This window comes from Populus nigra, chromosome 8, assembly GCF_951802175.1.
Source record: "Populus nigra chromosome 8, ddPopNigr1.1, whole genome shotgun sequence".
NCBI lineage: Eukaryota > Viridiplantae > Streptophyta > Magnoliopsida > Malpighiales > Salicaceae > Populus > Populus nigra.
The window spans coordinates 19,636,591-19,918,125 of record NC_084859.1 but is presented as its reverse complement, the minus strand read 5'-3'; the positions used below and the strand labels follow the sequence as shown (position 1 = coordinate 19,918,125).

The 281,535-nt window shown below is 33.8% G+C and overlaps 38 protein-coding genes and 2 pseudogenes across 72 annotated transcripts in view; 28 read left to right on the top strand and 12 right to left on the bottom strand.

Moving 5' to 3' along the window:
- LOC133700822 (nudix hydrolase 16, mitochondrial-like) overlaps positions 1-3,602 on the top strand; it is a 5,234-nt gene extending 1,632 nt beyond the window's left edge. Inside the window, exons 2-4 of the mRNA XM_062124505.1 lie at positions 47-161; positions 847-930; positions 3,052-3,602. Coding sequence (XP_061980489.1) covers positions 47-161; positions 847-930; positions 3,052-3,333 — 481 coding nt within the window. The 3' untranslated portion in view covers positions 3,334-3,602. The remainder of the gene's footprint in view (positions 1-46; positions 162-846; positions 931-3,051) is intronic.
- Positions 3,603-8,139: 4,537 nt separating this feature from the next.
- On the top strand, positions 8,140-8,905 carry LOC133701300 (uncharacterized). The gene has a single exon (XM_062125168.1). It carries the CDS (start codon positions 8,353-8,355, stop codon positions 8,767-8,769), a length of 417 nt encoding a protein of 138 aa, XP_061981152.1. The 5' UTR covers positions 8,140-8,352; the 3' UTR covers positions 8,770-8,905.
- An 8,906-nt stretch (positions 8,906-17,811) lies between these two features.
- Positions 17,812-25,697, top strand: LOC133701453 (transcription factor TGA2-like). 11 transcript variants are annotated; one of them, XM_062125381.1, is made up of 13 exons: positions 17,812-18,040; positions 19,187-19,279; positions 19,502-19,618; positions 20,607-20,689; positions 21,466-21,542; positions 21,619-21,903; positions 22,185-22,259; positions 22,347-22,406; positions 22,639-22,716; positions 22,822-22,873; positions 23,140-23,411; positions 24,781-25,029; positions 25,237-25,697. In XM_062125381.1, the coding sequence occupies exons 3-13, from the start codon at positions 19,533-19,535 to the stop codon at positions 25,381-25,383; spliced, it is 1,464 nt and encodes a 487-aa protein (XP_061981365.1). In that variant the 5' UTR covers positions 17,812-18,040; positions 19,187-19,279; positions 19,502-19,532; the 3' UTR covers positions 25,384-25,697. The 11 variants fall into 11 exon arrangements, with proteins under 11 accessions (XP_061981365.1, XP_061981364.1, XP_061981360.1 ...); XM_062125380.1 differs by lacking the exon at positions 19,187-19,279 and adding an exon at positions 18,617-18,739; XM_062125376.1 differs by lacking the exon at positions 19,187-19,279 and adding an exon at positions 18,617-18,739 and having other exon boundaries at positions 19,471-19,618.
- Positions 25,698-26,986: 1,289 nt separating this feature from the next.
- Positions 26,987-29,959, bottom strand: LOC133701185 (peptidyl-prolyl cis-trans isomerase CYP22-like). Of its 2 annotated transcripts, XM_062125015.1 has the most exons (7): positions 29,710-29,941; positions 29,588-29,611; positions 29,383-29,470; positions 29,197-29,289; positions 28,268-28,300; positions 27,596-27,652; positions 26,987-27,448 (listed from the first exon to the last, which is right to left on the bottom strand). In XM_062125015.1, exons 1-7 carry the CDS (start codon positions 29,868-29,870, stop codon positions 27,338-27,340), a joined length of 567 nt encoding a protein of 188 aa, XP_061980999.1. In that variant the 5' UTR covers positions 29,871-29,941; the 3' UTR covers positions 26,987-27,337. The 2 variants fall into 2 exon arrangements, with proteins under 2 accessions (XP_061980999.1, XP_061981000.1); XM_062125016.1 differs by lacking the exon at positions 29,383-29,470 and having other exon boundaries at positions 29,181-29,289; positions 29,710-29,959.
- Positions 29,960-31,606: 1,647 nt separating this feature from the next.
- LOC133700542 (exosome complex component RRP4 homolog) lies at positions 31,607-34,534 on the top strand. Its single transcript, XM_062124103.1, has 7 exons — positions 31,607-32,184; positions 32,276-32,377; positions 32,459-32,504; positions 32,606-32,695; positions 33,043-33,108; positions 33,226-33,294; positions 33,894-34,534. The coding sequence occupies exons 1-7, from the start codon at positions 32,030-32,032 to the stop codon at positions 34,326-34,328; spliced, it is 963 nt and encodes a 320-aa protein (XP_061980087.1). The 5' UTR covers positions 31,607-32,029; the 3' UTR covers positions 34,329-34,534.
- Positions 34,535-36,988: 2,454 nt separating this feature from the next.
- LOC133702008 (protein VACUOLELESS GAMETOPHYTES-like) lies at positions 36,989-37,814 on the top strand. The gene is made up of 3 exons (XM_062126193.1): positions 36,989-37,476; positions 37,539-37,634; positions 37,739-37,814. Exons 1-3 carry the CDS (start codon positions 36,989-36,991, stop codon positions 37,812-37,814), a joined length of 660 nt encoding a protein of 219 aa, XP_061982177.1.
- A 2,900-nt stretch (positions 37,815-40,714) lies between these two features.
- On the top strand, positions 40,715-45,658 carry LOC133701623 (uncharacterized). 3 transcript variants are annotated; one of them, XM_062125608.1, is made up of 5 exons: positions 40,715-40,835; positions 40,959-41,041; positions 43,416-43,993; positions 44,520-44,695; positions 44,875-45,658. In XM_062125608.1, the coding sequence occupies exons 2-5, from the start codon at positions 41,020-41,022 to the stop codon at positions 45,323-45,325; spliced, it is 1,227 nt and encodes a 408-aa protein (XP_061981592.1). In that variant the 5' UTR covers positions 40,715-40,835; positions 40,959-41,019; the 3' UTR covers positions 45,326-45,658. The 3 variants fall into 3 exon arrangements, with proteins under 3 accessions (XP_061981592.1, XP_061981593.1, XP_061981594.1); XM_062125609.1 differs by lacking the exon at positions 40,715-40,835 and adding an exon at positions 42,613-42,842 and having other exon boundaries at positions 40,953-41,041; XM_062125610.1 differs by lacking the exon at positions 40,715-40,835 and adding an exon at positions 42,658-42,842 and having other exon boundaries at positions 40,966-41,041.
- Positions 45,659-46,124: 466 nt separating this feature from the next.
- On the top strand, positions 46,125-50,496 carry LOC133700342 (cation/H(+) antiporter 2-like). Of its 2 annotated transcripts, XM_062123841.1 has the most exons (6): positions 46,125-46,601; positions 46,690-47,676; positions 47,813-48,738; positions 48,879-49,599; positions 49,697-50,102; positions 50,235-50,496. In XM_062123841.1, the coding sequence occupies exons 1-4, from the start codon at positions 46,449-46,451 to the stop codon at positions 49,153-49,155; spliced, it is 2,343 nt and encodes a 780-aa protein (XP_061979825.1). In that variant the 5' UTR covers positions 46,125-46,448; the 3' UTR covers positions 49,156-49,599; positions 49,697-50,102; positions 50,235-50,496. The 2 variants fall into 2 exon arrangements, with proteins under 2 accessions (XP_061979825.1, XP_061979824.1); XM_062123840.1 differs by having other exon boundaries at positions 48,879-50,102.
- An 838-nt stretch (positions 50,497-51,334) lies between these two features.
- LOC133701476 (cation/H(+) antiporter 2-like) lies at positions 51,335-54,068 on the top strand. Its single transcript, XM_062125405.1, has 4 exons — positions 51,335-51,487; positions 51,597-52,577; positions 52,726-53,651; positions 53,792-54,068. Exons 1-4 carry the CDS (start codon positions 51,335-51,337, stop codon positions 54,066-54,068), a joined length of 2,337 nt encoding a protein of 778 aa, XP_061981389.1.
- Positions 54,069-55,479: 1,411 nt separating this feature from the next.
- On the top strand, positions 55,480-65,858 carry LOC133701156 (THO complex subunit 1-like). 5 transcript variants are annotated; one of them, XM_062124981.1, is made up of 21 exons: positions 55,480-55,670; positions 56,133-56,216; positions 56,303-56,377; positions 56,520-56,613; positions 57,752-57,897; positions 58,039-58,110; positions 58,687-58,759; positions 58,847-58,912; positions 59,020-59,066; positions 59,694-59,762; positions 59,911-60,036; positions 60,131-60,196; positions 60,328-60,369; positions 61,294-61,410; positions 61,524-61,606; positions 62,296-62,362; positions 62,937-63,008; positions 63,135-63,185; positions 64,354-64,413; positions 64,496-64,645; positions 65,358-65,858. In XM_062124981.1, exons 1-21 carry the CDS (start codon positions 55,668-55,670, stop codon positions 65,619-65,621), a joined length of 1,827 nt encoding a protein of 608 aa, XP_061980965.1. In that variant the 5' UTR covers positions 55,480-55,667; the 3' UTR covers positions 65,622-65,858. The 5 variants fall into 5 exon arrangements, with proteins under 5 accessions (XP_061980965.1, XP_061980968.1, XP_061980967.1 ...); XM_062124984.1 differs by having other exon boundaries at positions 55,486-55,670; positions 61,566-61,606; positions 62,299-62,362; XM_062124983.1 differs by having other exon boundaries at positions 55,486-55,670; positions 61,566-61,606.
- Positions 65,859-66,247: 389 nt separating this feature from the next.
- On the bottom strand, positions 66,248-69,596 carry LOC133701157 (uncharacterized). The gene is made up of 6 exons (XM_062124986.1): positions 69,458-69,596; positions 69,135-69,215; positions 68,984-69,015; positions 67,674-67,915; positions 66,668-66,907; positions 66,248-66,569 (listed from the first exon to the last, which is right to left on the bottom strand). The coding sequence occupies exons 2-6, from the start codon at positions 69,185-69,187 to the stop codon at positions 66,561-66,563; spliced, it is 576 nt and encodes a 191-aa protein (XP_061980970.1). The 5' UTR covers positions 69,188-69,215; positions 69,458-69,596; the 3' UTR covers positions 66,248-66,560.
- Positions 69,597-73,114: 3,518 nt separating this feature from the next.
- LOC133701684 (protein LNK3-like) lies at positions 73,115-77,147 on the top strand. 3 transcript variants are annotated; one of them, XM_062125704.1, is made up of 6 exons: positions 73,115-73,326; positions 73,913-74,279; positions 74,676-74,949; positions 75,828-75,941; positions 76,026-76,165; positions 76,367-77,147. In XM_062125704.1, the coding sequence occupies exons 2-6, from the start codon at positions 73,915-73,917 to the stop codon at positions 76,620-76,622; spliced, it is 1,149 nt and encodes a 382-aa protein (XP_061981688.1). In that variant the 5' UTR covers positions 73,115-73,326; positions 73,913-73,914; the 3' UTR covers positions 76,623-77,147. The 3 variants fall into 3 exon arrangements, with proteins under 3 accessions (XP_061981688.1, XP_061981689.1, XP_061981690.1); XM_062125705.1 differs by lacking the exon at positions 73,115-73,326 and adding an exon at positions 73,646-73,793; XM_062125706.1 differs by lacking the exon at positions 73,115-73,326 and having other exon boundaries at positions 73,891-74,279.
- A 3,910-nt stretch (positions 77,148-81,057) lies between these two features.
- LOC133700554 (protein MIZU-KUSSEI 1-like) lies at positions 81,058-82,504 on the top strand. Its single transcript, XM_062124118.1, has one exon. The coding sequence runs from the start codon at positions 81,074-81,076 to the stop codon at positions 81,857-81,859; it is 786 nt and encodes a 261-aa protein (XP_061980102.1). The 5' UTR covers positions 81,058-81,073; the 3' UTR covers positions 81,860-82,504.
- An 826-nt stretch (positions 82,505-83,330) lies between these two features.
- LOC133701013 (pentatricopeptide repeat-containing protein At1g80270, mitochondrial-like) lies at positions 83,331-86,438 on the top strand. The gene is made up of 3 exons (XM_062124764.1): positions 83,331-83,382; positions 83,801-84,287; positions 85,054-86,438. Exons 1-3 carry the CDS (start codon positions 83,345-83,347, stop codon positions 86,302-86,304), a joined length of 1,776 nt encoding a protein of 591 aa, XP_061980748.1. The 5' UTR covers positions 83,331-83,344; the 3' UTR covers positions 86,305-86,438.
- A 2,227-nt stretch (positions 86,439-88,665) lies between these two features.
- LOC133702336 (cytosolic sulfotransferase 15-like) lies at positions 88,666-90,059 on the bottom strand. Its single transcript, XM_062126660.1, has one exon. It carries the CDS (start codon positions 90,007-90,009, stop codon positions 88,972-88,974), a length of 1,038 nt encoding a protein of 345 aa, XP_061982644.1. The 5' UTR covers positions 90,010-90,059; the 3' UTR covers positions 88,666-88,971.
- A 12,361-nt stretch (positions 90,060-102,420) lies between these two features.
- LOC133700532 (cytosolic sulfotransferase 15-like) lies at positions 102,421-103,688 on the top strand. The gene has a single exon (XM_062124094.1). The coding sequence runs from the start codon at positions 102,487-102,489 to the stop codon at positions 103,486-103,488; it is 1,002 nt and encodes a 333-aa protein (XP_061980078.1). The 5' UTR covers positions 102,421-102,486; the 3' UTR covers positions 103,489-103,688.
- An 8,883-nt stretch (positions 103,689-112,571) lies between these two features.
- Positions 112,572-114,174, top strand: LOC133702007 (uncharacterized). The gene is made up of 2 exons (XM_062126191.1): positions 112,572-114,074; positions 114,160-114,174. Exons 1-2 carry the CDS (start codon positions 112,572-112,574, stop codon positions 114,172-114,174), a joined length of 1,518 nt encoding a protein of 505 aa, XP_061982175.1.
- Positions 114,175-114,269: 95 nt separating this feature from the next.
- LOC133702006 (uncharacterized) lies at positions 114,270-119,698 on the top strand. Its single transcript, XM_062126190.1, has 2 exons — positions 114,270-116,018; positions 116,162-119,698. Exons 1-2 carry the CDS (start codon positions 114,369-114,371, stop codon positions 119,684-119,686), a joined length of 5,175 nt encoding a protein of 1,724 aa, XP_061982174.1. The 5' UTR covers positions 114,270-114,368; the 3' UTR covers positions 119,687-119,698.
- An 8,095-nt stretch (positions 119,699-127,793) lies between these two features.
- Positions 127,794-128,991, top strand: LOC133701233 (cytosolic sulfotransferase 15-like). Its single transcript, XM_062125075.1, has one exon. It carries the CDS (start codon positions 127,848-127,850, stop codon positions 128,835-128,837), a length of 990 nt encoding a protein of 329 aa, XP_061981059.1. The 5' UTR covers positions 127,794-127,847; the 3' UTR covers positions 128,838-128,991.
- Positions 128,992-134,049: 5,058 nt separating this feature from the next.
- On the top strand, positions 134,050-135,353 carry LOC133700838 (cytosolic sulfotransferase 15-like). The gene has a single exon (XM_062124531.1). It carries the CDS (start codon positions 134,187-134,189, stop codon positions 135,174-135,176), a length of 990 nt encoding a protein of 329 aa, XP_061980515.1. The 5' UTR covers positions 134,050-134,186; the 3' UTR covers positions 135,177-135,353.
- A 2,574-nt stretch (positions 135,354-137,927) lies between these two features.
- On the top strand, positions 137,928-139,139 carry LOC133701200 (cytosolic sulfotransferase 15-like). The gene has a single exon (XM_062125033.1). It carries the CDS (start codon positions 137,983-137,985, stop codon positions 138,970-138,972), a length of 990 nt encoding a protein of 329 aa, XP_061981017.1. The 5' UTR covers positions 137,928-137,982; the 3' UTR covers positions 138,973-139,139.
- Positions 139,140-141,450: 2,311 nt separating this feature from the next.
- On the bottom strand, positions 141,451-149,451 carry LOC133700430 (uncharacterized). Of its 6 annotated transcripts, none has more exons than XM_062123953.1 (14): positions 149,276-149,445; positions 149,113-149,196; positions 148,891-149,034; positions 147,827-148,756; positions 147,536-147,584; positions 147,376-147,449; positions 146,215-147,286; positions 145,820-146,118; positions 144,946-145,052; positions 143,782-143,932; positions 142,917-143,069; positions 142,564-142,717; positions 142,219-142,445; positions 141,451-141,905 (listed from the first exon to the last, which is right to left on the bottom strand). In XM_062123953.1, the coding sequence occupies exons 1-12, from the start codon at positions 149,312-149,314 to the stop codon at positions 142,589-142,591; spliced, it is 3,231 nt and encodes a 1,076-aa protein (XP_061979937.1). In that variant the 5' UTR covers positions 149,315-149,445; the 3' UTR covers positions 141,451-141,905; positions 142,219-142,445; positions 142,564-142,588. The 6 variants fall into 6 exon arrangements, with proteins under 6 accessions (XP_061979937.1, XP_061979935.1, XP_061979938.1 ...); XM_062123951.1 differs by having other exon boundaries at positions 142,323-142,445; XM_062123954.1 differs by lacking the exon at positions 148,891-149,034 and having other exon boundaries at positions 142,323-142,445; positions 149,276-149,446.
- A 2,167-nt stretch (positions 149,452-151,618) lies between these two features.
- On the top strand, positions 151,619-157,214 carry LOC133702121 (probable choline kinase 2). 2 transcript variants are annotated; one of them, XM_062126343.1, is made up of 9 exons: positions 151,619-152,071; positions 152,763-153,177; positions 153,592-153,713; positions 153,845-154,037; positions 154,741-154,858; positions 154,953-155,000; positions 155,581-155,681; positions 155,907-156,033; positions 156,353-157,214. In XM_062126343.1, the coding sequence occupies exons 2-9, from the start codon at positions 152,824-152,826 to the stop codon at positions 156,355-156,357; spliced, it is 1,068 nt and encodes a 355-aa protein (XP_061982327.1). In that variant the 5' UTR covers positions 151,619-152,071; positions 152,763-152,823; the 3' UTR covers positions 156,358-157,214. The 2 variants fall into 2 exon arrangements, with proteins under 2 accessions (XP_061982327.1, XP_061982326.1); XM_062126342.1 differs by lacking the exon at positions 156,353-157,214 and having other exon boundaries at positions 155,907-156,192.
- Positions 157,215-160,024: 2,810 nt separating this feature from the next.
- Positions 160,025-162,093, top strand: LOC133701386 (WAT1-related protein At3g28050-like). Its single transcript, XM_062125286.1, has 7 exons — positions 160,025-160,314; positions 160,429-160,494; positions 160,588-160,701; positions 160,817-161,051; positions 161,164-161,322; positions 161,428-161,579; positions 161,698-162,093. Exons 1-7 carry the CDS (start codon positions 160,133-160,135, stop codon positions 161,855-161,857), a joined length of 1,068 nt encoding a protein of 355 aa, XP_061981270.1. The 5' UTR covers positions 160,025-160,132; the 3' UTR covers positions 161,858-162,093.
- A 447-nt stretch (positions 162,094-162,540) lies between these two features.
- LOC133702393 (protein MAINTENANCE OF PSII UNDER HIGH LIGHT 1) lies at positions 162,541-164,891 on the top strand. Its single transcript, XM_062126729.1, has 3 exons — positions 162,541-162,886; positions 163,179-163,313; positions 164,328-164,891. Exons 1-3 carry the CDS (start codon positions 162,716-162,718, stop codon positions 164,733-164,735), a joined length of 714 nt encoding a protein of 237 aa, XP_061982713.1. The 5' UTR covers positions 162,541-162,715; the 3' UTR covers positions 164,736-164,891.
- Positions 164,892-165,504: 613 nt separating this feature from the next.
- On the top strand, positions 165,505-166,951 carry LOC133702394 (putative RING-H2 finger protein ATL69). Its single transcript, XM_062126730.1, has 2 exons — positions 165,505-165,924; positions 166,342-166,951. The coding sequence occupies exon 2, from the start codon at positions 166,347-166,349 to the stop codon at positions 166,887-166,889; it is 543 nt and encodes a 180-aa protein (XP_061982714.1). The 5' UTR covers positions 165,505-165,924; positions 166,342-166,346; the 3' UTR covers positions 166,890-166,951.
- An 11,261-nt stretch (positions 166,952-178,212) lies between these two features.
- LOC133700467 (carboxylesterase 15-like) lies at positions 178,213-179,502 on the bottom strand. Its single transcript, XM_062124005.1, has one exon. It carries the CDS (start codon positions 179,477-179,479, stop codon positions 178,460-178,462), a length of 1,020 nt encoding a protein of 339 aa, XP_061979989.1. The 5' UTR covers positions 179,480-179,502; the 3' UTR covers positions 178,213-178,459.
- Positions 179,503-192,185: 12,683 nt separating this feature from the next.
- LOC133701098 (WAT1-related protein At5g07050-like) lies at positions 192,186-194,685 on the top strand. The gene is made up of 7 exons (XM_062124898.1): positions 192,186-192,502; positions 192,599-192,661; positions 192,786-192,902; positions 193,035-193,284; positions 193,411-193,572; positions 193,681-193,832; positions 194,296-194,685. The coding sequence occupies exons 1-7, from the start codon at positions 192,300-192,302 to the stop codon at positions 194,570-194,572; spliced, it is 1,224 nt and encodes a 407-aa protein (XP_061980882.1). The 5' UTR covers positions 192,186-192,299; the 3' UTR covers positions 194,573-194,685.
- Positions 194,686-201,205: 6,520 nt separating this feature from the next.
- On the bottom strand, positions 201,206-207,538 carry LOC133701096 (65-kDa microtubule-associated protein 5). The gene is made up of 11 exons (XM_062124895.1): positions 207,237-207,538; positions 206,778-206,984; positions 206,220-206,465; positions 205,923-206,138; positions 205,413-205,565; positions 205,154-205,313; positions 204,420-204,571; positions 203,074-203,161; positions 202,456-202,529; positions 202,296-202,370; positions 201,206-201,794 (listed from the first exon to the last, which is right to left on the bottom strand). Exons 1-11 carry the CDS (start codon positions 207,315-207,317, stop codon positions 201,534-201,536), a joined length of 1,713 nt encoding a protein of 570 aa, XP_061980879.1. The 5' UTR covers positions 207,318-207,538; the 3' UTR covers positions 201,206-201,533.
- Positions 207,539-219,256: 11,718 nt separating this feature from the next.
- Positions 219,257-224,421, top strand: LOC133701766 (cytochrome P450 714B2-like). Its single transcript, XM_062125846.1, has 7 exons — positions 219,257-219,593; positions 220,064-220,263; positions 220,849-221,493; positions 221,735-221,882; positions 222,596-222,772; positions 223,417-223,577; positions 223,858-224,421. Exons 1-7 carry the CDS (start codon positions 219,359-219,361, stop codon positions 223,936-223,938), a joined length of 1,647 nt encoding a protein of 548 aa, XP_061981830.1. The 5' UTR covers positions 219,257-219,358; the 3' UTR covers positions 223,939-224,421.
- Positions 224,422-227,537: 3,116 nt separating this feature from the next.
- LOC133700449 (cysteine proteinase inhibitor 6-like) lies at positions 227,538-230,181 on the top strand. The gene is made up of 4 exons (XM_062123985.1): positions 227,538-227,799; positions 227,883-228,102; positions 229,286-229,431; positions 229,833-230,181. Exons 1-4 carry the CDS (start codon positions 227,593-227,595, stop codon positions 229,965-229,967), a joined length of 708 nt encoding a protein of 235 aa, XP_061979969.1. The 5' UTR covers positions 227,538-227,592; the 3' UTR covers positions 229,968-230,181.
- A 1,450-nt stretch (positions 230,182-231,631) lies between these two features.
- On the bottom strand, positions 231,632-236,811 carry LOC133700448 (uncharacterized). Of its 4 annotated transcripts, none has more exons than XM_062123980.1 (7): positions 236,552-236,811; positions 234,962-235,057; positions 234,526-234,598; positions 234,344-234,437; positions 232,904-233,023; positions 232,738-232,795; positions 231,632-232,529 (listed from the first exon to the last, which is right to left on the bottom strand). In XM_062123980.1, the coding sequence occupies exons 2-7, from the start codon at positions 234,998-235,000 to the stop codon at positions 232,023-232,025; spliced, it is 891 nt and encodes a 296-aa protein (XP_061979964.1). In that variant the 5' UTR covers positions 235,001-235,057; positions 236,552-236,811; the 3' UTR covers positions 231,632-232,022. The 4 variants fall into 4 exon arrangements, with proteins under 4 accessions (XP_061979964.1, XP_061979966.1, XP_061979965.1 ...); XM_062123982.1 differs by lacking the exon at positions 234,962-235,057 and adding an exon at positions 235,944-236,016 and having other exon boundaries at positions 236,552-236,810; XM_062123981.1 differs by lacking the exon at positions 234,962-235,057 and having other exon boundaries at positions 236,552-236,810.
- Positions 236,812-236,959: 148 nt separating this feature from the next.
- On the top strand, positions 236,960-242,436 carry LOC133702005 (uncharacterized; annotated as a pseudogene).
- A 2,182-nt stretch (positions 242,437-244,618) lies between these two features.
- On the bottom strand, positions 244,619-245,038 carry LOC133702004 (egg cell-secreted protein 1.1-like). The gene has a single exon (XM_062126189.1). It carries the CDS (start codon positions 245,036-245,038, stop codon positions 244,619-244,621), a length of 420 nt encoding a protein of 139 aa, XP_061982173.1.
- A 1,412-nt stretch (positions 245,039-246,450) lies between these two features.
- LOC133702003 (putative B3 domain-containing protein At1g78640) lies at positions 246,451-247,260 on the top strand. The gene has a single exon (XM_062126188.1). It carries the CDS (start codon positions 246,451-246,453, stop codon positions 247,258-247,260), a length of 810 nt encoding a protein of 269 aa, XP_061982172.1.
- A 2,396-nt stretch (positions 247,261-249,656) lies between these two features.
- On the top strand, positions 249,657-253,133 carry LOC133702141 (uncharacterized). The gene is made up of 2 exons (XM_062126380.1): positions 249,657-249,825; positions 250,991-253,133. Exon 2 carries the CDS (start codon positions 251,019-251,021, stop codon positions 253,002-253,004), a length of 1,986 nt encoding a protein of 661 aa, XP_061982364.1. The 5' UTR covers positions 249,657-249,825; positions 250,991-251,018; the 3' UTR covers positions 253,005-253,133.
- A 1,694-nt stretch (positions 253,134-254,827) lies between these two features.
- Positions 254,828-256,662, bottom strand: LOC133700616 (probable fucosyltransferase 8; annotated as a pseudogene).
- Positions 256,663-261,945: 5,283 nt separating this feature from the next.
- LOC133700346 (probable fucosyltransferase 8) lies at positions 261,946-264,569 on the bottom strand. The gene is made up of 2 exons (XM_062123845.1): positions 264,119-264,569; positions 261,946-263,972 (listed from the first exon to the last, which is right to left on the bottom strand). Exons 1-2 carry the CDS (start codon positions 264,309-264,311, stop codon positions 262,081-262,083), a joined length of 2,085 nt encoding a protein of 694 aa, XP_061979829.1. The 5' UTR covers positions 264,312-264,569; the 3' UTR covers positions 261,946-262,080.
- A 1,601-nt stretch (positions 264,570-266,170) lies between these two features.
- On the bottom strand, positions 266,171-273,550 carry LOC133701842 (galactoside 2-alpha-L-fucosyltransferase-like). 3 transcript variants are annotated; one of them, XM_062125970.1, is made up of 4 exons: positions 273,375-273,550; positions 269,208-269,905; positions 266,677-268,430; positions 266,171-266,502 (listed from the first exon to the last, which is right to left on the bottom strand). In XM_062125970.1, exons 2-3 carry the CDS (start codon positions 269,413-269,415, stop codon positions 266,689-266,691), a joined length of 1,950 nt encoding a protein of 649 aa, XP_061981954.1. In that variant the 5' UTR covers positions 269,416-269,905; positions 273,375-273,550; the 3' UTR covers positions 266,171-266,502; positions 266,677-266,688. The 3 variants fall into 3 exon arrangements, with proteins under 3 accessions (XP_061981954.1, XP_061981955.1, XP_061981953.1); XM_062125971.1 differs by lacking the exon at positions 266,171-266,502 and adding an exon at positions 273,158-273,278 and having other exon boundaries at positions 266,519-268,430; XM_062125969.1 differs by lacking the exon at positions 266,171-266,502 and having other exon boundaries at positions 266,519-268,430.
- Positions 273,551-276,199: 2,649 nt separating this feature from the next.
- Positions 276,200-278,464, bottom strand: LOC133700849 (galactoside 2-alpha-L-fucosyltransferase-like). Of its 4 annotated transcripts, none has more exons than XM_062124548.1 (3): positions 278,290-278,464; positions 277,866-278,131; positions 276,200-277,746 (listed from the first exon to the last, which is right to left on the bottom strand). In XM_062124548.1, exons 2-3 carry the CDS (start codon positions 278,065-278,067, stop codon positions 276,278-276,280), a joined length of 1,671 nt encoding a protein of 556 aa, XP_061980532.1. In that variant the 5' UTR covers positions 278,068-278,131; positions 278,290-278,464; the 3' UTR covers positions 276,200-276,277. The 4 variants fall into 4 exon arrangements, with proteins under 4 accessions (XP_061980532.1, XP_061980533.1, XP_061980531.1 ...); XM_062124549.1 differs by having other exon boundaries at positions 277,866-278,108; XM_062124547.1 differs by having other exon boundaries at positions 277,866-278,464.
- Between the last annotated feature and the right edge of the window lie 3,071 nt (positions 278,465-281,535).

Genomic DNA, 281,535 nt, shown 5'->3' with positions numbered 1-281,535 from the left:
CTGTCATATTTGATGTTGAGTTGTTAACTCATTGTTTTATTGACAGGTGTATTCCATATAGATTTAGAGATTATTGTGAGGATGGAGATGCTGATTCAGCGAAGGTTGTGGAGGTTCTTATGATCAACTCGCCCAGCGGACCAGGTCTCTTGTTTCCAAAGGTATAAAGTTGTCAGATGCTCTTCTGGCATTTATGATGCACACTATTTGGAACCTGAATGACCATTTACACCTACATGTATCTCATCGGGGTGGAAGTGCGTTGTTATAGTCACGTTTAGCAAAAAGCTTGGTTCACAGTGAAAGGGGCAATGGCTTTACTTACTTAAGCGAGATTGCTTAGAGTTGGGCCCTACTAAACATCTGGCTTATGCACCAAGCGTATTTTTGAAACCAGTAATCTTGACCATATGGCCTTAGAGCTGTGGAGATGCTGGGACTTAGATGAGAAAATAGTGACGGTAATGGTTTTGGAAGTGATTTTGGAGATAATGATGTTGTTTGAAAATTTGCAATTACTCTGGCATATTTGTTGAGGTCGATGTGTATGAGCCTGCATGCTTGTATTTCCAGTGAAATGCAAAGTTCAGTTTCCTTTTCACTTTATTTGGGTTTTGGCTATATAATAAAGAATCTCAGACCTTTAGAATCCATATATTGTTTGAATCCCAAAACTTATGCCTTTAAAGAGCCAGTGAGAGATAGATACCATTTGGTTTAAATCCTGCCTCTTTGAAGTCTTCGTTTATGTGTGGGGCATATACAATTCCTATTACGTGTGATTTCAGTTACTTTCAGGAAGAGAAAATACAAGGAGTTAAATTTCTTTTCATTTGTTGTTCATAGGGAGGATGGGAGAATGATGAGACTGCCAAAGAGGCTGCTGTGAGGGAAGCCATTGAAGAAGCAGGAGTTCGAGGCGATCTAATGGTGAGTTTTACATGCATTATTTGAGATTGTTTTGAATACATTTATTCTTTTCTGCTTTACCTATTCCATTAGAACTACAATCTATTAGTTTCGCCCGTCTCCTATAGCGAATGCTTTTGAAGAAACGTTCTTTTTTTGTGCATTGATGTGATTTACACACCTTCTTTATCATGATAATCATTGCCTTTTGTTTTATCTAGTAACAAGATGACATGTTTGCGTGCTGCCGCGGGTTTATAAAACAAACGCACTTGATAGTGTTATAATTGTGAACCAGCGCTAGATAAGTAATAGAAACTAAAGGTATGATGAAGCAAATAATTCATGACGGAAAAAAAAGGTTGTGTTGGTGATCAAAAACTTAGAGACTGAGCAAAATGATTTGTAACAATCCACAGTGTTTTGTGAGGAAAGATATAGTGCTTTCGCCACATCATTTAGCTTTTTTGTTAATAAAAAGAAAAAAAAATTACAAAGCTAAATTCTCTACCAACTTAATATTAAAAAAAACCAACAAAGATTATTTTGGAAGGAAAAAAACCCATGAGAAAAAACGTTGTAGCAATTGACAATGTTTTGTGAGGAAAACTATATTGTTTTTCCTAATAAAATAAAATAAAAAAACCATTTAAAGAAATACGATAGCAATCCATAGTGTTTTGTGAGAAAAACCATAATGTTTTTTCCATATGATTTAGCTTTATTGTAATTATAATTTTTAACCAACTCAATATTAAAAAAAAAAATCGACAGATAATTTTAAAAAAAATCATAAAAAAATCATATGGGAAAACACTGTAACAATTGACAGTGTTTTTTTTAAAAAAATACAAAGCTAAATTTTTAATCAGCGAAATATTAAAAAAAAATTGACTGATAATTTTAGAAAAAAAACATAACAAAACAGAAAAAAACCATGTGGGAAAAAACACTGTAGCAATCCACAGTAATCTACGAGGAAAGTTACAGTGATTTCCTTACATATTATAACTTGAATTTTTAACCAGCTAAATATTAAAAAATAAAATAAAAAAAGATAATTTAGGAGAAAATCATAAAAAAAAACCATGCGGAGAAACATTGTAGCAATTAACAATGTTTTAAAGAAAAAATATTACTAAACTAAATTCTCAATCAGGTCAATATTAAAAAAAAAATTGATAAATATAATTTTGAAAAATAAAAAAATAAAATAGAAAAATTATATGGGAAAAAACCACAGGAATCCACAGTATTTCAAAGGAAAAAAATTACAAAGTGAAATTTTTAATTAGTTCAATATTTAAAGAGTAAAATCAACAAAAATAATTTTGAAAAAAAAAATAAATGAAAAAAAAAACAAAGGAAAGTTGAAAAAAAAAAGAAAATAGGAGAAAGTTGGGACAAATGCAAAAAAAAAAAAAAAGAATGCACTGTTGATTGTTGTTGTAATCCACAGTGCTTTGTGCGTGGGGAACAATGATTCCCCCAACACCATTTAGAGTATTGTATTTTATCTAGTTATTCTGGTGGCTGTTGAAATTATCTTTCATTCCTTTAGCTTAAAAAAATGAATAAATAAAAAAGGAAAAATTACACCAATCATCCTATAATTTAGATGTTTTTACATTTACCCGCTTTATTTTTGAAAATTAGAGTTTACATACTAAACTTTGTTGGGCATGTAACAGTTTACATCCTAAATCATCCTATAATTTAGTCTATTTTGCATTCACCAAGGATGATGCAAACTGTAATTTTCAAAAACAAGGAGGTTAAGTGTAAAGACGATTAGACTATAAGATGATCAGGTAATTTTCCTCCAGCTTCAGAACATCTGTGGTAGTGTTAGGCTAAATAGTAAATCCTGTTTCTGAGCTGTTGGCATCTATTATAAATTCCAGAGTAAAGAAGCTGTTCGGAAATGCGGTTGCATATATTTATCTGAAATCCCCATAATTTATTTTTGGATATCCTCTGGTGTCAACCTGTTAGCCTTTTATGCTCTTGGCGTAGTTTCCTGCCAGTGATCCCTTGGGGCTGAGACAGGCTCTCCAAATATTATCTTGCAGCTTGTTTACACGTCTTGTCATATAGACAATCTAAAAGGGAATCAACTCTAATTATATCTGTGGGTTTCAGGATTTCATAGGGGATTATCAGTTTAAGAGTAAAACACTCCAAGATGAATGTTGCCCAGATGGTTTGTGTAAAGCTGCAATGTATGCTTTATTTGTCAAGGAGGAGCTCGAGTCGTGGCCGGAGCAGAGCACACGAACAAGAAGTTGGTTAACTATACCTGAAGCAGTTGACAGTTGCCGGCATAAATGGATGGAAGAGGCTTTGAAGGACTTCTCTAGCTGGCTTGCAGGAAAGGATCCCCCAATCCGGATTACTTTCTGTGTGCACAAACAAAAGGTTTAATGTCTAGTCACAAGGCTCGGAAGGCAATTTTCTTTTGGCTCATCATGCATCACCCAAGTAACAATAGTAGTAATTTTCAAGATTGCGTAGCTACCTGTTTTTGTATGTCTTGGAAACTCCTCATTTTACTGACCTCTGATGTATTTTAATTCCGGCAAGTGTCCAAAATGTCAATTGTATATTATAGTTGTTTAGATGTTCATCGATGTTCTGACGAATTGATATAAGATTTTTCTTCTTGACAAAGAAACACTAGCATGTTGGAGCAATGGCAACCACACTAATCAAACTAGTAGTAGCATTTGGTTACCGACAAAGATAGTTAGAATAAAAGAGACATGTATTACTGCCTTTTTTATGCAGCCTTTGTTCAATGCCAGGTGAGTGCGGTGAAAATAAGAAGAGCCGGAAAACCAGAGCGCTAGAATTTAACTTTAAAGAAGTATCAGCAGAGTCAGATTATACGGGTTTAATTTGTACAAAAATACATACAGATGCCAATGTATATATACCTCAAAAAAGCTTATCAACTAGCAATGTCATCTGTGAGATACAAATGGCCTACAAATACTTTTCTTGCCAGCTCCATGAAACAGAACGCAACCCGTAGGTCCCCATTTTCCATCCGATGCACCACTCCGACGCTTGAATGGTTCACCTCTCCCCACTGGTGTGTTGGTGTTGAAACAGACGCCCTAACCTTCACCCATTCTCCAATGTGAAGTTCTTTATCCTCTACCAGCTCCACTTCTGATGGATCAAGCATCCATGGAGCCTACTGGAGTATATATTCTCAGCTTTCCATCAATTGCTGATATGGTCTCAGCACTTCCATGAGTGTGGCCTGACCATCCAAACCCTGGCTGCTGCACAGAAAGTTTAACCCTAACCTTCTGCCCAGTCACGAGTCTTTCAGCTCTTTCAAGATGGGAGGTAGGTCCCGCCCATCTTTCTTGCTCCCCGCTAAAACCAACATATAAGCTTCCCCAGTTATCTTATACCCTGTACGACACCAACACTGCCTGGTCCAACAGATTTCCAGTTACTAACATTTTCTCTCAGTTTCTCCCACTCGCCCACTTCAAATATCTGTTCAACCTCAAGATCTTCAGGAGGTGCCTTTTCAACAAGGTACCTCCTGTGATGAACCTGTGATGAGCAATCCACAGGTACCTTTTCCAACATGCTGCCCAACTTTGAAACAAGGTACCTTTTCAACATCTATGTGGTGCAATTCACAGGTACCTTTTCCAACAAGGTACCTTTTCAACATCCATGTGATGAGCAATCCACAGGTAGCTTTTCCAACATGCTGCCCAGCTTTGAAACAAGGTACCTGTTCAACATCTATGTGATGAGCAATCCACCTTCCTTTACGGAAACAACAAGTCAGTTCTAGATAACCCCGTCTCTTGTATGCTATGTGTCAAATAATTATCTCATCTTGTGAGGTCCTTTATATTACTCTCCGAATACCTTTTTACGTAATTTTTTTTAACTTGAAACTTTTACACTCACGCAATATCTTGTACTATTAATCATAAATATTACTTTGTGGTATTAATATTTTTTAAATGAAAGTTTTTTAAATTTAAAACATGTAATCATAACCTGGTCTGGTCCCCAGACCAGGTTTAAAGCGTACCCAATCACCAACTTCAAATCCCTAAAGCCTTTCTGCATCTCCAGGAGAAACTTTCCACAATCGAAGCCTGCCATTAACCCTCACCTGCATAGAAATCAAATCAATAGGATTAGCTTTCTATCCATTTGGTAGTTCAATGAACAACAACCATGTTATAAGTTGGCGAGCATTCAAGCTTCAAAATCGGTTTCAAATTCATATTCCTTTATCTACTCTTCTGGGACAGGGAAATGGACAACTTCCAAGGAAGTTTGCCATTGCCATTATAGAATTCAAAAGAACAGAGATATTTGTAGGTAGCAGATTTCATTGGTTGACTTGTAACCTTCACATTATCACTTTCAATTCGGAAACAGAGCTTTCTGGAGTTGTTAAATTGCCTGGTCTAGTGATGGGAGATGGAGGGTGGAGGGGAATATGCCTGGGAAGTTCTGAAGGGTATTTCCATTATGCATTCGTGAATGGTTCCGAGGTACAAGTATGGATGCTGAAAGATTATTGCGAACTCATGTGGGTGCTCAAGCATGTTAAGCAGCTTTTGATTACTGTCTTAGAACACAGAATAGAATAGATGAAACGATGTTTGACAGCAGTGTACAAGACTGAATGAATGTCTCTGTGTCCGGAAAAGAAAAACTGCAATAGAAGGGAAGAGCACACAGACAACTTCCAGCTAGAAGGAAGGAAATCTGTACAGACATGATTAGAACGCAACAATTCAATATCCTAACACGGATGTGTGAAGATTAATCAGTTAACAGTCTCTCACGAGATGCAGTAGCTTTGGCTACTTCTGGACTGAAAAGGGGGTTCTGAAGAATATCTGAAGAATATCAGGATTATTTCCTTAATAGAGGCAGTGAGTTCAAGTTTTTTATACCACATGAACACGGTCACAGATTTATACCACATGAACACGGTCACAGAATCTAAATTGATTGGGTTTCAGATAGAACCCAACATATTTTGTTTTGTTGAGGCCTAACCGAACTTCTAAACCTAAGGGCAAGCCCACACATTTAAAAATTAAGTCTGGTAAACAGAGCACCAAATGGTTCTCGGTACCATTGTTGTGTTGCCTAGCTCGGGGGTTTCAACTGGTCCGAGACCTGGATAGCAGATTAGTCTTAATTTATTTTTTTATTTTTTTTATCAAGTTGGTATTATTTTAATAAAAAAATTATATAGATCGAAATGAAATTGGGATTGTACTAGGTTTTGAGCTGTCAAGCTACTGGAATAACCCGTCAGCCACACCAGGTTTTATAATTATACTTTGTACTAAATATATTGATTTGACGATTTTTTAAAAAAAATGTTATAAAAATAACGTTCTAGTAGCATACCTAGTTTTTCAAATTTAATTTTTAATAATTTCCTTAAGACGATTTCTAGAGAGTGTGTGTGTAATCAAGAATTCATCAACCACAAATTCTGATTAGGCATGTTTTCTTATTAGAAGGTTCGAGGGAAGTTAAACAAATGGGTGGCCAAATACACTACACATTATAAATGTAATTATTAATATAATATATATCTTCGTTGATTGTCTTTGTAGTTCCAATGTTAAAAAAAAAAAACCCACCATGATCATAGTTGTAAAACTTAATTTGTGAGCAATCTTAAAAAAAAACATTAAAAGAATCTAAATTATATTATTTTGATAAATAAAAAATCAACAATTAAAAAGTAGAATTTGACTAGGTCAAGTTTGGGTTGAACATATCAGTAAATTAATTTGGATATTTCATAAGTTTAAACCTAGATAAACATATCAGTTAAATCCAAAGTAATATAAATCTAATAAATATGCTACACCTTAAAAAATTTAAATTCAATCATTATCATCTTCTAATGTTATATATATCTGATCCTAAATAATTATTTAAATTAAAAATATTATAAACATGAAAAATTTGTATGAAGTGATTCATATGATGTAATGATTTCGTCATTACAACAGCCTTTCACATAGCAAATGCTCCGAAGATACTCCCCTAGTTATCATATAAAACGGACACCAGTCACCATAATCTTGTTATACGCCGAGCTATCAAGGCTCGCAAAGCCAAACGGAAAGAATCAAGGATAATTGATAAATGATTCCCTCCATGCATTAATTGAAATTTGTCGCAATACAAATATATTGTATAGTCATATTTCTAATTTATTCTTGACCATTTTCAGTATTTTAGCTCAGCCAACCCAGATATATTTACATCAGCACAGAGGCTACAGGGAAGACTACGTTAAGGTATCTGCCATTTTCAATGACACAAGTTGACAAGCATGCAATCTAATTAAATCCTCTTGGAAAAAATGGATGTGCTATGAACAAAAGTTGAGAGGGATGGTGATAGGGACACCATTGGATCGATGAACAGGACATCCACCTCGACCATTTCCGAGCACCTCATGGCATTTTCAGCATAATTGAAGCTTTTATTATTTATATATAATTTAATTTCTTGACCATATATAAGTTTCTAATGAATATTATCGAAGATGAAAAGGTTTTATCGATCCGTAATTTGATTGAAGTAAATTCATAAATTCAACCGTACTGTTTATTTTTAATCTCAATAACCATATGAGCCGTGACCATCTTAATAACGAATTATCAACCCCATTAATGAATTCTTTCAGGTCTTAATACTGTGTTAATTGACCATAAATATCTTGGATTGACCCAACTTAGCTAGAGTACCTTGAATTAGTCTGCGTAAGCAGATAGAATTCTTAATTTCTACATGGGGTCCCTAGGGTTTTTGTAATCTCCAGCCAAGTCGCAGGTCATGATTTCAAAGGGTTAGCTTTTCCATAGTCTCATGAGGCTGCGCACGTGCTTCTATCCGTTTCCCCCTCTAGTTACATTGAACGGAAGCCTCACTATCTTATCCTACTCTAGGTGTCACAAACATCCCATAAAATTACGGGCCATCCAAGCAGCTTTACAGAATCTTCCATTGACCATAGGGTTATGAGCACCACCACCAACTAGTATTAGCTTAACTTATTGTCTTTTAATCTTTTTTCTAAGCTTATCACCTTCCAGGAAATCACAGCCCTCGTATCATATACTTGTTGTTAATTGTGGGCCATCGAACAAGGCAAAAATCTTGCATTTAATTAACCACACAGCTTCCTTTCACCTTTCCTTTGGGTCCAATATCGATCCCTGTCAATTTTTCTTTACCTCCCTTTTCCTTATTTTCCAAGACAAATTAACCACCTTCTGGGAAACTCCTAGTTGTGCCAGCAGTCCGTACCTTGTCTAAAAAACCTTATATAAGATGTTCAGTGCATGACGTGAAATCATCAGAACTTTTATCTACATACAAACACGTAGCTAGAATCTCTCTTTTAATTACGCCATGGATGTACTTGGGGCTAACATGAAGAGCGGCAAGAGATCACATACCAAGAGAGGTAAAAAGGCTGTCAAAGTTGTCTACATATCTAGCCCTATGAAGGTCAAGACTAGTGCCTCAAAGTTTAGAGCTCTTGTTCAGGAACTCACCGGCAAAGACTCCGATGCCGAACGGTTCATGGACATTAATGGTGCTCATGACTCTCTTGAAATCCCTCACCAAACGGCTGAATATGATCATCATCCATCGGCGTTTCCTTTGACGAACTCGTGTAATGATCAGTCACCATCAACAACAAGCTCCGAGTCTTTTCTTGGGTCACTTGACGGAGAGTTTTTCCCATCCATGGAAGGCAGCTTCATGGGCATGCTTCAGCCAAGCCTTTTTCATGAATCTTTTCAGTTAGATGTGCTTAATTAACTAGTTAATTTATGGCCAGCTGAGCTTACTTTGTATGAGTTCTTCTTTTTGGTGCTAGCTTTTGAGATCCTCGTATGTATGCTCAAATCTCTATGTAAATTCTTTATTAATTAGTACTTGAGATTTAGAAATTCTATATTGCAGTTTATGATCTGATCAGACATGCTGTTCTTCTCGTTAGAGCCCCGCATCAGTGGGATGCAAACTACCTTGCTAAGTTGCTATACAAGTAAGTACTGCGCGAGATTCAATTACGGGCAACAAGAAAAAGAAGAATTATATAAAAGATTATGATGAGTATCCCAGATCAATTATATACTTGGATTGGAGATTAAATGTTATTGTTGAATGCTTTGATCCTGTTTAACTTACTGGCTAGCTCCACTAACCATGCTTTTCAGAGATTGAGCCCTGTTTAATACATTAAGCTTTCTAATTAATTAACAAGGCCTATGATGAAATTATGTAGATTTTAAGGGGGCAATATCGTTTTTTCTCTTCTTTTTTTCTTCTTTTGAAGTGGACATGCCGACTATAATAACACCAACCGAATTAAGTTAGTTGGCATAGCCTTCCCAAGGACATCACCCACTTGTTCTTCATTTTTTTTCTTTTTTCTTTTTTACAAGTAGCTAGTGGGGCTATCCTTCTTACGATTCCCCACAGGTTTCGTACTTGATCGGGTAACAAGTTAAAAAACATATGAATCATAAGTTAACTGGTGTGTGTATCATTGAATTAATTTAGGTTAGGTTAGGTTAATTGTTTTTTTATTAAAATAGTAGCATTTCATGTATTTTTTAATGCTGATTTGATTTGATTAACTAGATCATTTCAAATGAATAATTAAATTTTATTCTGTCAATATTCAATTTAATTAAAAACTAACATGGACCATCCTCTAGATTTTAGGTTTTTCAAATCAGCCCACAGAATCAATTTACAAACCATTACAGAAAACCTCCTGTAATCTCTCGACGTCATTTCATTGTTTAGACATGTTTCATCGTTAAGTTTATTGAAAATTATATATATAATATATAATGCGAAAATGTTGTGCATGACATGTTGACTTAACCTTGTAAAGTCCCTTTAAATTATTTCATGGGGAAAATGATTATATATAACTTGCTCGTGTCTATAAAATGCAAAAGGAAATGATACTTTAGACACAACTAGATGATTAACCTCGTCCTGTTCTTCAATTAGACAGCTACTGTATTCTAAAAACCGCCTCTCCTTGTGTAAACAAATAAGAAATGAAAGTCACCGTGCATGATAAACTTTCTACTGTTTTTACTTGCATTGTAATTTCTTTTCACAAAAGGAAAAACAGAAAAACTAATAAGATAAAAATGAAAATTATTGTTGTTTGGGTTCAGAACAAAGTTAGAAACCTAGTCTGCCCATCATCTAGCTTAAGATCCGGATCATGGATTGAACTGGTCAACTTCGAGTCGCTTGGATCAATCCAAAATAGTTTTATTTTATGAAAAAAAATTAAAAAATTAAAATAATATCATTTAAAAAAAACACACCAGATTTCACTCGAGTTTTAATTGTTTCGCGAGTGACTTCTCAGATAAATTAAATCAGTTTTTAATGAAATTCAACATAAAACCCAACACAAATTAAATACTAAATTGATGAATCATCGAGTTAACAAATGAGCCGCCATTCCTAATCACAGGATGATAGCTTAAATGTACAAGATTATAACTTTTGAAAGACTTTACTTGTATTGTAATTTCTTTTCTTGGTGCGTACAAAAGGAAAACCGAAAGGCGGCAAGGACAAGAGGATGAACATGTCGTCGTCTGGGTTTTGGTTGCCCACACGTTGCCTGCCTCTAGAAGACAAACAGAGCAAGTGTGCCCTGCCAGGTCTCTCTCACTCTGGACTATATATTTTTGCAAAGAGGTCCTCCTTTTTTTTTTAATCGTTGATGCTGACGCCGCAGATTTTCAATTTCTCATCTATCTATGGAATATCCTGCTGACCAATGATGACATCATACTAATACGTATCCCACAATTGATAACACCATTATATTACAGACTTGTACATCCTAAGCGTGTATTTAATAATGCAGTTAAGAATTACTATTTAAATATTTTTTACTCAGAATTTATAGGATTATTTTTTTCCCTTTCTTTTTAATCCCTTTTTAATTTGATATTTTAATATCAAAATCATTAAAAAGTTCTCAGATAAATTATTTTTATATATTTTTAATTTAACTTTATTTAAAAAAACACTTTGAATAACACTGATTATTAAAAAAATATTTCAACTAAAAAATATTTTTTAAACTTGAAATTTATACGGGTATATTTATATCTCATACTTGATTTTATTAATTTAACTAGATGGAATTAGGCAGAGAAATTTGAACTCTAAATCACCTATTAAGGATGTTTTTGCGATGCAATCCATTTTTAAATTGTTTTTCGTATGAAAAAAAAACATTAAATTAATTTTATATGTATATTATTTTTTATGATTTTAGTAAAAAAATAATTATTTTAATACATTTTCAATTAAAAAATACTTTTACAAATACAATTTATAGCTCATTTGATACTGTGGTAGTAATTACTTTTAAGGTATTTCTCACTTAAAAATATATAAAAATAATATTTTTTTTATTTTTTTAAATTTATTTTTGACATCAGTACATCAAAACAATTTAAAAACACACACAAAAATTAAAATAAAAAAAATTAGTTTTTTCAAAAGCATTTTTACCCTGTATAAACAATAAACAATATCTTATACCACATTATTAAAAGAAACAATAAATAAAATCTCAATATATAATTTATAATATTCACTTACATTAAACTATACTATACCTTGTCATCTATAAACACACAATTATTTTTTTCCTTAGCCTCCAACTACCCCGCAAAGATGATTGAAAATCATAGCATACAACCTGCAAATGTCTCCTTCATTGTTAAATTCTGGTGAAAAAAATTACAAAAAAATAAAATTCAAAAGCTACTGGTGACGTTCATGTGGTTCTAGGTATTAATACGTGGCATCACTGGAGCCGAGTGGTCATTCAAAGATGCTGTGCGCTTTTGACCTTGTCATCTCTCTGACGTTGGAATCCAACGTCTGCTGTTATCATCCTCCAGCCGGATTGGACCAAAATTTTTCTTTTTTCTTTTTCTTTTTTAATTATTTTGGATTATATATCTGTTGGCTTATACTCTACAAAATTTTTGGTTATTTTTTTTAATGTCAATTTTGGTACTTTAATTTTTATTTATTTTTTTAAAACAACATAAAATTAAGTTTTGTAAAATTTAATATTAGGTTATTTAATTGTCAAACTTACTTTTTTTTTTTGTTGAGAAACGTGGTCAAAGTAAAAGACTTTGTTTATAACAGGGCTTCAATTTGAGGTAAGTGCGTGATAAATATTATAAATAAATCTTTGTATATATTATATGGATTATAATAAATATAAATGCTTTGCATGTATGTATATAATATAAATACATATGTTTTGGGTTGAATTTACATAAGTTTTAAGTTGAATTTGATAACATTTATATTTTACTAATTATTTATTGAATAAAAACTTGTTGGAGAATGTAATAGATATTGTTTTTTATATTTTTTAATTTATTTTTTTATTTTTTAAAATTTATTTTTTATATCAATATATCAAAATGATAAAAAAATTAATTTAAAAATAAAAAATTAAAATATTATCAACCATACTTTAAAATAATTATGAAACTTGTCATATCTATATTCACAGAGTTGAAATTAGATTATAATCCATGGTTTACGATATATATATATATATATATATATATAGCCCCACAGTTCTTATTCTTCGTGGAAAAATAGTCTAACAAAAAAATTGTCAGACTTTTTTCTGGCTGAGAAACGTGGTCAAACTTGAAGACTTTGTTTATAGCAGTGATTCAATTTTGTATTCAAAGGGTTAGCCAGGTATATCTCGACCAGTACAGTAGAGATTGTTTTTTTAATTAATTTTACTTAAAAATATATTAAAATATTATTTTTATTTTATTTTTAACATCAATAAATAAAAAATAAAAAATATTAATTTAAAACTAAAAAAAAAAACTTCAAAATCAGGATTAATTAACAACGACAAACTTTCCCAGGAACTCCCATCCAATAATCGTGTTGCTGAGATGGGAACCTAACGCCGAATGCGAGCACAAGTGAAGAAAATTTAAAGTATTTTTTTTGTTGTTGGAAGAATTAGTTCAATTTTTTCTATATCATGTCTGTTTTTTTGGTTATTAAAAATTTAATTTTTTTTAAATATAAGAATATTTCCCAATATATCTTTTTATTAATGTTTCTAATCCAAACTAATAGAAATATTTCTACCTGAAAATTTCAAGTTACAAATGGTTATTAAAAAAACAAACTTGAATTTTAGCTTCACATGATTTTTTTTTTGTTTCTTGAATATTCTTTTTTATTATAAATGAGATTGAATTTAAGTCTTCTAGACGCTGGTATTTTTTTCTGTTTACAATGAAATAGATTGAAAATTGATATGAAAATATATGGATAAATAAGCAATAATTATATTTAGATGAAAATGTAGAAAACTTAATATAAAATATAAAGATGAATAAATATAATTTTATTTTTTATTGTTATTGATCGATAACATATCACATTAAGTAATACTCTAAAACGTATGGGAAAAATACTATAGTTTTCCTTATTTTTTTTTCTTTTTTTTTTGGGGTTTACATGTTTTTTTCTTCTTATTTTCCAAGATTGTTTTTTTTTTTTGTCTTTTTATTCTTTTTTGTTTTTGTGTATTTTTTTAAATTATTTTTGTCGATTTTTTTTAATATTGAACTATTTGAGAATTTAGTTATGTAGTTTTTTTCTTTAAAACATTATGGGTTGCTACAATGTTTTTCTACATGGTTTTTTTCTTTATTTTTATGAATTTTTTTTCTTTTCTTTTCCAAAATGGTATTTGTTGATTTTATTTTTTTTATATTGAGCTGGTTGAGAATTTTGCTTTGTAGTTTTTTTTAAAAAATACTATGAATTGCTATAATGTTTCCCCATATGATTTTTGTTTTGCTACAGTATTTCCTCATATGTTTTTTTTTCAAAATTATATTTGTTGATTTTTTTTAATATTGAGCTGGTTAAGAATTTAACTTTAACTTTCTCCACATGTTTTATTTTCTATTTTTTTATTCCTTTTCCCAAAATTATTTTCTTCTCTTTTTCATTTTTTGTGTTTTTTTTCAAAATTATTTTTGTCGGTTTTTTTTTAATATTGAGCTTATTAAGAATTTAGTTTTGTAGTTTTTTTTAAACATTGTGAATTGCTACAGTGTTTCTCCACATGAGTTTTTTATTTTTAATGATTTTTTTTTTCTAGAATTATCTTTATTGGATTTTTTTTTATATTGAGCTGGTTGAGAATTTAACTTTGTAGTTTTTTTAAAAAAAACACTGTGAATTGCTACAGTATTCCCCAACATAATTTTTTTTGTTATGATTTTTTTAAAATTTATTTTTATGATTTTTAATATTTTTAATATTGAGTTGATTGAGAAATACAACTGTAGATTTTCTCATAAAACACTATAGATTGCTATAGTATTTCCCTGCATGGTTTTTTTTTTCCTTTCATTTTTTATGTTATGATTTTTTTTTAAAATTATCTTTCTCGATTTTAAGTTTTTTAATATTAAGTTGGTTGGGATTTTAACTTTATAGATTTTTTTTAAAAAAATATTGTGAATTGTAATAATTTTTTTTATTTTTTTATAATTTTCCATAAATTCACGACAACGTACAAAAATATCACAAACTTGCGACATCACATGAATATGACATCTAGTTTAACTCAATAAAACGTTGTCAATACTTGAATATAGTCCAGGAAGCTTGTTCCACGCTTTTTTTTTCACACCTTAATCCGTGGTCATGTATTTATTTACTTGTAAACTTAATAATAGTACATGTTATACCTATAATTATTAAACTTGATTTATAGTATATAGTATTTGATACTGTAATAATAGTTATTTTTTAAAAATATATTTAAATAATATTTTTTTTTAGTTTTTAATATTAACACATCAAAACAATTAAAATTACAAATAAAAAATTAATTTAAAATAAAAAATAATTTTTAAAAAATATATATAAATAAACTACAAAACAAACAACCTCTTCACCACCAGTTACAAAGCTCGAGTTATGAATTGCACGAGATGATCTAAATCGACAATTCCTTTTCTTTTAAATCAAGTAATATAAATCAGGAAACAAGACAGCCAGTCTCAAATCAATCAACCAAGCCACACCAACTTTAATAACAGTGGTTAGAACAACAATTTTTTGCACAATTCAGGGGACCATCACACCTCCCAGAAGGAAAAAAAACGAAAACAAAAAAGCATGCAGTCGATACTCCATGATGGCTATGGGGATGAGCCCAGCTGTTTTTTTTTTTTTTCCTCGAGCAAAAAGCTAAAGTTAAATGCTCTTTTCACAACCACTATTTGGCAATGCATCCCTAATAAATAAATAAATAAATAAATAAATCTCCATGATTTCGAGGCTCCTGGAATGATTGGGCTGATACTGAAACATTTAAGCAGCCATTGAGTGTTTAGCTGAAATTCATGAAGAAAGAAATTACGAGAAAAAAATTATTCCTCGACATTAAAATAGTTTGGCACTTTGAGAAGACGGTCATGGCAACTATTGTTAAGCATAGGTTGAGATAGGGGTGATTATTTTTTATTTGGTTTGATTTTTATTTATAAAAATAATTAAAATAAATTTTGTAAAATATAAAAATTGTAATTGAAATCGGTTTCGATATACCAGTTTCAGTTTGATTTGATTATTTTATATTGAAAATTGAAACTCAATCGACCGGTTTTGGTTCTGTTCGGTTCAATTATTTTATATTAAAAATAAAAAACTATATTGTTTTTTTGGGGTTTTGACAGGCTTGGTTTTGGTTCTTTTTTTTTTAAATTTTCTTGGTTTGGTTTGGTTTATTTTTAACTAAACTAGTTTGGTTCGGTTGAAGTTTTTTAGTTTTACACTTATAAAATCAAAATCAAACCGAACTAAATATTTTTTAAAATATTCTAATCTGTTTAATCAATTTTTTTAATTAGTCTTTAAATTTTTTACTCCCCAAGGGCACTTGTCAAATTAGCTTTGTGTTCCCAGAAAGCAAGACTTTTTTTCTTCTTCTTTTTTCTTTCTAGAAAAGGGAAGAGTTTGTCCCTCTTATAAAGATTAAATTTAGAAATGATCTGATTTGTATAAAGTTAAAAATAACATGATATATAACGGTAAAATTCAAATCGGTCAAGACAGTCAATTTGAGACCTAATCAGTTTAGATGAAGAAAAAAACACCTTGATTATTTTGATTAAAAATCTAATTTGTCTTAATAATTCGGTCAAATCTCAATTTATTTATTTTTTTAAAGAAAAAAATTTTAATTAAAATAATATCATTTTAATTTTTTTTAATTAGTCTTCCCAGCGTGTATGATTCGAGCTTCGCTTAAAATCAAATTTTACAACTATACATGTACATTATGCCAGGTAAGATCAAACAGGTAATTTTGAAATCAATGGTTAGCATCTCTATGTTATTGAATAGGATTATTGTCTTCTTAACCTAACAGTTCCTAGTTGCATGCAAGTCTTTGATAGTTGTTGGAATGATGTTGGATTGAGTCGGGATAGCAATTTTCGGACACTTGCATAAAATCGGGAATTCCTACGAATGATCATCCTTTTCGATTCCGCACTCAATTGGATAGAGAATTCTGTCATTCCCTCGAAAGCCCATCTCGACCCGGTCCATTGTTTGTTTAAATCATCTTCATAGACAACATAAAGTCTTATATTAAAAAAATTAAAACATAAAAATCAATAAATTTATATAAAAATTTGTAGTTAACGTCTCAAGATATATAATTTATATTATTTTTTAATATATTCTCTTAAATAAAAACTCTTTAAACTTGAAATTTGTACATGCTCATATTACACTGTTTTTACTTTTTATCAAATAAATAGGGATAATGAGATTTAAACTTGTGGCCGTTTGATCATTAAGACTCTGATACCATGTCAAAGAACCATCTCAGCCCAATATTTTAAGTTGTTAAGTAAGGTCACAGAATATGATTTATATTATTTTATAATATTCATTAAAAAACTATTGATTTTTCATTAAAACTATATTGTTATTTTCTTAAATTAGATCAACCGAGTTAATCTTTTTGGTCTGTAATCCAAGATTCACCATGAAGTAACTCGAGTCGGGTTTTTATATACCTTGTACAAAATGTATATGCATGAGAAAACGATATGATAACAAATGATTTAAAAAGTAAAATAAAGCACGAATTGAGTAAGAAACATGCTAGCCTCGTATCCACCTCTGCATGCAGCCTCGGTTCGATGTCAATAAAAACATGGTGCGGTTAGATCCAGTGATGGTGAAGACGAGAGATTGATTAAAGTGAAAGTATAATTCAGTATCTAGCTAAGCTTCTTTCTTCAGGTGTGAACAGCAAGTTTCTATCTCAACAAGTAACTAGCCAGTTATGGAAAGCCTCCGTGGACTTATCCAAAATCCCAGATCAAATATATTTATTTTAGATTTCCTTTGACACACTATATAGTCTTCATTAACCTATCTTATTTCAGAAACCGTGACTTTGATTTAGTTTAATAACTTATGTTTCTAGCGCCTATGTAATTTACAAAAGTAAAAAATTAATATTAAACTAAGAAATCACTAATTTTCATCATTACCAATCCGTGTCAGCCAAAATTCTTAATTGGCAAAGACAGAAACATTTCCAATTATTGCAAAAATCTCTGGATTTTACACGTGGCAGAATTAGAGTGATTAGCTGGCACTGACCTTGTCTTAACATTAACCAGATAGGGATCCAAGGCTTTGGTCACTAATCAGTGAGCAAGATTGGCTGTATTGTTACAGTGTACTGACACAGTAAACAGCAAAAAAATTTAATAAACACTAAAAAACAATTGATGTCAAAGCACTAAAGCATTATTAAAGTGATTAAAAAATCTTTAGTCCTTGGAAAGTGGAAGATTTCTCGCAGAAGAAGACGTCTAGAGATTCGAGTGATCCACTCATCACTCTTCTCTCACATCTAATAATCCAATACATACAGTTTCGCGAAGTTGAAAGCTTTATATCATCAGCGACAACAAAATTCCAGGTGGATTTGGTTTGGTTCAAATTTTCTTGTGGTTTGACTAGAAAAAAATCATGTTATGAAGTGAAAGTTTACTTCTTGTTAGCAAAGTAGGTGGAATTTTGACCTTCTTAAGCTTTGCTGTTCATACTTTGCTGTGATTTTGACTAGAGAATTATTATTTATGAAGTGACAGTTTGCTGCTTGATAGTAAAGTAGGTGAATTTGTGTTGTTTCTTTTTTAAGCTTGAATTGGAGGTTTTCTGAGGTTTTTGTTGGTTTTGGTTCTCTGGGTATTTTTAGTTTGGTGTGAAATTTATGCTTAATGTGTTTAAAGTCTCCTTGATATTTGAAGGTGATGAATTTAGGGGTTTTACAGTGTTTCAGCTTGATTTTGACTCGGGGATTGGTGAAAGTTTGGAACTTTACATCTTAGGGTACAATTTTGATCTCTACAAGTTGTTCATTATCAGGGGTTTTATGTCTCTTGTACATCAAGTTTTGGCTTCAGGGTGTTGTTGAATTGCTCCCTACTCTTTCTTAGAGCATTTTGTGGATGTTGAATTCTGGGTTTTGTAATGTTCTTCTCCACTGTTGCAGCATATTGAGTTGGTGCAAATTGTGTGCTGCTTGCTGAATAGATGAGTTTAATTTTAAGTAACTTCTGTATCCGGGGATCTTACTGTTCTATTGGGTTGATATTGGCATCTGGTATTGCTACAGGTAGATACTAAAGTTCAATTTTGGGTTGAAAGTTATGTTGTTAGGGTTTTGAAGTGATTCTCTTCGATTTCTCTTCTGTGTGTCGTGTGAGATGATGGACAGGGTTGGATAGTATGATTTGTGAATGGATGACCCATATATGTACATTTGATTTGTTATCTGATTAGATTTCTTTGACTTTGTTTTGCTTCTCCTCTCCCCTTTTCTTTTGCTTGTTCTTGTTGAATTCGATGTATGGAATTATTGCCTGGTCTCACAAACTTAGCTAGTGCGATAACCAACTTTGGTTGATGCGGGTAAGAGTATCTGTGAGCACGAGCACCACCTTTTCTTTTTTCTTCTCTTTGTTGTTAGCCCGATGCTGATTTGTTCTAAAATCTATTAACATTAGCCAAACAATCCTCAAGATTCTGCTAACTAAATATTTCATGGTAATGTGTAGCACAGCTCTGAATTAAATTGGAGCTTTAGAGGCATACTCTGTTATTTTGGATGACGGATAGTGTAGAGTTTGCTGAGTTTGGCAGAATGGATTTTCAAGTTAGTTTTGTGTTATTTATTGCTGTATATGCACTAATATTGTTAGATGTTGCATTCTGTTAAAAAGGAAAATTCAGCCTATTCTGTATATTTGTTTCTCAATATATTTTTAGTTTCTATTATCGTTTTTTTTGTCTCTTCGATTGTTTTTACTAAAAGAAGTTAGTGATACATCTTGCCTTTTGTTCTAGTTAGTGATTTGGGGTGCCAATTTGTTTGAAGGGGACTAAGGAGGTTAAAATGACGGCGATTTATGGGGAGTAGAACTGATGCAGAAGATGAGAAGAAGGCTGTCGGGATGCCGAGCTTTGATCCTCAGTTGCCAATCTCAAATGCAATGTACAGTTCTCCTTCTATCACTTTTTGTATACGGTTTCAATTTAACTTTTCATTCATTATTCATTATTCATCTTTCAACACTGGATTTTTTTGTGCCTAATCTGCTCTTCTTGTGTTTTTGTCTACTAATATGTATATAACCAATAGCAGGTTCAAGAACTTGAACATGTTTAGGGTGTCTTGTACTCACATCAGAAATCATTTCTAGTGGTTTGGTACTACATTGCGAACTTATTGTCAGAAATTGGTTGTCCAGGGTGCAATAACCAGGAGTTTCTTTGTTTGATTGGTAGCTTCAAAAAATTGGGATCGAATGATTTTGAAAATGTGCTTTCCAGATATTGAGTATGCAATGTAATTTGTTTATTTGAAAATGTGCTTTCCAGATATTGAGTATGCAATGTAATTTGTTTATTCTCATAAAAGCTTTTCTTGCATTAGTTACAAATGAATGATTTTCATGCTCCATCACTCTGCCAAGTTATGTAGCTTGCACACTATTCTAACTTCTAAGTTTAATTGCTTTAGTAATTTGCTAAATGTTCTTGCAAGTGTTAAAGAGGAACTTGATTGCGAGAGAGAAGGGCAGGTGGGGCTGGGAAGGGTTAAGTACCTTGACATATAAATCAAACAAACTACATTATTTCTGGAGGCTGTTTTGCATTTTTCCTTAGTTCTAGGGTTGAAGATAGAAATGCTCTCAAGTAGTTCAATTGATAAACCTGTTTGCGCCTATCCCTTTCCTTTACTTCTCTCTCCTCTATGGGTCCAGTAACTGTAGTATACTCTCTATTGTTAAATCTGGAAGGTCATTGTAAGATTTTTGGTCTAGATGTACGCGTTTACTGGTTTGAAGAGGAAAATGCAACAAAATATTTGCTTGTTTGAACTGATGGTATTACTTCATGCTTGATGTTGTTTGGCTGTAAAATTGTATTACTCAACAAATTCTTGGTACTTATTTGTTGACAATTATGGATTTCATCAGTGTAGAGAGAAGCACAGTTCATCCTTGCCGTGTTACTGATTTTGGGGTGTTCTTAGAAGACGATGCTATTGACCTGAGTGCAGGTAAGTGTTGAGTAATCCAACTTGTAATGGGCTAATCTAAAACTGGTTTGTCATGCTCTTTCATCAATTACATTATATAATTAAATTTTATCTGCCCATAACTTTTTGGTGATCTAAATTTTTCATTAATTTTTTTTTAATCACGCTGAAAGAAATTCATTGGAACATTGTTATTTTGAAGAAAAATATAATCAACTGTTTTTGTACGGGGGTAAATTTCATTAACCACCCATCACCATCCTTTGATCTTAATTTGAAGTGTCTAGTGTACTTCATATTGACTTATCGCAAAATGACCTGCTAACCTTAAAATTTTAGGGGTGGTCTAGGCAAGTTATTTTGTGTAAAAGCACTGCTAGGGTGCAATATATTTTAGAACCAAGGGCCATATTGATCTAATTGCAACAATTCCCAGGAGTGGTCAATTTAGTAATGCTTTGAAAGTCATCACAAGAAAAATCAGGTCCAGTAGTTTTTTATGGAAAGAGAGTGGGAGAAATAAATCCAGACAATACTGATTCCAGTGTATAGAAAACGATTATGGAGCTACTACTTTTTCTACCATGGTTGGTGGCATTTGACAAGTATTTCAAATGCCATGAGCGATCCCCATGGGAGCCACAATGAAAAAATAAGTCTATAATAAACAAAAAGAAAATTTGTAATCCATTGAAATGAATAACTCTGCATATGTTGTAAGAAGAAAAAGCAATTAGAATTTTTTGAAAAGTTCAACCAGCTAGAATTAAAAGTGATAACCTGATGTGTCACTACAGGTACTGTGTTCAATTCAGCAAAAGAAAGTACTCAAGCAATCCCTTCTGACCACCTCCATAGTGGCACTTTCGAGAAGGTGAATTTCTCAGATACATGATATTTTGCCTGTTTAGTTGCTTCCACTCATTTTTTCCTGTTCTCTGACTTTGCAGAAACAGTCTACTACTTCATTTAACATTAACTCATCTGCTTCTCAAGTGGAGTCTCATAGATTACCCTTAGAAAAAGTTCAACAGTCAAACCAGGTTTCTATACCAATTGTTGATACAGAAAACTGGGGGGAGAATCGGAGGTTGCCATTAGAAAAGGTTCAACAGTCCAACTGGGTTTCTATACCAAGTGTTAATACAGAGAACTGGGGGGAGGCCAATATGGCTGATGCTAGTCCAAGGACTGATATCTCAACGGATGCAGACACAGACGATAAAAACCAAAGGGTGCTGTTTTTTCTTGCCCTATACTCCTGTGAAATGATAGTGTGAAGTCAGTTCTGTGAAACTATAAATTTGCATAGGTGCCACCCTGTTTTCAATAGTTTTATTTTATTTTGTTTTTTTAACAAGTACCTGTAATCAAGAATCCTAGTTTACCATTCCTTTTGGATCCCAACATTCATTTCTTCTTTTGCTTGATGAAGGCAATGGCATTGTTCATTCTGCTCATTAGAAAACTTACCAAATCAATTCCATTCTAACACTTAAAAATCATATGTGTGCAGTATGATAGAGGTCAATCTACCGCTCTCGTGGCATCTGATTCCAGTGACAGAACAAGGGACAAAATGGACCAGAAGGTGAAAATATTATTTGTTAATTGCATTCACTGCATGCTACTCTATCTAGTTGTAGTTGATGATCGATTGTTTGATTACACTTCGCAGACTCTTCGCAGGCTTGCTCAAAATAGAGAAGCTGCAAGAAAAAGCCGTTTGAGGAAGAAAGTATGTTTTTCATCTTTTTCTTATACTTGTTTTCATTTCTGACGAACCTTTTCAGCGACAGCCTGTTACAGCATATAGGGGGGGAGTGCATCCTTTGAATGGACTTTTTATGATGCAACCATGCAAGATTTGTTTTCATGCAATCTTCTGATTTGTCTATTACACATTGCATAAGTGCCTAGTAACATTTCTTCTAATAATCTTACTTTCGTCTTTTGTTGTGTCTCCATAGGCATATGTTCAGCAGCTGGAGAGTAGCCGCTTGAAGCTCAGCCAACTGGAACAGGAGCTCCAACGGGCACGACAGCAGGTTAGGTTTGGCTAATCCTATTTTGTACATCGTGTAATGATCTCAGTTTGTTCATTAAGCATCCTTTTTTGAGGTGTCTCATTTCAATGAATTTCTCTCTAATAGGGAATCTTCATATCAAGCTCAGGAGACCAAACTCATTCAATGAGTGGAAATGGTAATGCCAAAGTTTCTTGCCTATGCAAGATTCAATGTTTGAAATGTGTGCATTTTTGGGAATCAACTAGATGTTTGATATCTTGGAATTGTTGGACGAGTTCCACATTGTCATGGCTGCTTGACTGAACCAATGATCATGCTGCGAGCTCTACATTTATACATTGAAATGACCTCAAATTTCATTGGTTATTTTCATTTCTAGGGTTTAAGCGCACACACATTTGCATGTTGGCAAATTAGATGGTTAATTGTATCTTTTTGCAGGGGCCATGGCATTTGATGTAGAATATGCACGATGGCTGGAGGAGCAAAATCGACAAATTAATGAGTTGAGATCAGCTGTCAATTCTCATGCTGGTGATGCAGAACTTCGTATTATCATTGATGGTATAATGGCTCACTATGATGAAGTTTTCAAGCTGAAGAGCAACGCAGCCAAGGCTGATGTTTTCCATTTGCTGTCTGGCATGTGGAAGACACCTGCAGAGAGGTGTTTTTTGTGGCTTGGTGGCTTCCGTTCATCTGAGCTCCTCAAGGTGAGTTTATTGTGCTTTCAATTTTTTCCACCTGCTAGGGTTAGTCCAGTTCTAGGAGAGGTGGCATTACAAGAGTATTAGAGTCAGTATCATAATCTTGCACAGAACAGAAGAATCGCAAGAACCATGTATTTTTTGTTCTTCTTCATTTAATTCATTAATAAAGAGTCGATATTATCAATGCACTAGCTAGCAGGGTGAAGGTGTAAAACTGCAAATTTGTATATAAAAAAAACAAATTAGTTGGGAATTTCGTGGGAGAGGGCTTGGGATTATTGTAGATGAGTCTCATACTGTACTGCTAAATCCATTTGCTGGTAGTTAAAAAGTTCTTTGGTTCACAGGATGCTGTACTTGACAGCATAACGTTTAATCTGTTAGAGAAATATAATGTAAAAGCATTCATGGAGCTTCACTTAGTTGAGGGGTTCTTTGACTTATCCCTAACAGTAGGTTCTGATATAGGATTCATCCCGTTTCTATTTCACTTGTTAAACTCTGATCTGAAGCCCAGATCAGTATGACTCGGTTTCTTCTTGGCATCAAATCTATTTAGAATTAAAAAAGTGCAGGAAACAAAAGAAAAGAAAGAAGATTTGGAAATTTGTATGAGGTTATGAACTACTTGATATTTGGAAAAAGAAATGATGAACCAACACTTTATATCATAGATGTTCTAAGGTGAACTGCAAGTTATTATAACTTATAGGCTCACATAGGCCTCCCTTGTTCTCAGCTCTGAGATTGAAGTTTTCTGTTCTCAGATATTGAAGGATGTTATCATCAAGTTTTGGTATCTTGTTGCCTATCTTCCGAGCATGCTGTTAAGGCTGGTTATTTCATTTGTACCATTTGTGTTTCCCTAGCAAGGCTGTTTGTAAATGTTTTGTTTGTATTGTAATTTCATTTGGTGGAAAAAAGTATATATCTGTTTAGCATGAAATTAATCTTAGAAGACAAGGTTGGGAATGAAGGCCGCTGGAGGGTGGCATCATTTAACCCTGGATGTATGGATGGCTTTCCTTTGTGCAGAGCGAAGGAGGGAATTTTCTTACTGTACCTGCTTCTTTTTCATGTGCATGTATGCCTGCTTTTGCAAGCAGGCATAATTGTTTGAGTTTAAACCATTTGTTTGCACTGGTTTGTGCATTTTAAAAGGGAAAGCGCACAGCCTTTCTCCTGGTTAAACCTGTTGACTGGCATATACCATGTGTATGTCAGATTTCATTCTCTTGTTAGTTTGATGGATTGATTTATTTTTTACAATTCGTTTCTTAGGGTGGTGCCCTCTGCTCCTTTCAGAGCACAATACCTCCTATATTCTTTTTTCGTTTGAGAACATGATAAAATTTTGTGATCATGGTTGCAGCTTCTTATGAATCAATTGGAGCCTTTAACAGAGCAGCAGTTGGTGGGCATTGGCAACTTACAGCAGTCCTCCCAACAGGCGGAAGATGCATTATCTCAAGGGATGGAGGCATTGCAGCAGTCCCTCTCTGAGACTTTGTCCAGCGGATCTCTTGGCTCCTCAGGGCCATCTGGAAATGTGGCAAATTACATGGGTCAGATGGCCATGGCCATGGGAAAGCTAGGTACCCTTGAGGGATTTATTCGCCAGGTATGCTTCTAATTGTTTTTATATTTGTCGTCTATAACATAGAGATTCCATAAAACCTTGAAATTTGTATAATGGTCCAAGAGTTCATAAATCAGCTACAGTTTCAAGTCTTTCTGGGTTTGCCATTTCTTTCTGTTCTTTTGCCCCTATATTCCTAGTATCATGTCTCAAAGGCACTTCTCTTTTAATGCGGTTTTATAAAACCAGGCTGACAATTTGAGGCAGCAAACCTTACAACAAATGCACCGAATATTAACCACCCGTCAGTCTGCTCGTGCTCTCCTCGCAATACACGATTACTTTTCCCGTTTACGTGCTCTTAGTTCCCTCTGGCTCGCGCGACCTAAAGAGTGAATACGCATTGCATCCGAATACAAGTTGCGCAGGAAAACCCTAAAAGCCACATTCCACATGCAGCAGGGCTTCATGTTTCTAGTGTTCAAAATACCTTTTCTTTTCTGCATCTCCTGTTGTAGTTTCAGATGTATCATGGTACTGTTCTTTCTGTCATACTAATCATCTTAGAGCATAGAATTTGAATCTTTCAAGTGCAGTATGCATCAATGTTAATTATTTAGTCTCCTCCTCCTCCTCCTGTTTTCGTTATCCCCAGTACTTGAGAATTTCAAAATGAATTTGAAAGTTGGGACACTTTCATTTTGAGTTAATTTATTTATCTTGGTTAACCTACTTTCTTTCGTTGAAGCCTGTATATTTTGCCTTAACAATATAATTTTTATTTTGTTATGCATGCAACTTCAGCAACAAATCTAGCCCGGCAAACTTCATCTTGACCCTTGCAATCCTTCACCTTTAGTTCTAAAAATTTGACAGCCTCCTCTTGAACCTGTCACGCGAAACAATCAGTGAAATTTATTAAGTTTTTCATGGGCCATTGTATATGCTTGTTCAATGTTTATATTTGTAATCTAAAAATATTTAGGGTTTGTGTGGCGAGTAAACAGAACTGAACATAACAAGATTATTCTTTAAAGATGGAGGGATAGAAATCGGGATATTAGACAATACTATTTTCATCATGTACCAAATGCTATCTTAAAGGACATTAAGCATGTATTTGACACTGATAGTTTTAATGATAAATTTAATAAAAAGTATAAATTATAATTTTTTTTTAATTAAGGTTCAAGAGAGTTTTCAATGGGATCTGGGCAAAACTATCCAATTGTTTTATTAACAAAAAAAAAAAAAAATGAATTTGTGGTTGAGGCAGAAGTAAATATATTAAATGATTTTTTTAAAAAAAATTTATATACATTTGATGATATCTCTTAACCATGGAATAAAAAAAAAATCAGTAATTCATAATTCAATATTGTAGATCAAGGAATTTTTCAGGCTGATCATCAAAGCCATTCCATGATCTCATTGCATTTAGCAGCCTAAGATCTGAAGATGTCAATATAGCAAGTATATCAAAGGACTCTGCCATGGCGCTCGAATCTGACCTTGGAGCTTAACAAGAAGTCCATCAGTGATCAGAAAAACCCTAACTAGCTTCCACCAAACACTTCCAGAGGAACAGGAACCGATCACATTCCGCCGCCCATGGCAATACCATGAACAAAGTTTGAGTCGAAGGGGAGTGGATTTTGTGTATAGTATTACAATCTCAAAATAGTTACGGTATTATATAAAACTTAGGCATGCAAAAATGTTGGAAATTCATATTCCACTTGAGATGTCCATTTAAAATATGAATAGGGAATAAAGTTATTTTAATTATTACTTTTGATTTAACTATATACATTTCTTTCAAAACTAAAAATATACGTGTTGCTATATCATTTAATAATTTTTTAAGAGTTTATTTTCTCATTGACATTTTAAGATTTTAGTAATAGTTAGAAAATGAGGTACGTACAAGAAAGAGAAGATGTTATAAAAATGGGAGTGGAAGTGGAAATATTGGGGAAATGTAGGGACTAAAATGCACTTTTCCAAATAAAAATGATCTGTGCTCGAGATTTATCCAATCACAAGTTTTTTTCAGAAACTACAATCAAAACCATACCCTAAAATACAAAAATCTAAAGCATTCCACATCTATCCCAAAAATTATCCATTCTAGCACTCACTTCAGAAACTGAGGCAAAAAACATGAAAACTACTCTTTTTTTATTTATTTATTTTACTTGTAGTTAATGCATTCAGAGAGTCAGTTCTTCCCTCCCCGCCACCATTTTGAGAAGGAATACAAAAACCCATCCATTAGGTAGGTCAAAGGTCAGTAGTCAATTAAGATGATGATATTGTCCTAAAGAAATGTTCCTCTTGAACTCAACCTCTACATTTCCCCGCATTCTGCAATAACACATGGCAGTTTTGGTCGGTTGTTGGGTCCTGTTGCCACATTCTCTATCTTTCGAATAACCAAAAGACCATCTCCAAGCACCCTCTATATAACGACAGAAAACGAAATCATAGTGAGGTGGATGACACACAGGAATCTCAGATGCTGGTAGAATATTAAAGTTTTCGACTGATCAATGACAAGGGCAAAGAGAGGCAAAAAAGAATGTTAAATGAAAATCTGAAGACGTACCCCAAATACAACATGCTTATTGTCAAGCCAGTCGCATTTTGCACAAGTGATGAAAAACTGCAAGGAAGGAAGGTTCAAAATCAATATAATCATGAGTGCTTGTGTGTTAACTTAGGGATAAAACAGCAGAATGTATAGGAAACTTCTTGAGAACTCTCATTCAGAGCAATGGTGCTAAATCCCAAGCCATGTTTACTTTGCCTGAAATTAGGAATAGAATGGGGGGCATTTCTGTTCCATGAGCTCTGTCAATTGGTTCGTCAACACAAAGATTAGGATTTCATAAGAAATGGGATATTTTATATGAGGATTCCCATTCCATTCCCAATTCTTGAGTAAATCAAACATGTCTGAAGTAGTTAGCGGAGCTAAAAGGGGGGAATTAAAACACAGAAACTGCATGCTTAGCTTTCCAAGTGTAATCATATCTGGGAGTAAATGTAGGCAGCTGAGGGGGAAACAACTAAGTGCAAATTTAATGATAGGACGCGCAAGCAGCTAGCTTAATGGAGCAATATGAAGTTAATATATTCACTGCCATGCTTACTAAAATTTCCAATCCACCAAATTGGAAAACTTGAAATGCCAGAAAAAGGTCCATTCAAGGCTTGACACATACACCAATTTATTTCATACTATCAGAACATCTAACAGCCGAGAGAAAGAGAGTACCTGACAACCATTGGTATTTGGCCCACTATTTGCCTGCAAATGGAACAATGAGGCCTTCATTGTTAGTGATAAAGCACAATCTTCAAATTCAAATGGTAATGATAGTTGATAATAAATCTACATACGCTTGCATAGATATTTTGGGAGCTTGTGTTTAGAGAATTTGAGGATTTTCATTTGAAGTCATTTAGAGACTGGACACTGATGAAGATGAAATCCTTGTCACAACAAAAAATCTGGTCATGATTCTTCAAGTTACCCCATCAAAGTTAGTATTTCTACCCATGGTGTTCTCCAAATAAACATACTATGAAAAGCATGCATAACGAAATTTGAGACATCTCAGAGGTATTCTTGGCTCTTGCACCTGCACTCATATTGACCTCATAGATTCTAAGCAATATACAACTCTAATAAGGACTTTAATCTTGTGAGTTTTTATGAAGCTGGCAACAAGTAGTCGAATAACATGGGTACTATCCCCTCTTAAGTTTTTCCCCTACGATTAGATTTAAATCAAGCCATTCCATCTATTCTTTTATCAGTAAAACAGAAATATGCTAAGCGAGATACCCATTAAGAAACTCCACCTCCTTATACACAAGAATTATCCAAAGGAAGTTGAAAAAAAACTACTACTAACTCAAAAAAGAACGAACCCCATATCTTATCTATCTTAACGACAAAATTTCAAGTCAATAAAACTAAGTTTCCAAAACAGACTTACTGGTTATACACCACAGGATCTCACAAGTTATTAAAGCGTCAAATTATTTGTGACGATTAGCAGAGAAAAATCTAAGTGGAGAATCGAAGAAATGATACAAGCCATATAAATGCATTATCTTCTAATAACAACAAGAAAAGCAAAAATCACCCAATAGTAAGAACAAGATGGGACACATTTATATACCAAGAAAAATGGATACCATTGAAAGTAGACCAGGGCCGGTATGTTTGGCAACAAAATTTTCATCCTCAAACTTAAGCCCATAAATAGAAACACAACCACTACCATCACCCTGCAAGTAAAAAATTCCATTAGTAAGTAACTAATCAAGTAAACAGAAAATATTAAATAATTATATAAAACTGAAAAAAAGAAAAAAACAAACCTTGAGAAAATCACCAGCTTGAATCATAAAATCCTTAATCACTCTATGAAATTGACATACTTTGTAACCAACAGGTAATCCAGCTTTTCTGCCAATTTTTTTTTCAAAATCAAATAAATTATTTACATGATATGTGATTAACTATTCCAATTACCCAAAAAATATTTAAAAACTTATATAAAAAAAGAGAGTGATTTTTTTTTACCTGTACTCGCCTGTGCAAAACTGCCTGCAAGATTTATAAAAAAAAATAATTCAAGAATTTGATAAAAATGAAAACGAGAATTAATTTTGATGCAAGGACGTGAGACAGGAGAGTGGAAAAACCTGAAATTTTCGGTGGTTTTAGGGGCAATATCAGCGAAGAGCTCCATTTTGATACGACCAGCAGGGATGGTACCGATTGTAACATCGAAGAAGACGATTGGGTTTTTAGGGTTTGGTGGTCTCAAGTGCCACTCTACACTCCCTCCTCCTCCTGACGCCATTGAAGCACTGAACTTCTCTCGCTCTCACTGTTTCGCTTTCTCTGCTTCTCTCTGACTGAGTGTGTTTTTTGATGAAGGGTTTTGTGGGTGTACGTGTTCCAAGCTGATTGGTCCGTTAGGAAACCAAATGGTTGTCAATTGTCGATTTAGACTATTTTAGTCGGGTAAAATCACTTTCGATTTCATATAGTATGGAAAGTTTGTCAAATCAAGTCCTCTACTTTACCTTTGGTCAAACAAATCCTTTAATCTTTAATTTTACCAATGATTGATTTTTTCAATCCTCTTGTACATGCGTACAAGTAGAGCATTCATCTAAAGGGAATAACAGCAAAGGCTGGATACAAGGACTCAATCAATTAGATTTTGAACTATGAGACTTAATTTGATAAAATACAATCTAAATTCAAAAGAGATTGATTACTAATTATCAACATTCGAGGGACCGTGCATGAATTTGTCCTATTTCGACCCAAAACCCACTACCTGAATTCTAATCCGAGTCCAGTTTTAAATTGAATAAAAAAAACATTTATCTAATAAAACTTAATTAACCTAGTTATGGTGATTCATGACGCAAATAATTTGACAAAACTCGTATCCAACTCAGTCATGGCAACTTCAAGAACAACACCATTTTAATAAAAATATTCATCTAAGTTGACTCATTAACCCATGAGTTGATCCAATAATACAATGAGTCGAGCTCCTTTTCAAGTCGGTCTCTAACAGATAAAAATTATCTTGTTTTTGCTAGTTTTTATTTATGATACTAGATATCACACCGTGATTCAAACTTTTATCTTGTAGAAGGCAGAATAAACATGTTTTTTTATTTTATTTTGCATGCAAAAGTCCATTTTAGTACCCTACACCAGTTTTAACTAACACATATCTTTTTTAAATCTATTTTTTTTAAATCTATTTTTCTTAAACTATAAAAACTACTACAATATCAAATACACATATTAATGAAATTGTCAAGATTTTCTCGGCAACTGTATTAATTCAAAACCCATTCTTGAAACTTGATGTTTTTATTGCCCACTTGACATTGCGGTAGCTTACATTTTTCAAATTAATTTTCACTTGGAAAGTCATCAAATTGATTTTTGAGGTATTTTTGAATGATTTTAATGTTTTTATATTAAAAATAAAAAAAAAATTCTAAAAAACATCATTTTAATATATTTTTTATTAAAAATAAATTTTAAAAACAACATGCAACCTTAATAAACACTCATCAAGATCACATCAACACGATTTTCCCTCAATGAACCTTTGAGTTCATACCAAAGTCTCCCAACCCTTTCATTTCTGCCCGTTCTCTTTCGTTTAAGCTTCTATCAAGTCTAGCTCCTTCCCTGGACGTTATTATAGGGACTCGATTAAAAATCCCTACTTCCTAGAGACCTAATTGAATTTTATTGTTTTCTTAAATGACAATTTATGAATACTTTAGGGACCGACTTTGAATTTTCTCTTTAAGAGTTTGTAAGAAAGGGAAGCACATTGCAAGCGCACACTGACACAAGTGAATTGTAACTCATCACTTGTGAGTAGGCTCCACGAAACGCTGCCAGCCCTCACTCTCTCGCGCTTACTCTCAAATTACGCGCACAGCACAAAGTCATGGCTAGCAACGACCAACAGAACTCAACAAAGCAGATAAAGCAGTAATCGAGCAAGAATCTGATTGAAACCCCTAATTTATTTGAGTCGAGGGATTAACATGTAATTGTCATAAATAAAGAGCCAATTCATAATTGTATACACAAGTAGGGACTACCACTCACTAAATTTACAAAAACTTGGTCTTTATAGCTCGCCGCCCCCTTTACTCTCACCTCTTCAAAGCTAGCTCTCAGACCCTCTCCCCTTCTCCCCGGCAGTCGGCGGCCAACCTGACAACGTCCGGCGGAGTGTTGCTTTCAATTCAGAGGAAATTAGCCAGCACCAGCACCAGCACCAGCACCAGCACCGTTGCTTTCACTTCCTGTTATATCGCGAAAGAACCAACCTTTCCTAAAGAAACAGTGAGAGAAGCACCCTACCCTTGGGCAACTCTCTCTTCATCCTATCAAAGCCTCTCTGTTTCCCGGAAACAGAAGCTGCGGCGGCCCCCAAATCCGATTGATTAGTGGGGTTGAGACAGAGAAATGAGAGGGATAGAGATATCATTGAATCAAACCCAAAAGATAAGGTTGCAGAGAGCTCTGAAACAGCTAGAATCTTTGTATTTGAGAGCCAACTTCAATGCTTCTGTAACTGTCGCCGATACCATCCCCGTTAGCAACGAAGACACCATCCTCAAGTATGCGCTTCTCTCTCTCTCTCTCTCTTTTCCTTGAACTTCTTATTTTATGTTTTGTTAAAGTATCTAACTTTCTTGTGTTTAAATGAAGGGGTCATGGCACCTCTGAGCGCGACGGAGAAGTGGTGGCGACGCTCTGTGGTGTGGTGGAGCGTGTTAACAAATTAGTGTATGTTCGCACGTTGCGTGCCAGGTATAATCACATCACTTCCATTCATCATTGTTTTATAATGGTAAAATAAAATAAAATTAATTACTTATTATTGACTGTCAGGTACAAGCCAGAGATTGGAGATATCATAGTGGGGCGTGTTGTTGAGGTATCATTGGAATTTGGAAGATTGAAAATGATTTTCATTCGTTCATGGGTCTTATGGGTTTTATTTTTTTTAATTATCATGAATATATCAATGTTTTCCAGGTAGCGCAAAAGCGGTGGAAATTGGAAATTAATTTCAGCCAAGATGCTGTTTTGATGCTTTCTTCTATGAATTTACCTGATGGGCTTCAGGTATCAACCCTCTCTTTATTATGCTTCTTTTAGATGCATATCTTTGGTGCTGATTTTGTATCTTGATTTACGAAGTCATTCGTTATTTAAAGACCATGTTGGAAACATAAGAGAAAGGTCCATAATAATAACATCTTTGGATGATTGAAATGGAGAGGAAAGGAGTTGTTGTGTAAAATTGGTTTGCTTTTCCTGAATATTTGGCAAACTGAAAGAAGAACCGCAGCTTCCTCTGCGTATCTTTTGTTCAATTGCGATAATGGTTTATCTGTTCATATTTAGAATCTGAAATGGGCTTTATTTCTTGCTTTGCTAATATGTGTGCATTCAATATCTTTGATTGCTAGAGGCGGCGAACTGCATTGGATGAACTCAACATGCGCAGTATTTTTGAGGAGAATGATGTTGTGTGTGTAAGTCTGTTGTCATGCATTGTTGATTTTCCTGCGTGATCGACCAATGTTTTATCAAAAAGTCAAGCAAATGCATAAGTAAATGTTATAAGCAACTATCTTTTTTCTCATTTTCAGGGTGAAGTGCGTAATTTTCAGAATGATGGTGGCATACAATTGCAAGCAAGAAGTCAGAAGTATGGAAAGGTTTGATTTACATCCAAAGTGCTTTTCTATTTTGCTTTTATGGGTTGGCAAACTTTTCCGTTTTTGTCTATTACTCTATTATAAAGAATCACAAATTGAAGGGTACTATAATTGTGTCCTTTAAAATGTCCACTTAAACTAGTCTTTCACATAGAAATTGACCACCAAGCTGGACATCTCCCCACAAGGTTGAGGCAGTAAAAAGATAGTGAAAATGATATCAATGTCGACCCTAAAGAGAAAATTCATATTAATAACATTTTTAATCCCCGTGAGGATATCTGGCATATCCATCTATAAGTAGGATGATATTAACAGGATATCAGGAAAATTAATGGAAATGAGAAAAAAAATAAAATTGGCACTTTTGGAAGTTTTTGGGTATTAATTTAACATGCTAATGTTATTGCCTGCTTTGTCTTTTTTTCTTCTTCTGAAAATGTAGTTACAAATGCTACTGATTAATTGATCTGCACATAGTTCTTATCTATTATCTCTGATTGGTACCTCAGTTGAAGTCAATATTCAGCGTAGTCTTTCGTTTTATTTTATGCCATTTTTATCATTCTTGTTCTTAGTGATATTTTTATGCATGACAGCTTGAGAAGGGTCAGTTGCTCACGATTCCTCCATATCTAGTGAAAAGACAAAAACATCATTTCCATCATTTGGAACAGTATGGAGTTGACCTGATACTAGGATGTAATGGGTTCATTTGGGTTGGTGAGCATGTCGAGGCCAGGGACTGTATTGTAGAGGATCAACTAAACAATACTGAACAACAATTCACCAAATCCAATACAACCAAAGAAATGCCACTAGAGACGAGGCGGAGCATATGTCAGTTAGCAAATGCTATCCGTGTCTTGTCAATTTTAGGCTTTAATGTAACTTTAGAAGTGATACTGGAGACTGTTGACTTGAGCAGCACACTGAATCTTGGAATAGATGAGATGCTTGGGCCAGAGTTCCATGTTTTGGTAGCAGAGAGAGAAGCTGAACGCCGCACATCGATGACAAAAAGGAAGGGGTGACACTGTCATTGGAAACCTAAGTATACATGGAGTTGTGTTTTTCCTTCTCTTCCAGGGGTTGGATGAGTGTGCTGTAGTGAAAGAGGATTTGTAAATTTGACAAAATTGTTGCTTAGCATCAGAGCAATTTTTCTTGACAAATTTTGATCGTTTTGCCTCATCTGCGCAGCTCAGATTGATCATAAATTATTATCATGTTTGTTTCATTGATCCATTATATTTGAAACGCCTCACTGCAATTACATTATCTTTTAGCATGCTAGTAGCTGTGATAAACTAATCTGCAAAAAGCAGGGGTGAGTATAAAATGCCTGTTGGAGTGTATTGATTTCCTCTCCAGTCGTGTAATTTTAACTTGAAAGATTTTGTTACGGGTCTCTTTGCAATGGGTCATAAGAGCTTTCTACTTTCTTGAGAAACTTGCATCACCCATGGATGTAAAAGATTCGGATGAACTATATAGCGATTTTCTAGTGTGAGGAGAAAGTAAACAGCGGATTGGGTCTGCTATTGTGAAGGTTGCTACTTTGTTGCTCATGTGAGTTGTGCCAGCTCTAAGGTACGAGTTCGTTGTACTGATTTGCTCTCTGAAAACCCCATTTATTCTCTTGTCAATGAGAAATGTGATATGAAGGAAAGTGAGAGGAGGGACGAGGCAACTGACATCAGAAAACACGGTTATAGTCCGTTCACCTATGGATCATCTGGACCTGATGATAGTAAAAGATTTTGAACGAGAGAGCCAGAAGAATAAAGAGGGAGAGTGAAGAAATAAACATGGTAGAGTTTCAGATTTTTCAACCATGACCACCTCTTCCTCTTTGATGTTGCGTTTCCTGTCTAGCTTGCCATGGACCTGTTGTGGGCATAACCTATGCTTGCACATCTTGCGACTCGTTCCTTCACAAGATCTGTGTTGAGTTTCCTGAAGAAATCCATAAAAACCCTCTCACCCTACTGTCAAAACAACATGATTCTATTTGTTTTGCATGTAAACTAGATAATTTTGCCTTCTCCTACCATTGCGGTACCTGCAAATTTGAGGTCCACTTGCGATGTGGTTCCATAAGCGGCCTTTACAAACATGAAGGTCCTGATGCAAAAAAGTACAAGCACGAGGGTCACGAACATTTTTCGGCCATTGAATATCGTGCATCTGTTAAACTAGAAGGTTATTCTGAGAGGTCACCATAGGTCAGGATAAATACTGAAGATATTCCCATTTGTAATGCTTGTTGCCATCCTTGTGAAGGCCTTACATTGGAATGTGACGAATGCGATTTTCACCTGCGTTTCATACTATTAAGCATGAATGCCACCATGATCCTCTCTAACCCTTGAATATTCATTAGAAGACGATTTGAAGTCTGATGAATGGCACTGTGATCTTTTTGAGACTAAAAGAGACCCAAATCAATGGGTCTATTATTGTGCTGAATGCTTAATTCCTGTGCATCTCAGTTGGGTGTATCCTTGTATAGGGAAGGTGACAGGTCTGGTTGTGCGGATTCCAATTAAGATGAAGCCGTCAGAAGCATATTCTGAAAGCATTAGAAGATGGATTTGAGAATTTTCTATACCATTTAGAAATGTTTGCTCAATACTAACAGGAAAATGATTGAAATTTCTTGTAGTTGAAACATCATAGAATGCTTGCATTTGTCTTTGTTTTTGAAAAATCAAAACGATTTGCTTATCAATGTGCTTCTAGATTTGTGTAATACTCAGTTTTGTTTGCTTAGGATGTGTTTTTGCCATCCGGGGTCTACAGCTATCCAATCGCACAAGGCTATGACATTAATGGAAATATCCTCCTCTTACACGTTAAATGCTCCATGATAATCAACTCCAGCAATCAATTTTTAAAATGAACATTTGCCCTTTTTACTGGTACAGAACATGGCAAGTCATGTTTGTCAAATCGAGAACACTTGATTCAACTCAATGGATTTATCAAACACAATCAGTGACATGATCCTAGTGCACTCCTGGTCTATCCATAGTTATCAACTCCACCTGGGAATTGACTAGGAAAAGAGTCTGAAGTCAATCAATCAAGTTTCGCAGGTTTCTCAGATCAATCTGTCAAGAACCACGAGCCTATCCAGCAACAAATTAATTAGGCGATCACCAAATACAGCATTTAATGTTCACTGCCACTCAGTCTATTGATTGTCGGTGCGATGCTTGTGGTGATACTTCAAAGGCCCTGCTCTGAAATGTGAGGAGCTTGGTATCTACCTTCATGTCAGGTTTTGATTATTGCCTCGTGAGGTTCAACATCATGGCCATGACCATCCCTTCTATCTAACATCTCCATTGGATATCAGGGATTCGGATGAATTGTACAGCGGTTTCCTGCTGTGCGAGGAGAAAGTGAACAAGGGGGATTGGGCCTGCTATTGTGAAGGTTGCTACTTTGTTGCTCAAATGAGTTGTTCCAACCCTGAGGTACGCCCTCTATATATACCGATCTCCTTTCTGAAAACCCCATCTATTCGATTGTCAGAGAAGAATCCAATCGAAATGAAAGTGAGATGGATATCGAGGCTAGTTCATCAAAGACTCAAGACATAGGAAGGGGAAATTTTGAGCAGATGCCAATTGATTTAGAAAGAGGGAGAGCCAGAAAAATAGAAAGGGGGAGTGAAAAATCGAACATGGCAGAGTTCAGATTATTCAACCACCAGCTCCCCTTTCTCCTCTTCGATGAAGAGATGGACATTAATGTTTTCTGCAGAGCTTGCCAAGTACCTGTTGGGGGATTAACCTATACTCGTACTTCTTGTGACATCTTCCTTCACAAAACATGCGTCGATTTCCCCCAAGAGATTCAAGATCCACTTAATAACTGTGAAGACCATCTAATACTCATGGCACAGGAACATTCTTATAAATGCATGGCATGTGATCTGAATTGTTTTGCCTTTTCATTCCATTGTAACTCCTGCAAATTTGAGGTACACTTTTCATGTGCTTCGATTCGTGGTCTCCACAAAAGTGAAGGTCCTGACCCCAAAAACTACAAGCATGACAGTCATGAACATTTTTTGGGTATTGTATACTGCACAGAGACTGTACAAGAAATCCCTTACCGTCGTAGTAAAAAGACTAGAGTAAGATTTGGTAATATCCTTGCAATGCTTGTGTTCATCCTCGCCAAGGCCTTGCTCTGGGATGTAATGAATGCGACTTCCACCTGCACTTCAGTTGTGCTAACTTGGAATCTACCATCAAGCATGAATGCCACTATGATCCTCTAATTCTGGCTTATGCACTAGAAGAAGATCTGGATTCTGTTGCTTGGTACTGTGATGCTTGTGAGACCACAAGAGAGCCAATGCAGTGGGTCTATTATTGTGCTGAATGCCAATTTCCAGTCCGTCTAAGCTGTGTGAATTCCTCTATAGGAAAGGTGCTGGTCTTCGTGAGAATCCAGCTCAAAGCTTACTAAGATCTGCTTGGAAAAATGCTTCTACTTACTGATGAATTTGAAGTGTAGGAGAACAATGGAGTTGATTACAGTGAAAAAACCAGGAGATCTTAATGAAGTTCAACACTGTATTTCAGATTTCCCCAGTACATCAGATTATTCTTCATTTGCTGATATATTTGATTAATTTTTATTACCTCAAATCATACTAATTAGACTCAACTTGGGATTCGAATTGACACAAGGCTCGAGTGATGGGTCGAGCACCAGATTAATCAATTGCATTCGAGGACATGCTTGCATAGGAAACTAAGTTCTGAGGACATGCTTGCATTCGAAACTAAGTTCAGAATTGCTGTGCATCATCGCCATCGAGGATGATCTCTAAACACCATGTGAAAAAGATGATTCTCAGTTCATTTCATGTAGACAGTGCCATTATTGGCAAACAACGATGGAAGTCAATTGGGGCATGGCTGTCGCAATCCCTGCAGACCTTCCAAGGTAGATGCAACCTGTCATGGACATTTAACATTATACAAGCACAATTCGTCCATCACTTGATGTCGACGTCCCCTCTAGTATTCAATTCTTTCACATTTCTATTTCGTATACACTTGTTGTTCTTGTCACATTTCTATTTCGTATACACTCGTTTTTCTTGCTTCTTCCTCTCTCTCCCCAGACACACACGCACGCACGCACGTATGTATATATTCACACACACATGTATATATGTGTGTGTGTATATATATATATGTATGTATGTATATATATAGGAATTTCTAATACAATATCTCCAATCATATCACAAATTTATTAGCAGCCATGATTATTAAATTTAATGAAGGCGGTGTTTGTGGGTATGAAAAAGATTATTTTTTAAAATATCTTTTTACTTGAAAATATATCAAAATAATATATATTTTATTTTTAAAAATTATTTTTAATATTAGTACATAAACAAAATTTAAAAAAATAAAAATATTTAATTTTTTTAAAATATTTTTGAAACATAAAAAAATTCAAATACATAATTTGAAATAAGTTTGCTAGTTATCACTCCCTAAATTAACTTGTGAGTCATGAGATTGACCCACAAATTTATTTATTTTTCATTTTTAAGGAAGAAATAAAACAATCAATTTCTCTTTTTAATTTCTTACCTAATAAGAATTCGACCATTTCAACGATCAAGTCAAGATGGTTTGATCAAATCTTGACTCTAAACAGTCCAGTAACTTGTGCAATTAAATCATAAACCTAGAAATTCAAACATTAGGTTATTACGTCAATCTATGATCAGATTTTATTTCTTACACAATATCTCCAACTGTCACAAATCTATTGGCAATCATAATGGTTAAATTCGTTGAAAAGATGATCCAGTTAAGTGTTATATTTATTGTTTACTAGATTAATATGGAGTCATCAGATTAATACAAAATTTTTATTTTTATTTTTATTTTCAAGCAAGAAATAAAACAATCAATTTTCCTTTTTCATTTTTTTTTTAGGAAGATTTTGATCACTTCAAATCAACATGGTTTAATCAAATTTTAGATCTAAACAGCCTAGCGACTTATGCAAATAAAAATAAGTTTAGTGACGAGAGGGGTGTGACTCAACTGATCAGATTCTAGATGTGTTTTTTAAAAATTACTAATTTAAGTTTTACAAACCTCAGGGCCACTGGAGACTTATATAGTCATTAACTTCAGGGTCTGTTACATTAGTTGAGGTGTGCGCAAACTAACTCGAACACTTATGTTAATAAAAAATAAAATGAGTTTAGTATTATAATGTAAAGTATTTTTTAAAATTGTTTTTTACTTGAAATTATTTCAGAATAATTATATATATATATATATATATATATTATTTTTAATATCAGCACATTAAAATTATTAAAAATATCACTTTAATATTTTTTTCAGACCAAATATAATTTTAAAATGCAATTTCAAACATAAAACAAACAATCTCTTGAATCACAAATGTAAAACCTAAAAACTAAATCACTAACAACCTTCTAAATTTATTATTATTAATTTCTATGTATGCAATTGTAAGGGCAACAATTAAATAATTAGAAAAAAATTCTCAAACACACTCTCCACTTAATTTCTCAAACAAGCCAAAAAGAAAAGAGTCGAGCAAGACAGAAAACAGGAATCAATTCATGCCAAGCAAATAAAATCTTCCATAGGCCCCATCAATACAACACAAAAATATCCAAGTGATCAATTCTTCATTAACTTAAAAACTTTTTTTTATATATTTTTATTTTGAAAATACAAAAATCTGTTAAAAAATTATAATAAAAATCAATTTTTTTATATTTCTATCTTTATTTTTTTAATAAAATATATTTTTATTTTTTTATAATGGCCTCACCAAATATAAACTTATAGAAATAAAAAAAAGCACAAAAAAATAAAGAAAAAAAGAAAGAACTCTCCAATTGTTGTTGCCATACAAAATTCTCTCACACAAACAAAACATCAAATATCTGAACTCCCTGACATCAACTGACGATGTTAAACCATTCCAATTCGGACACGTGTCCACACAATTTTTTCTTCCTTTCTCGGGCCCCACTCAAATTTATTTTCAAGAGATTAAAAAACACTAATAAAAAGTATCTAAATGAGGAAACAAATAATTGTATGCATATTATTATGTTTGCTTTCAAAACTTATTCCAAATAAGTGTTTCAAAAAATCTCATAGCCAATATTTTATTTGGAATTAGTAAGTACGATCATTTTTTTCTAATATTAATTTTCTATATCATATTTTAAAAAAATAATTTAAACTTGAATTGGAATAATTACAAGAACTTATATTTTTTTCTAAAATTTGTAATCTTTAAATGATAATATAAAGCAAACTCATTAATTATTTGGAAAATTGATTTGATAATTTTTTTGGATAAAAAATAGAATATCATTTATCTAATTATATATTACTGTAATATAATTAATATTAAATGAAAACTATGTTAAAAAAAAAAACCAGAGTCTCTTATAAGCATAACCTCCCTCGCTCTCTCACATTTCCAAATCACACCAGGTTTATTCTCCTTCTTTCTCTAGCATTTATTTCTTTGCTGATGTTAAAAGAGATATAACTGGTGTATTAAGAACCGTGTATTTATACGTATAAGTGATTAATTACTGTTAATGGTCGGTATAGGTGGGCTGAATAGAGGAAGATCTGATGTACTTGCTGGTGGATCTTAATTATACACAAGATCATGATGGCCCTTGAAAATAAAGGTATGCTTATGCTCTGTTTTGTTGTGTTTTCTCTTCTGGGTTTTGTTTGTTTTTCTGAATTTTGAAAACTTTTGATCTGTTTCGAGTGTTATTTCAATTATATGTGTGGTAGTGTAATCTGTTTTTTTTTTTTTTTGTGATAATGTTATTTGATCGATTTTCTATAATGGGTTTTGCTTACAATGGAGAATTGAATTGTAAAGTTGGAGACTTGAGGGATTTTTTGAGTGCTGGTTACTGGTTGATCACACTGCACTGCAGTTTAGTTTTGTGATATAACATGGTTGGTGAATGTTTTGTGGTGTTGTTGCGTGATTTGGTAGCTGGTGAGGTAATTGCTACTTGAATGTTTATAAATTCTTGTGGAGTGGAGGATGTGTGATTTTATGTTTTGCAGAGATTTGGATATTAGTGAGGAATTGTGTGATTTGGATATTTAGGTTTTTGGTAGATAGAAATTGCACGAAGTGTTCAAGTGGTGGCATTCTATGCATGTGTGTGATTTGAAATTTATTGCATGTTGAGTTGATGTGCAATGTAGCTTTCCACATCTAGAGCCTAGGTTCAGAAAAGGTTTTGGAGAAAGTTGAATAAAACAGTTTCAATGCTGGCCCTGGCATGGTCCTATACCATTTTAATCGTGATCCTATCATCTGCTGATTTAAGTGTGTACAATCGGTGCAGTTTACTTCTTCTAGTGTCATTGACGATTAGCTACTAAAGTACATTTTAGGTATCCAACTACAGAAGCATGTGTAGAATGTGAATACCTTGTCAATTTGATTGGCACTTAAGTGAAAATCTTGTGCAAGCTCATTAGCAAACTAATAAACCTTTGACAAAAGGATATTTTTTGGGAATTATTGTAATGAGCATAGATTAGTTCCCCTCACGCAATCTCATTCAAGGTAGAATCCAGTTAAAAACCTTAATTTGTTCATCCTCGACAATAATCCAAGAATCCTGGTAAAATCAGCCAAACAAGGGGCCTTACTCATTTTGTGAGAGATGAAAAACCACTTCAGACCTTCAAGCCTGTACATCTCCATCTGCAGCTGGAAACTTACTTCCCCATTTCCTTACCTTATATCTGAAAGAAGGTAAGAAATCCACATATTTTCAAACCAAATGGAGTGTCATTGAATTCATCAAAACAAGATAGTGACGTGAAACTGGTTGGGAAGGTCCAACAAATTTTAATGAATTAGGTCCATCCTAAACACAAGTCATTCCTTTTGTGACAATGTTCTCTCTAAGAAAATAAGAGTTAATGCTTTAACCATCTGCTACATTATCTACCTAAAAAACCCTTCTTTCTCCAGAATTTTGTCAAAATCAATGGCTTGTTTTTAAGAAACAACTTTGTGAAGCTACTTGTTGTGGCCTCTTGAAAATGTGCATGTTGTATGTTATTTATGTCTGGTAGAAGGGAAAGACCTTGGTGTTTTGAATTCATATGATAGTGCTTTAGCATCTAGATGCATTATTGTGGTTTGGATGATGATGCTAATTGATACCACGCCACTTAAAGGAGCAATTTCTGGATCTCTCTCTCTTTTTGTGTTGTCTAGGGATAAGGAGGCTTTGGTTACCTATTATTTGGACTTTTGCTTCAGGAAGATGTCATGGGATGTATCATATACTTGGAATGCTGAAGATTGTGAGGTGTTCACTTGAATGGCTATACAATTGTGTACAGATAAGAGGAAATATTCTTACTCTTTTATTTTCTGGCTAGTGTAGAAGGGATGTACAAGGAGGGCTGTTGAGGGGAAGAGTTGCTTCTGATTTATTTTAGATGGTTGGTTTTAACTCTGCACTTTTATCTAGTATATAGAAGTTTCATCATAGATTTGGTGGATTAATTTTTTGCAACCAGAATTCTTAGTTCTGTGATTGGAATCCATTCTGTTGTCCTCTGGTAAAGTTTTTGGTTATCCCAGAAGAAAGATAAAGGCAGCAGTAAATGCTCATGTCACTAGATATTATGGTCCAGATTATCCAGCCAATTGTTGCTATGCTTTACTTGTTTCTTATCTCACATCCTTTAGTATTATCTACAACGGCTCTGCTTTAGCATTTTCTGTGTATACGCAGTTGTCTGTCCATGTAGCAGCATTTTGTTTTTGTTTCTCTTTTCTTTTTTTCTTTTCTTGTTTTTTCCATCTTTGGCACTTTTTTTGCATGTGCTGTGTATTCTCAATACATTATTATTTTCCAAAAAATGTGTATTAGAGGCTTTCCCGGGATTCACACACTTGGTATTTCTTGTTTGTTTTACTGTTTATCAGAACTGTTAAATATGGTTGATGATAACAGATTATTAAAATAAAATTTTCTCAAGTGTTTGCTGTTTTTCATTTCTTCTTGACAGAAACTATGCAAAGGAGCTGTGAGGCCTCCTTAAAATGCCTCCAAATCAAGGGATTCCCTTATGGGAATACCTTTGAAAGCTTTCGGTTCAAAGAAGAAATTGGTGCTCACCCAGGCAGGGATGTTGTTGAACCAGTTCACTCACTAAGCAGCGAGTTTCTTGAACTTCCAAGTGAATTTCAGAACAAACCTGCCTACCATCATGATTTTGGCTCATGGTCTACCTTTTATCCAGACTCTCAAAAGATGCCGCCATGCCAAATGAATTGTTTTGAAAGCCAATTTTATCCCTTTCCTTTGGAGACTCGATTTCAGTATGCTCCTTTCAATATGTTATCTCAAGGTTATCCATGTGAGATCCAGTTACAAGATTTTCAGTATTTTGTGGTCATAGACTTTGAGGCTACTTGTGACAAGGAAAGAAATCCTCATCCACAAGAGATAATTGAGTTTCCATCTGTCATTGTGAGCAGTGTCACTGGTCAACTAGAAGCGTGTTTTCAGACATATGTGCGACCAACATGCAATCAGCACCTCAGTGATTTCTGCAGGGATCTGACTGGTATCCAGCAAATCCAGGTTAGTTTGGAATTCCTTTACTTTTTAGAAAAGAGTACTGTGTATGTGTTTCTTGGAATGTCTATCAACAGTGTTCAATTTACGTTGTACTAGGTTAGGTAGGTCGACTGTCCCTTTAAAAGACCAGATAGTGCTGGACTAGAAATATACATTACCCTGGGAGTGATTACCAACATTTACTTTATGAGGAGAGAGAGACAAGTGGAAGAGAGAGAAACATTGGCATGAGAGAGGTTTTTTCACTTTCTCCATCTGCTTTTTGTCTCTTCCTTGTAACTCTCTATCTCCTCATGGAGTATTGTTAGTTACTCCTGTAGGAATATAAAATTTCTCGTTAAACACTATCTCTTAGGTTTTGCGATGTGAATTATTTTATTACTTTGAATTGCAAGCTGGGCACACTTTTTAAAGTGTTGCTTACTTCAACTAGTTTCTTAGAATTTTCTTTACGTTAATCTCTCTTCTAAACTTTTTGATGAACATCATGTTGCCTCTATCTTATTCTTGTATTTCTGTGTGGCTCCAGGTGGACAGAGGTGTTACTCTTAGTGAAGCACTCCTCAGGCATGATAAATGGCTTGAGAATAAAGGGATAAAAAATACTAGCTTTGCTGTGGTGACATGGTCAAACTGGGATTGTCGGGTGATGTTGGAGTCTGAGTGCCGATTCAAGAAGATCAGGAAGCCTCCTTATTTTAATCGGTAAATGACCAGATAAAAACTTGTAGATTTGAACCATTCCATTATAAATATATTTGAATTTCTGGGCAAACTATTTTTCATTGTGAATGAATTGCAGCTCTGTTTCTTTTTTTTTTGTGTGGATATGTCATAAGTGCCTCTGACATGATATTCTTTTTTCTTTTCCTTACATTTGTCAGATGGATCAACTTAAAAGTTCCGTTCTGTGAAATATTTGGTGGTGCAAGATGTCTGAAGGAGGCTGTTGAGATGGCAGGCCTAGAATGGCAGGGCCGTGCTCACTGTGGACTGGATGATGCCAAAAATACTGCTCGGCTGCTTGCCCTACTCATGCATCGGGGTATCAGATTCTCCATCACCAACTCGCTGATGTGGAACACAACTGACAGTTCATTGCCATGCAAGCAGTCCCCCGAGAACCTGTCCTTTTCACCGCATCAACCCCAAAAGCTGAAGGAAATGCGTATTCCTGTTTTCCCGTATCACCCCTTTTGTTTCTGTGGGGTGAAAAGCAGCAAGGGAATGGTTCGAAAGCCTGGACCGAAGCAAGGTAGCCTGTTCTTTGGCTGTGGCAACTGGACTGCCACTAGAGGTGCCCGCTGTCATTACTTTGAATGGGCATCTCCTTGACTAAGATTATGGAAAACCTGTTTAGCTTTGGACTCCGCATCCTATATTATGTCAGGATGCACTGTGAAAAAAATGACAAAAAAAATGGAAGATGGAAAGTAATGTAGTGGGTTGTCTCCTAGTGAACAAAATATAAATAGTTGGCTCAATTGGTGGAGGGTTTGGGAAACATCAGAGTGGTAGGAGAGCTGCAACCTGTAAAGCTGACTTGTTGACTGGAGAACAAATTGGTAAATGTTTGATGGGTAGTTAGGATGATGCTTTTTACGTGCATGGACATGCTAAGTTATTGTTATGATAAATAACCCGTGAGATAGGGACAATTCGATTTCCTATGCATCTCTAATGGGAGTGGATAGAGTTGGTTGCCCAAATTTCTCATATCTGTTCTGTTTTTCCTTGTTTTCTTGAATTCCTTTGGGTCTTGTCTGGGGCTTTGATGGTCAAATTAGGTCTGTTGATTATGTACTGTTATTCTAGCGAGTACTTAAGCATGCAGCTCCAAAACATAATGAAATGGAATGAGAAAAGGTGCGCTCATTTTCAATGCATCAAGCAGGTTTCTAGTTAAACAAAACTTGAGATTGATCCAGACGAACCTAAAAAACAAAATGATATGATTTTAATAAAAATGATTTATTCGGTAACCCAAACTGTTTTTTGGTTAGACAACAATGCACTGTTAATAAAACGTTATAGGCAATTGACTGAGGCAGATAATGCTTGAAAAGCTTCCCTCCAAGCATATTCCTCTTGGTCAGTATTTCCAAGTGTCATGACCTCTATTACTTTGACGACATGTGTAAAGGAGGAAACTAAAACTCAGCCTCCAAGCTCCAGACATGGTCTACAAAGACATTTTCAAGCCAAGGCCATCAACGCCCTTCCATTCCCTCCCTATATTTAATGCCTTCAAGCCACCTTCCATAGTTTCCTGCCACAAAACCAATCACATTTTCAGTGAATCTTTTACATCAATGAAAACAAAATATGAAACTACACATCGTCCATGATGAGCACTGAACAAGCTGTTGCATCCCACAATCATTTTGTTTTTCAATAATTACTTCCAGCAGACAAAATCTTTCCTAGATTCTATCTTGTTCCTTGGAGATGTTAAACAATGGAAGCTGCAAGAAGAGCTCTGTGCGTAAGCGATCCGTTTAACCCACTCATTACAACCTTCGCGCAGTCTGCTGGCATTCTTGTCATCTCTCATTGCTTCCACCTTTTCTTGAAACAATTCGGACAGCCCGGACCTGTTGCACAAATCTTGGTAATCAATCTTTCTCTTTCCATATACATCCCTAAATATCAATTTATGTAACGTTTATGCCAGCTTATATACTCTTTTGTTTCATCAGGCTGGAATTGTTCTAGGTCCCTCATTGTTGTCCCGCATCCCCAAAGTTAATCGATTCTTTATTCAGTCGAGTACCGCGGATTATTATGAAGTAATTGAAGCCATTTTCCGCACAGTTTTCATGTTCTTGATAGGCCTAGAGATGGATATTCCTTACATGAGGCGAAGCTTGCGAAAAGCGAGCATTATTGCATCTGGTGGGGTGATTGTAGGTGTCTTGTTTGGTATTGCTGTATCCATTTCCCTCATCATTTTGTTAAAAATAAAATCCCAACTTTTTGATTTTGCCACTATCATCATAATAGCATTAACGAACTCGGCATCTCCTGTAGTTTTTCGACTGGCAGCTGAACTGAAGTTTCTGACTTCAGATACGGGAAGATTGGCAGTCTGCGCTTCTTTGATAACTGAAATGTTTTGCGTGTTATGGAGGTCTGTTAGCCTCGCAGTGGATCCATGGAAAAATTTAGGAACAGGGATTCTTTTCCTTCTTATGACCGTGACACTTATAGGTATAAACAAGTATTTGGCTTCGTGGTGTAACCAGAGGATTCGGAACCAAAAATATGTGACGAACACAGAGTTTTTAGTCTTCTTGTTCCTTTTAATAGCGGCCGCACTTTTTATTGAAGAATATGGTTACAACAGTGCAATCTCTTGCTTTTTGTTAGGCTTGATGTTCCCTAGGGAAGGCAAAACTACTCGGACATTGTTGCATAAACTCAGTTACGCTACATACAACTTCATACTTCCAGTGTACTTTGGCTACATAGGTTTTCAGCTTAATGTTTCTATTTTGGGTGGATTAAAACCTTTGATCACGGTTATTGTGATGATTGTAATGTCCATCGCAACTAAAATTATTGGCACGCTAGTTGCTTGCCATTACCTCAAGATCTCAACAGACGAGGGTATTGTACTTGGCTTTTTACTCGATTTGAAGGGAAATGCCGAACTTCAGATCTTGGGAAAGCTGCCAAAGGAAACTGTAAGTTTTTGGAAAAATTATCAGTACCCTTGTGCTTTTTTGAATTACTCTATGGCAGGATGCGTTGATATGAATACTGAAAAAAAAATCGTTCTCTTCTTTCCGTAAATGAAATTATTTTATGCTTTTCCTATAGATGAAACAGTGGGAGGAAGCAGATGTTCACGGTATGGTGCTAACTGTTGTGGTGATTAACACTGTGATAGCAGGAGTGGTAGTGGCTCATATATTAAGGAAAAAAGAAGAGTATTTTTCTCACAGCCATATCTCACTTGAATTAGGTGAACATGAGAGTGAACTTCGAATGCTGGCTTGTGTCTACGGATCTCGGAATATATCATCGAAAATTGGATTAATCTCTGCTTTTAGTGAATCTCTCAAAACACCAGTCACCACTTACCTGATGCACCTAGTTGAGCTACCAAAGAAACGTACCAAGAAGAATTTGATGTACCACCAGCTACAAGATGGTGATCAATACAGTGACGAAGAGGACTATGGCGGAAATGATGTTGTGGAGATCAATGATGCTGTGGATGCATATACCATGGAGACCAAAGTTTTGATCCACCAAAGGAAAGTTGTGTCTTACTTTGAGAGAATGTACGAGGATGTGTGTGATTCCATTGAGGACTTGCGTGTTTCGATCATATTTCTGACTTTTCACAAGCACCAGCGCCTTGATGGGAAAATGGAGAGCGGAAAGGATGGAATGAGAACCACTAACCATAAGGTTATGCGTCATGCCCCATGCTCGGTAGGGATCTTCGTGGATCGAGGGCAGACAGGATTTCAACAACCTAGTTCACAATCTGTGCAAAATATAGCAACATTATTTTTCGGAGGCCCTGATGATCGCGAGGCATTGGCGTGTAGCAAAATGATTTCAAACCATCCTCACATTCATTTGACACTCATACACTTCCAGAATTTACCATCAAGCAAACAGACAGAGTACACCAATGAAATACTCCACAGGAATGATGAGTTGCTGATGGAAATGTCAAATCACGAGATTGAGGCTGACATTGACAGGGCATATACGCAGGATTTCTATAACAGGTTTCCACAAGTAAACTATATATATTTGATATCTTTGTTTCTTTATTGCCTAAACATGTCTTTTCCTTCTGATAGAGTAATTGCATTGCCTCTGTTGGCTCTTGTTACATATAAGAACTGCATTTTTCTTTTTCTTTCAGATATGTGACGTCGGGTCAAGTTGGATATGTAGAGAAGTATGTTGAGAATGGGACTCAAACCGCAGAGGCTCTAAGAGACATACATGATACCTTTTCATTGCTCATTGTAGGAAAGGGTGGTAGAGGGAACTCACCTATGACAACTGGTATGAGTGACTGGGAGGAGTGTCCAGAGCTGGGGACAGTCGGGGACCTTCTGGCTTCTTCAGAACTTAACACCAACAGTTCGGTTTTGGTCATTCAACAATATCGACATTCGAGAAATGACCTTAATTAGGGATTATCAGACTTCTGATGTGCACATATATTAATGTACATATATATGTGAAATTGTTAGATAGTTATTGTCTATGGTTTTCATTCGAACAGGATTTCTTACAATGTAATTTGACTGAGTTTTAGACACATTGTTTAGCTTATTGCTTAAGGAGAGGTAATGATCTTCCTGGCGTTGGAACAGGTAAAGGACCTGTTCCAAGACAGGTAATGCTTGAAATTTCTGGTTGCTCTAGCTTACGGTCACTTCCCGAGGAGTTTGTAACCTAGTCCCTTTACATGAACTGGAAATTATCAATTGTCCTAGCTTCTTGGAAAAATGCAAAGGAATAAGGAACTTCAGAGCAAGAGGTTAGGATTTCTCCAATGATTATGGCATGTGATGGAAAACCTGTGGAACCGTCATCATCTACCGACAGAAGGTTTCAAAGTCGTGTTTATACAGGTGAGCTTCAACATTACACTCGTTCAATTTCTACAAGTCATAAGATCCTAAAACCTCACAATGTTGACTGACTGATTTTGATAATCTTTGCATCAAGTTCTGCTTTCACCATAACATTTTCCCATTCCCAAATGGCAAAAGTCAGTTCTATCGAAAAAATAAAATAAAAGGTAAAATCAAGCTCTTTAAACATCCAAGTTTGAAGGGGTGGTAGACGAGGGCTATGATCGGTGTTCTATGATGCTGTTGGAGCAACTTTATGGCAGTCAAAAGTTATCTGGATCCTTAGAAGATCTTAGACTTCGGAGTCTCATGCTCTCAGAAATGGGAGAAGGGGAGAAACATTGTCAACAGTGACACTGACAGTCAAGTTTTTCCAGCTCATCAAAAAGAAGCCCAATAGCAGTCAAAATTGTCGCCAGATTTCAGATTTCCCGGAGTTGTTAGAGGAGCTGTAAGTGGAAATGGCAGTGGAGAAGAGGAACCTCATTCGGTTTCCGCAGGTTCATATACCCCACCTTTCACCATCTGTCCTATTCAAACCCAACAAACATCTGCCTTACTCGCTTTTCCTCAATTTCCTGATTCAGGATCTCATAAATTTTTTTTGTCCCATTCCTTCCTTTTTGTTTCAGGTGCTAATAGCAGGGGAACTTATTGTTAGGAACATTAAAAAAACAAAGGACATCAGAAGTTAGTGTCTGATTGCTCGGAATGTCGCAGTAATCATCCAATCGCTTGAGATGGAAGTCTGTTACTCAAATACAGATCAAATGGACTAGGTTAACTTGCTTTAGTTTCTCTGAAACATCTTGTTATCAGCAAACTGGCAATCTGGAAAGAGGAGCATAGAGCTATGTCTTTCAGCTTTATATGATTATACTTTCCATTGTAACTGGTTCGATGGGTTCCAAACTACATATATTTTCATCTCAGGGACTTTTGCTTCTTTATTTTTTCTTTTTCTAAATATACTTTGGAAGTCAAAGTGAATAATTAATTCTGTCTCGACTTGAAAGGTTTCAGAATCTGAGATATATCTTGTGAATAATTAATTTTCAGATGATTTTCCTCCGAAAGAAAAATGGGAAATATTATATTCATTTCACAGGAAATAAATAGTGCAAAAAAGAGATGGAATGAAATAGTACAGAAACTCTTTTCATGTAAATTGCAATGGCTGTTATTGGGATAAATATGGTGTTTTTAGTAATGAACTGTATCAGTGTTCATAATTACATAACTTAAATCTATGCAATATCTTATGCTTGTTCTAAGAAGTTAATGATCTTGGCACTAAAAATAGGATCAAAGGCAAATCAGTAGTTAAATAAACAAGCCATCTCCCTCCTAATAGATTTTCCTCTTGGTCAGTATTTTCAAGTGTCATGATCTCTATTACTTTGACGACATGTGTAAACAGGGCAAATGAAACCCAGCCGCTCAGCTTCAGACACGGTCTCCAAAGAGATTTTCAAGCCAGGGCATCATCAGCCTTCCCTCCCTATTTTTAATGCCTTCAAGCCACCTTCCATCGTTTCCTGCCACAAAACTGTTCACATTTTCAGTGAATCTATTACACCAATGCAACAAAAAGAAAAAAAATGGAACGACACATGCCGTGATGAGCACTGAACAATTTGTTGCATCCCACAATCACTTTTTTTTTCAATTTATTACTTCCAGCAATCAAAATCTTACTAGAATCTATCTTGTTCCTTTGTGATATTAAAAAATGGAAGCTGCAGGAAGAGCTCTGTGCGCAAGGGATCCATTTAATCCGCTCATTACAACCTCCACGCAGGCTGCTGGTATTCTTGTCATCTCTCATTGCTTCCACCTCTTCTTGAAACAATTCGGTCAGCCTGGACCTGTTGCACAAATCTTGGTAATCCATCTTTCTCTTTTCAATATACGTTCATGAATCTTGATCTTTTTCTGGTATATAAGCCAACTCGAATAAATTTTAATGTGTTGATAGTTTCTTGTTCTATCAGGCTGGAATTGTGCTAGGTCCCTCGTTGTTGTCCCGCATCACCAAAGTCAATCAATTCTTTATTCAGTCGTCTACTGAAGACTATTATAAAGTTTTGCAATTCATTTTCCGCACAATTTTTATGTTCTTGTTAGGTCTAGAGATGGATATTCCATACATGAGGCGTAACTTGCGCAAAGCAAGCATTATTGCATCTGGTGGATTGATTATAGGTGTCTTGTTTGGTATTGTTGCATTTATTTCCCTCATCATTTTATTAAGAATAAAAGCTAGTTTTGATTATGCCAGTTCCATCATAATAGTCCTAGCGAACTCGGCATCTCCTGTAGTTTTTCGACTGGCAGCTGAACTGAAGTTTCTGACTTCGGATACAGGAAGAATGGCAGTCTGTGCTTCTTTAATCTCCGAAATGTCTTGCGTGCTATTGGGGTCTATAGTTCATTCAGCTAGCTGGGAATATTTTGGAAAAGGGATTCTTTTGCTTTTACTGACCATAGCACTAATAGTTGTAAACAAATATTTGGCCTTTTGGTGCAACCAGAGAACCCGGAACCAAAAATATGTGACACATGCAGAGTTCTTGGTCTTCTTGTCCCTTTTAGTAACGGCGGCACTTGTTATTGAAAAGTACGGCTACATCAGTACAGCATCTAGCTTTTTATTCGGCTTGATGTTCCCTAGGGAAGGCAAAACTACTAGGTCATTGTTGCATAAACTCAGTTACGCTACGTACAACTTCATACTTCCAGTTTACTTTGGCTGCATAGGTTTTCAGTTTGATGTCTCTTATATGGGAAGTTTCAATAGTTTCATCATGGTTATAATGATGATTTTCATGTCCATTGCAAGTAAAATTATCGGCACATTATTTGCTTGCCATTACCTCAAGATCCCAACAGACGAGGGCATTGTACTTGGCTTTTTACTCGATTTGAAGGGAAATGCCGAATTTCATATCATGCGAAATCTGCCAAAGGATACTGTAAGTTTTCTGAAAACTTTTCCAGGAATTATCAGTACCCTTGTGTTTTTCTTTGCGTAGCATTTGGTACTTGCATTGACATAGATACTTACCTCAATAAAAAATGTCTTCTTTCTTTTAGTAATGTTGTTTTATGCTTTTCCTGTAGTTGAATCCAATGGATCAAGAGAATGTTCAAAATCTGGTGGTATCTGTCGTGGTGATGAACACTGTGATAGCAGGAGTGGTAGTGGCTCATATATTAAGGAAAAAGGAAGAGTATTTTTCTCACAGCCATACCTCCCTTGAATTAGGTGAACATGAGAGTGAACTTCGAATGCTGGCTTGTGTCTACGGATCTCGGCATATATCATCGAAAATTGGGTTAATATCTGCTTTTAGTGAATCTCTCAAAACACCGGTCACAGCTTACCTGATGCACCTAGTTGAGCTACCAAAGAAACGTACCAAGAAGAATTTGATGTACCACCAGCTACAAGATGGTGATCAATACAGTGACGAGGAGGACTATGGCGGAAATGATGTTGTGGAGATCAATGATGCCGTGGATGCATATACCATAGAGACCAAAGTTTTGATCCACCAAAGGAAAGTTGTGTCTTCCTTTGAGAGAATGTACGAGGATGTGTGTGATTCCATTGAGGACTTGCGTGTTTCGATCATATTTCTGACTTTTCACAAGCACCAGCGCCTTGATGGGAAAATGGAGAGCGGAAAAGTCGGAATGAGAACCACCAACCATAAGATTCTGCGCCATGCGCCATGCTCGGTAGGGATCTTCGTGGATCGAGGGCAGACAGGATTTCAACAACCTAGTTCCCAATCTATGCAAAATATAGCAGCATTATTTTTTGGAGGCTCTGACGATCGCGAGGCATTGGCGTGTTGCAAAATGATTTCAAACCATCCTCACATTCATTTGACACTCATCCACTTCCAGCATTCACCGTCAAGCGAACAGACAGGGTACAATAAAGGCACACCCCACAGGGATGATGAGCTACTGATGGATATGTCAAGTCACGACATTGAGGCTGAGATCGACAGGGCTGTTGTGCAGGATTTCTATAACAGGTATCCACTGGCAAATTACATATATGCTTGACATCTTTGCTTCTTTCTACTCTAAACATGTTTTTTCCCTTCTGAAAGAGTAATTTCATTGCGTCTTGGCTCTTGTTACAATAAGAACTGCATTCTTCTTTTGCTTTCAGATATGTGACGCCAGGTCAAGTTGGATATGTAGAGAAGTATGTTGAGAATGGGACTCAAACAGCAGAGGCTCTAAGAGACATACATGATACCTATTCATTGCTCATTGTAGGAAAGGGTGGTAGAGGACACTCACCTATGACAACTGGTATGAGCGACTGGGAAGAGTGTCCAGAGCTGGGGACAGTCGGAGATCTTCTGGCTTCTTCAGAACTTAACACCACCAGTTCGGTTTTGGTCATTCAACAATATCGGCATTCAAGAAATGACCTTAACTAGGGATTATCAGAGATCTTATGCACACGTATGTTAATGTTTGTATATTGTATGTGGATCATCGGGTAATTATTGTCTATAGTTTCCATTCACACAGGATTTCATACAATGTCATGCGACTGAGTTTGTAAACCCTTCATTAGGTTTACAGCTTCAGGAGAGGTAAAGGGCCTCAAGGCCCTCAACTATACAATCAGGAAACTGACCAGTCTACTTAATGGAGTCGATTAGGGTAATATAACTTTTCACCAGGTGCTCAGTATTTAACTACTTTCAGGTGTCCAAATTAAGGGTGTATTTGGATAAACTTTCTCATATGACCTCACCAAATTAGGAAAGGAGAGCCATGTTCAAATCTCAGCTCTGATAACTCATTGATGATTATTGCCCTTCAAATTAAGCATCCATGGCAAGCACGCAAGACTTTCCATGTTCAGAACACATTCTGTTGCTACAGTGGATATATTCTGCCGTGCAGGTAATGTCGTCCGAGCTGCGTTTTGGTATGGATTGGCTGTCCATTTCAGGATTTATTCTATTATCTATGAACTTCCTATTGTTCTGGTTCTTGATCCAGACACCTTCCAATCTGGTCGAAGCTGCGTCAACTGAAGACTATATAAGAGTCTTTGTATTTCTTTACATGATTTACATGATGTAATGGTTATTTGTTTTCACAGTCTACCATGTTTTTTTTTAAAAAAATTAATTTTTATTTTGTTTTAAATTAAAAATTTTATATTTTTAGATTGTTTTTTATATGTTGATGTTAAAAGTAATTTTTTAAAATATTATTTTAATGTATTTTCAAACAAAAATTACTTTAAAAAACAATTATTACCCTAACATGAAACACAACACTGAATAAAATTTGAGAATATATCTCACATGTATCGGCCGCTAACAATATAAAATATCTCGTTAATATACATTTTGATTCTTTTTAAAATTTAATTTGATCCTTGTATTTTATTTTTCTTACGAGTAAGTTTTTAATTGAAGTTTTTTTAAAATAAATTTTAAAATAAAAGAAACAAAGAGCCAAAGCATACATAAAAGAAATATAATATATTATAAAAAACTAACATTACTTAACAACATTATTTTGGAATGATAAATAAACTCAAAATCAAATCAACTCAGATCTAAATCAGTTTCATTAAAAGGAAAAAAAAACGTGGCTACAAACTCGACTATCAATTCACCGATTTTTTTTATTAAAAAAATATTATTTTAAACTTTTTAAAAGAAATTGAAAAGTCAATATTCTCGTTTTATGACCCAGGCCTGGCCTTATCGATCTTGCAAACTATGCTTAACGGGTAAGTACAAAAACACGGGCCGGGCTTAGAGGACATTTACAAGCCCATGCTCGAAAACCTCTAGTTACGTGCATGCCTCTCTTTCTACGAACTTTTTTGTTAAAAAAAATCAGGAGAATTCCATCTTCTTTGCTCTCGGGCTGCAGCTCCCTTTACACAGCTTGCTTGCTTCCCTCTCTTTCCTTCAACTGCGCTAACCGCACCATAATCACTTAACAGTACTAACAAGTACAGTGCGGGTCGTGAGTTTTAGGCTTGCAGTGTAGTTAAATTCTTCAACATGGTAACGATTCCTTTTTTTTCCCCTGCAGCTTAATTTTCTACAGTTTTAATTTTTGCTGTTCCGGTGAAGTTTTCGAAATTTTTGTTAGGGTTTCAGCTTAATAATTTTTTGAATTTTAATCGTCCATTTATTGCAATTTAAATGGTCAAGTAGAGAATAATTGCTAACCTAATTGTGATTTTAGCTGTTAATTTTAGTCACAGGTTTTCATTTTCGGATTTTTGAGGTTTTATTTGCACATTTGGTTTTTTCTTTTTTAATTTAATCACCTATTTATCGCAATTTAAATGGTCAAATAGAGATTAATTGCTAACCTAATTTTTATTTTTGGTGTTATTTTTAATTACAGGTATTATTTTTTTTTGTTTGCATATCTGGTGATTCTTAATAAATTACATGCTTCCATTTCATTTTTACTTTTTATTTGAATAATAATTTATTTATGTTGGTTTTTTTTTTCAGGAAGAATTCAGGAGGGCTATATTGCAGTCTGGTCCAATTGAATCTTTTGCTCTCCAGACTGTTCAAGAATTTATTAAACCTCAGGTGATTAATTTTTTTTCTTCATTCAATTTTTTTTGCGCATGGAGTGCTTGCTGATTTGCTGCTGTATAATTGAATGATGATCACAGAAGCAAACTAAATTAGTGCAAGATGAGAATCAATTGTTGGAAAATATGCTCCGGACATTGCTTCAGGAGCTCGTGGTATGTTTTTTTGTTTTTTTTTTTTTTTTTGTGGTGCATATTGAAGTAGCATTTTATTTATAGTTAATATGGATAATTGTGGATTTTCTTTTCTTGTTCATTTTGTGTGAGCTGAGAGATTTTACATTTGTTTTTTATGCAGTCATCTTCTGCGCAGTCGAGGGAGGAAATAATGTTGTATGGGAAGTCCATTGATGATGGTGAAGACTCACAGGGTCAAATTCCTCGTCTGCTAGGTACATGCTTGTAATTGTTATTTAGTTCCTGTGCTCGTGCCCAGGATTCTGAATTAAGTTGTGTTAAATTGTGATGAAGTGTTCTACAAGATTAAATAAATAAAAAGTGATATAATTTGATTTCTTCTTTTGGTTTTAATTTTTTCATTAGTGACTAGTGAAAAATATTTTTGAGTTGGTTTGATTTAAGCATTCCCCTATAGATGCAGAATGTTACATAAAATAGGACCTGCAAATTGGTTCTGTGAGAGCTGGTTTATTTTGTTGGCTTCATCTGGTTTTTATGATTGAGAGAATCCATGCAAAATAGAATTGCTTAGTTTTGCAAGAGGCTATTTACTTTTATCAGTTCTTTTCCACATAGGCTTGCGATAAATTGTGAATTGGGTCTACGGCAAAAATTGATTAATGTCCAGATGGATTACAAATTTTGTGTTTCATCTTGGTTTATTTTTAAACAGCTAAACCAAACAAGAGTAGACTGTATTTTAACACTTATTGACACAATATACAAATGTGTGAAACTATAGAAGTGGTGGTTCACGGACATTTTTTTGCCTTTTCTTTACAGAAATTTAATGATTTTAAAATGTAATTTGTTCAGACAAAACTAGACCTAAAGTGCTCCAACGCACTAGGTTCTGGTGGATGGAGCTTGAAAGAGTTCCGCAAATCCTTGGAACTGTCATCTTTGTGATGCTCATTTCAACTTTGAGTTAAATTTGCTTGTGTCATGCAGTGCTCTAATTATTGCACGGATTGTTGAGGGGTTGATGGAAGAGCTATAGATTCCAGAAGTATAAATACTGTTGAAAACCCCTCTTTAGCAAACTGTTCTTTCTCTGGGACAAGACTCGACAAGACTCCTAGAAGTTGTTGGAATTTTCTAACTGATATTTTTGTAGCGAGTGACCAATTAGCATGCTTGGCGATGTCTTATTCTTCTTATTTATGATTTTATATTATAACATCAATCTCAAGGACTTCTTCTGGTGGATTTGAATAGGGCTTGAACCAATGATGTAGCTGTTTCATTACTTTTTGCTGGATCTTTTGGCAGCACCAAGTTTATTTTTTGCATATATCTTATTATTTTATCATTGCTTTTCAAATTTTTAACTTCTTTTTGGGCTACCAGATGTTGTTCTGTATCTCTGTGAGAGAGATTTTGTTGAGGGTGGTATGATATTCCAGTTGTTGGAAGATTTGACAGAAATGTCTACAATGAGAAATTGCAAGGATATTTTTGGTTACATAGAGAGTAAGCAAGATATACTTGGAAAGGTACATGCCTTCAGGTTGTTCCAAGTTTTTGTTTATATTTTTATCCATGTTCATGATTTTGATTAGCCTCTCCAACACCAGTCCTGCATATTCAATTGCAACTAACCACTGTGTTTATTTTGATGAATGCATTTCATACAGCAAGAACTTTTTGCTCGTGGAAAACTTGTGATGTTGAGAACATGTAATCAACTTCTCCGACGCCTTTCAAAGGTAGTTTAATGTATTGATATATGTGGTACATACATAAGCATAACTTCTTGTATTCTAACCTGTGTCAACAAAAGAATTTGTATTTGCTTTGTCTTGACTATTTCACATTAGCGAGTAAAAGTTCTTTATTATGATGGAATGTTATGAGTCTTGAATGAAGACCTATGACTTGTCTCCTCTTTCTCTTGTTAGGAAGAATCTGTCTAACAGTGATTTCTGGGTAATGCTGAATGTGGATATAGCTCTTGATTTAGTTAATTAGTTCTTTATCTTTGGCATTCAATGATCTTTGTAGATTGTGATTTTATAATGAATAAAATGTAAGAGTGCTCATCTGCGGCAATCAGAACAACAAAGTCAGATTTGCTTTTGTTTGAAGTACAATAATACAGTTATAACTCCTTTTAATTGCTTTCCCTTCTCCTCTTCTCTTTTCTTTTGTTTCCAAAATAAAGGAAAATTTGACAGGGGCTACTCCCTACTGTTTATTTTTTTCCTTAACCTTCGGTTCCAACATATGAGGGGCTACTACCTCCTGTTTCCTTAACCATTGGTTCTAATATTTTAACTTTATAGGCAAATGATGTCGTGTTTTGCGGACGAATTCTGATGTTTCTAGCACACTTTTTTCCACTATCTGAACGCTCAGGTATGTATTTATTTTCAGCTCTTGTATTTCGACAGCGAGTGCTGTCATTGGATTAATATGTCACTTTGTTTTGCTTAATGGCTGCAGCTGTAAACATTAAAGGAGTTTTCAACACATCAAATGAGACTAAATATGAGAAAGAGCAACCAGCTGGTTCGTCTTAGCTACAGAAAACTTCAGTAAACTTTGTATTGACTTGTCTAGTACCACTTAACTTTATTGCAGGGTTGTATGTGCTGATCTTTGTCGCTTCTTTTCAGCCATTTCTCTTGACTTCAACTTCTATAAAACCATGTGGAGTTTGCAGGTAAACCTTGCCTCTACAATCACTGTTAGTTTAGATAAGGATTCCATTCTCTTTACCCAAACATGTGCTTATCATACTCTGACAAAAATTCTCTCTTAACTAACCTGGGGTTAGTTACGTGAGAAACTACATATCCATGGTAATCGATTCAAAGAGGAAACACAATCATGCATTTAGTTCCATCTTCTTATGGTGAAAGAAATAAAAGATGCAAGGAAAAAAGATTACTTCAAATTATTTTAATTTGACTTTATATTCTGTATATCTTAGTTTTTCTTATAAACCTAATCTATTTAAGAATTTTCTTACAATACTATTAAAGACATGGTATATTGAGGAAACTAGGAAATTAATTAGGAGTTCTCTACTATGTCTGTTTTGCTTTTCTTATTTTGGCTTTCTTTTTCTTCTCTTGCTTAGCACTATTAGGATTTTGGTGCCCGTAAGAGGATCACTTATTCTATGTTATCTGTAGGACTTTGATAGTGGAATTGTTCAGTATTTTGGTTTAGTTTGAGAGTTGCTGCCTAGAGTATACTTTCTCTTAACTTTCTAAGGGATGTTTTCTTCTGTTTTGCAGCTACTTGCTGTAAATACTCTGACAAACTTGTTTGCTTGCTTTTTCAGGAGTACTTTTGTGACCCTTCCCTTACTCTTTCTCCAATCAAGTGGCAAAAATTCTCATTGAGTTTGATGGTGAACATTTATCTTTGTATTAAATGAGTTTTATATCTTTTTACTGGATATTGAATTAAAGTTTTCTTTGTATTTTATTCTACCAAGTATTTGCTGTACTTCTATGTTATCATTATAATGACATTTAAAAAAAAATTGAGATATATAGGTCATCTTGAATGCCTTTGAAGCTCAGCCTTTGAGTGAGGAAGAAGGAAGTGCTAACAATTTGGAGGAAGAGGCGGCATCATTTAACATAAAGTATCTCACAAGCAGTAAACTGATGGGTTTAGAGGTGACTGGTGTTTGAAACTGTTGTTGAACAATATAGGAAGAACATCTTGATCTAATGTTTAGCTTATAAATTTTTTTGTTTTTAAATTTTCCAGTTAAAAGATCCAAGTTTTCGACGCCATGTTCTTGTGCAGTGTCTGATACTGTTTGACTACCTTAAGGTAATGATTGCTGAATTTTCAAATTAAAGCCTTTTGTGTGCTTCTCATTTCTTTATTTATTTTGTTTGTCTTCTTGTTCTACACCTCTTTTGGTCTGTCATAATTGATTGACTCTATGGATTTTTTTGCAGGCTCCAGGAAAGAATGACAAAGATTTAACATCTGAAAGCATGGTTAGTGCTGTTCCATTATTGATTTTGTAAGTTATATTACAATCTGCAAATTATTTGCACACTTGCAGATGGATTGGACACTTGAGGCTCACACATGCAAAATTGATTCATGCTTGTGCACACCTACTATTTCTTTTCATCATTGGAGTTCTGATATATGCTCATGTTTCTGAATATATTGTTGCCAGAACATTCTGAAAGCAATGAATTTGATGCTGTATTTCATGAAATTCTCTTGAGATTTCTAGCATCAACATCTGAAAAAATTGAAATATTGAGACCTCACGCATGTGTTACTTTTCTCATGGCAAATGTTTGAACTGGTGGGCGAGGATGAAATTGCGGAAAGTATCTAGTTATTCTTTACCTTTACTTTTGTGAAGTTTGAAGATTTTACACATGGCACAATCTAGATGTGCGAAGGTATTGCAACATTTGTGTACTAGCCTACTATATTGATAAAACAGGCAGTTAGGGAGACTTAAGGTGAAATGTGAAGGTCTTTCTTTCAACCTTTTCTTAGAGAAGCAAAAGGATATTATCAGCGTTAAATTCCTGCTTGTGTGTTTCTTTACGTCCATTATGCACTTTGATAGATTGAAATCTGCATAAAAAACACACATCTCCTCCAAATGCATTGCTTGGACATTCAGGACCAAATAAAAAGAATGATTGGTGTGACCGTAACAATCTTATTGTGACAATCTCATTGGTCTGCAGCCTGACTGTAAGAGCATCCATTTCCCCTTTGGGAAAAAAGAAACTGCCTTCAAGAACACCATCCCTCCTGTACAATATTATTTCATTCGTATTCTTGTCTGCTTGACTTGGATTATATATTCTTGTTGACGTGTGAATTATGCATATATGTGATGGATATACTGACATGATTTGCTATGACAGTATACTTTCTCTTTACTATAGAAAGAAGAAATAAAATCTCGCGAGGAGCATGTAAAGAAGTTGCTTGAAATGACTCCACCTAAAGGAAAAGATTTTCTTCACAAGGTTGAGCATATTCTAGAACGTGAAAAGAATTGGGTAAGAATATGCTTGCCCTCTCTCTCTATTGATAGTAGATATGCATGTCTATAGCCTGTGTCATGAGATGACCTTATTATAGAATCATAAGTTCCCAGTTTTCATGCTTTTAGCTGTGGTGGAAACGTGATGGTTGCCCTCCATTTGAAAAGCAGCCAATAGAGAACAAGACAGTCCAAGACGGAGGTAAAAAACGGTATGCAAGTTGATTGCTTAATGTTTTCCTTTCATGCTTACATTCATGACACTATACCCTTTAGGAATATGTGCTTTGAGGGAGATAGTAGGATAGCATCACTTGATTTGATTTTGCTGCCAGAATATTCAGTGGTTATATATAATGGGTTCTTTTTTACTGGATACAGATAATAGTTCATAAAACCACGTTTGCATCAATAGTGAAATAAGTTGCTGAAGCTTATAGCTTTGAAAGCTAATATGATTTCACAAGCTCTGGTATGTGGTTCAATATGAAAGTTAGTGGTCTACATTGAAGTTTTGTGTAGATGATGAAGTTGAAAACACCTCTATCCCACTTTCTTATTTACACCCAGCTTTCTTTTGCAGACTACAGTGTCCTTTTTGAAAAAAAATATGGAAGATATGGTTTTTAAATGCCTAATAATCTCAGCCAAAAGTTTGTCTTTTGACCAAGAAAATTAATGGAAAACTATTCATGGTCAATTACATTGATCCTTGCAACTGAATCAATTACATCGATGGCCCTCCAACTCATTATCTGCAAATCATATTTAGGCATCTTTTTGTAATCTTTTTTTTATATATATTTTTTGCATACATTTTTACCTCTGATGTCTATTTCACATTTCTGTTTAAAGTTTTCATCTATTCTTCTGAAATATGTGTTCTCTTCTTAATCCCCAGTAGGCCAAGGTGGAGGCTAGGAAATAAAGAGCTCTCACAATTGTGGAAGTGGGCAGATCAGAATCCGGTTGGTCTAATTCACCAATTGAGTTGATGATTACAATATGCATACTAGTCATATTCTCCTTGTCTTTTCATTTTTCATTCAACAGCAAATCTTATTACTTTGTGTTCATGTTATTTTGCATTGCTGAATATTTTTATTCATGGCATCTTTGAGGCATGGTAACTTAAATTATAATGATATATGTAGTCAAAATGCCAAAAGAAGCTCATAATAGTGTGATAGCCCAAGCAATCTATGGTTTTTCTTTCCTGTTGTTCATTTGTGAAGTTGTTTCATGTCGTGTTAGTTTAATACTTCTAGCTCATCAAGTTAGTACGAATGATTTTATTTACTTTGTGTTCATGTTATTTTGCATTGCTGAATATTTTTATTCATGGCATCTTTGAGGCATGGTAACTTAAATTATAATGATATATGTAGTCAAAATGCCAAAAGAAGCTCATAATAGTGTGATAGCCCAAGCAATCTATGGTTTTTCTTTCCTGTTGTTCATTTGTGAAGTTGTTTCATGTCGTGTTAGTTTAATACTTCTAGCTCATCAAGTTAGTACGAATGATTTTATTTACATGTCCAGAATGCCTTGACTGATCCTCAACGTGTTCGAACTCCTGCCATCACAGATTACTGGAAACCATTGGCAGAAGATGTAAGCACCCACCCTAATATGCTCGTCCAAGTCAAATAAATTTCTTTATATTTGTTTTTTTTTTTTTGGTACTTATCTTGATGTGTTAGCTATCTGAATAAGTTCCTTTATTTACTGAATTTATAGATGGATCCATCAGCTAGCATAGAAGCTGATTATCACCACAAGAATAACCGGGTAAGTTTTAGTTCTTAAAATTGATATTCAAACATCACATTTCATTTTTGGTTAAAACATGACTTTATATTCCATGGTTATGGTGCTATTGAATCATTTACTTTTCTACCATTTCAGTTAACTACAAGTAATAATATTAGATATTACTATCTGATATCATTTCTAATGTGGTAATTGATTCTGGAATATATTGTTGTTGGGGCTAAAAGATTATATTTGTTGAAGATAAGGTAATCGATGTGTAAGTTTAGAATTTTGGAAACACTTCAAAAACACACTATTCTATAAATGTTTGGGAACATGAAAAACACGAACATAAATTGCATAATGGATATAAATAAGGGTATCAGGATGTTAGAGGGATGTTCTTCGAGGAATATTGACCACCGAAACTAGAAGAAAATAATGGGTAGCTAGAGAGGTGTATCATGGATTAAAAAACAGGGGGAAAAAGAGGTATGTCTTGTATTAAAGCATTGCAATGTATTGCTTGAACCTAATCTGATTATGGTTAGATAATTCAGATCTTGGAGGGACATTTTCCCATGGTACTAAGGACAATTTTGTAGATCTAATGGGTGATATTATGATCAGTGTCTGGTTTGTTGCACCTGACTATCAGGATATGCAAACACGCATGTTCTTGTGACTAACATGTCTTTTAGTTCCTCATTAAAGTTAATAAGTGAATACATGGACTCAAGTATAAATGTTCCAATAATCTAATGAAGTGAACTGTTTTATTTGTATCAATCATCGAGCTTTAATAATAGTTAGGACATTCACATGGTTTTGCATGGATTCTGCATGAACATTGGATCATCTACATCTGCTCTTAGTTTTATGGTGAGTAGAGCTGCATGTGGCTCCCCAGATATTAAAGGCAAACCACATTAATGAATCATATGATCTCTATTTCTTGAGATAGGGACTGGGATGATAGGATAAGTAATGAATGACCCCAAATTCTTATATTCGCGCAAAGTTGTGATGGGTTGAATGCTGTGTCAAAGTATGAACTTAATGTGATCTCCTAGTCAATAAGCACACAGGTGACTCCTCATTTTAGCTTTGTTTGAAGGTGAGCTTTGTTGCTGCAAGTTGTATTGTTATGATAAGTCATGTGGATTGCTGGCTGCAAAAGTTATAATTACCTCTGTTTTCCCAGGTTTATTGCTGGAAAGGTCTCCGTGTCTCTGCTAGGCAGGATTTGGATGGTTTCTCTCGAGTATGATTACAGCCAATATATTCATAATTTTTTTTTTCATGATATCTGTTGGCTAACAGAATCTATGGGGATTTTGTTGCAGTTTACTGACCATGGTATTGAAGGAGTTGTTCCTTTAGAACTATTGCCACCAGATGTCCGGTCCAAACACCAAGCTAAACCCAATGACAGGTCTAAACGTGCCAAAAAGGATGAGCCAAAGGGTGCTTCACATCAAGTGGAAGATAATCAGGTATCTGTCTTAACATAAGCTTTCTAGTTCCATGTGGTTATTTGAATTTCTAATGATTTATTTGAACCTGTTGCCCTTATTAGAAATAAAAGGGGATTTTTTGTTCCTGTTATTATTTGAAGAGAATTAATTTTAATTATTTGTTGGGGTTCTGAATAGATTTTTTAACTGCTTGAAGCTTGAGTGTTTGTCCATGTAAAAATTTGCAGACAGATTTCTAGTTAACGTCAATAGGCTGACTTTCTGGAAACTGGACCAGCTCGCTATTTTTCATCTGATTAAAAATACGATTCTTTCATAAATTACCATGGACATCGAACATGTGGAGATTGACAGAAATGGGTTGACTGTTGTAATTTTTAATATGCTTACTATTACAGTAGATGTTTCATCTCGCAAGGAAATCTAAATGAAGTTCTGCTACTTAGCCTATTCTTGGTGCAAACGAGATGAGGTTTTTGCAACAGCCAGGACAGTAGAAGGTCCAATTTATGCAGAAAGATACTGGCAGTCTCACTCATCAATTGTTTTTTGAATTTGCAGTTTAAGAGTTATTGATCAAACCCTGAGATGTTCATGATGTAAAAGATGACCAATCGATGTCAACTCTTGAGATTTGGTGTATTAGGATGCTAGGTGCTTTATAGATTGGTAATCTTTACAGATGCTCTAGGACATTGTTTTCTGGTCTCAAGTAAATGTGTTTTGCTAGATTGCAACACCTGCAAGCGAGATTGATGGTGAAGGAATCAGAACTGATCTTGAAGCCTCTGTTACACCAATGGACTCTGATGCCATGGCCACGACCAGCAATATTTCACAGAGCAGCACTCCTACACCAGATGAACATCAAAAGCAGAGCCCCGACACAGATGGTGGTCAAGAGGCAGGCCACATAGAAGCAGACGCTGAAGCAGAGGCAGGGATGATAGACGGAGAGACTGATGCGGAGGTAGATTTAGAAGCAGTTGGCTGATTTTGGAACCACTTTTCATACCCCTGATGCTGGGCGTCTAAGTTGCTTGTGCAAAAGAATGTATCACTAGACTTCGATTAAAATACAGTGGGCATTTTATTAATGTTAGATCATTACCCTCTATTGCCTACCCGTATGCCACAGCTCTCTTTTATTCCTCTTGAGCTTCCTTTTCTTTCTGGAAATGAGAAGGATGGGATTAGTTATATTATAAATTTTATATGAGACGTCGAAAAATGCCGAGTCCTCTCGTTTGATTTTTTTTCTTTTAATTTTATATTTTCCCAGTGAATTAATCAAATATTAATGTTTTTGAAGCCTGTGGAGGTAACTTCCATTTCGCCTTTCTTTTTTCACTTCACAAACTTTCTAAATGGAGGACATTATTGTTTATCAGCACAGCATTGATGGGTTTTAGTGAGTTGATCTGAAATCTAAATGATACCAGTTTTTTTTTGTTTTTTTTCAAAACCACATTGTTTGAGTTTTTTTTTCAAATAAAATAAATTGATCCAAGTTAACCACACTCAATCGGGCCTAACCCTTGCTTCGCTAGCTGAGTTTCATAACTTTGATTGCACCTCACTCGTAACATTCGTATTCTAGCGCTAAAGATGAGAAGCTGCTAAAGATAAACAAATGTTGACCTAAAGAGTGAAAATATCTTCTGTTCTAGCACACTACTTTAAGCCATTACAATCTCCAAATTGTACAGATAAAACAGAGAGCAGAAAATCAAAAGCTCGCCTAGCCAAGCCAAGCCAAGCCACTTAAATGTCACAGATCACCTGGCAAATATGTTCTAACGTTCTGGTAGCTTTCCACTAGTTTTATAACAAAGCAAAAAAAAAAAATTGATAAAACTGATTGGATGATGAAGAATGACAAAGGATCAAGAAATCCTCATTGAGCAGCAGTAATTCCAAAGCCACGACCTTCTCATGCTTTCTGCAATTAATATATCAAATGAAAAATGAGAAGCAAACACCAAGATAGAGAAGCCAGCTTGAAGCTAGCACTAGGGGTGCGGTGCATGGTATCCTTACCTGCTGTACTGGAAGGTAGAGTTTAAATTCTGGTGGAAGTTCCTCTTCTGAGTATAGGCGATCAGAGAAATATATCCTTCTCAGACGGCAGTTTGCATGAACCTGAACTCTTAGAGTCTCAACATAGTTGGTTCCATACGCCCTCCTAGTAAAATCAGCGAGATTCAATTGGATTTGATTCCAGCCTTCATCCAACTTCAGTGGCATGGTGCAGATGTATGGTTTCACCCTAGTGACAGTCTGCAAGATTCATAGAATCATATCAAATTTAATGTCTATAATTCATTACAAAAAAAAGGTACTGTGCATCAATAAGCTTGCGTGTCCGATCCAAAAATCAAACCACTTGAGGTACAAGGACTATCAAACTACATCAATTTACCCTAAAGCAAGCATACCTTTTCAAAATATTTCAACTCAAACAACAATCTTACATGAAAACTTAAAATGTACAATTTGAAATTTTAATAGTCGCTATCCAGTTTTCCATTAATCATCCAACCATCTTATGACAGCTGAATTGATTGTCAATTTCGACTTAACCCTGAGCTTGGCATCACTCTGATACCAACTTGTAAGACCAATAATTTCCTCTAGAAAACTAAAATCTGTAACAGAGAAAGACCCCCACCACACCCCATCTCTCTCTCGAAAAGTGAACCACTCATCCAGACACACAGCTACACAATTCCTTCACCAGTTCAATGATTTATTAGACTCTGAAACTGTAGCCACATGGTCAAGTGCAAGATCTAGCAGTCATATTTATAAACCCCACAATGCCAGCAGCTCATATAACAAGCAGTAGGTTTTTGAATTCGGATCAAATTTCCTTATTATTCCTTTGACTTGATGAAAAATTCAATATGTAGTTTCTTTTATCATAACAACGAACTAAATAGACCTGTAATACATAACCCACAACTTCTCTGGGAAAAGAAACAAGAAAATAAGAAAAGAGGTCAGGAAAATGACAAACATCACAACTAAGGGCAAACTTACACACTTGAAAGTTGGAAGCCCGGAAGCGCCGCCTGACATTCTTATCATCCAGCACCTGAATCTCAAATGTGAAATATTTCTTCACATTCTTCACAATCATAACCAAAAATGGAAGTTTTATACCAAGAGTCGCTCCAGGGTCTGCAGGACATGTGATATATGTGGACTGGATATTCGATCCAACAATTTCAAGCACATTGGATTGTATGTCTTCATCATGCAGTCGTTTTATATGGCCATTGGAAACTGTTAAAGACTCAAAAAAGAAGTTAGAGCCAGCACACTCAATTCTGGATAACTAAACTGTAATGCTGTCATCACATTAAATGAAGAAATCAATTTCACAATAACAACCACACCATTTAAATGAATACATAATGTTTGCATCTATCACATGGAATTTGAAGTGGTAACTAGAATTGCTTCATAGTGAGAGCAACTATGCTTGCAAAAACACCATCGGACATTTTCAGCAATTCTAAGATGCTCGCTAACAGATTGAACTGAGAATTCAAGAAAGTTTTCAATAATTATCTCCAATAGCCATGTTGAATACAGATTTCAACATCGTCTCTTTCAACATTTGCTTCTCAATATCATAAATGTTACTTAAAAATATCAACAGGATTTAAGAAGCCCACTCATTTAGCGACTTGTGGTTTCATAATCGCATCTCATTCTTCACAGTATTACGGTTTAAGTTATACATAAAAGACCGAAATGGGAAAAAAACAAGAGATATATCATGCATATATAACCCCTCATACTTGTAGTCGGAGCACAACCTAAACATGCCTCATATCCTTTTGACATCACCTGTATGCATTGTGGTGCCTCACAGAAAATAAAAGGTATATATGCCTCCTATACATATTGACATCAGTCATATGCATTTTCAACAAAAAAAAAAAAAAATCTATCAGTGGATTGAGAAATAAGATTGCCAGTGATTTGTAACATATCCCCAGCATAAGAAGAAAAATCTCAGAAGAGTTGCTATAAAGAAATGTCTCCCGCTACCATAATATATACCCCAGCTTGCCCCTGGAATATAAAGCAACAGAGAATATATATTTGTTCCAGGCTTTGGTACGATAATTTATATATACAATAAACAACCATAGTCTTTCAGGGTCCATATCAGAAGCAAAGATCACTTATAATTTCAAACAGTAGAACGAGCTATAAGTGATGACCTTCCAGAACAAAGAAAGCAAAATTGCTAAATGAGCTCTATCTTGTACTAAAACCAAATCAAAAGTAGCTAAATAAGAGAAATTCACGACACTATCACCAATAAATCCTGCAACTCACCTTCTTTATCCCATATCTGCAAAGGTTTGCTCCTACAAAAATCCAATCAACACAGAGAATCAATACATAACATCAATATCCATATCCACAAATCCAACAGCCAATCAGACATATAACAACAAAATGCTTAAAACCAAAATCTACAACATACCCAAGACTGTATAGGATCGACAAAAATCCAGACTGAAACGTGTTTTTAAACATCTTCAACAGATCACTAAACAAACTCAACCTGCAATGGAATATCAAAACCAACTAAAACCCATTAATAATAACTCATAAAGTTAGTATCTTGCTAACCATAATGACACAAAGCAAGAACGAGAAGTGGGTTTATTTTGTTTTCAAAAAACAAGAAACCCCACCACTTTTTAAGTTTTAAAGACCATTAATACAATAAAAGTAACTCAAACCCAGGAAAATATAGCTGCCCTAGAGTTAGATGATCATGAAATAAAAGACATAAGCAGGTACCAGCCAGTTTGTTTCTCGAAGAAAATTATTTTGCCGCGGGAAAAGAAATTCCAGGTCCTTTGCTTCTCTGGAAGACTCGACCTTTGAAGATTCTGGTGAAATTTTTTTTTCCCCTCACTTTGTCTCGATTAATGTATTGTCGTTGTTGTGGTGTGCTAACTTTGGGTTCAGTGTAGAGATCCATCTATGGGCCCGATATGGGTTTAGTGAAGCCTGAAGGCCTTAAGAAATGGACTGTTATTCGGCCCAATAGATTATGCAGGCCCTCGAAGACTTGTTCTTTTTAATTTATATTTAATTTTATAATCATAGACTTCATAGTGCTTAGTTATTGTTTCAAAACAAAACAAAAATTGAGGATAATGGATACAGAGAGAATATATCTCCTACTTTTTATTTTAAGAAAATAGAGATTCGTCTAAAAAATATCATGAAAGCAAATTTATTCTGTATTACTGTTTATTTTTTTCAAGCAAACAAGTTTATTTGTTAGAGTTTATTAGAGAATAATATAAATCAGAGACTTTAACTAACAGCTTAAACTAGTGGGTTGAGATGGTTCTTTTACATGGTATTGAAACCTTAATAATTAAATGATTACAAGTTTAAATTTCACAGTCTTCATTTATTTGATAAAAATTAAGCACGAATAATATGGGTTTGTACAAATTTCAAGTCAAAGAACTTTTACTTGAAGGGGTGTATTAAAGAATAATATAAATTATATTTTAGAATTTTACTTAGCAGCTTAAACTATTAGGTTAAAAGAATTTTTTGAAACTATTTTTTCATTATTTTTTAATCTTTTGTATTTTAAGGTACTAACTGAATGATATATATATATATATATATATATATATATATATATATATATATAAATTAATATTAGGTGATAAGATTCTTATAATACAGATGTAAAGTACTTATATGTGTTTTGGTGACAGGATTAAAAGTACTTTTGTCTTTCTCCCCTGAAAGTTTGAATATTATGTTTTTAAATTTACCGGAAAAAATAAACTTAAATTTAAAGTGGGTTCAAGAAATAAGAGCTTGATTGAGAGATTATCACGCAAGTCCAGCTCACAGTTTACGATGATTTGTCTGCCTCAAAATTGCCTCCGTTTTCGCATCAAGGACAAAAGAAGGCAAGTAAAATCAACACAACCATCCATGAATTTTTATATTTTTTCCTTGTTTGAAGTGGACTTTAAGCTCATGTCTGGTCAGAGTTTTAAAACCAACATGATAAATATATATAAAAAATATAATTATCTAGTAAATATTTAGTGGTAAAAACTTGAGACCAAATAGTTTATTTTTTTTGTTGTTTCAGGTTTAAGTTACGTCGTTGCTAATATAATGGTCATTAGAAACTTATATAGTCGTTAACTTTAAGACCTGTGAAAATAATCAAAATACACAAACTAGACCAGATAACTACATTAATTAAAAAAACAAAACAAAACACAGAAAATCTCTTTATAATAGTTTTAAAATAAGTTTTTTATACTTTTATAAAAAAAAAAAAGAGAGAGAGGAAGACCTACCCTTGTTTTTATTGTCGCCATCTTCATATTTTTTTTCTACCGTGTAACATTTATTGTGTATTTGTAATGTAGTGTTAGGTATTTTTTTGTCTGATAACACGTCAGGATAATTATTTGATTTTTTATATTAAAACTATAAAAAACAATTGATTTAATATTTTACTAATAAAATACATTTTTAAAACACGTTAAAAAAAGGGCTCCCCGTGCTGCCAAACATTGCCTGATAAGGAAGAAAAAAGTGTCCTGAGACGTTCCCTAAAAAAGGAAGCAAACACCCCTACCTCAGCAAGGAAGAGGACGTGATGCTCATCTCTGTGTTTTTCTCTCCATATCTGGGATATGGTTTTAATTTCTAGATAAAGACAAATCAATCACTGTCACTTTTTTAAAGCCTTTGAATTCTTCCACCGTAGGGATTGGAGATGATTCTGTCGATATTGTTTTTTTCTCTCTTGGCTGCAAAAGCTGGATGCTGATCTTGATTTTACAACTCGCAGCTGATTAAATTAGGCGGGGATCTTATACGCTAATGGTGATGATGGTTATTTGTTTTCTTAAATGATTTTATTGTTTGGAAATATACTTAGAAAATATTTTTTAAAATTTGTTTTTGATATTACTATATTAAAATAATAAAAAATACTAAAATATTAATTTAAAACAAAAATAAAAATTCAAAATTTGACAAAACTCCGGTTGAAACGCTCTCCAAAACCTCCCGGATCAAAAAGTTAAGCAGTAGGTGCCAGAGTTTTTGTTTTTTAACACGTTTTAAAATATATTTCACTTAAAAAATATAAAATTTATATTTTTATTGTTTTTTTAATGATTTTAATATGCCAATGTCAAAAACTAAAAAATTATTTTGATATATTTTAAAAAAAATACTCTGTACAATAATGCTAAAGTAATATAAAAAGAATTAAACTGCCACGCTTCCTCTTCTTTTATTTTTACAAGCACAGCAATATTTCTCGACGAATAAGATTCCCCCCCCCCCCCCCCCCCCCCCCCCCCCGTCCTTGCGAGATGGATGGAGTTAGAATTTATACCGAGTAAGTATGGAAAACCAGAATTAATATAAAAGAAAAATATCATGTATATCCTCAAATTATTGGGAGGGTGGTATCAATTTTAAATTCTAAATCAATTTTATTTTTAAATTGTTTAGATATTTCAATTATGCTTCTGTTAGAATTATTTAACGAAAACTATTAAATTTATATAAATAAAATCATTAACTATGAAATAAAAGTACAATTTGGCAATGTAAATGGAAAATAAATCTCCAACTCCCTTTTTAATCCCAATCCAGGAATGATCGATAACCTCTCAATTTGGTAATGTCAATTATATATATATTGTTTTTTGAAGTGTTGTGAAAATGCATTTCATTTAAAAATATATTACATTAATATTTTTTTCATAATTTTCAATAATTTAAATATAATAGTATTATTTTAAGTAAAAAATACTATTAAAACAAACAATATACCAAACACGCCGTAGACAAGCATGTCCAAAAATATATCTCAATTTTTCCACCGTAAACGGCAGAAACTACGTGGTTCTCATCTACCTGTGCTGAAACGGGTAGCAAAGGCAGCTTTAACTATACGGTATAACCCCAAGGAAACCAAAGGGCTACTTTTTTGGCTACTTCCCTTGCTTGCCCTTGATCTGGCAACCAACACTGTCCTAGATTCCCTGTCTGAAAGCCACGTGTTAGTCTAACAAACGTTACTTGCCGTCGTGTGTTATCTCGCCACCCCATATGCAGACAAGTAATACGTGGCCCCTTGAACAGCCCTCGTGTCCAGCAAAATGACCAAATTAGCCACGTGCGCCATTGTCGGTACATACTACTTGTTTAGGAAAAAAAGTCATGAGCTTGCTGGCTTGGCTTCCATGGGCACCATAAGCAAAATCAGGGCCATGAATTCTAATTTTGTGGGTCCAGATTCTAGCACCTGGACCAATGGGGATGCAGATTTTGATGGAGGTTGTCAACCACTAATCTCGATCTCAATTCTTAGCCACAAATCACTTTCTCTCACTGCACTAGTTGTTCCACTTTGACACCTGCCTCTCCCTTTCTCTCCACCCTATCAAGAATCGACTATATTACTATAAAGGAAACCAAGGCCGCCTCCAGTTTACAGCTATAGCATCGCACTTCTTACAGAGTAACAAAACCTTCATCAAAGCTCGCAACTTTTTTATCAGTTCTCTGCAATTCTTGTCATCTTGGTTGCTTCATTTCTCTGTATTAGCAACGGGGTCTTGTCCATTCTCTTAATCAATCCCACCCACCAGAAGGTCTTTTTTGTTCTTTATTCGTTGATGCTTATTGTGTGTATTTTGCTGGGTTTTAGGTAGTGTTAAAGTTTGAATCTTTGGCTTGTGAGATATGATATGTTATGATGAATATATGTGTGATTGCGGTTTGATTGTGTTTAGATGGTTCTTATTCCATGATTTGAAACTTGAATTCTTTTGTATAATAACTTTAAGCTAGCCTCTTCAATTTGTTGGTGGATATATGATTATTTTTCGAGGTCTTTGCGTTGTTCTGCTTGATTATTTTTTGGTTGGTGAGAAATAATCAAAACCATCAATTGCAGCTTTACTTGTTTATCCATACTTTTAAAGTGGATCCTGTAGCTCCATTTAACTGGTGATGAAGTTAAAAAGATTCAGGCTTGTGCTGTATGATATATCAAGCTTTTGGCAATTTTCATCTTGTTCAAGATCTTGGCTGCCTCAGCTACTTGTAATAGAATAAGGTGTTTCCTGTGAATTAAATATGGATTGTTTTTGCTTGGCTTTTCTGCATCTACTAGATGTTTCTTGATCTTTATGATATTGTTTCTTGCTAAATAGGGATTTTCTTTTGTCTCCGCAGACATGGAATGGTATTCTGAAGATTGTATTGATGATTTTGAGGTTCCCAAGGATCAAGAAGTATATGACAGGCTTCCATCACCAGAGAGTTGGTCGAAATGGTGTACGGATGCATCAGAAAGTCATGAGTTTTCTAACCAAAGTCTTCCTATGGATTCAAAATTGACTGAGGAAGAACTCAAATTCAATGGTGAAATTTTGAGCAATGAGGTTGAAAGTTTCTACAATGGTGAAGATCAGTCTAGTGGTTCAAGAACAAGTAGAGGATTTTCTGAGGACTCCTTTCCCCAGAATGCCCTGTCATGCGACCAGTCAGATTACCAGCTTGATGATCTTGCAGGAATCGAACAATTGGATGAAATTTTCTTGTACAAGCGTAACTTCTGGGCTAAATTTAATGGCAGTAGGAAATCATGTAGTGTCAGATGTGCTTTAGCTTGTCATATTGATTATCAGCATGCTCGGACACCCCATGGAAATAGAATGCTCCCTTATTCTTGCGTGTTAGACTATTATCCTTCATGACAAAATGGTTAGAATTCATAGCTACTACAAGTGGATTACTCCAGTTATTGTGGTGATGGCACCTGTCTTTGTGCCACCTTCATTACATGGCATCTCTTGAACCTGCAGCGCTACCTGTGACATAATAGAGCCATTCAATATCCATGGGGTGCCCAATATCTCCCTACATGTAGTTGTTTATAACGGTGAAGCTTCCTTGTTAATCAGTACTCATCTGTTCTCATTTCCATTCGTTGCAGTTCCTTACTCGAAGACCAACCTACGAACGAAAATCTTCACGGCTCGTTTTGCTTTTCTCCTGAAGCAGAATGTGCCATGATATCCGCTGATAATCGCTTGACTGACAAGATTTTAGATTTGCAAAGTATTTTGAATGATGCACGTGGCATGGGAAGCTCAAAGTATCTCAAAACACATGCGTTTTCTCCATCAGCTAGTTGGGAGAAAGATGAAGTTGCTGCTTCACACTTTAATCCATGCAACTCAGAGCAAAAGGATTGGGCACCGGCAGAGGTGAGATTTTCCATCTCTTTATTAACTTTTAATCAATGATTGACCTTGTCTTTTTCATAATTTTCCCATAATAATATTCATGGCTTATACTAAATCTTTGGAAAGTCTTCAACTATCAAAGACCCTAGCGCTTTTGCTTCAAGTTCTGTTGCCTATACTTGTGACTTGGATGAAGATTGGGGTTTATCGTAGGTATACATGCATATGCACACTTTAACCCTTCGCGTTGTATGACTTCCTTGATTTGGATTTAGAAATACATCTTTTCTTTTCTTTTTTTCCTTTTCTTTCCCGTATATCAATAATATCACTGACTAGGTTCTTTCATTTCTTGTTGATGAATACATCCACTTTAATCACTCATGGAGAATGACTTCTTTTACTCTGTTGTCTTTGGTAACCCAGAGAATTCAGCTCTGCTTGTTGCTGGAATAAATTTCTCTGGGGAAATTTTGTTTGTTGTATCATGAACATAGGGTGCGTCTAAATCCACAGTGGGGAGCCTTATTTCATGCACCCATCATCGACATATTTGGACGAAACATCCATCAAAACAACCACAGGTACGTGGGATTAGGTTCCAGCCCTGTGGTTTAGACCTGACCTGACCTACTACAAACACCCACATCATTTATAGTTTCTTCTTCATGCTTTGTCAGTAGAAATTAATGATCTTATATGTTGGTTGGTCGTTTTGCATTTTGTATACATCTATGATGCTCATACGGCCTGTGAGGAACACGGAGTGTGTAGAGAAATGTAGAGGCAAGTGAATATTCTAAGATTATGTTGCCTGCATTACTGGTATTGGTATTGGATGAGAATTTTTAGTCTATGAGACTTACAAGATCAACTGATCATGGTAATGTTTTTTCCAGGCACAGCTGGTCAATGTGTCGGTCCCTTCAGAGCATGATAGCATGGTTGGACCTGTGGATGACGAAACATCTCAACAATCTGCGCTACATGAGCTAGAAATGGTTCTGGCCAAGGTATAGCACAACATCCTAAGAGCTCTGTTTTTTAACAAGAAAAATCAAATCCTAATTATTTTCTTATGTTTGAATTTTTTTCAGTTAAATGATAAGACTAGAATTTGCTTTCGCGATGGCTTGTACCGTTTAGCCAGCTATTCAAGGCAACATATAGTAAAACGGAACCAAAATGGAGATCTTTACATGGAAACACCGTGTACCAGTGAAGATGAGGAAATCAGGTACTTGCACAATATCTACCCTGTGCTTATAATTTTTCAATGCCCATCTCACTTGATTTTTTTCATTATGCTTATCTCATTTTAGTGGGCATTTGGGCGATCAAGCATCTATTGGGTTCAATTTTCTTCAGGGCATCTGCCCTTTATATTTATGGCTTTGACAATTGAGCTGTCTTGATGAAAAGTGAACTTCATGTTCAGGTCTGGAGGAAAGAAAACAAACGAAATGGAGACCAACAGCATTGACAGAGCCATTGCAAACCTCATGTTCAGTAAGATGGACCTAAATATACAAGATTTTCATGTCTCGGCATCAGCGAGTTCCAAGCAAGGAATTTCCAGAGAAACTAAACCCCTAAATTGCAGCCTGGATCAGCCAGAAGGCCATGATCTCTCTTCCTACCCAATTTTCCGAGATGATGCTGAGGTTCCGATCCTAGGTCGGGGATATCCATAGATAAGAGCAAATCCTGGCAAGCATACCTGAAGAAACCCTGGAGAGAAGATTTTGTGTCTATATTGTAATGTTTTTCAAAAGTCGAACCAGGAAGAGGACTCAGGGGACAGTCCATTGAATAAGTAGTTGTGTCCATAGAAAAAGCTTGAAAAATTCTCTAGAGGTGTTCCACTCATATGTATATACTAGGATTGTATATCATTCGTGTGAATGGTTAGATGCTGGGTCGGACAACTCGCTGCATCAGCTCAGCTCAGTTTTGGTAGGTGCATATAGAGACCAGTTCAGAAACTTTTGACTTATCCGTTGAATATACTCCGTGGTGTAAATGTCCATGTTTTTCCCTACTCGAGCTCAGCAACACTGAGGAGGTTCTTGGTTTTATTGTTGTTTCAGGCTTCAGGGGTGCCATTTGATAGTGTTGCTTTTGAGACCTTTGTGTATGATGTAGTTTCTTTATTGGCCCTTCATTTCTCCGGTTGTTGCAATTTACTAATATATTTATCATTGGATTTATTGCTGCAATTTGAAGGAAGCCAAGGATTTTGCTGGAATATTGTAGTGCTAAGCCATTCAAACGTCAATTTCAGCATCTCCATTTTCATTTGATGAACTCTATATAAAGAAAACTCTTGGGAGCGTTTAGTTACTTTCATGACATGGAGAAAGAATGGAGATGATGCAGCGAATAATATCATTGATTAAAAAAATAAAGATGTAAAAATATTAAAGGTCATGGGTTCAAAATAATTTTATTTTGACAAATTTATTTTTAAAAAAATTTGAGAGGTTTTTCACCCGTGTTTTATCACGAGATGCTTGAAACGAACTTTAATTTTAATCGGATTAGGTAGAAGTCCTGACTTCATGTTTTAGGTTAGCTCATCAAATTAGTCATAATTTTATAACTAAAGTTATTATAATATTATTAATTTTAACGGTTAATATAAAAAAAATATTTATTTTTTTAAAATATATAAGTTTAACGATAACAGTAAAAAAAACCTTTTTTATATTTTTATATGTTTTTCCTATAATAACCAAATAAAATAAAAAAATAATTATTTTATTATTTACATCACTGTAAAATATAATTTTATCTATTTTTTCTATCTTATCTTATCTTATCTTATCTTTTCTATCTTCATCTTCTAAAATAGTAACGAAACACTAGTAAAGAATTGAGGTCGAACAGGTGGCATGGATCCTATGCTCATGGAGGAGTCGGACTCCTGGGAGACCAGTGGGTAAGGCTTGCTAGCTATAGATTCCAGGTGTCTTGTAACTACAATAAGTGAGCCCTACTCTGAATCACCCAACACTCTAGTTTATCCTCAAATAAATATCCTAACTATATATATATATATATATATATATATATATATATATATATATATATATATATAAATTATAAAACTTTATTTAACACCGAAGATTGACTCGATAAGTTGAAGATTTACAAGCTAGATTTAATCTCGAATCATTGTTTTTAATTTATTAAAACGACAAGTTTCATTAAAATAAAACTGTAAAACGACATGTGAAAGCCAGATCTTTGTCTTCTTTTTTTTCTTTTGTGCGTGCGTGCGTGCGTGTAAGAGAAATTTGTTGTTTACATGATGGACTGGATCAATCTATATTATGAAATTTACAAGAGCGTAAGATTCATTGCGCACTAGATGTTCACCTAATCTTCTGAAGTTGACTGCCAAGCATCATGATCAAAAAGTCTACTTGATAGACGGCCGGAATCCTCCTAATTTCTTTTCCTGCCTCGGGAAAAAAATTATAAAATCAACAGGCATTTCAAACGCTTTTTCCTTCTTTTTTTTTATATATATTTTCACAATTTATTTATTTATTTATTGTGATGGTGACTCTAATGAATTGTTAAGTAGAGCGTCAACACCTACACAAGTTATAAACTCTTTGGGTACACGATGCATTTCTCAATCTCGAGTATCTTGAGGATTCAACGTCGAAGACAATTCATATATAGTAAACAAATATTGTTTTTCCCGGTGAGGACATCTACACCAGCTAGAAATTAATATTCTACTCAACTTGCCAAATTATATAACTTAAAAAAGAGAGGAAAAATAGAAATGTTCTTAGAAAATAAATATTTTCAAGCACTCTGGTAATTAGTGACTTATCTGATCATGTGTGTTTTAACTCTATGATGGCTTTAATATGATGCGTCGATAATGGAAAAAATATAGTTATATCTCTGTAAATTAATATTATTAGGGCTATGAAAATTTATTATTAATCGATATATTATTTAATTTTTAAAAATATTATTTAATCAAGATTAGAGAGAGATCATATTGTAGATTTTGTTCAACCTTATTGATCATTATTCAAATCAAAATGATGACAAATTAAGAAAGAAAATTAAACCCAATAATTAGCACATGATTAAGTTATTCATTCCTTACTTTTCTTTCTTCTTATTTTTTGTATCTATTCAATTCTTTAACAGGTTTTAGATATAGTTCGCTCCCCATTAAAATATTTTATTGAATTTTTCCTATCAATATAACATCATATTTTATTCCCATATAATATTTTTTTTATTTAATAACAACCCTCCATCTATAAACATCGTTAAAACTCAATAGTTAACCAAATAAATCATAATATGTGAATGTTTGGATATTTTATTCTAATAATTTTTTCATTTATAAAAAAATCAATTAATAAACTATTAAATTCTAACGGTGTTAGCATATAAAAAAATCTTATTAAATAGAAGTTTGTTTAAAAAACCACGATAGAAATTATATTAATAAAATATTCTCTAGTACTGCCACAAAGACTTAAATCAAATGGCCATTCTTTAATGCAATTGTCTCTTCGAATATGAGCATTCAGCAAGCGGAGAATGGTGCCCCTTGAAGATAAGTGGTAGCTCTGCTCTCGAGATTAGAAAAAAAAAAAAACAATATCAGCCCTTGGATCAAGACATAAGAAAACAGAGCTGTCCAAAATTCATCGAGCTCTTTCAACGAGAAATACAAGTCGTTGGATCGAATGAAAAGAAATAATATAATCCATGAGAATTTGAAAGTAAATTTATTAATCTCGGCCTAACAAATAGATTCGAAATCTAGTTCTAACCAAGTTTTATAGCAATTTGAAAAAGGTAACTCGGTAAAAAATCTAATAATTTATTTTAAAATAATATGATGATTTTAATTTTTTTAAGAAATATTTTTAATTAATCCAAGTTGTTCTAATGATTTATAATCCAATTTTTATCTTCATTTCTTTGCTAAATCAAGTTTAACGACTATGGCCAATAACTCATCTTAAGAGCTGTCTAATTTGACGAGAGCACCGCAGCATTTGCCATGGCGACATTGTGGATAATGACCAGTTCATTCCTTTTCATGCCAATCACTCCTTTTCATGCTCTCCATGTCTGCGCCTGCACAAGATGAATAAAACAAATATACAAAACATCCTTAATTAATTAATAAACAAAAAATTAATCAAGGATATATGCTGAGTACATATGCATAAGCTGCAAAATCTTCAAGATACTGCTGCCCAGTTCACAAAACATTTTATATTGCACTTCTTGTTGACCATTGTTACAAGATGGATCAGTATATAGCTGCCAGTGGAAAGGGTCGAGGGATAGGTTCATGAAAAAAATAATAAATTAAAAAAAATAAAGATGTACATTTGATTTGAGTATATTTTTTATAGTGTTAGTTTATTGTCTTGAGATATAAAATACACATAAAGATAATAAAAATAGATAAAATATGTTTTCATGTATTTTTTATTTTTAAAAATATATAAATTCACCGAAAAACTGTTTTTGATACAAATTTATTTTTAACTAAATACTTTTTTCTTGTTTCTATAATTATTTTTTCTATATTAAAACACTAACCAAACACAACCTATAATTTAAAAAGCGAATTATAAGTAAAATTTGGGTAGAATTAAAGATAATATTTGGTGGAGCATATAATAATAAAATTTTACTTTACCAATTCACCATTCAATCAAATACATTATCATTTCAAATCACAAACTAATATATACATATATACGCTGATCCTTTTTTGGGTGGCAAAAGACGCTAGTTTTCAAGCTGTTTAGCTATCAGAAGTGTACTAAAAAATTGCCTATTTTAATGGCTACAAGAAAGCTCCGGACCATGCCAGTAGTCGATCGATCCAAGAATTACAATAACCAAGCTATCTTTAGGGTAATTATACAGAACTGGAAATTAATTCTTAACCATAAATCAGTTGTAATGCAGAAAAAACCTGGAGAAATATATATGTTTCAATTCTCCTTTAAAGAAATATAATGAGAAACAAGAACGAAGTTGAACGTGCATGCCTCAACTTCAATCTTGTTATATATGCACCACCAGCACTAATTAAGCCTACCAAATTAAGCCCGCCAAGGAGTAACAAATCTCCACCATGGCAACTCCACCATCAATCCCACCATCTCTCAAGCCGGTACAGACTCGGTCCCAGTCACCATCGACCTTTCCATCACCCCCAACCACTCCATCTGGAAAGGTGAACCCAATGTCCCCGGTCCGGCCTACTATCTCCCTCCATCAACCAAATAGCAAGAAAGGTTCATCAAAGCACAATAAGATCTTTCGTCGTGTCCGTGCTGTTTTCCGGTCATTCCCTATCATTGCTCCAGCATGCAAGATTCCTGTCTCACTCCACGGAAACCGCCTCCATGATGGGCACGTTCATGGTGGGACCCGCATGACCGGAACCCTATTTGGGCACCGGAAAGCTAGGATAAACCTTGCCATCCAAGAAAGCCCCGGATCCCTACCTGTTTTATTGCTTGAACTCACAATCCCCACGGGAAAACTCCTTCAAGATATGGGAGTGGGACTTGTTAGGATTGCCTTGGAATGTGAAAAGAAGCCACATGAAAAGACCAAGATTGAAGATGAACCGATATGGACAATGTTTTGTAATGGCAGAAAGTCAGGTTATGCGGTCAAGAGGGAGCCAACTGACGAGGATTTGAATGTGATGCAAATCTTGCACGTGGTTTCTATGGGGGCTGGTGTAATACCTACAGGAGATGGAGCCGATCAGCCTGCAGATGGAGAATTAACGTACATGCGGGCATTCTTTGAACGTGTGGCGGGGTCTAAAGACTCAGAGACCTATTATATGTTGAATCCTGATGGAAACAATGGACCAGAACTAAGCTTATTCTTTGTCAGGATTTGATAATTAAAAAAGGTAGTGCAATCATCAATGTTTGTGGAAATTCTAATCATTGAGATCAATATACGTTCTCCTGCTGGTGAAGGTTTGGATATAGAATTGATCTCTTGGTGCGCATTAATTAATTCTCTAGTGAGGGTTCTGGGAGAAGTTAATTTGAAAGCAGAATCAAGGGCAAAACAAAGTCTCCAGCTACTTGTTTGGAGGGTGACCTGGTTAATTTCTGCTGGAGAGGAAGGGGGACAATTTGTTTAATTTGGATGATTATTTTTAGGGACATTTTTCCTTTTCTGGTTACGTTACTTTTAGGGACATTAGGGTGCAGGGAATCCAAGTCCCAGCAGAGATCTCTTGTCTTTCATCAAGGTGTCCTTTGAGAAAGAAAGAAGATGCAGAGACAACCATGTAAAATCTGATTGTAAGACACCGTTATGCCATGAGAGTAAATGTAAATTATATAAGAAGGGATCGAGATAAGTACAGAGTAGTCCTGTCAACTGTGAGTGTTAAAATTTCCTAGCTTGTTCTTGCTGGGACTATGGGTTGATGGGGGCATGCATGTTTCAAAGTAACTTCGGGTAGACATGACCTTAATTTTCTGATTTGTATCAATTTATAAAGATGAGTTGGAGTTCAATTCTGCGTTTACTTCACGTTGCATGTAAATACTTCGTTTGTAGTTGTTAATATTTGTCAATTTTGGTGCAGGAATCGAGTTCATTAATTTCATGTTGATTATGTGGTAAATAACTATTAATTATACCATCAAATCAAAATTTGCACTCGATCAAATGCAGCACAACAAATTATACTGTTCGAGGAGATTCATAAAACATTTTTATACTTGTATATTCGTGTTCCAACTAAATATATATATATATATATATATATATATATATATATATATATTTATTTATTTATTTCGAGATATTAATAGATTTTAAAGCCACCTTAAAAACATTTTCAAGATTTTATTAAGATATGATTGGCTGGTATTAAAATTTCATAGAGTTATAAATGTTTCTCGATTGCTTTTCATATTCTCTCCTTTTATTCTGGTTTTGCTTCTTCTTTTTTCCGTTTGATTTTTTAAAAAATTATCAAATTCTTTTAAATACACTGAACTTAAAATCATTCATTTTTTTAATTTCAATTAATACATAAATTAATTCAATAATATTGGTTGTCGTCAAATAAAAAAGTAACCATCTAAAACAATGGCAGTAAAATTAGCTGTCTCGTACCTTTGCGTTAGGAGGTCTCGAGTTCTGACTCCTCCAACTGCCGAGCCTAGGCCTCCAGGCCCATCTCCTCCCCTAATAAAAAAAAAGTTGTTCATTAGCTTGGGCTCTGGCTAGGGTAGGGTGCATATTTCAATCTAGGCTTTATCTGGGCTGAATAGTCGGTGCATCTGGGCCCATTTTACTTTACTAACAGAGGAGGGTTTAAGACTCCATAGTCGCTGCTACTTCCTCGCTGGGGTTTATTATGTGGTCTCTCCGTCGAGCTTCTGCACACTCTCGCAGGTAACTTTCTCACCCTCTACATAGAAAGAGGTAATGGGTTTTTGTTTTCAAAGTGATTATGGTCACCATTTCTTGGTTATAATTCTTTTCACGTCGAAAGAACGGATTGCTTGTTAGTGTGATTCTTAGTGCCCATTTCTTGTTTCTGTATTTATCATCACAAGAATTGTCATTTCAAGTTTTTTATGAAACTAGGAAAGCATCCACTATAGATTTTGATGTGTTGGTTTGCCTTAAAAGTTCATAAGTAGATTGTTTGTTGGCAAAAGTTATGCCTTTTGTGTAAAATGCTTGTTTTTTTTTTAAATTAAAATTGAGAGAAAAGGTAAGCATCTTTAGTGTTGTTTATACTTTATGATGCATCCCCAATAAAATCTATTTTTTTTAAGTTATTGATTTATTTCTTGTTTAATGTCAGGATAAATAGGTCTTGGCCTGGATGTTTTAGAGCAAGGACTGCTAAATTGGACCGAATATGTCATTTTGCGAGTGATAGAGCTGGTACATGCACTCTTGAAAATGTGATTTTGGGGAGATATAATTTGTTGAATGAGCTTCACCGTAAGCCACCTATTAGTGAAAAACTATATGTGGGGAGTTGTGGCTACTGTTCTAAGGCTGCTATGGGAAATGACAATGAGAATGATGAAACTGGAGGTGGGTTTTTGGAGTTTGAGACGGGTGGTATGGATGGCATAATTGAAGAGAGCAATGCAGAGGAAGTGGATGAGGAGTCTGGTGATAAAAAGGAAGCTTTAGAGTTATTAAATACAATTACGGAAACTCCAAATATTGTTGATTTTCTTAGTAAGTTTACTGAGGAGGGCAACGAGCTGAGTCGAGGGGAGATTTATTTGATCATGGATCATCTTCGGAAAAAGCAGCTGTATTGGAGGGCATTACAGGTACCGTCTTGATCTTTTTCCTCTGTTAAGGTTTGCATTTTTTGAGCCTGCACGCATTTAGCTAAATGTTATAATCTTGCTTGCGCTTTATTGGTGGAGATGCTCCCAGTTTAATCAAGCTTATAGAATTTACTCTCCCATCGTTGTGGACTTAATCATTGCACAGAACCCTAGACACATTTCTCTCCCATTCTATGGGTAATACCCCTCAGATTTCCTGCTATTTTTTTGTGGCATGTTAAGGCACTTCTACCTTATCCAAACTAACAAGACTACCTTTGCTATCCTCGTTATAGTCACCAACTTCAGATTATTAAAAGCGTGTTTCGAAACGTTAGACTAAGACCTCATGTGAACAGCCAAAAGTGATTGTCAGGACCTCATTTCTGAATCAATTGATTTTTAAAGACTATATTCATTTCTTAATTGGTTAGTACAGCTTGTTTATAAGATTCAATAAAACAAGATGATCTGACAGACAACATAGAAACTAGCTATAAATTTACGTGAATATTCTGGACAAATCAGGTAGTGATATTTCCTGTTTGTTTGATAATAACTTAGTGAGGACATGTCTTTTTCTCAATGCATTTCTTTTTTTTATAGCCAGTGTAGAACTCATTTTGCCCATATCTCTTTCATTTTGCCAATTGGCATCAGAATGTTTGTCACCTTTTTCAAGACTTTCCAGTTCTTAGTTTGTATCTTCTCCTCATTGAATCAAACAATGCTATGTTCTGATTTAACTTCTTCTGTATCGTTGCAGTTTTCTGAGTGGCTGGAAAGAAGTAAGCAAACTGATTTCACTGAAAGGGACTATGCATGTCATCTTGATTGCATTGCGAAAGTACTGGGGCTTTGGAGGGCAGAGAAGTTTATTGAGAAGATCCCTGAGTCCTTTAGAGGTAAATTAGTTTATCAAACCCTCTTGGCGAGCTGCGTCAGTGTTTTGAATATCAAGAAAGCAGAGTCCGTTTTCCGGAAAATGAGGGACCTAGGTTTGCCAATCACTGTCGAAGCATGTGAACAGATGATAATTATCTACAAGAGGCTGGAGAAGAAAAAAATACCCAATATATTGTTGATGATGAAGGACCAAAATATCAAACCTTCTTTCCTTACATACAAGCTTCTTATTGATGCTAAATGTCAGTTTAATGACACAACGGGGATGGAGAAATTAGTTGAGGCTATGAGGAATGAAGGCATGGAACTTGACGTCTTTGCTCTAGCTGTCATAGCAAGGCACTACATAAGTGTGGGATTAAAAGATAAAGCTGACCTCATCTTGAAGGAAATTGAAAAAAGAAAACAGAAGGGTGGAGGTCTTGGAGCTCGTAGATCATTGCTTTCCCTCTATGCTTCTCTTGGAAATGCTGATGAGGTGGGTAGAATTTGGAAGGAATGCAAAGCAGATCCCAAGCAGAGTGAGTGCATAGCTGCCATACGAGCCTGGGGCAAGTTGGGCAAAGTGGAAGAAGCAGAAGCAGTCTCAGAGATAATGCTTCAGACATGGAAGAATCCCACATTTGGATATTACACCTCTCTTCTGAATGTTTACATAGACAACAACTTAACCAGTAAGGGCAAGGATCTGGTGGAACAGATGGGTGATATTGGGTCGTGGGCTGGCCCATTGACCTGGGATGCACTAGTGAGGCTTTATATCAAATCTGGTGATGTTGAGAAAGCGCATTCAATTTTGCTAAAGGTAGCTAGGATGAAGAGGAAGAGGCCTTTGTACACAACATGCATCGCTGTCATGGAGCATTATGCAAAACGAGGCGATATACATAACACAGAGAAGTTGTTCCAGAGTATGAGGGAGCTAGGGTATACAGCACGCTTTAAACCATTTGAGATTCTGGTCGATGCTTACATCAACGCGAAAACTCCAATCTATGGGTTGCGAGCGAGGATGAAGGCAGATAACCTATACCCTAAAAAAGAATTTGCTGGAAAAATGGCATTAGTTGATTGTTTCAGAAAGGCTGAATTATCAAATCTGCTTGATTAAGAGCTCCATTGTTCCAGATGTAGCTGTATCATTCCCAAGTTAATATGTACACAATTTGTAAGGTAAGGATGCTGGAATGGTTTAGGATCATGGCATTTTAGTGATCTGTAAATGTAAGAGGATTATTTTAAACCTCCCCATGTCTCTCTCCATAGGTCCCAAAGAATCCTCCCATCGTCCCATTGTTGAAGCAACTTGACTAGACTGGGAGAACTGGTCCTCGCTACTCTTTTAACTTCCTTTAACCGCTAGTAATATGTTTTCTAATAATATTTAATATGATAATCTTGAAATTGAGAATGTCATTAAAATAAACCAAGTCAAGCCAAATCCACCAGGTTTTTCTTGCATCTCTCTTTCTAGGTGTTGCCTCGTGGAAGAGCTGAGATAGGTGGCCCAGTCACCCACCTTACCTTTCCTGAGAAAGGAGGTGTTTGCATGATTTTGCAAGTAGTTGCCACTCTAGTTGACCATTAAATCCTTCAAATTATTTAAACTGCATAGAGTTTCTTTTTCTTGAATCACACCTTGTGTTTCTTCATCTATTGAAAAAGGGTACCCTATAAACTCGGCCACCCTCTTCAAGGGCGTGAGTGTGTCTTCCTTCAAGTTTTCCTACATAAAAAATTGACACTCTGGGGATTCTTCAAGCTATCTTTTCAAAACCCTTGTACATGCCCCAAAACGAAACTGTGGGGGTTGCAGATTATCTTGATAGGTTATCCAGATTTGATCGGTCAATATTCATCTGAATATCCATCTGATTCGGACAAAAATCCGCTTGGACTAGGCTTCAGGTAAGCAGACCGACCCCACCAGGCCAAGTTTAATACCATGCCCGCAACTTCTCTCTTGTAGAACGACTAAAAAATACTCCTCATCCAGCTTCTCTGGTTCACCTTCAACATTGGAAAAATGAAACCAGGATGCCACCACGTTAAAAGGGTTACGATAAATGTAACCTTCACGACAATTAGACTTCTTGATGGATTCGGGCAATGATGAATAGGGAATGTGAGCAGCGAAAAGCCTTGGAGATGTAGACGGAGTAGTGCTAGTACTGATATAGTGATATATAAAGATAAGGGGAAGTTCCTTCTTGGTCGAAGAGATCAAGCTCAATAAAGGGCCCGAACTTTGTGAGTGCTCGAAGCAAGTCAAGGTTTATCTGAGGAAGGATAGCGAGAACGATTGACAATGGAAAATATCAAGGTCATTAGCCAAGATCGGAGCCAGATTTTGGGAAGGAGGCAAGTATGAATATCCTAGTCATGAAATTGGAACCTACTAAATTATCTGATTAAGATTAATATAAACCAAATTAAAGCTAACACACTTAAAATAAATAAATTAAAGATAGTTATTTATAAAAAATTTAAGATTATTAACCATGAATAATATTATTTAATTATTATGTTTAAAATAAAAATAATTGAAGTTAATTAATTTTAAAATATTTGAAATAATTTTTATTTTTGAAATACAATAAGCAGTCTTCATGTAAATAAACAAAGCTAATGTACTTTCAACCTACTTTTATAAAAATTATTTTTATTTCTGAAAATTAAAATTAAGTAATTGATTCTTAAAATCATTATTAAATAACTACTTGATGATTTGCTATAAAATAATGGAGTAAAAGCTATAAAAGTAAAGCAATAAGCATGCTATGATTCGTACTATATATATATATATATATATATATATATATATATATATATATATATATATGCAGACGTCCCCAAAGCAATTTGAACCAATCAACTTGGCTCATCTTCTTTGTAATAAAATCCCAACCACTTTTAGCAATATTATTGATTATCAGCTGTCAGCTTCCAGGCAATCTTATCTTTCATTACAGGAGAAGGATAAACTAAGCCACTATCAAGATAAAAAACAATTAATAAAGGTTGAAACTTGAAACTAGATAAAAGTAAAGGTTCAGATCCATGTCAGCAAAACAGGAAAACTCAAGAACTTTCATAACAGCTAAAATCAACGAAACTACAAGAGAAATTGCAACCCAACAACAATATAAAAAAGGCCTCAAGAGAGAAAACATATCACAATATACAAGATTATGAACTTTACAACAAACTTACTGAAGTATCATCCCGAGAGTATATATTCACTTCAAGTCCATGCCATAAAGTCAGCCAATTAATATATATATAAACCCCAAGTTTTGCAAGCGAGTCAGCCATAGAATTAGCTTTTCTAAGATTGTGACTAAAAGAAATGTTGCCTAGCCTAGAAGAAAACCTGAAAACCTTAGCAAAATGATCCTGAAACTTTCAAGGTCTGGAATTGGGATTGTTCAACCCACTCACCGTAGAAGAAGAATCAAACTCAATTAAAAAGTTAATCCCAATAATATCGACTTTATTTATTGCAATCACACTTAGGTTAATAACATGAACATCTCTTGTAAATAAATTATAGTTCAATTGACATTTGTATTCTTATTCCCTCAATATCTCTGTAGCTCTAATTTCTTCTTTATAACAAAAGAAGAAGAAGAAGCAGCAGCAGCTTGGACACCTCCTTTTCATCATAAACACCTTCCCCTTCATCATATTTTTTTTTATCGCATGCAATTTTTTTTTTGATAAAATTAAAAAGTAAGAGCACATATGCCAAATTTGAAGTAACATAACTTGCCCCTAGCTAAGGAAACACTTTGAATTCAATACCAGATCCACCCAACTTTTCCTCTGTTAATTGAGATAATTGCTTCACCATTGAAGGCGACAGATAATTCACCCAATCTCCGACTTCAGCTTTCCTAAACAAGTGCTTATTTTCGAAGTTCGTAATAGACCTTCCAGATTTGTTAACTTCTAAATTCTTCATCTTCTCAAAGCTACAAAGGCTGGCTATCTTTTCCACTACACCTTCCTTTTCTTCTTCCATTGAAAAAGGGCAGCCAATAAATTTGGCAATCTTCTTCAAGTAAAACGTAACATCTGCTTTCATGTCCTCATACTTCAAGAACAACACCTTGTCTTGTCTCTCCAAGCTTTCCTTCCAGTATCCCAACATATGGTCCCAGAAGGGACCGAACCCTACAACCCCTTCGCAATACATTTTGAAGGTTTCCTCTAGTAACAGTGGAGGAACAGTTTCTGATCTCAGCTTGTTGCTGAAAGTCCATGAGGAAATAAAAGTGTCCAAAGGGTTTCTACAGATATAAATAATCCGGCAATTAGACTTCTTGATGGAGTCTTGAAGTGAAGCAAATGGAATGTGGGTGGCAAAAAGTCTAGGATCAGGGAGTTTCGAGAGGTCAGGAACTTGCTTGTCTGCATAAAGCTTGTACTCAAAGAAAGGTGCAAGATCGTGAGGATTAGAGACGAGCAAAGGATGGTCATTGCTAGAGATTGCAAATTTCTTGCGATTCATGATGGCAAAAGATAGGGCTTTGAGCCAGGTAGTTCCTGATTTAGGTATTGATGCTAGGATAACATCAGTGTCTCTTGGTTGAAAGTGTTTTTGAAAAGAGATTATCGCTTGGATTTCTTTTGGTTGGCACCAAAACCCTTTGTATTTATAGAGGTATGCAGTTCTCCAACCTTTCTCTCTTGGGAGTGAAAGCAGCAATTCCTTGCACTCATTGGTTAATCTCTCTAAATCCTCTCCATTGTCATTTGCTTGATTCTTTGTGAAATGGTTGAGAACCACGGAAGTTGTAGTAGAGGCAGGCATGGTGCTTGATTTCAGATACTAAGGGGTGGCATGAAACACTAGCTTCTACACACCAACTTATATAATTCTTGCATATCATATAGCATTTATGATTTTGGTGGAGAAAATGTGAAACATGTTAAGAATGTGGTCAGCCTTCAGCACTGTGTTGTCGGCTACCTTCACGTTCTAGAAAGGTGCAAACGCAAGCATCCTTTGTTCTCTTATGCAATGGTTGCAAATTATGGCTACGTGTTGAAACTTTATGAATTGAATGGAAAGATTTTAATGAATATTTTAAATTATTTTGAGTATTAATAATTAAATTTTAAATAGAATTTAATATTTAAAAATAGTATAAAATTAATTCAGAGGTAAACCTCTTTAATTTACTACGCTAATTAAAAAAAAGAGAAATTAATATTAAAATTATTTTTTTCAAAATACTCATTTTTTTGCTTTCTTTTTTGTTTGATTGATATCTTTGATAGAATAAGTTGAAGATGTTTTTTTTTTTCTGTAATATAATTTATCCTTTGTATGCTCTGCATTTATTTGCGATTCCCTAACAAGAAAAAAAAAGGAATTTAAGTTATAAACTAAAGGTTATGTTTGGTATGGGAGAAAAGAGGGTGAAATCTTGACCTTATAATTTTTCACCTTTCTTCTCTTTATTTGTTACTTAAAAAATTGAAGGGAGAAAAATTATGAAGGGTTATATTAATACTAATTAAACCCCCAAAGTGAGGGTAAGTTTTATCCTTCAAGCACGAGGAGTAAGAATTTAAGAATTTATTGAAGGGGAAAATTTTGATTTTTATGCATTTTCTACTTTTTTTTAACTTTAAAAAATTATTTTTTCTTCCACTTTTCATTCTGGAACAGAAACATATATTTATTAATTATTTATAATTTTGCTTACCTCTTAAAATTTATTCTATTTACATTCGAATTAATTTACTCCTATTCATAATTTTCCAACTTTCACCAGACATTTTTAAAACTTCACCCTTTTAATATTTTTACAACCTTAACACTCCATCCTTAATTATATCTTACCTCTTTAACATCTATAAAATTCCTCACCTTTTACCAAACACAACCTAAGATCCTTTGATACAAAGAATATAGCTATTACTTTAACAAGTAGTACGTGGAAGTCTTGTCAAGCCAATAATGATTAGCATTCTCATCTGTTTGTGTGACAATGAAGAATTAATGCCCATTTTAGATCAAATAAAAAACAGAGAAGGTATAGACTTAAAAGAATTAGGTTGGTCGACATGCCGTCAAAGAGAGCATGCTCTTCACCGTCCCCTTCGCCGACAATTAGAAATGGCAATCAAAATAATTACCATGTCTCTACTTTCTGTCGAGCTTGGATCATTTCTCGAAGTGAAGATCAGTTCATTAATTTCCTGTCTGTTAAGATGATAGATTTGACTTGTTTGTTCAATGAATCTATTTCGAGGAGAGAAATAATTTAAAGCTGGGAGAAAAAATCATAATTAATGGATCACACCAAAGTGATTTTGATATTTCTATATATCTGCATTTAAAAATAATAATAAAGAGAAATGCTTTTCGAAGAAGCATATTTCTTTTATTCCCAAAAACCTATTGGGTTTTATACGAACTCTATCATTGGTTGTCATCTCTACAAAATTTATCATTATCTATTCATAATGATTGTGTTTATCTAAAACAACTTGATATGATTACATTTAATTAAAAATATAAGCTTATCATTATATTATTTCCATCAATTATTATAGTTATCAATATCACCTTATAATGATATATCTTTAAATATACCAAGTGTCTTCACAGAAAAAAAAAAAATATGACACTGTAAGAACGCATTTAAAAAAAACTACGTTAATCAACCTCATGTGTGTGTGCGTATATATAAAATTAAAAAATTCTTTATAAATCCATTAAACAAAAAAACTGAGAAGCATACACCTTTCTCTTATTTTAGGACATGATAGTAATAACTTTTAATAGGGAATCATTGTCTTAATTTCTAAAATTATGTTTTCCTTATTTTTATTTTTTTTACATTTGCTGGCTAATTTCATTTTTTTTTAATAAAAAACCAAACTAAATAAGTTTATTTTTGGGGTTTTTGAAGTTTTGACCAAAAAAAAAACTAATACCATAGATAATTAATAGCAAATAAAAAAATCAGTCCAATTTTGTCTCATTACCTGAAAAAATTAATTTTTTTTATAAAACACAATACCTTCATTAAGATCTCATATATAACTAGCGAGAAGAAAATTGCTAGAGAGAGAGAAACAAAGAAAGAAATAGGTACTTTAAAAATCAAACAGGAGTAAACAAAACAATGTCCTTTTAACACATAATTAAAGCCATAACAAAAACCAAAATTTGAAATTAAAACAAAATGAAACCAAGAAAACAAATCTGCTTCTCAATGAACTCCTGATTACTTTGCCAAATGATTTGCGACATGATTCCTCTTTCTAAGAATATGAGTAACGTTCATAGTAAAAAGGATACTACAAGAATTTAAAATGTCAACGAATCCACCTAGTAATCGTCATGGTCTCATGATATTGTGACTCTTAATCCATGTAGTGACATTATATGAATCAAACTCACTATACAATCCAATATCAAACTCTGCAATCCAATTTTTAATAAGTGCATAGGAACAATCAATACGTACTTGAAGAGCTTTTCTAATTGCCAAAACCTCAACCGCATTTGATTCTTTTATACATGTAGAACAAGAGAAGACACATAGAAAATTTCCTTCATAATCTTTTAAAACTCCACCATGCTATAAGGACTTGGTTTGCCATCCACATTCCACTTTAACATGCTTACCGCAGGTGGTATCCAAGTCGAAATTACTTCAAATTCTAGCCGTCTTGGTCCACACCTAAAAAAACTATTAGTATTAATAAACTTATTATCCCTCTATAATTCCCATTATTATACCTTAATTGCTAGAAATATAAAGTTCATTCATGCATTTCATTTCCATTTGACTTATTTCCCTTTGTTATAGTTGTCATAACCTATTTTTTCACCCTAATATTATGTGTATTTTTCCTTATTTTATTTTTTAAAAAATTAATATTTTAAATTCAAAAACATTTTTGGGACACAAGAAAATAAGCTTTAAATTGCAGAACATCAATAAGCTGGAAGAATAGCTAGATTAGGACTTTTTGATAAGATAGGTTGAGGAAAAACTTGATTTGAAGCAAAAGTTTAAGTTTGAAATCCTAATTAACTACAATTAAAAGAATTAGTTAAGTCTAAAGTCTTAATCAAATTTTTTATGGGTTTAATTGATTTAATTAATAATTTAATTAAAGAAAATTGAGTTTAAAAGTAAATTTGGCTAAAATTAGATGAATTGAATAAATTCAAGGACTTAATTAAACTTCTAATGGGTTTTAAAGATTCAATCAAGGTCAATTTGCAATGATTGAAAGATTAGGGACTTAATCGAAGCTTGGAGGAAGCAAATTATTGCAATCAAGGCTTAATTAAAAGAAATTTAAAGTTTAAAGGCTGATTGAGGGTCTAATTAAATAATTTCATGACCATGGACCAACTTGCAAAAAACACATGACTTTAAAGATTGAAATTGATGAAATTATGGGTCAAATTAAAAAAAATTAAAAGTTTGATAGTCATCTAGGTGTCTAGTTGAACAAATTAAAAACTAAAAACAAAATTGTAAAAGGCGCTCAAATTTAGAGTTGTCAATTAAGTTTGACAGGGGTGAAATTGCATTAAATTAGGAGTTCAGAAAGAAATTATGAGTAAAATTAAAATAAATTAGACGATTAGGGATTAAATTGAAATTTGTTAAATCCCAAATTAAAAACCCTAATTTGTAGGGTTTAGCCTAGACGACATGTCATTCAGCCACTGTGTATCTTCTCCTTTAGCAATATTTGCTAATCGAGTAGACATCTTCAGATAAATGAATGTGGTGTTTCCAACTATCCAACGTCTCCAAACACCACCATGCGATAAAGGGGAAATACAGGGGATGGGGGTTCCCTTCTACAAGGTTGTGCCACATTTACTCGATGTTTATACCTCACTTGCCACATGGAAGTCATCAAATTCTTTTTCCGAGTCAGCCTTGATTGTTTTAGAGAAATTCAACAGTGTTGCCTCCAACTTTGAATTAATGGTAAGGAAGCTACAGACCACCAAACAAAGTGTGGTTTGATCCTAGTTGGAGAATAACACTTCCTTTATAATTCTATGGTTTGTTTTACTCCAACAACTTTTTATTGTCAATGATTAATTCATAGAATATGTACCTCTAATCTGTCATTTTTTATCAAGCTTCAGCTACTAAGTTCTTAACCCTTTCTAGAAGCTCTCTATGGTTTGTTAGGCATCAAGAGATAAGGAAAACAAAAAGGAAGAAAGAAAAAAAATAATCTCCTAATAGATTGGAAAAAAGTATCCTCTATAACCTAGTTTTGAAAAACCACCCTAAAATTCACAAATGATTTCACAACCACCTATCATAGGAGACTATAAAAAAACAAGAAAAATCACCAAAAGAGAGGGTAGAGAGGGGTAGAAAAAAGGAAAAAAAAGAGATAAAAAAGAAAAGGGAAGAAATTGGGAAGGCTTATAAGATCCAAAATCAAGTTCATAGTCTCGCAATAAAAGATTTATTTTATTGTTGTTGGGTTTGGAGATAAGAAGAAAGAAAGGCAACATTATAAATCTATTTCTTTTTAAAGATTTCAAGCTTTGAAGGTATATTCTTGTAAGCTTTGAAAGTGAAGTCTATGAGGTTTGCTGGATTGATTTTTATTATTTAAATGCAATGTTTTGAATGTATTGAAATGATGATGATTGCCTTAATTTGAAATTTAATCAAAGATGGCAACAAGGTTATAATATTTTTATGGTTTAGTTTATGCATGTTTTAAATTTGCAGTTTTGGATGATGAAATTTGATGCATATTTATGATGATGTGTTATTTTTTTGTTAGTTATTTTGATTCAAGTTGCTTGGTTTTGATAATGTGTTTTGTTGGAACTAGAAAAACATGTTTTGATAATGTGTTTTGTTTGTTTTGAATCATTTTTTGTCCATTTGTTTACACATAAACCTTTTTTTTAGTATGATTAATCAATAATCTGGTGTTATTTATCATCAATAACATGTTTTAAATGGTTTTTAATTCTAGAGTTTTAATTTTAAACTGAAACTCATTTTGACAAAATCATGATATTTAAATGAAAATGAAAGTGATGTGATGCTAGATTATTGATTTTTGCATGATTTCTAATATGTATGCATTTTTTTTTGACCAAATCTGGTCTGATTTCTAATATGAACATTGGTGTTCTTTATTTTATTTTGTTTTGATCGGTTTTGTTTAAGAGATTTTTGAGTTTTTATGTTTTTTTATGCTAGATTTATTTTGGTTTTGGCTTGTTTTCATGTCAACTTAGTTGAGTCAACTCGGTCGAGTAAAAACTAGGTCAGTCTTTTATACCCTGTTTGATTTATTTTTTTTTTTTGTTTAAGGGTATGTTTGGAAAATATCCCTTAAGCTTATTTTGGGTAATTTTATTTTTAAAAAAATGATTCTCACCAAACATGGCCTTTCAAAAATACAAGAAAAAAAAATAACCCCCATATATATATATATATATATATATATATATATATATATATATATATATATGTTTTTTTTTGTGTGTGTTGCATACATCTCTCAAAAAAATAGATTGTATTTGTATATTTAATCATGTTAAAAAATCACAAAATATAGTCCTTTTATTTTGCATGTATTTTTTAGATTTAATAACTAGTTTATTAAAGTTATGAAAACTTCACCTGCATTTTAAAAATAACAAAAAAACTATTTTTTTCTTTTTAATATGTAGGATTACAAACTTATATGTAAGACGTATTCCCGATATTAAATTTAAAAATACTAAAAAATTTGTTTTGTTTTTTGTTAATATCTGAGATTACAAACTTATATGTAAAACGTATTCCAAATATTAAATTTAAAAACACTAAAAAAAATTATTTTGTTTTTTGTTAGTATTTGGGATTACAAAATTATAAATAAGTTGTATTCCTGATATTTAATTCAAAAACACTAAAAAACAATTATTGTGTTTTCTATTAGTAAACGAGATTATGAACTTATATGTAAAACGTATCCATGGTATTAATAAAAAGATAGTTTTTTTTTTAATTTTTATATTGATATTAGAACGGTTAGGTTTTTAACTTGATAAAATTAAGTTTTTAACCTAATAAGATAAAGATTCTCTTACAAAAGATGAATTTTCTTAAACCTTAAATAGAACAACAATTAGAAAACACAATATTTTTTAATTTATATCAGAAAAATAAGTGATGCAACTTACTTCAGGTAAGATATATTAGGAGTGTTAATACATCTTCTTAACACAATCAATTTCTTTACTCGAACTCTGAGACTAATTAGGGTTTCTAGTAACCAAAATATTAGGTGGCGACTCGTTTTTTTTTTCTCTTCTACTAATAAAGGACAAGAATTCCTTGTTCTTTTTACTTATATCATTCCTGACAATTCCGATCTAGGGGGATAATTGTCGCGACACCATACATGTGCGACAATGGTTGCTTTGATTAAAGTTTTTGATATATTTTGGTGCACGTTACTTTTTAAAAATATTTTTTATTTAAGAATGCATTAAAAAAAATTTAAATTATTTTTTATCTTTAACATCAACACATTAAAATTAAAAAAAATTAAAAAAAAAAGTTAATTTAATATCTTTTTAAATAAAATATATTTTTAAAACCTACGCAATAAACACTCATGACTTGCGCCGAATGCATTGATAGTGATCTGATGGCAAATATGAAAAGCAAATGCTCTCGTTGCAACTATTAGGCTCCCACCAGAAGAGGACATACTGGCAGTCCTGGTTTCGTCTTGTTTTCCTCCATCAGTCTTAGAGAATTTATATGAAATTATCATTTAAATGGATTGTTTTTTTTAATTGTTTTCAATTTAATTTTTATCTAATAAGGGGTATTTTGGTTGCATGATTCCTAGAAAGTAGAAATATGGAATTTCTGGAGAGGTAATATCTTAATTAAAATATCAATTTTGATTTTGAAGGAGATCAAAAGGAATCACACTCTTTCATAATGTTCTGGATACGTACGACCTATGATTATGAAGATAATAATAATGTCAGTTATAATAATAATAATAATAATAATAATAATAATAATAATAATAATAATAATAATTAAATCAGTAATGATAAAGATATTAATGATGATGGTGGTTATAATAATAATAATTATTAAATTAATAAAAATAAAGATAATAATAGTGGTAACTATAATAATAATAATAATAATAATAGTGTCTATGGTAGGTGTAATAATAATAATAATAATAATAATAATTGTGAACAACAACAATAATGATAAAACGTACACTGAAGTGATAAAAAAAAAAGTGTTTGGTTGTAGATTGTTGTTCAGTCGGAACACCATTTTAGACACGCAATGTTATAAAAGAACATGGCGGTCCCAAAACACGGAAAGCTAACAAGTCCCATGTAAACAGTTCAGAAATCAATGCCGTATATTGCATGAACAAAAAAAGAAGTGGGTGCAGATTCTCATGGCTATGGGCCACGGCTATGACAGACGAAATTAAGAATATTACCCACAGGCTATATGGTCCCCTATTGCAATGCCCATTGGAGGAGGTTCAAGCGTTCAAATCAATCAAACAAAATGTGTGAAATGTGTTCAAATCCCTTGATTGTAAGGAACAGATCTCAGAAGTGAGTTTCACATGAATCACGACTTCTTTTACATTTTTATGAACGTTTTGTAAAACGCATGAACCTGAGTTGAGATTAATAATGCCTTGAAGTAGAGACCAAGGGCTCTGAAAGAGTTGAGGTATAATTAGGTTGAATTTATTTTAGATTTGTCAATGTTTCATTTCTACAATTATATATAAATAAAACTCGAATTAATATTGATCTCAGCTAGCTGTATTTGTTGTGATTATTGTAACATCAAGCGCTGCTTGATAGTAAATCCATTGAGATAATATATAAAAACATACAAAGTATTTGAGTTTCTCTTTTCTTATTTATTAATATTTAATATTCTAAATACATGAAGCTTATATTCATTCCATTTTACTTAATAATTCTATCTATTTTAATCATTTTTATATAAGTTCTTCAACTAGACGTACATTCCATGTGAATAGGAGCCTGCCTCATTCGGTATTGGTCAGTACTCTCCTCGACCAATCTATCTATTAATTAACGCAAGTAATTATGAGAAGGCATGCAAGAGCAGGTGATTGAAGAAGAAACTCGAAAAATCCAAGCCCCCTCCGTCGACTAAAAAAATGTGAATAAACTCGAAGGTGACACCATCGAGGAAGATTAAAAAGAATATAACTAAGGTAGTAGGTAAAGTTGAAACTTGAAAGATTCACAGTAATCCAACCTCCTCCGTTTAGTATTATTGTAATATAATAACATATAAGAGCATTCAATTGATGGGAAAGGGCAAATACACTATTATTTGTTTCGAATTATTTCTCCAATCAATAATAATTGAGTGATGGTTGGAAAGAAAGTATGCAAGAAAGGGCGTGATAATTGATCTACAGGTACAACTTTTTAAATAATCATCTAAATTTAAAAGTTTAATCAATTAGATAGTTTTTAATATATAATTTATATTATTTTCTAATAATCATGTTTAATAAAATTTTCAATAAAATTTATATCCTGTTAATTAATATTATAGTTTATACTATCTTTAAACTTGCTTCTCCAAAAGTTATATGATATAACATGTTTGTATTATATATCTTAATGCTAGGATAATTTCTCATCAGTAGAGCTAGACCTTGCTAGAAGAAAGGGCATGATAATTGAACTAAGGTACAACTTTTCAACTAATTATTTCAAATTAAAAGTTTAAATTTTTAGATAATATTTTAATATATAATTTATATTATTTTTTTAATATATTCTGTTAAATAAAAATTATTTAAATTTAAAATTTATATAAATTTACGCTAAAGTTTAATGGTGTAACATGCTTGGGATAATTTCTCATCAGTACGTAGACCTAGACCCCGCTAGAAGTTTTTTAAGTAGAAATTAATAATACTCGTCTCCAAATGATTAATATATAAGTGCATGACGATGGATGTACATAAGACAAAACATGCAACGTTTTAAAAAATGTTTTGCCAGATTTTTTACAAGATCCGATTTGGACTCGAGGAGAGAGAGGCTATATTTTAGCAAGATATCAATATGATCACCGCTAGTAATTGATACTGTAGGATGTGTTTTGGTGGAAATTAAATGCGGTGAAAATTATGTTTTTAATATTTTTATAATTTTAAATTGTTCTGATGTTTTGATATTAAAATTAATTTTAAAAAATTAATTTTTTTAATGTATTTTTAAGTAAAAAACATTTTAAAATACAATCTCTATTATAATTTAATTTAAAGAGATACATAATATACTTAATTAATTATTTATTGGCTGAAAAGGATTCGAGGTTTAATATATATTCAAGTTCATTTCATAATTCTGGTAATGTCGAAGATGTTCGGCTTTGTAACGAGTACAAGGCTTGATGATCAAATTCCTTTTGTTAAATTAAGCTTATCTTTTAAGTTTGGCTTGTTTAAATTGATTAGTGAGCTTAGTTTAAACTTTCATTTATCTACTATGTTAAGGATCAAATAATCATATAAAATTAGTGCATAATAATAAAATTAAAGACAAATTTAAAAATGCTAGTAACATAAAATTAGCTTATTTTTTTAAATTTATAGTTTTTTTTCCTCAAAATACTGTATATTTTAAAATAAATTTTTTTAAAGTTAGCTAATGAATTTAATCTGGTTGATATGAGCTCCACTCAAACACAAAGAAAATTAGCTAATGAATAAAATTAGCAAGAAATGATGAGAGGTTAAAGAAAATTCTTTTTGTGAGTTAGTTGAGCTTAGAGTTTGTTTCTTAACCTAATTTATATATATACATATTAGCTAGATGCTCGTGTTATGTTGCGGGTTTAATTTTTATTTTTATAAAAAATATCAAAAACATTTATAATACAAATAATAATATTTTTTAAAAAAATATTAATTATTTTATTAATAATATTAATTATAATAAAAATAATAATATTTATAACACAAATGATCATGTTTTTAATATTACTACTATTAATTATAATAAAAATAATAATATTTATAACACAAATAATACTATTTTTCATATTAATTTTTTTATTTATAATTAATATTATTGGGTCCTGATGCAACCTATTAAGCTTGGTTTCTAACGCTTGACCCATTTGAATTGGGTCCTGATGCAGGATCCATTACCTTAGGTCCTGAGATAAGATCAAAGAACATTGAGTCCTGACGCAGGACCTATTACCATTGGGTCCTGCGCGTAGAACCCAAGCGAATTGGGTCCTGAAGCAGGATCCAAGAGCATTGGATCCTGTCGCATGACTCAAGTGAATTTGGTCGTGATGCAGGACTCATTTGAATAGTAAAAGTATAAATTATTGTACTTATTATCATTATTGTCATTAATAAATTTGAAATAAAATATTATTACCACCAAAGAAAAACCATATAGTTGATTTGAAGGATAAAATTGTAAATTAAAAAATATTATTATTATTATTATTATTATTGAGGGTATGAATATTAAAAATAATATTATTTGTGTTATAAATATTAATATTTCTATTATAGTTCAAAGTATTAATATCAAAAATATTATTATTTGTGGTACAAAGATTATTATCTTTTTTATCATTGAAAGTATTAATATCAAAAATACAATTATTTATGTTCTAAATATTATTATTTTTATTATAATTGAACTAAAAATCTTTAGAACACAAATTATAATATGTTTGATATTAATACTTTCAACTGTAATAAAAACAATAAAATTTATAAAGAAAATAATTATATTTAGAAACTTAGGACCCAATAACCTTGGGTCCTAACGATGGATCCAAGAGCACCGGGTCTTGTTGCAGGACCCAAGAGTACTGGGTCCTGACACAAGATCCATGAGTCTCGAGTCCTTGGTTTCTGACAGGGACCCAAGAGAACTTGGTTCTAACGCTAGACTCATGAGCTTTGGATCTCGCCAGGATCTGCAGCCATGCGCACGAGTCTGATCTAGTGCCAAGCAAGGCCGCCCTAGCGCCAGATGTCCGCATCCCATGGCTTGCAGCCCCACCAAAACTATAATTGACTATTTTCTCATTAACTATCCCTTCAATGTTAAATGCATTTTAGTGAAAAGACAACTCCATCTTTTCCTTGTTGTGCTTGTTACTCTTTGTGATAAGGATAGTTTTGTCATTACACTATTTGAATCCATAAATCATAGGTAAACAAGGACACTAAGCCTATATATAATGTGAATCTGCTTGTTACATGATTATGCATAATTAACCATTGTTCTTATTGTCGATGTCCAGATTCTCACCTTGTAAAACTTCAACTCTGACATGAATATGCTTTAACAATATTGTGTTCTATGCGATGATGAATCATGTTAGCACTAAATATAGAATCATCCAAAATATAAAAAAGAGTTGGGTCATCCAGGCATAACCCGAGCCCATGCAATGTGAATGGTAGGCTCAGGCAAACCCTAACTGAACACATCAAGGTGTGGGAGTGAGTTTGCTTTTTAGCCACTCCCCTTAAGTTGATGCCCTCATGTTGGAGACCCATCACCATCTATTTGCCTTTGATTTTGAAGAAATTAGGAGATAGGTGACGGCTTTGTGTTTAGGGATGTCATATCTGATATCAATTAGATGGCGAAGAAATTAGGAGATAGGTGGCGGCTTTGTGTTTCGGGATGGCTTATCTGAGATGGCCGACTTCGGATTCTGTTTTTACCAAACTTTGAGGAGCGCATCCAAAGATGGGGATCCCTGAATCCTACCCTTGACCCCATGCTTAGATTTGGAGACTTGTGAAATTGCCGAGGGCTATTTTTACTAGACCGACAACTTATTATATAAAAGCAATAGCTTAATTTAAGGCTGTAATTGTTTTGTCAATCTTAAAACAATTATTCGAACCAAGTTTTTTCGCAAGCGGAGCCTAAAATGATTTAAAATTGATTGGACTGCTATTGCAATTTGACAGATAAGATGTTAATTTGGCAGATAAGATGTTGATAAATTTTGTTCGTGTCATTGCTTTTATTTTTCTTCTAGTATACCAAAAAAAAATTGATCGGTCTGCTTGTTATTTGTCTCTTGCGTACATAAAAGATCACTGGCTCAAGCAGCAAGAGGATGGGCGTCAGATATTTTTTTTTGGGATTTGAACAGTGTATAGTTTAATCAGGAACACCTTTAAAGGCAGCTAAACTCCGAACTCAAGGTAGATAAGAACAACTTCCATGAAAGACGTTCAAATTACTCAAAGAAACAGTACTGTTTCAGAAACCGGAGAGAGTGATCAATGCTGTGACATAATATCATCCCTTCCCAAAGAGAAAGAATGGGTATCTGGTTATATGTATCTTTACCAAGGCTTTTGGTGCCCTCCGAAGGAGATTCATGCTGTAGTTTCATTTCAAAATAACTTTCAAGCATGCAACACTGACACTATACTTGTCTCCATGCCTAAATCAGGTACGACGTGGTTGAAAGCCTTGGTATTTTCCATCATGAACCGTGAAAAATATCAAACCGCAGAAAGCCCCTTGAATTCTTTCAACCCTCATGATCTTGTGCCTTTCTTTGAGTATAGGCTTTATGCAAACAACCAAGTTCCTGAGCTGTCTGCATTTCCATCGCCTAGAATATTTTCAACCCATGTGCCATATCCATCACTGCCAGAATCTATCAGGAACTCTACTTGTCGGGTTGTTTATATATGTAGAAATCCCTTGGACAACTTTATCTCCTTCTGGCATTTCCTCTCAAAAGCAAGACCTGAGAGACTTGGACCACTTCTTTTGGAGGAGGCTTTTGATGATTTTTGCAATGGAGTTGTAGGGTTTGGTCCCTTTTTTGATCATGTTCTAGGGTATTGGAAGGAGAGCTTGGAGAGACCAGAGAAGGTATTATTTCTTAAGTTTGAGGACTTAAAAGAAGATATCAATTCTCAGATGAAAAGTCTGGCTGTGTTCTTGGGTTGTCCCTTTTCTTTGGAGGAAGAGAGGGATGGGGTTACAGGGAACATATCCAAGCTGTGCAGCCTCGATAGTTTGAAGAATATCGAGGCAAACAAGAGAGGTAAGTCTATCCCATACTTCGAGAATAATACTTTATTTAGAAGAGGTGAGGTTGGGGACTGGGTCAATTATCTTACTCCTGAGATGGTTGATCGTTTAAACAAGATCACAGAACAAAAGTTGGCTGGTTCTGGATTGGAGTTCAAGATTACTAGTCTATAGTCGAAGCTAGAGTCCACAAAGACCTCGATATCTATGTTTGAGTTGTTTTTCTTAATTGATTTTTCCAGCTTGAGTGCTTTCACAACAATGCATGAATATGATTCCTGCATTTTTGTTTGTTAAGCCAAAAAAATCAATTGCTTCGCTTCTTTTAGAACAACATGAGAGTGTTTCCTTTGTGAATGATATATACTTTTAGTTTTCATTAATGCTCATTATACTGAGTTTTATTTTTTAAATTACAAAAGGATTGATAGAAAAGTTGTTTTCCTGTTTAAGGGCCCAAAAGAAATGGGGTCAACTTGAAGCTGGCAAAAAATAAAGTATTCTGTATGCACTCATGACCTTATCACCTGTTAGATGATGGGAACTTGGATGAGGCATTCCTCCTTATGAGTTGACTAATAAAATTTTATATATATATATATATATATATATATATATATATATAGTCTAAAAACTCAAAAACTAACAAATTCGATTAAAATCAAGTAAAATTGATCAAACTCAGTAAAATCAGATTAATTTTAAAAAAATTATCAACTCTCTATATCTGAATCCCCCAACACTCCAGACACAGTTCCCACTCCCAGTCTTCCCTTTCTCTTTGCTCAAATCTCAAATTCTCAGGAATCTCAACTCTAGTAGACTAACATCAGTAAGTCTCCCCTTTCCCTGTGCTAAAATCTCAAATTCTCAAGAATCTCAACTCTAGTAGACTAACATCAGCAACGCCGCTAGTCCACTTTGTATTCTCCACTCATCACCAGCAGCGCAAAGATTGTGCCTTTTGTTTTTGCTCATTGTCTCCACTCTCCATTCCCCTTTCATTCGCCTCTGATCTGATTTTCTCCGCTCTTTACTCTTTCAGCTGGTTTTACTTAAAACTATCCACTTGGCATTTCTGTTTTGACATGTGTCGTAGCTCATTTAGTTGGTTTTCTTTTTCAACATTGAATACAGTCAAGTTGTCAAAAATATATAATATAAACTTTAATTAATTATATATTGGTAATTTCAATGAAGCAGTAAATAATAATATAATACAATTAAAAAAAATTAAAAAAAAACTAATATAAATATTCAAATACCTTAAAATACATAATTCAAATAAGAATTTATACATAATTTAAATAACTTAAAAATATCATATAATACAATTATATGTCTATATTTACAGAGTAACCATGTAATAAACTATTTTCCCCTTCATGCCCCTTCTCTACACCATAAAAATCCCTCATGAACTCTATCTATGCAGCAACCACAAGATGGACCCAAAACAAGGGAAAAACAAGGAGAGAATATGATGCTATCTTGCACAGGAATAAACTGACCTGCTAACAATTAGAGTGTTCCATTTACATAGATATTTAGAATGCTTAACAGCATCGCCTGTCTCTAATTACGTGAATTAGATACTATTATATAGTTTTAATCTCTGCATGACTGTATTCAATCTTTCCATCCCACGCTCAATCAACAAGGTTTTTTTTTTAATGATTCTTGATTTTTTTATATATATTTTATGATAAGATTCACTTTAAATAGAATTATTAAAATGATATTTAAATATTTATTAGATTACTTCATAGTTTTCAAATAATAGTATAGCTTTTCATGGTATTAAAAATTACTTCTATTAATAATTATATATACACCTATTAAGTTCTATTGTTTTTAAAATATTTTCTCATTAACATTCAATGTGAATAAATATTTATTTTCTATTTTCAATTCTTGATATGATTTTTCTTGAATTTACTATTCTTGTATTTGTTTTTTACATTCTCGTATAAGTTAACAATTCAAGGTTTTTTTTATTGATATTTAATTTTAAGATTGTGATGAATTTTAATTTAAAAATTAATATTTATAATAAAAAAATATATGTTTTGGAAAAAAAACAGGAAAAAAAATAAAGTTTTGATTAAAAAGATACATGTTTTCCTTCCTATTTGAAATCAATAGAGTTTTATTTCAATTACATTAGTTTCTTACTCAATAAACCACACTTCTAATAATAAAATATATTTAAAAAAAAATACATGAATAAGAAACGGAGAATCTTGACTGAAAAAATACATTTTTTCATAATTTAAATTATTATCTAAGTTATGAATATCTATTTTTATTATCATGCAATTAAATAAAAATATTATTTGCGTTAGTTGAGTATCTATGTTTTACTTTTTAAATTAAAAATCAACTTCTCAATTTAATCTTAACAATTTTATTAATCATTTTATTAATTTATTTTATAAAATAAAATACATCATCATTCCAGTTTTCAATTCAAAAATTTTACCATACAAAAAAAACTCATTCATCATTAATGCTTTTTTTATATTAAAAAATAAAAAATTGATGAATAGCGGAGTACGGGTGCACTGATCTGTAACCTTAATATAAAAAAGGTAAAAGAATTGCACCGATAATTGATGACTTTACATTCATCATGCTTGACAAAATTAGGTAAGAAAATCATTATTTGCAAATAAATTATTTTTCATAAAAATACAAAACCATCTCTCTCTAGCCTTCCTCGAGTCTCGGGCCTTATCCTTTCTTCTCTAAAGGTTGCCATCTCCAAAATCATGATCATTTCAACTCTGTTTATAAGAGTTGAATTGAATTAGTGAATTGATTCAAGATTTTTTTTTTAGATAAATATAGATATTTGTATCAGTTTAAACACAACTTAATTAATTTTATAAATTTTAAAATTAATAATTATATAAGTTTTTAATAATTCTGAAATTTATAGAATTTAAAATGATAATTTTTAAAAAACAAATTTAATTAAAAATTTAATATTCAATACTAGTAGTTTTAACTAGTCCATTATACTGTGCTTCAGCACAAAAAAAAGTATCCATCAGTAATGTATTTTTTTAGGAGTAAAAAATGTTTATTTATTATGGGTTATTTTTTTTATTGGGAGTCAAAATCATTACTGAGAAATGAAAAAAATTGATATAAAAAATAATGTTATAAATATTTTTGGAAAAAAATTAAAAGATGAAACGGTAATGATTAAAAATAAACAAAAAAATAATAAAAAACTTGCTGATATCATAAAAAAATATGATTACATTATTAAAAAATAGAATTTCAATAACATGCAATAAAAAAATCATATTATTCTTTAGTCATTCTATTTGAATGGACTAAAATTTAAAATCTATATAAAAAATAAAAACAAAACAAGTGAACACATGGGTGGGCCTGCACAACTAGATCACGCAATATATATATATATATATATATATATATATATATATATATATATATATATATATATATATATATATATATATATATATATTCTTCGTTGGGGGAAAATCCTTTGATTGCGTATTGAATATAGATCAATGTCTTTCTTGTTCTTTTCAAAAAATAAAAGAAGTGTGCCTAAGTGCATAACAATCTTTTCATCCCACACTCGATCAACTACTAGGCCTTTTTTTTATTGATTCTTAATCTTTTATACATGTATATATATTTTATAATAAGTGTTGTAACCTATTTTTGGGTCCCCACAAAAAAATAAAAATAAAAAGCCAAAGGAGGTTAGAAAAATAACAGGAGGTAGAAGCGCTCAGAAAATGGTCGGAAAATTGGTCAAGGAGGTTAAAAATACAAAGATTTGATTTTTGACAGTATATTCTTGAAGGATGAGAGCCCTGTTGAGAAGGAAAATTTGAATTTTGAGGAGAAAAGCCCAAATTTGGATGTTTATGGACTTAATTGGATTTTTATTTTTCAATTTATAGAGGATTTGATTGCAAGAAAAATTGATTTTTAAGTCAATTTGGGCTTTAATTAGAAGAAATTAAAGTTCTGGGGCCATATTATAATTTTTAGGAATTTATTAAGTCCAATCAGGGGCTTAATTACATAAATATTGAAGTTTAATGGCCAATTAGGGACTTAATTGAGAAAATCCGAAACCAGGGACCAATTTGGAAAAGGCGCGTAAATCAGAGGGGCTGTATTGGATTTGATCCGGGGCCAAATTGAAGAAATTAAAAACTGGAGGACTGATTTGAAAACAGAGCAGGGAAAACCAGGTGACATGTCGCCTGTTACTGTTCACTTTCTTCCTCAAAAAGCTGCCCGAGTGGCTGCTTTCTAGGCGCATTTTCCGGCTCGTCTGGCCTTCAAATCCGACAAAACATGCGCCAACATGTCCACCTGAAACCCCTTTATCCCGGAGAATGGTCCGGTCGGGTCGACAAATTTATAAACGGCTCCGTTGAGTGGCTCAAAGTGGCCACCTCGGGCAGTTCACAGCCTTGAGCTGCCAAATTTGGCAGCTCGAGGTGCACACTTTGAACCAACGGTTTGGATTCCTCGAGTCGAATCAAGGGCTGAAAATTTTCCCCAATATAGACAATATGACCCTCTTACACCACCTATAAATAGAATCTCTGTTGAAGACCTGGGGACGGAGAAAATCGGGTCCAAAGTCAGCCAAAAAACCAGCATTTTCGCCCAATTTCTGCAGATTTCTTCCTTTACTTCCAACGCCGGCCGCCAGCTCCAACCCCCTCCCCCTGGGCTTTTGATTTTTTTTTCTTCCCCACAACAGCTGACCGAAACTCTCAGCCTCTCACCCCACCTAAACCAGCGCCGTTCTTTCCCTCTTTTCCTTGGCCAAAGACAAACCAGAAAAGCTCATCATCTGTCTCCCACACGCCGTGCCACCATTGAGTGAAACCGTTGTACATTGAGGAGGGCGAACAGCTGACAGAAGGAAACACCCGTGATCAAGAGAAGAAGAACCAAACAGAAGCAAAGGAGGAAGGCAAATAGAGGCGGGTGCATCTGCATAAAGGAGAAGAAATACTGCAGAAAAGCAGTTGCTGACATTGAGCTTCTCAGCCACTGCCACCGTCAGAACCACCGGGAGACCTCGTCGGCTGCCTCTCCACCGGCACCAGCATCACAGAGAGTGTTCGCCATCGTCTTCAACATCGCTTCTGCCACCAGGTTTGTTTCTCCTTCTCGTCGCTGTGCATGCACCATTTCCTTGCATTTCACTGTTCAAGTGCAATATAATTCACTTGAACAGTGAAATGCTATTTCACTAGTTACTTACTGTGCATATGCACAGTAACCCCGGTTACTATTCTGGTGTACAGTAACGGGCTGGAACCCCAGCCCAGCCCATGCTGCTGGGCTGAGTCCAACCCTGTAGAAAGTAAGCCCATGTTGTTGGGCTGATTTCGGCCCATTTTCCTTTTGGGCCGGGTATGGCCCATTCAAAAGTTTTCTTCAAATATGTATTCAAAAAATCTGTGATTTTCTGCAAGTTTGTATTTTTGTACTATAAAGATACAAATCCGGTATGAAAATACCCGGTTTTCGTCAACAAAAAAAAAATGTTTATTAAAAAAAAATTGTATTGTTTTCATGCATACGGCCAATACCCTAACATTGTTTTTACGTCTTTTATCTAAAAAACAAATATTTGAAGTTTCAAAAATGTGTTTTCGCATGGATTTCTTAAACACAACAAAAATCATTTTTCTTGCATTTCTGGATTTTACAACATGTTTGTAAAAATCCAAAGGGTATTGGCCAATATTCCAAAAAATATAAAAATCTTATTTTGGGGGAATTCATCTATTATTCACCACAAATGTTTGGATAAAGAAATCCTTAAAGGACGAATATCCAAAATATTATTGGGGATAATTTGTTATTATTCACCACTAATGTTTGGATAAAGAAATTCTTAAAGGACGAATATCCAAAATATTATTGGGGATAATTTGTTATTATTCACTGTTAATATTTGGATAAAGAAACCCGGAGTGGTAAATATCCAAAATAATTTTCTAGGAATAATAAATCTGCACATATCCTTGAAAGAAGCCTTGATTATAATCGAGGACATTTCAATTTTTTTTTTTTACTCCACGGTTTACCAGTTGTGAAAGTATAAAATACTAAGACAAAAAAAATAGGTTTTAAAGCACCCTAGATTTCGTTCATCAGAGCCGACTTATCTTAGGAAAGTGATGGGATTAGAGAACATCAACACCATAACATTTATAAGGCAAATCAAACACCAAGCAGCTTACCTTAGGTAGGGCGTACTAGGGGTGCTAATACCTTCCCTTTACGCAACCAGTCCCTTGCCTTAGAATCTCTGAAAGACCAGTTAGGTTTCCTAGTGACCATAATACTAGGTGGCGACTCCCTTTTTCAAAACAGAAAGACCCCAATATCAACCCCCGCAAACGAAGGAAGTGTCGCCGCGACGTCGAGCTCTCGGGAGGGTGCGACAGGATGGCGACTCCACTGGGGATCTTAGGACTAGGCTTGATAATTGGTTTGTTTATGCTGTGTGTTTTTGGTTTTTGTTTTCTTACATGAATGATACTTTGTTTAAAAGCTTTAGCATGCATCTTTATATTCTGTCATACATGATATAGTCATGCATCACTTATATTATTACTATCTTGTCAAGAGCACACATTAAACTTTAAGTTAGGTGGGGGACTAGCAGCTTGCCTTATGACTTGAGTCAAGGTTTAAGTTTGTGTAAACCCCAACTCTTTGCTGAGTGTTTAGACTGATAGTGATTGGTACATGTGCCATCCCACTATCTGCTGAACCCCCATATTGCCTTTAAGAGGGCGATCACTGGGACAGCGAGAGACCCTTGTTTAGAGACCAAGTAGTAAACCTACCCTATGTCTCACATAAAGGAACTAGAACCTATCCTTAGGGTGTATGATCCATAATACCTTTTGCATCAAAACAAGTCTAACCCCCAGCATTTTGAATTGCAGGACTTGTGAACGAAATGGCCACCATCGCTACATTTTCCATCATAGAATATGGGAAAAACTCTGAACTGTCACAATTGACTGAAGGAGACTGCCTTAGAAGCGATGCTAAGAAACTGTCACCAATCAAGAACCTGAATTGCATTATGAATGAGGTGAACAAGTTAACGACTCATTTTCAGAATGTGGATAAGGATGCATTTTTTAGTAAATACGGACGTTTGATGGAAATTGCAAGGGTAGAAGTTTTAAGCCCAGCTGTGCGAGCCATAGTTCATTTTTGGGATCCAGACTACCGGTGTTTTTCTTTTGGAAGCATAGACTTATGTCCCACTATGGAGGAATATGGGATGTTGACTGAGTTTCCAAACAATCTGTATCATGTTTATTTGCCTTTGAGATCTGACAAGATCATCCCCGAACTGTCAAAACTGCTCAGAATCTCCAACTTGGAAAAGTTTTTGGAAAAGAATGCTACCGGTCTGAAATGGAGGATGCTAGAAATTGAACTGGAAAAGAAGTTGGGATTAGAAAAAGAGAGATTGATTGCCCTGGGCATATTTGGCCTTGTGTTGTTCCCAAGCCAGACGGGTTTAGTAAGCTTGGAGGCCGCTGCTGCTTATGTAGAGTTTGAGAATACACAAATCAATCCAGTGGCTGCTATTTTAGCTGAAACCATCTTGACGCTTAATCATTGTAGGAGGACCGGAAAAGGGGCAATGAGATGTTGCACGCAGTTGTTGTATATCTGGATGGTTAGCCATATCGAAGCAAAAAAACCTATCTTCAATAATTTTTGGTGGTTCACCCAAAGACCCCTGAAGTTAGTAGAAGAAGAAGAATGGGGAGATCTAGACAACCAAGGTTGGGTTGACAAATTAGAAGGTTTGCCTAATAGTGATTTTAAGTGGAGAGCCCCCTGGATAACGACAGTGAAAGTCCTAATGAGTTGTGGACAAAGACGTTGGGTACCATTGGTAGGGATTACAGGTTATGTGAGTTATGCTCCTGCCCTGGTGGTAAGGCAACTTGGGGGCATGCAGTTTGTTCCAAGGACTATGGGAATTGCTCAATTCTTTGGTTTGTTCAAAGATCCCATTGCACAAGAAGTTTTGGAGATCATCAAACAAGATTGGAAGCATCTGGTTTTGGTTGAGATAGAAGGTTTGAAGGATCCAAGTGCAAGTGAAGGATATGCAAGATGGAGAGATTTAGCATCTTCAGCCATGCCTTATGTAGGGGTCAAATCTCCCCAAACTATAGAAGAGCCTATTAAGAGGAAAAGGGTCAATAATGAAGAGGAGTTGAGAAGACAAGTGGAAAAACTTCGGATAGAGTTGAGCAAAAGCAGAAAAGACAAGGCAATGTTGGAAGAAATGATGCTAGAAGAAGATAAAAGGAGAGCATTTCTAGATGAGCAAATGCAATCTAGAGATGCGCGAATAACAAAGCTTGAGTTAAAGTTGGGTGAGGAGAAGATTGCTAGGGAAAGGAGTGAGAATGAGCTAAGAGGGATGAGTTTGGATTGGATGCAAAGTTGCTCTGAACTTGAAGCAATGGAGATTGACTTTAACGATTGCCAAGGAAGTGCAGAATATTTCCAAGAAAAATTTGCACAAGTCCAGTTCAAATTGATGGATAGGATTGGGAAGTATGAGGATTTGAGCAAGAAATATATGGAGTTGGAAAGCTGTTTAATGGTGATTGCAAAAGAAGAAACTAAAAAGAAAGGTTTTGAGGTTGTTGAAACAGAATTAGCGGTTAAGAAGAATGAGATAAAAGTCATGAGGACAAAGCTCGACAAGGAACGTGAAAAGGTGAAGAATTTGGACGAGAAGCTAGCAGCAATGGAAAAACACAAGGATCAAATCGACGCCAACAACACTGCTTTGAACAGAACCAATATGTTGCTCATAGAAAAGATGACCAAGACAGATGAGCAAATGGATGAAGCTGCTGCACATGCTCGAATTATTAGAATTAATGCGCGGAATGTGGGAGGGGACATCATTCGCTATCGCCGAAGCCTAGCTGAAACCGATGCCTTCCTAGGGAAGATTGAGAACCGTGGTTTTGCTTTCCTACCTTTGGCTAGAGAGTTTGTGGAGGAAAGGGATTAATAAATTTTGTATTTCCTTTTTATTTATTAATGTAATAAACTTATCAAACATTAATGAAAAGGGCGTTGACCCATCTCCTTATGCAAAATCTGTCTCTTGGTGAATATGATTCAAGCAAACGACTTGAAAGGTAGTACTCCTAGCAATGTGACAAGAACCTATGTTTATAAGATGGTGGCTATTATTCGTTCACAAGAAAGTTGCATCCATACCCAATATACAAATCATTCTCAATCATGCATTTTTCTCATACATCTATGCACGCATCTGCAGATTAAGAAACATAGGTCCCCCTTCTAGAATCCACAACACTCGACAAAGAAAAAGAATGGAAAACGAAGAAAGGCCACAACCAGAAGCTCAGTACCAAAGAGAACTTGAAGGAGTTCGGAATGATGTGGCGCACCTAACCAGTATGTTAGAGCAAATGTTGAGAGCCAGAGATGGAGAGGGAACGTCTACTCAACCTGATGAAGCACCAGCAGCAGCTCAAATTCCTGTCGCACCTATAAACGTGGGGGCAAATACACCAAATAAGCAGCATCCTAATCCCACTCGGCCCATCCAAATCCCTATTACAATGGATTTAACAAACGAGGACCCACATGACGTCAAACTCTCTAATCATGAAGGGTATGATAAGTGGACTGCACTAGAAGAGAGGCTAAGGGCAGTTGAAGGAAATGATTTATTTGACCCAGTTAGGGCTGCTGAAGTATGTTTGGTGCCTAACATTGTTATTCCAAAGAAGTTCAGAGTGCCAGAGTTTGTTAAGTATACCGGGATGGAATGCCCAAAGACCCATCTCCGTTCTTACTATAACAAAATGGCAGAAGTTATCCACGATGATAAAATGTTAATTTACTTCTTCCAGGATAGCCTGACAGGATCGGCCCTTAGTTGGTATATGAGGCTGGACAATATTAGGATCAAGAAGTGGACAGACTTGGCAGATGCTTTCTTAAAGCAATACAAGTTTAATCTTGAGATTGCTCCTGATAGGACCAGTCTAATTACCATGGAGAAAGGAAATCAAGAGTCCGTAAGGGTTTATGCTCAAAGGTGGCGTGACCAAGCTATCAATGTACAACCTCCACTAATAGAGACGGAGATGGTGACACTGTTTGCTAATACTTTTAGGGCTCCATACTATGAACACCTTATGGGTAGTTCAGCACAACATTTCTATGATGTGGTGCGGATTGCTGAGAGGATTGAACAAGGAATCCGAAGTGGGAGAATTGCAGAACCTATAGAGAAGAGAGGTTTCATTGGGAAAAAGAAAGAAAATGAGGTGAATAACCTAGAAGGTGGATACAAAGGGAGAAGCAAAAACTACCAAACACCTACCACCCAAGTCACCAGTATCAATTTTGCCAAACCCTCCATCCCAAACCAACCCAATCAAACAAAATTCCCAGCAAATAACCAAAGCAATTACCAAAGAAGGGACAACCGACCATCGGAAGAACAATTACCACCTTTACCAATAACCTTAAAAGAGTTGTATGCCAAGCTGTTGAGTATTGGGCAGATAGCTCCCCTACCCGTACCACCTATGCAACCACCTTTCCCTGCATGGTACAACCCCGAGGTGACTTGTGAATACCATGCTGGTCACGCAGGTCATAGCATTGAGGCTTGCTTTGCTTTTAAAAGGAAGGTGTTGCAACTGATCAAAGTTGGATGGGTCACTTTCGAGGATTCACCTAATGTGAATTCAAACCCTCTACCCAAACATGCTGTAGGTGGTAGTGGAGTGAATACTATGGAGGTCGGTAGCAAAGAGAAGGTGCTAAGAGTGACCATGGCAAGGTTGTATGAAATGTTGGTACAGTCTGGACATTTGGAGAAACCATCTGAACATTGCATAAGGGAAGATGATTTTTGCCCATTCCATAAAAAGAAAGGCCATCACATTGATGAATGCATTGAGTTTCATCAAAAGGTTGCGAGAATGCTGACTTTAGGAGAGCTAAGGATTGAGGCTGCAAGAGATAACGAAGAGATCAAGATGATAGAGAATCAGGGGAAATGTAGAATCCAATCAACAGCTAATGGGCTATCGAGATTGGTATTAACTAAACCCCCGATGGCAAACAAAGCAAACTATGGAGCGATGCCTAGAGATTATGGTTATACCTCGAATATTGAAACTCCTTTGCCACTGTTCCGAACTGAGATAAGTGGACTAACTCGGAGTGGTCGTTGTTTCACACCTGAAGAACTAGAGAAACAAAGAAAGGCTAAGGGCAAGGAGGTGTTGGACCTCGATAAAGAGTTTGAGGTGAATAAACCTGTGACTGAGGAAGAAACAAATGAGTTTTTGAAATTGATGAAGCATAGTGAGTACTGTATAGTGGATCAGTTGAAGAAGACCCCTGCCAAGATCTCCATCATGTCATTAATACTCAGTTCCGAGCCGCATCGTAATGCTTTGCAAAAAGTACTAAATGAGGCCTACGTACCCCAAGATATTGAACAAAAGACTATGGAGCATCTAGTAGGGAGGATCCATGCTGCCAATTACTTATATTTCACGGAAGATGAACTTGACGCTGAAGGAACTGGACATAACAAGCCCTTATATGTCACAGTCCGATGCAAAGATTGTCTCATTGGTAAAGTTCTCATCGATAACGGCTCAGCCCTTAATGTGTTACCAAGGCATATGCTGGATGAAATGCCAGTGGATCCCTCACACATGCAACCCAGTGTGATGACGGCTAGAGCGTACGATGGCTCACCAAGGCAAGTGATAGGGACAATTGAGGTCGAACTAGCTGTGGGTCCACAAGTCTTTCTAGTAACCCTTCAAGTGATGGATATCCACCCTTCCTATAGTATGTTGTTAGGAAGGCCATGGATACATTCTGCGGGAGCTGTCACCTCCTCGATGCATCAATGTTTGAAGTACATTGCCAATGGCGTTCTGGTTTCTGTTAAGGCTGAGGAGACTATATCAATGGTAAGAAATGTGGCGGTTCCATTCATTGAAGCCGAAGATTGTAAGGATGGAAACCTTCATGCATTTGAAGTTGTGAATACCGAGTGGGTACCCGAGAACACTGTGGTGAGAAAACCAGAACTCTCGGAGGCCACCAAAATGGCCGCTAAAAGCTTTTTGAAGCACAAGATTCCTTGCCCATATGTCATCAAGAAAGGAAAACTTGAATGGATTGATATAATCAAGCTGAAAGCTGCAGAACAGAGGTTTGGGCTTGGATATAAGCCCAAGAAAGAGGATTACAAGCGAGCTGCTGGTGCAAGAAGGGAGAAAAGAATGGCTAGGATTGAAGGAAGGAAGCCTGAAGAAGAAAGCCTAGTCATCCCTCCAATCAGGACTTCTTTTCCAAAGGCCGCATATGTGATGCAACCTGATAAGGGACACGGAAACCTCTTTCAGAAGTTTTTTTCAATGAACATAAACACTCTGGAGGAAGACCAAGTCAAGAACATTGCTGAGAAAATTGAATCTGGAAGAAAGGATGAAGAGCTGCCACAATTAACCATCCACATTTTGGAAGAAGTCACCGACAGGACTTTCATTCGAAAGCTAGCCGAAGGAGAGAAGTTCCAGAATTGGGAGACCCAAGAAGCTCCATTGGTTTTCAAAATGTAATCAACAATGATTTGTTGGATTATAATTTTATCTATGTTGTTTGCCTTTTCTTTCTGTTTTGTTTTGTTCATTGACAATCGAGGCTCAAGATGTTAATTGGATTTTATTTTTGTTTTTGAGCCAATCCTTTCCTTTTAATGAGATCATGCATTTTCAAAATTCATCTTGATGTCTTACTGTGCATTTACACATCACTTTCCGCTTTCAGGAACCCTGAAAGCGGATCCTCCACAACAACACCTGCACTTTACATTGAGAATGAATGGCCAAACTTTAAAGAATACATAGTAGCTGTAGAAGATGAGGAATGGGAGGAGAAAAACATATGGGAATTCACAAAATTAATAGAACAACATGAACAGGCTTGGAGGCCCGCTAAAGAGGAACTTGAAACCATAAATGTGGGTAATGAAGAAATCAAGAGAGAGCTGAAAATAGGGACTTTGATCACTCCGGAAGAGAAGGAAGAGTTGATTGCACTGCTCCGAGATTACGTAGATGTCTTTGCCTGGTCCTACGAAGATATGCCTGGTTTGGATACGGACATCGTAGTACATAAGATACCACTGGTGGAAGGATGCAAGCCGGTTAAGCAGAAGTTAAGGAGAACTCATCCGGAGATCTTAATCAAAGTAAAAGCAGAAATTGAAAAGCAATGGAACGCTGGTTTTTTGGAAGTAGTCAAGTATCCACAGTGGGTGTCAAACATAGTGGTGGTACCCAAAAAGGAAGGTAAAATCAGAGTTTGTGTGGACTTTAGGGACTTAAACCGGGCTAGCCCTAAAGATAATTTCCCTCTACCACACATAGATATGTTAGTTGATAATGCAGCACGCAGCTCCATATATTCCTTTATGGATGGATTTTCAGGCTACAATCAGATAAAAATGGCGCAAGAGGATAAAGAGAAGACAACCTTTGTAACACCGTGGGGAACATTTTGCTACAAAGTCATGCCATTTGGTTTAAAGAATGCTGGGGCCACCTACCAAAGGGCTATGGTGACTTTGTTTCATGACATGATGCACAAAGAGATTGAAGTATACGTGGACGACATGATTGCTAAATCTAGAGAGGGAGAGAATCATGTCCAAATATTGAAGAAATTGTTTGAAAGACTAAGGAAATATAAGTTGAGGCTTAACCCGGCAAAGTGTTCGTTCGGGGTGAAATCTGGGAAGTTGTTGGGATTTGTGGTGAGTGATAAAGGGATAGAAGTAGATCCCGACAAAGTAAAGGCTATTCAATCTATGCCACCTCCCAAGACTGAGAAAGATGTGAGAGGTTTCTTAGGAAGGTTGAATTACATTGCTCGGTTTATATCTCAATTAACCACGACTTGTGACCCGATCTTTCGTTTGTTAAGGAAGAAGAACCCTGGAAGTTGGAATGAAGAGTGCGAAGAGGCTTTTGAGAAAATCAAGCAATACTTGTTGAATCCGCCCCTGCTTGTTCCTCCTGTGCCAGAAAGGCCATTGATATTATACCTAACGGTAACAGAAACAGCAATGGGATGTGTGCTTGGGCAACACGATGAAACCGGAAGGAAGGAAAGGGCCATTTATTACCTAAGCAAGAAGTTCACGGAATGTGAGTCTAGGTATACTGAGATCGAGAAGTTGTGTTGCGCACTGACATGGGCTGCAAAGAGATTACGTCAGTATATGTTGTATCACACTACGTGGTTAATTTCCAAATTAGACCCGTTGAGGTACATTTGTGAAAAACCCTATCTATCTAGCCGAATTGCAAGATGGCAAGTTCTATTGGCTGAGTATGACATAGTATATATGACAAGGAAAGCTGTGAAAGGGAGCGTTATTGCCGATCACCTAGCTGACCATGCTATGGAAGATTATGAGTCATTAGACTTTGACTTTCCCGATGAAGATGTGCTTGCAATCGAGGAAGAGAAATCAGATTGGTGGATTATGTACTTTGATGGTGCTGTAAATGCATGTGGTAACGGAGCTGGTGCGGTGATAATCTCTCCTGGCAAGAAGCAGTATCCGGTTTCAGTCAAGCTACAGTTTGGGTGCACCAACAACACGGCTGAGTATGAAGCTTGCATTCTCGGTTTAGAGGCTGCATTGGAGCTAAACATCAGAAAGATAGATGTGTATGGAGACTCAATGCTGATCATTTGCCAAATAAAAGGAGAATGGCAAACCAAGGAAGAGAAGCTAAGGCCTTACCAAGAATACCTGTCTAAGCTGACTGGAGAATTTGAGGAAATAGAGTTCACCCATCTAGGAAGGGAAGGAAACCACTTTGCAGATGCTTTGGCTACACTAGCATCTATGGCCAAAATAGACTTCGGGCACAAGGTACAACCAGTACACATCAATATCAGAAATAACCCAGCTCATTGTTGCTCAGTCGAAAGAGAAGTGGATGGAAACCCTTGGTACTATGATGTCAAGAATTTCATCCAAAACCAGGCATATCCCATGGGGGCATCCAAAATCGACAAGAAGACCTTGAGGAGGTTGGCAATGGATTTTTATCTTGATGGGGAGATTTTGTATAAGAAATCATCCGACGGGACTTTGTTGAGATGTTTGGATGAGTTTGAGGCAAAAAAAGCATTACGAGAAGTCCATGAAGGGATTTGCTCAACCCATGCTGATGGACACGTGATGGCTAGGAAGATACAAAGAGTCGGTTACTTCTGGATGACGTTAGAAAAGGATTGCATCGACTATGTCCGAAAATGTCATAAGTGCCAAGTATACAGTGACAAAATCAACGCCCCTCCAGCTCCTCTATTTAACTTGACATCTCCATGGCCCTTCGCGATGTGGGGAATTGATGTGATTGGACCTGTAAACCCAAAAGCCAGCAATGGTCATAGGTTTATTCTCGTGGCTATCGACTACTTTACAAAATGGGTAGAAGCCGGGTCATTTGCTCATGTGACGCAAAAAGTAGTGAAGAAATTTATTGAGAGAGATTTGATTTGTCGATATGGTCCACCAGAAAAGGTTATCACTGATAATGCCCAGAATTTCAATGGCAAGATGATAATAGAACTTTGTGCTAAATGGAAAATCAAGCATTCCAACTCTTCGCCGTATAGACCAAAGATGAATGGTGCGGTAGAAGCTGCTAACAAAAATGTCAAAAAGATTATTCAGAAGATGGTAGTCACCTATAAGGATTGGCATGAGATGTTGCCATTTGCCCTTCATGCGTATCGCACTGCAGTCCGAACCTCAACAGGAGCCACCCCATACACGTTGGTATATGGAATGGAGGCGGTTATGCCTTTAGAAGTGGAAATCCCCTCATTGAGAGTACTGGTAGACTCTGAGCTGGAAGAGGTAGAATGGGCAAAAGTTAGATATGAACAGCTAAATCTGATCAGTGAAAAGAGGATAGCCGCAATTTGTCATCATCAACTTTACCAAAGAAGGATGGCCAAATCATACGACAAAAAGGTTCGACCTCGAGGATTCCACGAAGGAGATCTTGTACTGAAGAAAATATTGCCGTTACCAGGAGAAGATCAGAGTAAATGGGCACCGAACTATGAGGGCCCTTACGTAGTGAAGAAAGCATTCTCGGGAGGAGCTTTGCTGTTGTCTAGAATGGATGGAGAAGATCTAGTTAGGCCAGTGAATTCTGACTCTGTAAGGAAATATTACGCTTGATGTATTCCGTAATCCCCCAATCAATAAAATAAAGTTTGGCTATGAATTTTCTCTGTAAAAAAACCTTTCTTCATAAAAAGCATGATCTCATAGCATTTGAAATCTTTTACTTAAACAAACTCTTTTCTTACACATGACTAAGGAGATGACTCCGTCAATTGGAGAGAACCAAATCAAATCTAAACTTGGCATATTTATGCACACCACACTGGGGGCAAGAAGTGTACAAAGTGCATATAGGGGTCCATAGTGAACCAAAGCCCAAAAGGGTATACCATAAAACTTCTAAAAAAACATCTTTTATGAGAATTGCCAATTGCATTGAAAGTTTCAGTTTTCATGAACAAAACCAAATCTTTTGAGTTTTCCTTTTGAAATAATAATAAAGCACAATACTCAATGGAGCAAGAAAGGGCCCCATAAGGAACCAGAGATCTCTTCACTAAGAGGATATGGTATATTTCGGTTCATGAGAAAAGGTTGAAACAAGAGCTCGAAGAAGTTTACGATGAAAGGGGGACCTATGTTTCCAAAGATAGGTAACAAAAACATGCATGCTATATTGTCATAACACTAACCTGGCAGGAAAGGTGGGATGAAAGCCAAAATAGTTCCCAAGTTTTTGGGAATCACCAAGAGACAGAGTCTCGAGTCAACGTAGCTACGGAAAAGAATATGAATTGTGAACCAACACTGTTTCATTTCCTCGAGGTAAGATGTTTTCTTTTGAAATTCAAAACGGGCAGGTCTCCAGATATGGAGACCCCTTTCTAAAGACCATTTTTTTTAGGGTAGGTCACCCATCACAATGAGACCATCATCTTCCATTTGGGTAGGTCACCCATTATAACGCGACCACTTCACATTTTTTTTCTATCTTCCACCTGGGTAGGTCACCCATTATAATGAGACCGCACTTCACATTCTTCCCCCTAGGTAGGTCACCCATAAGAATGAGACCACTCTTTCCTTTTCCACTTGGGTAGGTCACCCATCATAATGAGACCATCATTTTGTTTCTGGGTAGGTCACCCATTAGAATGAGACCATTCTTCATCTTTTTTTACTTGGGTAGGTCACCCATAATAATGAGGCCATTCTTCCCCCTGGGTAGGTCACCCATAAGAATGAGACCACTCTTTCCTTTTCCACTTGGGTAGGTCACCCATCATAATGAGACCATCATTTTGTTTCTGGGTAGGTCACCCATTAGAATGAGACCATTCTTCATCTTTTTTTACTTGGGTAGGTCACCCATAATAATGAGGCCATTCTTCCCCCTGGGTAGGTCACCCATAAGAATGAGACCACTCTTTCCTTTTCCACTTGGGTAGGTCACCCATCATAATGAGACCATCATTTTTTTCTGGGTAGGTCACCCATTAGAATGAGACCATTCTCCATTTTTTTTACTTGGGTAGGTCACCCATAATAATGAGGCCATTCTTCCCCTTTGGGTAGGTCACCCATAAGAATGAGACCACTCTTCCCCTTCTCCACTCGGGTAGGTCACCCATCATAATGAGGCCACACATATTTTGTTGTTTTGGTTGTGGTTAAAGGAGATCGCTAGATGGGATCTCAGGTTAACCCAACCCCACAGAGTTTAGTTTTGAATCACCAGATGGGATTCCAAAGTGAGTAAGCTACAAATATAGGTTTTGGCTAAGGAGGTCACCAGAAGGGATCTCAGGTTAACCCAACCGTAATACCGATTTTAGCTTTGGCCAAGGGAAATCGCCAGATGGGATTTCAGTTTGGACAAACTACAAATATGACTTTTTAGAGACCGCTAGAAGGGATCTCGGATGGAATTCCATGTTGATCAAACTGAAGTGAGAATTCAAAGGAGATGGCCAGAAAGGATCTCAAGATGACTAAATTTTGATCATAGTTTTTGGGGGCTGAGGAGGATTGCTGTAAAAGACAAGTTTCAGATCAATCCAACTTCGACCAGATCAGTTTCGGGAGTTCCGTTTTGGGTTTATCTTTATAAAACTTACTGCGCAAAACCCTTGCTCCGTAAGCATTATAAAGAGGGGGCATCTGTTGTAACCTATTTTTGGGTCCCCACAAAAAAATAAAAATAAAAAGCCAAAGGAGGTTAGAAAAATAACAGGAGGTAGAAGCGCTCAGAAAATGGTCGGAAAATTGGTCAAGGAGGTTAAAAATACAAAGATTTGATTTTTGACAGTATATTCTTGAAGGATGAGAGCCCTGTTGAGAAGGAAAATTTGAATTTTGAGGAGAAAAGCCCAAATTTGGATGTTTATGGACTTAATTGGATTTTTATTTTTCAATTTATAGAGGATTTGATTGCAAGAAAAATTGATTTTTAAGTCAATTTGGGCTTTAATTAGAAGAAATTAAAGTTCTGGGGCCATATTATAATTTTTAGGAATTTATTAAGTCCAATCAGGGGCTTAATTACATAAATATTGAAGTTTAATGGCCAATTAGGGACTTAATTGAGAAAATCCGAAACCAGGGACCAATTTGGAAAAGGCGCGTAAATCAGAGGGGCTGTATTGGATTTGATCCGGGGCCAAATTGAAGAAATTAAAAACTGGAGGACTGATTTGAAAACAGAGCAGGGAAAACCAGGTGACATGTCGCCTGTTACTGTTCACTTTCTTCCTCAAAAAGCTGCCCGAGTGGCTGCTTTCTAGGCGCATTTTCCGGCTCGTCTGGCCTTCAAATCCGACAAAACATGCGCCAACATGTCCACCTGAAACCCCTTTATCCCGGAGAATGGTCCGGTCGGGTCGACAAATTTATAAACGGCTCCGTTGAGTGGCTCAAAGTGGCCACCTCGGGCAGTTCACAGCCTTGAGCTGCCAAATTTGGCAGCTCGAGGTGCACACTTTGAACCAACGGTTTGGATTCCTCGAGTCGAATCAAGGGCTGAAAATTTTCCCCAATATAGACAATATGACCCTCTTACACCACCTATAAATAGAATCTCTGTTGAAGACCTGGGGACGGAGAAAATCGGGTCCAAAGTCAGCCAAAAAACCAGCATTTTCGCCCAATTTCTGCAGATTTCTTCCTTTACTTCCAACGCCGGCCGCCAGCTCCAACCCCCTCCCCCTGGGCTTTTGATTTTTTTTTCTTCCCCACAACAGCTGACCGAAACTCTCAGCCTCTCACCCCACCTAAACCAGCGCCGTTCTTTCCCTCTTTTCCTTGGCCAAAGACAAACCAGAAAAGCTCATCATCTGTCTCCCACACGCCGTGCCACCATTGAGTGAAACCGTTGTACATTGAGGAGGGCGAACAGCTGACAGAAGGAAACACCCGTGATCAAGAGAAGAAGAACCAAACAGAAGCAAAGGAGGAAGGCAAATAGAGGCGGGTGCATCTGCATAAAGGAGAAGAAATACTGCAGAAAAGCAGTTGCTGACATTGAGCTTCTCAGCCACTGCCACCGTCAGAACCACCGGGAGACCTCGTCGGCTGCCTCTCCACCGGCACCAGCATCACAGAGAGTGTTCGCCATCGTCTTCAACATCGCTTCTGCCACCAGGTTTGTTTCTCCTTCTCGTCGCTGTGCATGCACCATTTCCTTGCATTTCACTGTTCAAGTGCAATATAATTCACTTGAACAGTGAAATGCTATTTCACTAGTTACTTACTGTGCATATGCACAGTAACCCCGGTTACTATTCTGGTGTACAGTAACGGGCTGGAACCCCAGCCCAGCCCATGCTGCTGGGCTGAGTCCAACCCTGTAGAAAGTAAGCCCATGTTGTTGGGCTGATTTCGGCCCATTTTCCTTTTGGGCCGGGTATGGCCCATTCAAAAGTTTTCTTCAAATATGTATTCAAAAAATCTGTGATTTTCTGCAAGTTTGTATTTTTGTACTATAAAGATACAAATCCGGTATGAAAATACCCGGTTTTCGTCAACAAAAAAAAAATGTTTATTAAAAAAAAATTGTATTGTTTTCATGCATACGGCCAATACCCTAACATTGTTTTTACGTCTTTTATCTAAAAAACAAATATTTGAAGTTTCAAAAATGTGTTTTCGCATGGATTTCTTAAACACAACAAAAATCATTTTTCTTGCATTTCTGGATTTTACAACATGTTTGTAAAAATCCAAAGGGTATTGGCCAATATTCCAAAAAATATAAAAATCTTATTTTGGGGGAATTCATCTATTATTCACCACAAATGTTTGGATAAAGAAATCCTTAAAGGACGAATATCCAAAATATTATTGGGGATAATTTGTTATTATTCACCACTAATGTTTGGATAAAGAAATTCTTAAAGGACGAATATCCAAAATATTATTGGGGATAATTTGTTATTATTCACTGTTAATATTTGGATAAAGAAACCCGGAGTGGTAAATATCCAAAATAATTTTCTAGGAATAATAAATCTGCACATATCCTTGAAAGAAGCCTTGATTATAATCGAGGACATTTCAATTTTTTTTTTTTACTCCACGGTTTACCAGTTGTGAAAGTATAAAATACTAAGACAAAAAAAATAGGTTTTAAAGCACCCTAGATTTCGTTCATCAGAGCCGACTTATCTTAGGAAAGTGATGGGATTAGAGAACATCAACACCATAACATTTATAAGGCAAATCAAACACCAAGCAGCTTACCTTAGGTAGGGCGTACTAGGGGTGCTAATACCTTCCCTTTACGCAACCAGTCCCTTGCCTTAGAATCTCTGAAAGACCAGTTAGGTTTCCTAGTGACCATAATACTAGGTGGCGACTCCCTTTTTCAAAACAGAAAGACCCCAATATCAACCCCCGCAAACGAAGGAAGTGTCGCCGCGACGTCGAGCTCTCGGGAGGGTGCGACAATAAGATTCACTTTAAATAGATTTATTAAAATGATATTTAAATATTATCATATTACTTTGTATTTTTTTAATAATAATATAGCTTTTCGTGGTAGTATTAAAAATTACTTCTTTTAATAATTATATACGAACCTATTAAGCTTGATTGCTTTAAAAATATTTTCTCATTAACATTCAATACGAATATATATTTATTTATTTATTTTAATTATTGATTTGATTTTTCTTGAATTTACTATTCTTATATATTTTTTATACATTCTCCTATAAGTTGTCAATTCAAGGTTTTTTTATTGAGATTTAATTTTAAGATTGTGAAGAATTTTAATTTAAAAATTAATATTTCTAATATAAAAAGATATGCTTTGGAAAAAAAAACAAGAATAAGAAAATAGAATTTTGATTAAAGAGATACATTTTTTTCCTTTCTATTTCAAATCAATAGAATTTTTTGAATTTTATTTTTAATTACCTTAATTTCTAACTCAATGAACCACACTTCTAACAAATATATATATATATATATATATATATATATATATATATTAAAACCAAAAAAATTACATGAATAAGAAAAGAGAATTTTGATTGAAAAAACATATTTTTCCATAATTTAAATCATTATCTTTTTTTTATGAATATCCATTTTTATTGCCATGCAATTAAATAAAAAAAATAAAAAAGTTATTTTCATCACATGATCAAATATTTACTTAAGCATCTTGATTGGTACTTAAAAATGCATTTTTATCAAGACTTTATATCATCATATTACACTTAAAGTATCATTAAATTCTCTAACTTAAACATGTTTTATAATAACAAGTCTGATAATATAAGATAGTTTTAATTTATGGTAAATGCTCATTTTAAATATAGGTCTATCACATAAATTAAATGATTAATTGATGAGTTCAACTACTAAAATTAAAAAGACAAAGAGAGGGTTAAGTTTAGAAAAGAGAAGCTGGTTCAGTCCAAACTGGAATACTATTTAGTTATTGAGTTATATCTAGAGCTGTAGATCTTGGATTTTAATTTAGTTTATATGGCTAGAAAGCTTAGACATAGGCCTAGAACATTCATGATGAGTCCAAAACTCAATTATGTTCTTTGGAAGTCCAAATCTTAGCAACAATGGAGAAGTCAGAATCTGTCCTACAGCCTAGACACTGTTCAGTGTTTAGCCCATATCTCGAGTTCTAGAAGTCCAAATGCACCGAATCTTTTTTTTTTTGTTGGAAAGATGGGACAATTTCATAAAACTTTCATGAGGATAATCTATTCAAATTCTGACGTTAGCAATGACGTGTTGTTAAGACAAGAAGATAAAGATTGTCACTAAATCAAGATGTGGCCACCCACTCAACAATTAGTCATCAAATCAATAGTTCCAAATTTTGGCATATAAAAGGAGGCATTTACCATGCATTTAGGCATCTTGATTTTCAGATCAAGATCATGTTCTTACTCTTTCTCTTTTTGTAATGCTTAAGCTTTGTTTATATTAATATCTTGTTTATGTTTTTCATTTCCTTTCCTTTACTTAGTTAACTTATAGCTTATTTATGTTCTAATCTTATTTATTTATGTTTCTCTCTTTCATTATATGTTTAGCTAAGTTTATTATGTCAAGGTGAAAAGGTTACACTAATGGTGTAAAAATAAGTATAGTATAAACTTAACATGGACTTTAATGTTTGATACTAACATATTTTGTATTTGTTATCTTGTTCACTTTTAATACTTTACTTGTTAAATGGTTAATCTAGATTTATGTTGTATAACTCTTAGTACAACAAATACTTGACACTTTTATAGCCCAACCGTATGGTATAACCGACACCTGTGCTATGAAAAAAACTTGATTTGTTGTTAACATAAGTTATAATCATGAATACCTGACAACATTTATAAGTATTAGCATTATTCGAATAAGATAACTAATGTAATCATATTAACAATTTATAATTCGATTGGAACCTTCTTTGTATGTAGTTTCCAATTGAGTAATAAAAGAAATTTATTTAATCTTATATAACATGAGTTTAATTAGGTTAATCAAACCGTATGGTATAACCGACACATGTGCTATGACAAAAACTTGATTTGTTGTTAACATAAGTTATAATCATGAATACCTGACAACATTTATAAGTATTAGCATTATTCGAATAAGAGAACTAATGTAATCATATTAACAATTTATAATTCGATTGGAACCTTCTTTGTATGTAGTTTTCAATTGAGTAATAAAAAGAATTTATTTAATCTTATATAACATGAGTTTAATTAGGTTAATCAAATTATGAATTGACCTATAAATCATATTGAATTAATTCCCAGCTATATTCAAAAGTAAATTCAACCTTGATTATACTTCAAGTCCCCAAGTTAACCATCGAGCAGACCAGACTCCAAGGTCGTATCCGTTGAAAGTTTCAGCATGAGACTGTTCCATGAGTTTTTATTTTCTAAAACTTTGATCTCTCTCAATTGATTTTTCTATGCTTAAAATCAACCAGGCCCTTCTGTTCACAACCAAAGAAAATTTATCTTTACTTCAATTCCCCCAATAAAGTTGAAAAATAAAACAGAAAAAATATAATCAACGTGATATTCAATTAGTAAAAATATTAATTTAAAACATTTTTTTTATTATTCTAAAATATGAAAAAAAATATGGTTCAGAATGAGAAACGGTCGTTGAATAATCTGGCCACACTTCCTTCTACTACTACTCTCAACAAGGTATTCAGCAAATCATGGCCAGAATACCATTGTTTATGAACCTTAAATATTCGTATACATAATGTCATCCAATTTTTTTTATTAACCTAAACACGTCAGGAATTTGGTGATTAATCGGCTTCTATGATCACCGCTTAGCTGGGTCTTAACATTTCTCTCATCGTATAAAAACAAAAATTTTATCATCGCATCAAATTAATTTCTTCCCGACATCCAAAACTCCCTAAGCAAATGGCTGTCAGACGACCTCGGGAATCTATAATTATTTGTTTTGGCTTGCATGTTCTCGCGCAACCGATGCATTGTTAATTATTTTGAAATTGATTTAAATAACAGTTTTACAACAACAAAAAAAAGAATTTTAGGTTGTTTTTAAAACAAAAATAGAAAGATCAAGGATAAAACTTAATATTTTTGTTTAAATTAACATTGAAAAAAGGGATCTTGTCGCTTATCTTGTTAAAAAAAAAAAAACCGTGGGAGATCCCAGTACATTAATCCATGTCATTATAAATAGAGAGCAATGCGGCAAAAGAAAGACAATCTGTTAGGGATAGCTAATTTAGTACACGGTGCACATCATGGAAGACACCCAAATGATCACCGAAAACAACAATCTTGCAGAAACCGATGAGATTGCTGACCTCCTGTCATCCCTTCCCAAAGAAAAGTCATGGCGATCAGGTTATGTGTATCGATACCAAGGCTTTTGGTGTCCTGAAAAGCAGATTCCTGCTGTGATTGCATTTCAAAAGCACTTCCTAGCACAGAAAACAGATACTATACTAGTCACCATGCCTAAATCAGGCACAACATGGTTGAAAGCCTTGGCATTTTCCGTTATGAATCGTGCAAAATATACACCCTCGTGTAGCCCCTTGAACTCTGTCAACTCTCATGATCTTGTACCTTTCTTTGTGTGTGGGCTTTACGCAAGTAACCAAATTCCTGACCTGTCAACCTTTCCACCCCCTAGAATGTTTGCTACTCATGTGCCATATCCATCATTACCGGATTCGATCAAGAACTCCGGCTGTCGAATTGTTTATCTTTGCAGGAATCCATTTGACAACTTTATCTCCTTGTGGCATTTCCTCTCAAAAGCAAGACCTGAGAGACTTGGACCACTTCTTTTGGAGGAGGCTTTCGATAGTTTTTGCAATGGACTTGGAGGATTCGGTCCCTTTTTTGACCACGTATTAGGGTACTGGAGAGAGAGCTTAGAGAGACCAGAGGAGGTTCTGTTTCTCACGTATGAGGACATGAAAGAAGACATTAATTCTCAGATGAAAAGGTTAGCTGAGTTCCTGGGCTGTCCTTTTTCCTTGGGAGAAGAGGCAGATGGGGTTGTAGAAGGAATATCAAAGTTGTGTAGCTTCAGCAATTTGAAGGACAAAGAGATTAACAAGACTGGTAAGTCTCTCCTACACGTTGAGAACAAGACTCTCTTTAGAAGAGGTGAAGTGGGGGATTGGGTCAATTACCTTACTCCTGAGATGGTGGATCGTTTGAACAAAATCATGGAACAAAAGCTGGCTGGTTCTGGTTTGAAGTTCAAGACTGGTTTGTAGACAGTACTTGAATGCATTCTCCATGTTTCGTTAATGTTTGTGTTTGTTTGTGAGTGGGATATTGATCAGTGGACGATGATGTGCTTCAGATCTGGAAAAAAATAATAATAATCTTGTCCACTTGAAATTGTAATAAGACTACGTTGATTGGATATTCTTTGTTGCTGTGTGATCCTTCTTCTTCTTCTTCTTCTTCTTCTTCTAATAATAATAATAATAATATCATAAACAGGCCAAATAAAATAGAAAAAAGCTGACGAGTATACTTAGGACATCTATCAAGATATATTTATTATACTTTATTAAGTGTTGGATTATGTTCAAAAAAATCAATTATTTAATTGAAAATCAATGATATTGATTACATACATTGAATAAGTTTTATTTTATATAGTAATATTATACACATTAAATGTTTTTGAAACATATTGCTATTTTTTAATGTTCATTATAAATTTTAAAAGTAGAGATTGATTAGATAATAATATCATTAATTATCTACTTTTCATCCTTTCTTTACTCTCAATCATGTTGTGCACACAATTTGAAAAGTAACATGAAAACAGTTATGTTTTGAATTTTAATTTCAATTTAAATTTTATTCTAAATTAGAGTTGCCACACGACATTGTTGCTGCTTGCCATTTTCTTCACCAAATGTCTTGTTGCCTGAACTTAGATTCTAAATGCAGATTCATTAATTAGCTAATCACATAATATATAATAAAAAGAAAGAAAATAAAAGTTTTCAAGTTTTAAAATTATAGATAATTAAGCTATAAAGAAAATTTTGATTTAATAAATTTTAAATATTAATAATATTATCTATTTTTAAAAAATAACATATAAGATTGTTTCAATATTAATAATATTATCGATTTGTTATAATTAAATATAAAATAGTTTTGATTTATGATAAATGCTCATTTTAAATGCAGATCTATCACATAAATCAAATGATTGATTGATGAGTTCAACTACTGAAATTGAGAAGACAAAGAGAGGGTTAAGCTTAGAAAAAAGATGTTGGTTCAGTCCAAACTGGAACACTATTCAGTTATTGGGTCATATCTAGAGCTGTAGATCTTGGATTTCAATTTGGTTTATATGGCTAAAAAGCTAAGATAGAGGCTTAAAACATTGATGTGAGTCCAAGACTCAATTATGTTGTTTGGAAGTCCAAATCTTAGCAACAATGGAAAAGTCAGAATTTGTCATGCAGCTCAGACACTGTTCAGTGTGCAGCTTATATCTCGAGTTCTAGAAGTTCAAATGTACCGATTTTTTTTTTTGAAAGCTGAAACAATTTCCTAGAACTTTCATGAGGACAATCTATTCAAATTCTGATGTTAGCAATGACGTGTTGTTAAGACAAGAAGATAAAGATTGTCACCAAGTCAAGATGTGGCCACCCGCTCAACAATTAGTTGTCAAATCAATAGTTCTAAATTTTGACCTATAAAAGGAGGCATTTACCATGCATTTAAACATTTTGGTTTTCAGATCAAGATCATGTTCTTTATATTTTGTAATGCTTAAGCTTTGTTTATATTAATATCTTGTTTATACTTTTCATTTTCTTTCCTTTACTTAGTTAACTTATAGCTTATTTATATTATAATCTTATTTATTTATGTTTCTCTCTTTCATTATATGTTTACCTAAGTTTATTATGTCAATGTGAAAAGATTACACTAATGGTGTAAGAATAAGTATAGTATAAACTTAACATAGACTTTAATGTTTGATACTAACATATTTTGTATTTGTTATCTTGTTCACTTTTAATACTTTACTTGTTAAATGTTAAATCTAGATTTATGTTGTATAACCCTTAGTACAACAAATACTTGGCACTTTTATAGCCCAACTGTATGGTATAACCGACACCTGTGCTATGAAAAAAACTTGATTTGTTGTTAACATAAGTTATAATCATGAATACCTAACAACATTTACAAGTATTAGCATTATTCGAATAAGATAACTAATGTAATCATGTTAACAATTTATAATCCGATTGGAACTTTCTTTGTGTGTGGTTTCTAGTTGAGTAATAAAAAGAGTTTATACTATACTTGTTTGAAATACCATTAGTGGATCCTCTAACCTTAACAATTATTTTATCCTTGTTTAATTCTTATATCAATATCACATCTCAAAGTCCTCTTCAACTCCTTTTCTGTTATTATTTATTTTTTTATTTGTAGTTTATACAGTTAACCTCCTTATGATTCGACACCGATCTTGCTGGGTTATCTATTATTTCGACACTCCTACACTTGAAAGAAAGTATTAACTCTTTGTTCGTGTCACATCTATTTCTCATTATTTTTTTTAAATAAAGATCAACTTCTCAATCTAATCTTAACAATTTTATTTATTAATTCTTTTATTTTTTTAATTTATTTTAAAAAATATAAGACATCATCATTCCAGTACTCAATTCAAAAAATTTACCATACAAAAAAAAAACTCATTCATCATTGATTTTTTATATATATTAAAAAATAAAAATTTGATGAACAGAGGCGTGTGGGTGCACTGATCTGTAACCTTAATATAAAAAAGGAAAAAGAAATGCACCGATAATCGATGACTTTACATTCATCATGCTTGACAAAATTAGGTAAGAAAATCAATAATAACATATTGTCACGGCTTAGATTCATGCATATGGGTGGAAGTAATTGTTTTTCATAAAAAAAAACAAAACCATCGCTTTCTCGCCTCCCTCGAGTCTCGGGCCTTATCCTTTCTTCTCTGGAGGTTGTCCTCCCCAGAATCATATGACCATTTCAGCTCTGGTTATAAGACTTTAATTGAATTATTGAATTGATACAAGCTTATTACTTTTGATATAAAGTTTAGATTGGTAGAAAAATAAGTAAAAAACTAATCCAGTTATAAACCTGATAATCTTTTTTAAAAAAAGTTTTTTGTATTAAAATAATATTATTTTAAGATAAAATTGGACCCGATATCAAGTAGAATTCCAAGTTGGATTTTATAATTATAATTTGAACACGGCCATGAGGACTAAACAAACATATTCCATTCTTAATTTCTCCATAAATCTTCTTTTTACTCGTGAATTCTCCCAATTCAGACAACACAAAAGTCCGCAAAACACAAGATTTATGTGGACTTTGAGAACAAGAACCGATTGGGTCTCTTTTCTTATAACAATCATTTATGACGAGTAAAGAAATTTTTTACTGGGAGTCAGAGGAATGCAAAAAAAAAAACTGCTAATGATATAAAATTTTAAGGGAAAAAAATTGAAAGATCAAACGGTATTGAATAAAAAATAAACAAAAAAATATAGCAATCAAATAAAATTTTTAAAAAAAATCATGAAGGATTGCCAAAAAAAAGAAGCTAACAGATATCATAAAAAAATATGATTTCATTTAAAAAAATAAAATCTCAATAACATGCAATAAAAAATCATATTATTCTTTAGTCATTCTATTTGGATGGACTAAAGTTTAAAATATAAAGAAAAGAAAAGAAAAAACTCAGCAGGTCAGTCATGTGGGTGACGTTCCTAGCCCGTTCAAAAGAGACTTGGATGACGCAACATGCCACTTATATATAATTCACTGCACAAGTTGCTGATATTCCTGCAGCCTTTGGCAGCTAAAGCTGATAAAGTTTGATATAGTTGTTGCTCGACAGCCATGACTTGGACACGCAGTGCCTTTCATTTTCTATGCCCACATACAGGGCAGTAAGGTGGCATCCACATCCACACCCACTCCAGGAATATTTATTGAATTGAAGCATAAATAAAAAAGATAATCTTGCTGTTTCTGTAGCATTATCAAGTTACGAACAAAAAACAATTAATAAATCTCATTCACAATTACAAAATAATAGACAAAGAAATTTTATTGTAAAGAACTGAAAAAAACCGCAAAGATGGACTCCTGCTGAGTGCCTGAGGTTTGGGGGTGCTGCTCAAATGCTACATCTGGATATACAAATCGAAGAATAAAGACTAGAAGGTGGGTTTTTTTTTTTTTTTTTTTTTTGAGGGGGGGGGGGGTAATTGGTTTACTGGGTTTAGGTTAGAATATAAAGTATTTTCTTTTTATTTATAGTATTTTTTTAATAGAAATTGGTTCGGTTCAATCCGGGTTTATCGGTTTCAACATTACAAAAACAAAACCGAACTGGAAACTTTTCTAAATATTATAATCGGTTTAATTAATTTTTTTATTATTTTTTCAGTTTTTCTTATTTTAGTTTAAGCAGTTTATTATTTTTTTTTCATCCCTAGTTAAAATAGATCTCAAACAAGACTTTTGCTCTCTTGAATCAAATCCGGTAACTATCTCTTTTTTCTCTTAAATTAGGATCGAAAATAAAGTTACGAAAGAAAATTGAATTTTCAAAACTAAAGGGATTGAAAATTTAGAAATTGGATTCTGGTTACCTGTTCCCATCGGACTGTCAGGACTGAGGGCTTTGCTCATTACAAAACTAAAGAAAAGACAAGAAGTGAATTAATTATACAGTTAACTCGTTTTACACATGATCAATTGATCTGTGGTGTGTGTGTGTACGAGTCCAAATTCAAATAAAGCATTCACGTCATGTTTTCATCCACAAATGTGCCGCCGCCTAAAGTGTTTTTGTAATTTAGCTATGCCTATAATATTGTTTTCTAAGATTAATTAGCTATAAAATCTTCATATTTAAAATTCCAGTTCTTTTTATTGGACTTCTTGAATTCGAATTTTAACATTAACATCTACATATTAAATTTATGTTTTCAATATATTAAATTGATTTATGAGATATCCTTAAAATTATTTTAAAAAAGCCGAGTCTTGTTTAAGACATAAATTTGCTCGGGAATTTATTTAAAAGCATGGCAAGTTGGCACATTTAATATCAAATTAAAAATAAATTACACTAATGAATCTGATTTGGTCGCGATGCTTCGAAACCTGGCGACTCAAAGATGATTTGATTTCTAAAAAGGGAAATTAGATCAACTTTTGTTCCTATTATAACTTGATATTTCTGAAAAAATAGTCAAACATATCGTTAAAACCAATCTCGTACTTTATTATAACTTTTATAAAAGCACTTAACAAATATTCTTTCACCATTATTTATTATCCCGATCATACACGCACATATATCAAGCACAATAAATTGTTTTAAGATTGTTATTCCTTTGATCTGGTTTCTACAAAACATATAAAAGCATATCAACATATAAAAGTACAAACGTGGGAGATCGCAGGTACATTAATCCATGTCATTATAAATAGAGAGGCATGCAGAAAAGAAAGACAAGTTGTTAGGGATAACTAATTTAGTGAGGGTGCACATCATGGAAGACACCCAAATGATCACCGGAAACAACAATAGTCTTGCAGAAACCGATGAGATTGCTGACCTCCTGCCATCCCTTCCCAAAGAAAAGTCATGGCGATCAGGTTATGTGTATCGATACCAAGGCTTTTGGTGTCCTGAAAAGCAGATTCCTGCTGTGATTGCATTTCAAAAGCACTTCATAGCACAGAAAACAGATACTATACTAGTCACGATGCCTAAATCAGGCACAACATGGTTGAAAGCCTTGGCATTTTCCATTATGAATCGTGCAAAATATACACCCTCGTGTAGCCCCTTGAACTCTGTCAACCCTCATGATCTTGTACCTTTCTTTGAGTTTGGGCTTTACGCAAATAACCAACTTCCTGACCTGTCAACCTTTCAATCCCCTAGAATGTTTGCTACTCATGTGCCATATCCATCATTACCGGATTCCATCAAGAACTCCGGCTGTCGAATTGTTTATCTTTGCAGGAATCCATTTGACAACTTTATCTCCTTGTGGCATTTCGCCTCCAAAGCAAGACCTGAGAGACTTGGACCACTTCTTTTGGAGGAGGCTTTCGATAGTTTTTGCAATGGACTTGGAGGATTCGGTCCCTTTTTTGACCATGTATTAGGGTATTGGAGAGAGAGCTTAGAGAGACCAGAGGAGGTTCTGTTTCTCACGTATGAGGACATGAAAGAAGACATTAGTTCTCAGATGAAAAGGTTAGCTGAGTTCCTGGGCTGTCCTTTTTCCTTGGAAGAAGAGGCAGATGGGGTTGTGGAAGGAATATCAAAGTTGTGTAGCTTCAGCAATTTGAAGGACAAAGAGATCAACAAGACTGGTAGGTTTCATCCAGACTTTGAGAACAAGACTCTCTTTAGAAGAGGTGAAGTGAGGGATTGGGTCAATTACCTTACTCCTGAGATGGTGGATCGTTTGAACAAAATCACGGAACAAAAGCTGGCTGGTTCTGGTTTGAAGTTTAAGACTGGTTAATTTGTAGACAGTAGTACTTGAATGCATTATCTGTGTTTCGTGTTTGTGTTTGTTTGTGAGTGGGATCTTGATCAGTGGACAATGATGTGCTTCCGATCTGGAAAAAAAATAATCAATCTTGTCCACTTGAAATTGTAAGAAGAGTACGTTTATTGTATCTGTATCTTTCTTTGTTCCTGCGTGATCCTTCTTTTTTCTTTTTCTATAATATCATATATTTATTATAGATATATTTATTATACTTAGGATATCTCTTAAGCACTACCTAGATATATTTATTATACTTTATAAGGTATTGGATTGTGTTAAAGAATAGATAAAAATAAAATATTTAATTGAAAATCAATTATATTGATTACATACATTAAATAAGTCTTATTTTTATGTAGGAATATTATATATATAAGTCAACATTTTGCTATTTTAAATTGTTCATCATAAATTTTGTGATTAAAAAAAAAAGAAAAGTCGAAATTTATTTCACAATAATGTCACTAATTATCTACTTTTCATCCTTTTTTTTTAACTCTCAATCATGTTGAAAACAATTACGTTTTAAATTGTATTCTAGATTTGAGTTGCTATACCACATTGTTGCTGCTTGCCAATTTCTTCACCAAATGTCTTGTTGCCTGAACTTAGATTCTAAATGCTGATTCAGTAATTAGCTAATCACATAATGTATAATGAAAAGAAAATAATAATAATAATAATAGATAAACTATAAAGAAAATTTTGATTTAATAAATTTTAAATATTAATAATATTATCTATTTTGAAAAAATAACTTATAAAACTGTTTAAATATTACTAATGTTAGTTTAATTAATAAAACTCAAATCAAATAAAGTTTTTGAACCTAATTGAGAAAGGAACCTAAAAATAACTATGAAATAAAGAAAAAATTACTTTTAAATCTAATTCGAGCACAACCCTGATCTTATTGAGCACTAGTAGACTGGATATATAAGAAATTACTTTTTAATTGTGATGTACTAATATTAAAAATAAGAAAAATATTTTAATATATTTTTAAATAAAAAAAATACTATATACCACAAAACTAGCTAAATCTGTATAGCGTCATATCAAGATTTCAGATTGCTTGATTCAATAATTGAATCAAAATTTAGGTTTACTTTTTAAAAACACTCATTTGACTTTTCGAATCATATATAATAGTCGTCTTGTATCAGCTAAGCAAGTCCACGCTAAAGTAAGATTTTTTTATCTCACAAGAAAGTTCTTAGGAAATTTATCTTTACTTCAATTCCCCCCAATAAAGTTGAAAAATAAGACAGAAAAAATATATTCAACGTGATATTCAATTAGTAAAAATATTAATTTAAAACATTTTAAAAAACAATATTCTAAAATGTGAAAAAAATATGGTCCAGAATGAGAAACGATCGTTGAACAATCTGGCCACGCTTCCTTCTACTACTCCATATAAAGACAGCGCACTTTACAAGATATTCAGCAAATCATGGCCCAGAATTAATACCATTGTTTATGAACCTTAAATATTCGTATACATAGTGGCATCCAATTTTTTTATTAACCTAAACACGTTAGGATTAATTATGTGATTAATCGACGCTTAGCTGGGCCTTAACATTAGTAAACTCCAGTTGCCGACATCAACCAATAATTATTCTGATTCCTGAGCCAAAAATTATGTCAAATTAAGGAATGCATTACAAAAACCACTGGATTGCATTTGCATAAATTAACACGTGATGAATTAATCAGCCCAGGAAAAACTCAGACCTGTAGCTACCAAGGCTAATATATTTTAAATTCTGTTTTCTCTGTAATTTTAGGTATTTATTATATTTTCATTTCTTTAAAATTTATGTAAAAGATATTTATCTTTTAATAATATTATCAGAATAAAAAATAAAGACTCATGAGTTATAAATGCCCTGTAAATTCTTCAAGTTTCAAGTTTATAATCTTTATCATGTACTGCATATATATTTTTAGAACGTCTCTATTTAAAATATCATTAATTTTTTTATAAGATAAAAATTTACTTTAACATATAAAAATCTTTAAATATATGGAAAGTGATATTTTACATGTTTATAAGCATACCATGCAAAATATCATCTAAAAAATAAACCGTATATTTAGCAGATTTTGAGCAGCATGAGTCTAAATCCCCAATAGGATTTCAAATATTCTTGCATCAAGTTCTTCATTGCATTGATCTTATAGTTAATTACATCATTTTCTTTGAATTACAAAAGGATTGATAGAAAAGTTCTTTTCATGTTTAAGTGCCCAGTGGTCAACTTGAAGCTGGCAGAAAATGAAGTATTCTGCATGCACTTATGACCTTACCATCTGTTAGATGATTGGAACTTGGATGTGCCATTTCACTCATTGTATAAAAACAAAAATTTTATCATCGCATCAAATTAATTTTTTCCCGACTCCCAAAAATCACAAAGCAAATGGCTGTCAGACGATCTCGGGCCGGGAATCTATAATTATTTGTGTTTGGCTTGCATGTTCTCGCGCAACCGATGCATCGTTAATTATTTTGAAATTGAATTAAATAACAGTTTTACAACAACAACAACAAAAAAAGAATTTTAGGTTGTTTTTAAAACAAAAATAGAAAGATCAAGGATAAAACTTAATATTTCTGTGCAAATTAACATTGAAAAAAGGGATCTTGTCGCTTAAAAAAACCGTGGGGGATCCCAGTACATTAATCCATGTCATTATAAATAGAGAGCAATGCGGCAAAAGAAAGACAAGCTGTTAGGGATAGCTAATTTAGTACACGGTGCACATCATGGAAGACACCCAAATGATCACCGAAAACAACAATCTTGCAGAAACCGATGAGATTGCTGACCTCCTGCCATCCCTTCCCAAAGAAAAGTCATTGCGATCAGGTTATGTGTATCGATACCAAGGCTTTTGGTGTCCTGAAAAGCAGATTCCTGCTGTGATTGCATTTCAAAAGCACTTCGTAGCACAGAAAACAGATACTATACTAGTCACCATGCCTAAATCAGGCACAACATGGTTGAAAGCCTTGGCATTTTCCATTATGAATCGTGCAAAATATACACCCTCGTGTAGCCCCTTGAACTCTGTCAACCCTCATGATCTTGTACCTTTCTTTGAGTTTAGGCTTTACGCAAATAACCAAATTCCTGACCTGTCAACCTTTCAATCCCCTAGAATGTTTGCTACTCATGTGCCATATCCATCATTACCGGATTCCATCAAGAACTCAGGCTGTCGAATTGTTTATCTTTGCAGGAATCCATTTGACAACTTTATCTCCTCGTGGCATTTCCTCTCAGAAGCAAGACCTGAGAGACTTGGACCACTTCTTTTGGAGGAGGCTTTCGATAGTTTTTGCAATGGACTTGGAGGATTCGGTCCCTTTTTTGACCATGTATTAGGGTACTGGAGAGAGAGCTTAGAGAGACCAGAGGAGGTTCTGTTTCTCACGTATGAGGACATGAAAGAAGACATTAATTCTCAGATGAAAAGGTTAGCTGAGTTCCTGGGCTGTCCTTTTTCCTTGGAAGAAGAGGCAGATGGGGTTGTAGAAGGAATATCAAAGTTGTGTAGCTTCAGCAATTTGAAGGACAAAGAGATCAACAAGACTGGTAGGTCTCTCGGAAACCTTGAGAACAAGATTCTCTTTAGAAGAGGTGAAGTGGGGGATTGGACCAATTACCTAACCCCTGAGATGGTGGATCGATTGAACAAAATCATGGAACAAAAGCTGGCTGGTTCTGATTTGAAGTTCAAGACTGGTTTGTAGACAGTAGTGCTTGAATGCATTGTCTGTGTTTCGTGTTTGTGTTTGTTTGTGAGTGGGATCTTGATCAGTGGACAATGATGTGCTTCAGATCTGGAAAAAAAATAATTAATCTTGTCCACTTGAAATTGTAATAAGACTACGTTGATTGGATCTTCTTTGTTGCTGTGTGATCCTTCTTCTTCTTCTTTTAATAATAATAATAATAATAATATCATAAACATGCCAAATAAAATAGAAAATGGCTAACGAGTATACTAGGGACATCTATCAAGATATATTATTATACTTTATTAAGTGTTGGATTATGTTAAAAAAAAATCAAATATTTAATTGAAAATCAATGATATTGATTGCATACAATGAATAAGTTTTATTTTATATAGTAATATTATACACATTAAATGTTTTTGAAACATATTGCTATTTTTTAATGTTCATTATAAATTTAAAAAGTAGAAATTGATTAGATAATAATATCATTAATTATCTACTTTTCCTCCTTTCTTTACTCTCAATCCTGTTGTGCACATGATTTGAAAAGTAACATGAAAACAGTTATGTTTTGAATTTTAATTTCAATTTAAATTTTATTCTAAGTTAGAGTTGCCGGACAACATTGTTGCTGCTTGCCATTTTCTTCACCAAATGTCTTGTTGACTGAACTTAGATTCTAAATGCTGATTCATTAATTAGCTAATCACATAATATATAATGAAAGGAAAGAAAATAAAAGTTTTCAATTTTTAAAATTATAGATAATTAAGCTATAAATAAAATTTTGATTTAATAAATTTTAAATATTAATAATATTATCTATTTTTTAAAAATAACATATAAGATTGTTTAAATATTAATAATGTTAATTTACCTAATAAGACTCAATCCAAATAAAATTTTGAAAGCTAATTAAGAAAGTAACCTAAAAATAACTGGGAAATAAAAAAAAAAGTTACTTTCAAATCATTTTTGGGCAAGATTCAGATCTTATTAAGCACTAGTAGACTAGACATATAAGAAATAAGAAGATTGTTTGTTTTGCATTTGAGTGTATTTGGTTTTAAAAAATATTTAATTTATGTTTTTTAATGTTTTTTTTTATGATTGTGATGCATTAATATTAAAAATTAAAAAAAAATATTTTAATATATTTTTAAATTAAAAAAATACTATATACCACAACCACTAAATCTGTATGACACCATATTAAGATTTGCTTGATTAAGAGGGTGCTTGGTAGTGTGGTAGCGGTTGCTTTTTAAATAATGTTTTGTGTCGAAATACATGTCAATAATCTTTTTTTATTTTAAAAAAATTATTTTTTACATCAGCACATTAAAACAATTCAAAACGTACAAAACATATTAAATTTTAATAAAAAAAAAATTAATTTTTTTAAAAACATAGTTTGTACCGTACTCCCAAACTTGTTCAAAACAGTCATTTGGCTTTTTCCAAATCATATAATAGACGTCTTGTATCAGCTAAAGCAAGTCCACCGTAAAGTAACATTTTTTTTATCTTACAAGAAAATCCTTAAAGATTTTTGGGAGATCGGTAGGCGTACGTTAAGTTTTAAGTTTCAATTCATCAATAATCAATCTTTGTTGTCATAAGGGCCTACACATTCATTGGTTGTTTGTTTCCACGTTTATTTTGCATGGTAGCCTTGTCGAAAATTAGAAAATCTATATATGGCCATCAATTTCAAATCTCAGAGCTGGATTCGTGGCTGAACCTGTCACCATTTCATGAGACTATGCAATGATATTTCGACAATTTATATTATATTTGAATAAAAACAATTAAAATAATATCATTTTGAATATAAAAAAGTGCTAATTTTATGATTAGAAAAACATTGCAATGATGTTTTTCATTTATTTTTTATATATTAAATTAAAACGATTTAAAAACATTTAAAACTTAATTTTAAAAAAGTAAATTTTAACAAATAAAAAAACAAATTAAAACTGATTTTCAAACACCCTCTAAAGCAAATTCAACCTGAATTAGACTTGTTTTAAGTCGACAAGCTAACCACCACGCAGACCAGACTTCAGTACCGTATCCGTTGAAAGTTTCAGCACGAGACTGTTCCCTGAAAACCACTTGATATCACGTCAAATGTTTTTCCTGAAACTTCGATCTCTATCGATTGATTTTTCTATGCTTAATATCAACCTAAGGAAATTTATCTTTACTTCAATTCCCCCAATAAAGTTGAAAAATTACAATCAACGTGGGATTCAATTAGTAAAAATATTGCAAAGCCAAATTCAATTACATTTTCTCAGCAATCTCAACCAATTAAATGCAGACAATACTTGAAATTACAAAGTTAAATTCACTTAAAACTTATTTTATATTACACCTACAATACCCATCCAAACATGCATACTCAAACTATTAAATATTTATAAAATCTTAATTATAACATTTCATATCCTGAACGTTAAATGGAAATATATCAAAAGAATCTTCTTCAAAGGTGTACATGTTATATATTTTGCATTTTCAATACATATTCATTTTAAGTTTATGTACATAAAATTAAACCCTAACACAATAATTTAGGCTTTTATGTTGAAGTAATGTCCATACGTAGAACTTGTACATACAAGTGACTTCCTAATACAAAGTAATGTCCATTCGTTGTCCGCGTGTGATGATTTAAGAGACATTATACTATACTGATGGTTTGGCTGTCTACACATTATCCAATTTTGATAATTGGATTGTTTATAAATTTTTTAATTAATTATACTCTACAACGGCTGCAATAGATTACCATTCAAGGATATCATTCTTAATCTGCAGCGCAGAGCCTCGGTTGAGCAACCAGGCTAATGATAGGGAATGGAGTCATCAATGCTAGAACACTTCAGGAAGTAGTAATCTCACTTCAAAGCTTCGGGTCTTAAGAGTGAAGTTTGCTGCAATTTGAAACGGGGAAGAGGAAAACAATGTCAGGAACCTTTAAGTTTGAAATCATACAAAGAACAAGGCATATAATTTTCGCACTAGAAAGAAGCAACGAAAATTAAAACTTTTCCTTGCCTGTTTGGAGATTTTCTGTATTAAATCATTTGGAAGGAAACAAAATGGAAGATAGTTCAACACTCTTTTTATGCCCAATAGGAGGAAATGCTCAGACATAGACACCTCTATTTATGTTCTCAAGTGCATTGCTTGCTCAGCATTTTGGTTTTCCATTTATTTTTAAAGAAGAGTGATGGGAGAACCCACCTAGAATCAACCCAAATCTTGACAGAATTTTCGTTGATTTTAAGTTCGTAATCCCTTTTCCTTGACTTTTGTAATTTCTACTTTAGGGTAGAGATATGACCCACCAAATTCACAAGGTAGGCAATAGTCGATGAACTTGTCCACGAATCTGCTTTGCTATCCAGTCTGAACTTAGCTGAGTGGGGGAGGGTGGTAATGTTCCTGATATGTTCCATTTGAAAATAGACCTACAGCAAAGAGAAGTAAAAAAAGGAATGCTTGAAATGATTCAAAATAGGCACTGGAAGAAGAACATAAATAATAGGCACAAAAAAGGTGAAGCTATCGCAATTTTTAAACATTTACCTCATGTGGATATGAAGAGGAAATCTCAAATCTCTTGACTCCAATCCATAGAAGTTGTGCATTTTGGTACCTCAATCACCGAAGGAGTGGCCTCATCCTCTGTGAAAGGAAGAAGCTTCCCTAGATGCAAGCTCTTTGCAATCCAGCTAGCTGGCTGCAAAAGTTACCAACTTCAACTGAAAACTGAAAGTTGTGGGGAAAACCATAACATTTGAGCATATTCAAGTGCAGGAAAAATAGGTTTGGGGCACCCTGGAAGCCTCTGATAATTTCCAAGTGGTCAAGGGATTCTATTTTTTCAACAAAATAAGGAATCAGAAAGGGGAAAAAATGTAAAAGAGAAGAGTGCCTACCATCATGGGTATTTTCCTTTCTGAAGCACAGTATCTCAAGTGACGTAATTCCCGGGTCTCATTCTCAGTGACAATAGCCCCCATGGATATCTTTTCAGAGTTGAGACTCTCCACTAAACTTTGAAGGGTTTTGAACACCTGTCCGCGTGCATGCTAAGAAGCACAAACAAAGAAAAACAGGTCCATTGCGACTATAATTCACCGTGTCAATGCACCATAAGAACGGATGAAATTAACAAAACAAAAAAAACAAAGAAAGAAAGAGAACGAACACATTGTATAATAGAAAGATATTGTACTAGAGGTGACGTTTCTTAAGCCAGCATTGGGGACAGACATTGAGTAACTGGAATGACGAATGTACAATATGTTTTTCTGTATCTCACATATAAACTTGAATGTCTCTACATTTGCATTTGCATGGTATGCTTGTATCATCTCAAAAATAAACCGTATATTTAGCAAATTTTGATGGCATGAGTCTAAATCCCCAAGAGGATTTCAAATATTCTTACATCAAGTTCTCCACTACATTGATCTTAAAGCTAATTAAATCATTTCTTTGGTGAAATTCGAGAGGACAGCTTGTGAATTTCAAAAACTAGCTAGACTATTACTCAACTTTTTTCCCATCATCAAGCACATTTATAGTTTTATTGATACATGTTGATTGCTTTGCACAAACCCCCAATTACTATTTGCACTTGAACAGAGCTTTGAATGAATAATAGAATGAGACATCCGTGGAAGACTACATCTCAGATAATTCACAGGTGATTAAAATGCATGAAGTAATTGAAATTTGCTGTAACGATTATCAAAATTTGGATGAGAAATAGTTCCTTGACATCAAGATAATACTTACCTTCACTATTACTGTCAATTTGGTGCAAAATCTATGCTTCCCATGAAGCAAAATCCCCACTCTATCAAAAATATGTTTCCGATGGTTGCAGCAAACTGACTTCCCTATTCTTGTACACTTCAAATAAGCCTGATTTGATATGATCATGTATCTGAAAAAGATCAATCACAAATCATGAAACCAATAGAAACAAAAAAATAATGAGGTGAAGTCGCCAAGCTCAGATACACTGAAATTAAAAAGCAAAATTTTAATTATTCCAAAGAGAGGGGTCGTATTGAGGAACGTCATGAGCTAAGGCCCTCCAAAAATGATATCTCTATTCTCTAGAAACAGATAGGCACCAATTCTCTATTTAATTATTCATACAAGTTCCAGTAATTTAATTTTCAAAAAACTCTGATTTACAGATTTCAATCTAATTATGCATAAATTCTTCTAAACCAATACAGAAAAAAGATCATGCACTACAGTGACACAGATCTATACTTAAGTACACAACAAGGTGATCACATATCAAATTTGCAGCAGTTACATGAATAAGAAAAAAGTTTGCCATGGCTCTCAATGAAGGTCCCTTCAAAACTATCAGGCAAACTTAGATATACCAATTCTGTCTAAAGCTAAAGCTAAAGCTAATTCATAAATGGGACATTTCTCAGGTTTTGCACCAAAAGGAAAGGAAAGGAGGTAAAGAAAAGGAAGACTAATAATATAACCATGAATATGTTTTCAAGAGCAAAAGTTTTTGTTCAGCTACTGCCTCGTGGAATAAAAATATGTATGACTGATTTTCAGGCATGTCTCGTTTCCTTCACCTTTGTATGACTGATTTTCAGGCATGTCTCGTTTCCTTCACCTTTTATGCCATTCATACTTTCTCCACGCTTAACCTAGACCTATGTCAAAGACATGATGGCACCAAGAATCAATCGCAACCATGTTTGCTTGGCCTATGACCAACTCATACTAACTATGCCCTTAATCAATGGCTTCAGTCACAACAATATACTAGTTGTCCAGTTGAAACAGGGATTAACATCTGTAACAGAAGTTGCATTCAATGTCTTAAAGTATGTAGACTTAAAAGCAAATTCACTTACTAAATTCAGAACCACATATTTAACAAGAAGGTTTATAATACAGCACCAATGCATAACTTACTTGTCAGGAGATACAACAGAACCTGCTGCAACTGAATCAGTAAGCCACTTTAATTTTAGAATGAGGGCATTCACAGCACATCCATACAAGAACTTGGTGGTTTGTAGCTGAAATGAAAATGATCATGTTGAGGAAATAATTATATCATCGACAAGAAAAGAAGTTCCAGCATTGATAAAATACTAAATAAGTTTTTCTAATTCCAAAGAAAGAGTTCAGTTATAGAAAATCATTGATCTTTCTCAAATATTTTATACGTTTTTTTTAATAATTAGCCAAAGGTGAAAGTGATTGTGTCAAAGTTAATTGAAGGCAAAAGGAAGAAAAGGAGGTACCCTATCTTTAGAGTTGATGGGTAGTCTGCTTCAGCAAAAATATGCAACAGCTACAAAATAATAATACTCGTGGTATCAAATCTAGAAAGTTAGAGCTACTACTTAACCCAAACTCTGATGAAACAAAAGGATGGGAAAAGAAAGTTAAGAGAACCAAATGGAAGACAAAAGGCTATGTTCGATTCGTGTGTTTGAGTAAAATGAAAACGGGAAAAAATCAGTTTTCCTTGTCTGACAACAATAAAAGGTAAGCAAAATTGCATATGATAAACTTACAATAATGTTACTGTTGAATGTAAGAAGAATAAAGGATGTATAGATTACATAAATTTATACTGCAGTAAGGTTTTCCACTATTTTCTCTCGATTTCAGACACATCATTGTCAGATGGTTAAAAAAGATGTGAAACTTCCATATACAACTATGTCAAAGCTTTCCAGTTGAGAAGCTAAGCGGAAGATGATGATAGTAAAAAAAAACAGAGACAATGACAGGAGGGGGAAACGTTAAAAGATGACTTTAGCTGTTAAAAGCACACCTTTTTTGGACATATAACAACAGGAAGGTGCTGCAGATTAGATCTTGAAACTTCCTTTAATCTTGAATTTGGAACAGGTGGAATATCCAGTAGAATCATGCCACCGTATACTTGTATTATTTCGATGATCTCTTTTTCCTTCTTATGGGAAAATCCTGTGAGCAAGAACTCTAGACCATGAAATATCAATCTCTTTGCATCCTTTATTTGACATGTGAAACTACTTTTCACATCTTGAGGTTGAACCTCTGAGCAAGTGTTGCCATTGTTTTTCTTTTTATCAGCTCTAATTGTAGAGCCTACATAAAAAATAAATAAAAAATAAAACAAATGCACCAGTAACTTCAAGAAGATGAAGAAAGTAGTATATCAGGTAATTTATAAGAGAATCTAACCATTTCTATGCAGAGTTTGTGGCTTTCGAAGGTCCTTGTTTTGATAAAGGTCGACTTCAACTTCTGAGAAACAAACTCGCTTTCTAACTGGATTACGAGCACCAAAGGAGTTTTCCCATTTCAATTTTATCTTCTCGGCATTTTTGCTTGGATGAAGCTTAATTATATTTTCTTGTCCCACGGCCTGTTCAGGACTTATTTCTCCAGTTAAGTTGTGAGCAAAGAGTTCAGAGGTCTGTGGACGGCAGCGTGTCCTTCGGTTTAGAATAAGAGGTGACCTCCTCTGGACTGAAGGCTTAACTTTCATCTCAGTCCTGTCTTTTGTAGGCTGATCATGACTTCTCTTCTGACAAGTTATTTCAGCAACTAGATTCCTCACCACGTCCTGCTTTTCTTCATTATCTCTACCATCAGTGCTCTCAAACACAGACTTGAATGGCAAGACCCCCTTAGAATTCCTCTGATCAGACAGTCTAATGCAGCCCATTTCCTGATGTGAGGCAAGCAGATTTCTGACATGTCCTGATGAGTACCTTCCATTATGGCAAGGTCCTTCCCTCTCCAGAACAGCATCACAGTTCGGTGAAAGTGTGCTATAAGTCCTAAGTGAGGCAACCCTCCTTCGAACCGGAGCATTAGAACATTGGCCCATAATTATGGGCACAGTTTGGCTGTCCATAAAGACAGGCTCGGCTTTTAGATGAGAGGTTTTCTGGAAATTCTCCGTCCCAGTGTCTGTTTTGGGGTTTAAGCAGTTTTCAGCATCAACCTTTCTATTATTCTGAACTGATGGGGAAATGGCATTTTCAAGAGAGATACTACAAGGAACAACAGAACATAGTGGATCCACCAATGATAAATCTGAGGATATAACCTCTTGTGTATCATGTAAAGCTTCAAAAGGTATGCTGGACTGTGAACCTATATTGGACCTCGTTTCATGTTTCTGCACAAAAGAGTTCTCATCCGGGGCAACATCAGCAGATTCAGAGAGAAAGCTTGTCTCGCCAACAAAAAACTTGGGGATACTTTTGGGGCTGTTCTGCTTCAACTTTGCAGAAGCATCTCCTTCCTTGCATGAGTGGAAAAGGATGCAAAATTAACATGGCTGATAACAGAGGGATTTCAAGAGGACTTGGATAAAATAAATGCATTCCTCACCTCCAATGCCCAGCCTCCAAACCATCGGCTCTTGAATCTGTCTGCGATTAAATAATGTACTTTATGGGCTCCTTCTGTGAGGGTGGAAAGAAGAGTAAATTCAAGCACAAAAAGCTATCAACAACAGCAGGTAAAGAGGGGGGGGTGGCGGCTAACTCACCAGCTTTTTCTGCACTGCAAGCATGGAACGAGTTTACATCCACTGGAGGCTGAAATGAAGGGTTTTCCATTGCAAAATCAATTCTTTAAATGGCAAAGAGAATTATTCAAATTTAAGTAACGTGGCACAGTACTAACACCAATGGCCTACCAAGCCTAAGTTTCCATCTTTGGTGAATACAAACTGTACGAATAAAAGACAGAGAAAAGGGGAAAGTAGATGAACTGTAGAAAATGATTCCATATCCCATTTTTCTTCGGATGGAAAAGGATAGAAGGAGAAGTTCTTTACCTTTGCCCCTGACGAACTCTCTGAAAGTTTCTCAGCCGGCTGAGGTAAAATGAGATCGCCAAGACATGCTGCATCAGAGGGGTTCGAACCCAAATCTGAGTCATCATCAGCATTATTTTGCTGAGGCAGAAGCTGTACATGTTCAGATCCTTTTTCCAGATGATGATTTTCTAACACAGGAGTATCTTCAACTTGAGACACGTCCAGGTCAGGAAGATGCTCATCACCATAGGCACTAAAAGATAGCCCTACATCTAGATAAGCGTCCTCCATAATCGAATCATCTAAATCAGAAAGGAAATCAATCTCATCAGCTTCATCAGATGGGCAGCCATAGGCATCTCCAGAGGACTCCAACCGTGCTTGTTTAATATGCAGTGCAGCTTCAAGAATTGCTTGCTTGGTCAAAGCATCTGAAGATGAGCCAGTCTTCATGAATTTATGTATAACCAGTGCTTCCGATGCAGAAATAGAGAGTTCGACCGCATCACTGATATCAGCATCTTTAATGCATATCACATTGCATTTTTCTTCATGCTGACATCCTCTGTCCTTACAATTCGTAGCAGACTGCGGACCAGCATTCTCTGCTGTTGTTGGAATGGAAATTAAACGTGAATCATGCATCATACAACTGGCATTTTGGCCCTTGCTTTCTTCATACTGCCTCCCACTGTCACTGTTACTGGTAAAATCTCGTGGATCAGCATTCTCCATGGATATCGGGGCAGAAGTTAAGGATGGAATTACTCCACCGCCAACACTATCAATTTTCAATTGAATTGCCTCTCCCACGCCACCCGAAGTTTCAACTTGCTTCAAGGGCAGGGCTTTACTAGAATCATGCAATCTTTCATTCCCGTATAAAAGCTGACTTTGGCTAAAATGCAAATCACTATCTGACGAAAGACGCAGACGAAGATGAAGCAACTGCATCGCAACAAAAATAAATAAATCACACCAGCTTCCAAAAAAATATATATATTAAAAATATCAAAATCAACAAAAAAAAATTGACAAAAAATCAAAGATTAATTAAAACTTATACAATCTCAAGGACTTACGTTGCCCGGCGATGGAGTGATGCTACACTGCGTATTATTATCTTCTCCGGATGACAAGAACAAATGAAAATTATTATAATAATAATTTCGACCTTGTTCTTCAATTGACAAAATCTCCACATCTTTTCCGTTATTAATCAAACCCTACGCATCGTAACATAAAACCTAAAATATTTTGATGAAATAAATAAAAAATAATATCAATAATGATTAATTGCTCACGTTGAATTCTTGATTAGCTTCAGCTTCTGGTGATGGTGATTCTGATTGAGGATGTTGGAGCCAAGGAGGAAGCCAAGCGAGATCCTGAAATTGATTGAATTTAAAGTTAGATGAAATGAGTGAAAATCAATTGAATCGAAAGGTTTTTTTCGCTGATTGCTACCTCGGAGAATTGAGGAGGACGAAACCCTAAACTTGCCATGGAGAGATTACTGCGAGAGAGAGAGGAGGGATTTTTCGCGCCAAAACCACACTGGTGCTTGGCTCGGCTCACTGCTCGGCTGCTCGCTATGGGTTTTGTTTTATTGATGGCGCGAAAGATTGTGAAATTATGATCCGGTGGTATGGATAAAACTGTCTCTTTCCATTTTTATAACAATGACTTTTTAAAATTTGTTGACCTTTATTTTTATTTTTGCATTTTTAGGCAGAAACTAAACGGTGTAAGATGATAGGGTTATTTGAGAACACATACTCACATAGCATTATAATCATGCTAAGACTCCTAATGTTTGATTTGATTTGAAAACTATCTTGTATTATTAGATTATTGAATCAATATGCGATCATAAATCAATTATTTTTGTTTTTATTTTAAAATATTAATCATTGAGAGTTTAAAATGTATCTCATCATATTAACTAAATTATTAAAATTTTATATAAATCAAATAAATTAAATTAATATATTATTCGTTTAACTAAAAACTTGATTTATCTTAAGTTATATAACCTATAATTTTCAGGTTAATACATCTTCTTCTTTTTCTACCAATACGTTTGATGATTTGCTTCTTCTTTGTGATTTAAGGTCGCGTAAAAACGACGACGACTCCACTTTTTGCAGTCTTTCCTAACTGAAACCTGATAGAGCAACGATATAATGGGCCAAGGTTTTCACCCTTAACATGGACTTGTTAGCTAGGCCTTTGATACTGGGTTTTGGCTCTGAGCAGCAGAGTGTCGCTTTTTTCGGCCATATATATATATATATATATATATATATAGAGAGAGAGAGAGAGAGAGAGAGAGAGAGAGAGAGAGAGAGAGAGAGAGAGAGAGAGAGAGAGAGAGATGTGTGTGTGTGTGTGAGAGAGAGCTTTAAAAGATATAATGAATATATAAAATAAATTTATCTAGTAATTTTAAATTATTTTTTTATATTTTCTAAATAAACATGAAATATAGAGAGATATGTTTTTTACTCGGTTTCATTGTGTTTTAGAGTACAACACTCGTAAAGCATCCATCGTCATCTTCATAGAGATATTTCCGAATCAAATTTTAAATTTTTATATAAAATTAAATTCATTCTGCTCGTCAAATTATTAATAAATTATATCAGAAGTATGAGATGCGTGAAATTTTTACTTCTCGTACCGACATCACATTCTATAAATCGAGTTACTTGTATTAAACTGTTTGGACGAGGTTGACAGGCACGAACTGATTTCTTTCTTAAAAAATAAAAAAACAGCACTGTTTTTTTTTTAAATAGCAAGATAATATAGTTTGAAAAAAAATTAGTAAAACAATAGAATTCAATACATGTTATAATTAGAAAACACAACATTTCAAAACATTTTTGTTGAAAAATACGATATTTTTTTAAAAAATTAAATAAATTGATCCAAATTACATATAAAAAAATAAAAAACAAAAATAATAATAAAAAAAAAAGAAATAAACTTAAAAGTATATCAAAGCTTTGATTACGAACCAGTTAATAACACCAAAAAGATTTTGATTTGATATATGCAAAGACAATAAAAAAAGTTACCAATGATGATTAAAGTGGGCCATATATGCTATAAAAAAAATGGTGGTTCAAGTGCCTCTAGATGATGCATGTGTCCCCTTCTTGTTGTTGTTGATAATGTTTTTTGATGCTATTGGATTATTTTTTTAGTATCGTTGAATTCGCCTTATCAAGATTTTTTTAAAGATGTTGTAACTAGCATTTTGGTGTATTTCTAAAGTCTTTTTATTTTTTTTTTCTCTCCTTGTAGTAATTGCTCACTTGTTTTTAGTGTGATATTCGTGATTCACTTTAGTTACCATTTATGATATTTTTTAGTGTCGTTTAATTTATCTTATTAAAAAAAAATTAATGGTATCGATAGTATTATCATTACAATTTCGATATGTTTTCAAAAAAATTTTGTTATTTTCTTTTATTTCCTCTCTCTTTTTATTGTAATTGCTTATTTATATTTGAACAATTTATTACTCACTTTAGTTATCGTCGGTGACTTTTATTAGTGTCATTTAATGTATCTCATTGAAATCTTTTTAATAACACTAATAATATTATAATTAAAATTTCAGCCTTTCAATATCTTTCTTTTTTCTTATTTTTTTCTCCTATAAATTGTAATTTATGTCAGTATATTTAACAATTTTTCTGAAATGTAAATGCTAGTTAACCAAAAAAATTTCTAGCCAATATTTTTTTGTCAAAATGATATTAATATACGAAAATACCCGGATGAACCCCAGAATCTTTCTTTTTTCAAAAAATGCTGTTGCGATGTGCTGTCGTCTCTCATCAATTCATCGTTACTCTCATTCTCGCTAAAACCTCACACGTCAGCTCCCTCTGAACTAATGATCCAAAGATTCTTTTGTCCGCGACCTTTTCAAACTCCCCGGGACTCGGCATAATCCAACGGGTTAAATTCAATATTCCCTTAAGAACATCTCCATTTGCATCTTAAACCAATTAGCCATCCTCCCTCACTCTCATCCTCTGATTCTCCCGCAATTTTGCTCAACTGCACGGTGCTGATTCGTAACTGAAATATTAGAGTACAAGGCACTTTCTTCCTCCTTACCACCGGTTATCTCTGCTGAGGTAGCTGGAGAACAGGCCTCTTTCTTTTCCTTTCTCTCCGGTTCTCACAGTTCGCAAGCATTAAGAAGAAAGAAAACGAAAAGAAAAGAATATAATCGATTAAAAGGTGAATTTTGTTTTAATTGATTTCTTTTTTCTTTTTGCTAAGCAATCATGACGCTTGTGTTTGTTTAATTGTTTGTCAGATTCATTTACTTAACATAATTAAATAATTAGTTTGCTGTTTTGTTAGATTTGATGTGATTCGAATTGATCGCGCATTGTGTTATTTTTAATTATAATATGCCATGGCAATGATTAAATCACTGAAAAGAGGATTAAGTTAATCAATTGATTTATGATTAATGATTTTGCAGATTGATTGAAACACTCATTTTTGTTAAAGATGAGATTAAAGAGAGCAATCTGCTGAAGCCAGGCAATTAAAGTTAATTTTGTTTAATTGTTTATTAGATTCATTATTTAAAATAACCCACTAATTAGTTAGATGTTTGGTTTGGTTTGGTTTGATTCGATCTGATCTTGCATGTGTTATTAGGATGATCCAATTTTGATTGTTGGTAATAAATTATTACCAGCCTTTTATTTTTTGTTTCTTAAATTCTTGCACAAGTTTTCTTGAATTCCGTGCGTCAGCGATTGCTTGTGTGAACGGAAGTCTGGTTGGAATGCTTGTCCTTTTTTGTTGTTTTTCTGTCAATAATGTTCTATACATCATATGCCTGTATGGGTTGATTTGATTAGATGAAAATGTGTCTTAAAAAAGGAAGTTAATTTGGTTTCTCTGCTGCTTTCAGATTCGGTTTTATATTAAGAAATTTGGTTTGTTGGGTGGAACTTTTTGGTGGATTTGTTGTAATGGGTGCCGTAGAAAATCCTGTGGACAATAAAGAGTATCGGATACCGGGAGAGGCGAAGGAGATTTTGAAATCATTGGCCTCCAAGTGGGAAGATGTGGCTGATGCAAGTTCGTTGCAGGTGATCCCTTTAAAGGGTGCAATGACCAATGAGGTTTTCCAAATAAAGTGGCCGACGAAGACAGAGAATGTGTCACATAAGGTTTTAGTTAGGATCTACGGTGAAGGTGTGGAGGTGTTCTTTGATCGAGAAAATGAGATTCATACGTTTGAGTTCATTTCAAAGCAAGGGCAGGGACCTCGTTTACTAGGGCGGTTCTCAAATGGACGGGTTGAAGAGTTCATCCATGCACGGGTACTTTGATGTTCACCTTTTCCTGTATTACTATGAATATTGAAATGCAAATTGTCTTGAAGAGTTCTCTTGATTTAAGAGAATGGTAGTTGAGGCATTTAAATGATCAGTCTTAAAGGAATAATACAACATTATTTTTTGGATAGCTTAAACAGCTCCAATATGTACTTTTAATATCCCAAACATTTGGAAAATGGGGTTTGTTAGTTTCAACTGCTCAGATACCGACAGGTTAAATTAACTATTGAAATTCTGTATCTTTTCCTGGGATAAACAGAAGTAAAATGTGTTGGTTGATAAAAAAATAGTTTGAATTTCCTTTCTAATTTCCTTATATCAGAAGTTAATATGTTCAATTACAACTTTCCCCTTCCTGAACCAAACATTTCTTGCATTTTCAAATACGAGTTTCAGACACTATCGGCCTCTGATCTGCGTGATCCTGATATGTCTGCTCTCATAGCAGCTAAAATGAAGGAGTTCCATGGTCTTGAGATGCCAGGTCCAAAGAATATCTCCCTGTGGGATAGATTGCGGTGTGCTTTCTTTTCTTTTCTCATTCCTTTTTCTTTATAAAGGAAAATGAAGGTTGCACATGACACCCTCTCTGTATATTCTTTGCTTTTAGTATAGCTGCTATTATTTATTTTCTTTGTTGCTTCTTCAGAAATTGGCTCAAAACAGCAAAGCGTTTGTGTACTCCAGAAGAAGCTAAACCCTTTCGCTTGGATTCTATCGAGGAGGAGATTTCCTTGTTGGAAAAGGAACTATCAGGAGATCGGTCTATAGGGTTTTGCCACAATGATTTACAATATGGCAACATCATGATTGATGAAGAGACAAGAGTGATAACTATAATTGTAAGTTCTCTTTTTATTTGCTAGTTAAAGCGTTTTATGAATATGTTGCCTGTTGGCATTCTATGCTGTATTCTACATAAAAACCAATAACATGTTTTGGGCATTCTTACTTTTCCTTTTTTCTCTAGTTTCTGGTTTTGATGTGTGTTCTTCCAATCTTTGACCTTTTGGCTGTACTTGATGCTTTCTCTGCACGCTTCCTGCGTGCTAAACTGTGACTTGCATTTTTAATGCATTGCAAACTTTATCTTGTCAATGCATAGTCAAATGAATTAAAAGTGATCTCAAACGGCCTATATGCTTAGATTATCCTTGTCCTTTTAAATTTTGGGCAGATTAAGACTTTGTAGTCATAATATGTTTAAGACCATTTATATTTGCTCTACTTAATTAAGATAGTACGAAATATGAAGCCTTGCACTCCTTTTTCCCTTTTTTCAGATGTGGGTTTGACTTGGGCTTAACTTGCTCTCTGTTGTGCAAGACCATCAATGGTTGTATGTAACTGTTAGCAGATTGAGATGTTATACTCCCTTTTTTGTTTTACTAGTCATGCAGATTTAGATAATATTAGCACATTTGGATAATATAGAAAATTTCCTTTCCTTCAATTATGTGATTTGAATAGATTCTTCCATGTTTTTCTTTTACTTAATGCAGAATTAGTTATTTGTTGTTGATTTACGCCTGTTCTGTTTCCCAGGACTATGAGTATGCAAGTTACAACCCTATCGCCTTTGATATAGCAAACCACTTCTGTGAGATGACTGCTGACTATCATACAGATACGCCCCATATTTTGGACTATAGTAAATACCCTGGTGCGTGATCACTACAGTGATTTCCTTAATGTTTCTTTGCTTTCATATTCATTTATTCTCAAGGCATCTACTTGATCTCTGAGCCTGATATTAGGTTTGGATGAGCGTCAAAGATTTCTCCGCGTGTATCTGAGTTCATCAGGTATTGATCTTTTACCTCGATTACCCTTAGCTTTTTTAACTTCAGGGATGTTGTATGAGATACAAACAGATTAGTTGATGTGAATGTCAATAGTTGTAGAAGAACCTTCTTTTTTTGTTAAATTTTTTGATAACTTTCCAAGAACCGAGTGTGATATTTCTCTTGAAACTACAGCTGTCTGAAAGGAGAAAAGTTGTCGATCATCATTTAGAATAACCAAGTTGATCTGGTGTCTAATAACCAAGTTGCATTGGCCACTAAGTCTATCCTGCAATTCTAAACTAATTTAGAACAGCAAATATACTTAACTTCCAGAATCTGCTCTTGCCTGGCAATCTTCATTAATGAGAACCCAATTGAATTGCATGCCATATATCATGAAATTTTCATCTCCTCGGAGTATTTTATTAGTGATTTATTGAATTCTTAATCTCTCATTCATTTGGATGACAAAACTGGATTCATTTGCATAAAATCAAGCAGTCATGACTGAGCATTGCATGTCAACTCATCTAAAAACCTCAAATTAAAAATTCTTTTTATGATAACTGCTTTGTCAAACCATTGGTTTTTGATGCAGGTGGTCAACCTAGCGACAATGAAGTGGAACAGCTACTCGAAAATGTTGAGAAGTATAAGCTTGCAAGCCATCTTTTTTGGGGGTTATGGGGGATAATATCGGTATGCCTTCCTATCCTTAATTTTTAAATCGGAACTTAAAACATTCTGACAACTACTTCAAATATGTCCGATGGCTTGAAACATGGACATGTATTACATTTTTGTTTTAACTGCAGGCCTTATGGCTACATAGAGTGCATGTCATTCAGAAGTTCTAGGAATTGTATCCGTGTATTCTGTATCTTCACCACTGAGTTGATCTCTGAAACTGTTTTGATTTTTCAGGAACATGTCAATGAAATTGACTTTGACTACATGGAATATGCAAGGCAGAGGTTCGAACAGTACTGGTTAAGGAAGCCTGCTTTATTGGGTTCTTTGGGAACCACCCCTGATGTAGTTTCGGCTGATGGTAATTATCCTGCCTAAATGTTACTCTCTCTTGTAGTATCACATACATATAGTTGTGTACACGAACTGACAACTCTAGGTTGTGTTATGCTTTTGGTGTATCCTTTTAAAATATTTTCATCTTTGCTCAGTATTTCTTCAAAACAATATTTATTTGATATTTTAGCTGTCTTTTTCTGCACAAAGATGGGTTAACGTCAAATATAAAATGAGCAAATCAGTTGGCAATACATAGCTATATAGCCCTTAACTAGAACTTTCCATAGGATTTTAACTGATTTTAAAACTGATGGAATTTAAACTCTTTTTTTTCCCAATAGATTAATGTTTTGCCAAGGGATCACCGACATTTTTAGACCACCGTATGCTGGATATGGTCCTTTCACTAGGCTGGAACAGTTTTTGCTGACTGTTTTACATCTTAATAATGAATGAAGATGTCAGTACTGAGAAAAGCAAAGGTACGAGTGAATTCTCATGGCATAAACTAGTAAAGATTCCAGAAGTAAATTTTGGTTAAGCGTGCAAAACTGTGAAAGTGACAGTTGATAAGGCAAATGTCTTTCGACTTATTTTGATACATCTAGTTGCAAGTTGCGGAAAGTTGAAAAGGGTGGAGTGTTGGAGGTGGTCTGTTTTCCTGCTGCTTTTTTTTTTTTATTCAATAATTATCTAGTGCTTGCTCAAGGAAAACTAGGTTTGCTGTACGAATTAGCTTCGAGTATTGCAGCAATTTTTAGTTAGATGACAATAACCTCTTGCCTGTGGGCTTAGTTTCTGGATGGAGTCGTCTTTTCATGAAAACCGAGGACTCGACTGGTGCGTCTCCTGGGGTTGAATCCTGCTTGCTTCCACCGTGAGGTCATTTGGGGAAGTGGGCCTACACCCTTTATTATGTAAGATGGCCGTTAAAATGAAAGGGCAGTCTTTCATTCACTTGAGAGCCTGTGGATTCTGGATAAACTTTTGAGGTTTTTGTCAAAATAAGAGTTTTCTTGGCACGTTTTTCATGAGATCTGTGGTAGAATGCATTGGCTTGTTCTTCCATGTCTCATGTCCAGCTTTAGGGGACGATTGATAAAGACACATCAAGACTTATGTTCATTTCGTTAAACATGTCATTGAATTATTTACTGTTTTTTTTTTAGAATAATATAAATAATATTTTAAAGTTTCATCTAATAGCTTAAGTTTTTAAATTTAGATTTAAATGGTTCTTTAATATGATATTAGAGTTTTATTGATTTAAGTAGTCACAAGTTTAAATTTCACAAATCTTATTTTAATTAATAAAAAATTAAGTATAAAATAGGATAGTAAATTTTTTAACATAGTATATATTACTCTTTAACATTTTAGACCATTCATGGAAGCATGGAAGCTCATGATATGAATCTCAAGGAATCTCAGATTGTTTGATTTAACTTTGGATAGCAGGTTGAATTTCCAGTACATCAGTGCTGAGATTTGCTATTCGAAAGTTCATTTGATTGCCAATTCTCCATGATCCTCTCCATGGTGAGTATTCAATGATACTGTGGTGTCAGACTGTATGAACAACACAGCTGATTGAACTTGGACAGCAAGTAATCCAGGAACTAAATCAATGCTGCCATTTGCCTAGGTGCAAGATATGGGTATTGTAATTATTTTGATATTGTGATTTTAATATTAGTTAATTGGAAAAAAACTGATCAATCCATCGGGATGAAATTATTTATAAAAAAAAACTAAATAATTTATCAATATTCCAATGGTTTTATTATGATTTATTCGATAGATTTTTTTTAAAAAAACAAAGTTTTAGCTAACTAACATTGAAATTAATAACAACAAAGGAATATTGTGTGAACAAAAACCAAATTTGAACTTGGTAGGGCATTTTTGGCATAAATATTAGCATTTTGGAGATGGATATTTTCTTAAATCTCAAAGAGGGTCTTAGACCCCACCAAGCTTTTAAATAATATACGTTCAAGGTAGTAATTATAATCCACCAAATAATATTCTAAATAATATACGTTCAATGTTTATATTTAAAACATTAACTAAATATAAACAGATTTATTTTGTTTTCAAAAATTAGAATTGAAATTCCAAGCAGTGAAGTCGCAACAAGGTTAATTACCTCAAAAATCCTCTTTTCCTGCATATAAAAATATTATTTTAATATATTTCTAATTAAAAATATTTTATAAAAATTACCCTCAATCCAACATTAAACACGTGCTTGATGTAACTTTTTATCGGTTAATTTTCCCAGTACTTGTACTGTGATACCTAAATAATTCATTAAATTTAAATCCAAACGTTAAATACTGAAATTGGTACACGTAGGATCCTCTTCAAATTTGCTTCGTACCAAATTGGCCCCACTCCCATTAATGAATAGCCTGCAAGCTCAAAAGGGTTCGGTGTGCTCAATGAAAAAACAAATATGTCATTAGAAGGTATCCGAGAGTTTATAAATAATTGGTTGTTAATTTTTTTTAAAAAAAAATTATTTTTAATATTAAAATATTAAAACGGTAAAAAAATATATAATTTTTTTTAAAAAAATAAAAAGCATGGTTTCAACAGTGTTCTTAAATGCTATCTTATTGTCATTAATTAACAATATTTTTTTTATTATTATGAATTATTTTCATGCGAGTATTTTGGAGTTTCATAACTTTTATTTTTTAATGTATTTTATAAATATAATTTACTTGAAAAAATATTAAATTAATATTTTTATATCTTTTTATGATTTTAACATACTAATATTAAAAATTAAAAAAATATATTCTAATATATCTTGAAGAAAAAACATTTTTGAAAAATTCAATGTACCACTATGTAATCAAACACGAATAAAGAAATAGAGAGGAACGTGGAAAATAAAATCAAGGGGTAAACTGATGGCTGAGCGGAATACCATCAAATCACTACAGTGTTGTTCAAAACATAAAGAAAACAGGTGAAGGCAGAAAAGGAGAAAAAAAAAAAAGAAAAAAGGATGAGAATTAAAGTTTAATTTTAATTACAGTTTAATTTTTTTATTAAAAAAAGAAGAAAAAAGGGGTAAACTGATTGTAGCATAAATGATTGGTTTTAGTTAGAGGCCATCACTATTAAAAAATCTTTAGATTTGAATTTTTCAATAATTTTTTAAAATAAAAAATTCAGTCATTCTTCAGAATAATTTCAGAGAATTTTAGAAAGAGAAATAAATTTAAAAAATCTTTCCAAGCTGAAATACACACACTATATAACATAAATATCGACAATTTCTCAGTGTTTAGGATTTATTTAGAAGTCAATTAATGTAGTATATTTAGCTATAAGGATTTTATAAGAATAATCAATACTTGTCTCTTGAGCTAAAATTCTTTAAAGCATATTTTGACATTGGATCAATAAAATTCAAATTGGACTTAATTTGGATTTCTCATAATATAATTTTAAAAGCATTCATCAAGAATTAAAAAAAAAAAAACTCTTCCATGTCAAGAAATTTGAAGATAATTAGAGTAATTCAATAATTTTTTTGAGATGAAAAACTTTAACTTTGCTTATTATTAGTTCCCGTACTTATTTTATTTTGTGTTTTCATTTTAATTTTAAAAATTATTTTATATTAAATTAATATTTTTTAAATATTTTTTTAAAAATTTTAATATATTGATATAAAAATAATATCTTACACTTGATCAAAGAAATTGACCACCCACTTGATAACGAATATTGTATCCTTCGTATATTTATATAGAGAAAGAATGAGACCGCCATATCTATAATTTTCCATTCTTGTACACCTGGTCAAAGATTTGGCAAAATAAATAGGGATTAAAAAATTATTATTGTTCCAATAAAAAAAACATAATTAAGAATAAATACTTTGATGAAAAAATCAAATCATAAACTAACTCTAATTTTAATTTCAAATTAATTTTAAATACAATCCTTAAACAATATTCTAATCCTAAATCATAACTCTTTATTGCAAAACCTAAACCTAAACCTAAACACTAGCACTTTCTCTAATTCTAAAGACAAACACTATTGCCACTGTGAGATCTTATACCAGTACCAGTAATTAAGCAACGAAGGGGGCGAAAATGGGGGGGAAAGTTGCAGTACTGCCAATCGTGGGGATGATAATGGCAGAGTGTGCACAAGCTGGGCGTATGATAGCAGGCAAAGCAGCCATGTCAAATGGCATGAGTAGTTTCGTCTTTGTTCTTTACTCTAATACCATTGCCTCCATCATTCTACTCCCATCTTCTTTAATCTTCCACAGGTCCTCATCTCTATCTCTTAGCAGACAGCACTCGTACCATTAAAGAACTGTATATGCACAACTTACATAACTCTGTCACTCTTTTCTCTCTGTTTAATTTCCTTGTTCTGGCAGACCACAAGAGAGGCCTCCACTCACCTTGTCAATTGTCTTTGGGTTCTTCTTGCTTGGTCTTTTCGGGTTCGTACTTCTTCTTAGAATTGATTTCAGACTCTGTAGCTTTATTGGGTTCTGTTTGTTATCCTGGGTTTGATTTGTCATGGTTTTTTTCAGTTGCTTGGGGCAGAGTTTTGGTTATGCTGGAATTAACCTCAGTTCTCCTGCACTTGGTACTGCCATGCTCAACACTGTTCCTGGTCTTACCTTCGTACTTGCCGTTATTTTCAGGTTATGTTACTACCAGTTCTTTAGTGGTTGACTTGATTCTTTCATTTTCCTTTCTTGTTTTTGCTCAAAATACAAACATGGACAGGCCTAAAATAGTCTCACTGGGTTGTTTCAGGATGGAGAAGGTTGACTGTAGAAGTTACAGCACCCTAGCTAAATCCATGGGGACCATAATATCGATGGGAGGGGCATTCGTCGTTACTTACTACAAGGGTCCTCTACTTCTGAAAGCACTACCTTCAGCTTCAAATTCATCTCACCAGGTGCTCTCGCAACACTCAAACTGGGTTCTTGGAGGATTGCTTCTTGCAGTTGACTGTACTATGGCTTCTTCATGGCTTATTGTACAGGTGAGATTTACCAAACCCTGATCAAAATTCAAAAAAAAAAAAAGGCCTGTTACAAAATCTCTAAAAAAAGTACCAACAAATTCTAATTTCGTATCCATATTTCATGTTTCAGGCATTAATCCTCAAAAAATACCCAGCAAAGTTGATTGTAGTCTTCTTTTACTTCTTCTTTTCGACCGTACTGTCTTCAATAGTTTGTCTGGTCATGGTAAAAGACCCCTCTGCTTGGAGCTTAAAATCTAATACAAGATTGGTTTCTGTCCTCTTCTCGGTACGTAGATAAAACCCATCTCGTATTCCAGCTTCTTTAGACTTCAAACGTTAGCTTGATATTGTTGCAATACGCAACCAGTGACCTGAGATTTTAAACAAGCAGGGAATCCTGGGCCATGTTTTCCAAGTTGGTGTCACAACATGGTGTCTGCAGAAGACAGGTCCTGTGTTTGTTTCTATATTCGCACCCTTGGGGATTGTCATTACAGCTACAGCGAGTGTCGTCTTCTTCGGGGATGCTCTGAATCTGGGAATGTGAGGTTCTTCTGATCTTTTGGATTATGTTTATGATTGAGTTGTTGAAATTATGTAAATTCCTTTTATAATTCTAGCAAGTTAAACCCAATTAAATCCTTCTTTCCTGCCTTTGCAGTGTGATTGGAGCTGTAATAATAGCCTCAGGATTTTATGCAGTGATTTGGGGGAAGGCCCAAGAAGCGACCAAGAAGGTTGAAGACGAGGAGAGTTTTGGCCCTGCCTCATCCTCTCAAAAAGTCCCCTTGCTGCAAAACAGAAGCAATGTTGATGCATAGCTATTGCCTTTCCTGCTACTTCCTGCAGCATCTGATGTACCAACTCAAGGAAATGGACGGTCCATTTTAATCATTATGGGATAATAAAATCATATTATGCCTTCATTTAGGTCGCTTAGCATTAGGCAGGCAGTGCCGAGCTTCGTTTAGATGTTGAATTGTAAATTCTATATTAAGATTATAGTCATAAATTTTGTATAGAAATAAAGAGAAAACTATCATATTTTTTTAAAAAATACATATAATCAAAAAATAACACGCCAACTGTTTATTTAAATGCTAAAACCCGTCTAGCCAAATGAAATTTAAATATAAGTTGGGAAAATAATTAAGATTAAAATTTAATTAGACAAATAATTAAAATATTAGAAACATTATCTTTCGTATTTAATTTGATAGTTTTTCAGACCTCGAACTAATCATAACTTTCAGCCTTCTTTTTTTCAAAAACTCTTGCACATCAATATGTTTTTTTCCAATAGAATCTTAAACCTTGTATTTATTATAACTTTTAAACAATTTTAAAAAAATTGTCCGAACATAGGATGTTCAAAATTAACCTTTGAATAGCTGGTACGATAGATAGGATTTGAGGGGAAATAATGCTTTTGTTTTCCAAGGCATCGGCCACTCAATAAGCCCAGCAAGAAATGCTCCACGTTACCCCCTCAAAATCCACCACAAAAAACCCATCCTCAAAAATATCTCTTACAACCCCACCAAAATCTGTCTCGTCTCCCACTGTCTGGCTCTTGTCTTCTCCCTCAGCTCCAACCCTGAAACCCCTTCAAGACACAGAAAGCCACAAGTTCCTGAGTGCTAACTCGAGTGCTGTTCTTTTTGAGGTCATCTCTGCTAATGGCTTGTGCCTCACAGGCAATGATATCAGCAAACACTTGCGCGCTCACTTCACCGAGACTTTTCAAGAAATACACGAATGGAAATAAGAGAAACTCGAAGCTTTTCACTATCAAAGCGTCCTCTGATGACGCTGAATGTAACACTGAAGAATGTGCCCCGGAAAAAGAGGTCAGTTCAAAAGAATTATTCACTCTTCATGGCTACCTTATCTCTATCTTTATATGTTGATCCGGTCTTGGTGTTTTTGCAACTCAGCTATGTCAGGAAGTTAGATTTTGGGTTTTGTTTTATTAATCTCTTCAGATAGTTTTAATTGATTCATTGCTCTTACAATTTAGTTGAAAGGAGAGTCTGGCTTGTTTCAGTTTATATTTCAGTATCTGTGCATTGAGGCCTGTAAGCATATGTTTGTACAACATTGCATTATGTAGAGAAATGATGGATTGCTATTGTCAAATAGGTTGGGAAGGTGAGCATGGAGTGGTTGGCTGGGGAGAAAACCAAAGTCGTTGGGACATTCCCTCCGACTAAACGCGGTTGGACAGGGTATGTTGAGAAAGACACTGCTGGACAGACAAATATCTATTCAGTTGAGGTTAGTAATCTTCAGGTTTTCTTATAATCAATCTTCACTTTTTTGTTTACTTTGATCACGATATATGTTACTCGTTAATCAACAACTCAGGGCAGTTATGGCTGCTCTCGGCAAAGCACATTAATCTTATTGCCTTTCAAGCATATTAACTGTCTAGAATCAATCCTGGCAGAAGCTGAACGACCCAAAGATTGAAATCATAAGTGTGCCTCAATTAGCTAGGAAAATGATAATGTTGCAAGGGTAAAGAGTTAACTCTATATCTTAACATCTGTTTCAAATGAATCAGTTTTCATCCTTTAAGTGGTCCGTGGTGGTGATTGCATTACACTGGAGAGTTGATAACTATCCATGGACAGCCTTACCTGGGAAGGATTGTCTATCCTCTGAGTTGGGTTGCTTGTACTGTAGTCCTGATATTAGTTGGCTCTTGCTTCCTCTTGTCACAAGTTTAAATGTATCATAGTAGTCAAGATATGGATTTTCTATGGAAACCTACCGCCTCTAGTTGTGGCGGGAGATGGTAGTCCGATCGTACCAAAAACCAATCCCAAAGCCATCACCGCTACTATAGTATGCTCCAAAGTCCAAACCCATCTTCCATATATGTCAAAATTCGTTGGTGGAACCAAATTCATAGTAAACATGAATGCCTCTATGAATGTCTTCCTGCATTTTCTTTGGAAGTGTGCGAGGAAATGGTTGATTCATCAATACACCAAACTGCTTTCTCATCTCTGACACAACAACATTGAATAGTATGGTGCTCCACTGTGATTTGATTTTTCTGGAAGATTTTATAGATGTCCTTTTTTTTAGAATGGTTTATTTCCTAGCTTATTTCTCAACAAAACATGGTCATGGAATGGCAGATGTTACTCATCTTTACTTCACTTTACTGTGGCTTCATGTCTAAACAATGATATAACTGGCTTGTTATTTTGATTTTTCCATCGCATTTCTTTCTGGTGCGGAGCTGTACAACCAACATCTTATAACTTCAAATATGTTCAGCCTGCAGTTTATGTAGCAGAAAGTGCAATAAGTTCGGGAACTGCAGGTACTTCTGAAGGTTCTGAAGGCACAGTAGCACTTGTTGCTGGCCTTGGACTCGCTTCTGTAGCTGTAGCTTCATTTATTCTCCTCCTAGTTGGTAAGAACCCATCTAACATAACAACGGCGGAATACAAAGGACCATCTCTCAGTTACTATATCAACAAATTTAAGCCAGCAGAAATCATCCAAGCTGCAGTGCCAAGCCAAACAGAGTCCCCCTCATCCATACAGGCAGACAGCTCCATGCCAGAAGTCCCCGAGATACAGGTTCAATCTGCACCAGAAGTTTCTGAGGTACCGGTTCAATCTCAATATGAACCTGAGCCTTTAACTTCAAGTGTGAGCAGTGCTAATTTGGCAAATTAAACTGGCTCAGTTTCTTCAACTGTAGAAACACAAATTTTTTTCTTCTATACTGCTGATGTATACTCAGAAAACAATGAAAAGGCTGTTAACAAGGAGCTATATTTAGTATTTTATAGCATGAAGGAAGACATCAAATGGTTTTGATGGTTTTGATGATATTATTTTTGGTTACTGCAAACAAAACCATGTATACATCAAATATATAGGAAGCTTTGCACAGCACAGCATGCTCTTTCTTAGACAGCTAATGCCTCAGAAGTAAAGGAGATAGTATCAATAGCGAATTAGGGAGATCACCTCCTCACCATTCCTTCCATCTCTTAAATCCATTAATAAGGCCTCCCTTGGTAGCTTTCAGCGGCTTTTACTCCTCAGAAAACAGGCTATAGCTCACAAAGGTGTGGCTACCATACACCACCATTCGATCGATATATAACTGCTTATCTTTGAAAGACAAGCAGGAAGAACTAAGGAGGACTAAAACACGTAGACCAGTACAATAAGTGGTCTAGGATCAAGAACGCGATAGATGATCCAGAATCATCCTTGGACTAGTGATAGTAAGTCACCAGCAAACATCTCTCGGCTGAAAAGTACACAGTCATCACAAAACAAAATGTAACAAGTAGTTCAAGATCAACCCTAATATCCCCAAAACCTCACGACAAGTATTCTACATAAATGGAGCGTCAAGCTGAATGAATATTGTCCTCATGCGTATGTCATGATTGTGTAAGCGTAAGCCCCCATACAGAGACCTATGTTTTTGGTAAACTGTCGCCTGGCCCTGGTCACTGTGTAGCTTTTTGTGAGGCGACATCCCATCTCCCGAAGTTGCAGCACTTTAAATACAACGTAGAACAGGTAAAAAGAACAGAAATCCAACGCAGAACGAACAGGAAATGGAATTTGCAACACAGGCTAAAGTTTTTTGGAACTTTGAACTTCAATAACACAGACACATCACAATAACATACATCATAATAACAAGCATGTCCAGCCCATCACAATCCTCAGATCAAAGGACTTCATCTACATGGACAAGAATCAAACACATATCTAGTGTGGTCATAATTAAAAACCAAAAGATACCAGATCTTGCAATATGCTGAACAATATCAAGTCCATGGTGATAAATAGAGCTGTCTTTATTATCATGTGCCTCGTCAACGGCTCTGACAACCTCCAGGTATTTCCTAAGATCTTGCCTGCATTTTTCAAGGCCATCTTCTCGAATCGCACCAATCCTTTTTGGGGTTTGATGACTTATTTAGAAAGTAGAAAGTACATAAACTATGGATCATCTTAATAGATTAAATATAACAATACAATATAACATAACGTGCCCATCACAGTAAACAATTCCAAAGTAAGGAATCAACTGAATTCAATGTTTGTCATAAATGTTTGCCTACTTTTTTTAAATTTTCTTTAAGGCAGTAGTCGTTGAACATTAACTCCAAAGCTCTCATGCTATTAATTTCTTCCCGCGGACCCCGTTGGCCCTTCTTCTCTCCTTTCTTTTCAAATCTAACACATCCGATTTTTCAAGCTTGTTCTAGTTCTTCCCAGACACGTTTAATCTTCTCTTTCTTCACTCTCTCAGGAGTCATGTCCATAGCTGATCCACCAGCGCCGGCCGTGGCGGGTAGTGGCCTCGGTTATGGTATTGCCATAGCTGTTAGCATCCTCGTCCTCATTTCTACTATAATGCTTGCTTCTTATGCTTGCATAAAGGTTAAAGGTAATGGTTTCGGCCGTAACAGCAGTAGCGATAGTGGTGTCAGTGATGGTTATGGGCCTCACCGGCATTTCACCACCAGGGATTCGATAGAGCTTATGCCGGTGGTGGTGGTGGGCCTAGATGAGCCCATTATAGAGTCGTACCCTAAGATGGTGTTAGGCGACAGCCGGAGGTTACCCAAGCCCAATGAAGGCCCATGCTCCATATGCTTGTCTGATTACCTGCCCAAGGATACCATACGGTGTATTCCATATTGTAATCACTGTTTCCATGCTGACTGTATTGATGGATGGCTTAAGATGAATGCCACGTGTCCGTTGTGTAGGAATTCCCCAGCTCCGTCGAAGGATTCCACGCCTGTTGCTACTCCTCTGGCTGAGGTTGTGCCGTTGGCCTTCCATGCCAGGTGATTTTGTAATGAAAATATTTCTTCCACTCTCAATTTTTTAAGCTTAATTATTCTATCCTTCAATTTTATTTTTTAATTTTTTCAGCCCGAGTTATTAAATTATTCAATAGTTATTAAACTTATATTTATTTTATTTTTTAAAATAATTTTGACAGGGCTAACAATTACATTTTATTCATAAAAAACAATAACGAGTTTCCATTTATACGTTTCAAACCTCCAATCATAATAAATAAAATCCTCATTATTTTTCTAGTTTTGCTGTAAATAATTTCTTTTACCATGGTAAAAATGTGAATTTAATATTGAGATACGAGGAAATATTTAGGATAGGTTTGGTTAGTATTTTACAATAAAAATGATACATGAAGGAGAGTTAACAATATATTTAGTTAAAAAAAAAGTGATATAAAATGAATATATCTTTAAGATGATTTTGAAATAATTTTTTATATTTTTCAAATATAAAATGTACACAAACATGTTCTTATATCTCTATATATTTTTAAATAAAAAATATTTTAAAAAACATTCACAATTACCGACTATTTTTAACCATTTGAAAATGAGTGGCCGCGCACCATTACTATTATGTGGGATCCACAGATTAGTGGGTGTATTTGTGCGGGGAACAGAAGACACTTCTTATGTGGAGATTTTCTCGCCTTTGAATCAAATGTCATGAAACATATAAGGCAGTTTATTGCATAAATGCATGTGGACCTAAAGTCTGTGCGTGCATCATGTTTTTATAAGAATATTTTTTAGATTTTATTTTTGTTTTTATTGTCAACAAATTAAGATTATAAAACAAAATTCAATAAAAAATAAATATATTTTAAATCAATATAAACATATTTATAAAAAAACAACTCTATCGATGAACTTGAAACTTAACTAACATCTTATATTTCCAATTAAGTATTAAAAAAAGTCAACTTTGAATCAATTTTATCTAGGTGACAGGTCCGTTAGTGATTTAGTCGAGCCAATTAAAACTTAACTTGACTTATTATTAATTTATTTTATAAAATATAGTTTTGATTTTAAAAAATAATTGATTTGGATAAATAAACTTATGACATGAATCTTAAATTAAATCAACCAGGTTTTATAATTTTATATATAAAAAGGTGTAAATATTTGTTTCCTCAAAATAAGAAAGTCTAATGACACTTCTATTTACCACATAACATAAATCAATGCAACAATAATAAATAGTTAGCATCTGCTTAGAGCTTGCTTGAAAGTTTGATAAATATTGTGTTTTTCACTCGGAAATATATTAAAATAATATTTTTTTTAAAAAAAATTATTAAGATCAACGCTGTTAAAACAATTCAATTAATACAAAACAAATACGAACACAAAAGAGAAGGATGCTAGAATTCTCCTTAGTTGATTTGTAAAAATGCATAATTTAACCTAAATATAAAGAGCTTATATATAGGTTAAGTCAAAAATATTATTCTATTCTTAATAAATAAAACAAGATAAATGTATTATTTAACAAATGTATGAAAACGATCGAAAAACACCAAAAAAAATTAATTTAAAGTAAAAAAAATAAAAAAAAATCAGAATGAGGATTCAACTGAACTTCCAAATATACCCTTACACAAGGGAGATGATGCATACGAACGACAGCGCTATCCTCAATTTTCACCTCAGCCCTTTGGACATTAGGAATCAAAAGCTTTTTTTTAATAGAAAACCCAGATCTTGATTATTTATGTTTGATGAGATTATTCCAGTATTAAATAAATAAACATATCAGTAAGTATTCAATACTCAATATTACAAGAATTTATTTTTTAAAAATATAATTAAGTAAAATTTATTTTGAAAAATAAATTAATAAATACGGTAAAGTTAATTATTGCAAGTTAAGAACAACTGGTGAATCTCATGGGCCTTGGCCATTTTTTCTCTCCCGTCTAATCTTTCCTCTCTTGGCAAAGGAAAACGACTCTTCCATTGAAGATCGATTGCTCGTCTTTCTCTTGTAGACCTGAACGTTTCAACAAGCATGAAAATGAAGGAAGAACCAGAGACAATTGCTATTGTCACTATCATGACGTATACGCAAAACGACTTGTCAACCGAATGCGTGGATCCAGTCAAGGTTTCGAAATCATGCAAGCTTCCCTGTTATTAACTAAGAATAAATTGTTAAAGATACATTTTAATTTAAAAATTATAAATAAAACTAAAAGAAATGGAGCATTCACTGTTATCCAAGACACAATGCATTGTGAATGGAAACAGTTAATTCCTCATCCTTTTTATTTATCCATTTTATTTATTCATGAAAAAAAAAACATTTTGCCTAGAGAAATGAGGGTATGATTGTCTTTTTACTGGGGACATTTTGACATTTTTAATTTGACTTAGGGAAAAACAAGTATTTGTAAAATTGATCTCATATGAAAACAAATCTCACAACAACATTTATACAATTATTAAGAACAAAAACAATTAAAAACAAATATAGTGAAAAAAATCATGATTTTTTTTTTTACCTTAATGTAGTTGCAAGTGAAGCTAAGAAGAGAGAAAAAATATCGTAAAGCATATTAATTAAAAAAAAACTAAAAGGATAAAAGAAGAAAGAAGAAGAAGACATACCCGAGCATGAAGTAGAAGAGAATGAGATGAGGAGAGAAGAGAAGACATATTAATTTCATATGTAATATTTAATTAAAATTTTTTACTTTATAAAAAGTTTTCAGAAACCACCAATAATTATCGATGATTTTTCAATACGTCGGTGATTCCGTCTATAATATTTAAATAAAAATTTTAAATTAATTGAATTTTTTTCAGAAAACCGCCAAATAACACCGATAACGTTTCAATCCGCCAGTAATTTTGTCCGTAAAAAATAACAATTAACAGTGCAATTGAAAAGTGAACAATTATGAAGCTCTCTGGAAAATACCGATGTAATTTTCCGTCGGTAATTCCCTTTGTAATTGACATAATGAACAATATTCATAGTTTATCAACGATTTTACCGACGGAATTTACCGATAGAATAAATTATGTTAGTAATTCCGTTGGTAAAAATGACGTGTCATCATTTTTTTTCTGTGTTTTAATTTTTTTTCCACTGTAATTCTCTTGGTATTTTCATTTATATTTATTGATTTTCTAGTAGTGTTTTACAGGGCATTGCTTTAGTGAACCATGCAACTTCTTTCGATATCGCCATGCATCCTTTTGCAATTAAGTTTAGACCAACTCAACAAGATCTTTTAGTTGTGTGTGATGTCCATAGTTAAGTGACAGTGGGTCTCCAACGATCTTTTCTTTTTTCTCTTTACGGTTATGATATCAATTGTTCATTTTTTATTTATTATTGACAAATGTTTTTTTACGGTTCGTTTTCTGTTGTTGCCTTTGATTTAAATCCAATAATTAAATTAATTAATCTTATTGGATATAGTCAAGTTAATGACCCAAGTATCGGGTTTTTTTTGCTTCTCTCAAAGCATAATTGCACTGCGGCGTAGCACGGGCTGTAGTCAAGTTTAAGTTGCTTGTTAGGATTTTAAAATATAATTTATATTATTTTTTTAACTTATCCTTTTTTTTTTTTGGTTAGTCATTAAAGCTTGATTATCCTATCAAGAAATAATTTGAACTTATAATTTTTAATTTTTAGATAAATACCGAGACTTAAATTTCTAGATGAAATCCGAGGTATGATATTTGGATGCATCCACTCACTACTTTTGACGTTTTTGCCTGCCAGTTACCCTCTTATTTGTCCTTCATGATATTGTTTATAGCTTTTTTGTCTGTAGCCTGCTCGTCCACTTTCACATTTGGTGGGTGTTCTGTGCTGTGTCCTTTTTTTTTTTTCCTGTTTGCCACCATGGTAAAATATTCCTACCACTTTCTTTAAAAAAAATCACTGAAAATTCTTAGTGTTCCAAAAAATGTGCACATTTAAACGCATCCGTACATGATAATATGATATAGCACATGGTTATCCACACATGCAAATCAACAATATTGACACAAAATTAATATGATTATGCTACGAATTATACCAAGAAAATAATAATTTGATTTAGATCTAAAAATGACCTTCTGGAACTGCCAAAGATAATATATATATATATATATATATATATATATATATATATATATATATATTAAAAGGTTTTTTTTTGTTCAACGATTGTTTTTTTCCTTTAAATTTAATTGTAATTAAATAAATGAAATTATATTTGAGATATTTTTCATTAGATATCAATCAATTTGGATGAGATTGTTGCCTTTTTTTTCCAAATTTGTTTTCAAAAGATTTTCTTACAAGAAATAATCTTATTACTGTATAATTAAATACAAATTATCTGAAGAGCTCCAATATACATTCTTGTCTTATTTTACAACTTAATATTCGGTTAGCATTATAAACAAGTTACTTGTGTGGGTCTATGAAAGGACATAAGACGACTACTCAAACTTAGATCTATTCAACCGGTTTGCTTTTTTCTACAATTCTAAATGTAAAAATTGAGCCTAGACAAGTTATTATTTTATTAAAAAAAAGTAAAATAAAATCATTTTAATAAAAAACAAAGTCATCGCACAGGAGAGCAGAACGCTCATATTCTTGACCTTCCGAGCAGTATGTATTGGAGAGTATAGGAGTCGTTTTTTAAAGTATATCTTTAAAAGGTATTATTTTTAATATCAGTAATATTAAAAGAAAAATAATTTAAAACTAAAAAATAATTTTAATAAAAATAAATGCTTGGAATCCTAAAATTCCTGGGCTCGTGAAATCGAAATCTCATATGCCTCTCTACACATGTTTTCATTTCACCCTTATCAACTTATCTTAAATCCTGTTTATTTGCTGAAAAGTATTTTTTTTTAAAAAATAAATTCTAAAAAAATGAATTATTTTCTTATATTTAGTAGTGTAATAAAAAATAAGTTGGAAAACACTTTTCAATATTTGGTTATATCATGAAAAATGAGCTGGAAAATAACTTATTAATGTTTTATTTTTCTCAAGAGTATTACAATAATAATAAAAAAATCTTACAAATTAAAAAGTTAATAGAATGAAATTGAAAAAAAAATATAATTTCATAAATTATCTCAAATAAAATAAATAATAATCAAAATAATAGAGATCAAATCTAAAAAATTAAAAAATAAAAGATGAAGAAATTAAAATAATAATAATTAACATTTCACAAATTATTTCAAATAAAATAAGTAACAATAAAAAAAATGAGGACAAAATTTAATATAATCAGCAAATAATATGACATTTCTAAATTTTTTACAACTTCCGGAAAGTGTTTTCCGTCCAAATTTTCCAGGAAAACATTTTTCTTTAAACCAAGTCAAATTTTCCTTTGATTGGAAAGTGTTTTCAGTTGACCAACTTTTCTAATGACAGGCAAACACATGAAAGTTTAGAAAGTGATATCCCAAAAATAAACATGGCCTTATAAAAGTTTCTTAGCACGTATGATTCTTCAAACCTCGTGCCTCCACAATTAAAATATTCAGTTCAAAAAATAAATTTATCTTTATATAATTTTTTTAGTGAATTTAACATGTTTCTAGAAGTAATATTTTTTTTATATAAAATATCATTATAAAAAACTCTCAATTCTAAAATTATTCAATAAAAACTTGTAAAATTAAAAATTATTATTATTATAATTTTAAAACTTAATTCAAGAATTAATTTGAGACAAAATTAAAGCTACTTGTCAAGGCTTGAGTTATAGATTGGTCAAGATAACCGCGCTAGATTTTTTTTTTCTTAAGTATATAGCATATACTATTAGATTTTTAATAATATATTAAAAAAAACAAAAACTACTTCTAATAATTATATAATAAGTTTTAATATAAATTAATAACCAATAAAAATAAAAAAATGGTATATACTGGCACACTGGCACACTTAAATTTAGCCGAGCTCGGGAACCCCCCCCCCCCCCCCCCCCCCCCCCGCTGTTCCCATGTACGCGTGGCAAACGAGAATTTGTTTTTGTCCCTCCTGACATGCTATAAGAAAAACAGGTTTTCCTACCTATTCATTGATTTAACATTTCAAATTGCCTATTAATTGATTTGACTTCTTTGTTCGGTGGAAACAATCTGACAAAAAAAAAAAACCTATACAGAAAAACAGGTTTACATAACTATTCGTGGATTTAACATTTCAAATTGACTGTTAATTGATTCAATTTCTTGTTTTCTTTGGAAAAAAAATTTGTAAAAAATAAATCAGGTCTCTAATGGGTGTAGCCGGTTTACAAGTTGACCCGATGGATCAAATAAATTTTACAAAATCAATTAAAAATTCTATTTTAATAGCTTTAAATTAAATTATGATTTCAGGACAATTAACTCCGTCCCTTCATTTAATATCTTGGTTTTTATCATCTCATTATTATTATTGGAGCAAAGTCTAATATTGCAAAAAAATAATTTAGGTCTCAAAAGGGTGTAGCTAGTTTCAAGTTGACCCTGATGAGTCAATAAATTATATCAAATCTATTCTAATATTGCAAAAAAATAAATCAGGTCTCAAAAAGGTGTAGCCAGTTTCAAGTTGATCCTGATGAGTCAATAAATTATACCAAATCTATTAAAAATTTAATTTTAATAACTTTAAATCGAGTTATAATTTCAGGTCAATCAACGTTATCCCTTCATTTAATATCTTTGCTTTTATCATCTCATTATTATTATTATTGGAGCAAAGTCTATATATCATGATGTTTGATAGCCAACACACCCATTAATCAAAGGACTGGAGTTATTTTCAAATTATTTGTTGTAATTGGTTTTCGATAATAAATTTTGACAAGCCACCTCATTAGAAAAGTATAGAACAAGAATGATAGAAAGTATATGGATGGCTATAAGAGGTTGACATAAAAATGTGGTGCAAATCAACTTTTTGGGAACAACATGAGTTAATATATAGAATTCAATATCGGATGGGACTTTATTGTTAGTAGAATTTAGATTTCAAGAGTTTTATATAATATTATTAGAACTTGCAATGTTAGAATCAATATTTAATAGAGAGTTTTAGTATGTTTAGGAGATAGTTAGATTAATTATTAATTCTTTTCTTAGTTAGATAAAGATAAAAATCCTATATAAAACCACCTTAAACCTTTGAAATTATATATAAAAAATATAATGAGAAAAATAAGAAGAGAAAAACATTTAAGTGAGAAATCGTTAAACATTAAAAGTCTGTTTGTTTTTACATTTTAAAAATGTTTTGAAAAAAAATTAAATTTTATTTTAATTTTTTTGTTTCAAAATATTTTTTTTAATATTTTCATATTGTTTTTTAAAAAAATTTCAATGCATTTTAAAACGAAAAGTTGAAAAGAACCGCTAACATAATTTCAAATTAAAAAAATAATAACTAGCTTGAATTGATATGTACATACCATGTTTTCTTTAAATTCTACAGGATAAATAAATTCAATTGGATTCTAATCCAGTGATTTTAATTGATAATCCATGATTTCGTGATGATCAATATACTTAGATATTCTAAATTATTCTGAACTGTCTTAATATCCAATAAGCAGTGCAAACCAGTTAAAGAGCTAACCCAGACCTCTTGGAAGCTAAGAATATGGTTGGTAACGCGGTGCAAATTATGTTTCTAAAAATTTTAATTTTTTTGTTAAAATTTAATATATTTTAAATCGTTTTGATGTGCTGATATTAGAAATAATTTTTAAAAACTAAAAAAATATTATTGGCATATATTTTGACATGAAAAGTTATTTGAAAAATAACTGTAACCACGTTACCGGATACTCTCTAAATAGATGATGATTTTATGGAAAATTATATATTTTTTTTGTGTGTTAATGCTAATTATGTGCACACTTTAAGTTATTATCAGGTGGGAATTGGGAAATCCTAAATTAATTAATTTTGAAACTTAAAAGATTCCAGAGAGAGATCCATTAAAGACTTTTATGTACGGTGTCTATTAAAAAAGTAGGAACGTGTCATTCTCCCTCATCGTTGCCATCATTAAAGAATACACGCCCAACCATAGCAGGATTCATGACATTTCTTCAATAACTTACACGAGTCACTAAATTGTTATTTTAAATTAAAATCCATTTAAGTAGTTTGTTCTTGGATGTTTTTTCAAGAGTATATATATTTTTATTTTTAATTATATATATATTTTTGATATTTTTATATTATTTTGTTGTGATAGAATGATATTAAAAATAAATATTTTAAAAAGTAATTGCTGCGAAAATAATAGTTAGATAATAATATAAATTATATTCTGAGATCTCACCTAACAACTTAAACTATTGAGTTAAGATAATTATTTGACATGTTACCAGAGTTTTGATAATCAAACGGTTACGAATTTGAATCTCACAATTATTATTTATTTGATAAAAATAAAATGGATCTGTGCAAGTTTCAAGTCTAAAAATTTTTTATTTAAAAAAATATATTAAAAAATAATATAAATTATATCATAAAATTTTATCTAATAATTTAAATTATTAAATTAAAATGTTTGTTTCACAGTAACAGCTGATGGATCCAACTGGTACTTATATACACTTCTATCATATTTTCTTAATATTTATGGTAAATCTTTTTGTACATATCATGTGATGTCTACACCCAGGTGGTGGTTCAAAATTGCTATAGTACCCTACGTGGGCTATATGTTTTTTTAGCCCTATCTGCATGGTGGAGCCACCCAAAAGCATCGGTCTGCCTGCCAGGCTGCCACCGTACCGCAATGAAATTGTGGCCACGGTTGAAGATAATCTCTTGCTGTTGCTGGATCGATGATGCAGCAACAAGATAATTCAAAAATGTCAAAAACTTCAGTTATCGAAGCAAGAAAAAAAAAAAAAAATGTAAACACTATTAAAATCTTTAGATTTATTGACAGATTTTTTCTTTTTTTTTTTACTATTTACACTACCATTCCATTTTTAAAAAAATTTGGTTATTAATTCTGTGAATAAAAATAGCATATTATTATTTTTTTACTTTATTTTAATTATTTTTTTCACTATAATTCTCTCGGTAAATATCAAAAAAATATTTTCATCGATAAAATCCTTCAATAATTTACCAATAAAAATATTCTTTCAGTATTTCTATTTGTATTTATTGATTTTTTAGTGGTGAAAAACTTGTTTTAATCCAGTTGATTTTTTCTTTTCAACAATGCATTACTAATAACAACTTTTTTTTAAAAAAAATATACCGTATTAATTAATGTGAAAAATATAAGTATATCGTCAAATCAAAGAAGAAAAAAATAAAAATAAAAATGAAAATGAACAAAAGATGTAGGTCCTGTCATGACGAGGACAGCCCAACCCACACAAAGATGGTGAAAGAGACCTGCTGGAGCCCAAAGAACAAGCTTTATCTGCTTCACCTCTCTCTCTCTCTTTTTGTCTCTTAAAAAATGGCTTTACCTCTATTGTTTCTGCACGAAGTAGTACTAACCCCCCACCCAAGCAATTGAGCCTGACAATATCTCGCTATTCTTGGATAATTTGGATGTACGAAAACTGTTTATTATAAGTTTTGAATTCACAATTCCAAATTATTTGTTAAATATTCCAACCGCGCAGATTATTTTTTCAATCCCCTTCTCTAATAATAATAATAATAATAATAATAATAATAATAATAATAATTAAGAAACTAATACTATATATGAACAAATTAAGTTAAATAAAATCAATACAAGTTGATGTCTCTTTATCGATCTTATGATTTCTTTATAGTTTTAGATAATATTTTACTCTCATCTTAAAATAAAAGAGATGAAAATATTAGATAAGGAAATGCCATGTTTTTATGTCATTTTTATTTTAAAAATATATAAATTCACTCTAAAATCATTATAGAAATAAATTTATTTAATGTAACTATTTCTTGTTATTCTAATAAAATTTATTTATGTCTCTTCACTATCTATTTTTTTTATTCTAAAATATTAACTGAACACAACTTGGGTATTTTTGTACTTATCTTCCTATAAAGGATGTCAAAAATATTTTTCTAACATGACATTAAAAATACATAGTAAATTCGGATAGTAAAATCATAAAATTATAAGTAAATTTTTTTAATAAATTATATATTAGCAATTTCAGCTAAGAAATTAAATTACATTAAAATCTGATAAAGAGATTCAACAACATTATATCAATAAGTGTTCTAAATAAAATGAGATAGATAGTATGAATTAAGAAATTAATAATGTGGAGAAATAAAATATCTAAGAACAAAACTTTCCACATTCAGGGGGGAATCACTGAATCGTAGGAAGTACACAAGAACCTTGTGACAACTTAGTAGTTCTCATCACAACAAGTTCTAATAGACCTCTTTTGAATTGCAAGCTAATTAATGAGTTTAAACTAATAATTAACTAACACAAGTCCAATAATAAAATAAACCCCTAAACAATGTCTAATGGGCCATAATAAACCCAAATTAAAAATTGTTTTCAACATTAAATAAATAAATAAAATAGGATAATAAAAACAAAGTCTATATGCAAAAAATCCTCCACGTAGCCCAAATATCTAATTTTTGCATATTCTTGATAGATTTCAGTCCTGATTTCAAACACACTGTTCTCTCTTGTCTACATGAATGATTGGGCCTACCATATATGGTTGGAAAGCTTGAGATATCTAGTTCCCAACCCAACATGAATAGCAACAACACTTCACCTGTATATCCAAATATGTCTCAAATAGTACATGGTAGTCTAGTTTGAAAGATTATCAAATATGTTCTCAAACTTCACTTGGAGATCCAGATAGTAACTTTGACCATCTCAAACAATGTGTTATTGAATTTCATTTAACCTGAAAACTTACCATAATATAATTTCATGTGTTTAATATTTTCTTGTAAAATTTCAACTCGATTCAATGTACGGTTTAAAGATATGTTTGATCTTGCAAAATTGGTCAGCAGATATTTTAAGGCCAAATTCAGATCTGACTTGGTTTATATCATAAATTTATTGAACTTGTAAAATCAGACTAAATTTATCGATTTTGCACGAGTCAATTCTAATTTTAATGGTTTTTGAGTTTTTAGTTTGATTTTGCACATGAAATACATATTGACTCATAAAATCATACGATTTTATTTATGAGTCAATTCATGATTTTAACAACAATGCGTTTCCTATGAAAAATATCAGTATTATTGCTTATTACATAAAATTAAGAATATATTAATAAAGATAAAAAAAATAATAATACAATAATAGAAATATGTAACTACAATAATATCAATATTATTAATAACACAGAGAAAGAGTTCATAAAACAACATTAATTAAGAAGGGAGATGGGAGAAGATCTCTAGTACTCCAACGATCTGCCTTGCCTATAATCATTTGGTTAATTAAACATATAATTATTATCAACTAAACGTGCACTCCAACGATCTGCCTTGCCTACGATCACTTGGCTAATTAAACATATAATTATTATCAACTAAACGTACTGGGAAATATTAATTTTAGTGCTTCTTGATGAACTCTATGATCCCTTCCATGAGACCAGTAGTTTGTGCAGCAGTATGTGGGTCCATATCAACAGCAATCTTGTTAAGATAAAAACTGTGACCCACTCCAGGATTAATTAGCAACTCCACATCCTTATTAGCCTTTCTCATGGCCTCATAGTACTCCATCTCGGTGTCCCTAATCAGGTCAGTCTCCGCCACACAAAGCAAGAATGGTGGAAGATTAAGGCCGTCCAGCGGTGGTGCTGCATGCCCCACTGGACACGTAAAAGGGTGGTCCTTGGTGCACCCTTTTGGCAATGCCAACTTCAAGAACCTGTCCACCATGTCTAGGGTTAAGAAAGGCGACTCTGTTTGCTCCATCTCGGATTTGCTCCTCACTGACCGGACAAATCCAGGATGGACTAGAATGCCTCCGGCAAGTCTTACCGGACTCAAATCCACATGACCAGCACGTGCAGCCACATGGTGCACCAAGTTCCCCCCTGAGCTATCTCCAATAAGAAAAACCCTGTTGAAATCTCCATAATTATTAAGCCATGGCTCATAAGAGTCATGTCCTTGTCCTAATGAACGTAACCACATGAGGGCAGAGAAGCCATCATCAATTGCAGCTGGGAGGGGATGCTCGGGGGCTAGCCTTAAGTAGACCGAGACAACAATTGCTGAAGCTGACCTAGCAAGCCTAGAGTACATGTAATAATACATGTACCAATCAGCTTGGCTAATGCAAAAACCACCCCCGTGAAAATGGACAATTATAGGAAGCTTATTATGATTATCTGTGTAGTGAGGCTCATGTTGTGGTAGATAAATTCTAACTCTAAGGCCAGACTTTTCATCAATGGTGACATCACGTACGGCAACACCCTCTTTGAATTCCTCATGTGGAGGCACTGGCTCTGCCATGAACGTGACCTCAGGCGGTCCGGTCCATGTCCGGTCCACCGAGCCATCATCAAAGGTTCTTAGCCAGCCAGATACCTCCTCCACAAGTTTCTTCTGATGGACCATGGTTACAAGCTATATAAGTATTTTTCTCGAGTGTGTGTGAGCATTTTGGATGGTCTTGGCTACCCTTTATATAGTGGTTTGTGTGGTCTGGGAAATGAGAAAGTTATAGGCAATCTTGATTTGCTTTAGAGGGAAAAGTAAATAAAAAAGAAATTGTGCCATCTCGAAAAACGAATCAACTCGGTGATTAGTTAATTTAAATCGAGTAAATGAAAAAACCCGATTTTAGAAATGAATTTATATTTAGTTTGTAATCACTCATAAAAGAAATTACTTATATAAAATTCAACTGTCCAGAATTTACTTTTAGAAAAATATCTTTAAAGTGAGCAATCATGCATGTAGATTTTTTAAATTAAATAATAATTAAAGCTTAGAGTTTATTGAACTTTAGAAGTGGGCCAAGTATATTTATGATTAATGGAGATACAAAAATTATGTTATATATAAAGAATTTCTGGTCCAGTAAAAAAAAAATTAATAAAAAAATTTATTTTTTTATTTATACAAAAATTAATTTTAAAATTTTAACATAGATTAAAAAATTCTTTATTGATAGAGAATAATATAAATCATATTTTGAGATCTCATCTAAAAACTTAAGTTTTTGGGTTGAATTGATTTTTGGATATGATATCAGAGCCTTGATGATTAAGTGGTCATGAGTTCGAATCTCATCATCCTTATTTATTTAATAAAAATCAAGCACAAGATAATATAGACTTATACAAATTTCAAACTTAAAAATACCATATATATTTTTAAATAATTACTTCAACACTTAATCAAAAGTATCATAAGAGTACTTATACATTCTATTAATTTTCCTTTATTTACATGATCGTGTATAATTTCGGCATCTTTTTTCGTCACAATTTCTGTCGCTTTTTTATCAACTTTCCAAATGCTTGTTTCCTGCCTTGCGTTACTAGAGAAGTTTCTCGGACATTGCAGCGTAAGTTCACACATTTTAGAGATGGTATTTGATGAAACGAAGGAAAAAGAGTCAAAAGTCAGGCATGCGGCCGTGGGAGCCACCACCCACTTCTATACCGAGCTGTGTGGAAACTTGGCCGAATTAATTTGTCAAGAAAGTGAACGCCATTGATGGCGACATGAGTCCTTACCAAACAAGCAGAAGATGAAAACAATGGCTTCTATGCAAGGAATTCAAACTTCTAAAAGGTGTTCAAGCCAACCTAATTTTGACGTAAATAGTTTGATTGAATAGCTTTAAGGGTCTTCACACTAACTTTGAAGAGTAATCACTAATCAGTTTGCTGGGATTTCAAAATCTTCAAGTAAGAAAATAGACAGCTTCTAGTTATCTCGAACAGGGGTGATGGATGCTTAGACTTCTAAGTCCTAACAAGAGACCTTAAGACGGGTCCAAGGCTCATTAGAAAGTGAAAAAGGAATAATGGTAATTTTGAAGACAAAAATGGAAGCGTTATTTTCCGTAGAGCTCTTTTTTTATTATTATTATTTATTCTCTCTCTCTCTGTTTTTTTATTTTAAAAGTTTTTTTTAAAAAATTATTTTATTTATTTAGATTATTTTTTTATATTTTTATATTTAATGTATTGGTATCAAAAATAAATTTTAAAAAATAAAAAATATTTTAAAAAACAATTATTACCATAATACAAAAAAAAAAACTCTTAATCATGCTAATTATATCAATATCAACTTCATATTTTACAGTCCTCTCCAAATAGTGCTTCAAATGGTTTGAATTCTTGATGTACTTTCTAAAAATTAGGGTAAATATCAATTTTTTGCTGACCATTATATACTTAGATCACGTAAATTACGATAAACCATCTTATTTAATTGAAGCAATAGATAGCGTGGGTAAAAAATAGGTTTTTTGAGCCCTAAGGTTACAACTAACCTCATAAAAAAAGGGCTAAATCCAATCACGTACAGGGTAGGTAAGGCTCAGCTACCAAAAACTAACTCTCAGCTTCAGCACAACTAATTTATACCCTTATTTAAAGATTTCCTTCTCCATTTTCAGGATAAATTTAAAAATCTCAAACTTTTTGGGCCAAAAACGAAAATCTCCATTCGTCAAAAATGAAGTTAAGCTAGCAAAGGAAACCATGCCGATTCTGAGCTGGTACAGAATGGGCTTTGCTCACAACTGGCTGGATCACTGGCTATCTTGTGGCTAAGGACTTCATAGGAAAGCCGAGAGGGAATGGGCCAACTTGCTTCTTATGGATCAACTCTTAGGCCTGGCCTGGCTTAGCGGCTTGAACAGAACCCCGCGCACAAAACATCGGCCACTCACCTCAGTAATCTAATTTAGGTTAAACTTCAGTTTCATCCTCAGAACTAGACTTCCTTTCAGTCTTACCCTCTCTTTCACGTTGCAAATTTCTTTTACGTTCTCGTCCTCATATCCATTTTGCTAAACCTCGCCTAGTCCAGCGGAATGACTCAGAGATACTCAGACTAGACATGATGTTTTTTGATCGAATCAGATAAGATACTGTTTCTTGTAAAATCTAATTTATCAACTAGATTTTTACAATTTAATTCACCTGATAAAACCCAGTTCAAACTCCATCGTATCTATACAAAAAAAAGAAAAAGAAAAAGAACTAAACGATACTATTTTTAATAAAAATAATTGACTCTGTGACTCGCCACCCCCATATTCTTTTCTCGGTTAGTTCTTGAGTTGAGTCTGACAAGAATAATCACGCAAAAATTGGTGTATCTCCAATGCATATGACATTTTCTCACTCAAAAGGGTAGCTGTTCAGTTTTTTCCCATTAAAAAAGGACTCCACTTAATTTCTTTACCAAGTTATAGTCACTTTCAAAAGCTTTCAGCGTGTAATATGAGTTGGGGTAGAGGTTAGATTCTATGTGATCTGTTTCATCTTTATGTTCTTAGTTTTAGATGGCAACATTTTCTCTGGATATAACATATTCTGTCTATTAATCAAGAGAAAAAAGAAGAAGAAAAGACTCAACCCTGTCATTAGTTCTTGTCATCGGTATTTTCATATTACATATTTGAGCATGTGACAGTCGGGAGTATCAGGCTGGAGTCTCTGTAATTTTACGCCTTCCATGTCAACTTGGATGGGAAATTTATTTTGAAGCTAGTCTAGATCTGTTCTCCTAATCTATACATCAACAACCATGCATTAGCCGCACTGGATTTTCACCTCCACCAATAGATGCAATATCACCTCAGTCTGTCACTGCAAATTCCCGTTGCTATATGACTAAGATTACAGCATTTGCCTGCCCCAGAAGTCAAATGTGTTCATCAATTATCCAACAAGCAATTTTCAAAGACGGAGAGATTCAAGATCTTGTCTCCGTCCACGTTTTCTTCTCCTAAAGCTGGCGGTGTCACATTGCACCCAAGTTAAAGTCGGTTTCAATTATCTGATGGTGGAAGATGAACTGAATTGATCGACTTCCTCGTAGTTTATAAAAAAGAAGTTACCTTGTCATCTTGGAGAAGAATGAATTGGATGCATTTTTATGCAACATTTCTATTGGTGAAATGATTCGTTCATGTCTGCTCTCGTTCATGCATTGGTAAAAGACTTATCTGATTCTCCCTCAAGCCTTCTGTTAATGGTGGGGGTACTCATTCAAGGCACTATGCAAAAGTTGATGAAGGAAATTGTGTGCCTTCTTCTAGCATTATAGAATATATTACTCGAATAATTTAGTTTCTTCCCTGCCTTCTACTGGTTCGACTTGTGCAAGATAATGATGTTTCTAGAGGTCGATCGATCTTAAATTGTTACTTAAAGACTAAGAATCACGCTGGTTAATTGATAAATCATGCTCATAATTAAAGAGTGAGAGTGACATATTTCGCCAGTCATAAAAAAACTCCAGAGTCTGGATTATTGAGTGTGATTTTCACTGATCATGGATTAAGCATATATCGAATTAGCCATTGGCTTGAGGGTTATGTATGGAAGAAGGATTAAAATAGTGGGATATTATCCTTGATGGATAAGCAATTTTCATCAATAAACTATTATTTGGAATAAGATTTTTTTGGGTATACGGAGCCTGCATACTTTTCTCCAGTTGGGGACTAATCATCCTCCATCATCAATATAAAAAAGACTCCATTGCGCGACTCCGTTTGCACCCGTGCTTTTGAATAAAATACACAAATAATAATAATTTTTATTTGAGAGCATGGCACAAACACGCCATTCCATCCCAAATTATTTTCATTTAAAATATGTTTTTTTGTTTGAAAACATATTAGAATAATATTTTTATTTTTAAAAAATTATTTTTAATACTAGCATATTAAAATAATATGAAAAAATATAAAATAATTTAAAATATTTTTTTTTAATTCTTAAAAAAATTCCCAAACACTAATAAGCCACGTTTTGTTTATTGTTTGCTGATGATACAATATTTTAGGGTTTTCTTTTTTATCTTATAATTAAGCCTAGCTTGGATTATAAAATAAGGGGCAGTCACTCCTGATCATTTCTTGGTTTCAGCCTCATTCCATGGAATATTGATTGAGATCTCTGAAATCCCAAATATATATTAACTGGCAAGGAAGCAATATATAGAAAGTAAATCGAATTTATGCTGGAGGCTTAAGAGAAGTTTCCTGGGCACAACACACATTCCAGAACGAAAACAAATTAAAGCCTGGGGGAAGAACGACTTGTCCAGTGGAAGAATCCTACAAACGTCCAAAAGTCATGAAAGCTTCCTCCAAAGACAAAAAAAAGGATGGGTTAATTTCTATATTTCTATTTTTCAGGTTTGGGTCCTTTGGGATAAACTTTCGATTGTATCAATGATCAGATTATGATAGGACATGACATGTTATGTTGGGAACTGGGCTCCTCGTAATTAATTCTGGAGTAATTAATCTCTCAAGAATTATCCAATGAAGTAAATTAAAATTATTCAAACAGAACCGTAAAGCAAGTAGCTAATTAGCCATGTACACACAATTAAACAAAAATCAACAAAATGGAGTTTCATTGGGCTGAGGCCCGTTTATCAAAATAAAGGGTCGACACCATACACGACGGAAAAAGTGGCGTCGCGAAAATTAGATGCCGTCGGATACAATTGTGAATGGTAATGCACTAATTAATGTGACATCCCCTTTCTTTTCTTTCTTCCCTTTCCCCTTCTTTTTACTTTATTTTTATATTATTATTTTGTGTAGAAGGAAGATCTCCCCACAAAAAAAAAAACTAAAAAAAACTGAGGCGAACTGAATTGAAATGCCGGTGCCATTTGCCCATTCGTTCTTTTTTATGTGCTTAAAGGTTTTTCTAGCAAATGATTAATTTAGATTATTGGTTCCCTCTCCAAGTATAATATTCTATTTTTCTTACGAGATCATAAACTTTTCAAAAATCTAGCACTGGTTGATCACAACTATATATATATATATATATCAAACAGCAAGCGATACTTTTGACTGGAAAAAGGTGGGTGCATCTTCTTTTCTCATCATTCATGCGTTTTCTATTATTTGTATCGTGATTATTGAGATTTAAGTAAATACATAAAGACAAGAAATCCAAAAGAAAAGCTGTAAAGCAGAGCAAAGGGTGTGTGTAGTATTGATCTGATATATGGATTCGTGTGAATGTTGAGCTAAAGAAATGAATCTTTGACTAACCTTTTTTGAGTGTAAGTGACTTTGTAGAGAGATTCAATAATTGAAACTTTTTGGTCAAGCAAATAGGCTTTCTCAGTACAATTAGAATTGCAAAAGCCAATACAAACGCATGTGTGCTTTGCTTAAAGGCTTAGGGTCACCCTAGTTAGGGCATTTTCCCGTCTTTCTTTTCGTCTAAATTATAGACAATGAGTTTTAGGTGGAATTAAAAGAAACTTTAAGTAATTTGGATCTATGCAAGACAACATATTTGTGGATTAGATGTGTGAATTATAAATAAATAGTTAGTTGGAGAGCTTGGCTAGCTAGAAAACACTAATGAAAAGGAGAGTACTTGAAGAATAATCATATGACCAGTGGAGAGAATTAATGAAACGAGAGATTGGCTAGTGGAAGAAGGTCCTTCATGCAGAGAACACAACTATAAATGATACGTATAAATATTAAATAACCCTCTTTTGAGCAATGATTACATGCAAACTTGACTCCACAGAAAATAAGATCTTGATGCCATGAATGAATGCATACGAATTTCTCATGAAACTGAAGGGATAGTGATCGCAAGAACCAAACTAGTGTAAAAGGGTTATCAATACCCAGAAAAAAAAGGAAAAAAAAAGGATGCTAGAGGGTGGAAAAGTGACTGAGCAAACGTACCGTACTTGGGTGATGGATATGAATGATTAAGACTGAATAATTGTTGAAAACCATTTCTATATATTCTAGGTTAATGGATAAAACTTCCCTAATGCCTGGTGTCACAAGGTCAAATTTTCACTTAAAAAATCTCAGCTCCTATGCCGAGTCTATTCCCATTTGACTCAGTATTTTCTTGTTTTTAGCTTGTATTTATCTACAACTATTTATTTCATTAATCTAAAATAGTGGTCTTATTCCAATACATATTTAGTATTTTCTTGGATGTTTCCATAAACTTGATGACTTTGTAGAGCATTATCAGTCATACCAAAGTATTACAACTCATCACCTATAATTTAAATATTTTCCACTCAAATAGCCATGTCTGAAAATCACTTAAACTTCTCACAATTTTGCTACCACTTTATCCCACAAACTGAATATCTAACAGTTAGCCCTTTACTGCCGGTTCTAATTGCATCTGCATACCTTGGACTGTCACTTGTCCAAATCCCAACTCATCGTCAACCAATACTGCTGATTCCACAAGTTGCCTCTGCCAACTGTATACTAACACCTAACCTATCAATAAATTCAGGCCAGAAGGTTGATTTCTACAGTTTCAGGTTCGAGTCTTATGATTGTATATATGATAGCGACGGAAAATTTACATAATCATTAACTTCATGACCCATAAAATTAATCAAAATACATGTAAATTAACCTAAACATCCAAGTTAAACTAAAAAAATAAATTCATGCCGAAAGAAGTTTCTTGCACAATTTTTGTGACAATGATTAATTCTGATGAAGCAAGGTCGAAATCATTGTGTCAACTTTCCAATAGCATTTCCTTCTGGACCAGACAGCATCAGGTTGCCACAGGGAACCAGTGTCACTGACAACTGTGGAAAATATGGCCACGATTTGGTTGTTGATGATGATTGATCCATTGTTTATTGAATCCCATTAGATATTTCAAATAAATTTAGAAGCTTTTCTCTTGTCGTTTTCCTTCTTTAATTGTCAGCATTCAGCTGGGTGGACATGAAAGACAAATCCAGTGACACTACTGTCCCTGGTCCTCTTTAAATATCAATCAGGGGGTGATCATCAGATTAAACTGTTTGGTTTGAACAAAAAAACAATTAAACCATTTTTTTTAAAAAAATTAAACCGAATTGAATAACAGGATCAAACGAATCCAATCGATTTTATATCTTTAATTATTAAATAAATCCACTGTAATTTATAGATTTTTAGCTTCTCATTTATAATAAGTTTTCTTAGTTTGGTTTAATTTATTTCAGTTCCATTTGATTTTGGAATTAAAACTAAATTGAACTAATTTCTTAAAAATCTTTTTACCCAAAATTACTCAAAAAATCGTTCAATTAGAGATATAAGTTTTTATAAATATTTTGAATAAATAAATGTATATATATTCAAAACCAATCAAGCTATATATATTGCTGTGACTAAAGTATATATATTCGTCTTCACAGTTAATAAAATTTAATTATTATAGCAAATCAAATTCGCCAATTAAGTAGCTTTCCTAATGTTTGCTAGGATAGCACAATTTTTCACATAAAAACGAAAGCGATTTCCATAAATTTCTAGACTATCTTTTAAGGTAAAATATCGCCACCACCTGAGTCTTGTCAAGACTAAACTGGGTCCAAGCCTTTTGACTTCTTTATAGGGTAAGAAATAGCTTTGACCAAAAAGATTAGGATAAATAAAGACATTAATTTAAAATTATCAATTAACATTAAGTGATATACCTGATCAAAACTAATGATTGCCACCAAAATGTTGCGATGCAAGTTCATATGATAACGTTGGTGATCAACTTAAATACAAAGTGATTCCGGTAGAGGATATTTCAAGACCTAATTAATCTAAAAAATCTCTATAATTAAGGTGAAAATGGGAGGAAATAGAGGAATAATATAAAGAAATACATGGAAAGAGCAAGAATACCTTTGATTTTCTATCTTTAACAATTGTCTTGGAAGTTCCAGCACATATACCTTGTGGGACATGTCACTACCCCCACTCATCCCTGCATTTGCACTTGCAGGCCACTTAGTCCTGTCATCATACCTTTTTTTTCTCTATTATGGAGCATAATTACAAGTCCCTTACCCTTTGGTAAGGTCATATCCAGCTATTAGCTATTCATTCTTTTACTACAAGTGTCCAAAACAATGTCCACTTGCAGTTTTGAAACTTTACTTCAGATTCTTTTGAGTTGGATTATAAATTAGATAATTTAATTCTGGATTATAAATTAAGTGATTCAGCTGAATCGAGTTAATTGTTTTTTTATTTTTGTTGAAATTCAATCTGATCTAAACTCTGAATCTCAGGTCTACTAGACCGGATCAGATTTTAAAATATGATTCCAACCCTCAATTTTTCTTTTAATTCAATAATCCAACTTGGTACAAAAATGAGCAACACGCCATGTTTTGCCTGTCTCCATTTATATCGTGGAAATTGAGCTATTCGCTCTTTCTCGAGGAACATATATACAATACTCCAAACCTCGGTTCGATGGAGGATAATTTTTATCTTGAAAACTATAAGAAAGAATGAACGGGAATGCAAGATCGATGATGTAAAAAAAAAATATTATTTTCATGTGGGTATAGAAAGAAAAGAGATAATGAAGCAATTTCTCCATATCACACGCCCCCATCAATCTCTGTATCACATGCATGAGCACACGCCCCTCGATGATCTCATACTTGAATCCCCATTCCATTTGTTGTGGGATTTGACTGTCCTGCGGTCGCTAAGGTGAGGAATCATCTGAGATGATTGGGGGTGATTAGACGCCCATTTTGATTTTGGTGCTCCACTTGAATCTTTGGGAGACCAAGTTGAGATGTGGGAAAGTTACTCGTTTTTGCACCCAAGCTGTTTTCGTCAGCATACGAGGCACCTTTTCTAGGGCTTTTTGTTGCCACAGAAAGCAAAATTTTCTTATCAAGAATATCTAGTGGTTAAGATCATCTATAAGTGATGTATGAAAAATTAAATAAAGTAAAGATCTTGTATTTACATCTATGTGATTATTTCCTAATTGCTTGTTTTTTCCGTTCATTATAATTATTCTCCTTCTGAAAAATAAAAGAGAAGAGAGATATTTGTTTTTAATTAGATGAAAAATATTGACATTGATTCACGTTTTAATTAGGATTGTTTATCAATGAAGCTAGTAAGGCAGCATATTCTTCCATTGATAGCTCCATTGCATGTTGTGCAATCGATTCCTATACGTTGATAATCCAGATTGAAGAAGTTCTCGGAAATCTCTATGTTTTTCATATTTTTTTAAAGATCTACTAATTGTTTGGATCGAAGATCAATCTTAATAATACTATTGGTGTTGTCAGGTTTTTCTTTTTTTCAAATTAAGTTATATTTTTCATTATTTATTTTGGCTAATTGGTCAAAATCTGTCCTGAACTTTCAATCAATAAGAATTTAGTCTCTACCTTTTTTTTAAAATTCAATTTAGTTCCTAACCTTTCTTTCATCTACAATGTCATCCTTTCATCAAAAAAAGAAAAAGAAAAGGAGAGAGAAGAAAGATAGGGGACCTAAATCAGATTAAAAAAAGAGTTAAAAACTAATTTTCTATTGATAAAATAATTCAAGATATTTTTTTTTATCAATTAGCCTTATATTTTATTTGATGTTGTGGGAGAATATATATAGTAATTTTTGTGTGTGTGTGTGTCTATATATATAATTACTATTTTTTGTCAAAGAATATATGTTATAATTATTTTGGATATATAGAACAGAATTAGAAGAGGAAAAGGTTCAAATAAGGAAAAACATAGTTAATTATAATTTAGACCTTGTAGTTTACTAAAACAAATTTAAAAAAAATGGAAAAGAGAATGAGATGGACGAAAATGATTAAGTTATAAATGAATATAAAAATATAGAAATGAAATAATAATTTTTAAAACTACGTACAAGGACTAATTAATTATTTTTCCCAAACTACAAGTACTAAGTTATAATTAATATTTTTCCAAAAAAAACTCTAAAGTCGAAATGAACAAATACTATATCTAGAGCAATCATTCTTTGTATATATATATATATATATATATATATATATATATATATATATATATATATATATATATATATATATATATATAAAGGGAACTGCATACAAAGTCCAAAAACTTTGGATTATCTTTATTTTAACCATTAAAGTGCTAAAAATAATTCCAGGCTGCTTTATGTGAAATCTTCTAGAAATTAATCTCCTTTAAGGTAGATTGAGCGATGCCGACAAGGGATGTAAAAGGGGGCTAACCTGGCGAAAGCAATATTCTATTCAGGAATTTGGTGCGAGAAGAAAAACCATTTTTCTTTGTTGCTTCGAATTAGGACGAACGTTGCTGATGATACGAAATCAACAAAATAAAAAAGTTTTAGCCGTCAGAATATATGCATTCAGAAAGAAAGAAAGAAATTGTAACAACTGAGTAATCAATGGGTTTTCCATTTCTCCCTCATCCAACTCTTATAACAAGTGAGATTCATGGGAATATATGGTGTCTTCAAAGAACTATGAAGTGGGATCCTCCCTAATTTCAAGCTCACAATTTAATTAGGCGAATGTTCTGCTACTCTTTTTTTTATCAGCAAAAATCTGTATGAATTAATGTGAGTTTGGTATTCTGGTAGGTTTTCTAGTTTCAGTTTAAGAAAAAAAAATTTGATTCTGATTTTTAAAAATATATTATTGATTAAGCTATTGTGCGCGAGATGGATTCTTGCACACAAAATAAATGAAAAATAAGTTTCCATAAAAGAAAGAAAAAGTTATTTTAGTTTCTATAAAATCAAATTTTAAAAAGAAATTATATGTAGCGTTCAATGATTGGTTTAGAATTTTGCGCAAAAAATATATGATTGATTTCTTATTCTTCATTATCAGTAGATATATTTGATATCTTACTAAGAGTGTTTGTTTTTACGTAAAAAAAAAGCTTTTGAATTTTTCTTCTTCTTTCAAGTTACTTTTTTCTATGTTTTTATATTATTTTAATGTGTTGATATCAAAAATAAATTTTTAAAAAATAAAAAATATATTATTTTAATACATTTCTAAATAAATAACATTTTAAAAAGTAACCACTAACATAATTCTAAACATTTAATATATTATAATTGTTAAGATTATAATGTACTAAAGGATTATAATTATAATTATAATGATTCATTACATTACATTAAAAAAAGCTATACAATGAATCATTGTATTATTGTGTAATTATTCATGGATATGATTGCAAAAATGTTTTTATTATAAGACCAAACTGTAATACACACACACAAAGAATAAGAATCTTGTCAAATAAGGACTAATTTGTAATTAAGAATTAATATAGGGACTACAATATTTCTGACCACATTGAGAATCACTTTATGTTCTAGCTGGCCAGTGGTTGGTATCTTCGCAAACCGACACATATTCCATTCTCATAATCCCATCTCAGCTTTTGAAGCTAATTAAAGCCACCTTACTGTATATTTAAAGAAAAAATTAAAATCATATCAAGTTAAGCAAAACTAGATTAATTTAGTCGATTTTAATTTTTAAGTCAAGAATTATATATCACATAAGATGCATGAATAATAAGATTCCCATTTTGATGAGTAAGAATATTATTAATGATTATTAATTAATACTTGATCAATTTTTCGTGAAAAATGAATCTCACATGATGTACTTAGGGTTATATTTATATCCAACGGTCTAAATTTAATATTGCGTTTGTGTCAAGGTAGCCCACCCCCACTTTCTCTTCTTTTTCTGCCTTTTTTGCCCCCCTAATAATTCCTTTTAAAAAATTGCCCTCTAATTATAGGTCACTGTAACCTTACATCACTGACCATTTAGGAAGGATGACTCAGATACTCACTACTCTCTGCTGCCACGCGTACCCCACCCTTTCCCTCTCTCCTAGCAAATATCATAAAAGAAAATTTAATAAACAGCAAAAATCATCAACTATTTTAACAAAGTGGATAAATATGTTTTTTTTTTTGTCATTTTTCATGTACTATTTTCACGTCCATACCATTTTTATAAAACTCAAAGTTAATTTTTATGTTCATGAGAAAATAAAGAGAAGTCGTTAAAAATCTAGCTTGATACGTAAGCTAAATTAAAAACTTATTGTTAATTTTTTTTTAAATCAAAATATTTTAATTTTTTTTAATATTAATATATATTAGTCTATTTACTATTAGCCGACCCTTATGTTGTTTAATAACTATGATTCATTCACTTGCCAAAATAAAATAAAATAAAATAATATGAAATGTGTAGTAGTTACCTCCACAGTATAAATACATGTGGCTAGCGCTAGTTTTTCCTTAGGGAGAAACACAACCTTCTTGAGTTGTCCTTCCTCGTTCTCTTCCTAAGTTTCTCTTTCACTAAAACATAAGGAATCCCATCTGCGTCCAGAGAAAATGAAGAACTTAGGGTGTTGCAGCAAGTTTCTTGAGAGTTCTAAGCCCTACTTTGCCATGATCGCCTTACAATTTGGTTATGCTGGCATGAATATTATAACAAAAGTGTCACTTAACCGTGGTATGAGCCACTATGTCCTTGTGGTTTATCGCCATGCCTTTGCCACTGCAGTCATTGCTCCATTTGCTTTGTTTTTTGAGAGGTTTAAATCAAGACTCATACATGGTTTTTGTTTAATCTTGAGCGTAATTAACTTTCAAGTTATCATAATCCTTACAAACCATTCGTTACATTTCAGGAAAATGCAACCGAAGATCACCTTTCCTGTTTTCATGCAGATATTTGTCCTTGCCCTTCTTGGGTCAGTCTTTTGCTAAACATTTCTTGTTGTATATAGGTTACAAATTAATGTGCTGCTATAGCTACTATATGGTTTATGTTTATGTGCCTTGACACTGAAACCAAGTTTTACTTTCATGTTATAGACCTGTGATAGACCAGAACTTTTACTATGCTGGTCTGAAGTATACATCCCCAACTTTCTCCTGTGCAATGAGCAACATGCTTCCTGCAATGACATTTGTCATGGCAGTCATATTCCGGTATGCCTAGCAAACCAAAAGTCATAATCAATTAATCATCATCAATATCGCTTCTTTAATTATGATTCTTATTTGGTGGTAATTTGAGGTTAGAGTTTCCTCTAATCAAAGAGATTCTGGATTTTGTTGCAGGATGGAGAAACTGGACATAAAGAAGGTGAGATGCCAAGCGAAGCTGCTGGGAACTCTAGTGACTGTTGCCGGGGCAATGTTTATGACCTTATACAAGGGTCCTATTGTAGAGATGCTGTGGTCTAAGCATATCCATCCACGTAAATCCTATGTGACTGATACCACAGGGACGACTGACAAAGACTGGTTCAAGGGCTCCATTCTGCTTATCATTGCTACTCTTGCTTGGGCTTCCTTGTTTGTTTTGCAAGTAAGTGATGATGCAAAAATGAAAAGAAGATCTGCAAGGGTCCTATGCTTCTTCCCCCCCCCCCCCCCCCTCTTTTTCCTTTCTATTCATGAAAATAATCAATTTATTATTTGTATGACATGATAGACCAAAGCATTGAAGACATATAAGAACCACCAGCTCTCTCTCACGTCACTTGTGTGCTTCATTGGAACCCTACAAGCTATTGCTGTGACATTTGTGATGGAGCACAAGAGCTCGGTTTGGAGAATTGGCTGGGACATGAACCTCCTTGCTGCTGCCTATGCTGTAATTCTCTCTTTCTCTGTATACACTTTTTTTCTTTGAATTATGTCTAGGAAAATGACTAAGTTTTGTTTCTTCTGCCCTGTTTTTTCCTTCTTTTCCAATGTTTAGGGGATAGTGACATCAAGCATCTCATACTATGTCCAAGGATTGGTGATAAAGAAAAAAGGTCCAGTTTTTGCTACTGCTTTTAGCCCTTTGATGATGATCATTGTAGCCATCTTGGGCTCATTCATATTGGCAGAAAAGATATACCTTGGAGGGTAATTTTCCTCTTCTTTCACTTTTTTTTTTATTTTTTTATTTTATTAATATCACTCTTGCATGCATGCATATACATACCCTTTATTTTTTATATCATATTTCGTTAGCGTCTTGAGATAACAAAAAAAATAAATACATAAGAAATAGAAACAAATATACTTTCAGTACAAGTAAATAAATCTCATTTGTACTCCATTATTTTTATCTTTCTTTCTCCAGATTCTTAAACATGTAAGAATACCTATTGTGATCACTTTTTACTAGTCTCAATAGAATCTCTCATGAAGCACAACAGTACAGTTTTTTTTTTTTTATTATTTTATTAATAACAAATTAGCATCAATTAGTACTGCATGATTATCATCAAGTCTTGTAAATAGATTATTTAAGTGGATTCCCCTTAATTAATATTATTTAATCTACTCACAACTAAATAGCTTAATTACGGTGGCATGGGTGCAGTATTGTTGGTTCAGCCTTGATAGTTATGGGCCTATACTCAGTCCTGTGGGGAAAGCACAAGGAGAAAATGGAGGTCGACCCGGAGGAGATACCAGAACCCGTAAAGGGTACTGTTCAAGGAAATGGCAATTCTATAGTAGTGATTGAAGATATCGAAGCTAATGAAGTTCAGGTGCAGAAAGCGGAAGCCAACAACAATTTCTCTGCGATGGCCATGAGCATGCCCATGGCCCTGCCAGACCTTCCACACAAAGAGAGCCAAGAGCCAAGAGCCTAGCAAAGAGGCCAGAATGGATAAACGGCCGGGAGTTGGCATTATTTTTTGCCCTTTTCAATCCCCCATTTTGCTAAGATCTTTTTTTAAATTTATATATATGTGGGGTTTTGATGTATTTGTTCTTCTCTTTACTTTGTTATATGATATGGTATGTAAATCAGTGTTCTAATTAAGGACAAGTACTGATCGATATGATCATGGAAATTAATGAGAGGAAAGTCTCTTTTCACAAAATTCCGGGTCACTGTGTGTCTCTAATGATCATAACTTTCTATTTATTTGGTACTCATGATTTACACGTGGCAGAACAAAGTTGCTGGCATCTGATGCAGATTCCACTACTGAAGTGGTTATTTTATTTTTTATTTTTAATGTGGAGGTGTTCACGTCGTATATTTTAATTAATTTTTATAAAATAAATTTTCAGTGGTTAGCAATCATAAAACTTCAATATAAAATCATAAAAAATATAAATTTTTTAATTATAAATTTTTATTATTCGACTACTTACTAGATGATTATTGAATTAGTTAACTTATATGCATACGTAATTATTAATTGACTCCTTTTGTTTCTACTATGCATGCCATGTGTATTGCTATTAATATTTTGTTTTGTTGTAATTATAATTTTAAAGTATTTTATTAATCAAATTTGCTTAATTTCACTGAGATTTTTTAAAAAATCTTGATTAAAATGTGAAACGCATAGCCCTGTTGATGGGCTATATGCTGTGATGAGAATCTTAAATATTGCAGCCATGTTCTTGCATCTGATTCCACATGTGTGACAAAAAAGCATAGGATCTCTAGCTACCATGTCTTGATGACACAGTGAGAGACAATTTGGACTCCATTAAAAGTAGAAAGATCTAGTTTGATCTATCAATATTTGCTTTATTATTTTTATTCTCTTTTCTCTAATTTCCTAGCATTAGATTATAAGGGTGTGGTTGCTGACAAGTAGATCACTATCACGAATTTCACGAATTCCATATTCTCGTTTGATCTATCATTTGATCTTGTTCTCCCCCGCCTTATGATTGATTTTTTTATGCTCTTCAAAAACTGTGAAGATTTTGGATAGAAGGATATAGTTGAGCATTATTTTATTAATTAAAAAATCAATTGAATAACAGAAGGTTATTAGAAGCTCAACTTGAGATTCGTTAAATAGTTTGGGGACTGATTTGACGTTTTCCAAGAAAAGGAACTCCATGAAAACCTTCTTTGAATCTCACGAGCCCTAGCTTTCATTTCAGTTAGCCATATATTCTCACCATGCATGCTGCGAGCTAGCTTGACAATGGCCTATAAATATTCTTGGACATGGACTACTTTAAGTCAATTTTGATTTCTAGAGAGAATACATGCATAACATGAAGCTAGCAAGCTGGCATCAATGAATAATATTATTTTTTTGGAAAAAATCTTCCATGATATATATATGAGTATAAAAAATTTAAAACCTTAATCTAAAAAGTCTAAGACCCTAATTAATTATAAATTATACTTTTATAGAGAATGTTCTCATCGTGCAACAAGCTTTTCCTAAGTAAGAAACTTTGCACTAACTTGAAAGATACATAAGATTTTTATCGCATGATGGTATAGATATCGTGCCCATGTTTGTGTTTCCTGTGCTCTCAGAACCATTACATGTATTGCTTTGTTCTTTAAGTGAAAATTACTGTTGTGAAGTTTGTCCGGGTAAGGTTTCACATCAAATAAAAAACAGAGTTAATCTTCATCAAAAAGTTTGACTGACTTGCGATTCGATTGATAGTTAAAGTTCATTGATTTTTAACATATATATATATATATATATATATATATATATATATATATATATATATGCACTTTTTTAAAAATTTTAAATGATGTTATTTTAAATTTTTTTAAAATAATTAATCCGAGTTAATTTAGATTTACCCACTTAACTTATAATCCGGACTAGTTAATTAATGTAACAGATTTAATAATTATATGGAAAACACAGTACCAATAAGATGGATTTGTCATTTAAAAAAAACTATATAATTTGTCCCGTTTGCAATTTGTAGTGAGTTTAAAATTTTGTCATTTATATTAATCAAGTCTTAATTTTGTAAAATTATAAAATTTATATTATTTTAGCCTCAAACATATATATTGAATATTTAATAATTTTATTATATTTTTCTGAATATTTTGACGAAAATAATAGTACTTGTCTTTAAAAAATTCCATTTTCCCATTCCCGATGGTTCAATAGATAAAATAAAGAGCAAAAATAACCAAAAGAACTCCCGGCGAAGATATGTCAGAAAATCCATCACCTTGTCGGAACATGAAAACATGTTTTAGCCTTACCCAAAAGACATTCCATACTCTTATATGCTTGCTAATTATACCCGAAAAAGAATATCAAAAAAGAAAGGAAAATTCAGTGTATTCCTTTCTGCACTTGTCATTTTCAATATTCCATTTATGTAATGTCATAAAATGAATATTGTATCATCGATTCTTGGCTGCATATTGTAAAACAAGTCAACTTGTGATATTGTTCTAGCTAGCCGTAGAAATGGGTCACCATTTTTCATTCTCCAATGGAGAATTTTCAAACTTTATTCAAGAGAAACAAAGATACCAAGAATATGATGTGTTAAAAAATAATATAAATTATATTTTAAAATTGTATGTTATTGAGTTGAGATGATTCAGTAACATGATATCAGAGTTTTAATGATCAAGCGGTCACGGGTTCGAATCTTAACATCTCTATTTATTTGATAAAAATAAAGCACAAGAAAATATGGATTTGTGCAAGTTTCAAGTTTAAAAAACTTTCATTTGAGGAGATGTGTTAGAGAATAATATAAATAATATATTAGAACTTTAACCAACAATTTAAGCTATTGGATTTAGATGATCGATTCCTTAACATGATGAAATTCAATTCCTTTATCAAATGAAAGCCTAAAAGGCTTTCATTTAAGGAGGTATGTTAGAGAATAATATAAATAATATATTGGGGCTTTAATCAATAATTTAAACTATTAGATTTAGATGATCTATTCCTTAACATGATGAAATTCAATTCCTTCCTCTTTTTTACCTATAGTTATTAAATTCAATCCTAGAGTCAACTCGGTATGATGCTCGGGTTATTGATCAGGTGGATAACTATAGTCTATAAAAAAAAATTTTAAATGATATTATTATGATAATATTTTTTGAAATTAACCAAGTTTTAATTGGGTTATGAGTTGATCTATTAAATCAACTATAAATTGACTTTATTTATACCCACCTTGAGCTAAAAATAAGTAGACTAAAATTCAAAAGCTCGACCGAACTTAATAGCATTGCTTCTGCTACAATATACTTTAATTCGGATACGAAAAATAAAGGAGAGAATCCCATGATTTATGGCCACGAAGGTAACACCATGACACATCATTTATAGAGTGGTTGTCGTTTTCATCAGATAGATAACCCATCGACTGAATATGAAATAACCAGAAGTACAGCTCAATCCGGATAATGTAAACAGCATATAAACCCACTTGAAACAATGTTATCCACACCACAAATCACTTGAGTCGAATCTCCAACATCATTTGACAACGATTCTCCACATAATTCTACATGTCCTCATTCCAGATTTATACATTTGTTTTGATCATGTCCTAATCCATGAAGCTATATATATATATATATATATATATATATATATATATATATATATATATATATATATATGTATATAATCTTCTTTGCCAATAATTAACTACTATACGTTGAAGAAACGTTATTAATTAAGGTTGCCTCGACGATGTAGATCACACGCTAAAATTCAATTTCAATTGGATATTCCAATTAAAATAATTATACTCTTTGTTTTTCAAGTTTTATATGTTCCGATTTTTTTTTAAAACTGTTTTTTTTTATCTAAAAAAACATTAAATTATTTTTAAAAAAATAATTTCAATAATTTTGATGTTAAAAATTTTAAAAAATATATAAATAACATAATTTTAATATTTTTTTCGATTAAAAATATTTTTACAAAAAAGTCTTGCACCTAAGTAATATACAAACACACTAATTCTAGTTTCCGTGATTAAGTTTTGTACTATAATAGACAAGAAGAACGTATATATGGAGTTTCTTAATTAATTGTCAAATCAATCCTTAAAAATGATTATATATATGAGATTAGTGAACGTGATCCACGATTAATCCTGCTTGCTTGCTTGCACAAAACACTTCGAGACGATTTTCAATCAAAAGAAATGTTTCTCGGAGGTGGCTGGCATCTAAGACTTTGTTTCTTACTGCAATATTTGACAATATAATATAATTATAACTATCTATAATTATTAGGAGATCTCTTCGCTATAAAATAATAAGATCTGATCATGAAAAGGGAATCTCGATCCATCGAATTTACTAGCCGTATTTTGTACATAATGGAGAGAATAAACCTAATCTGAAAGGAACCCAAACTTGATAGTGCTGCAAATTCTACCTCCATATATATCCATCTAGCTAGCAGATGATGTCACGTATGAGGGAACTTATACCTTCTTAGGCTGTCAATTCTGCGAGGATTCTCGGCCTCAGATTCACAGACATTCCATTGCCAATATCATGCTTTATTCATTAATCTTTGACAAAAATAAAGCCAGACAAGGTTCCATACACATTACAATATTGCCTCAGTAGTTCACAAAGAGAAGCAACAAGTGATAAAGTGTTGGTTTCCATTGGTGGTTGCTTATGGTGATCATGGATCTGATCGAGCACACTAACTCAATTTCTATCCACATCTTGTTAATTTCTTGTCTCTTTTGACAACATAAGCACGCAAGAGATTGGAACTCAAAAACTTGTGGTGGAAAGGACTTGTTGATGATCTCAACTTTCTATTTGATTTGAAACACTTAACACCACCCTAGTTTTCTTTCCCTCCCTCCTTCTCCGAGTCATTCTGACCACGAATTTTCGATGTTGGATAACACTGTTTTTTACTGTGGTTGTTTTGTAAAATTCTTTTATTAAAATAATAATTTTTTTATATCAAAATATTAAAACAATTTAAAAACTATAGTTTTAAAACTTGATCTTGCATGGTGTATTAACTCTAGACTCGATTAATTTGGAGCTGGAACCGAGTTGGTTTTTAAAAAAAATAAGAAAAGGTAAAAGTTCGGGTAACTCAATAAAAAACCAGGACTGACCAGATGACTCGGCTGACTTGGTAAAACTTGATTAAAAACTCAATTACAATATATTGACTATTTATTTATTTTTTAATAAAAATAATGTAGTTTTGATTTATATAAAAAAAAATTTTAAATAATAATTTAAAACAAAATTTTTTTTAATTTTCTTAAAAGTGCTTTAAAAAAATAAACAGTGGCTTTAGCATGCACCCCACATAGCTTCTTCATTCTCTGGCCATTCTAAGAATTGAATTCAATGCTGTTTTAGGGTGATTATTTTCGTTTGATTTTTATTAAAAAAAAGTAAGGAACCAAAACCAGTTCAAACCAGGGGTGTTCAAAAAAACCGAAAAACCGATTAAACCGAGAAAACCGGAAAAAAAATAACCGAAAAAACCGAACCGTGAAAAAAAACCGATTAAACCGATTAAAATTTTGAAAAAACCGATCGGTTCGGTTCGGTTTCGGTTTTTTAAGTCTGGAACCGGAAAAACCGAACCGAACCGAACCGAACCGAAACCGGAAAAAAACCGGAAAAAAACCGAGCCAAACCGAGCCAAACCGAAAAAACCTAGCCAAAACCGAGCCAAACCGAAAAAACCGAGCCAAACCGAGCCAAAACCGAGCCAAACCGAGCCAAAACCGAGCCAAACCGAAAAAACGAGCCAAACCGGTTTGAACCGGTTTTTGCTCTAAAAAACCGAACCGAACCGAACCGAAACCGGTCGGTTTGAACCGATTTCGGTTCGGTTTCGGTTTTTTTTTAAAAAAAAAAAAAAATTTCCGTTTGGTTACTTTTTTTGATAAAAACCGAACCGAACCGAACCGTGAACACCCCTAGTTCAAACTAGCCGGTTTCTGTTCGGTTTTTTTAAACAAAAATCGGTTCAAACCAGTTTGACTTGATTTTTTTCCAGTTTGGCTTGTTTTTTTTTTCAGTTTGAGTTCGGTTAGGTTTTTTTTGTTTTAAACTTATAAAACCGAAACCAAACCGATCGGTTTTTTCAAAATCTTAATCAATTTTTTTCACGATTTAATTTTTTCAGTTATTGTTTTTCTGGTTTTCTAGGTTTTATTAATTTTATAATTTTTTACTCACCCCTAACTCTTTTTAGAAATAATCGAGAAGTGGTTTAATTTATATAGCTAGGCAATGACACTTCTCTTAATCATAATAAGGGTTATTAAACATGACCAGCCCAGTAGGTTGATTTAAAAAACTCAATACCTGGAATTTTGATTCAAGTTGAATTTCTAGTTAAATCAAATAAAATATTCACCTGATATAAAGTCTAATTCAAACCTAACTAAATCAACACCAAGAAAACAACTATAATCTTAATTGAAATGTCTAGCAAACTTGTAGCTACACGAAGCGACCCCTCTGATTGAAATCCGAAATCTGTTCTCATACATTTCAGAGCTAGAACAAGAAAGATTATTTATTGCTTTAATTGCAACTTGAGTTCATTGTAAGACAAATTATTTGTTTTTAAAAAACAAGAAACTCAAACTCTAGATCTCAGAAGTCAGAAATGCATGACTCTTCTAATTAACTGAATCTCAGAACTGTGCAAAAAAAAAAATTATACTCTTAATTCAGGCTAATCCGAGTACGCTTCTGTGATTATACAGACAAGTTGACACCTTTCTTCTCATTAACAAGAGATAAATACTAGGGGAAATGAGAATTGTAACCAGCATCCTAACTGTACGGTATCATTTACAGTAGGTCATAAGCATGTGTACAGACTAGCAGCCCCGGGAAACAGAATCATCCTTCGGAAGGGCAACATAGTTTATCGGCGTTACGTTATGAGCCCTGCTCTCTCTACGTTGCTTTCCAGCTGAGCTTGCATGATGGCCAAAAGGAGTGACCCCGCGTCGTGCAGTCGGTGTTCCAGCCATTGTGTTGGCACTGGTGCTCAGACCCAAGGGCTTCTTAATCGCTGACCTTGAACCATAAAGTGCCTCTTGTTCTGCAGCAAATTGTTCTTGCAGACGTTTCTGCTCCTGAAAAATAAACCACAGTGAAAAAAAATGTTCATGACTTTTAGCTATTTTTTTCTTTGTAGGTGAAAGGCCTTTGGTTAAATCGACAGCATGGCTGACTAATCAAGCAGTTCAAGCATAATGAACTTCAGAGACTGGGGGCAACAAAAATGTTCATCCAGCACAACCATTATTTGCGCTTGTTGGATGGACAAAGCAACAGATTATTTACGCTTTTGCAAGCACGACATTATAAGAACAGTGAAGGATGAGTAAAGATGGAGCACCTGGTTTTTCCATGTATGTTCGTGCATTTAAGATTTTCAAGCATCTCAGATACCAATAATTATAAAAGTAATTGAACATCCTGGTCCATATTTTTCATTTCACTGCTTCGGTAGATTTGGATTGAAACCCTCCATAGCCCAAGCTAAATTAATTTACTAGTGGAGCTCAAAATCATGGGTGAAGCAAGAATGGAAAATCTGGGCATAGACAAGGAGTAGAAAATATAAAACATACCCGAGATCGACGCTTCTCCTCTTCCCTCTCCCGTCTTAACATGGTATGTTCCTCCAAGGTATGTAAGAGGGGAGCCTGCATTACAGAAACGACTTAAGGATGGAAAATTGCTCAAGCAATTTATTGTTAAATTAGACAGCAAAGAGAAGTCTTGAGTCACCTTGTAATATAAGAAAGGGACTTTTCTCTCCAATTCCCAGGCCTTGACTTTAGAAGTCAAACTTTCAACCATTGCTAGACAACAAAGATATTCAGGTTTGTAAGTTCCAGCTCAATTCTCAAAAATGACAATCTATTTGTCACAATGAAGTATTATGCAGCAAAAACAAATAATAATAATAGCAATTCCTATGATTTAACTCTGCATTCTAAAAACCTGGGTATTAAAAAATGATAACAGCAATTCGTATGATTTAGCATTTTTATCAAAGCAAGAATAAAATTTCAACATTTTGTTTTGTTTTGTATGCTCAAGCTTGTCAATTATCATTGATAACACGATATTAATAACTGAACTTGTGAGCATTAACACATGGTTAATGTATCAGATATCTGTTCTGTCTTTGATTTTGAGCATGTGCAACTTTGTGTGGCAAATGGTAATCAGAAAGTCTGTTTACCTTTCCCCCACTCAATTTCATATGATGACCAATTCTGCACGGTGCACACAATTCTCAGATTTTGTATTTATAACAATTGCCATTTTTATCATTTCTATGAACTTCTACATGTGTCATTTTTTTTTTCACATAAGCTCCATTGTATTAAATAAACTCACATGGTATTTTGCTGACCAGAGCCCGTGCTTTCTCAGCACGTTTCAGATTTCTGTGTGCTCCTCTTCCCGCACTATACCGATTATCATCCTAGCAATATAAGAAAAATTGTAAACACTCAGCAGCGTCAACCATTTCAAAAGAAGTTTTACTCTAAAAGAGAATAAGATTCAATGATTTCAACTGGTGGAACATTGACTTGGTGCAATAATACAATTGAAAACCAGGTTCGGGTGTGGGGGGACAAAAGATTACTTTCAGAAATACTCATGAAAGTTCAAATTTGGTTTAAATATATTTCACTGAAGTCCAACGCCCCTGTTTGCATCCTGATAATAGGAAGAAAAGAAATGAAAAACAACAGGTCTTTTCATTTTCTCCCACTGAAATAAGCACTATTGCAACCTGCAAGTTATCACAAGCATAAGCCTATAATACCTTTCATAAAGAGAATCAGTTTGCTTGTATTATTCGACCCCCCTAAAAGTATATCATGAAACTAAAAGGAGAATAGGAAACAAACAATGAGCCACTTTTTGATGTAGATATAATATAAGGAGTTGACTGTAATAATGTGTACTGAAGTAACGTGATAAATGAAAACCTCGGATGAGCTATGGGAACTGAAGTAATTCAAGATGCAGTTGAGAATTATTATTATTAGCGAGGTGTCAAAATGTCAGTAACTTGCTGTCAAAGAGTAGATGGCAAACCAAGAGCTCCTGCTCTGAACAGAGTGATTTTTGTGCTTGGAGAGAATATGCATAGAGCTCATATCCAAAGTTACAAACATGATATCCCATTTAAAAGCAAAGAGATATAAACATGAAATGATTGTTGAAAGCTGATCATTTCAGTTGTAACTGATTTGATTCCCGCTACTTGACATAGAGAAACCATATCACCTTTATAGCTTATGGATGTTTTCCTGTGGGAGTTATTGGATTTTAAAATGAAGTGCATCATGTGAAGTCTTATGAGTTTCAAGTATTCAACAATTACAGTAAACAGAATATGCGGAGGGTAAAAGTCCAATTTCAAAATAGCAGATCATAAAATTCTGTGCAAAATAATTACATTACTAAAGAAACAAAATAAAGAAGTTCGACTGGGGAAGAGGCAGCAATGCACACAATAACACTTGTGCATGTTTTTTTAAAAAATGGAGAAATTATCCACAGATATGTAGTGGTTCCCAGTTGGAGGACCATAAATACAAACGAAACCTAGCATATGACCCAATGTAGTGTATGGATGTTTGCGACTGTGCTGGGCAGTAGAATGACAACAAAAGAAATAACCTCATATCCCCAATCCGTCAATTATAATTTAACTTGATAGAAATTACCTTTTCATATTCATCAAGCCACTGCTCTTCCTCAGATGCAAATTTCCATTTCTCTACTTTGTCCAATATATCCTTCCGACTAAGAGCTTGCTCTTTGGCTTTTGTGATTTGATCATCCATGCTCGCAAGCAGCTCAGACATTTCAGCATTACCTGTAAGACAGTTTGAATTAGAAGAAGATCAACAAATCAAGCATACAGAGTAAACTTGAATAATCAAAGCCACTTTGTTGATTTTTGTAGTCTTGAAGTCAAATAAAAAGAATCAAATAGATAACATGTACAAAACAAAATCAAGAAATAACTTAAAACCCAATCTGCAAAATGTAAAAAAGAAAAAAAAATCATTAAAAATTATGAACCAGTACTCTGAAAAAATAATCCTGAATAATATTCTTGGACAGGCACGGAATCAGACACGCAAACAACAAGCAGTGCATTAAAATATGCATATCTAAATGATGAAAAAAACAGGGATAAGGTATGAAGGGCATGCCATTTGCAAGAGGAAAAAATAATGCCTTTTTTATAGCGAAAGGTAAAAAAGACCTTAAAACTGTCCCCTGCCACATGGGCAGAAAAATGAAATGGCAAACAAGTTTTGCTGAACCCTATCAAAATAACCAGAGCAATCAAAGCTCTGACTCAGATGGTTGACATGTAAATCCAGTCCCTTAAGTGATTCAGCGTATTAGTAAAAAAAAAAAATTAAAAAAAATAAGTTTTGGTTGAAACCGGATTCTATGAGGCTGATGAGAATCTGCCTCGCTGCATCACTATCTACATCCATATGAACTCCTCTATAGATTTCCTCCAGCTCATTCTGCCGCTTAAGCACCAATTCCTTCATCTTGCTGGCTTTGAGAGCATTTAATCTCTCAACTTCAACTTCGGTCTAACAATGACAATGAAGAATTAATATTATTTTCAAAAATAAAAAGACCAAGATTGATGAAATATAGAAATCCTGAGCTAGGCAGAAAAAGAAAGCAACCTGCTCAATAACATCAACAGCGAGGCACCCTAGTCTGGATACATTATCCACTGAGGCAGAGATTAAGGTAGTGACATGGTCCAATCTTCTCTCGTCAACAGGCGTGTCCATGAGGTCCCATAGCTCTATCAGTTTGTGTCCAAGACCTTGAAGCTAAAATAAGACAAAGCCCATGAAAAAAGGGGGAGCATTTAGTCAAACTTCCAACAAGGCCAACTGTAACAACATATTCATATCCAGCAGCAAACACACTTGAAGGCACTAAATCTGTGTAGGTTATTAAATCACACCTAACAACTTAATGCAAGCCTTATTAAGCAGTTTTGACATGTTGATAAAAATCAGCATAATTAACAAAACTTGCACAACTTCAAGCTAATACAAAACAAATGAGCAACAAACAGTGTTCCGCAGAAAATAATAATAATAATAATAGCAACAAAAAGAATTTCTTCAGCAGGTTTGCAATTGAAGGCCACAAGTAGAATTAAAAGTTCACTGTTATCTCACCTTTTCTAGCCTTTGTTGCTTCTCTTGCTTCAGTGAATGTATTGTGCTTGTTAATCTAGCAAGTGCGTCATTGCTAATGCTCTTTGATTGAGCCTTTGACGGATCACTCAGGCTAGGATGAACATCATTGACAGTCTTAAAGAAATCGATTGACATCACCACAGATAGATCGTGAACTGTTTTAATGCTGCTGTTGACCTTTTGTAACCGCAAACTCTGAAAATAAGCAAGATAAAGTATGAAACACGAGTGAGATGAAATCTATATTACAACATATTGCAGAATTATCCAACAAACCTTTTCATTTTGAAGTTCCTTAAGGTGTGACTTTAGTTCCCCCAATCTCTTCACTGTCAGATCACGCTCATCAATTTCTGGGTCAGCAGAATCAAAAGACCGGTCACTGCCAGCTATTTCTGCACAAATTCGAGCTATCTGCGTCTCTGTCTCATAAAAATCCTTCATTCTTTCTTGCTTCTTCAACCTCAATTCATCCAAAACAGGGTTTACAGCAGATATTTGCTGCTTTAGTGGGCCCTTTCCCTTCTCAAAACAGAAAATAAAAATAAAATAACCCAATCAAAACAAAATACAAAGAAATGAGTCCTCAAATAAAACCCTATATGCATAACAATTGAACAAAACAAAAGCATAGAACAGCAAGTTACAATTGAACACATTCATTTTTATTATTTAATTAAAATCTGAAAAAAAAATAACTGTATGTTCGCAGATATTTCATAACCATCTTTACCACATGTTATCTTTTGTTTTGCTCCTTTTAGCCCAATTACTCAATAAAAGAACCATTTATTCCCTCAAGCAACAATAACTTCGATGCTAGAAAGCACAAACCGGTGAAAACAAGGAGGCATTTTCCCCAAGTGCAGAAACGAGGTTCGCGATTTCAGCTTTGGCATCAGCCAACAACTGATGCAAATCAGCTTTATACTTCCTAGTGTTTTTAACCTTCCTACGGTAAATATCAAGGCATTCTTGCTCAAGCTGTAGAAGCATCTTGTCCCTTTGGCCATCGTTCTCCCCAATTTCATCCCATATTATCTGGATAATTAACAGCATCAATCACAAATAAACCAATCAATCTCAAAAAAATTGAATTATAACGATCAAAATGTACAACTAACTCTTCTCTTTCACAAAAGAATTAGGGTTTAATCTCTTCCATTTTTCACTCAATTAAAGTTCAATTACTTGAATTCCACACTGCCAAACACTAATTACAATAAATACATTAAAGTAAAAACTTCTAAAAAAAAAGAAATTAAAAAAGAAGCGAAGTAAATAATGAAGCACCTGCAATTCGTGAAGGAGAGAGGCGCAAGTGGTGCGAGAAGGAGAGACAGTGGTAGAAGAAGGTGGGGGCATAGTTGTCATTTTCGAAAAAGAGAGGTGCTATAATTTTTTATGAAAAACTTGAAACCCTAGAGACAGATGGAGAGAGAAAGCGTTACGGGTGTCAGTGCAGTTGTGTTGTTGCCTTTTATGAATGGCTGATTGTGTTTGCAGCAGCAGCAGCAGCGTTACATTTGGATTTTGGATGGAGAGAAAGAGAGAGGGGATCCCAAGGGATTTACTGATTTTTTTGTTGGGGCAAGTTAAGAGGGAGAATCCCATTTTGAAAAGTAAGGCTCGGATCTTTTTAGATTTCTTTTCGCGCCAAATATGTTTTTATTTTTTCATTTCTAATTTTCCTAACCTTGTTTCTTACCATCATTGTTGCCGAGCCGAGTAAGTTTGACGAGTTCATAAAAAAAAAAAATTATAATTCAAAATCTAAATAGGTTTTAAGTTGAATTAATTTTGATATTATTTTAATTAAATTTTATTAAAATTATATTAATTTTACATTAAAAAAATTAAAAAAAAAACTAAAACGATTAAAATATATACCCTTGTTTAATATATAATTTGTAGATTTAAAGTTCGTTTGGTATTATAATAACTGTTATTTTTTAAAATAAATACATTAGTTTTTATTTTTTTTAAATAAATTTTTAACATTAACACGTCATAAAAATTTAAAAACACAAAAAATTATTTTAAAACAAAAAAAATATTTTTAAAATGCAAAAACAGTTATAATATTATAGTTTTTATATTAGAAAATTGTGTATTTAAATATAATAAATTGTGCGCAGAAGGGTTTGTTACCGTGTAGTTGCCATTTCGATCTATTTATTGGATACAAATCTCATTCCTCAAAGATCACATTTGTTGGCTTTTATGGTTTGTAATTATTCATTACTCTATGATTTTGAAAATATTAAATGTGTCATAAATGCTTTTCCTTTGTAGTAAATTTAGGTGATTTGATTTGCTAAAGATAGAACAAGGTATTCACAAATTCAAATGAGTATAAACTATTGGTTTTTCTAAACTATGAAATCGACATTTCTCTGATTTTAATAAGTTAAACTTGCCAATTTTATCTTATCCTGCCTTGATGTCATTTAGAGTATGAGATAAATTGTTTAAGATTTTCCTTGTCATAAAACGTACCCCAAAGGGTAGATTCAATACACAATTTCAAAGGATGAGTTGATAAATAGAATAGTATATCACATGGATATTATTTGATTAATTAGAAAAATAAAAATAAATTAAATTTATTTACAAAATATTTTTCATGCTCTCCGTTTTTTAATTCTAGAATTGGTAACCAAACCTCTAGTCTAGTTAAGGGACGGGTACTAGTTACCGGAGTGTTGTAGGGGATGATGTCTGGCAGATGATGAGTTCAGCAGCCTTCGTTAATGGCCATTTCGACAAAGAGCTAGCGGAAAATCTAATTGTCTTAATTCCTAAAGATGAGAGGCCTACAACTTTTAAACAGTTTCTCTCGATTAGCCTTTGTAATTAATGTTATAATTTACAAGATCATTACAGAGGTCGTCTGCGAATGGATAAATTGGGGCCCTCCTGAGATCCCGGGTCGTAGCTCCACGGATAATGCTCTAGTCGCTCAAGAGATTATGCAGTATATGAACCATTCTAAAAGCAAGGGTGGCGCTATCGCGGCTAAGAATGATCTAGAGAAGGCTTACGACAGAGTCAGCTGGAATTTCCTCCGGACCACTGTTGAGGAGTTCGGCTTACCACATAAAACAGTAAACTTGATTGTGTTTTGTGTCCATGCATCTTCTCTTACCCTTCTATTGAATGGATGTAAGCTTCCTTCATTCTCCTCCGCTCGGGGTCTTCGGCATGGGGATCCCTTATCGCCGTACTTTTTTGTTATCCGCATGGAGAAATTATCATGTCTTATTTCCAAAAAGATTTCGGACAGGACTTGAAAGCCAGTTCAGATTTCCAGAGGTGGACAAAGGATATCCCATCTTCTCTCTGTAGATGATGTTGCGAAAGCGAGTACAGGCCACATGCAACTGATCATGATCAATGTGCTTTCAGATTTTTGCACAGCTTCTGGCTTAAGAGCCAACTTTGAAAATTCTAGATGTATGTGTTGTAAAAACACTAATAGACGTACGGGTCCAACACAATTTATCCCAGCTTTCTCCTATTAGGTTCGCAGACAACCTTGGAAAGTATCTCGGCTTGGGACAGTGAAACGAGCATACTTTAAATTCAATTTTGACAGGATTCAATCCAAGCTAGCAGATTGGAAAATGAGGCTCTTAAATAAAGCAGGCAGGGTTACCCTTTGGCTTCCTAGCTCGGTCTGCTATAATATTAACAGATTAATTGGTTTGAAACTTTATCTGGGGCAGATCGGATGGAGGTAATGGTCTTCATTTGATGAACTGGAACAGTACTGTTTCTCGCGCCAAGAAAGTTTGGTGGGTTGGGGCTAAGGCATTTTCGGGTTGTTAACATTTCTCCACTTGGGAAACACTCTTGGCAGATGCTAATGAAAGGCAATAAGCTATGGGTCCAGATGTACAAGCAATAGTATCTTTCTTCCAATGATATGCTACATTATTCCGCTCCAGCAGGTAGCTCTATCACTTGGCGTTTAATCTGCAAAGCCTTCTCCTCATTGAGAGATGGGTTCATTTACAAACTTGGCAGGGGAGAAGTCTCTTTGTGGTACGAACCATGGTTGAAGGAGGGAACGGTGGGGTCATCAATTGACTATGTCAATGTGCTTGATACTAACTTGCATGTCAAGGATCTTTGGCATAATTAATGGCACGTGGAATTTTGAGATGCTTGCTACTGCCATCCCAAATGGAGCTGGCTCTGGTCTCTCTTTGCACTCCTGGGAAGATTAGAATGCTGATTTGAATGGTTTTCCATAACTGCCTCCCAACTAATCTTTTTTATTCAGGCGTCATCTTATTTTGAGTCCTCTATATATGCTACCGTTGCAACCAGGAGCCATAAGATATATATCTTCCATTGCTTGAGGGATTGTGGTTTTGCGAAACAAATTTGGAACACCTTGGGGATAACTTGCAGTCACGGTTTTTGGGGTACAAATTTATTCAAGTGGATTGTGGATAATATGGCTTCAAGCGATGTGTGTCTGTTCTTTTCCTAGCGGGGATCTGGTGGATTTGGCGTCAACGAAATATTTTCGCTTATGGTGATTACTATAATGGTGACCGATGGCTGATACATCAGATTCATATCCTTGCTCAAGACTGCTATTCGACTTGGGAGAGAAAAGATTTATCTCGCAAGGATATGGCACAGATAATGTGGCAGCGTCCTGAGCATGGGTTTGTGAAGCTGGATGTGCATGGATGGTAGTTCCATTGGCAATCCTGGTCGTATTGGCTTCAGGGGCCTTATCAGAGATTGTGCTGGCAAATGGGTGATAGGTTTTTCTAATTTTGGAGGTCACTAATCTTCTTCCTGAGCTCCTGGCCTTGAAACATGGACTGCTGGTTCCTTGGGATCGGGGTTTTCGAAGAATCTCTGGTGTAGTTTTACGACTTGTTCGGAATGATAATATTCAGTATCATTAGTTTAGTGTTGTTACCGGGCTTAGACAAGTCTAGATTAATGAAAATAATAGAAGAAAAAAAATTAATCCGGTCAAAACTTAATTATTAATTTATTAATTTTTTTAAATAAAAACTTTTTTTTATCAAAAATAACTTTATTTTGGTTGAAAAACAAATTTAAAATCAACCCTCTCCCGACCTGTAAACCAAATCTTATCTCATATAAAAAGTTTTAAAACTATAATATCAAAATATAATTATTCTTCAACATATCTGCTATGTTTATGACATATATCTAAGAATGCTCCTCGTATCCTAGTAGTCTTAGTTGCAATTGTGAGTTCGCTGGTCAATCTAAAACTTAATTTGTCTTAAAGATTGTGGATCGGATAAGGAGTTCTGAGAAACATGGGATAAGATGATTATGTTCAAGGATTCTATACCTTGCAATTGGTTGTTGCGAATATACAATTCTCGTGAGAAATGGTGTACAGCTTTTTTCCAATAGTATTTTCTCTAGTGGGGTACTGTTGTCTTGTCTTTCTCAAGGAAGAGAGAGCATCAATAATGGTCTGGATAAAATTGCTGGTAAAACAATGTCCCTTGCAAATTCTGTAAATGCGTGGTTGGCGTTCTAACGAAGTAGAAGAAGACTTCCATTATTCCCAGAGTATAATTCCCACGCATGCAATAAAAAATAGCAGCACAGAAAAGATTTTCTTGATGGCATCAAGGCAGCAACTTTTGAAGAAGTTGGGCGTATGGGCACTGGATACCCTTTTCAAGTGGCGATGCAGGAAGGAGATTCGAGATTATGAACTGTTCAAATTGACAATTTATCCTTGGAGATATTTTATAGCTGTAAGAAGTTCGAATCCATGGGTGTTTTTATGCTAACGTGCTTGAAAGAATTCGGGTTAAAACTGTGACAAAGATTCCAGAATAATACCTCCTCGAGCGATTTGCCTATGACTTGGTTATAAAATGTCAAGGCAATGAAGTAGCAATACAAAGAAGTGAAGATGGCTTCAATGGTTTTGATGCTAAAGCTGAAGGGTGCAAGTTTAGCTGTGGTAAGAATATCATGGAAGGAGGACATGAATTATATCAGATGCATCTGTTAATTTATTTATTTTTGGCATATTTACTTAAACACCTGTATATTTTCATGCAGGAAAAAGCAAAAAATAAGCTACATCTCTGGAAAATCCACTTATAATTACTCATAATCCAGAGGAAAAAAAAAAGGAGGAAAAGGTTTGAGTAATTATGCCATCCTATACTTCATCTTATAAACTCAGATTATAACCACACTTAATCTAGTACGTACCACTTCCACATACTTTACGATGAAGTCTTGAAAAAGTTTCACATAAAAATTAAAATTTTCATATATTATCATCCTGGGTAAAGATATATGGATTTAAATATGGATTTGATATTTGAGTTCGATTACAAGGTTAATCATTTATAAAAAAAAGTTTTTGGTATTTAAGTCAATAAATATATAAATAATAGTAAGTGTACTAGGTAAATAATATGTGAGAAAATTAAAAATATATATAAATATAAAAAAGCGTTGGAAATGAGAAAATTATTACTTCACTTACTTAATTATCCGGTAATCCGAAATAAATATTTTCAAACTAGTCTGCAATATAGAGAAAAAGAAAGCGAATCAATAATTGACAGGGATGATAGGCAGATACCCTATATATCAAGAGATTCGTTTTTTATGCCAAAGCCATCGACATTCTACGAACCAAGGTGGAAAATCCATCGTCCCGTACTGAAACATTTCTCCTCTCATTTGGAGATCATGCATGCATGAGTTGATGCTACGAGATTATTGTCTGCTGGATCTTGAAGGCTGTCTTTGTCGTCCCATGCTGTAAACATGCGTCGACAAAGAATGAGACCAAGCTTGTGCAAGATGTTCAAACTTCATATATATGGAAATCTTCACTGGTGATCATGAATTGCTTTACACGATGTACTTGATAAAAACATGGAATTGAATGATATTTTGGCCTGCTAGAGAAATTAAGTTTCACAACTTTGAATGGCTTCCAAGGTGAACGGCCTTCTTGTTTTCTATGTTAAATAACATTTATGATATAGTTTTATTTATTAAGGGTAGAATAGTACTTTAAATTTAATCTATATATATTTTATTTGCATTTAAGTTAAGACTAAACACTCATAATATACAGATTATTAAGAATTCTATCATCCTTTTTGTGTTTGATCTTAATTGTTTTAACACGGTATCAAAGTTGGTTTTATGAAACGAGACTTAATCCCGAACACAGTTTTCACAGATCTAACTCTGCGGTGAGTTGGCTGGGGTTTGCGGGGGGCAGTGTGCCCCTGCCGTGGTTCGGGACAGAGCCCTGAAAATTTTTTAAAGTGATATTTTGTCTTTCTCTTCTGCAAAATTTGGTATTTCATCTTCCCTTCAGCTTGTGCAATTTGATATTTGCATTCAGTTTATGCAATTATTTTAGTATTTCATCTTCCCTTCAGTTTCTACAATTTGGTATTTGCATTTAGTTTCTGTAATTATTTTGGTATTTCGTCAAAAAGATATTTGTTTAGTTTCTACAATCTATGTTCAGTTTCTGCAATTTGGTATTTTGTTTTCCGCTGCTTTTGTATTCTGATTCTCTATGACTGTTGATTATGGCTATTGAAAGAGATGATTCGCTTTAGTCTGTGAGTGTGAGGTTGGATGGGAAGAACTATTCGTATTGAAGTTATGTAATCAGAAATTTCCTTAAGGGTAAGAAAATGTGGGGGTATGTTAGTGGAACTTATATGATACCTAAGAATATTAAGGAGGGGAATGTTGTTTTGATAGATACATGGAAAGCAAACAATGCAAAGATCATTACTTGGATAAATAATTCTCTTGAGAATTCGATAGGTACGCAGTTGGCGAAGTATGAGACAACAAAAGAGGTTTGGGATCATCTGCAAAGGTTATTCACACAATCAAATTTTGCAAAACAGTATCAATTAGAGAATGACATACGAGCTTTTCATTAGAAGAATATGAGTATTCCAGAGTTTTATTCTGTTATGATAGATCTTTGGGATTAATTGGCTTTTATAAAATCGACAGAATTAAAAGCATGTGGTGCCCATATTAAGCGTAAAGAGCAGCAACGATTGGTACAGTTTATAACAGCACTTCGCAGTGATTTCAAAGGACTTAGAGGTTCAATTCTGCATTATTCTCCACTGTCTTCCATTGACTCTGTTTTCAGTGAGTTCTTGGCTGAAGAAATACGTCTTTAGTCTTATTCTGAAAAGGGAATTCTTTCTGCTTCAAATCCTTCTGTACTAGCAGTACCTTCTAAACCATTCTCTAATCATCAGAACAAGCCTTAAACAAGGGTTGGCTTTGATGAGTGCAATTTCTGTAAGCAGAAATGTCATTGGAAGGCTCGGTGTCCTAAGTTGAGATAACATAATCAAGCTTGGAAGCTTGGCAATCGGTCACAATCTAATGCTCATAGACCACCTCAGGGTTATAAACCATCACACCACAATACTGCAGCAGTAACTTCCCCAGGCTCTATTACCGATCCTAATACTTTGGCTGAGCAATTTCAAAAGTTTCTCTCCTTGCAGCCACAAGCAATATCCGCTTCTTCTTCCATAGGTTAGTTGCCTCATAGTTCCTCAAATATGTCACACTCTGAATGGGTCTTGGATTCTGGTGCTTCCCATCATATGTCTCCAGATTCCTCATCTTTTACCTCTGTGTCCCCCTTATCCTCCATTCTTGTTATGACTGTTGATGGCACTCCTATGCCCTTAGCAGGTGTTGGTTCTATTATCACACCTCACTTGTCTCTCCCTAATATTTATCTTATTCCAAAACTCAAATTGAATCTTGCGTCTGTTGGTCAAATATATGATTCTAGTGATTATTTAGTCATGTTTTCTGGTTTTTTTTGTTGTGTACAGGATTTGCAGTCTCAGAAGCTGATTAGGACAAGCCGTATGGAGAATGAACTATATATTTTGGATGAGTTAAAAGTGTCAGTTGTTGTTGTTACCGCTACTACTACTACTACTATTGATTTATCTTTCTTTCATTTGAGTCTTTCATCTTCTAGTTTTTATTTATGGCATTCCTATCTAGGTCATGTTTTGTCTTCTCATTTGAGATTTTTGGCATCCATAGGAGCTTTGAAAAATTTGAAAACTTGTGACATTTCTAATTGTAGTGGATGTAAACTGGCAAAATTTTCCGCTTTACCTTTTAATCGAAGTATTTCTGTTTCTTTTTCACCATTTAATTTGATTCATTCTAATGTATGGGGACCTTCTCCTGTTACCATAAAAGAAGGGTCTCGATATTATGTCTCTTTTATTGATGATCATACTCGTTATTGTTGGGTTTATTTAATGAAACATCGTTTTGAATTCTTTAAAATATATGCAACTTTTTGAGCTCTTATCAAAACTCAACATTATGATGTGATCATATGTTTTAGGTGTGATTTGGGTGGGGAATGCACCTTTAATAAATTTTACCAATTGCTTGCCTTAGACGGAACTTCATATACAGATACTCCTGAGCAAAATAGTGTTGTTGAAAGAAAACATAGGCACATTGTCGAAACTGCTCGTTCTCTCTTGTTGTTTGTTTTTGTTTCTAGTGAGTTTTTGGGAGAAGTTGTTCTTACTACTGTAAGTTTGATTAATATAATTCCATCTTCTTATAGTTCGGGTCTATCTCCTTTTGAAAAGTTATATGGGTATGTCCTTGATTATTCCTGATTTAGAGTCTTTGATTGTACTTGTTTCGTTCTTCGTCCTTATGTAAAGGGCAATAAGCTATCCTCTTGATCCGCTATTTGTGTCTTTTTGGGTTATGGTGAAGGTAAAAAGGGGTATCGTTGTTTTGATCTAATAACTCAGAAACTTTATGTGTCTCGTCATGTTGTCTTCCTTGACCATATACCTTTCTTTTCTATTCCATCAACTACTCATAACTTGACTAAATCTGATCTTATTCGTATAGATCTTTTTTTTAAGGTTCTGGTAATGATACCTCTCCCCATGTTCGATCAATTTGTACTCATAACTCTACAGGTACTGGTACTAGTACTTTACTCTCCGGCACACCTGAAGCTCTATTCTCATCTACAGCCCCTCAAGCTTCATCTGAGATTGTGGATCCATCTCTATGCCAGTCCATCTGCATTCGTAAGTCCACAAAACTACCAAATTTTGCTTATTCTTGTTATTCCTCATCATTTACTTCCTTTTTAGCTTCTATTCATTGTCTCTTTGAGCCCTCTTTCTATAAAGAGGCAATTCTTGATCCGCTTTGGCAACAAACTATGGATGAGGAACTTTCTGCTTTACATAAGACAGATACTTAGGATCTAGTTACTCTACCTCTTGGTAAGAGTGTTGTCAGTTGTCGTTGGGTGTATAAGATCAAGACTAATTCTGATAGGTCTATTTGTCGTAGCTTTGATTCATCAGTTGTATATTTCTCAGCTTGATGTTAAAAATGTCTTTTTGAATGGAGATCTTTAAGAAGAAGTTTATATGACACCCCCTCCTAGTTTTTCACATGACTATGGATATGTTTGTAAGCTTAAGAAAGTAATATATGGTCTCAAACAAGCACCATGTGCTTGGTTTGAGAAATTCTCTATTGTGATCTCATCTTTTGACTTTTTTTTTCTAGCAGTCATGATTCTGCTCTTTTTATTAAGTGCACTGATGCAGGTCATATTATTCTGTCTTTATATATTGATGACATGATTATTACTGGTGATGACATTGATGGTATTTCAGTTTTGAAGACAGAGTTGGTTAGACGATTTGAAATGAAGGATTTGGGTTATTTTCGATATTTTCTGGGTATTGAGGTAACATACTCACCTAGGGGTTACCTTCTTTCTCAATCAAAATATGTTGCAGATATTCTTGAGCGAGCTAGACTTACTGATAAAAAGACTGTAGATACTTATATTGAGGTTAAAGCAAGGTACTTTTTTTCTGATGATTTACCTTTGATAGATCCTACTTTATACCGCACTATTGTTGGGAGTTTGGTATATCTCACCATTAGTCATCCAGAAATTGCATATGTTGTTCATGTTGTTAGTCAGTTTGTTGCTTCTCTTACTACTGTACACTAGACAGGTGTTCTTTGTATTTTGCGATATTTTCGGGATATAATTTTTCAGAGTCTTTTACTTTCATCCATTTCTTTCTTGGAGTTGCGTGTATACTCTAATGCTGATCATGGTAGTGATCCCATATATCGCAAGTCTGTTACCGGATTCTGTATCTTTTTAGGTGATTCTCTTATTTCTTGGAAGAGCAAGAAACAATCTATTGTTTCTCAATCATCCATCAAAGCAGAATATTGTGCCATGATATTTATTACCAAAAAGATTGTTTGGTTACGTTGGTTACTTATCGATATGAGAGTTTTCTTTTCTCATCCTACTGCTATGTATTGTGACAACTAGAGTTCTATTCAGATTGTTAACAACTTGGTTTTTCATAAGCGAACTAAACACATTAAGATCGATTGTCATCTTACTCGTCATCATCTCAAGTATAACACCATTGCTTTGCCTTTTGTTCATTCTTCCTTGCAGATTGCAAATTTCTTTACCAAGACGCATTCAATCTCTCATTTTTGTTTTCTGGTTGGCAAACTCTTGATGTTTGTAGCTACCGCATCGTAAGTTTGAGGGGAGATGTTAAATAATATTTATGTAGTCTTATTTATTAATGGTAGAATAATACTTTCAGTTTAACTTATATATATTTTATTTGTATTTAGGTTAAGACTAAACACTCATAATATACAGATTATTCAGAATTCTAGCATTCTTTTTGTGTTTGATCTTAATTATTTTAACGTTCTCGAGGTGGCGTAGATAAACTCAGTCAAATGGCGTAGATAAACTTTAGAAATCCATGAACACTTGTGGTTTCTCGAGATGGCTTAATTTTTGCTTTAATGACATCAATTTTGAATGGGAAATCTTGCGTGGATCAGGCAAGTGGAGATATATGTTAGCCCAACATGGATGAAAATATAGTGTTCACGGTATAGAACGATCATAAATTTATTAAATTTAGTTTTATAAATTATATTATGTATCATTTTTATTAAACTATATTTGATCCAAAAAGTCAAAATAAGACCTAGTTGACTCATTTTATCTCAAATTAGATATAAAAGATTTAACTCGAATTTAATTTAACATGAAGGTCAATCTAAAAATTAATTAACCCATCTTAATCTAAATATAAAAATAATTATTTAAATCACTCATTATTTAGTCAAAATACTAATTTAAAAAAATATTGTTTTTCTTACTCTTAAACAAGTTTAATATTTATTACTCGATACTATTTTCATATAAATTATTTTTAATCATCATTTTTTATAAATTTATTGACTTGGCAAATTTATAATATTTTTAAATTAAAAACAAATTAAATACATCACTAAACTCAACATACCAATGAATTAATTAGTGTCATGAGATACTCATGGGATTAGTTAATTTGCCCCCTGGCATAAAATAATTGGGATCTCCACGTGTCCACTGAGCCGCCTTCTATTCTTATTGTGTTGAAACTTGAAAGTATTAGACGCTGGTTTTGATTCACTAGTAAAAAAAATATTTCTTAGAAAAATTATAGGTTGACCAAACCATATTTTTTCTAAAAAGATATATTAAAATTTAATCAATATAAGTAATTTAATAGTTTTCATCAAAGTTATTAAATTTAGCTGTATCTATAATACAATCTAACGCTCTGTTTTTTTAAAAAAAAAAACATTTAAAAAATAATTTAGATTTTTTTTAATTTTAAATTAATATTTTTTTAGTATTTTGAAATCATTTTAATGCATTGTTGTCAAAAATAATTTTTAAAAATTAAAAAAAATATTATTTTGATATATTTTTAAGTAAAAAAAATTTAAAAAATAATCTAATTATATTTTAAATGCTTTAATATTTGAATTATAAATGTAGCTGGTTACTGGAGGTAATAAAAAGTTATCGTTTTAATTTAAAAAAAAATTGAAATAATATATTTTAAAATTAAATGTAATTATAACTGTGTTAATTAAGTTACAAGTTGGGACCGGGTTAGGTCCAACAAAACTAATTTTTATTTTTATAGTGAAAAAAAAAGAGGCACGCGTCCTGAAGTCACGGTAACAAACGACATCGAGATAAGGATTCGCCCATCGAACAGTTCCGTCACAGCCAATGGATACGTAAAACACACACGTGTCATCTATATAACCGCAGACATGAAATAAAAAAATCAAAATCAAGACAGTGACGCAAGGAAAAAACTAACAATAACAATTCGTTGAAAGCAACTTGAAATTAATTTAAGCCAGTCACCTTCGGAACCTAGAGAAAGGAAAGTCAAAGAAACTCTCTCATCTCATCTCTCTCTCTCCCTCCCTCTCCCTCTCTCGATGAGAAAATGAATTCAATTTTGAAGTCAGTGAACGGTTTCATTTCATCGGAATCCGCAAGAGAGTATGCGAAGAAGGAATTCAATGCGATTCTATGGATCGCCTTGATTACCATTACCGCTCTTTTGCTTGATAAGGTCTTTACGCTGTTTAGATTATGGTCCAAAGCTAGTAAGATCCCTGGACCGCCTTGTAATTCCTTTTTTGGCCATGGAAACCTCGGTTCTCGTGAGAATTTTATCGGTGAGTGAGTTTTTTTATTTTATTTTGGTTTCTGTTTGGTTGCTGAGAAAATGAAGGACAAATAAGGCTTTACTTTTGCCTTTTCAGTTCATAAGAGTTTAAATCTTCAAAGGTTTAGTGAGGTGTTATTTAATTAGGCTGACTAGAGCTTGATTTCGTGTTTTAGTTTCTGTTTGGTTGCTGAGAAAACGATGGGCAAATTTGGTTTTACTTATTCCTTTTCAGTTTATGAGAGAGTTAAAATTTGTGAAGTTTATTGAGGTGTTACTTAATTTGGTTGACTAGAACTTGATTTTGTGTATAGTTTCTGTTTGGTTATTGAGAAAATGAAGGAAACTTGGGATTTTCTTTTAATCTGTGAGAAAACGAGTTCTGTAATATTATGCTTTATGAGTGATTTGTTTAGAGTATGATTTTTTATTAAATGATGATTTGTTTAGAGAATGATTTTTTATTTTTTTGGCTGTTAGATCTTTTATCGGAGTCGCATGATAAATATGGATCAGTTTTCAAGTTGTGGTTGGGGCCAACTCAGCTTTTGGTATCTATGAAGGACCCAACCCTTATCAAAGATATGCTTTCGAAGGCTGGAGATAAATTGCCTTGCATTGGGAAGGCTTTTCGTTTGGCCTTTGGACGATCAAGTCTCTTCTTTTGTTCATATGACCAGGTAGAAGTTTTTCTTTGCTGCTTGCTGTAGCATTTACCTGTGTTTTAGTATTGGTAAACATTTGCAAGATTACTGAACTTGGAAGAATGTTTGTGTAAGGCTGAGTTGTACCAGCGATTTCTCTTGTAACCCATAATGGTGGTAGGCAACCATAAAAAATATAAAAATTGAAGTCTTGTGGGGAACAAGTCATTTGTTGCCAGTGACTGAATAGCTCTAGTATGGAACACAACCTAGTGTGCACTGTAAGGTACAGAAATTGACATGTTAAGAAACTGGTAGATTTTGAAATTAGGGAGAGTGTGATCGGTCTTGTGGTGTTGGGGGGTTGGGTTTATGTTTTTTGGAGCTTAGATAGAACATGAAAAAAAAGTAGCAGTGAGGGGACTCATTTTCCCGTAGGAAGGGTCGGGGACCCTTGGATCCATCTGTCTTTGTGGTTGAAAAGGGAAACAACTCAACATCTTTATTGTTGGAGGATACAAATCATAGATTATTGTTTCTCTCTCTTTCTTTAATTATGATAATTAATTTATGCAATTTCCTTTCTAATAATACTCATGCATAACTTCTTTCCTTCTGCAGGCACAAAAGGGAAGAGAATCACTAGAGTTGGAATTGGATGATAAAATGCTTGGGAGAGCGAATGTAATCCCTAAAAATGTTGTGGACTGTATCATGGAAGGAGTCGATGCTAGTATGAGCACGGGAAGTGTTGATTGTAAATTAATTTCACAGCATATGGCTTTTACCATTTTGGGGACCACGCTTTTTGGAGATACATTCCTGGCTTGGTCCAAGGCAACTTTTTATGAGGAGCTTCTGATGATGATTGCTAAAGATGCTTCCTTTTGGGCTTCATATAGATTTACACCTTTCTGGAAACGGGGATTTTGGAAGTACCAGTCATTGTGCTCAGAATTGAAATGCTTAACTCTAGACATTGTTCAACAGTGTGGAAAAAATTACAAACTATTTTGCCATATGGATCAAAACTCTCACATTGGAACTGCAAAAGTAGGAATAAAGGCTGCATCTGGTGCACCACCTTCTTCTGGTGTTGAGATGCAAGATAATTTTTTCTATCAGGAGCTTGGTGGTGATCTTATTGCAAGAGAAGAACCATGTGGAAATATTATGGGTTTGATGTTTCATGGATGCATAGCCACTACAAGTTTAATTGGTAGTATCCTGGAGAGGCTTGTTGCAGATGCAGAGATACAGGATAAGGTATGGGCCTTTTTCATTTGCTAAGAGGGGCCAAGTGGACCCAGTGTACATGTGCTTAATTCCTGCTTCATGCACATCTTTGGCATCCCTGAATAGGTTGATGGAAAATTGTTAAGCTTTCATAGTTTGACTGTTTCATCTTTTTCACCCCCAAAGGGTAGACCGGTAGACCCTGTTGCCGCGATTCCCTTTGAGGTCTATGCTATATATATGTGTAATTCAAATTTTTGAAATTTTACAGATATATTCTGAGATAATGAAGGTAAAGAAGGGTTCAGTGAGAGAAGATCAAGATGTTGAGGAAATGCTTTTGTTATTGGCAACTATTTATGAATCAGCCCGTCTTCTGCCAGCAGGACCTTTGCTGCAGAGATGCTCTTTGAAAGATGGTAAGAGATTGCCTTCTTGTTTGCCAAGTACCGGGAAATAGTGCAGCCTTTTGTTTTTGTCTTTCTTAGATTTGTAGCTTGCTTACAGTATCATGATGAGCTGTATGTTTTAAACCTAATTGTTTAAGACCTTTGCTTATTCCTGCTTATACATCTCAATGTCAACTAGGCTTTAATCCAAATATTCTGAAACTGGGGTGGTGAGTCCTTTGCTCATTTCTATCTATATCTTCACGAATTCAGAAATTCATTTTTAGGTTTTTTGCACAGGGTTAAGGTGGGGAACAGAAAAGGGTGGGGGAAGCCTTCTCTGACTAAAAAATACCTGAGCGAGTTTTACACTATGTCTAGCTAAAGCCTAATGGTGTTTTGTGTGTTGACAGTAATTCTGACATACCATTTAATGCCAGGTTACGGACTAAAGGACAAGTAACCAGTCGTTGGTTCCTATCACTCCACTTGAAATGTTATCAAAGTGATTTAACAGTGTTTAGTCTTTCATTAAAATTGATATGTTGCTGCTGCATTCAATCAATATTACATTGACTTGCCTTGCTGTAGTTTCTTATTATCCTATCTGTATCTGTAGACTAGCTTAATTTATCATACGGCAGAGATTTCTACTCCTGATCATTCTTGCCTATTCTGGTTTCTGAAAGGTTTTTATCATACACCATTAATGATTCTTTCTTTTTCCTTCTTTTGACTGCAAGATTTGATTCTTAAAAACGGTATGTTAATACCAGCTGGAGCACTACTTGTTGTGCCTGCACAATTGCTGCAGATGGATGGTTCTAGTTGGGGCAGTGATGCTAGCAAATTTAATCCATATCGATTTTTATCAAAAGCTGGAAAGGGCTCTGGTTTGGTGCAGGATACATCATTTACAGGTTTCACTTCTAGCTATTACCAAATATGATCACTCCCAATAAAAATGAGTTACACCTTGTTTCAAGTACCCCTGTAATATCACCGATAATCACTGCTCATTGATTTCTGAGGTTTTTTTTTATTATTGTAGTTAATTAGTTATAGCCTTATAGGCGAGTCATGTACATGCCTAGGTGTTTAGTTAAGATTAGATGATGTAGTCACTCCGGTTTGGCTCACAAATTGGGCAAGTTTAGTTAGTTGCTTGCCTTTGGTACCTGAACAAGTGCCTTGAAAATGAAAAACACTGAAACACCTTTCTTTTGTAGCTAGGAGAATATTGACTTTTTAAGCACCTGCCTGGATTAGAAAATTTACCATAATGTCCCTCATATTTTGCCATCCAAATCTTTTAAACTGCTCATAAAATGCAAGACAACTTCCCTTTGAAGACCCATTAAGCTGTGACTTTGGTAACTAGAAAGTAATGGAGCAGAATGGCCCTCAACCTCTCATCTTTCCCTTGGGTCTAATATCCTAAAAATATTGAACGCATTATTTGCAAACACTGCATGGATTGTTGTGCTTTAATCAACATTAAATCTTCGCAGCTCTCATTTTTTATTTACTAATCTTTGTTCGCCACCTGTTCTAAATGCTGCAGAAGAAGCTGCAGATCCAATTCCGTGTTCATTCGTTTTGAATGATCCAAATGATGATGCAGCATTTCTTCCCTTTGGTTCTGGCATGCGGACTTGTGTGGGTCAGAAATTTGTAATCCGTGGAGTTGCTGCTTTGTTTGCTTCATTGCTTGAACGCTATGAGGTCTGTGCTGAACTGTCATCATTCTTCAATTCCTGAAAAAGAAATTCTCCATTTTTTTATTGTTTCCCAAATGTTAAAGATGCTATTGCAAGCAAAAAGTTGTGTAAAATCAATGCATTTGGTTTGTTTGACGAGTTTTTTTTTTTTTTTTCAAGTTATGATATTTAGTGTCTAGACTTGTTTGATGAGATTAATAGTCTCTCTTGTTTGGATATTTTTATTTGCTGTGCACACGATCTTTGATAAAAAATTCTTTTCTTATTTTGATGCCAAATCACAGATAAGGCTCCGTCCTCAATTGGGAAATGACCCAAAATCAACAACTAATCCGGAGATGGTCTTTGTGAAAAGAAGCAGCTGAAAGAAGAAATGTGAAGGTTATGGTGCGAATACTTGTTCTTGTTGTTACTTCTTCAGTCGTCGACGTATTCCCTTACCTTTGATGGGAAGGCATCTGGTTTTGTTCTTTCCTTAGTGTCATCAGAACTGATGGGGAGTCCTATCCTGTTTTTGCTCATTAGCTACCAAGCGGGAGGATGTTACACGGGTATGTTTGGTGGGCTCCTGTTTTTTCCTCTCTGTGTTTTAAATAGCTCAAGTGCTGTCCAAGTGGCATGATATTTTTTTTCATGTCTTTGAAGCACTCTGAGCCTATATTTGCTACTGAGCCATGTGGTTTTCATCTCCATCTTTTAACAATTTCCAAACTTTTTTTTTTTGTTTTGTTTTTTCTCTCTCAAAGAGAGAGTTTATGTTGTATCTTGATGCCCTCAGAACACTGTGCAAGGCTGTTAGCATGTTGGTTGGTTGAATAAATGTTTTGCATGCTAATGTTTTATCCGTCTCTCCTCTGTACTGTGGTTACTATTATAGATGCCTGCAACAAAATCTATCTATTGATTGCATTAGGGAAAACTGCATCAAGAGCATTTCATCAGTCCCTGTATTTGAAAAATATACACAAGTTAGTCCCTGGTTATGGTAAAACATCTACAAGACAAACAACAATGAGAACATGTAATAATAATTGTTAAAAACCGTGTCTTTCAATCATAAAAACCCATGGCCTATCATTTGTCCCATTGCCAGTGCATTGCACTCCCCCCTCAGCCACAACATAAACGATTGACATATTTAAGCCTTTGGCTTGGCTTGTTTATTTTTGTGTTTTTGAAAATTTTTTATTTTGTTTTAAATTTAATTTAATATTTTTTTTGTTGTTTTTATATTATTTTGTTGAGTTGATGTTAAAAATAATTTTTTAAAAATTAAAAGAATTTAATTTTAAAAAAAATTAAAAAATAAATGATATTATTTATACATCCCCGAAAAAACTCTGTCCATTAAGGGCTAAGGCCAGCTACACCTAACAAAATCTAACCAATAAAAGGCCTACCTACCTTTAGAAACCTACTTTTTCATTCCAAGCAATCAAAAGAGATGCCTTTTAAAACTTGCAAGACAAGACGTTACCTCTAATAAAGCCAAGACTCTCGGTTCGTGAAATTCTGAGGTCCTCTATGATGTTGACGTTCTCTAGGTGCAGAAGTCGAAGGGCTTTAGGAATTTTAGATGAAACTAGATTTTGGTCCATGCTAAACTGTGTGTCAAATCAATGGTTTTTTAGCGAAATAAAAATAAAGTACGCAATGCTAACGTGTTCTCAGGGAAAAAATAAAAATGAAAATCTTGCCGGGTTAGCTGAAAAAAATAACAATATGAATAAATATTTATGGAATCAAACACCAATAAAATAATAGAATTTATATTTAAAGCAAAAATAATTTTATAAAAAAATAAATTACAAAGATGAATTTAAAATAGATTAAAAGTTAAATTAAAAAAAATCAATTAATTTTTTTAAAAAATAAAACAATGAAACTAAAACAAAAAATCAAAGTAAAAAAAAAAACCTCTTGAATGCGGGCTCAAGTAGTCCAATGCTTTTGAACCTTAATAAGAAAAGCCTAAACACCTAGGTTTGTTAGCCTAGGTTTTGAGAAAAAAAAATAAGAGGTTGATGCCTTATTTTTTTTTGAAAAAAAATAATAGAGTTGATGACATGTTGCATGCTATGTCTAGATTCTGACAAATTAAGGTGTTCCACACCTGAAGATTTATTTTAAATCATTTTATTAACAAAATAAAAACATTCTATAGATCTAAAATAAATTTTATAACAAGAAAATCCTAGATGCCTAGGCTTGCTAGCCTAGGCTTTGATAAAAGAATAATGAATGGATTGATATCTTATTTTTTTGAAAAAAAATAACAGAGAAGGTGACATGTTGCATGTTATGTCTAGATTCCGACAAATCAAGAGTATTTTACATCTAAAAATTCTTTTTAAACCATTTTATTAACAAAAAAAAAACACCATATATCTAAAATAAACTCATTCTTTCCTTTAAAAATCCTAAAAGGTCCAAAAAAAATACAATCCTAAAACAAAAACTTTCCATCTATAATCTCAAGTAACCTCGAGATGAAATAACATCCTAGTAGAGTTATTATCATCAAATAAAACTTATTGATATTAATATTAATTATTTTAACAGTTAAAATCGGTATAAACTTATATTTTCTTTTTCTATTTTCGATTTTCTCTCTCAACCATTTCCTAACAAATTAAAAGCAAATGGTCCCAGTGGCTTCACAAGGATCCAATCATGCAAATAATGGTTCGATGAACAAAATCATAAAAAAGAGCAACCATTCAAATCCAAAGTGAAAATAAAAGAGGATGGACGGTTTTTTGTTTTGTATAGTAAACGTACGAGCTCCTTTATTTTCTTCTTCAGTTGTGATTTGTAATTATAATGTAATTGTTCAAACTAAAGAAAGATGTTTTAGATAGAGAAAGTTGAGGAAAATGGAGTAAAGGGAGAAAACACTGTTTATTTTGAAGGAGAGAAACATGGTTTTAGGGCCCACTACACAACAAGGGTAAATGATTTTCCACAACGTGGTACAAATCTTTTTATTTTTTAATTTTACTTAGTCTATTTGTTTGTTTATATAGCTATTTATTTTATTGTGGATGCATCCAAAAACACCTTTAAATAGAGGGATAAATATTTAATTTTGAAAAAAAAAACCCATTATCAATCTAATTTGAGTATTAATCTATTCAATTCAAAAGAAAAAAAAACCCACACCAGCATCTCGATTAAATTTCAAACATGGATTTGATTTACACTCCGATAAACTTCGATCAACAGAATATTAACTTATTTCTCATAATAAAATGATTAATCAATTCACCTTTTAAAGTAAAATAAAAACTAATTTATAATCAACTTGTAAAAAAAATCTGGCTAATTGGCATACCTTTTGACCATAATAATTAAATCCTCATTGCTTCATGATATTGCTCAAGATTTAAGTTATATATTAAAATTTTAAACCAGATTAATTTAAATATATATTTTTATTTTTTAAAATTAAAACCGAGTCTATCACAGGGTGTGGATTAATTTAGGACACCATTTGGCATTGTGTTTGTAACTGCGTTTTATTAAAATTTTAATTTTAATTTTTTGTTAAAATTGAGTGTGGTTTGTACTTTTTGAATCGTTTTGATGTGTTGATGTCAAAAATAATTTTTAAAAAATAAAAAAACATTATTGATATGTATTTTGATACGAAAAACTATTTAAAAAGCACTTGTAACCACACTACTAAACACGCTAATTTAGAACTAGCTTTTCTTTAACATCCAACCCAAACCAGGGATGAGTCGGCAGGGCGTTGGGTCAGTCAGCCGATTAATAATTTTTCTTTGAATTATATTTTATTAAATGGACCCACCTGTCAGCTGAGTAGCTTGCTCACTAAGCAAAAGATATGTACGAGCGCCACGGATCTCAAGGATGACCGCGTAAAGACACGCGTCGAAATCTCCCTCCCCCATATCATAGGAACCAAGCCAAGAAGATCACTTTAAAACCTTAGAGAAGGGTAAAAATCCAACACCAAGACAAGAAGTCCCCACAAATATATAAATACGAAGCCCATGACCTCCCCTTCCTTCATCTCCCCATTACTCACACTAGCTGTTGTCCTTGCCGTTACAATCACCCCTCAAATTTCTGCCTCCGGAGGATTCTGTCAGGAGAAAATGGCCACTCTCGGCGGCGTTCACGACTCTCAAAGCTCCCAAAATAGCGCCGAGATCGACAGCCTCGCTCGCTTCGCTGTCGATGAACACAACAAGAAAGAGGTAAAAACTATGAGCATGACATTAAATTTGTTGGTTTTTTTTTAAGACTTGAAAATGATGGAGTCTTCTCTTTTTTGTTGAAGAATGCGATATTGGAGTTTGCGAGGGTAGTGAAGGCGAAAGAGCAAGTGGTTGCGGGGACAATGCATCATCTTACGATTGAAGCGGTTGAAGCGGGGAAGAAGAAGCTTTATGAGGCCAAAGTCTGGGTTAAGCCGTGGCTTAACTTCAAGGAGTTGCACGAGTTTAAGGATGCCGGTGATGTTCCTGTGTTTACCTCCTCTGATCTCGGTGTCAAGAGAGGTTGATTACCACAATCTCCCAGTTAGTAGAACAACGTTGAAATCAATCCAAGTGTGTTTTGGTTTTTAATAATCTGTCTGGGCTATCAAAATATTGTTAATTTATCATCGTGTGTTAATTTTAAGAGTTTGAAAGGTTGTATTGCATGTTATTTCAATAATCCTTTTTGGGTTTTAATCTGGGAAGCTCATTGTTTGTGTTGTTGTCATGTTTTAGAGCATAGGCAATGGTTGTGTAATTTACAAGCTTTGTAATTTACTAGCATTGATTAAGTTATTTTGTAGTTGAAGAGGGTAGTGGGGTTCTTACATTTCTCATGGATAATTACTAGAAGAGTGAGTGAATGTGGTTTAGAGGAATAATGAGGGCTTTATGTTTCGTTGTTGGTTTTATATGCAGAGTGGTTGGTGCTTGGTGGTACCTGTTACAGGAATTTGAATTGAATCGACATTTTAAAATCATGGTTGAATTTAGGTCCAAATCTATCAAGAGGGCGCAATTTGTGGAGAAAGAATCTTACTAGTGACAGTGTTGTGGGTCTTTTAGTTTATGGATGCGAACACATTGTGAGGTGATTTCATTTTATGATGGCGGGGCAAGTGGTTTGCATTACTGGACTACTTGTGTTCGTTGCAAACTTCCAAATGTTTCAACAACCCTGTTGATTCCATATGGCACATTGGATTTAAACACACAGCTTTAGAATTCTTCTGCATATGGGAAGTTTGTTAATCTGGGATGAAGAAAACAGGGTATTTCTCATGAAAAAAATGGCGCGTTATTCATCAAAAAATAATATTGAGTGCTTCATGTTCCATTTATCTGCTTTTCATGCTGAGTGATTGGTTATTGGTACTTGTTCTCGGAATTTGAAGTGCATCTAAATTTCAATTTCATGTTTGAAATCGTGTCTAAATCTATTAATAGGGTGATGGAATTAGTGGAAGCGGAGTCTTATTAGTGGCAGTATTGATGCCTTGATAGTCTATTGATATGATCATGTTATGAGGCAATCTCTTCTTGCAATGTAGGCAAATGGTTTACATTACACAGAACAATTCGCAAACTTGTGTCCCCCTACTATGTTGTTCCAATCTCATTTGACATTGGATTGGAGCACTAAGCTTTAAAGTTCTGCATTTGGACCATTACTATCATACTGATCATGGGATTTGTAAAACAGATGGTCATGCTCCTGGATGGCGAGCAGTGCCAGTGCATGATCCTTCAGTCCAAGATGCAGCAATTCATGCTTTGAAGTCCATCCAGCAGAGGTCCAACTCTCTGTTCCCTTATGAACTTCAAGAGGTCGTTAATGCAAATGCTGAGGTCAGTTCTTTTTCTTCTCTCTCAATTTTATTTTTCCTGTTCGCGCCTTGTTAGTTTGAATGCAACACATTCATTTAACTCCATTGATATTAAACATGTAGAATGAGAGAGCTTTAAAAACATGTGCCGAATTTCCTCAAGACTGAGAGATTATACTCAATCTAACAAATACCAATCAATCGCTGACTAGTGTGGGGGTGGCTGCCAATCAGTGGCTTTTAAGTGTACTGTTGATTTAAGTTATGTTTAATCTTAGAATAAATGTGCGGGTGCATGCATGTCCATTAGTTTTCTAGATCATGGTTGTCTTGTGGTCATTGGTTTACCTTGTCTTATTTTCTGACGAGCAAAGATATAAGAGCATTAACAATCATTGATGAATATTTTTAACTAATTCACAGGTGGTAGATGATTCTGCAAAATTTGATATGCTTCTCAAGGTGAAGAGGGGAAGCACTGAAGAGAAATTCAAGGTATTGGTGCACAAGAACAATGAGGGCACCTACCATCTCAATCAGATGGAGCCTCATGCCTGACTTCACAACTTCCTGTTTGACGCGCTAATAAAATGGCAATAAACTAGAAATATCTGTTAGTTTACAGCGTGTTGTTGTGTTGTGAATGGCTGAAAGCACTGAATGCTGATGCTAATCAGTGTTATGAGAAGAACATGCATGGAATTTTAAAACATTGTCTCTGGACGTGTAGGTTCTCTATTATCAGGAAAATATATGAAAATTGACAGATCTAGCTATGGCGCATGGTCACGGCCCGAATGGGGCTGACCCAGTCCTTGAACCGAACCGTCGAGTTCTTGAATATCCAGTAGGAGACAAATCCCCGGATTACGAGGAACGTGCTCACGGTCCCTGCCGACCGTTTGTGCTAATTAATGTATCGATGTGGAGTCAGTTTTTCAGTAGTTAAACCTAGCAGGGGTTGAGAAAATTAGAGTCCGGGGAAACAAGGTTGATGTGGTTGCATTTTTTCTGATGTATTTAATTCGGTTGACTGGTATTTCTTACCTTAGTAAAAATAAAAAAATAAAAAAAATCTGATGTATACTTAGAAAAAGATTTTTCTGATATTATAAGTGATGTCATCATTTGAATTATGTGCTATTTTATTTTATTTTTAACTGTTACATGTATAAATTTTTCCCATCACCTGATTGGGTTAAATGCCATTTGGGCTCCGCTGGGATATAATTTTCCTGCTACTTGATAATATGTGCTAGAGACAATTCTCTATCCAAAGATGCGTGGGCTTTGTCTCCTGTGGTGGGCCCGAACACTGGGCTTTGTTGCTTGGATTATTTCATTTCAAGGTCCAGTTCTAGAATCTCAATTAACTTTTTTCTAATGGCCATCTGCTAATGTCGCAACTTCCCCCCAGGAAAAGTGTACAATCCTGGATGATACTATATGGATAAAAGCCCCTTATTAAGTACCCGTACAATATTGGATTTTCGACAATAATTTTTTTTCTTTTTCTTTTTTTTGTTAAAATGAAATGTTGTTCCTATTTGAGATCTGATCTTGAAAGACATTTTATTAAATCTAGGAGTGATAATTTAATCCAGACTTGATGTATCTCAACATTACCACCCATTTAAATGAAATTTTTTTCTATCTTAGCCCAAACCTAATTTAAAAAATATATATATATACACATAATAATATATGCATGCATACATAATATTTATAATTTCTATGTCATATATATACACAAATATAATAGAAATGATATGACCCACTAACCCAGAACCTGGACGGACCAGTCTAGATGACAAAAAAAAAAACCTATCTAATCTGATAAAAAAAGTCAGATTGACTCGTTGAACCATCATGGGGTTGTGTCGGCTGGCTCTATTAACCTGTGTACAAGCCCTCATTGCGGTTGTCTTTCAGCAAACAGAAGCCCAGTCTGTGAAGTCAGGACGGTGCCCTTGTACCAGGATCCAACAGAGCAGACCGACCCTCTGAAGCCAGTGCAGCACCTGGTTGGACGGCCATGTTCCATCACCTTAACGCCCCAGCTTGGGTCACAATCCACCGTGACCTGGCTCGGAGATGCATCCCTCACGGCACACGCCTTCTAGATTTTCGGGTTAACACGTTCCTAGCAGCGTGGGATTTACTTGAAATATAGTGAAACGGCTACTAAAAGTACGTGAAAAGTATCAGACCGACAACAGCTATACATCCTACTGGAATATGGCTAAACTAAAACAAAGAGAGTTCACATAAAACATTCTCAAACTACAGCTCCTACTAGGGCTACCCCATCCTTCCTGCATCAGATAGTTAAGTTACACAGACTATCTCACATTTTCAGAAAATCTACCACTATAGGAAGTTGTTAGAGAATGGCATCACAGAGGATGCATAAAGATGATGACACAGAATAAAAGTAGAAAATCAGAACCAGCCTTTTCGTAGGGAGAATGGACAGCGCATATCTCCGTTTTCCACCTAGGGCATCTATGTGGTTGAGTCCTGCTGTTTCTTCTCTCCTTGTCTCCATGCCTATTAATTGTGTTCCCAACCACTAATCTTTTCTAAGAGCCAGCTGATATTAAGATCAGCTAATCAGCCTTCTTCGTCGTAATCTTCCTCCTCCTCGTCTAATCTTTTGCTGAGCTGTGCAAGCTGAAGAGGGTCAATAACGATCTTGTCCATTTCAGAAAGTGACCAACCTGGATATTCTTCATGGTTAGTTTCAGCAGCAGGCTCTACTGATGAGCTGGGGGCTGAGGTGGTGGTTGTTGTTGTGGTGGTGGCAGCTGGCGCTGCTGCAGCCTTTGCATCCTCACTATCATTAACCTCTGCATTCAGATCAAAGTTTCGTTCTGGTTGATTGGTAGCATCACTGACCCTGTTATTTTCCTTCACTGATTCCTTAGACTCTGAGCCATTGTCCATCACTACTCCAGGATTGTTGTTATTTTTAATGCTCTGCTGAACAGTTGTGCAGGATTCTGGTTCAAGGTCACGACTAGAAGACTCTCTTTCTATATTTCGAGCACCTCTTCCACGACCTCTCCCTCGTCCTCGACCTCTTCCTCTGCCACTGCTGCCTGCATGGCTCATCTCATGCTGAAGGGAACAAGGTTAAAAACTCTTTAAAATTCCTCTCAAATAAAAATCATGTGACAAACTTGAAACTGCTGAACATAACATCTTCCAATGTAACTACCCTTGCAATAAACTTAAAAAGAAGGAACCACCAAAAACCAAACCAATTAATGATTGAAAACAGCGCAGGAAAAGGTTTATATGAGAAATATTTTAAGTGGTATCCTACCATCCTGCTTCTCTTCAACTCCTCGTCACTGTCATTGCATTCATCTCCAGTGGGCTTTCTGGAAGAATTACATGCAACCAGAGTAAACCTAATTTGTTAATCCAAGATCCGCATAAAGAAAATGAGTAAAAAGGAAACAAAACAATAACATGATCTCTCCAATCACCTCTTTTGAAGAGGTCTATGATCCCCTGTGGAATCGGAATGACCATGACTGTAGTCAGGAACCCTGCTGACAATTTCTCTCAGAAAATCAAACACGTTATAGCTCTGTACACAATGTTTTCTGCAGTTTAAGCAAGGGATTCAATTAGATCATATGCAAAATAGAAGATAAGAAAGGGGTTTAAAGGAAACATAAAAAGATTAATTACAAAAGGGACATGACGCCCCCACAACAACACACACAAACACACTCACACTTCATAGGTGAGCTACAGTTGGAGAGCGAGAGGAGAGGAGAACAAAATGCAACCAGCTTCACACATCTTGCTCAACAAAGCATATGTAGATAATAAGAGCAAACCGAGGACTCTTAAACTCAATCATGTTTGGTCTCCACAATGAGGGTTTCAAAAGGGGTATTCTGGTGATGGTAGAAACTCCTAACTACCAACACACAAGCATGCAAAGAAAATGTATATATAGGTGCTTAAAACTTGCACCAACCTGAGTTGGGCAAACAAATCAAAGACAGTTATTCTGATTAGAGCATTTTAAGAGGATCCAGTATATCCTAAGCCCATTGCAGATGCAAGTCGGCTGATTTTATTTTCACTTTCAGAGTTTCAAGAAATGTCTATTTAAATAACACAAATCAATAAAATTTATCTATTTGCACCAGATTCAGGCAGAATATGAATAAAATAATTTGTAAAACTGGGTTTAGCCAGATAAGAGCCTATTATGGCTCATGTAGGAACAATCTTCACCGACTAAAGAGAATCTACATACAAAAAGAAAAGGACATATTTTTCATTTTAATTCTAATTTCTATCAATTTCATTTAAAACAAGAGCCCATGTACAAAGCCTGAGATATGGCAGAATGTATTCACTTGAATGTAAGACCAAACCAACATCATGAACTCAAAGAGGACGGAGCTCCTGAAAATCCATATGTACAAAGAAAAAAGGAAATGTACTAATAACCTGGTGATTAACCTATGAACTGGTCAACCCAGCATGGTTTCAAACAACTGGGTGGTTTATTCTCAGACTAAAAAAAAATGTTAAAATTCAATGGCGGGCCTGGAACACAGTCTTGTCACCAAGCTAAGCTCATTAAACCACCGCAAAAATGCCATCTCGCAGTCCTAAAGGTACAGAAGCATGTACATATTTATCCGATATAATACCTTAAAATTCTGCTAGTCGTCCTTTTGCTTTGTTCTCCCATCCTTTTTACAGGGAAAAAAATAACCAAAACAAAGAATCACAGCAGAACTACAATTTGCTATTTAACTCAAACCTTTATGAAAATAAATGGACAGAGCCTGAGTGCTCATAAAGAAAACCAGCATGGTGTACATATTAGGTTGCACATGCTCATCCATTAGCTCATACAAGAGAGACTCTTAGATGAATAACAGCAATTCCAGACTTACAAATGCAAAGCACTCATAGTCTTTGCTCCTCGCTGAAGGGTGATCTCATGGGTACGGTCACAGAGGTCTTGCAGAAACAATTCCAATGCTTTGGCTGCATTTATATCCAAGAAAAGCATAAGCAGGCAAACATTTATGTTGAAAGACTGAGAACTAAAGCATAAATAGTTACAGGTACTTACAAACTAAAACAGGCACTGCCAGTGCTATCTTCCCAACATCCTCATCAGCTTGCATAATTTTCTTTATGCGAGCCTGCCAAATTAAAATTGTCCATCATACAACAGTATAAGACAAAAACTTTTTCCAATGCAATAATTTAAAATTTAAATAGAATTTTCTGTCAATTTTCGAAGAACAGAAACATCAACAATGGCACACTCAGTTTTAAGATGTTATATGGCTCTCAAATTGAAGAAGTAAAAAATGATCTAAGCAACCCTTAAAAAAAAAACTGCACAAGTTGCAAATAGCTTTTTTTATTTTCTGAATGGCTGTATCACACCTTCAAATTTCTAGAAACTATCTATTCTGTTGGAGTTGGTGACTAGTCATTGGTGTGAAATGTGAAACTGAAGTTTGATAACCTTCTACATGCCATCCCACAAAATAACCAACCTCACCAGCTAAACACTCCAACAACAAAGGCAACTTCATCTATATATGCCTCAATATCACAAGGCTGATGCCACAGCTTCCACCAAATTCTTCAAACTGCCAGGCTCAGTAAATTGAAACCAGATCAAACAGGCATTCTTGATTTTGTAACAACGCACTATGCTTCTGAAGTGATGTTGTTGAAGGGGGGAAATTATATACTTAAATCATTACAGAGTAATCAATAGCACCCCAAGTGAAAAGTTCTGTCATATCTCTAATTTGATGGCCATGTTACGATCCTTGATGGGAGTGACTAGTGAGGACTAACCAAGTATATAATTTATTAAGATGTGTTACACAATGATGCAAAGGTGTCTGAAATTGCCAGGAGCAAAGGGAAAGGGATATCTGGGAATGAGAACGGTTTAGAGGTACGAGTAAATTTTCCTTCATCAGAAGCGCACACAGTTGCTGGGTGAGTGTTTGTCTTCTAGGAAAGAAGTGGCTGCTATAGTGAGGGTATGCAAAGGCAAGGCCAAAAAAGCATAAACTACAGTGCAACCTCATGCTAAAATAATGCATTATAACTTGAAAACAAGCAACTCAAAACACATTTAGATCAGATCCAAAATCCCCAATTCCGTACCATCAATAACAGTGTCATGCTGGTCATTTGCAGGCAAAACAAGAGAAACGTGTAGAAAATTAGAATGGTCCTAATTATAGAAGCAAAGCTAATGCTAGACCTGATCTAAATAAAACACCGATCTTAAATTACCCTAAGGTCCAAAGTACAGGTATATGAATGACCATTTTGAACAGTAACTGACAACCACAGTCAACAGCAAAATCTAGAAGAAAAATAACCTACGTCCCTCGAGCCCATCAACAATAAGATTCCCATCAACTAATTTGAAACACAACTTCACAAACCCACATGAGAAGCCTATGCCACAAACAAAAGAAAATATTAACAAGAACCAAAACCAAAAGAACGAACCTATAATTCAAAAATAAAACAGCCCCGCAATCCAGAAGAGAACACGTTCCGTGCCATTATCACCACAATAGCTCTATAATTGAAACAATTACCAACTAATTATACCCATTAATCATAAAAACACTACTTCCTCAAAAAAACAAAACACCAACCTGCCAATTTCACCTAAAAAATCACAATACTTTCAGTGAAACAATGCCAAATCAAGAAAAAAACCAGAACCAGACCATATATCCTCATAAACTTTCTATCTTTAAGCTAATTCCAACTCTAAACTAGATACAACAATAAAAAAAAAACTAAAGAAAAACGAAAATGGTCAAATTATCATCAACAGAACATCTAACCAATCAATCTATCATCCAAAAAGCTTCGAACTTTCCCTTCTTTCTCTCAACTACTAAGCAAACCAAGCAAGCCCCAGGTCACAAAAAACCGCAAAGAAGAGAAAAAAGAGTTCCTTGCAGCCAATAGTGAAACTAACATGAACAGAACAATCAATAAATCAATTAAAAAGTTTCAAACTTTCCTTTCGTTTTCTCAACTGCAAACCAAACAAGGCAAAACCCGGATCACAAAAAGAGCAAAGAGCAAAGGTGAGAGCTTACAGCTGGAAAACGAGTATCAAGCTTCTTCTTCATGGTTTGGTCAGATTTGAAGCATTAAATAATCACAAAACGAAAAAAAAAAACAGAAAGAAAGAGATAGTAGAAATTATTTGTTTTTAATTCAAAGCAAAATCATTTCCTCGTGATGAACTGTAATAATCTTACAAACAACAACAAGGATAAGAAGCATCGATCTTTGTTTAGATCCAAAACCTTATAAAAACAGGTATCATTTCCATGGATTATCCATCCGTACGTGTTTGACACCCAAGAAAATAAAAATAATAAAATAATAAAAAGTATGATAAGGTGACGTCGCTAGAGGTTTCAGTATAACACGGACTAATAGAAACAAGCCAAGTGTGTAAGAGGATGAATTTCTTTATTCTAAGTTGGGTTTATTCTTACATGGCGGATTGTGATTGGGCTGTTCAAAATAGGGGAAAAGTACACAACTTTTCTTTTTGACCTTTTCTTTTTATCAGTTTGTTTTGTTGAAAGGAAAAAAAAGGCATAGTTTATGGCGGTGGAGAGAATGCGATTCAAGCTCTCATATTTTTGCAATGTTTAATTAAGTCCTTCTAATGTTATTCACAATCTATGTTGGTTCAATTAGATCCAAATAATAAAGATTTCTTACAATAAGATGAAAATTACCACCATGGCATTCTTGATCTAAATTTAAATTCAAATTAAATTTATAATCTATAATTAAATAAGAGCTAGGATAGACGAGGTATAATTTTTCATAAAAGATATCATGAAGTTTTGCAATATTGATGATAAATTGAGATTTTATTATTCTTAGTTGCCGCAACATAAATAATAATATAGATTTTTCTTATGGTGATAAATGATATTATTATTCGTGATTAAGATAGTGACTAGAAAATAATATGTCACAATTATGATAATGATTAATGAAAATTATAATGATTTTTTGATGGGTGATTACAATTGATTTACATTTATGACAAAAACACTAAGCATTAAAAAACTAAAAGAATAAATTTTTAAAAAGCTACGAATTTTCATATCAGATGATCTTAGTATTAGATATAAGATTGAATTTTAATTAATCAAATGACTTGTGTTTAGTTTTTATATCATAAAAACACAACAATCACCTTTCAAAATCTAAAACCACTATAATAACATAAACTTGACAAACATAATAAAATGTTTTTTTAGCTTTTATATCTTAATTTCTTCGTCTCTCTCCCACGTAAACTTTAATTTGCAATACTTCTTATGGGCTTTATTCTTGTTGAGCCTAATGTTTGATGGAAGATTATCCTAGGTTTTAAATTTAATGTGATATTTTCCATAGATATAATAGATTGTAGTGAGGCAATATTCACAAATCATGGTATAATTATGGAGTAGGTGTTTATCAAGACTTCAATATCAGAAGGTCAATTGAAATAATAATAAAAAAAAAGTCCACGTTGTCTCTTCAATAATCCAAAGAGTGATTGTAAATTTCTTTTACACTTCAAGGGCTGATCAACACAAGAAAAAAGTTTTAGGGGTAAATTGAAAAAGTTGATAAATTTGAAGGAGTAAATTAAAAATACTATTTGACTTTTTATTTGATACTCTCATGTCCATCCAAGGAAATGATAGCATGAAAGACGTCAAAGTTTACTGTTGGAAGACATTAGAGAATCTATCAACATGCATCGTATTGGATGTTTCTAGAAAGTGTTTTTATTAAAAAAATTATAAAAAATAATATTTATATTTATATATTTTTAATATTTTTAATATTTTTATGATTTTAATATGATGTTTAAAAATATAAAAATATTTTGATATATTTTAAATAAAATATTTTTTAAAAAAATATCATGCAATATAATCTCAAATATACATTTAAACTAGATATTTTATATAATTTTATATGTTTGTTACTGTAATATGAGATATTTTTTAAAATGAAATATGCTAAAATAATTTTATTTTTTATTTTTTTAATATTATTATTAAAAGACATAAAAATATCAATTTAATATTTTTTAAATAAAATATATTTTTAAAATGCACATAAAAACAAATGTTATCATATTTTTAAACACCTATAAAAAACAACATAGACAATAAATGAGCTACTAGTTATAAATCTTTTTCATTATAATTTTAATTTATTTTTATCATATATATATATATATATATTATTTTCTAAAGCATACAAATTATTAAAAAACACTATTTGTTTTTAATTTAAAGCAATTTTTTTAAGATTTTGATAAAAAAAAAACAGGTTCAATATTCTCAATTTTAAACAGGTATAGATAAACTAGTACTATGAATCATGATACATGATGATTTGTGTGCATTTGACCCAGAAATTTTGTGATATTTAGGTTATAACTAATAAATATTTATAGCATAATAGAGAAATTAACATGAGAGGGAGAGAGAAACATGACAGAAAATTAAAGATATAATTGTTAAATAAGTGGATGAATTCTTATAATTTTTTTAGCGAATCCAAATATTATTCTCATCGTATCTACCTAAATAAACACAACAATCATCTCAGCACTGCACTGACACCATAATGGGATTTGTTAATTTCCATTGATTGAAAGATATTCATTTATTCAAGACTAATAAAAAGAGAATATCCTAAACAATTTTTACGCCAAATCAAAAAACTTGGATCATTTTAATTTCCTTTTGTTTTCAATGGAATCAATTGGTGGAGAAAGGTGTCCCTCTAGCTAGGACCTCAAGCATCTCAGCAGCCTCCGAAGAAACATTATGCAGACATAGTGGTGATCATGATCAGAAAAACATGATCAATCTGAAGATGAAAGAGAAAGTTGTTAATGGAACTGAACTATCAACCTTGCCCGATTCATCAAGTTCTCCTGTTTTGCTCGATTTGAAGCTTTCTAATGATGATTCTCTCGGTGGATCAAAGCTAGAATTCAATCTTTTTAGACCTATTAATGCAGGTTCTTTTCATGCAAATGAATCAATAGACGAGACTTTGAATTAAACCAGCAGATTCAAGGGTTTTCTCGTGCAGCTATTGCAAGAGAGAGTTCTCCACATCCCAAGCTCTTGGTGGGCATCAAAACGCACACAAACAAGAGCGTGCAATAGCCAAAAGGCGTCAAGGGATGGATGTGGATGCATTTGGGCACTTCCATACTATCCCTGTTCAAACCCTTCAACACACCCTTATTATGGATCTTTCAATAGGTCACTTGGCATGGAGATGGATTTCTTGATTCGCAAGCCATCATCTTATCCATGGAATACATCCCCAAGCGGGTATCGTTTTGGCCTTGGTGGGTGGTCAAGGCAGGCCATGATGAATGCACAGCCGACTTCCATTGATAGGCTAAGAATGGAGAGTTTGAATTCTCTTAATGGTAGATATGGAAACTCTACTGCCTCTTCTTCTTCTTCTTCAAGGTTTGAGGACATTAATGACTTATTTCGCGACTTTGGTGGTTCTTCGTCATCAAATATTGCAACCAATAAGCCATCCATTGATACTGATCAGCTCCAGCTAATTGAACCTCCAAAAAGTGATCAAGCTAGTCCATTAGGACTTGATTTGTCTCTAAAGCTTTAGCATGTTCTATACATATGTCGCTTTGTTATTTGTCAAAATTCACATTGACCTACAGATAATGTATACATATACATGGTGAGTTGATTTGATTGTTTTCTATTATTTCTTGAATTTCTCTATAAATATTAGCTTAATTTAGCCTTAATTTCAATTCCTTATTTTTTGTTTTCTCTCTATATTGCTTTCTAAAATGTGATCTTTGCCCTTTGCTATTATTGTATTTAATTAAGGTTGTGTTTGATTACTGTTTTTAAAATAAAAACAGAAATAATTGAATATATATAAAGGTAATAAATTTTCAGTATCTTTTATTTTAAAATAATAAAAATTCATTTTAAAACTATTTAAGAGATATATTATCTTTTTATATCTTCATTTTTATTTTTCTAACCAAACACATTTATATTTTTTTTATAAATCTAGAACTAACTAAACATAAACAATCATAACTCACCAAATGAGCTTTTGTTCCAAATATATCCTACAGTATTTACTCATATACATTGAATACATGTGGCATCCAACTCCTCTTGGTCTCTGATCATGTCTCCATAGACAAATTTTCCTTCCTAATTATTATGACAGGAAAAAAAAATACAAGTAATTAAGGAGATATGAGAAGGATTAGACATGGAATTGCAACATTAATTTTAATTACCATCTTGTTAGAGTATATAAGTAAGATATATTCCTTTCTTATTCTTGTTTGTAAGCCTTAATCATAACTCGTAAGATACACATAAATAAATTAGTTTTTCGAATAATAAATTTCAAATAATTAATTTATTACTTGGATTAACCATATGATTAATTATGTTTTGATGTGAAGGTATTTTTTAATTGAAAGAAAAAAAAATATAAAGTGACACCATTAAAATCTTTTACAATGAAGTATTTACAGGTGATTCATTATTTTTAAAACTAACTATTTAATAAAGTAATAATAATTTTTTTTAGATTGGATTAATATCATAATAAAGTATAAAATTCTAAAAAAAAAAACCCTGATCCTATTTTTTAAAATTAATTTATCATAAATCAGGTTTAATAACTATATTTATATTTCTTAATAAAAAATGAGATTATTTTTAAAAGCAAAAACAGAAAATTATCTTGTACCTTTTAGACCTTTGAAAGCCCATGAACGATTTATAGGAAAGGGCCAAGCCCAAAACCTGTAGTGCAGCGATGCTAAGGAATCAGTGAGGAGGTCGGAAAGAGCGGGGGCTAACTGATTTTGGTTCCTGGCTCAACAGAAAAACTAACCAAACATTAGTTACCGTTGACGGTGAATTACTTGGTGAAAAGTTTCGATCTTGAATTCCTAATTGCATACTGATTTTTCTATACAATCCGGACTCTATACTGATTAATTTCAGTCTATATAAGAATGCTAACCCACACCCACAAACTAAAACATCTGAGAAGAAAAGATTAATTGGTTTTTGTTTATCTGTGTCTTGTTGTAGTTCTGTCATTACTTACAGCAATGGAGAGACAACAACTGTTTCATGTTTCTAATTCTTGTTCTATTCTCAAGAAAATTAAGAATCCAAATAAAAGAAAAGAATGTGAATGTCAACAAGCCGAGAGAGAAGTGTTTGCTGGGTCCCAGCCACCTTTCAATGAGCATCCTTTTTGGTTCAAGAAGCCAAAAACAAGCAGCGGAATTGGTTCCATTGTTGTTGCTTCAAGAAATCCAGGGAGGGTTGTAAAGGAACCAAAGCTTTTTGATGAAAACTGGGTTTTCAAGAACTCTGTTGATAGTGATTCAAGAAACAAAGAATCTGCGGAAGAGTTGGAGAGAAGGGTGGCTTTTAATCTTAGGACGATGAGATCGTCTTTTAGCCTTGGGGATTTGCTAGAGGAGAAGTCTCGTGGGGTATCAACTCAACTAAGTCTGTATCATCATGACCCCTTCGAGATCAAGAAGAAGATGAAGCCAAGTGATCTGGGTAATCTATGCAGGCTGCTTGTGTCTGCAGATTTGGTTGAGAAACATATCCTGCCTTTCTTGAACGAGGATCAAACTAAACAGGTTATAATTCCGAATCAAGAAAGGAATGGTTTGAAGGTCTGGGTTAGGGATATTGACACTGAAAGTATGCACCAGTTGGTCTTCAAAAGATGGAGCACTTCTAAAAGTTATATTTTCAATGATGGCTGGACAAAGCACTTCGTTAAAAGGAGGAATTTGGTTGAAGGAGATGAAATTGGACTCTACTGGGACAATGATCAGTCAAGATTTCATTTCAGTGTTCTGAGTAGAGCTGCTGCTACTGGCCAAGACTAAGATTTTGTATTTGCTCTTAGGTTATGTTTGATTGTTGTTTAGAATCTGAGATGCTTGCTTGTTTTATTGTAGTCAAACTTCTGCTGTTATTATTCTGTTGTAATCAATCCAGTTTAGTTCGAAAGATTTCTTTTGCCTGGTTTGATTTCAATCAACCAATCCATTATTCCCAGTTCTGTTTAACATATTCTCATCGTAGAGCTTCAAAGGCTCATCAAGCGATCGATGATATAAGGCTAATATAATGTTTATGACAGTAAAATAAAAAATAGGCTAGAAGGTTAACTAATTTTCATACGGGCTGACGGTTTCTATTATTTATTAGTCATGCTTTTACTTCTTTTTTTATGAGTCAGCTAGTTTGTGGCATGGGAAGATCACAGTGCATTTTTATGGCATGGGAAGGAGAACAGTACTGCATCTGGTGCTAATTAAAGTTTCTTGGCAAGAATCGACTTTTCCTATACAGGAAGGAGGATTAGGAATCAAAAAGTTAAAGGGGATGTAATTCTGCATGTGTCTTGAGGATGATGTCTGATTATAAAAGCAGGATCTCTAAAGGTGGCTTGGTGCATGGCTCATCTCCTAATTAAAATTTAGAATTTATGGTGCTCAACTATTCCAAATGACTGTTCAGAATTGGAAAAAATTACTAAAGCTTAGAACTCTAATTTGGGATCAAATCGAGCATACAGTAGGCAATGGGGAGAATTTCTTTTTTTGTGGTGGGACTCTTGGCATCCTCATGGACCTAAGAAATTATGGCCGAAGGCTTATGTTTGAGTCTGATTAATTGCCTACAACCTCAAAGCTTACACAAGTTAATAATGATCCTGTTTGTGTCTGCATAGCTGTAGATGAGGATAGAGATCACTCATTCTTCACCTGCACCTTCATTAACAAATTTAGAACCACAACCAGAAAAATTTGTAAATAGCAGCATAAACGTCGATAGGAAAAATTTCATCGCTAATTTCCGATGGAAATGATAACAAATAATTTCCATCATTAATTAATTTTCCACAGAAATTATGATGGATTACGTTTAGTCCATAATTTTAATTACTCATCACTATTTAATACTGGAATTGCTGACAAATTATTTCCATCGACAAATGTTAATATGGTATAACGACATTTGTTCCCCTTATTTTTTTTCCCCTCCTCCTCCATGCACCTCAACCCACATTTACATCTATCAATAACCATCTATCGTTGGATTTTTTGCGAAGTTTCAATACATAAAATAAATAAACTCGTTTATTTTTTTATAATTCATTTATATTTTAAGTTAATTTATTGAATTTTTTTAGTAACCTACATCTATCAATAATATCATAACCGATTGTTGGATTTTTTGTGAAGTTTTGATACAAAAAGAAAATAGACCAACTTATTTTTTTGGTATTTCATCTATATTTTACATTAATTTATTGAATTATTTTAGTAGTTTACTTGTATATTTAAGTGTTTTACAACTTTTTACTATAAAAAAATTATGTATTAATATATAATTTGTATACTAGGGTTTATTTGAGATTTGAGAAAAATTAAATTTTATTATCATTTGATGAAATTAAGTTTGATTTTATAATTTAGGTGTGTTATAATTGAATAAATGATGATTAATTTTAATGGGTGCTAATTAATTGGATTTTATTGTTAAATTAAAAATTTAAAGAAAATTGATTTTTTATAAAATTATAAAATGAATATTATTGTTTCATATTTAAACAATGAATGATGGTTATTGGATCATCCATTGCATAATTATTATTTCATATTTAAACCAAAAATGAAAGGCACCCCTTGATTTTAATGGATTTCATATATAGTTTAAGTAGTTATTTTATTATTCAAAATATTCAATCATTATTCAGAGTTGTTTCTTGTTTGATATAATTATCATTTAATTAGTTTAATTGTTCATGTGAATATATATATATATTGAGTGATTATATATTGGTGTTAATTTCTCTTCGCAATGAAAGATCAGATAAAGAAAAAACGAGAGAGAGAGAGACGTCCACTCTTTCTCAAATAACGTCTCTCATGAGCAAAGCAAATTACTTGATCAACATAACTTATATATAAAATCTAAAGCACAGAGAAAGAGTGTAATTATTCTTTATTGCTGTTGTTTTCGCTGTTATTACCACTAACAGCTAACCTCAAATTCTAATCAAGGAACCAAAGTTTGCTTTGGAACAATCTCAACAGGCACCGCAGATGGTGCTGACGGTGATGGAGTAGTGGGATCGGCAGCTTTATCACAGTAGCCTTCAAGAATTTGGCTCTCTTCAGTGGTAAATCCTAGTGTATCAATCATGTTAGGCCAGCAATGTTCACCAATGGTGCTCAAAGCTTGGCAACAGCTACGACCAAGTTGAGTCTCGCCGTTAAGAAAGAAAAGAACAATCTCCCCAGTACATGCTTGTAGTTGCAACAAAGAGTCCCAGCAGTTTGATGACTCTTCATCTAGTTTTAAGCGAGTCGAAAGGTTTGAGATTGAAGCCAGCGGTCTTGCCTTGGCCTTGTAGCAGCCCAAGCTGCTGCATGCCAATAAAGCAACGAAAAGAAAGAGCTTAAGATTAAAAGCCATTTTGAAGGTGATATTACAGAGAGGGTGGTATTTGATCAGGCAATGGAGATTGCTGCGTGATTTATATAGGAATATAGAGCATGATGTTGAGTTAATTTGAACGTTACATTTCTTGAAAGTGACACACAAGGCAGGAAGGAAATGAGAGAACGTGTGGTACTTGGATCTTGGAAGGGAATAGAAAGACCAAAAGGCAATAATCAATTAATCATCCATGAAGCTTACAATTTATGGCAAATAAATCAGATTAAAATTTCTGTAACAGGCCATAATTAGCAAACATTAGTAATATTTACTACATAATGACGGGCATAATCTTGCTGGTGCATTTAATTTATTTGCCATAAATTTTTTTCCAGCCCCCATAACAATATTAATTTATAGTTTTAGCCTAAAAAGTAGAAAAAATGAAAAATTTCTCCCCCATGGAATAATTTTCCTGATTTGGCCCCCTTAATTTATTTTCTAGCTCTGCTACTGTTGACGTCAACATTTCGTCGAACTCTGTCAGCCATTATATCATGGTTGACAGAATCATGTTAACTCGTCGATGAAATATTTTGTTCATGATTTCTAATTTTCTAGTGGTGAACGGAATCTACATTTATGTATTAGTAACATGCCACTCATTGATTTGAATACTGAGTTCTGTTGGGGTAAGGAAAAACCGCAGAGGAAGAATTTTCAGTCTGTTGTCATGGTGTGCATGGTGTTCTTTCATTTATTAGACATGGAATGATGGGAGCAGGGGCACTTCACATATCCATAGTTATAATACCTGGCTTGGTTCAAGGTCTAGCAATTTGTATATCTATGAGTTGGTCAATTGAGTTTTTAGAATAAAATAATGTGAGATTAGTTGATATATATGTAAACTAATTTGAATATTTATGTTAAATTAAAAAAATAATGTTGTTTTGTATTATTTTTTTATAAAAAAAAACTAAAACAAAATCGTTTTGAATATATATATTTTTAAAATAATTGTTTAGATCTTCTCCAAATTATCCAGGTTACGAAATGACATGTTAAATCACCTGACATGTTAAACTCCTCGTACAGTTTAGAAGGACAGGTTCGGTAACTATGTGAAGGGCCGAGCCCAAGAGGAAGATAATATGAGATGCAGGGCGGCAACATAACGGGCGATAGGAAAAGAGCGGGAGAAAACTGATTTGATTTCCCGTCTCAAGTCTCAATAGATTTACAAACCAAATTAGTACTTACCGTTGAATTACTTGGTAACAAAGTTTCTTTCTTTTCCGAATCGCATACTGACTGACTTTCCGGACTCCACACTGATAAACTCCAGTCTATATATTTATCAATCCACTCCCACAGAGTAAAACATTTGTGAGAAAATCTTGGTTCTTATCTGCGTCTCGTTGTTTATTTTATCTGTTATTGCAACAATGGAGAAACAACAACAATTTTGTGTTTTGAGTTCTTGTTTTCCTTCCAGGAACACCAATAATCCTAAGAAAAGAAAAGAATGTGAATGTCAACAAGCCGAGAGAGAAGTGTTTGCTGGGTCACAGCCACTTTTCAATGAGCATCCTTTTTGGTTCAAGAAGCCAAAAACAAGCAGCGGAATTGGTTCCATTGTTGTTGCTTCAAGAAATCCAGGGAGGGTTTTAAAGGAACCAAAGCTTTTAGACGAAAACTGGGTTTTCAAGAACTCTGTTGATCCTGATTCAAGAAACAATGAATCTGGAGAAGAGTTGGAGAGAAGGGTGGCTTTTAATCTTAGGACGATGAGATCGTCTTTTAGCCTTGGGGATTTGCTAGAGGAGAGGTCTCGTGGGGTATCAACTCAACTAAGTCTGTATCATCATGACCCATTCGAGATCAAGAAGAAGATGAAGCCAAGTGATCTGGGTAATCTATGCAGGCTGCTTGTGTCTGCAGATTTGGTTGAGAAACATATCCTGCCTTTCTTGAACGAGGATCAAACTAAACAGGTTATAATTCCGAATCAAGAAATCAATGGTTTGAAGGTCTGGGTTTGGGATATCGATACTGGAAGTATGCATCAGTTGGTCTTCAAAAGATGGAGCACTTCTAAAAGCTATATTTTCAATGATGGCTGGACAAAGCACTTCGTTAAAAGGAGGAATTTGAGGGAAAGCGATGAAATTGGACTCTTCTGGGACAATGATCAGTCAAGATTTCACTTCAGTGTTCTTAGTAGGGCTGCTACTGTGGCCAAGATTAGAAATTAGTGTTGCTTCTAGGCTATGTTTGATTGTTGTTTGGATTTTCAGATCTTGTTTACTGTGATTAACTTCAACTGATATATATAATTCTATTTTTCCTGTTTTCTTCTTCATCATAACCAAAATCACAAGAGGATCAGCTCTTCATTTTTTTCTTAATCTTGCTGTGCCTTTTATTGGCCCAAACCACGTTGAGAATTCCCAAGTAAAAGACACGGTGACAATTGTAATGACCACACAACTGATATCTTGGTTTGGCCCATTGGCCTCTTGCAAGACAGGTAAATTTTTTTTTATCTTAAGTAATTACTTATTACTGTATTCCTTTGTAATGCAACGTGATTTTACTGTTGATGGAACTAGATAGGCAAGGATCATGTGAATTATCCCAATAATTTATTTATTTATTTTTATCATTTTATGTAAAGGTTATATAGTTTTTTCAAATGATTGCAAAAGGAAGGCTTTTTGGAGGCAAGGTGCTCAAATGATTGTGCTAGCAGGCAGAGGCTGAACCACATTGAAGGGTGCGGGCCATGGCACCCCAATTATGGACAATATTTACATTTTAGTCCTAGAAGTCTTAAACGTTTTAAGCATATGCCTTGGTTTTACATGTTTTGCACCCTAAAATCACTTGTTTTCTTATTTGCCCCTCTAATCCCAAAATTTCTGGTTCCACCCCTTAGCTGCACCTCCTTTAATAAACCTTTCGACTGGCAAAATGGACAGACAAGTGGTAAAATTATAATGAGAGCTGTCCATGCTTCACGTGAAACTTCTTCCTTTAGATTTTTTTTTTATATATAAAAACTATTTTACACAATGAAAATGAGGTAATATGCAATGAAATTAACAGAAAATCATTTTTAAAACAAAAATAATGTTTATAAAACCAGCTCGATTTTGACAAGTTAAGTAGTGATTTAATAATTTAATTTTTATTCTAAATAAATTTTTAAATTAAATCAAATGAAAATTGACCGGTGTGATTTAAAAATATATTTTTTAAAAATATAATTTTATTTTTTTAAAAAAATCTTAAAATAGCATTATATTTAATTAATTCAAGTCTTTACACGAGCCTTTGGCAATGACATTGTTGGGCTGGTTTAATAACTTTTGGTAAAAGGGAATGTTGGCCATCAAGGCCAAAGGTGATAATTATTTAAACACAAATACCTATTTTCTTCTTTTCAATTATTCAATTAAATATTTTAGTATTAGTTTAATAAAGCCATTTACCGCTTCTTTACTTCGATCCCATTACTTGTCACATCAAAATCACAGCAACACACACACGAGGCTTGCAGCTCAGTGGCCATGGCAGGCTTCGCCCTGCCTATGCGTCCTGAGTTCGAGTCCTCGAGTGTACCCGCACTTGAGGGTTTAGCTGCTGTGGTCAATTCGTGTGACTTGTTCCGCCCCCGTCCCGGGTTCGACCCTCTATGTGTACGCCTGTCACCCCCGCGGTGCCTTACATGCTCCTGGGCTTGCAGGATGTCCAGCGGGCCGTGGGGAATAGTCGTGGTGCGCGTAAGCTGGCCCGGACACCCCACGTAAATAAAAAAAAAAAAAAAAAAAATCACAGCAACACATGCACGTCTATGGTTTGTAGCCAAAAAAGGGCAAATTCTGGTATAATATATATATATATATATATATATTAAAACTTAAATTTATTACATTTTAAATACAGGTGGTGGCTGTTAGGTTTTACCGGGATTTTAACAGCCTATTTAGGATCTACCTTGCCTATTTTCCTGTTCTACGCATCCCATTTCAAAAATAGAAAAATAAAATAAAATAAAAGAAAATAAATAAGTAAATAAAATGGAAAGAAAATCTAGGTCCCTAATATTGGAAAAGGTTATTAATGTATCACCGTACATATACTTTTTTATGGTAATTATTGCATCTAAAATCAGACAAATTCATTGTACGAGATATTATTATTTATGATTTTTTCTTGTTAAAAATGTGAATGCCGCTAGATTTATAAAAACAAAGTTTTTTTTTAACGAAATCTTTTTTTTTAATTTATAGATGTGAGATCCGATCTAGAAATTTACTTGAAAGAAACTTAAATTATTAGAATATTGATCTAATTTGCAAATAAACAAGTTATTTTGAATAAAATAACTTTATTTTTTTTGTTAAAAATCCTTAAAATTGATCTTAGAGTTTAGATTAACTTTAGTCACGCCAATTAAATTTTATTAAGTTAAGATTTTTTAGTTTAAATCTCAAATCTTATAAATCAAATAATTAATTGTTTTTCAGCAACCTTTTTCAAGAAGAATCTTTACTAAAATTAGCATTAATTAGTAAGGGAAAAAAAACCATTACCGTAAATTAAATACAGTCTAATTCCACCTGGCGTACGAGAGAGAACATTAAAAAAAAAAAAGACAAGAAAGAGAGAGAATCCTTAAAAATAAACCAGAAATAGAGGAAGCCATTAAAACTGCACAACAGACAGACAAACATAGCAAACAATTTCGAAGAAACGCTCGTAACCCACAAATCAACTACAAAATCAACGACCCCTTAGCCGCTTTTCTCTTCAAGGTTTGTTATCAGATCCATTTTTTTTCTTGTTTTGTGTTTCTTGAATTTGGTGCAGAGAGATCTTGAATGCATTGAGAAATCAATGTTGTTTGTGAAAGTTTGATTTTTTTTTTTATGTGTTTGGTTTGCTTTGATCTCTTTGTTTTCGGGTCTGGTTGGATTTTGAGAGATCTAATTGTATTTATTTAAGTTTTTTATTCTATGCTCATTTCTTTTCTGTAAAAATTCAGTTATTATTATTATTTTTTATGTGGAGGTCAAGAATTTGTGGTGGGGCTTCATTTTTTTTGGTTTGTAGGTATTTAGAAATTTCATTTCTTTTTGTTTTCCATTCAAAGAAATACTGAAGATTTCATTTCTTGTGTTTTGCATTGAGAATGTGGGATGGTATATGGATTTGTGTTTGAATCAATTCTTTTTTCAGTTTTTATTATTGTTTGCATAATGTTTTTGGCTTACGAAAAATTGGCTGCAAATGATATTTTATTAGTCGGTTATGCAATTTTGAGAGCTGAATTAATGACATTTGATTTTGCATCTTACCTTTGGTTTTATGTTTGCTCACTTTATCAGGATGTGAAATATCTTGTTTTGCATTTGTGTTTGATTTGATGATATTCTTGTTAGCAAATCGATGAATTGCAGAAAATTCGTGTTATTCTCTTTTCCATTTTTCTTTTCCTCAAAACTATGTTAGTTTCAGATTTGTGTGACTTAACTCTGTAATTTCAAATGTGTGATGAATGCATTATGCCACCTGGGTTTTCAGTTTATGATTCTGCTGTCTCTTTTTGTCGATATATGTTTTTTCATTAAATAGTGGGCAGCTAACGAGATGCAGTTGATTCTTATGTAATACGTAGCATGCTGTATGCTTTTTAGGTGATTTCATCTTGAGATTGTCACCCATAACATCCATTAAGAATGGGATTTTAAAAGCGTTATGGATGTAGGTTATCGAGTTTTCTACATATGATTAAATGAATGTTTTGAGGGAACTGCATATGGTATTTCTGATAAGAATTAGATTGTGAACCAATTCTCTTTCCTACACTCTTTGCAGTTTATCATGAATATGGTGTTAAAGATGGAAAATGATGCATTGGATATGTGCATTTATGCTATACTTTCTCTAGCTGTAAGAAGTGGTTTTTACATTTTGCAGGAACATTATCTTATAGTAATCCAGAAAGATGTCTCCTGCATCAAAATCCAATACCAAGTCCAAGGATAAGACCTCTGCAAAGTCTGCTATAGAACAACCAAAAGCATCCATTAAGTCTTCTGGATCAACCAACTCTGTAACTGGGAATCCAGCGAATGCTTATAATCCAATTTCTGGGACTTTTCACACATTAGAAATACCAGCTGCTGCTGCTTTCCCGCCCTTGCATGATAATGGTCGTTTCAGAAATATAGATGACACAGATGAGCATTCTAGCAGCCCACATGGAACAGTTTCTGAGTATGATTCAGTTTCCAACAATGGGAGCTGCTCTGGTGAGTCAGAGGACATTAAAGAGAAGATAATCAATTCTACTCGACAGGAAACGATACCTGGCTTAGACAGCGACCGACGTGAGAAGATCTGTCAGAGGAATGAGAAAAAGCATCAGCGTCAGAGAGAGAGGAGGGTGCAAGAGTTGCATGACCGATGCAGTGGGTATCTAATGTCAAGAAAACTAGAAAGGCTTTCACAACAGCTTGTGGCGATGGGTTTTTCTCATGAGCAGGCAATCTTGGCCCTTATGCTGAATGAGGGCAGGGTAGAAGAATCGGTAAACTGGCTTTTTGAGGGAAGTGAAGAGGAAGCTCAAAAGGACTCTAAGCTTGAAAGTGGTGGTAACCTAAAAATTGACATAAATGAGGAGCTCGCTCAAATCTCAGCAATGGAGATGAGATACAAATGCTCAAAGCAGGAGGTTGAAAGAGCAGTGGTTGCTTGTGAAGGGGATCTAGTGAAGGCAGAGGAGACCCTGCAGCCACAGAAGCAGGAACCACCTGCAACTCCACCAAGGCAAGAATATACTGCCGATACGAATAACCTGAGGAGACTGCATGAAAAGCATGTACCTGTGACTTCAGTTACAGCACAACAGAGAATGAATGAACGGGATTTCAACTACAAAACAGCAATTCCAGTGCCAATGTATTCAGAACCTGGGAGTAGAAACTTGCAACCTCTGAATCAGCCCAAGCCACTAGCAGACAAGAGGTGGGGTGCAACAGGATCGAGCCCTGCATTCTCATCATCTATGGGACCATCCATGCAAGTAGCACCTCCATCAACAAAACTTGATATCCAGCTTGGTTTTACTGAAGGAGTGGGCACAACAGGATCGAGCTCTGCATTCTCATCATCTATGGGACCATCCATGCAAGTAGCACCTCCATCAACAAAACTCGGTGTCCAGCTTGGTTTTACTGGAAATGAGAGGAAAAATGTGCAGCAGATTGTGAGGGAACCAGTCAGCCCTCAATCTATGAATGCCAAACAAAATACAGTCCCTTACGCAAGTGCCACTCCTTCAGTAACAGCTGGATGGTATTCAAATAATGTTCCAGGTGTTGAACATATGCGGTCAAATGTTAAGTTGCTTTCAAATCAGAGCACTGGAAGCCTTGGTCTTGTAAATCAGAGCTCACAACAATTTTACCATCCAGTGTCATACAAACAAAACCCGTTCCCTTATAGCGGCCCAGTGAATTATACATCAAATGGACTTGGAGGAACAAGGTCTCCTTCACTTACAGTTCCATCTCAGTTGCAAGGTTCATATGGTAAAACGACTGCATCTTTGCCTTCTCTAGCAGCACCGTCCTCACTTGGTTTATTCACTGGCTGGGGCTCAGCTGGAACTTTAGGTTCTTCACATGTTGATTGGAATACAGGAGGCCTGATGTCAGAATTTGATTACACCAGCATCGATTGGACTTTGGATTCGAACATGTTATCCTCCAAGTCAAATGGGTTGTGGCTGGGTCTGTCATCATTACTTAGGAACACGTCTAGCACAAGGACGAGCAGTACAAATAGTTCCTTCCTATCAGGGTTACGGGACAGTGGAGTGGCTAAAGAAACATCATCCTCAGCTCGTTCGCGCGAGTGGACCTCTCCTTTCGCAGGCAAGGACATCTTTAGTTTGCCTAGGCAGTTTGTAACTTCTCCATCTCCTTAGGACTAGGGATAGGACTTTGGAAAAGGAGAAGAAAGCAGGCAGTGAGTCTCGTTTAGTTGGGGTTTGGATGCATGTTCATGCTTGTTTCTGGTTTTATCAGTGGTAAATGCATCCATCAGTTTCTGCTTCTATGATTTGTGTCCTCTTTTTCATTACTGGTTTGCTAGATGGAGAATGTGCTGCTATTTTGGGCAATCAACAAGACTTGCAATTTCGGCAATAGGTTTTCACCTTTCAGACATTCGCTAAAAAAAATAAATTACAGAATTTCATATCATACTTTCACAACTGGAATTTAAAAGAACAAAATATAGGGCGTACCAAGATTAAATAAAAACCAGCAATTTGACTTGTATTTTGCCATGGGTTGGATAAAAAATTTTTTTGAAGTACAAAAAATATAAGCTTTTTCAATGTATTTTTTCTTATAAAAAATTCTCAACCCTAAATCAAAATAATTATTCGTGCATTTGAATTAATTAAATTAATATTTACTTAAAAAATAACTAAAATTAAGATATTTAATCTTGCAACGTGTTATATACTTAATTATATTTAATAAATTTGTTTTATAGAATAAATTTTTTACTTAATCAAATGATTAGCTATGCTAATAAAAGATAAAAACAAAATCATTAATGAAAGTGAATTGGATAAACTAAGAAACTTAACTATCAAACAACTCAATATTAAATGGTAAAATTAAAAAAAAAACTTACAAAAAAAGCAAAGAAAAACAAAATAACCTGCTAATCTCGTAACCATGAACACATGATTGGTATAATAGTTGCATAAAAAAAAGGTAAAAAAAAAATCATGAAGATCAATTCCAAAAAAAATCACGAAGATTTGATATAAAAATAAAGTTAAATTAAATGACGAAGGATGAAATTGAAGAAAAAAATCAAATAAAAGAAAAAGAAAAAAACAAATAGCAATAAAAAAATAAAGATAAAATCAGAAATTAAAAATAAATAATAGGACACCATATTTTTAACAAGAATAAAAAAAAAAAGCTCATTGGAGCCTAGCATCGCACCGTTGCACACACTTATCATATCAATATAAATAGGATATTAGTGTGCTTCCAACGTTGTCATGGAAGATAGAGTTTGACCTATAAACAACATCACTCAAAAATCACGAAAACAATTTATTTATTAATGAATACATGCATAGTATATATAAGCTATTTTTTTAATTAATATTTTAATTTATAAAAATATCAAATTGTCTCTTACCAATGTAAGAATAACAAGAAAAATTTATGTGTAAAATACCAAAACACTCATGTCAAGTAATATCACTATACACAAAAGTCACATTTTCTTTTTATTAATACTTTATAATTTTTTTTTAAAAACCAAAGTACCTCTTAGTTAACACAACACGTGAGTCTAATAAAAAAAAATTAAGATTAAAATACCAAAACAACAAAACAACCCATGCAAAAAAGTTTTATATTTTTTTATCCAAAAACATTTAAATAATTTCACCATATAAAAAAAGACTTCTATACACTAGTTTAATATATTTTTTTCTTCTAAAGTTATTTTTTTTTTTGTCATTGCATTGTTCTCAAATAATATAAAAAGACTTAGATGTCCTCATTGAATCTGGCAATGATCTAAATGTCGATGCGAGAAGACTATTTTACAATACATAGACGACGAGTATTTCTGTAAGGGCAAAATAGGGCATGCCTTTTAGGTTTTGTTATTGTGATGAATTGATTTGGCCAGTGCAGTTACAAAACTTGTGGGGTTTATACGAATATATAACCTACAGTAGTAATTAAATAACTCGATACGAACAAGAAAACATCTACGGCTAATCAATGATCTTTAACGAGCTTTAATCCCCATTCCACATCCTCACAATGCTTCACATGAGGAACAATAGCACCGGGACCAATGTAGACATCTGCCTTGCAGCCATAGCTTGGAGGGAAATGAAAGCAAGGCTGCATTGACACAGCTTGCACACAAGGAGGATCTGGGGTTGTTCCGTTCAAAGGCCTGTAAAGCATCCATGGCTTCAAACCACCTAGACTTTGAGCCACATAACCAAATGTTGACCAAGAACTTGTAATCAGTACATTACTCATACTTAGCAGATAGATTTCTGTCCATGCCTTCATGCTGTGCATGTTATTCCCATAAATTTCATGCTCTTCATGGCTTGGCTGGTAAAACACCAATCACCTCCCCACTCACAGTTGGTTTTGTCCAATACATACCCTTTATATGCTCATAGTACTCCGAGTACAAAGATGTTACTAAAACAGCTTTCATTCTTTGGTTATTGGACAAAGAAGCAGCAGAATTTTGCACCACATCTAGGACTGCAGGAAGTAGTTTCTCCTTTAGAGTACAGGACAAAATCTGATCCATAACTGTTTGAAATGGAGTAGCTTTAGTATCGAAGACTCGTACTTGGATGCCAATCGTCTCATCTGCTTTGGATAAGTAAGCTCGATAGAACCTAGTGATAAGTCCCCATGCTTCATTTGAGGGTTGGAAAAGGTAGCGACCCAAGTGATGAAAAACAGTTTCTTCATCAGGGAACAACTTGCTTAGTTCCTGCTTAAAAGATGGGACTAAGAAGAGAGAAGGAACAAAGTACTGGTTTGATTTTATAACCAGCCAGGGGACCTTTCCAAGTTGATCTTGATTTTGATCACAGTAAAAAAGCCCGTCGTAACGATCAATGTTGTAAGCTAGATAAATATAAAGAAATGGTGGTGGTGGAGACTTCACGGCAGTGTTTATGATTCTACTCTTCAGCATGTTTCCATATGTATGAGGATATTCCTGGCTGAAATTGTCAAACTGATTGCTTAAGGGAAAATCCCTAGGCAATAACCATGTTGTTTGCTGAAATGGCTCACAAAACAGACCGGCAATTTCACTTCCGAATTCCACAGTAGGACTCGGTTTGTGAGGAGAGCGTAAAGAAATGCTGAGGCAATGGTCAGCATCCTGTTCCCCAGGCCACTTAAAGGTGTATAGACAACATAGTTACAATCTGTGGTGCTGGCCTTACGGCCAGACTTGAGTTGTTCGAGGGTTTTGTTGTAGGCTTCTGTATAAGGCCCGCAGAGGTTATGAAGACTTTCATAGTTCCTAAGTTTGGAGAGGAGGTAGGGAGAGGGCTTATGCGAGGAGGGTTTCCGAAATAGGATGGCTTCATGCCGGCTTAAGCAAGATCCTTTGTCACGTCCAGGAGCAAAAAGTTCGTCAAGAAGTTGTTGAGATGAAACATTTCCTGAATCTGTAAAAATCAGGAAGGAATTCATAAACCAGCCATATCAAACTAGAATAAACCAAAAAAGGTTGGTCTTACCTACCTACAACTCCTGATGTCTCAGTTTGAGCAGCTCCTCCTGCCAAGGCATTAATTTTAGCATCTCCTCCATTAACTTTGAATGTTGTACTCCTCTGCTGAACGATTAAGACTATTACTAGAATAGAGAAAACTATCAAACAAGCAAATGATATTATTGAACAATATCCATTTCTCTGCACTTTGAATTGAAAGCCTTTCCTGTTCCAGGAAGTTTGATCTCTTATGGTGCTGATCATCCCTGAAAATTCATTTGAAACCATGTCAGACATCTTAGAAGTTGTGAATTTTTTCATGCCATGGTGGTACTCGAGGAAACACACACACACACACTGAAAACCTAGAAATAAAAACAAAGAATGAAAGTCTTTCTTTAGTCAGAAAAAGGTATAGCTAGATAGCTTGGGGTTTACAATTAAATTTTCTAAGAGATTCAGATCTCTAGGAAGGGGCGGGATTTCGAAAATACTAAATATGATGATTGCCCGGCCCAATGTGCATGGATTGACAGAGTTGACAAAGAAAGAATTAGGAAGCAAGCTAGAGCAGCCCTGTAAAAATAATAAATAAATAAATAAAACAAATAATTTAAATTACTTGTTGTTCATATCTGTTTCAGATTCATGCATGTGTCCTGAGCTTTGATGTGAAATCAACCATTCTGTTCTTCTTAGACAATTACTTGGTGTCGAAGCCCATCTGTATATTTTCAGGCATGTAATTAATCTATACTACAGAGAGCATAACAGCTTTAGTACAGTGGAAGCTCACTTAAACAAGCTTTGAAACAAATTACATACTATTTGTGAGAAATTTCTTTCTCAAGCCTTATTTTTACAAGAAATTTTACAGTACGCAAAACCTGGTACTTATCTATGCTAATTAACACCTCAGGGGTAATCAAGCACCGAATATGTTATGCTTCTAGGTTTTTTTTTAAATAAAAAAAAATAAAATAATGGCGAATTAAATGAAGTGATATAAAATCACTAAAAAAAAAAGATGAAAGAAGGATATTTGGGATATAGGGAAGGAGAGAACTATGTTATAGAAGAAGAGACCAATGAAAAAAGATGGTACGTACGTACCTTGAATTGTTGGCAATTTTAATTCTCACTTGGACAGAATTTCAGCCATTAATTCTCAATTTCGGTCTGCCAAAACTTATAGCAGCAAAACTAGGCAGGCAAGAGGGAAAGACAACCTCTTGTTTTTGGTCTTCAAGTCTTGTATATTTGCTCGATCCCTTGTGTAATTAGAAAGCGATTTGCACTAAAAGTTCAGCCATTAACTATTTTAATGCCAACTATGCTTCACTAATTAAAAACATATGGCGGAATTAAATGCTTTAATTAATTTCCATCTTAATTTCTAATTAGTACGTTGCTGCTTAAGAAAAATTAAACAAGCTGATTTTAATTAGGACAAGGATATATTAACGTGGCTAATTGCATAGAATGATTAATAACTGAGCATATTCTTTTTGTAATAATAAAGAGATAAAAACTGTTATTTTACACACACACATATAAACATGTTTGATTAAACCAAAAAAAAAGCAATTAGATTCTTACATTTTAAATTGGGTTAATAATTAATTGCATTTCTTACACCAATTTCCTTAATTGCAACTTTGTTGTTAATTAAGTTTTTTCTCAGAAGAGAAAACGTTGTTAAGTTAACTTAATTAGGTAGCATATAATATCCCACGAAATATTGAACCACAAGGATTTACAATAATTAGCATATCTATATCAACGATCGATATTCTTTTGCGTTTAAAAGTCAATTGTCGACGATTAATAGAAAGGGAAAGCTTAATATGAATTATATTTTATGACAAATCAAATCTTTTCTTCTTCTTGTCGTTAGGGCAGAAATCAAGACTTTAAATTCCTATATATTGATTTGTCATGCCATAATTGTTTGATAGAATATATATATGTAATATTTTAAATTCATTATAATTTGTCTTAATAAGTACTACAATTATTTGATATAGAACTCATAATGTTTTAAATTACTCCTTAATTATAATTTGTCTTAATCCTTACAATAACTTGATAGAAGCCCTATATAATATCTTAATTCCACTTAAATTGTCTACCATAATGCAAATTTCATTTTATATGTTAAAAATTTCTTAAACAATATATTTAACTTTGCCTTTTTAAATAATATTATTTGATCATGACAGAAAAAAAAAACAATAAAAATAGAAATGATACAACTTCTTGTACTTCATGTTTTGAAAATATAAAAATTTACTTTGAAACTATCTCGAAAACATATATATTTTTTATTTTAATTTTTTATTTAAATATATTTTTACCTCTTATATATTTATTCTTTATATACCCGCCTCAATCATCAACTAATTCTTTAATTAAGCATAACTTGAGGTGTTTCCTTCTTCTTCCTTTTTTTTTTTTTTTATCATTTTCGACAGGGACTTGTGAGTGTATCCAGTTAGCAACCATATTTCTAAAATATTATGGTTGCAAGTTGTTTATGGACAATGTAAATGAGACATCGGATTCTTACATTATATTATATTATAGAGTACGTACCAAAACAAATGTGCATAATTAAGGCAAAAATATTAATGTCGATGTCTATACTCTCTGGATGATCATGGAGCCATTTCCCCAAATATTAGCTCACAAGCTATCTAAAATAATACAATCAATGCATTAACACTTGAAAATATTGCCGCTCAACATTATTATTAGCTTAAAGTTATAGTTAATCCGTAAAATAAACAACATTGAATCTGCCAAATTTTCGTTCTTTTTTGTTTGTTTTTAGCGTACCAATTTGAATATGAATAATTTATCTAAATTTAATAAAAAAACAATTTAGTTTTTATAAATGAAAGATAATGTCATGACCGGAATTTTGGATCTCCATAACTAACATTGTAGGAGCAGCACTGTGAGAAAACCACACATTCCTTAAGCCTTGAAACATATATATTATAAAACAAATTATATAAAAATACGCAGCGTATCATAAATTTTTAAAAAACCTCATCATCATATTAAAAAAAAACAAGGATTCATAATACATTATATAAAATTCAATTTTAAATAAAATAGTATAATAGTAGAGCACTCTAAGATAAATTAAAAAAAAAAACCTCACAGAAACAAGTAAGGCACGCCAAACAAAAGTGAAAAAGCAAAAACGATTAACAAAGTCAATTTACTAACAAAAATTAAGGACATGAAAATAATATAAAAATAAGATGTGAGTTCAACCAATTTAATGAGGGAATAACATTTAGTATATATTTTTAGATATTAATAATTTATAAGTCGTACATATCTTGATATAAATATACACTCTAAGCATACTAGCATATGATAGTATAATACATATCAGACATTAGACGATACTTGAAGGTGACCACTGCATGATGATCAGTCACACATAGGTTAGTGCCTCTCTCAACAACTAGGAATACAAATACGACATCCACAAAGACTAATTACGCTTCGTTAGTATAAAGTTACCGACAAGTCTGATATCCAGACATAACAGATATTCGTATAATTATTAAAGCAACTGAATGTCATATCAAATATAATTTAATATGAATACATATTCAAGAAACTGATGAGTACTTCAAAGTAAATCAACATATATATATATATATATAGCTATTCAAGAATATCATTATATAATCAATATACATAACGGATATAGAACCAAAGATTATTGAGTATTGTTAAAAGGAACATCAGTAAAACCTATAGCAAATATGTAAAATATTCAAAAAAACAATTCGAAGCAAAATAATATAAAAGATTAAAAATCTAAGCTCAAAGACAAAAACATAATTATAAAGTCGAACTGATTTACCTGATCAATCCCAAATATAACCCAATTAATCAAATCTAATAGACCCGATTAACCCTTGCTGCTAGGTCAATTAATATCATCAAACCAACCAGTCAGCCGGTCCAGACCAACCAGTTGACTGGATGGTCGGGATTTTCAGAATCTCAACCTACCAATATTCAAAACTGCATATTTTCTACCAAACAATATATTCTTCTAAAACTCATAATTTCAGTCTTTAACCAGTTCGTTTTAAGCCAAAATTAACACTATAAACTTCAATAAAAACTCTTAAATCATTCACATATTAAATTAAAACATTAAACATCATAAAAACCTTAAAACACTTCTTTAATCCACCAATTATCAAATCCCCAATCAAAACAATAAAAAAGGAAGTCATTATAGGTGCTTGTTTCTTTACCCCATCTCAAAATTCAAAAAAACTTAAGTTTAAAGTTGAATATCTCAGTGAATATGAATGAGAGGGAAGTCTCGACAGGGAAGGAAAAGAGGAGAAGAGATAAAAATCAATTTTTTTAGCAAAAATTCTCTTTAAATACATAGATTATGTTGGTTTCTTGAGTTTTTAACTAAACTTGGGCTTAGGTTTGATGAGATGGAATACGAGTTTTGCATATAATCTCAAAGATATTAAAAAAGAAAAATTGCATTAATTCCATCTTATATGTTCGACCAAACTCTTCTTTATCGTTCTTCATATAAACTTGTGTTATCTATGGATTGATTAATTAGAAATATTTAGAGTTCAGAACACGCATTTAATATTTCCCTATGGTTTAAGAAGAGGTAAAATAACCTTGAATTATGTTGCAAGGGTAGTAATTCTAAATTGAATTCAATTTAAAGGCGATGAAAGTGATATGAAAAATAAGAAAAATAGAATTTTACTTTTTCTAAATATATAATTCAATTTATTTATCAATTGAATTTAAATTAAATACTATAATTAAATTCAATTATATTAAAAGAATGAATTCCAAACCGTGTTTTAGGGACCTAGGCAAGCATGGTCAAAGGGTTTAAACTAAGACTTTCTGACGTTAATTCTGGACTTCAACGGCTAAACAATTGATTTTACTAACTCAACAAGTCGAGACACAGGACGTGTCGTGTTAACAAGAAAAAAGGGCAATATATTCCTGAGCTGTAGCCAGTTGCCCAAACTATATAGCCCCGCAAGTTATGTAAAACAAACAAAACAAATAATGACTTGATAGTTCATACAAAGTTAGCCTTATTTTTATTTACTTTGAACATCTATTTTGATTTGACGGCAACCCAATAACTCTTACACTAAACTAATTGATACGTTCATCCGAGTTGACGGGCTAACTTGCAATCCAGACAGGATATTTAAAGTATACTTTTTTCCATGAAATGTATAAATTTTCTTTAGCTGATTCAACTTCTATGTTCGGTTCATGGAGGCTTACAGACTGCTTGGCAAGTGGTATTCAAATCTCAAGAAAAATACCGTCAGAAAATAAATTTTGGTGAATGCAATAATTCAAGGTCGAACGATCTGGTAAAGATCCTTCTAAACGTAAGATACCTTTTATCATCAAAATCAAAAGAACAGGTGCCACGTGAATTTAAATACTAGATGGAGTGAGCAGAAAAGGAGAGGGAGGGAGCTGAATTTCCCTTGAATTTAGCTCAAGAATTTTTACCCCCTTGTTCTACAAATTATCGAACAGGGAGTGGCGTTTGAATCACGGTGAACCTCGTAAGAACAAAAATTCTAGTAAGTTAAGTCATGGAACTACAGATAATTCATTACAGACATTGAATGAGAAAAGGTACACTATAACACAGTTGGAGGCCAGTGTGATGATCAAATCATTTACTTAAGCCGCTGTATAGACTATAGCTGCAGCTCCTGATGATCACCAACTAGCTTGACTCCCCAATCCAGATCCTCACAATATTTCAAATAAGGAAACAGAGAACCAGCATTCATCTTGGTCTTTGTTCTGCAGTCATAAGTTGGAGGGAAATGAAAACAAGGCTCCATGGATAAGTCTCTTACACAAGATGGATTTCGGGTGTTTCCTTGCTCTATCTTGTACAGGACCCATGGTTTCAGACCCCCTAGACCTTGGGCCACATATCCAAAAGTAGACCAAGCACTTGTCACCAGCACGTCACTCAAACTTAGCAGATACATTTCAGCCCATGCCTTCATGTTGTGCATATTATCCCCAAAGTGTTGAATTTCTTCGTGGCTTGGCTGGTAAACCCCTATGACTTCACCTGTCACAGTTGGTTTAGCCCAGTATGTGCTACTTATGTTTTCGAAGAACTCCGTATATAGAGATGTTACTAGAATAGCTTTCGATCTTTGGTTTTTGGATGGAGCAGCTACAGGACTTTGTGGATCCACTTGTGGCAACAATTTTTCCTTCTGTGTGCATTTTAACAGTTCATCAAGAACAGTTTGAACTGTAGTTGTTTTGGTGTTGAATACTCTAATTTGGAGGCCAATCCTCTCATCTGCTTTGGCTAGGTATGCCTGGTAGAACCTGATGATTAGCCCCCATGCCTCATTTGAAGGATGGAAAAGATAGCGACCCAAGTGATGGAAAACAGTTTCTTTCTCAGGGAACATTCTCTGTACTTCTTTTTTGAAAGTTGGCGTCAAGAAGAAAGAGGGGGCAAAATATTGATCTGATATCAGAAACAACCAAGGTACCTTTCGGAGAAGAGTTGGATTTTGATTGCAATAAAAACTTAGTCTATCCAGATCATAATGAGAATGATCTAGATTCAGGAATGTATAAGACGGCAGCGATTCCATCGACTCGTTTATAATGCCATTCTTTAACTGGTTTCCATAGCCACGAGCATGTCTCTTGTCAGGACTGCGAAACTCAACCACACGGGGGAAGTTCTTGGGCAGCATCCATGATGAATTTGGAAATGGCTCGCAAAATAGATCAGACATGTCATTTCCAAGTTCAACGAGTAGGACTCGATCTGTGAGGAGGGCATAAAGAAATGTGGAAGCCAGGCTTATCATCCTGTTTCCCAGACCATTAACAGGTATCCATACAAGGTAGTTACATCCTCCACTACTGCCATGGCTATATTTGAGTCTCTTAAAGGCTTTGTTGTAGGGTTTGGTATGAGGTCCACAACGTTTATGGAGATCTTCGTACCTACGTAGTTTTGAAAGTAGATAGGAAGAGGGCTTATGGGGTGAAGTTTTGCGATATAGGGAAGAACGATACCTACTTAAGCAAGACCTTTCATCAAATCCAGGAGCCAGAAGTCCATCAAGCAATTTATCATCAGGCATTCTGGTACTCTGAGAGGAATCGTTTCTTGAATCTGATTCTTTCAGAAATTCAGGTGCCGAAGTTCCATTATCCTGCTTCTCGTCAGGCCTGCCGGCATTCGGCGAGGAATTATATTTTGAACTTGCGCCATTTCCAAAGGAATCTTTTCTTGAGCTTGATTCTTTCCGAAATCCTGGAGCCAAAGTTCTGTTAAGCTGCTTCTCATTAGGCCCGCTGGTATGCGGCAAGGAATTATTTTTTGAACTAGTTCCATTGCCGAAGGAATCATTTCTCGAGCCTGATTCTTTCCGAAATCCTGGAGCCAAAGTTCTGTTAAGCTGCTTCTCATCAGTCTCGTTGGCATGCGGCAAGGAATTGTTTTTTGAACTAGTTCCATTGCCAAATCCAGGAGGCAAATGCCTCTTACGCAGTCTTCCATCAGGGATGAAGGCAGGTGGTGAAGAATCATTTTTAAAATCTGTAAACGGTGAAAGGAAAACAAAAGAATAAGCAGATCAGAACTAAATTTGGACAAGGATTAAGAAAAATCTGAATGTATCAGCACCAAGAGCACAAGTATTGGAACTCAAGAATGAATGAATGATCATGGTGTACTTGTCTTACCAGCATTGATTATTGGGACATTTCCAGATTTCTCAGCCTTGGCTAATCCTCCACTTAGATCAAATGATGGGTTCTGATACATAATCAATATCATGAAAGACACAGGCAAAGCAATGGCACACACAAGTAATAATGTTGAGTATCTCTTGGAATCAAACCCCAATTTATCCTTCACTACTTCAAAGATTTCCATGATTTCCTGTCTGAGCTTCACTTGTAATCCCCACCTGCAGACAGAAGGCGTATTGAAAACGTTAAAATGCTTGAGGTTTGATGTTGGAAAATTAGCTGTTCTTGACAAGAACTGTAAATAAGGATGCTCAAAAATCAAACTTCCTAAGAGTTAGTACAGGAACAAGAACATGGGTCTCTTGACATTATTCATTCTTGGCAAACAAAAAGTCTGAAAACCGCAGGTTATGGTGGTGACTGCATGTGCGTATCGATCAAGTTCTAGATTTGGAACTTGACTTCAAGGTTTTTCAACATCCTTCACACGTGATGATTCATATATATACTTTAAGGTGGCGTGGCTAGTAGACTTTTAGCATGAAGAAACCAATCACATTCTTGATCAGCTTCTCTTCTCCACAAGAACACGCCATGAAAAGAAAATGCGGAAAATAAAGGAAGTGTTTATGCAGAGATGGAAAATCACAAAATAAATAAATTGTGCTCAACATGGGCAATTTTGAGACATGAAATCATTTAATTTGCTAACAAAGCACAAGAACTTACTGAAATATTTCGTACTCAGTTCTTTTAATTAATAAAAAAATAAACTAAATTTTCAAAAAAAAAAAAAGAAGTTATCGGAAGAAGAAAAAAAAGGCACTGCAAAGTGAAAAAAACAAAAATATAATCCTTCAGAATTTGGTGAAAAAAATGATCTAAAAATTAAAATTAAAGAACACATGGAATGAAGAAAAATCTATTTTGTACCACCTGTTAGAAAATTGAATTTATGAAAAGAAAAAAAAAAACCTCTCAGCCTCTCACCTTTTTTCTTAATCTTTGAACAATCCAGCACAATTGTTTGCTTTGAAAAATTACAGAGCCATATAGGAACGAGGGCCTGATATGGTTGTCCATAAAGTAAAATCTGGGAAATTTTAGCTATTTAAGGAACTGAAAAGAAACCTTCCTAATTAAAATTTCTTGCCTTCAATTTCTTTCTTTGGTTTGTCTGTTTAATGGTGTCAGCAAATCAATTCAATTAATTCAAGAAATCCCTTCTTTAAATAGAATTTAAGCTAATAAATACCTGATCCCACAGGTAACTTATAGATTGCCAAGGGAACAAAAATTTCCCTGAAAAGGGATTTGTATACTCAGTTGCTCTTGCATTTACAGGTCTAGAGATCCTTATGAGGTGGAGATTTTAATATAAATCTAATGCATTTTAATTTGATCAAGTGCATTATGCTTTGTGTAAATGAAGATAAGTCATGGTTATAATGCCATTGAATTTGGTGCTGTAAGTCTGTCACTGAAGAGCTCTGGATGCGTAGTTCTTGCTTGTAGACGCCATGGATTTCAAGCTTTTTCTTTCTTTTATGGAATGGTAGATATTATTTTCAGAAAAAGATCATAAAAATATAAGTAAAATAAAAAAATAATCAAAATATTATATATATTTTTAATAACTATTTTTTAGGTGGATTGCTCCACAACTAAAATTTTAAATCTAAATACTGGGTATATCTCTGGAGAGGTCAAGTTGATTTGGCTTAGGGTGTTTATTAAATGTGTTTTGTATTTATATACAAAATGTTTTTTAAAAGTATTTTTTAATTAAAAATATATTTAAATAATAGTTTTTTTATTTTTTATATTAGCTCATTAAAATCATTTAAAAACACTTAAAGCTATGTTAATTTAATATTTTTTAAAATAAAAAAACATTTTTAAAATTATTTTAAAATATAAGTTATAACGCAAAATAAACACTCGTTGAGAGGCTAACTCCTTTTGCAGAATAATATGTAATTCATTGTTTTAAAATATGCAGCTCCTTTCTCACATTATTTTTAAAGAAAACAGTAGAAAATCAAAGAAGAAAAAAAAAGAAGATGGTAAAATAAAAGGAGGGAAAATACAATACTTGCATGTAACTTCTGTTTGATAGTTATCAATTGCAGATTTAGGAAAAACAAATATATATCAAACCGCTAGTAAACCCAATAGCTCAGTACCAGCTCAAGTTGGATTAAAAATATTACTTGGAGTTGACTCAATTAAACTCGAGGAAAATCAGAACTTCAAACGATGAGTCGTTGATAATCAAAAGGAAGCACGCTTCCCGTTCTTTGAAACTAAACTCCATCCATTTTCGGCCTGTTACATGGCCATAAGATCATGAGGGCATCCTTCAACATCAATACCTGGATCAACGATCAATTTCCGTAACCACCAATTCAATTTTTTGCAAAGAATGATAACTGTCCTTATTGTCAACGGATGCATGAATGAATATTACAAAATATTGACACAAGAACATGCACCTGCAGCAACATAGTAAAATATAAATCAATTTACCACTCATCGTTACAACTTACAAGTAGTTTCCGCTACAATCGTTTATGATCATTAAAGAGCTTCACTCCTGCCTGCCGATCTGCACAATGCCTAACAAAAGGAACAACAGTGGAAGAATCAGTTTTGTGCTTCGCCTTACATTCATAACTGGGAGCATAGTGGAAACAAGGGTCCATGGATTTGTCTTGTCGACAAGGCGGATCTGGAACCATTTTATTCTTTGGTCTAATCAACATCCATGGCTTCAAACCTCCTAGACCTTGTGCAGCATAGCCAAAGGTTGACCCGGCACTAGTGACTAGAACATCACTCAAGCTCAGCAGATAAATTTCTGCCCACGCCTTCATGTTGTGCAGGTTATCCGCTTTGTGTTGATATTCTTCGTGGCTTGGCTGGCAAACCCTGATCACTTCACCTGTCACAGTTGGTTTTGACTGGTACATGGCACTCATGTTCTCATAGTAGTCTGAATACAAGGAAGTTATTAAAATAGTTTTAGAAGAATTATTTGGAGGAGAAGAACGTACAGCGTTCTGGGTATCAACTTCTGGAAGAAGCTTTTTCTTCAGCATACAGGATAATATCTGACTCATGACCACTTGAACTGGACTAGTCTTGCGGTTAAATACTCTTATTTGGAGGCCAATTCTCTGTTCTGCCTTCGCTAGATTAGTCTGATAGAACTTTGTAATTACTCTCCAAACCTGATTGGAGGGGTGGAAAAGATAGCGACCCAATTGATGGAAAATGGTTTCTTTTTCTGGGAACAGCTTGCTTACCTCTTGCTTGAAAGATGGGCTCAGGAAGAAAGATGGGGCAAAATATTGGTCAGACGATAGAATAAACCAAGGAACTTTTTCGAGGAGAGCTCTGCTCTGCTCACACAGGAAAAGCTCATCAAAATCATAAGTACCGTGAGGTATATTAACATATACAAATGATGGGGGCGACGAATCTGATATATCTCTGAATCGATCATGTCTCTGTTTCAAGGTATGGAATTGTTTTTTAATGGGGAAGTCCATGGGCAATATCCATGACGTGTTGGGAAATGGCTCGCAAAAGAGGTGAGTCATGTCCCTGCCATGATCAACAAGTAGGACTCGATTTGCAAGGAGAGCATAAAGAAATGTTGAAGCCATGCTTATTATCCTGTTCCCCATCCCGTTAGAACCCAACCAGACAATGTAATTACACCCACCAGTACTACCTGTATGGCTAGATTTGAGTCTCTTTAATGTTTCATTGTAAGATCTGGTGTATGGTCCGCAACGTTTATGAAGATCTTCATACTCGCGTAGCTTGGAAAGGAGATAGGGAGAGGGCTTATGTTGAGAAGCTTTGCGGTATAGGAAAGAACGGTATCTACTCAAGCAGGATTTTTCATCAAACCCAGGGGATAGAAGCCCGTCAAGCAATTTATCATTAGCCATTTTGGTAGGTTGCGAGGAATCAGTTTTCAAACCTAATTCTTCAACAAATCCAGGAGCCAATGGTTGACCAAGCAGCTTATCATCAGGCTTGCTGGTAGGCTGAGAGGAAAGAGGTTTATCATCAGGCTCGCTGGTAGGCTGAGAGGAATCGTTTTTTGAACTTGATCCATCACCAGATCCAGGAGCCAAAAGTCCATTAACCAGTGTGTCATCACGTATGCTGGTAAGCTGAGAGGACTCATTTTTTGAAATTGATCCGTTGCCAAATCTGGGTGGCAGCTGTTCATTAAGCACCTTCTGATCAGGCAAGCTAGTTGGTTGAGAGGAATCATTTATTGAGGCTGTAAAGCGGGGAAAAAGTGAGGGGATAAATAAACAGCTGATTAGCAGATGAAGAAACCACGACAATGAACTGAGCATTCAAAACCTTAAAGGAAGACTAATCAGATAATAGTATGGTGAATCAATACACTTTTTCTCTGATAGCTAAAAGGCCCAGGAAAACAAAAGGACATGCCTAACCAATAGGAATCTATGGTAACTTTTAATACTATCACGTTGGGGACATACAATAGAGCCCAGAAAAAGAAAAGGAAAAATAAACTGAGCTGGAAACAGCATTCAACCATCAAAACCTCCTGAAAGCTGGTAGCTGAAACTGGAAAATGGATTAGAATTACATCAATTGAGCAGCTATGAAAAGCAAAAACTACAGTTACGTGAACTGAAAAACAAATTCCATCATTCTTTCCTATAATGGATGCATTACAAGGAGCTAAGAACAATACGAAGTACTTAGCATAGCATGTAGTATAAAAACATTGACATTTGAAATTTGGAGGATGATAAATATAAATTATTTGAACATTTACGCAAATAAATTGTTTAGTTGAACAAGCACAGAAACGAGTTTCAGATCGCTTGTTATCAAACAAATTACATAATAGACACAGAAAATTGAAATTGAAAATATTAATGCTTTGGAGAGGGGAGGGGGGGGGGAACCAGAAGTAGTTTAATGACTCGAAAGCTGAAAATAACATTAATCTAAAACTTCTTTATAGCAGGAAAAATGGAATTAGCAATATGAAAAAAAAAAAATTAAGTAACAGTCTTACCAAAACCTAATGCTGCAACATCTTGAGTATTTGCTGGAGAAACCTTAGCTTTAGCTAAACCCCCAATTAGATCAAATGCCGAGTCTTGATACGAGACAAAGACCCTCACTAGCACAGCCAAAACAATGAAAGACAAAACCAAGATTGTCGTGCACCTCCTGAAATTAAATCCCAATCTTTCTTTTGTAGCTTTAAAGATTTCCATCATTTATACACTGAGCATTGATTTTAGTATTCACCATGTAAACTTTAAGATGCAAGCAAATATCTTCATGAAGTTCAAAAAGCATCATTTACTCCTGCAATATTGTTCTGACATCTCAGTTCAATTTAAGACTTCATGAGCTTGTTAGAGCCTATAAATGATACGAAAGGATAACAAGCTTTTAGTAGAAGGTTGTTCAAAATCATCTTGTGGCTTCCCATACACAACAAACTGCTGGCAAATGAGCTCTGGTTTAGCATGCCAGTCAATCTATTCCAACTTGCGACAATGATCCCTCCCAAGTCCCGATAGGAAACAATAACACGCATGCCAAGTAATTTGCTGCATTCATGAACAGATATTCAGCTGTTCACCAAACATTCAATATGGTAGGATCTCTGTTGTCCCATAACAGATATTCAGCTGGCTGATACAAGATTTCTAGCTATAGCTAGCATGCACCCTTAATCCGAATTGGGAACTAACTCCATCCCTGAAAGGTAAATTTTACAAAATACATCACATGCTATTAATGTAGAGTTCCTTTTAAACTAACACATGCTAAAATATATTTGGCAAACTAATAACGCCCAAAAGACATTTAGAAAAATAGCACAGTTTCGGAATTGAGCTGTTGGGAACAACATAATCTAATGGGTTGCATTGTTCCCAACAGTGCAATCCATGAATTGAAAAATTAAGCTACAACCCTTGAATTTAATTCATCAACCCTAATTAAATCCCAAACCATAATTAAATCCCAAACCACAAACCCTAACCCAATCTCTAAACCTTAACCCCAAAACCTAAAGCCTAAGGCCCAAGCCTAACACAAACCTAAACCCAAACTGTAAACCAAAACCCAAACACAAACCCTAACATCTAAACCTTAAACGTAAACCTAAAACCTAATACTAAACCCTCCTAGACACTAAACTCTAACCAATACACTCTTAAACTCTAACCCTATACACTCTTAAACCCTAAACAATAACCTGAAATCCTAAACCTTAGCTCTAAACCTTTAACATATATATTGGCACATTCTAATTAAGCCATCATGTGATTGTGCTAGTTTTAAGATATTCTATTATTAAAGTTTTATCACCATTGCTGCCATTTTCATTCAGTTATCATAACAACACAACCTAACCTATAGAATGGCAATAGGTTTAATTATCTCTCTTACCCTCATTGCTTCATTCAACCATGTTGTCTTCATTCACTTAAAACATCTCGTTTGAAATTCTAAACAACCTAATATAAAAATTCAAAGTGTGTTCAACAATAATAATCTCTCAGTGACAAGCCTAAAACAATTATAAAAATAAAATACAAACTCATCATCAAAAGATTAGTAAAACAACATACAATGACTACATGTAACCAGCTATAGAGCTGGTACTTCTCCCCTCCTAATGCTTGTCGGTGGGTCAGCTTCATTGGCATCCATCTCATTATGCAACCAAGTGAATCTCCTTCAATCCTAACTAGTTCTCCATCTTGAGGGTTCTGGTTTTATCTAAGGCCGATTATATTCATTCCATAATGATTTGTCAGGTACATGATGGAATAAAGGCGCATATGAGTTTTGATACATATCAACACTATAGAACGGGTCAACAAATTGGGCATAATCAACTCGAAGCGTCCTACAACATGCAAGGAGGTGAGAACATGGTTGATGGAATATTTTCCATTTACCGCATGTGCAACTTCCTTCTTTTATGTTAACTATGTGCCAAATCACTCTTAAAACACCATGTTTACAAAGGGTGTTGACCTCAAAACATCATATTTCAGCAACGAAGAGAATTGTTCTATGGCTTCTAGATTTTTTTGAATCTTTTCTGATTTCACAAAGTACTTGCAGAGACCACAATAGATGACGTGAAATGAAATCTTGCGTTTGGGCCCTCTGATGGGAAAAATACTTATTTGATCTGTAAAAAGTCAGCTGGATTAAAGCAGTACCAAGCAATGCACGTCCATCTTTCAAGATACTATTAAGGACTTTTGACATAGTTATCATATTACCATAACGATGCCCCCATCATATAAAAGTGTCTATTTTTCCTTTGGTTCATGTTCTAGCCATTTTTTGATTCGTGGGTCCTTATCAATTGTTTTGACTATACAATGTATTAAATTTCCGCTTTGATGTTTCACGACACATCATACCCAAAAAAATTTTCAGAGTAGGATCTTTGAACTTGCTGTTGAAGTTACTAACAAAGTGATGCAAACAATGTGAAACCCAACCAGCTCGGGTCATATCTCTGTCACGACACTCTTTATAGCCATATGTTTATGTGATAATATACATAAACTGGTACGACCACCAATAATATATCTCTGAATGCAATCTAAGAACCATGTCCAGATGTAATCAGTTTCTTCTTCGACCAGAGCAAAACACAAAAGAAATATCTCATTGTTAGCACCAAAACCAACTACAATCAACAACTTCCCAATAAATTTCCCATGTATTTCCCATGTAGGTGGGTGCTACCAACCGTTATCAGTGGCCTACAATACCTCCAACCCTCAATTGCTACTCCAAATGCCTAGAAAACTCTACCATATATTGTTGTAACATTATTAAAATATCTCATGTGATCACATTGTACAATTGTACCAGGATTTGATTCTTGGAGAGCCAACAACAATCTAGGCAAAATTTTAAGACTCCTCGTGTGAGTTGAAAAGCCACTCGAGAACCTTTTGTTTTTCCCGCCATTCCTCGTAATCATAGTGTATTTATTGCTGCTTTAATGGCAGAAATTTTCACACTTATATCAATTGTCACAAATGTGGAAATCATTGACGCAACAAATTCTGAATCAAGGCGATGGTAGTCTTCCCTCATCTTAATCGTCACTAGGTTCGAAGACATTATTGATGTATGCATCGCCATGCATACTTGGAACTTCTCTCTCCATAATTTCTGGTATGAATGCTGAGTTAATTGCAAATTCTGAATTGGACGTTCCCTAGCAAGCATCCTCCAAAATATATCAACTTCAACATCATTATAATTCCACCTAGTTCTTCCACATGTTGCTTTTTTAAGTTCGGCTAGTGACATGTCTAAACTAGCATTCAAAACCACAATGCTTCCTCCGTTGTAAGTAATGCTATTGTTCATACCATTAACAATAGCACCACCATAATAACATAACAGCATCATCTTATTAGAAGACATATTCTGTAAAGCAACAAAACCCATTTTGATCAATTCTTACAAATTCTCATCAATTCAATCAAAATTTATAGCATCAATTGCTTTAATTCATAACTAATTACATCAAGAAGACAAAATTCCCCAATTGTCCCAAATTGTCCCAAAATTCAACATAAGACCCTAATTGAAGTAATTTATAGCATCAATTGCTTCAATTGATAGCTCTAATTGCTTCAATTCATACCTAGTAAAGAGAAATGGAGGGGGGGAAAATACATAGGGGACATTTTAAATGCGTTATTCGGAACGCAAACTACATGGATTGTGCTGTGGGGAGTAACGCAATCTATATCCGTGACTAAATCCCTCCCTGTTACATGTGCATCTATATTAAAATATGAAAAATAAAGCTTTTACAGCCTTCAATTCTTAGATTAGACCAATCAGCATAGATTAAAAAAATCTACATTACAAATCATTAAGACCACAAGCAATATGAAACTCGGCCTATTTCGAAAAAGTAATTTCTCTACAGAATCAGAGGTTAAGCGGTGAGTTCACCTAGGGAGCACAGTAATGCCACACAGGTGTGTCAGCATCAGCAACCATACGAGTGCTCCTTCTACATCCACTCGGGTCACTCCGACCCGGTAAAAAACAGGTTCATTTTCACTCAAATTTTCTTCAATTAAGATCGATATTTAACTCAAGTTAGAAAACAGATACGTTTCATCACTATCTAAGCTTTAATCGAAAACAAAAATCATACAGAACTCACTGTTTGAGAGGATTCGGTTTTGATGAACCAGCAAAATCTAGAAACGATGGGGTTTGATGACGAAGCTCCCGTCGTTCGGCTCCTTGCAGCACCGACACTCGTTAATTACGTAACTGGGGTACAGACATCTGACTCTCCCGACCCTTTTTATATTTCAAGTTTCAACTATGAAATATTATCAAAAGGAAGCCTTCGGTCTTGGGAATTTATAAATTTCCCGCCCGCCATTCATTAGAATTGCAATTAATTATAACTTAGTTATAAAAAGTAATTGATTAGTCCCTAAGTTATAAAAAGTAAATAAATAATCTCCCGATCTGCGTTGATCATTCTGAGTTTAGTAGTTTCTTTATTTCGAAAATGTCATATTTTCTAATAAAAAAATCTTCCACCGCTCGTTTTTTTATTCTCTGTTTTTCAAATTTAGTTAAATAAATCCCAGTACTTTTTTTTATCATTGAATCAAACCCTACTTGGTAAACTAACCTATCAAACAAGGCTTCAATCATTAATTAAATGGATTAACCCTGGATCCAAATTAATTAAAATTATGTTATTTTAATTTGTTTTAAAAAAAATTAAAACCACATTATTTTTTTAAAAAAAATATTGAATACATCAAACCATGGATCAAGTCATAGATTAACATGTCAGGTTGTCTAGATTTGACCATATCAACTTCTACCTTATTTCTTTTAAAGCCTAACCTAGATGAGGTTTAATAATTGCATGCTATTTCTTCTGCTATAGCGATCAAAAAAAATGTGACAACTGAGTATTTGAATACATTAGTATATTAAATGCTATAGATTATCAATTTCCCTTGAGTTTTGGGTTTCAAATAGATAGCCCTACTTTGTCTTAGAATCTTGATTTAAAGGTTAGTTTGGGAAAATTAGGGCTTTTAGCTATTGCTTTTGAAAAGTTTCAAATTGTAGCTTTTAAAAATAACATATAAGAAGAACTGTAATATTAACTTTTAAAATATTATCAAATAATTCTAAAAATAATAAATTTTATATTAAAAAAATTTAAAAGTTTTTTATAATTTTAGATTATTTTGATGTATTAATGTCAAAAATAAATTTTAAAAATAAAAAAATTATTTAATAAATTTTTAAATAAAAAAATATTTCAAAAAACAACTCTTATCATAATTTTATTAAAATTATGTAATTAAAATAGCTATAGCCTCGAGCCCTGAAAAATGCAGCAGCTTCATTCTGTATTGTTGCATACAGAAATGATGAGAGCTAAATAAAAAAACTTTTAGTGGATCTATTTACTATGATCAATTCATTATATAAAAAAAATATGATGCAGTGCTATGTTAGACAAATCACCATATCATTTGTCACAGTGAATTTTTTTTTTTCCTCTCTTTATAAAATAATTGTTTAGTTTATGAAGGTAAAATTATTTTTTTCAAAGGGTTAATGGTTAATTGGTTATTAGAAAATTGATTGGAGACAACTTGGTTTGTTTATACAATAGAAATAACTTTATTGCTTTTAAAAGTGAAGAATATAGGTTTTTTATCTAAAAGTTTTTTGTATTTCTATTTTCATTGTACTGTAAAATAAAATAACATGTATGACTTAAAATTAAAAAAAAATATTGAACTTATTGAGTTTTTTTATCTTTTAAGTGTTTTTGTCATTGCATTATTTTTTTTTTTTTGGTAATAATCAAAAGTTTTTAAAAACTATTTAGTAATTTAACTTAATTAAGAAAAAAATGTCAATTCTCAACCAATATTAAGTTCTTCTCAACCAATATTAAGTTCTTAACTTAAATTAGTTGAGAATTAATTTTTTTGATTAAGTTCGTGTTTGATATTTTACAAATTATTATTTTAGAATATTAACTAAAGTTTAGAAGATTCTTTTAATTTTGCTTTGATTTTTGTTTTATTAAATTAAGTTTTTTTATATATTATTAAATTAATTAAATTTATCTTTTGCTTCTTTAAAAATCATAGCATCACTTTAACAATTTTATTTTTACATCCAAAAAAATGTCGCCGTAGGTTGCGGCGTTGTGTTCATTATCGATATAGTTTACTCGAGTAATTTTTATTTTTAATTTTTGTAATTCTATAATTTTTCGCTTCCGCCATAAAAATGCTTGGTTCATTATAATCATGGTATTATTTTCTCGGTAATAATACAGAGAGTCCTTGTCTGAAACATACAGATACTGAAATTTCGGGTGAAGCTTGCATACCTGCTACCAAACCAAAAACAAGAGAAGTTTTAGTCACTTTCTCGCCCTTCTATTTGTTTTCCCTTCTGGAAACAAAGGGATAGCCTCAGAGTATCCGTTTGCTATCCATATATTTTGAAATTCCTCGTGCTATTATGGGGGGGGAATGGCTAGTGCAAGCATGTTCTTATATGAGAACATGAGTTTTAACAGTTGGATTGGCATTTTAAAGTCAAAAGCGAGCATAAATGTTGAAGACAATGGGGCTTTTCAACACAATCCAACGTATTATTAAGGTTGTAGTCATTAATTAGTTTTTCTTTTCTTAATCTTTTTTTTTTTCTATGGGGTTAGAAATCAATAACATGGTCCCATAAATGCCAGCAGATTATTATACGCTATATATAGTTTGTTAATTTCCTTGAGTTTTGGGTTTCAACCTGCTAGGCTGCTAGCCCTGCTTTGCCCTAGAATCTTGATTCAAGCCCTTGAAATGTAGCAGCCCCACTAACGTTTTGATATTCATCTTGTGTTGCTGCATCCACCAATGATGAGAGCTCAAAAGAAAATTGAAACAGAAGAAGTCACAACCAAATGGAGAGCAAGAGGCAGAAAGCACATATGCAAAATCGAATTTTGATAGCAAAATATTGACAATGAACAGATTGTTACAAAATGAATCATAATTACATCAGCTACTAAAGTTGCTTAGCATTAAACAGCTTTATTCCCTTGCTTGCATCCTCACACTGCCTGACATGAGGAACAAGGGAGCCAGTATCAAGTCGCTGTCTGGTATTTGGAATCCGGTGATAATCAGGAGGAAAATGAAAGCATGGCTCCATAGACATGCCTCGTGGACAAGGCTGATCAGTTGGTTGGTTTCCGGCAGGCACGTATAGGATCCATGGCTTCAATCCTCCTAGACCTTGAGCTACATAGCCAAAAGTAGACCAAGAACTAGTCACCAGAACATCACTCAAACTTAGGATGCTTATTTCAGCCCATGCCTTCATATTGTGTATATTGTTGCCAAAATGTTGAACCTCTTCGTGACTTGGCTGATAAACACCAATAACATCTCCATTTACCGTTGGCTTCATCCAATACATGCTCTTTATTCTCTCGTAGTATTCTGGATATAATGATGCTATGGTAATAGCTCTTAATGTCTGGTTTTTTGATGGGGAAGCTATAGGTTTTTGCTCATCTACTTGAGGCAGCAGTTTTTCCTTTTTAATGCAGCCAAGTATCTGCTCCAGAACAACATTAACCGGACTCGCTTTTCTATCAAATACCCTCACTTGAAGACCAATCTTCTGATCTGCACTGGCCAAGTAAGCACGATAGAATCTGGTGATTAGTCCCCAGGCTTGATTTGAAGGGTGGAAAAGATAGCGAACCAAGTGGTGGAAAACAGTCTCCTTATCAGGAAACAGTTTGCCTAGTTCTTGCTGGAAAGATGGGATCAAGAAGAGGTAAGGCACAAAGTATTGGTCTGACTTCAGAATCAACCAAGGGACTTTTTGGAGAAAACCTTGATTTTGATCCTGGAAAAAAAGCTTATCATGTTTATCATAGTTGTAAGCTAAATAAATATGCAGAAATGATGGCGGCTGCGACACGGTTGAGATGTTCATGTTGTTAATCTTTAGTAGGTGCCCATAACTGTGAGCATTTCCTGGTTGCAAGCTGTAGAATTGATTCGTGAGAGGAAAATCCATGGGCAATAACCATGATGTATTTGGAAACGGCTCACAAAAGATACCAGCCATGTCGGTTCCATGATCAACAAGTAGGACTCTGTTTGTGAGGACCGCATAAAGAAATGATGAAGCCATGCTGATTATCCTATTCCCCAAGCCATTAGAAGGCGTCCAAACAATGTAATTGCAGTCTGTAGTGCCATTGATGTGGCTAGAACTCAATTTCTTCAAAGCTCTTTTGTAGGATTCGGTGTTAGGTCCACAGCGCTTATGAAGATCTTCATATTTACGCAGTTTCGAAACAAGATAGGCAGAGGGCTTATGAGGTGAAGTTTTGCGATACGAGGTCGCTTGGTGCCTGCTTATACAGGATTCTTCATCAAATCCTGTAGCCAGAAGCCCACCAAGCAATTTATCAACAACCATGCTCTCAGTTCCAGAGGGATGCTTGTCTTCCGATTCTGAAACCCAGATAAGGGGAAAAATTAGGAAAATCAAGAATCAAAATTCTATGGTTTTGTACTAAAAGAAATTATAGGATATGGAGATGTTGAAAGGTAATCTGTAGCAATGGACTTACCGGTACCTGAGGGTGTGGTAACATTTTCCACCACTTCTCCTGTGCCATTATCTTTGGCAACTTCTCCAATTAGAACAAAAGTCGAGCTTCTGTAAACCATGGACACCATGTATAACAGACAGAAAGCTATCAAAAACGAAACCAACAGTTTTGGAAACCTCTTTGAACCATGCCCTGATCTTTCCATTTGAAAAATATCCATGATTTCTATACAAAGTAATCTCTGGTGCTACCAATCTCCCCCTGTAGAACAATCATCTGAAGTTCTGAACCATCAAGTATACGCTACATAAGGCTGACTAGTGACCACTCATCATTTTCAAGAATGTATCAAGATAATTCCCTTATTGATTGGCACGTAAAAGAACATTCAATGACAAGAAAAATTAAGATGGAAAAGAGGGATGAGCAAAGAGAGATGAACCTCTGATCAAACAAGAAGACTAGCTGTGAACTCTCCTGGCTTCGCTTCTTCCCATTCTCTCTTTTGAACAAAACACAGGCAAGCCTCCCTTTGACAATTCTAACTTCAACCAAGCCTCCCACTAGTCTATTACGGTGGCGTCACTTTTTTAGACGAGGGACCTTTGACTTAGAGACGGTTGTTTGGTTTTATGTAACTGAAAGTATTTTTATATAAAAATAAATATATTGAAATAATTTTTTTTAAAAATACAAAAACAATCAAATATTAGCTAGCAATACGTTGTTTTTGCTACATGAATAGCCAAGTAATGATTTTTCTTGGTTTTTTTTTCTTCGGAGTAGGACCCACGCAGTCTCTATGGAACCAGCGAGCATTGAAATATATATACATCAAAGATTTTAAGTTGGGACTTTGGAGGGAGATGTGCTGATTATATGCATAAATGATTAGGCAAAACAGGTTTATCACATAGTTGGCTGAGGATTATTCTATTAATAACAAGAACATGACATGCACGTATGTCATGCGAGATGCTAGCACAACCACCGGCGGATCACTAAATTTCTCCAACTGGGTCTCTCCAGGCTATAAATAAGAGGATTTTAGTTTGGTCCTTGATTAAAAACGTTTTTTTTTTTTACAAAGAATCTTATTTTGTCTTCACATGATTAAAGGGGGTGTTTGTTTTGTATAAATTATTATATAAATGTCTTGGTAGGTAGTAATGTAAGAAAAAACATGAAGGCAGTAAAGTGAAAGTGATGTGTTATGGTTACGACGTGATGGTAATAATAATAATAATAATAATAATAATAATAGCAGTAAATATTATGTTAAAAATGATTGTTGTGGGATCCGAGGAAGGTAAACTAAGGTGCCTTGTCCAAACCTCCAAGAATGTAAATTTATCTTTGATTGTTTCTTTATTCAAGCATGTAGAAATAAATAGCTTGGGCCCACAGATAAATAGCCTAGGCCCACAAAGATGAAGTAATCATTTTATTTATTTATTTATTTATTTATTCTCATAGCAGACTAGTATAAATTATTGAATTAATATAATTCAATTGGGTTGCTTGAATGCTTGGCAATGCATGACAAACATAACTTGCCGCCGCTAACCATGGTAAATGGATATTTTTAATATAGGGGGGAAAATGAGGTGATTGTTGTGAAAAGACACATTTTTCTTAAAAGAAATTGCAATTTGATGCTACAATCTCTGCTAAAAGTTACTATATTTTTGTGTTTAAAAATATATTTAAGTGTATTTAATTTTAAAAGATATTAAATTAATATTTTTTTAGTGTTTATTTTAATCATTTTAATATGTTGATGTTAAAATAAAATAAAATCTAAAACAATTATTTTAATACATTTTTAAGTTAAAAACACTTTTAAAAAATAATTTGCACTATAATATCAAACACAAACCAAATACCTGCTCCGAGCACCATCCATTACAATAACACATTCTTCTATCCATAGGGGTATAGATTAATGTGTATTTAATATTGCCATGCAAAGTGTTTTTGAAAAGTTTTTTTATTTAAAAATATATTAAAATAATTTTTTGTTTTTGACATAAACACTTTAAAATTATTGAAAAGTATTGCAAAAATTAAAATAATTTTCTATTATTTTTAAAAATTTATTTTAATACTAATACATCAAAATAATTAAAAAAACACTAAAAAATAATAATCTAAAGCTGTAAAAAATTTAAATGTTTTTAAAAATACGTTAAACGTAATACTAAACGAGCACTAGGAGCTGAGTTATTGGAGTTACAAACATTTTATGAGACGGATTCCAATTTTAAAAAATAAGATGAAGAAAGAAAATAATTGAAGTGCCGTTGTGTTATATATTAAAAATAATATCAGTTAAATCAGTATTTAGTAATCAATTACTGCACCTTTAAAAATTTAAATCAGCTAGTAATCAATTGGAATTAAAGATGAATTGATGGAAAAGTGATGGCGGTTTAAAACAAAAGAGAGTATATGAATAATAAATATCCACACAAGTACAACAAACTCAATAAATAATATATAAATATTAAAAACTTTTATTCTAATGAATAATAAATAAAATATGAATATAAAAAAGTCTCTCATGTTAGCAACCATTACCGTCAAGAGAAGTTAACAGAATATGCAGATAAATTAAAGAAAGAAGATGTCCTTGAAAAAGGCGACAAGAATTGAAGACGTTATATGAGATGCGATGCGATGCGATGTCGTATAAAGAAATACTATTGTATTTAAGAGATGTGGAAAGGGGGATCGGAAACTCCTTGACAGATGAGTATTGACGAAGTCTGAAGGAAGCTGGCACTGGCAGTTTCAAAATCAAGGGGAAAAAAAGGCAGCAGCGCGCGCACCTTCGCAGAGCTGCGGTAGATCTATTTTTTTATAAAAAAAATAATAATTATTTTTTAATATTTTTAAATTGTTTTGATAATAATATTATTTTAATATATCTTTAAAAAATATATATTTTAAGAAGTAGTATAAAATCCCTTGTCTTCCCCTCCTCTAGTTTCGAGCAAGGCAGAAAGAATTCTCTCTATAAATAAATAACTTGGGCAGTTGGGCCCACATCGGTAAACAGCAAACATGAAATAATCATCATTTTTTATATTAAAAAAAAACTTGTAGAATTTCCCTAGTTATTAATCCCTGGGCAAAATTTAAAAAGATATGATTTAAAAAAAAACATAGATTTTTTAATGAATATCATTATATCAGACTGAATCAATTCATTATTTTATTTTATTTTATTAAATTCAAACCGATTTAAATTTCAAGTGTATCAAATTTCAAATAAACTCATCAGATCATTCCAGATTTTATAGAAGCAAGAATTTACTGAATTTATACATTTCAATTGGGTTTCTGGGATGGTTGGCTGCCCATGACATTGTGGCTGTAGAATGGAGAAGCAGTTCCCAAAGCACTTTGATGCTCTGCTAGTTTATGCATGTCAACATAACTTGCCGCCGCAAGTAATGTTGAATGCATATTTATAGTGACCCAAAAAGAAAAAGGAACAGAAGTGATTGTCGTGTAAAGAACACCAAACCGATTACGTGTGTGTTTGCAAAAGCGATGCATATATGTTTTAAAAATAATTTTTAAATTAAAAATATATTTTTAGTTTTTTTTAACTCCAAACATCAAAACTATAAAAAAATCAAAAAAATATTAACTTAAAAAAACAATTTAAAAAAAAATTGTA

Coding starts and splice junctions, on each gene's coding strand:
- LOC133701300 (XM_062125168.1), top strand. CDS start 8,353: ATGGATGTACTTGGGGCTAACATGAAGAGCGGCAAGAGATCACATACC.
- LOC133701453 (XM_062125377.1), top strand. CDS start 19,533: ATGGGGAGTAGAACTGATGCAGAAGATGAGAAGAAGGCTGTCGGGATG. Junction 22,717..22,821: donor TCCAACGGGCACGACAGCAG/GTTAGGTTTGGC, acceptor TCTCTCTAATAG/GGAATCTTCATATCAAGCTC. Junction 22,874..23,139: donor TCATTCAATGAGTGGAAATG/GTAATGCCAAAG, acceptor ATCTTTTTGCAG/GGGCCATGGCATTTGATGTA.
- LOC133701185 (XM_062125015.1), bottom strand. CDS start 29,870: ATGGCGTCAGGAGGAGGAGGGAGTGTAGAGTGGCACTTGAGACCACCA. Junction 27,653..28,267: donor CAAATACCAATGGTTGTCAG/GTACTCTCTTTC, acceptor CCTTCCTTGCAG/TTTTTCATCACTTGTGCAAA. Junction 27,449..27,595: donor ATAAGCATGTTGTATTTGGG/GTACGTCTTCAG, acceptor GTCGTTATATAG/AGGGTGCTTGGAGATGGTCT.
- LOC133700542 (XM_062124103.1), top strand. CDS start 32,030: ATGAGAGGGATAGAGATATCATTGAATCAAACCCAAAAGATAAGGTTG. Junction 32,696..33,042: donor ATTTACCTGATGGGCTTCAG/GTATCAACCCTC, acceptor TTTGATTGCTAG/AGGCGGCGAACTGCATTGGA. Junction 33,295..33,893: donor GAAGTCAGAAGTATGGAAAG/GTTTGATTTACA, acceptor TATGCATGACAG/CTTGAGAAGGGTCAGTTGCT.
- LOC133702008 (XM_062126193.1), top strand. CDS start 36,989: ATGGCAGAGTTCAGATTATTCAACCACCAGCTCCCCTTTCTCCTCTTC. Junction 37,477..37,538: donor AATATCCTTGCAATGCTTGT/GTTCATCCTCGC, acceptor CCTGCACTTCAG/TTGTGCTAACTTGGAATCTA. Junction 37,635..37,738: donor GATCTGGATTCTGTTGCTTG/GTACTGTGATGC, acceptor ATTCCTCTATAG/GAAAGGTGCTGGTCTTCGTG.
- LOC133701623 (XM_062125608.1), top strand. CDS start 41,020: ATGATGGCCCTTGAAAATAAAG. Junction 43,994..44,519: donor CTGGTATCCAGCAAATCCAG/GTTAGTTTGGAA, acceptor GTGTGGCTCCAG/GTGGACAGAGGTGTTACTCT. Junction 44,696..44,874: donor AAGCCTCCTTATTTTAATCG/GTAAATGACCAG, acceptor TACATTTGTCAG/ATGGATCAACTTAAAAGTTC.
- LOC133700342 (XM_062123841.1), top strand. CDS start 46,449: ATGGAAGCTGCAAGAAGAGCTCTGTGCGTAAGCGATCCGTTTAACCCA. Junction 46,602..46,689: donor GACCTGTTGCACAAATCTTG/GTAATCAATCTT, acceptor TTGTTTCATCAG/GCTGGAATTGTTCTAGGTCC. Junction 47,677..47,812: donor GAAAGCTGCCAAAGGAAACT/GTAAGTTTTTGG, acceptor CTTTTCCTATAG/ATGAAACAGTGGGAGGAAGC.
- LOC133701476 (XM_062125405.1), top strand. CDS start 51,335: ATGGAAGCTGCAGGAAGAGCTCTGTGCGCAAGGGATCCATTTAATCCG. Junction 51,488..51,596: donor GACCTGTTGCACAAATCTTG/GTAATCCATCTT, acceptor TTGTTCTATCAG/GCTGGAATTGTGCTAGGTCC. Junction 53,652..53,791: donor GTGCAGGATTTCTATAACAG/GTATCCACTGGC, acceptor TTTTGCTTTCAG/ATATGTGACGCCAGGTCAAG.
- LOC133701156 (XM_062124981.1), top strand. Junction 56,217..56,302: donor AAGAATTTATTAAACCTCAG/GTGATTAATTTT, acceptor TGATGATCACAG/AAGCAAACTAAATTAGTGCA. Junction 61,411..61,523: donor TAGAACGTGAAAAGAATTGG/GTAAGAATATGC, acceptor TCATGCTTTTAG/CTGTGGTGGAAACGTGATGG.
- LOC133701157 (XM_062124986.1), bottom strand. CDS start 69,187: ATGTTTAAAAACACGTTTCAGTCTGGATTTTTGTCGATCCTATACAGT. Junction 67,916..68,983: donor GCAGATATGGGATAAAGAAG/GTGAGTTGCAGG, acceptor AGTCTTTAACAG/TTTCCAATGGCCATATAAAA. Junction 66,908..67,673: donor TCCGGGCTTCCAACTTTCAA/GTGTGTAAGTTT, acceptor TGAATCTTGCAG/ACTGTCACTAGGGTGAAACC.
- LOC133701684 (XM_062125704.1), top strand. CDS start 73,915: ATGGAATGGTATTCTGAAGATTGTATTGATGATTTTGAGGTTCCCAAG. Junction 74,950..75,827: donor AGGATTGGGCACCGGCAGAG/GTGAGATTTTCC, acceptor TGTTTTTTCCAG/GCACAGCTGGTCAATGTGTC. Junction 76,166..76,366: donor AGTGAAGATGAGGAAATCAG/GTACTTGCACAA, acceptor CTTCATGTTCAG/GTCTGGAGGAAAGAAAACAA.
- LOC133700554 (XM_062124118.1), top strand. CDS start 81,074: ATGGCAACTCCACCATCAATCCCACCATCTCTCAAGCCGGTACAGACT.
- LOC133701013 (XM_062124764.1), top strand. CDS start 83,345: ATGTGGTCTCTCCGTCGAGCTTCTGCACACTCTCGCAG. Junction 83,383..83,800: donor GCTTCTGCACACTCTCGCAG/GTAACTTTCTCA, acceptor GTTTAATGTCAG/GATAAATAGGTCTTGGCCTG. Junction 84,288..85,053: donor TGTATTGGAGGGCATTACAG/GTACCGTCTTGA, acceptor GTATCGTTGCAG/TTTTCTGAGTGGCTGGAAAG.
- LOC133702336 (XM_062126660.1), bottom strand. CDS start 90,009: ATGCCTGCCTCTACTACAACTTCCGTGGTTCTCAACCATTTCACAAAG.
- LOC133700532 (XM_062124094.1), top strand. CDS start 102,487: ATGAAAGACGTTCAAATTACTCAAAGAAACAGTACTGTTTCAGAAACC.
- LOC133702007 (XM_062126191.1), top strand. CDS start 112,572: ATGTTTATAAGATGGTGGCTATTATTCGTTCACAAGAAAGTTGCATCC.
- LOC133702006 (XM_062126190.1), top strand. CDS start 114,369: ATGCTGACTTTAGGAGAGCTAAGGATTGAGGCTGCAAGAGATAACGAA. Junction 116,019..116,161: donor AGACCCAAGAAGCTCCATTG/GTTTTCAAAATG, acceptor TGAGCCAATCCT/TTCCTTTTAATGAGATCATG.
- LOC133701233 (XM_062125075.1), top strand. CDS start 127,848: ATGGAAGACACCCAAATGATCACCGAAAACAACAATCTTGCAGAAACC.
- LOC133700838 (XM_062124531.1), top strand. CDS start 134,187: ATGGAAGACACCCAAATGATCACCGGAAACAACAATAGTCTTGCAGAA.
- LOC133701200 (XM_062125033.1), top strand. CDS start 137,983: ATGGAAGACACCCAAATGATCACCGAAAACAACAATCTTGCAGAAACC.
- LOC133700430 (XM_062123953.1), bottom strand. CDS start 149,314: ATGGCAAGTTTAGGGTTTCGTCCTCCTCAATTCTCCGAG. Junction 149,197..149,275: donor GTCCTCCTCAATTCTCCGAG/GTAGCAATCAGC, acceptor AATCAATTTCAG/GATCTCGCTTGGCTTCCTCC. Junction 149,035..149,112: donor AAGCTAATCAAGAATTCAAC/GTGAGCAATTAA, acceptor TACGATGCGTAG/GGTTTGATTAATAACGGAAA.
- LOC133702121 (XM_062126342.1), top strand. CDS start 152,824: ATGGGTGCCGTAGAAAATCCTGTGGACAATAAAGAGTATCGGATACCG. Junction 154,859..154,952: donor GGACTATAGTAAATACCCTG/GTGCGTGATCAC, acceptor GCCTGATATTAG/GTTTGGATGAGCGTCAAAGA. Junction 155,682..155,906: donor GGTTATGGGGGATAATATCG/GTATGCCTTCCT, acceptor TTGATTTTTCAG/GAACATGTCAATGAAATTGA.
- LOC133701386 (XM_062125286.1), top strand. CDS start 160,133: ATGGGGGGGAAAGTTGCAGTACTGCCAATCGTGGGGATGATAATGGCA. Junction 160,495..160,587: donor TTCTTGCTTGGTCTTTTCGG/GTTCGTACTTCT, acceptor GGTTTTTTTCAG/TTGCTTGGGGCAGAGTTTTG. Junction 160,702..160,816: donor GTACTTGCCGTTATTTTCAG/GTTATGTTACTA, acceptor GGGTTGTTTCAG/GATGGAGAAGGTTGACTGTA.
- LOC133702393 (XM_062126729.1), top strand. CDS start 162,716: ATGGCTTGTGCCTCACAGGCAATGATATCAGCAAACACTTGCGCGCTC. Junction 162,887..163,178: donor AATGTGCCCCGGAAAAAGAG/GTCAGTTCAAAA, acceptor ATTGTCAAATAG/GTTGGGAAGGTGAGCATGGA. Junction 163,314..164,327: donor CAAATATCTATTCAGTTGAG/GTTAGTAATCTT, acceptor AAATATGTTCAG/CCTGCAGTTTATGTAGCAGA.
- LOC133702394 (XM_062126730.1), top strand. CDS start 166,347: ATGTCCATAGCTGATCCACCAGCGCCGGCCGTGGCGGGTAGTGGCCTC.
- LOC133700467 (XM_062124005.1), bottom strand. CDS start 179,479: ATGGTCCATCAGAAGAAACTTGTGGAGGAGGTATCTGGCTGGCTAAGA.
- LOC133701098 (XM_062124898.1), top strand. CDS start 192,300: ATGAAGAACTTAGGGTGTTGCAGCAAGTTTCTTGAGAGTTCTAAGCCC. Junction 193,573..193,680: donor TCCTTGCTGCTGCCTATGCT/GTAATTCTCTCT, acceptor TCCAATGTTTAG/GGGATAGTGACATCAAGCAT. Junction 193,833..194,295: donor GAAAAGATATACCTTGGAGG/GTAATTTTCCTC, acceptor GCATGGGTGCAG/TATTGTTGGTTCAGCCTTGA.
- LOC133701096 (XM_062124895.1), bottom strand. CDS start 207,317: ATGACAACTATGCCCCCACCTTCTTCTACCACTGTCTCTCCTTCTCGC. Junction 203,162..204,419: donor GGCTTGATGAATATGAAAAG/GTAATTTCTATC, acceptor TTATATTGCTAG/GATGATAATCGGTATAGTGC. Junction 202,371..202,455: donor TCCCTTTCTTATATTACAAG/GTGACTCAAGAC, acceptor TCTGTAATGCAG/GCTCCCCTCTTACATACCTT.
- LOC133701766 (XM_062125846.1), top strand. CDS start 219,359: ATGAATTCAATTTTGAAGTCAGTGAACGGTTTCATTTCATCGGAATCC. Junction 220,264..220,848: donor TCTTTTGTTCATATGACCAG/GTAGAAGTTTTT, acceptor TTCCTTCTGCAG/GCACAAAAGGGAAGAGAATC. Junction 223,578..223,857: donor CATTGCTTGAACGCTATGAG/GTCTGTGCTGAA, acceptor GCCAAATCACAG/ATAAGGCTCCGTCCTCAATT.
- LOC133700449 (XM_062123985.1), top strand. CDS start 227,593: ATGACCTCCCCTTCCTTCATCTCCCCATTACTCACACTAGCTGTTGTC. Junction 227,800..227,882: donor ATGAACACAACAAGAAAGAG/GTAAAAACTATG, acceptor TTTTTGTTGAAG/AATGCGATATTGGAGTTTGC. Junction 229,432..229,832: donor TCGTTAATGCAAATGCTGAG/GTCAGTTCTTTT, acceptor ACTAATTCACAG/GTGGTAGATGATTCTGCAAA.
- LOC133700448 (XM_062123980.1), bottom strand. CDS start 235,000: ATGAAGTTGCCTTTGTTGTTGGAGTGTTTAGCTGGTGAG. Junction 233,024..234,343: donor ACTATGAGTGCTTTGCATTT/GTAAGTCTGGAA, acceptor CTTAAACTGCAG/AAAACATTGTGTACAGAGCT. Junction 232,796..232,903: donor CATAGACCTCTTCAAAAGAG/GTGATTGGAGAG, acceptor TAATTCTTCCAG/AAAGCCCACTGGAGATGAAT.
- LOC133702004 (XM_062126189.1), bottom strand. CDS start 245,038: ATGGCTTTTAATCTTAAGCTCTTTCTTTTCGTTGCTTTATTGGCATGC.
- LOC133702003 (XM_062126188.1), top strand. CDS start 246,451: ATGGAGAAACAACAACAATTTTGTGTTTTGAGTTCTTGTTTTCCTTCC.
- LOC133702141 (XM_062126380.1), top strand. CDS start 251,019: ATGTCTCCTGCATCAAAATCCAATACCAAGTCCAAGGATAAGACCTCT.
- LOC133700346 (XM_062123845.1), bottom strand. CDS start 264,311: ATGGAAATCTTTGAAGTAGTGAAGGATAAATTGGGGTTTGATTCCAAG. Junction 263,973..264,118: donor TGTCCCAATAATCAATGCTG/GTAAGACAAGTA, acceptor CACCGTTTACAG/ATTTTAAAAATGATTCTTCA.
- LOC133701842 (XM_062125970.1), bottom strand. CDS start 269,415: ATGATGGAAATCTTTAAAGCTACAAAAGAAAGATTGGGATTTAATTTC. Junction 268,431..269,207: donor TGTTGCAGCATTAGGTTTTG/GTAAGACTGTTA, acceptor CCCGCTTTACAG/CCTCAATAAATGATTCCTCT.
- LOC133700849 (XM_062124547.1), bottom strand. CDS start 278,067: ATGGATATTTTTCAAATGGAAAGATCAGGGCATGGTTCAAAGAGGTTT. Junction 277,747..277,865: donor TACCACACCCTCAGGTACCG/GTAAGTCCATTG, acceptor TCTGGGTTTCAG/AATCGGAAGACAAGCATCCC.